The sequence below is a fragment of the Microtus pennsylvanicus genome, chromosome 2, assembly GCF_037038515.1.
Source record: "Microtus pennsylvanicus isolate mMicPen1 chromosome 2, mMicPen1.hap1, whole genome shotgun sequence".
Lineage (NCBI taxonomy): Eukaryota > Metazoa > Chordata > Mammalia > Rodentia > Cricetidae > Microtus > Microtus pennsylvanicus.
Window position 1 is genome coordinate 121,591,002 of NC_134580.1, and position 288,358 is coordinate 121,879,359.

A 288,358-nucleotide genomic window follows, 5' to 3' on the forward strand; every position below is an offset into this window, starting at 1 on the left:
ATATAGATAACATTAGTTCACAATTTGTTTTCTGCCACAGAATAAAAATATATTCACTTGCCAGGCAGTGGTGGCACACACCTTTAATCCCAACATTTGGGAAGCCAGCCTGGTCTACAGAGTGAGTTCTAGAACATCCAGGGCTCTTAGACAGAGAAACTCTGTCTCAAAAAACACTTACAGTAGACCTATGTGATTGTCTCTCCTCCAAAGATACCTACTGTTAAAAGTTAAAGAGTCTCCTGACTTATATTACATTCAGAACCCCCACATCATCTCACAACAGCTTTGCACCCCATCTAGGGATAAAAGTGTGGAAACTCACATTTCTGCATCCATCACAGGTTCTGCATCACCAAATTTAAGTACACTGGAGATCTTTGGCATCACAATAGTCAGAAAATCCTGGGAAATAAAAGTTTTTATTTTTTTACATTATAAACAGTGAAAATGTCATGATGAAACCATCTTGTAATCCAATATATGTTAATATAAAGTACATTATTTTAAAAGGGGTTCTTTTTTTAATGAAAGTATAAGAAAAATCTTGGAATGCCTGAATGATCTCTAGAAGTTAAGAGGTTGAACTCTTCACAGAATTGAACTTGCATTGTAGAAACTTCTTTTGGAAGATAACTTAAAACTTAACAGTACAAATTGCTCCCTTACGTTCATTTTGGTTATCTTAGGCTTTTTCTTTTTTCTTTTTTTTTTCCTCTGTGTAGCCTGTCCTAGAACTTGCTCTGTAGACCATGCCTTGAACTCATAGAAATCCACCTGCCTCTGCCTCCCAAGTGCTGGGATTAAAGGTGTGCCCCGCCACTGCCTGTACTATAGAGAATCTAAAACGTTTATGACTAAATTCACAAATGGATAACTTGGTCTTTGTCTTGTAGCTTTTCCAAATTGTTCAATTACAGAGTTGCCAGCTGCCATACTTCATGTAGGGATTATATGCATATAGTCCCCAGCTTAGAAAAAAGACCAACACTTGTCACGTTCCTGTACTGCACTCCCAAAGCCCTGATCCTGCGAGTCTGCCTGAAGTTGGTATACAGGTGACAAGCTATGCAGATATCTGTCCCCTGCAGCTTCCTGGCTCAGGATCCTTATATGCTGGTCTCTCATCTTGTCAGAAGGACCTGGGATGGGGTCAGAGATCTGAGTGATGAAGACCCAAATTTGAGTTTGCTATCTTGAGCCAGCATGAAGCAGCAGCTAGAGTTTTTGGGTTTTTTTTTTAATATTTATTTATTATGTATACAATATTCTGTCTGTGTGTATGTCTGGAGGCCAGAAGAGGGCACCAGACCTCTTTACAGATGGTTGTGAGCCACCATGTGGTTGCTGGGAATTGAACTCAGGACCTTTGGAAGAGCAAGCAATGCTCTTAACCACTGAGCCATCTCTCCAGCCCCAGCAGCTAGAGTTTTGAATTCTAGGAACATTCTGGACTTTTAATCATGTTTTTTTTTACCCCAGTAAGAGAAAATTTTACTTCAAAAAGAAAAGGTGTCTCTCATACGTTTCATAAAAATTTGTTTAGTTTTTGTTTCTTTGGGTTTTTTGTTTTGTTTTTTGAGACAGGGTTTTACTAAATATTTAGCTTAGGAAGGCCTCAAATTCCAGATCTACTTTCTTCAGCTCCCCAAGTACTAGGATGTCGGGAGTGGGTCACACCTTGCAGAAGCTACTGAGTTATAATCTGGAATGAGACTCAGGATACCTGAGTCTACTTGCTGTTTCTTTACTGAGACAGGGTCAGGCTAGCCCCTCCTGGTCCCTACTTTCTCAAGTGCTGGAATTACAGGGACACACCACCATGTCTGGTTCTACTTCTGACTTGCTCCCTGGATCAGTAGGATGGCTAAATAAACTCCTTCTGTGTTCCCTATCAAACAGAAAATACTTCTATAGTTACAGCTTTTGAAGAAGAGTTAAGCTATGGGAAATGAAAATGCTAGTAGCTTAGTGTAAGTGTTCAAACAGGCTTGTTTTTCAGGCACTTCTGTAGCATAAGTGGGCATTTCAAGTTTAGTACTGTGTGGCATCTTGGAGAGCAGGAGTCATCCCAACTATTCTGGTACTTTTAGCATAGACTTCACCGCACTAATTAGTTCAGGAAACTCCGTGTTCTGAAAATGACCACGGTTGGTGAATTTGTACAATTTGGCATCCAACCTATTTGCCACTTCTTCTTGTTCCTTCCAGGGAAGGAAGGGGTCATCAGTGGAGCCAAACTGTACAATGTGAGGGCAGTTGGCCTTGATCTTCTCCCACTGCCAGGGGCGGCTGAAGTACCCTACAGAAAAAAAAATAGCCTATCGATATGCATGAATCATCATCCTAGATATCTAAAACTATCTAGAGGGGGCCCTCACAGAGGTGCAAAGGATCAGGGGCTTAAATTCAGGACAGTTCTTTGGTTTTCCTATCTGTAGGACTTGATACCATACTGACTTGCGAAGACAAAGAGGCTCGAGTAAAACCAGGTCCTGGGATTCATTCTAGACTTCAGATTGGAAAAAAATAGGTGGCAAATGTCTCACTTGCTATTATATAATATAAATTTTATATTTATATTATATAATAGCAAGTTATAAATTTATATTACTTATATTATAAATATAATATTACATTTATATAATAATATATTTATATATAATATTATATAATAATATGTAATTTATATAATAATATATTTATATATATAATATTATTATATATATAATAATGCCCCTGTTATATTTTTAGGGCTATCTGAGAGAGAATAACAACTTTGTAAACGTGGCAGTTTATCCCGTGCCTAGAGAAGGGCTTTCCTGGGTGTTCTCCCTAAAGACTTACCACTTGCACGCTCGTTTTCATCTCCCAAGTCTGAAGTGTATGCAGACACCAGTATAAGAGCATATACCTGATGTGTCTCTGCATACCTGGCATGAGAAAGATAGTGTCAGTAATATATGGTCTTATTAAATCTGAAAAGCAGTAAGCCATCTGATGTGAGTTCACAGAAAGGAGGTATATGCTACCGAGACAGACGCAAGCAAGAAAATAACCACTGCTGTGTGCACTCATCCACCTTCAGTGTGTGTCTACATTCCGATGAGATCCTAGACTCAGCCCCAGAGCACGGAATTCAGAGAAATGGGATTAAGGCCCAGGAACCTGCAATGTAAGAAACACTGGACAATGCAAGAAAAGTACTTCCGCTGCCCCTGTACATGTGTTCTCATTGTGTCGTATTACAACTGTCCCCACGCCCAGACGAACGATCACTGTCTCCTTACGGGCAGGAAAAGCCTTACTGCTCTGTGAACAGCACCCTCTGTAGGCCACCAGCCCACGATCTACAGATGCCCTCTCTCTGCCAAGAGCAGGCCAAGGAAATACTGAGACCTTTGAAGAGGAAATGTTTAGGGCTCGAATTTCATTCTTGAAAATAAAGTTCTCCCACCCCCTACCTGCTTACTCAAGAAATATCAAACCACAGAAGACATGACAGGAAAAGCCCCACCCAGACTGATTGAGGTTGCTACCCTTTACACTTACCTTAGTACATGTCCCCTACGAATAACCTTAGTACCATTATCATACCCAATCATATACCGCTGCCTATATTCTTTATAAAGTTCAGGTCAGTTCCCTAAGCTAAATTCATTTTCTCACAGTTAAACTGAGATTATATATTTTTGGCAAGATAGCCTCGTCACTTCAGGGACACATGATGTGTGTCCCACTATCAATGGTACTGTTTGATTGCTTGGTAAGGTGTTCCCAGCACTTTCCATTGAGAAAGATCAATATCCCTTAGTAGTTAATAAATCAGCTAGCATGCCCCGTATGATTGTACCAGCTCCCCGTTTCTTCACACCTTTACACTGATGCTTTGCGCATCAGTTTTCTTTGCCACTCCTAACTTTAGAAGCCAATTTTTAGAAGGCTGCTGACAATGCTGATGAATTCAGAAGACTTAGAAGATATCCATCTTTACCAATGGCTGGTAAACAAAAGGACAGAGTATGCTACAACCCATCCCCTTGACCTGTGTAGCTGAAAGGTCATAAAATGTGGCAAGATTCCATGACATACAATTCGCATGATATTTTGAATAACTGCTTGGAACAGACTTTGTTACCAGGGTAGAGGGAAATATGGAAGAAGCCCAACCTGAAACAGCTTGGCCAGCTAATCCCTTACCCCCTAGGCTAGTGAGGAAGGTAGGAGATTTTGATAGAAGCAAATGTGTGTACTGTGAATGCCAAGGATTGGGGGAGGGGTTGTAGGCAGGTAGGGGAAGCAACCTCTAGTCTCCAGGAGGTACTTATTGAACATCTACTATGTCACACTCCCTCCTAGGCACTGCGATTCCTTGTCAGTGAACAAAGTCCCACCTTCATGGAGCTTCTATTAAATTAATAGGGGTAGATAAGAAATCAATGTATATTAGATGATAAAGCACTATAGGTAATAAAATACAAAGGAGATAGGAGCCAGCAGAGTGAGGCTGCTCTTTTATATGGAATTGTTAAAGATCTCACCCAAAATAGAACATTCAAGCAGAAACATGGTAAGAGAAAGTCAGGCAGCTTTTAAGAGAGTGTCCCTGCTAGAAGGCTGAGCAGGATAAGGAAGGCAGGTGTGTACTTGGCATTTTCCAGGAACTACAATGACGTCAGCATGCCTGGTTGGGAGGAGAAAAGGGGTAAAGGGAGACAGAGCTGAGCAACAGGAAGCTTCAGAGCTACAGAAACTTTAAAAGGATCACTGCTCCTGGTAAGAGCAATCTGTTTCTTCCAATCCCTTAACAAACAAGGAAGAAATTAGGGCAGATTAGGTTACCACTTTTGAGGTCAGCACTGTTCCTCTGCAATGGAAACTTAAGAAACACAACTATTTCCCCAGCAAGCATGACTACAGACCACACCTGGGGCAGCAGTCCCACAGGGTCATACCTCATGGCTGCGATAGCCCCGGAGCTGTGGCCTATGATGATGGTCTTCTCATCACAGTGCAGTTCTGTCTCCATGAAGGGCAGCCAGATGCTCTCCCGGGCTGTAACTGTGTTCAGGGTAAAACAGTCTGGTACTCAGAGGGGGAGTCTGTAAGTGATGCTGTCCCACCTCTAATGAACAGCAGCTCACCACTAATGAACTGAGGCGGAAGTGGGGGATGAGGCTGTTATCAGAGCCTAAGATCTCTGTCTTAAGGTTTTAGTGAAGAGCTTTGCTTCCCCCACCACGTTCTTATTTAAAAAAAAAAAAAAGGAAATAATACATTACAATTGAGGTGAAGCTTCCCCTCTTTTTCGAGAAAGAGCCTCACTATGTAGCACGGGCTAGTACATAATTTGCTGTGTAGGCCACATCAGAATTCCCTTGTCTCAGGCTCCCAACTGTCGGGTTTAAAGGCATATACCACATACTGACCTCAACTCTGAAATTTTCATGTAAAAATTTAAACTTCGCAAACAAATACCCACAAGGTAGAGATACAGTTCAGAGGCAGAACACTTGCCCAGGATGTGTGAGACCCCTAGGTTCAGTCTCAGTACTCAGAAACACACAAACAAACACACACATACAAAACCTCTTGATAACGTTCTAAAACCCATGTATAGTATATATTTCTTTCCTGAACCAAGATGCACCCATAACAAAAGGAGGAAATCTTATATTTTTAAATATTTAGGAACTCAACTGTAAGGCTTTATCTGTAATTTTACCTACATTTTGCCTGAAAATGTCTGCAGACATTCAACAGGGAAAATAAAGTTGCTAGCTTACAAAGTAAAAAATTAAATTTTACCATACCCAGGTGCTTTTCTTGGTTCTTCCTGAAATCTTCCATAGGTTTTGGCTTACAACTGCCTCCTGGAGCTCCTTGCTTTATTTGTTCTTAGTATGTATTTATCTTTGCTCTTTCACTATGATACTCCAGCTTCCCTCCCCTCACCCCCAGATGGTGAGCTCAAACTCTAATGGATGAGGCTTTCAAAAGCAAGTTTAAAACTTACTTGGGTCAGGCATGTTTCTAGCCAGACACTGGAAACCCGGAACCTGAGATTTAAGGGGGAAGAAAAAGCTATAATAAAGAGCTTACTTCCAACTAAAACTCAAAAAAAAAAAAAAAGTGACACCTGATGTGATCTTGCTCAGTTCAGTAAGTATTTGCTGACTGTGAAATGAGATGGATTAAACTATGTTACAGATGAATATACACGCATGTTTTGTAGAACTCCACAGGGACCTGTGTCTACGCTTGGAACCTGCTTATCCTTAGGGCCTCCATCTACGGAGAAGGCCCAAGCAGATGTGCTACGAGACAGAATGACCTGAGCCAAACAGACTGCACTCCGAAAAAAATTAAAAAATAATATAGATACACCATAGAGACAGTTGGGCATCCCACCCTGCTGGCCATTTCCAGCTGGACCTTTGAGTTCGGCGGCTTTGCCCATAGCTTTCAGCCGCAACCCCCAAGTTATATCCAAACGGACTCTATTTTCTCCTGAAATTCTGTTCTAGAGGCCAAAGCAGGAAACTGCCTAACTGCCAGACGATGGAAGGGAGCTTCTTTTCTTAAAAGGCAGGCAGCACAGGATGAGCCAGGGCGCAATGCTGTTTCTATAAAGCTCACACAGAAGCCAAATTCAACAATATCATACAAGATTATACACATGGGTTCCTGAGTTCGATTCCCAGACCCATGTATAGGTAGAAAGAAACTGGTTACACAAAATTGTCTTCTCACCTCCACAAGCACCTCCCACATACAATAAAGAGAAGCAAAATGTACTAGAGACTGTCATAGGGATGGGGCAGGAGGCAGGCAGATCAGTTAAAAGATACTGGCAATGTTCTAGAGTTTAATTTGGACGAAGAGTGTAGCTCAATGGCACACAATCAAAGACCTTGGGCTTGAATAGCACCAATTTTTTTTTTGGTCTGTTTGGTAGCGTATTACACGTTATATACATCCTTTGTATATATCAAAGGTTACGTGGTGAATTTTTAAAAAAAAACTAATGAATATAAACAAAATTATCTGGGAAGGCTCGAATCTGAACTGGCAGTAGATTGGAGTAGGGAAGGGGCACTCTCTGTATACCAGGGTTCTTCTCAGTCTCAAGAACTGAGACCTCAGCTTTTTGGGCTGCTTCGCCAGGCAAGATCCTCGCCACTAGTTTAGATCTAAGGCTTGAGGTGCTAGCATCGTCGAGAACTCATACACTGTGCTCATCTGGAGGAAGGTGGGCACAGGCTCGAGCCTCGCCCATCGTCCTCCCTCCCTCCGCTCCGCGCCAAGCTGACCGCAGGGCAATGGCTGAAATTCCTTACCTGCTCCAGTCCCTTTCTCACCCAGCCGTACCAGCCCTGGGTGGCCACATCCCCGCCTCCGTTCCCGGGAACAATCACTGCTTTGCTAGGTGACGCCATGAACGCTGTCGCCGGAGACCCCTGCCCAGCTCGGACCAGCAGTGCTCAAATCGAGACTGCTTCCGGCCGGGAGCCCGCACTAAGGCCTTCTGGGAATTGTAGTCCTTGGATGCCCGCAGGTACTCTTCCTTCTCTGTCTAGAGTACAGGCTGCCAAACTTAAACCCTGTGAATTGCCGTCAAATATCACTCACCTTTGATTTCCTTTTTCCAGCATCCTCATACTCCACGTCCCTTATGAAGTACTGGCAACAATATTCTCATAATGTGCTATCTTATTATTATGAAACTTTCGTTCGTTCAAGACAGTCTCATTATGTAGCCCACCCCAACACTGGCCTGGGGCTCTCTACGTAGACCAGACTGGCCTAGAACTCACAAAGACCTTCCTGCCTCTGCCTCTTAAGTGGTGGCATTAAAAGAATATGTCATCTTATTCAGCAAAAATTATTATTTATGTGTATGCACACCACATGCACGGGTGTGCCGCTAAGGAGTTTGGAGGAGGGTGTTGTCCTCTGGGGATGGAAGTAGTCAAATGTGAGTGCTGGGAATCGAACTCCAGTATTCTGGAAGAGCAGCAGCTACACTTAATGGCTGAACCCCATTTTTGTTTCTTACAATTTTTGTGTGTATGCCACACTGCCGGAGATGGTAGAGCATAGCCCTCCTCCACATGCGGTTCCTGAGATGAAGGAAGCAATTCCCTCCAGGAAACCCAGTGGCAGCTAAATTAGTGCTTTACTTGAAGGCCAAGGAGAAAACACCTACATGCCCCGAGGGCCACTTTCATGGAGTCTGCAGACGCATTTCGCAATGTTACAGAGGCTTCTGGTTATAGCAATTCTACTAGCATACTTGTTCTTCATGTTCCTTTTTCCTTCCACTCCAGTGGCTTCTGAAAATATGGATGTGCTGTACGATAATATGAACCTTCTGATATGATAGAGCGGCAGGCTCTAAAGCTGTAAAGCAGGTCATGGGGAAAACTGACTGATGAAAGTCATGGGGGGAATTTGGGGACAACCTGAAGGAATCCGTCCTCTCATTCTACCAAGTGGGTCCTGAACTCAGGTTGTCCAACCCAATTGCTGCTGGCTTTTTTCACTCGTACACAGTCTGGGGCCCTGCCCATGAACTGGAACTGCCCACATTCAGGGTGGGTCTTTCTATCTCGATTAATTAAATGACTAAATGAAGACAGTCTCTTACAGACCTGCCTGCGGGGAACCTGGTCTACATGATTCCTCATCAAGACCCTTCTCAGGTGATTCTGGGTTGTGGCTAGTTGACAATTAAAACTAGCGAACACAGAGAGTTATTAATGAAACCAGAGTAGGGAGGAAGGGAGGAAGGAAGGAAAGGACACTTTGCAAAATGGGTGAGGCAGGCAAACCAGGAAAAGAACACAGAACCAGTTGTCTTGAGTCTGTTCCTTGAGGTTTTTATTAAGGTGGGCATGAAAAATGCATTCTTCCAAGAATAATGTGAGCCTTGGAAGAGCAATCAGTGCGCTTAACCATTGAGCCATCTCTCCAGCCCCTGGAAGGGTTTTTTTTTTTTAATGAGGGGAAAGGGAACATAAAAAGGGGGAAAGAAGAGGAGGGAGGAGGAGACTGGGCTCTGGGGACAGAAGCAGTAGAAGAGAAGAGAGAGACAGAGAAAGGGGAGAGAAGGAGATAAAGACAGAGAGGTAGGCAGAGAAGGAGAGAGAGAGAGAGAGAGAGAGAGAGAGAGAGAGAGAGAGAGAGAGAGAGAGAGAGAGAGAGAGGAGGTGGACAAGACCCTCTTAAAAGTAAATGTAGTGTATGTGCACAGGAGGTGCTCTTAGTGGCTACAGTTGAGGACTTTTTCTTGTCAGAACCCCAAGGGTAGGCCAGTACAGATGCATAAACACAGCAGCTCTGGAGGGAAAGGTATCCTGACTTTTTGGGAAGTCAGGCTATGCCTGAAGCTGCCGTGTGGTGGGGGATTGTTTCCCGGCAGGATGTAGCAATCCCGCTCCTCTCAGAGTCAGCACAGCTGAGCTCTGCTCTGTTACCCTAGGGAAACGTCTTAGCAGAGCACTCTTGTGGCCCAAGGTGTTTCTTCAGGTTCACTCTGCTAAAGGGGAAACCCTTGCAGACATGTAGCAATCTCCTCCCCCTTCTAACAAGTTGTTACTCCATGCTGGCAAAAGATCTTAACCCAAAACTCTTAAGAAAGAGATTTATTTGGGAAGGAGGAGCCCAGGAGAATGACTGCCTCAGTCAGGGTGGGCAAGGACAACCCACAACTGAACAGGCACGGGTAGGGGAGCGGGGCTTATATAGGGCTTCTTAGGGGCGGAATTTTCCAGATTTTCTGCTCAGGGATTGGTTAGTTTGCCTGGTTAGTTTAATTGATCAGGGGCAGAGGTGGCTCTGGTTTCAGGGCCAAACTGTACTTCTTTCACTGGCCCTTTTTAGCTTTTGGCTCTATTTTCAGGGCCGGGGCATTCTTCTTTCACCGACTCTAGTTCTAGCGCCAAAGTGTATTTCTTTGCTCTGGTGTCAGGGTCAGGATGCATTTTTTTGGTTCTGGGTTCAGGGATAAAGTGTTTCTTTCACTGGTTCAGGTTTCAGAGCCAGAGTGTGTTTCTTTCAGGGCTACAGTATTTCTTTCAGTAGCTCTGGTTTCGGAATCAGGATGGGTTTCTTTGGCTGGCCCTTTTACCCTACCGTTAGGTTTTCTATTGCTGTAAAGAGATTCTATGGCCTCAGCATCACTTATGAAGGAAAACATTTAATTGGGGCTAACTTACAGTTCAGAGGTTTAGTCCACTATCATTATGGCTGGAAACATGGTGGCATGCAGGTCTCCTTCTGTTGCCTATGGATCAAGGGTATAGGCAGACCTTTCTGTCCTCCCAGTCACTCTCCAAATAACTACACAGAGACTTAATATTAATTCTTAATGTTCAGTTGATAGCTTAGGCTTGTTTTACCTAGGTCTTATAACTTAAATTAACCCGTTTCTATTAATCTATCTGCTGATTTGAGGCTTGTTTACCTCATGTAAGTACTTCCCATCCTTCTAGTTTATCTCCTCTGATTCTGCCATTCTTCTTCTCTGCATTCTTCTGCCCCAAAAATCCTGCCTAGCTATCAGCAAGTTAGCTCTTAGCTTAATGAGAATACTACATATTTATATTGGACAAAAAGATTGCTCCACAGCTCAAGGGAAAACTCCTGAATCTTGACAGGTGATATATATATTCAACAAAGGTTACAGCTGGTCTTCACAGGACTTGGTCATTATCTCAACTATCTCAGGGACTCCTAAAGATGCCTATGCCCACACACAACAGGAAGCAATCTGAAGACCACGACACCCACATTCCCAAGAAATGGTGTGGGTGGTTGTTGGTTATTTAGTGGGCTATGAATGTTTGTTATCATTTAGGAGAATACAAAAATATAGGATAAAATATGTCCATATATATTATTAATTAAATTTATTAGTAAATATTAATTATTAATTAAATTTATTATTGAATGTTGTAGTGAGAGTGGGTCCTTTTGTTTCATCCTGCCTGGCTAGCTTACACCCAAAATAATCACACAGAAACTGTACCAATTAAATTACTGCCTGGCCCATTAGGTCTAACCTCTCACTGGCCAACTCCCACATCTTAACTTAACCCATCTCCATTAATGTGTATCGCTACTTGACTGTGACGTACTGGCATGAGTCTAACCAGCATCCATCTCTGGCAGGAGAACTATGGCGTCTGCCTGACTCTGCTCTTCTTCCCAGAATTTTGTTCTGTCTTCTCCGCTAACCTGAGTTCTGCCCTATCAACTAGACCAAGGCAGTTTCTTTAATGACCAATGAAAGCAAACAAATACAGAAGGACCTCCTACACCATTTCCCCTTTTCTGTTTAAACAAAAAAGAAGGCTTTAACATAGTAAAACTACATATAACAGGTATCAAGCAAGAATTACAGTTACAATATTTAGATCTATTTTGTCTTTTATCATAACAAAGGAAAACTATAACTATCTATCTATTCTTCAACTCCATCAAAGACTCCAAAAGGATCTAATATTACTTAAGTAAACAGGAAGTACATTGTAAGCAACTTCCAAAAACTCTAGAAATGACAGAGACATCTTGCTTCCTGGACAGTCACCCAAAGTTTTTCTGTACCGTTGGGGCATTCATCTTCAGCCTACAGGCTCATAATATTCAGCACACATTTCCATAAAGTAGGAAATTTTAAAGACAGTTTAGTCACTTTTTTATGTGTCCTACAGAATGTCTTGCAGACTCTTTCATGAAGCAGGAACCAGGAAGGATCATCATTACTGATGAGCACATTAAGGCTTAAATATTTGGTCCTAGAAGGAGAATGCTAAGTAGAGGGACTGTTCTTCTAGCTTTCTCTGCTTCTTTCTAATAATTTTCAGTTCTTTTTTCTGATTTACTCAGGCTTGCTAGTTTATCCCCCTCCTCTGATAGTAACAACAATCAGAAAATTGGTTTTATCAACCATTTGATAATCATTCTAAGGAAACTAATAGTTTATAGGTGAAAGGTGACCATAAGTCTAATTTAGTGTTCTCTGATAGTCTCGGTCAATCTGACTGTCTCGGTCATTCTATACGACTCCCATACTGACTAGGAAGAACAGCGTCGTCTTCTCTATGGTACCAAACTCTTTTATGTTTCCACGCTTCTTTTTGATGGGGGGCTGAGACTGTACAACTAAAGCTGTGTGTTCTTTATATGTCAATGTGTCAGGCTAGAAGGAAAAGAAGACTCACATCCATTGGTACGAGAGGACAGGAGATATTGCTACCTTTGTCAAGTCATCATTTCTCTCATTAAAGGACCTTTGTAACAAAACAAGTACACTCATATAAATCAAATGCTTCTAAAATTCCCCCAAATAAGGGCATTCAATCTCTTTGAACATGAAATTTGAAAAATACCGTTTCTATAGAAATTATTGGGGCAGAAGTAATTCAGGTTCAAAAACTTTAGGGAAATCTTTGACAAATAAAATTATTTTTTGTTATAAAAAGTTATTTGCAAAGAAAAGCTATTTCTTTTTCTCAGTGTTAGATATAACGCACATGCACATTTTATTTCACACGGACATGTTTCCTTAGGAAGAAATTAGAGTTTCCCAAGCATATTTAAGGTTACAAGATATTAATGTTTAAAGATGGGGAAGTGTAAATTTGTTAAACAATGAATTATTATTCTGACAAGACTTTTATGCAAATAGTAACTTTTCATAGTAACATCTACTTAAACTAAGTTCTATGATTTTTAGTAGTTAAAAAGTTTGACTTATCTGGGTGTGATTGTTTGTGGGTTTTTTTTTTGTAGTTAGCTATTCATTTATTATGTGTGCTTTTTATTTATTTTATTTGTTACATACGAATCCTATTTCCCCCTCCTTCCCATCTTCCTATTCCTTCCACCTGACCCTCACCCCACCCACCCCCATCTGCTCCTCAGAGAGGGTAAGGCTTCCCATGGGGAGTTAATGAATTCTGTCACATCACCAGGTTGAGGCAGGCAAGGCCCTTTCCTCTGGTGTCTAGGTTGAGAAAGGTAATTCTCCATGGAAAATGGGCTCCAAAAAGCCAGATCATTCATTAGGGATAGCTCCTGGTCCCAATGCCAGTAACCCCACAACTGCCCAAGCCACACACTGTCACCTGCATTCAGGGGGCCCAGATTGGTCCTATGCAGGCTCCCCAGTTGTCAGTGTGGAGTCCGTGAACTCCCATTAGTTCAGGTCAGCTGTTTCTGTGGCTTTCCCCATTGTGGTCTTTACCTCTTTTCTCATATTATTGCTCCTCTCTCTCTCTTTGACTGGACTCCGGGAACTCTGTCCAGTGGCTAGTTGTGGATCTCTGCATTGTTTCCATCAGTAATTGGATGAAAGTTTCAGGAGCTCATGCCTATTTTCCCTTCCTAGGGTCCTCTTTGTTTCTCAGCTTCTCTGGGGTTGTAGATTGTAGGCTGGTTATCTTTGGCGTTATACCTAATATCCAGTTATGAGTAAGCACATACCATATTTATCTTTCTGGGTTACCTCACTCAGGATGGTTTTTTCCATTTTCGCCCATTTGCCTGCAAATTTCAAGATGTCATTTTTTAAAAACTGCTGAGTAGTACTTCATTATGTAAATGTACCACATTTTCTTTATCCATTCTTTGGTTGAGGGGCATCTAGGTTGTTTCCATGTTGTGGCTATTATGAATAACGCTGCTATGAACATATTTGAGCACAAAGTTCTTGTGGTATGAGTGTGCCTCCTTTAGCTATATGCCTAAAAGTGGTATTGTTGGGTCTTGAGGTGGATTGATTTCCAGTTTTCTGAGAAACAATCATACTGATTTAATGGCCTGTGTTTTTTTAATCCTAGCACTCAGGAGGCATATGAGGACAGTGGAAAGCAGATGTGTATGAGTTCTAGGCCTGCCAGAACATACTTAGGCCTGATTTAAAGAACAGTTTGAATTAATAATTAATTGAGCTATTTAATGGATATTCTTTGACTTGCCTAAACAGCATAAACTTAGGATTTTAGAGTTTTGGGGCTGGAGAGTTGGTTCAGGGGTTGAGTGTGTCGCCCTGGAGCTCAGTTCCCAGCACTCATGTTAGGGGATACACAACTGCCTGTAACTCTAGCTCCATGGGGCTCCCCATTCTCTTCTGGCTTCTGTAGGCCCTGCACACTCATGTTCACACATGCATACACTGACACACAGGCAGGTCTAATTAAAAATAAATCTTCAAAAAGATTTGAGAATTCGCTGGGTTTTTTCTTCTCCACTTGTAAGAAATTATGACTGTGGCGGTCGCAGAAATTTGTATTATCCATAAAAGTGGACTCTGTTAGACTCCTAAAATGTTTGAATACGAGGACTGTACCCAATTACTCATTTCCTTGTTGGATGACAGAGAGATGAAACAGGCTCTTCTGAGCACAGAAGCCATAGCAGCAAGTGAGAAGGGAAAGTTTGGTCGTGCGAGAAATTGCGCCTGCCACGCTCAGAAAGAACTTCACCTAGCGGTAGAGACTCCCTGCCACCTCCATGGCCCTTCCCGCAAGCTGATGGCCTCTTCCGGACAACTTCGGGTTCCTCTGGGGCTACACGTCACCGGTCTCGCTTCCCGGTAACTAAGGTGACCAGAGGGACTTCCCTCTGAGGCAAACACACGTCGTGGTAAGGGCGGACGCCTGAGAAGTGTTGGATGCATTTGGACGACGGACCCGCAGGCGCCGAGGTCCTGCGCAGGGCAGGAGAAGCGTTTAGGACTGTGTTCGAGGACGCACGTACCCTAAAGAAACTCTGAATTTTGAAGTTTCGAGTGTGAGAAACGACTGCCTTGCCCTATTCAAAGATGGCGGCGCAGCATTTCTGACGGTTTCGCGCTATGCGTCAGCCAGAGCAGCGCTCTCTGATTGGCTAAGACAAGGCGCCGTGGAGTTACGTATGGGGGCACTGACCAATCGACTGTGAGCTGAGGTGGACTTGGCGGTGGAAGCCGGGGCCGAGCGCTGGAGTCCGTGGGGCGCGGAAGGCTCTGTCCAGGTGAGTGGCTCTGGACTGCTGAGCGGTCCCGCGTTGGTGAGTGGGAGCTTAGGAGGATGAGGAGGGCTGAGGCCAGAGGTGCCCCGGCAAGGTGGGCTGCTTCGGGGAGGAGCCCTCTGCTTGTCAGGCTGAGGCATCAGAGGGGATTGATGATCCAGAAACTGGATGAAAGTGACTCGTCCGCCCCATGCCTGATGGCAGAGGACCAGTTTCTGGCTCTTTAGCCACGGGAATTGGGGTGGTGGTGGTGGTGGTGGCGTGAACATCCGGAAGGACTGAATCCTCATGAAAAACTTGAGTTTTGCTTTGTGATAAGTGAAACCACAACCCAGATCTTCCGTACAGGATTAGGTGTTTAGCCGCGCTTACAGATGGCTACTAAGTCCTGGAAAGTTATGTCGTGGAGAAATGAGAGTGGCTCAGATATTTTATTGCATCCTTTTGTGTATTCTCTCACTCGCGTGTTTACTTTTTCAGATATCCGTACTCCTTGAGAAATTGCTATGAGCAGTGGACTCACGTCCCTTGAAAAAAAACGTGCATTTTCTCAACATATCGAATTAAATAAAAGAACATAGAACTAAAAAGGATTTTAGTTCATTCACTGAAATCTTCTGTGAATTAACATGAACAGGATTAAGTAACTGTGGTCTAGAAGGGTCAGGAAAGGAGGTCATGGGAAACAGGGAGCAGATTTTAAAATGTAGAGAGACCTGGGGACCTTTAAAGAGGGGTCACCGATATTGAATAGGGTTTTCTGAAGTAGCTGCTGAAAATGGCGATATTAGAACGTACGTACCTGTGATTTATTTTTTGCCCTCCAGGAAGGTACATAAGTGCTTTCTGTGTAGTCAGTGTTTCGGCTTCCTGTGTTTGCCAGCAATAACAAGGAGATGTCTTAGAGTTTCCGTTGGAACAGATTGGGGATTTTCGTTGTGTGGGTTCTGTATGGTCGAATAATTAATTTGCTTTTCTGGGCATGTAAAATTGCCCTCCTCAAAGTTTATTTGCAGTATGATATTCCTCAGAGGAGACAGTTATCAAGCATGTCTGTCACTAAAAGCACTTTACTATTTTATATATATGTAAAATATTACTTATTATATTACATATATAATATATGCTATATATAATATTACATATACATATGCACACATACATATATATTTTTTATGATCTCCCTATGTAGCCCAGGAGGCTTTGAACTCCTTTGGTTCTGCCTCAGCTTCTCAGATAATGGAGATTACAAGAATTTTCCCTCTGTCTCATCTCATAGATTCAATGTTCTTGCTTTCCTTTTTCATTGTTTTGTTTATTTCTTTGCATGAGATGTGCATGCTATGTGTGCACCTGTCAGGTTTCCCATGCTGGGGGCTGAAGGCAACACTTGATGTAGTGGTTCTCTCCTTACAGCTCTGTGTGGGATCTGAGGACCAAGCTCGGGCTGTCATCCTTTACCCGCTGGACCACCTTGCCAGTCCTTGCTTGCTTTCCCGAAGGGCTTGTTCAGTTGAAGCTCAGTAACTTATGTGTTGCGATGTGTACACAGCTAGGAGGCATTTACTCAACAACACTGGGGTCTGAAAGCTTAGTCCGAAGGACTGACTTCCCAGGGCTTTTCAAGGATGAGCATAAGCAACCATGCTAAGGAAGGAGGACAAAGGGAGACTTGGCATGAAAGCAAACTCCCCTTTGTAGTGTTGGTGTGCCCATTAGAAATGCTTGAATTTCATGCTGCTTCCTGTTAGTAACCGGATTCTCAAATCAGCATACAGGAGCAGTGTGTGTGTGGGGGGGGAGGGGGGCACAAAAGGTTACTTGGAATGTAACATTTCATACAGTATGTGCTTTGATGGATAAAGGAAGGAAGGGAATTAGGGAAGTTGCTGGCCGATGCAACAGTTTGAGACTTTAGATACATGGTTGAAACTGGCTTGTCTGAGGACTTGAGCTCAGTGCTTGCCTAGCATGCACAAGGCCCTGGGTTCAACCCTTAGCACCACAAACAAACAACTAGATAGTAGTAATATCCGCCTACACACAGCTAACAAATGGCCCAGCACTTCAGCCTTTAACTGCTTTGATTAATTTTTTTCAAGTTCTACAGAGATGGTTTGAGAAGGTGACCTGTTAGTTTTTTGCCAACTTGACACAAGCATTGTCATTTAAGAAAGGGAAATCTCAGTTGAGAAGATGCTCCCACCAGGTGGGCCTGTTGGACATTTTCTTGATTGCTGATTGATGCCCGAGGGTCCAGCCCACCATAGGCAGTGCTGCCCCTAGGCAGGTGGTCCTGGGTTTATAAGAAGGCAGGCTGAGCAAACCTTGAGGAACGAGTCAGCAAGCAGTGCTCTCCCCTGGCCGCTGTATGGTGCCTGCCGTGAGTTCCTGCTCTGACTTTCCTGGAAGATGAAGGATTATAAAAGTAAGCTGAAATAAACCCTTTCCTCCCCATGCTGCTTTTGGTCATGGTCTTCCTTGTTTTTTGAGACAGGGTTTCTCAGTGTAATGGTCCTGGCTATCTTTTTGTAGACTAAGCTGGCTGCAAATTCATAGAGATTCGCCTGCCTCTGCTTCCCAAGTGCTGGGATTAAAGTTGTGTGCCACCACACCTGGCTTGGCCATGGTCTTTATCATGACAACAGAAAAATAAGACAGAAAGCAAGAATAGTCTACCTTGGGGGTCTGAGAGAAGAAAGTTACTGTTATCCTGCAGTGACAGGTTTTTCCTCACCAAATGTTTGTGAAACACTATCTCTTTGTGTGGGACTGAATGCTAGATTTCTGGTATGAACCACTGCACCTGGCTTGGGACCATCTTTTATTTTTTTGTTTTATTTAAGATCAGCTGAGAATTTTGCATCTAATTACAGCTTTATTTTTAGTTTCCCTTTTAGACCATGGCAACATACCTGGAGTTCATTCAGCAGAATGAAGAGCGAGATGGCGTGCGTTTCAGTTGGAATGTGTGGCCTTCTAGCCGCCTTGAAGCCACAAGAATGGTTGTTCCCTTGGCTTGTCTCCTCACTCCTTTAAAGGAACGCCCAGACCTGCCTCCTGTACAGTATGAACCTGTGCTTTGCAGCAGGCCAACCTGCAAGGCTATTCTCAATCCACTTTGGTATGAATGCTTTAAAAACCTGGTAAAATAAGAAATAAATTGTCATCTTTATACAATTCTCATAAAAGTCACTTGATTTCTGTAGAAGAGTTTCCAGTTTGAGAAAGAGTAAGTAGACGCTAAGATTCTTAGGGATGATTGCTCACGGAAACCTCTCTGGTCAAATACTTCAGATCAAATTGGAATCTTTTGTTTTCTGTCTTTTTTGAGGTAGATCTAGCCCTGGCTGTCCTGGAACTCACTATGTAGACCTAGTTGGTGTCTACCTCATAAAGATCCTTCTGCCTCTGCTTCTGCCTCCCAAAAGCTGGGATTAAAGGTATTTCTGGAAGGAACCTTATTTGAATAAGGGGAGGACAGATGGGGAGAGTTTGGAATTGTTCCTTCTTCCATCCCTCTCTTTCTTCACTTCCTTACTTTCTTATCCTCTTCCAGATTAGCAGTTTGCTTCTGACTTAATTGTGGACTTTGAGGAATGGCTTTCTTTCTTTCTTTTTCCTTTCTTTCTTTGTGGGTTTTTTTTTTTTTTTGAGACAGGGTTTCTCTGTGTCCTAGAGCTTATCCTGGAACTAGCTCTTGTAGACCAGGCTGGCCTTGAACTCACAGAGAACCACTTGCCTCTGCCTCTGAGTGCTGGGATTAAAGGTGTGTGCCACCACCATCTGGCCATTTAAAGCATTGGAAAAATTAAAAAACTTTACTCTTTTTGTTTTTTAAACCTGAGATTCTATTCTATTCATATATTTGGGCACTATTGGAAATACTTTTTTTCCATTATTTTTTGTGGTAGAGTGTTCATGTTGCATAACTTGGTCTCAACCTTGAGGACTTGTGTGGCCCTCCGGCATCAGGGGGAGGCTATAAGACATGGAAGTGTACCACCATTCATGGCTGAGGGATTCTGAAACAAATTGAGAGTGTTAAAAGTTTTGTATGCAGAAGCACCTTTTCCTTTATTTCATTTTTTTTTTCTTTATCAAGCTCATATTAGGAAAATCTCTGCCCTGCTTGTAAAATGGTAGTCATTGGCTAGGAATACCCTAAATTCACAAAGGGAAAAGAAGCAATAGATGCTTTCTCATGAACCGTTTCTATCAGCTTTACCAACCTGGAAACATACTTTCTATGGCCTAAGTATGAAATATGATTTCATTATTGAAATTGAAGGTTGTATATAGGGGCTGGAGATTGGTGGCTCAGTGGTTAAGCGTACTTGCTGCTACTGCAGAGACTCATGGTTATGTTCCCAGCACCTACATGTAGCTCAGCCTTCTGTATCTCCAGTACCAGGGGATCCTTCGCCCTCTTCTGGCCTCTGCTAGTCATGTGTGTGCTGCACATACATACAGGGAAAAAACACAAACACTTAAAATAGTTAAACAGATCTTTAAAAAAGTTTACATTGTTGGAAACGTTGGGTCTATCTTGACAACCAAGTTAAAATAAAGGCAAAAGGAAAAAGCTTATAGTTTATGTGAGTGAAGAAGTCTTTTTTTTTTTTCTTTCTGGTTTTTCAAGACAGGGTTCCTCTGTAGCTTTGGAGCTTGTCCTGGAACTAGCTCTTATAGACCAGGCTGACCTTGAACTCGCAGAGATCCGCCTACCTCTGCCTCCTGAGTGCTGGGATTAAAGGCACGTACCTTTGCCTGGCAGTGAAGAAATCTTAAAACATGATCATAGACATGAAAAAGACAAAAAAAGAATTTACTAATTTGAGGGAATTTTTTGGTGTACTTAATAACTAGTTTACCCTGCAGTCAATCTCATGAGCTCTTCTGTATATGCACACTCATAGGAGCACATGTCTGTTTAATTTACAGAACTTTAGTCTACATTTGATTGCTTTCCTGCTTAGAAATAAACCTCTGTGATATTTATCTTTCTTACAGTCAAGTTGATTATCGAGCAAAACTTTGGGCTTGCAATTTCTGTTTTCAAAGAAATCAGGTATGTAATTTAAAACAACATATATATATATATATATACATATATATATATATATATATACACACACACACATTTTGTTTTTGTTGTACTACTCTGGAAAAGATTATATCAACTTACATTTCTATCTACACTGGTGATTAGCACTCTTTGGTGATCTCAGGTAATGGCTTTTGTTGGGCACATTGGTTTTGAATAGTAGGGGACATATACAAATCTCTGATATTTCTAAGTTTTCTATAGGAAGTAAATATATTACCTAAAGAAAATAGATTTGCTGTTTGTATTTTATTGTATCACATTAATTTCTTAATTAGATGGTACATGTTATTGAATTTTCATGTAACTTTAGGGGTCCAGTATCAGTGTTGAGCTCCTTCTGCTTTGAAAGTGTCGTTTTGCTGAGTGGTGATGGTGCACACCATTTATCCCAGCACTTGCAGATGGATCTCTGAGTTCGAGTCCAGCCTCGTCTATAGAATATGTTCCAATATAGCCAGAGCTACAGAGAAACCTGTTTCAAGAACAACAAACAAGCAAAAGTGCCATGTCTTTCACCCTCTCTCCCCTAATAGGGTTTTCCTGTGTTGCCCTGGTTGTCCTGGAACTCAGAGATCTCCCTAGCTATTGGCTGGTCAGCTTTTTAGACCATTCAAGTACCTTAGACAGGCAAGGTGGAACAGCAACATATTGCTACAAATTAAACAAATGGAGCATAAACAAAACCAACACACTTTCACATAATTAAACAAATGGAGTAGAAACAAATGTAACACATTTTTGCCTAGTTAAAGCAATATTCTGCAACATAAACAAATGTAATACATCTTTACATAGTTAAAGTACTATTTCATAACATTGTCCTTGGCCCCTCCAGCTCTTACAATCTTTTTTCCCCCTCTTCAGTATTCCCCAAACTTGGCCTAATGTTTGGCTGTGGATCTCTGGATCTGTTTGCATCAGTTGCTGGATGAAGCCTCTCTGATGACAATTGGGCTAGGCAGCAATCTGTGTGTAAAGCAGAATATTGTTAGGCATCATTTTATTGACATTTTTCCCCCTCCAGGAATGTTTGGTTCTATCCTAGGTCTCTGGGTCATCCAGCCTGTGGGTCCTGGCGCTGGTCCAGGAAGTGTTAGGGGTAGACTTACTCTCTGGACACGGGTTTTAGGCTAGCCTTTTGGCCAAAATCAAGTGTAATATCTATTTTTATCAGTAAATCTTTTTTAAGGTTATATGGCCATAGACATGGAAGAGAATTAGAAGCTTTGAGTGCTAATATTTGTGTTTTAGCAAGATGGTTTTTATCTTGTGCTTTCAGAATTAACGTGGTCATAAATCAGTGTTATAAATGGAACATAAGTGTACCATGCATGTTTGGAACTGGAGCTCAGAAGTGGTACATTTGCCTATGCTTAGGCTAGCTCCAGCACAAAGAAAAAAGTAGAACACAAATCGCTTGTAGCCCTAAGTAAATGTTGTTTTCTTTTCTTCTCATTAGTTCCCTCCAGCATATACAGGTATATCTGAGGTGAACCAGCCTGCTGAATTGATGCCTCAGTTTTCAACAATTGAGTATGTCATCCAGGTAATTTTGTCACGTGTTTAATGAACACTGTTAAAATTGAGTTTCTTTTGAAATACTTGGAGTGATACAGATGTCTCACCTGTCCGTGAAAGTAAAGCTGGTGTCCATGGGAGCAGATTCTAGACAGTATGTTACAGTACATTTGCATTACTGGCTTTGTAAAGTAAAGCTGGTGTCCGTGGGAGCAGATTCTAGACAGTATGTTACAGTACATTTGCGATACTGGCTTTGTAAAGTAAAGCTGGTGTCCGTGGGAGCAGATTCTAGACAGTATGTTACAGTACATTTGCATTACTGGCTTTGTAAAGTAAAGCTGGTGTCCATGGGAGCAGATTCTAGACAGTATGTTACAGTACATTTGCATTACTGGCTTTGTAAAGTAAAGCTGGTGTCCGTGGGAGCAGATTCTAGACAGTATGTTACAGTACATTTGCGATACTGGCTTTGTAAAGTAAAGCTGGTGTCCATGGGAGCAGATTCTAGACAGTATGTTACAGTGCATTTGCGATACTGGCTTTGTAAAGTAAAGCTGGTGTCCGTGGGAGCAGATTCTAGACAGTATGTTACAGTACATTTGCATTACTGGCTTTGTAAAGTAAAGCTGGTGTCCGTGGGAGCAGATTCTAGACAGTATGTTACAGTACATTTGCATTACTGGATTTGTAAAGTAAAGCTGGTGTCCGTGGGAGCAGATTCTAGACAGTATGTTACAGTACATTTGCATTACTGGCTTTGTAAAGTAAAGCTGGTGTCCGTGGGAGCAGATTCTAGACAGTATGTTACAGTGCATTTGCATTACTGGATTTGTAAAGTAAAGCTGGTGTCCGTGGGAGCAGATTCTAGACAGTATGTTACAGTACATTTGCGATACTGGCTTTGTAAAGTAAAGCTGGTGTCCATGGGAGCAGATTCTAGACAGTATGTTACAGTGCATTTGCGATACTGGCTTTGTAAAGTAAAGCTGGTGTCCGTGGGAGCAGATTCTAGACAGTATGTTACAGTGCATTTGCGATACTGGCTTTGTAAAGTAAAGCTGGTGTCCGTGGGAGCAGATTCTAGACAGTATGTTACAGTACATTTGCGATACTGGCTTTGTAAAGTAAAGCTGGTGTCCGTGGGAGCAGATTCTAGACAGTATGTTACAGTACATTTGCGATACTGGCTTTGTAAAGTAAAGCTGGTGTCCGTGGGAGCAGATTCTAGACAGTATGTTACAGTACATTTGCGATACTGGCTTTGTAAAGTAAAGCTGGTGTCCGTGGGAGCAGATTCTAGACAGTATGTTACAGTACATTTGCGATACTGGCTTTGTAAAGTAAAGCTGGTGTCCGTGGGAGCAGATTCTAGACAGTATGTTACAGTACATTTGCATTACTGGCTGTTTTCAGGTCTCGACCTAGGCTTTAACAGGTGGAACTGACTGAATTAAAGCATGTCTCCACAGCCTTCTCCATCTCTCTTGAGACACTTCATTGTCTAGGTGGTGCCTCCTCCCTTCCTGTTGCTGTCCCTATATGGTAGAAGGAGAGATAGGCTTGCAGGGATTGTCTGGCCCTGATATAAATTCTGTAGTCTGGTTCTTTCCCCACCTCCCTGATCTTAGCTGTTTCCTCTGGCTCTCTCTAAGCATTCTGAGACTTAGGCCCCTCACACACCCTGCCCATGATCTTCCTATCTTGAGCATGAGTCCGGTGAAATCAACAACCAAATGCAGCCGAGGAGATGAACAGTGGCTAGCCTGGCCTAGAAGAGTTAGATCTACCCCTTCCTGTTCTCACAATTGATTTCTTTCTTCCACATCCCCTGTCCTATTTAGTAGGCCATCCACTGAGTCACTATTCAGAACATACCTAGATTCTACCCCCCACACCTTCTTGTCTCCAGCCATCCTGGGCCATCTTCCTCCTCTCACTAGATACGTACAGTATCTTAGCTGCTCTCCCTCATTGACATATGTCTGCTTGTATTTTATTCTTAACCCAGCAGTCATTGTAACTCTCTAGAAACATGTATTATGTTACTTCTCTGCTCAGAAGCCTCCACTGACTGAATTGGCCCCTCTTCACTCAAAACAAAAGATAGTCTTCAAGGCCCCATGTCTCATCCCCCCCCCCCCCCCCACTAGGGTCCTTGTTCAGCCCGTGGGCCTTCTTGACTCCTCAAGTGTCACACCTGCCAGAGGGCGTTTGATCTTTTTCCTCAGGCTGGAACTCATTTTTGCTCTGTGTCTGTGTTGCTCCCCACTCCCTTCCCTTCTTCCTCCCCATTACCATGATTTGTTTATGTATTTGTTTATTTATGTGTGTGTGTGTGTGTGTGTGTGTGTGTGTGTGTGTGTGTGTGGGCATACGTGTCAAGATCAGAGGATAATTTGTGGAAGCCAATATTTCTACCTTGTGGGTTCTGGGGATCGATGCAGGCCATCAGGTGTGGTTTGGCCTTTATCTGTTGGGTCTTGTCCCCTCAAATTTTACTGTCTTACTGAGGCTGCCCTTTTCTTTCTCTATCTCTTTTATTTTATTTTTTATTTATTTACTTTTTGTGACAGGGTCTCACTATGTAGCCCTTGGCTGTCTTAGAACTCAGTATATAGACCGGGCTGGCCTCCAACTCACAGAGATTCATCCGTCTCTGCCTCCTAAGTGTTGAGATTAAAGGCGTATGGCATCATCCCTGGCCCTGCTCCCTTTTTATCACAGGGATCTGCCACCTTCCTCCATCTTAGCTGTTACTGCTCCCTGGCCTTCCCGCTGGTTGGCCAGGAATCTCTGTTCTTTCTGTTTAGTTATGTATCCCAGGGTCTGCAGTAATGGCGCTGCAGTAATGTGCAGTGGCACATAGTAGGTATTAGATATTAAATACATTTTTAGATTTATGTTTGTTTTGATGTACTCTGGGTCATTTGATGAGGTAATTAGAAGCTGGTGTAGATTTTTAGCTATACAGTTGGTAGCCCCTGGGATATTTACAGGTATAAAGACTTGCTGTTTTGTACCTAATTTGCTCTATGCTAGCTGGCTGTAGCTATGTGTATACTGATCATTATGCTGTTTTTCTTTGCCCAAAGCGAGGTGCTCGATCCCCTCTGATCTTTCTCTATGTGGTTGACACATGTTTGGAGGAAGATGACCTTCAAGCACTCAAAGAGTCCCTGCAGATGTCCTTGAGTCTCCTTCCTCCCGATGCTCTGGTTGGTCTTATCACTTTTGGGAGGATGGTGCAGGTTCACGAGTTAAGCTGTGAAGGAATCTCCAAGAGTTACGTCTTCCGAGGGACCAAGGATTTAACTGCAAAACAGATACAGGTTTGTGCTTTGTTGAGAAGGACCAAGGGTAGATCTGTGATGCTTATTGTTTATTTTAAGTGTTACTGGAAATTCGATCTTTCTGTTTTTCCTTTTCAGGATATGCTGGGCCTGACCAAGTCAGCTATGCCCATGCAGCAAGCAAGGCCTGCTCAACCTCAGGAGCAGCCTTTTGTTTCCAGCAGGTGAGCTATCAGTACACAGTGTTACCTGTTCCGTGGTGGGCATGCCTGACAGCCCAGGAGAGCAAGAAGAGCGATGCCAGGACTTCCGGTCCCATAGTTTTAAGAAAAAGAATTAAAGACTAAACCCAATTGCTATTCAATGTCCTACAGAAACATTTTGACACTGTTTCATTGGTCCCTTCCTTTTGGACACATGCTGTTATCCTTGATTCTTAAGTAAAGCTGACAAAACAAAAACCACTTCTTTTGGGTACTTTGAAATAAACCTGTGAGCAAGCACTCACTTCCTTCAGTTGAGTGAAGGCCTGTGGTTGCCTTCGGCCAGGTTAGCCACCAGCAAACTGTGTTGGAGACAGCCTCCACTCTGGTGGGAAACCAGTGTTTTTCTCAGCTTCTAAGGCTCAAGAGGCATGCGAACAGAAGATTCAGCATGGTAGAGACTGTCCACAGAAACAAACTGGATTTATTATTAGGATTTCTTTGCTGCTTAAAATTTAATTAAGCTGACATTTTCCTTTTCAGTTTGATTTTTTTTTAATGATACATGTATAAATTAGTGATTATTAGATTTTATAGTATATTTCACATTAAAATTGCTTGGAATTGCTTTTGTGTTTATAGAGATAATTTTGAAGGAAAAGAATTGAGTTTTTGCTTTTGAATAATGATTCTGAAAAGCAGTTGACTGGGTGACCTAGGGTTAAAGGAACTTTCCTAAATCACAACTGATGTGCCCTTTTGGAATCATCCAGATTTCTGCAGCCCGTTCACAAGATTGATATGAACCTCACTGATCTTCTGGGGGAGCTGCAGAGGGACCCATGGCCAGTAACTCAGGGGAAGAGACCTTTGCGGTCCACTGGTGTTGCTTTGTCCATTGCTGTTGGATTGTTGGAGGTAATTCACACTTTTATAGGGACCTCTCAAATCATACAAGCTGTTCTTGATAGCTCTGTTTGAAAATTTCTTGTGATTTAAGTCAGGTCATGTATGTATATCCAAAAATGTTTCAGTCATTATTATGCACACGAGGAGGCCCTCAGTATTTTGAAAATACCAAAAATTTTATGAGAAACTACGGGAATGGGAGTAGTGGAAAGTACTTTTACTAAATAAACTGCAAAACCACCTGGTTGGGAGAAAGTAATTGCTGCTTTTCTCTGCTGTCATGCGTGTTACTCCACGGCACCCCTAGTGCCGAGAGCAGGTGAGGAGGCAGGACGGTGGAGAGTTCGTCTTTGGAGTATTTTATATGTAAATGGAAGCCATACTCGGAGGGGGTACTGTATGCTTCTACCATAGTCTTCACTCTGTTTTTAGGGTACTTTTCCAAACACTGGAGCCAGGATCATGCTGTTCACTGGAGGCCCTCCCACCCAAGGGCCTGGCATGGTGGTTGGAGATGAATTGAAGACTCCTATTCGTTCCTGGCATGATATTGAGAAAGATAATGCGCGGTTCATGAAAAAGGCGACCAAGGTAGGCACTGTTGGGTTCCAGCTGTAATTGCAGAACAGCCAGGTGTGGACTTCTCTAGATGAATGATGGCTACTTTTCTGAAGTCAGAAGGTGATTGTATAGTGACTCTTCCTGATCTTGGCTCCCATTAACTTGTCTCCATCTATGGCTCTGGTTAGAGAGAATGGTTCTAGAGTTTTGAATCTAAAGCTGTATTTTTATTCTATGTGGTTGTTTTATAGACAGCGAATTCTATGCTCCCTTTCTTGATTGCATCCTTAGGTGTATTAAGACATGCCTTGGCAATTATGCTTCTCTTTCCTAAAGATAGTTTTCTTTTTTTATTTACAGCATTACGAGATGCTTGCTAATCGAACTGCTGCAAATGGTCACTGCATTGATATTTATGCTTGTGCTCTTGATCAAACTGGACTTCTGGAGATGAAATGCTGTCCAAATCTTACAGGGTATGTTGACGTATTCAACTATGCCTTTCCTATGGTAAGGGAAGAAGTGAATGATGGAGTCATAGGAGTAAGGGAGGGGAACCTCGGAGCTTTCAGGTCACTCAGCTTTGCGTTCATTGGCTGGAAAGGGAGTGTGGGCCCTGTGGAGGAAGAAGCGGTGTTTAGCAAGAGGTCTCGGGATTTCACCGGGAACAAACCGCATGAGAATAACTGTTTCTTCTTTGGAATTGTTGAACTTACCTGAAGTCTAATGCTGTGCTGATGTGGAGTGCCCACTGGCCTTCAGCTGTGCACATCTTTGTGATAGGTCAACAATAGCATCTGAGTGTCATGCCATTGGAAGGAACTTGACCTGGCTAGGTGACTGTGACAAGCCACATCAGTATTGTCCTCAACTAAAAATGTAGAATTAATTCTCAGCTTGTGACGATGACTGGACTAGGAACCATAGGGCTTATGGAACAGATTAGGAATGTTTTTTGGCTTTCCTCAGATCCTCTGAATCAAGAGCTCTTGGGGAGTAACTGTCTTGATTTTAGTGTTCATGAAGTTCAGAAAGCACTGAGGTGGAGGCCAGAATCTGTAGTTCAGCTACATGATGGTTCGACTCAGGAGCTTCAGAGACTCTAGGAAAAGAGTAAAGAACAAAGTAAACTGCTCTGTCTGTCCTGTCCCCTGGTATAATTAACACGGGGCATGGCTTAGGCATCGGCATTCTTCCAAGTTTTCTTCCAGTGATTCTAGCATAGAGCAGAGTTTGAACACACACAGCCTTGGTTTCTCTGGGAGCTCATTAGAAGTGCGGCCTCTTAAATCTGATTTCTCACTTGCTGAATCAACCCACATTTGCCCAAGTCCTATTGGCTGGAATACATGGCATAGTTTGAGGAGCGTCTACAGAGGACCATGACTGGGGCCAGAGAGACTGCATTTCCTTTGCCTTTTTTCTTTAACTTAAATTTAATATATTTATTTGTTTTTTTATTTATGAGTGTATGTGTGTGTCATTGTACACTTGAGGAGGTCTGAGGACACTTTGTGGAGTTTATGTGTGTGCATGAGTATGTATGTCATTGTACACTTGAGGAGATCTGAGGACACTTTGTGGAGTTTATGTGTGTGCATGAGTATGTATGTCAGTGCACACATGTGGAGGTCTGAGGACACTGTGGAGTTTATGTGTGTGCATGAGTATGTATGTCAGTGCACACATGTGGAGGTCTGAGGACACTGTGGAGTTTATGTGTGTGCATGAGTATGTATGTCAGTGCACACATGAGGAGGTCTGAGGACACTGTGGAGTTTATGTGTGTGCATGAGTATGTATGTCAGTGTACACATGTGGAGGTCTGAGGACACTGTGGAGTTTATGTGTGTGCATGAGTATGTATGTCAGTGCACACATGTGGAGGTCTGAGGACACTGTGGAGTTTATGTGTGTGCATGAGTATGTATGTCAGTGCACACATGTGGAGGTCTGAGGACACTGTGGAGTTTATGTGTGTGCATGAGTATGTATGTCAGTGCACACATGTGGAGGTCTGAGGACACTGTGGAGTTTATGTGTGTGCATGAGTATGTATGTCAGTGCACACATGTGGAGGTCTGAGGACACTGTGGAGTTTATGTGTGTGCATGAGTATGTATGTCAGTGTACACATGTGGAGGTCTGAGGACACTGTGGAGTTTATGTGTGTGCATGAGTATGTATGTCAGTGCACACATGTGGAGGTCTGAGGACACTGTGGAGTTTATGTGTGTGCATGAATGTATGTCAGTGTACACATGTGGAGGTCTGAGGACACTGTGGAGTTTATGTGTGTGCATGAGTATGTATGTCAGTGCACACATGTGGAGGTCTGAGGACACTGTGGAGTTTATGTGTGTGCATGAGTATGTATGTCAGTGTACACATGTGGAGGTCTGAGGACACTGTGGAGTTTATGTGTGTGCATGAGTATGTATGTCAGTGCACACATGTGGAGATCTGAGGACACTTTGCGGGAATTAACTGTCTTCTTCCAGTGTGAGGACCCAGGGATTGACCTTAGGGTGTTAGTCTTGGTAGCAAACACCTTTCCCTCTTGAACCATCTCCCTGGTCCGTATTTCTGCTTTTTTTTTGTGCTCTTTTAGGGGAAGGTGTAGGAAGTAGAATCTGAACCACTTGAACCTGTTTTGGAGAGTAGGGCAGATGGAGCCAATTGTAATAGGTTGGGTCTTAATGGACCTGGTAGGCATATCTGTACCCATAGCACTCTAAAGGATCTTGAGTTCAAGGCTAGCCTTGGCTGTATATCAAGAAGAAGTTGACTTTAAAAAGAAAAAGCTCTCCCCCACCCCATAGAAACTAATAACATACATGCTGGCAAGGTAGGTAAGTGTGCCTGCTTGCCTCCAAGCCTGAGACTTGAGTTCAATCCCAGGACTCATGTGGAAAGAAACAAACAATCCTGCAGGCTGTCCTCTGACCTCTGTGCCCTCCCTGGCTTATGCATACCTATTCATAAACACACAAACACACATACATAGAGATGGATGCATGTAACCCCCCTTTAAAAAAAAAAAGAAAGGAAAAGAAAAGAAAAGGAAGAAACAACAAAACAGGTTCTGGCTGAGTAGGATGACCTCAGTCAAAGGCATGGTGACCCAGGCTGGACTAGAGGAGCAGCGGATGCTTTCTTAGGACACTCAGATTCCCTCAGTGCTTGTTCTCCCTGCTGAGATGTTGTGCTTTTTCCCTTTGAGCATTCGGTTTAAAGGGGTCACGTGATGACCTGGAGATGCCTGATGGGGAAGGAGGGAATGCTGGGTGCTGCTCCAAATGTTTTAGGTGGAGAACGATAAGAGTGAGAGAGAAAAGCCTAAACATCTTTACTGCCTGCAGTCGGGTATATGTGTGCATGCGTGTTTGATTACGGTCTTACTGGCATAGTCCCGGGTGGCCTCAAATTCACAATCCTGCTTCAGCCTCCCGAGTGCTGGAGTATAGGAGTGTGCCACCACTTGTGTAGCATTTGATTGCAATAATTGCAGACTGATGGGAATTGTGAGTTTTCCCACTCTTCACTTAGCATCTCCCAGGGTAGCACTTTACACAAATGTGTAAGGTGCCAACTTCAAGAATGGAAATAGCACAGTACAGTCAATGGCACCACAGACCTGTGTGGATTTCCCTGCTTGTTTTCTTTTTCTCTTGTGAGAATAATCAAGGAGATTGTACCATATCTGATGATTTGTGTATAGTGATCAAAATATAGAATTGGTATCTTAAATCTTATAAAATATTTTTACATTTACTTTTTTGGTATGTGAGTGTATATGTGTATGACTCTGAATGCACACATGTCATGGTACTTGTATGGATGTTTGAGGGCTATCTGTGGGAGTTAATTCCTGTCCTTTACCATGTGGGTCCTGGGATTGATTGAACTGAAGTATCAGACTTAGGGGTACCCTTACCCACTGAGCCACCTTCCCAGCCCCCTAGAACTGCCATAAGGATCTTTTGTTTAATGTTTTTGAGATACTTTCTTTGCTAAATACAAATTGACCTTGGTATTTTTCATTTAAGCTAATCTGTAGCACCTGTGTGGTCGTGTTTTTCTTTGTGAATACTAAGGGAACAACCAAATGGCTTCCAGTTCTCTTAAATATATACTTTCCCCTTTCTTACCCAGAGGCCACATGGTGATGGGAGACTCTTTCAATACTTCTCTTTTCAAGCAGACATTCCAAAGAATTTTTAGTAAAGACTTCAATGGAGATTTCAGAATGGCATTTGGTGCTACACTGGAAGTAAAGGTACAGTAGACTTTTAGAAAACTTATTTTAAATTAGCTTATATAATTAGTTTATGGAATTTTCATATATACATGATAAACATTTTCTTATTTATTATTTATTTGAGACAGGGTCTCACTGTGTATCCTCAGCTGGCCTGGAACTTGCCATACAGACCAGGCTGGCCTCTAACTTACAAAGATTCACTTGCCTCTTCCTGTATGCTCTACTGTACCCAACCATATTGAAGACTTTTGAAACTTTTCTGGGATTAGTGTTGTTACTGGTTTAGTTTAGTCACTGGTAGCCTCAGCCCATAAATGAAGCTTTAAAGATCACGTAAAAGGATCCAACAAGATGGCAGTCACAAAGTATACTGCCTGCTGTAGTCCTTTGCCTCTCAAGGATGACCTATGTATTTATTAAAGTTCTAAACAGAAAGTTCCTGGTTTTCCTCAGGCCCCGCTCTGGTCTGCTCCATCCCACTTTAGGATATGTGGACTTAGAGGGGCTAGGGTGAGTGTTGGTTGCTATACTGAGGCTTGGGGACAGGCAGTCATGCATGGTCGGTATACACCCAGCCATTGGTGTGAGTCACTGCATTGCAGCTTTCTTTGGGTCACAAGCTCATAAATGACACGGAGACTAATTATTAGTTATGAATTTTTGGTCTTAGCTTAGGCTTTTTCTCAACTAGCTCTTGTAACTTAAATTAACTCATATTTTTTATTTTGTGTTCTGCCACATGGCTCAGTTACCTGGTTATTACCTCTCTTTTATATCATAATGGACTTCTTCAGTGTCTTGCTGGTGTCTCCTCTCTTCTTGCCTGAGTCTTCTCTTCCTTTCTCTCCTGCCTACCTATTGGCCATTCAGTTCTTTATTAAACCAATCACCATGACACATCTTCACACAGTATGAATAAATAACACGCAATAGCATTGAGTAGGGTTTATACTGAAGAAGAACTGAGGTGTCCTAAGAGCATTATGAGTTTAAGTTTGTATTTCTTTGTAGGAAATCATAGTCCTATATGTTGACAGAGGTTTCTGTCCTGCCTGCTCCTGCAGCCGTTGAGTCCCAAAGAAACACACAGAGGCCTTCATTAATTATAAACTGATTGGCCTATTATCTCAGGCTTCTTTATTAGCCCATAATTCTGGTCTGTGTTAGCCACGTGGCTTGGTACCTTTTTTGGGGAGACAGTCACATCTTGCTTCCTCTGCTTCTGGGTTATGGTTGCAGACTGACTCTTTCTTCTTCCCAGAATTCTCCTGTTTTTATTGCCCCACCTCTACTTCCTGCCTGGCTACTGGCCAATCAGCATTTTATTAAACAAGTATAAGAAACAAATCTTTACAGGGTAAAACCATTGTCCCACAGCAGTCCTAAACACCTGGCATTTAAGTCATTGAGAAATCAATAAAAGAGGCCATTAGAAACTGCCATTAGAGAATTAGAGAAAGCGTTAGATTATCTAGAATAATGTAACTTATATATCCTACTCCAGAATAATTTAACCTTTAAACAGCATTTTTAAATGTTTGAGGGTTTTTTGTTTGAGTGTTTATTTAGCAGAATTGGAAGTTATTAAAAAGGGGATAGGGAGATTGCTCAGTGGGCAGAGTGCCTGTTGTTTAAGCCTAACTACCTCCATCAGCATCTGTGTAAAAGCATATGTATGCTTGAGGGTTTGTTTTTTTTTTTTTAAGATAAAGAGGAATAGACTGAGCAGCACATGCCTTTAATCTCAGCATGTGGGAGACAGAGACAGGCAGATCTCTGAGTTCGAGGCCAGCCTGGTATATAGAGCAAGTTCCAGGACAGCCAGAACTACACAGATGAACTCTTTCTCAAAACCCAGCTCACCCCCAAACAAAAAGGAATGGACTGAATTCACTTTATTTTGTAAGTTTGAATTCACTTCAATAAAGTGAGTTCAGTCTTCAAAATCTCCATTTGTGCAGGCAGTGGTGGCTCATGCTTTTAATCTCAGCACTCGAGAGACAGAGGCAGACAGATCTCTGTGAGTTTGAGCCCAGCCTGGTCTACAAAGTGAGTTTCAAGACAGCTAAAGCTAAAGCATTTGTTTGGGGAAAAAAAAAATTTGGAGGCAGGAGAATCTGTGAATTTGAGGCCAGGACTATATATAGAGGCCCTGTCTATTTAAAAAAGAAAGAAAAAAGAAAATATCCATTGGTCTTATCATTATGTTGGAATGTTGGAATTTGTGAATTAAGTATTTTTAAAATAATATGTTTACTGGTTAGAAATCTGTAAGTATGAGTTTGCATGGCTGGTGTGGTGGTGCAAGCCTGTATCCTGGCACTTAGGCAGAGGCAGGAGGATTGTGGGTATGAGCTCACTTGGGCTGTCTAGAGATTTCCAGGTTAGTCTCAGCTTCAAACAAATGAATAGTGTGAAAATGCTACCTTGCTGTGTCTTTGTTCTTTCCAGACAGGGTTTCTCTGAGTAATGGAGCCCTGACTGTCCTGGAACTCGCTTTGTAGACCAGGCTGTTCTCAAACTCACGGAGATCCACCTGCCTCTGTCTCCCAAATGCTGGGATTAAAGGCCTGCGCCACCATGGCTCGGCTTTTTGTTTGTTTGTTTTTGTTTATACTGTGTCTTTTTATTTTGATTTTTAAGACAGTCTGATGAATTCAAACTGGTGACAAATTCACTGTCTAGTGAGGCTGGCCTTGTCCTGATCTTGTGCCTCAGCCTGCTGAGTATGACTGCTGCACCAGTGCCCCTGGTCTCTTGACGTGCTTTTGAAGGTGGCTTTGTTGCAGCTCTGATGGGTGCTACTGCTCCTGGAAAAGCTTGAGTGGGCATTTGGATGGTGCAGTTCAGTAGAGAGTTTCCCTGGGATCTTTCCTCTGGTGACGGCAGACTGGCTCTTAACTTATTGTGTAATTTGTTTTAGACTTCTCGGGAGCTGAAGATTGCAGGAGCTATTGGTCCATGCGTGTCTCTGAATGTGAAAGGACCATGTGTGTCGGAAAATGTAAGGAAAGGCCTCACCCTCACCTGTCCTGGAGTAAACTCATCACCCTCACCTGTCCTGGAGTAAACTCATTAGCGAAGTCACATCCTGATGATCTTGCTTTGTGTCAGTGTGGGGTGTACCTGTGTGAGAGGAGCTCTAATCCTTATTCATGATAACTCCAAGAGGGAGTGTCTTCTGTCCTTCTGTCCGTCAGTCTGTCTGAAAGACCAGAGAAGGAAATGTGGAATCAGAGAGGTTAAAACAACCCTTGCTCAGGGTTGAAGCTGAGCCAGAGGAGCTAGATCTCAGGTTCTTCTGAGTACATCTGATGTATATGGATGCTATCCCACCGAGAACGAAAAGCCATTCCCTACAGCAAAGGCAGACATTCAGAATTCTTCCAGAGCTTAGAGTTGGTTCCCTTTGTCTGACTCACTTGATGAGGAGCTCAGTACAAGGAACCACTGAGTTGGTTGGACAGTGGATGACACAGATGTGTATGCATTGTTAATGTGTGAGAGCAGAGTTCAGTCATCCCTTGGGTAAGTGGCTTTGCTGATGGCCCACACGCTGTAAGTATGCTTTAGCTGAAAAGACACAGCATCTGGTCTGTGAGGTCCCTTTTGCGTTGGTTACATGCCTACATACATAACCATAACCTCGGAGGTACGGAAGTGCATCTGTGTTACATCAAGGAATGAAATCATAGACTTCTCTTTGATTAATTTAATCCAGAAAAAGCTCAAGTTTGAATTCTCCACTTCTCTCTTCTCTGTCTTCTGTCTGTTCGTAGTTTATGGTTACTGGCCTGTCTGTAATCTGTGCAGTATGTGTTTGTCTGAATGCTGTCTGGGTGTCTCACTGCCCCTGTGCCTGTCTGCCTCCATTGTATTTATTGAACAGACAAAGGATCCCACTGGAAAGTAGTGCTTCTTTACAGAAATCACTACCAGTTTTATAAGGGGAAAGGTCATTTTACTGACCCCAACTGACCCAGAATCACTCATTACTACAAACAAGCTATATCTGTATATTGTTTCTAATATATGTGATGGATATTTGTTGTATAGGTTATTTTCAGCCTATGAGTTGCTTTCAGCAAATGATTACAAACATACACATATATTCCTCTGGGTCAGGGGCATGAAAGAGTACATAACTTAAGATTAAAGCTATGCATTAGCTTAGGTTGTAAAAGCTCATTCTTGGACTATCCAAGCCAAGTAAAGTTGGTTGTTCCATTATTCTTTTGAGGTTACATTTAAACATACCGATTACACAGTAGATGATCAAGACGTGTAGTATTTGACTGTAATGTCCAGGAAAAGTTCAGTCTTTCTGAATGCAAGAGCTATTTTCATAAAAGTATATCCCTGCCGTCTCTGAGGTAGTCTGGGGATGTTGTTATACAGTCCTGACCTTCCCTTGTTGTCATCCACAGTGGGAGGTGGACTATAGAACTGTTGTGGATTTAGGTGCGTAGCTACTTCTTCATAGTAGCTATGAAGTAGCTTGGGCAAATTCTTAATGCTCTATAATTCAGTGTTTTTAGAAAGATGGGAAATTTGCAGTACTTGCTGAAGAAAGTTAGGTTTGTTTTTTTTTTTTTAAAGATTTATTTATTTATTATGTATACAACATTCTGCCTCCATGTATGCCCGCACGCCAGAAGAGGGCGCCAGATCTCAGTACAGATGGTTGTGAGCCACCATGTGGTTGCTGGGAATTGAACTCAGGACCTCTGGAAGAGCAGCCAGTGCTCTTAACCTCTGAGCCATCTCTCCAGCCCCCAAAGTTAGGTTTGAAGATAAAGCTAGAGTCTGTTTAAAGCTTCTGTCTCTTTCATTTATTTTCTGAGTGACTTACAGCTCTCTCTCTCTCTCTCTCTTTCTGTATATATATATATATATATATATATATATATATATATATATATGTGTGTGTGTGTGTGTGTGTGTGTGTGTGTGTGTGTGTATCATACATTAAAATGACTTAGTGTGTCAGTAATTTTAAAGTACTGTAAATACAAATATTTAGACTCTTGTCTGTAATTACACTCTTCCTAGACATTTTCACTGGAGTTTAAAACTTCTGCTCAAGTAAAAGTTCCAAGTGACCTACCCTGCTCATTCGCTGCTTTTCATCAGTGGTTTTTTTTTTGGGTTTCCATTTTGTATTATATCTTTTTTAAATTCATCTTCTTATCTCTAGGAGCTTGGTGTTGGTGGCACAAGTCAGTGGAAAATCTGTGGCCTGGATCCCACGTCTACTCTTGGCATCTACTTTGAAGTTGTCAATCAGGTGGGTTGACATATTTTTTTTTCATGTTATATCTTCTGATTTATTAGAAGGTACTCTCTCCATCCTGGTACTACTTTGGTATCACATTAGACATTGTGCTAATCTGGTGTGCTCTTTCTAAATTCCTTCCATCATTTAGTTAGAATCAAACAGCAAATTACTTTGTGCTTTATTGTTGAGCTGACAAGGCCCTGAGATGAGTACTTGCTTTTCCCAGCCATCATAATAATACTCATAGATTTTTGAGGGTGTCAGACTTTCCCCAATGTTTTGTTATGAAAAATTACAAAGACGTGTAAATGCAACACCTGCAAAACCCACTAGCTGGATTCTGTAATCAACATTATACTACAGTTGCATTATTAAATATCTGTTGTTCTGTTTTACTTTTGATGCTTTTGTGGGGAGAGGGGAGATGAGGCAAGGTGTCTTACAGACCTGGGTGGCCTTGAAGTCCTGATCCTCTGCTTCCATATTCGATATGCTGGGAGTACAGGTGTATGTCACCACACCTGGCTTATTCTTGATGTATTTCACAGCAACTTGCAGACACCAGTGGCTTTCATCTCTCAATAGTTTGGTACCAATATCATTAAATGGCTTTACTTTTATTCCTTCTGATACTGGAGACTGAACCCAGGGCTTCTTGCATTGTAGGCACATGATCTACCCCTGAGCCACACACCCAGCCCCAGTTCATTTGAATGTGCTAATCCGCCCCCCCCCCCCCGCCTTTAGATAAGAGTTAATATACAATGAGCCCATGTAACTTTTAAGTCCATTGAAATGTACCAAGAACCTTACTTCAGTGCTTAAGAAAGGCTGTGTTTTAGTCATGCCTTTGACAGTAACCTGATGTGGCCTCCCACCCTGCAGCACAATGCCCCGATTCCCCAGGGAGGCCGAGGTGCCATCCAGTTTGTCACTCAGTATCAGCATTCCAGCACTCAGAAGCGCATCCGAGTGACCACCATTGCCCGCAAGTGAGCATCTTATTTCTTTCCTCTTGAGTCAGAGCTGATGATTTTCCCGTGAGAGTTAACCTCTTTGAGTTTGTCTTTCTGATTCCCTTGGATGGTTCTCTCAGCTCCTCACTGACTCACTGATCAGCCATTCCTGACTAACCCAATTGAACCTTTCTCACACTTACCTAGAAGAATCAGCTTTCAATAGGAATATAGTTTATTAAAAATTATCTTTTATTATTTTGTTTGCTAGATAAGTAAATCATGCTTCCTATTAAAGATGTAAAGAAAACATAAATATGGTTGGCCCTCTATAGCCATCAGTTTCACATCCATAAATTTAGCCAAACTGGGATGTAAATTATTTTTAACATTACATCTGTATTGAAAATGTACAGACATTTAAAAAATTATTATTTCATAAGCAATATAGTATAACAGCTGTTTGTATAGTATTTATGTTCTCGGTGGTAATGTAGAGATGAAGGAGTGTATGTAGGAGAATGTGTTTAGATTTTTACAAATACCATGCCATTTTATTTATATTTCTTTGTTTTATTTATTTATTTAGAGATAGGATCTCACTATGTAGCCTTAAATGACCTAGAACTTACTATGTAGACCAGATTTGCCATGAAATCACAAAGAACCGATGTCTGCCTCCTGAGGGCTGGGGTTATAGACATGCACCACCATGCTTAGGTGTACTATATCATTTTCTATCAGTGACTTGAGCATCCAGGAATTATGATATCTGAGAGGGTGGGTCCTACAATGAGTCCCAGTCAATACTGAAAAATAACTATTTACTTATGGGTGTCTTCACTTACCTGTTTCCAGAATTAAGTCTATGTAAATTTAACCGCACATCCCCATTGCTGTGCTGCTATACACCATGTATGTACAGCAGCTTATTTCCTATGTGTTCACACTTATATCTATCTCTGTGTGTATCTCTCTGGCTCACATCTCGTTTGTGTTAATGGTCACACACTATTGCATAGTTTGCTTGAGATGCTGCCTTTGTTAAAGGGACCTCACGGGCTACTCCAGCAGTGCTGCTTTTATATTTTCTTTTTAGGAATGAATTCACACATGCTAGTATTATTTTTTTCTTCTCCTTTAAAAAAATTTTTTTTTGGAGTGATGTTATTCTCCACATGACTGGGGACTGAACCCAGGGCCTCTCTCTCATGCTCTCTCACTTTACCACTGAGCTGCAGCCTCAGCCCCAAGTGTACTTCTTGTCAGCCGTTTTTATAGTTGAAATTTTAGAAACTGCAAACTTTAGAATTCTCAGAGGCTTTGTTTTCTCTTCAGTATGGGCAAGGAGAGTCCACCATTACCTCATTAATAGTAGATATAAATATTTAAATGTAAACAGTAATATCTCATTTTCATTTGTATTTCTCTCTCTCTCTCTCTCTCTCTCTCTCTCTCTCTCTCTCTCTCTGCCTTTCTTTTCTATCTAGTATCATGTAGTTTGGCTGACCTTAAATTCATTGAGTATGATCTGGAACTCCTCATCTTTCTGCCTCCGCTTCCCAAGTGCTGAGTTTACATGCAATTGCTTCCATGCCCAGATGTGTAAACTTATTCCTTGTTTTCATTGATTTGCAGAGAGTATTTATGTATTTTGGATTTGTGCTTTTCTATTCCTGGTGTCCCTTTAGCTCTTTTTATCTTTAGTCACCTGAAAAATTCTTAAATATCTTAATTCATTTTTCCAAGGTGATACCAAGAAGTCATTTTGTAAAGTTGTAAATCCTTAGATTTTTGTAAGGATTAGCCTAGAGGAAGGAGCATTGGGTTTAGACTTAACCTTTTGGGTGTCTACTGTTGTGTCTGGTGGATTTTGGGAAGTTTTTCTTCTGTGCTTCTAGACTTCAGACAGCACCTGCGGGTGACTTAAATGATTGTGAAACTTCCTTAATGAAAATGTAGTGCCACATTGTCTTGGACAGAAGAACAGGATCTGAGCAGAGATCTAGTCTCTGGTAGCCCCTGATCAGCAGTGCGGCACTAACTCTGCAATTGTCAGTTGGGCAGATGCTCAGAGTCAGCTGAGGCACATAGAAGCAGCATTTGACCAGGAGGCTGCAGCGGTCTTGATGGCACGGCTTGGAGTGTTCCGGACAGAGTCAGAGGAGGGACCTGATGTGCTCCGGTGGCTGGATCGGCAGCTCATCCGACTGGTAAATTGGGAACAATGGCATTGAGTTTGTGTCTCTTCCCACATAAGCCTATTGTTTTTTAATTTTTTAAACCATTGATTTATTCATTTATTTATTTGTGTATGTGTTTTTGTGTGTGCTGCGTTGCCTGTGCACATACATGGCAAAGTATGTGTATGTGCACCAGGTGTGTATAGGAACCTGTGGCTGTGGAGGTACGAAGGTGTTGGATCCCCTTAGAACTGAAGGACTTTTCTAGGTGACACTAACCACTCTTTTTTCCCTGTTTTTTTTCAACAGTGTCAGAAGTTTGGGCAGTATAACAAAGAAGACCCTGCATCTTTCAGATTGTCAGACTCCTTTTCTCTGTATCCTCAGGTAAGAGCTATGGTTTTAAAGATAACTATAGAAGAATGCATTGTTAGAACTTTTCTATAATAACAGGCTATTCCACCTCTTTGGACCTCTGTTGAAGCTAGCAAGTGTACAGCGCTTGGATAGTGCTTTGTATATGTTAGTGGCCAGTAGCTGGGTCCTAGGGCTTTCAGGTGCTGTGTCTGAGCAGGACATGGTGGGCAATGGTGTGAAAGAGCCGTGGGCTGGCCAGTCAGGGTGCAGTGCCAGCACGGGCCCTGCTGCTGTCTTAGATGAGGTCGGGAAGCTCTGTGGGTCTGTGTTTCGTCAGATTTAGAAGGAAGAAGTGGCCTGAAGCAGTGACTGAAGTCTCTTTAAAGCTGTGAAATCCTTACCTTCAGAGGACTCTCCTTCAAAAGCCGGCGTGAAAAGCAGACAGATCTGAAGCTTCTTGGGTTGTGCCTACCACTGGATCCAATGGATCCCACCTGAGTCTCCACCCTCCAGAGTCCCTGGATTGCAGAGGCCCTGCACTCTCCAGGGACTTACTCAAGAGAAAGAATATCTGTTCCCAAAGAAACCAAGCCCAGGAGGGAAAGCACTTTTGAGACTTTGAGGGCTGAGCACAGTGTAAGAGTCCTCCTACCTTAGAATGCTCTGTAGATGAAATCATAAAAGCCTTCTCAGCTGGTGTTACCACACTGTGCTCCTTCATGGGGGAGTTCTTTGAAAAACAAAGCAAACAAAAGAATTGTAGCTGGGGGCTGGACAAATGGCTCAGACCTAATAGTCTCCGCCCCCATAATTAAAAGTAAAATAAATCTTTAAGGGGTTGAAGAGATGGCTGAGCAGTTAAGACTGCTGATTGCTCTTCCAGGAGGATACAAGTTCAATTCTCAGCACCTATATGACAACTAACAGCTCTTGGTAACTTCAGTTCCAGGAGATCTGACTCCTTCTTCTTGCCTTCTTGAGGACGGCATGCCCATAGTGCATGGATATGAAGGCAAAACCCCATCCATGTAAAATAAAATAAAAAACAAACAAACACTAAAAAAGTCATTAACATAAAAAAATCTTACCTTGCCATAATGGCATACATCTATAATCCTAGCACTTGAGAAGTGGAGGCAGGGGGATTAGGAGTTCACAGTTAGCCCAGGCTACATGATCCTTATTTTTAAAAAACAAAACAACAAAACAAAAATACCTAAAAGTGACACTTAAAAGCAACAATTGTAAGACATTTTTAAAATTGTGTTAAAAAAAAAGACAAAATTTATCTTATCTTCTTGGGCATAAGGACATCCCTAGTATCCAAGCGAAAGCTGGGTAGGTGTGGTGGCTATTTATAACCTAGTTCTCAGGAGTTAGAGATGAGGTCTCCAGGGCAAGCTGGCTAATTAGAGTAGCCTATTGGCAAGTTCTGGGTTCAAATGAGAGAACAGGAAGTACAATATGTACAAGTGGAGAGTGGTAGAGAAAGACACAGGACATCTGCTTGGGGTTTCTGCATGTTTATATACACACAGGTACATATACATAATTGTTTGGCCACACGTATGCTTATATGTAACACATGCAGGCAAAAACTTACCTGGTTTTTTGAGACAGGGTTTCTCCATGTAGCTCTGGCTGTCCTGGAACTCACTCTGTAGACCAGGCTGGCCTTGAACTCAGAGATCTGCCTGCCTTTGTCTCACTAGTGCTGGGGTTAAAGGTGTGCTCACCACCGCCCAGCAAATACTTAACCGTTTAGAAAAAGATTTAAGGGATATGTGTGGTCATGTGCACAAGAGTGCAGTGCCTTCAGAGAGGGCAGTTAGAGCTGGAATTATGGGTAGTTGAGAGCCATGTGACTTGGATGCTGGGAGCTGAACTCAGATCCTCTGCAGGAGCAGCAACGCTCTAGCCTCAAGTTTATCATCTTAACCTCTTTGAAATGTGTAATTATGTGATATTAAAATTATTCACTTTCTTTTTTAAATGATTTATTTATTTTGTTTTGTGTGCATGTATATCTGCGTGTATATCTGTGTGATGGTGTCTGATCCCCTGCAACTGGAGTTACAGACAGTTGTGAGCTGCTGTATGGGTGCTGAGAATTGAACCCTGGTCCTTTGGAAGGGCAGCCAGTGCTCTTAACTGCTGAGCCATCAGCCCCCACATTCACATTCTTGTGTACCCAGAGCTCTCTCTCTTTTTTTTTTTTTTTATTGTCTTGCTGAGCCAAATGTGGTAACACATGCTTGTAATTTCAGCACTTGGAGGACTGAGGCAGGAGTATGTCAGGCCAGACACAAAAGATCATGTCATAAAACAAGCAAAGCCCATTTGGAATGGAATACCTGTAAAACTGTCTACCCCTTTCCTTGTCCCCAGCTCTGCTGCCGCCCTTCTTGTGTCTCTGAGTCTAGGTTTCGTGTTTTAGAATCCAGAGTAGATGGCTCTGCGTGTCCAGCATCACAGATGTATCCTTTTGTCTTTTTCTTTTGTGCATGCAGTTCATGTTCCACCTGAGAAGATCTCCATTTCTTCAAGTGTTCAACAACAGTCCCGACGAGTCGTCCTATTACAGACACCACTTTGCCAGGCAGGATCTGACCCAGTCCCTCATCATGATCCAGCCCATTCTCTATTCCTACTCCTTCCATGGACCCCCAGAGGTGAGGCTGGGCATCCGTGCGTGTCTGAGAGTGGCGTGACTTCATCATGAGTGATTTTGGTTGTTTTTCTTTACCAAATAGAGTCTTAGAGCAGAACTGTAAACAAAACCTTGAGTTTATAGTGCTTTATATTGTTTCTGAGTATTAAAAAACAGGAAAAGTCAGACGACATCCTAAAGCTGTTTTTGGTGTGTGGAAAGCAGGCATAAGTTGAGGAAACTCACAGTGTTCACATACTGTGTCCTGTACGTCCATGCCTTGTGAAGTATCTAAAAGAAATATGAGTATGACTGCAGAGAAGGTTTTATGCAAAGAAACAAGAAAACAAACTACTATAGAGAATTTGGGCTGGTGGAGAGCTTGCCCTGAAAACATGAGGACCTGGTTCTGGCACTGAAAAAAAGGAATCAGATGGCAATCCAAGTACTCAGTAGAAGGAAACCAGTTAAATATTCTAAGAAATAGTCACATAGTTTATATAACATAGTAAAACATAAAAATGTAAAAATCAAAGTAGAAACTTTTTTACTTTAGTAAAGAATGTCCTGTGGAAAAGAGGCTGGAGAAATGCAATAGCCTTAAAACCTAACTGAGCAATATATGAGCAAAATTAAAACTGTCCTGAGATGCGTGCAAGAGTGAAGAGAAACAATAAAAAGGAAGAAGTGAAAGATGATTGCGGAGCAAATCGCTGACACACAGTGACAGATGGCTCTGGTTCTAGCAGGCCCCATTTCCTTGCTTTTTGTGGACTTGTGCATGGGGGGATGGAATGGCTGTTGTGTAGAGAGGGAGGACCAATGTCACCTGTCCTCTTCCATAGCCTGTGCTCCTGGACAGCAGCAGCATTCTCGCTGACCGAATTCTGCTGATGGATACTTTCTTCCAAATTGTCATTTATCTTGGTGAGGTAAGATGATATCATCAGTTTCTTTCTTGACTCCTGTTTTGTTTTGTTTTCCTGTTATTTACTTTGATTTATTGTGTGTGTGTGTGTGTGTGTGTGTGTGTGCATGGCCGGAGGATGGCTTGGGGGAGTCATTCTCTCTTTGCACCATCACAGACTTCTTCACTGGCAGCCTGATTTGGATGGTGCTAGTGGAAGAATGTCCTAAGTGTTGAAGGCTGCTGTCAGCGCTTCAATAGCAGTTTTGGTTGGTTTGTTTTGGTGTAGACCATAGCCCAGTGGCGAAAAGCTGGATACCAGGACATGCCTGAGTATGAAAACTTCAAGCACCTTCTGCAGGCACCACTGGATGATGCCCAAGAAATTCTGCAAGCACGCTTCCCAATGCCACGTTATATCAACACAGAACATGGTGGCAGTCAGGTGGGTGAGCCCCATTCTAGCTCTAAGGGATTTTTTTGTTGTTTGATCATCTGTTTTATGGATATTAATATCAATAGACTGGTTACAGCTTTATGTGGTGGCATAAATTTACCTACAGGTATTTTTTTCGGCTATGATTTTTGTTTAGTTTTAGTTGTTTATATTACTTCCAGGCTGACCTGAGACTCACTGTGTAGTGCAGGTTGGCCCCACACTCATGATCCTCATACATTTGCTTCCTACATGTCTTGGTCAGTGCTCTATGGCTGTGAAGACACACCATGACCATGGCAACTCTTATTTAATGGGGTGGCTTACAGTTCCAAGGTTCAGTCCATTATCATCATGGTGGGACATAGCGGCATGCAGGCAGACATGGTGCTGGAGAAGGAGCTGAGAGTGGACTTAGAGCTGTGTCTCGATCTGCAGGCAATAGGAAGTGAATTGAGCTAGTGATAGCTTGAGCATGAGAGACCTAAAAGCCCGCCCCCACTTCCTCTAACAAGGTCACACCTACTTCAACACGGCTGCACCTCCTAATTAGTGCCACTCCTTGTGAACTTGTGGGGCCAATTACATTCAAACTACCACATGTGTGCCTTGCTATGCCTAGTGGTGACTTCTTGTTAAATGGATGTACTAATATGAAAATATAAGATTATTAGTATAACCGGGCGGTGGTGGCGCACGCCTTTAATCCCAGCACTCGGGAGGCAGAGGCAGGCGGATCTCTGTGAGTTCGAGACCAGCCTGGTCTACAAGAGCTAGTTCCAGGACAGGCTCCAAAACCACAGAGAAACCCTGTCTCGAAAAGCCAAAAAAAAAAAAAAATTATCAGTATATCTGGATCATTTGTAACTGGGGAGCCAATGGGCTTAAGATAATAAAAGTAATAGATTTCTAAACAGGAAAAAAAAGGGAGAGAGAAAAAAAGAGAAAGAAAAAATCTATTTTAAGCAAATGTAAAAACTTTACTTTTTGTACATTAATATTACTTTTAATCTTTAAAATATTTTTATTTTTAAAGGCACGATTCCTGTTGTCAAAAGTTAATCCATCTCAGACACACAATAACTTGTATGCTTGGGGACAGGTAAGAATTGCTGGGTGTCTGGGGAGAAGGTTAAGCTACTTTTACTTAAAGCTTGTTTGAGCCTATAAGTTGAACCTGTTTTGGATCAGACAGAATGACTCTGTTGGGGTGTGGACTCCAAGTACCACATTTACGCGGGGAGTAGGGTACTACCTGTGTGGGTCTCCTACACACAGCTTCCTGTGCTGGGGCGGGGCACTGTGCACCACTGCTGCCTCTGTGCATCTCTCCTCATGCGCATGCCTACAGGACATCTCCTGTTTCCTAGTGGTCTGTCCACTCTTCACTTCCAGCCTTACTCCTTTGCCTAGTTATTCTCTAAATTTGTTTCTCTTTCAAGATCCTTAGGATCTTGAAATGTTTTAATTTAAACTTTGTTTATATTTAAAATTTGTTAAATTTAATCTTTTAAATTAAACTTTGTTCTTGAGATAGCTGTAAGTTTTTCTGCAGTTATAAGAAATAATACAAAAAGTTGGGCATGGTGGCACGTGTCTTTAATACCATTACCCAGCTTGCAGAGGCAGATGGATCTCTGAGTTCCAGGCTAGCCAGGGCTAGTGAGGCCCTGCCTCAAGAAAATCGAATTATAATAATACCAAGAGATACCCTATAACTAATTTTTAAACTAATAATAGTAACATTCTGAAAAATAGTAATTCAATATCATCAATGATATGATGATCTCTCATGGTGTCTTTCATAACCATTACCACCCTCCCCCATCCTTAACATTTGGTGCTTACTAATCCTTAGCTCAGTATTTCTGTATTCATTATTCAAATTGTTAGGTAGGGCTAGGAATATAGGCCAGTGGGTCAGTGGGAGAGCACTTGCTTAGCATGCACAAGTTTCTGCGTTCCATCTTAGCAATGCACACACACACACACACACACTAAAAAACCATAAACATAAGGTCATACAGTAGATTACCTGTTATGGTTGTCTTGTTTGGTTTCACTCAAGTGTAATTATCTATAGATTGCTCTATGTTGTTATGTGCACTAATAATCCATTCTTTTTATTTGCAGAGAAGTAATTCACAGTATACGTATTACATTTGGTTTGGTCATGCATCTATTTAAGGGCATCTAGGATGTTCGCAGTTTTGAGCTCTTAGGAATACAATTGTTATAAACAATTAAGTACAGGTTTTATTTGAACATGACTTCGTTTCTTTGAGATAAAGGCACAAAAGTATATTTGATAGGTTCTATGATAGTTGTGTGTTTAGGATTTTAAAGAAACTGCCACACTTTCTGAGAGCAGCTGTACCTCTTTACATCTCTGCTAGCATTGGCTGAGTGATGTAGTTTTGCCAGCATTTGATATTGTCATTCCTTGTATTTTGGGTATTCTTTTTTTTTATTATTAATTTATTTATTTATTAAAGATTTCTGTCTCTTCCCCGCCACCGCCTCCCATTTCCCTCCCCCTCCCCCAATTAAGTCTCCCCCCAGCCCGAAAAGCAATCAGGGTTCCCTGTCCTGTGGGAAGTCCAAGGAACCCCCACCTCCATCCAGGTCTAGTAAGTTGAGCATCCAAACTGCCTAGGCTCCCACAAAGCCAGTGCGTGCAGTAGGATCAGAAACCCATTGCCATTTCTTGTAGCTGTCTAGTGCTCCATCTACCAGGGCCTGTGTAATAGGTCAACGCTGTACTACCGAGCTGTGTCTCCAGCCTTTGGTTATTTGAGACAAAGACCTCACATTGGGATTTTCCTACTTCAGCCTTTACTGTGCGGGCAGTCTAGGTGTGCGCCCTAACTCGGCTATCACTGGATTTAATTTATATTTTCCTAATGACTGATGATGTTGAACATGTTCATCACAGATGGCTTGTGTGCTATCTTTTTATCTTCTGTGAAATGTCTCTCTCATTTGTCTATGGTCTAATCAGATCATTTGCTTTCCTATGTTGCTAAGAGCCTTCCCCCCACCCCTCACCAGACATTTTTCTGCATAGCTCTGGCTGTCTTGGAACTCAGTCTGAAGACCAGGCTGGCTTCAAATTCACAGAGATCCACATGCCTTTGCTTCCCAAGTGCTGGCATTAAAAGCGTGCACTGTCACCTCCTGGCTGAGACTCCTAGATGCTGCTCCTTTTTAGGTGTGTCACTTGTACTTTTATTTGTAACTTAGCTGTTCTCTTTAAAAGGCAGAAGTTTTAAATGTTTACATAGCTTTACCTTATCAGTTTTTCCTGCTGTGAACTGTGCTTTTGGAGTAAGGTTCAAGAGCCCTTTTTCTAGTCTTAGATCCTGTCTAGTTACTTTTGTATTTCTGTCACAAAGCAACTTATTAAAGAAAATGTTTGCCTGCTGTAGTGGCGCACACCTTTAATCCTAGCACTTGAGAGACAAAGGCAGGAGGATCTCTGTGAGTTCAAGGCCAGCCTGGATGGTGGAACAAAAGCTTGGTGGCAGTAATGGGTGAGCTGTGAAGTCTGAGCTCACTTCCTCTTCCTCCCAGCATTCTGTTCTGTTTACTCCACCTACCTATGTCCTAACCAATAAAATGGGCCAAGGCAGTTCCTTTATTAGCCAATGACCTTCCTCCATCATTCCTTTTTAAGCCTTTTACTAAGGCGGATTATATTGATATTTTTGAATATTAAGCCAACCTTATCTTCCTTCTTTCCTTTTCTCCCTCCCTCCCTCCCTCCTTCCTCCTTCCCTTCTTCCTTCCTCCTCCTCCTCTGCCTTCTCCTCTGCCCTGGCTGTCCTGAAACCTGCCCTATAGGCTAGGCTGGCCTCAAACTTACAGAGATCTGCCTGCCTCTGCCTCCCCAGTGCTGGAATTAAAGTTGTGTGCCATCATGCCTGTCTTGGAGTTCATTCCTGAGAAATTTGCTGGAATTTTCCAGTGAAACCATCAGAACATAGAGATTTCTTTACATTGCTAATTTACTGTCTATAATTGTTAAAGGTATTCAAATTATCTTTTCCATGTTGAATAATTTGGCAGTTGTGTGCTTTGAGGAATTATTTTTGTTAAGCTTTCAAACACACACACACACACACACACACACACACACACACACACACACACACTTACATTCTTTAGATATCCATAGTCCAGCTTCATTCTTTATATTAGTATGTTTCATTTTCTTCCCTGTCTTGCTAGAAGTTTGGAAGTTTATTTAACTTCAAAACTAGTCGAGGATAAGACCACTACCACAGCTGAAAGCCAAATTTGAAGCAAGTTTTAATTTAATACTGACTAGGTGGATTGGCTCTGGCCATGTCCATCTCTGGGTTTCCAGGAAATGGCCCAGAATCAAGAATGACAAGGGCTTAAGAAGGAAAACCCATAATTCATTTCATTTTCCATCAGGTCCAATTAGGGGCAAACATAGATCCTGACATACTTCCAGCCTACAACCAGTCAGGGGCAAGCGTACTTTCTGCCTGTGAACCTCTCACCCATGTGTGATCAAGAACGTTAGTGCGGATGGCTCAAACAAACTTGTTAGGGGAGTGAAAACCACAACCTCCAGCATTTCAGGAACTGTCTGTATCTGTCTTTGGGTAAGGGGCTTGCAGATCAGGGGCATTTTTGTTTCATGGATCTCTAAGGTGTAGTCATTAAAACTCAAATGTAACTTTGGCTTTATTTCACTGACTTTTTTCAGCTATCTCTTTGTTTTCAGCCTAACTGACTTCTGTTGTGTTTGCTGTTACTTCCTTCTGTTTGCTTTAGATTTCTTTTACTCTGCTGATAGAGTTCAAATTGTTGACGTGTGGGCCTGGAGAGATGGCTCAGTGTGGTGAGGAGCACTGACTGCTCTTCAGGAGAACCCACTTTGGTTCCCAGCACCCATACGGTGGGTCACAACCATCCTTAATTCCAGTCTTGTGGGATCCAGTGTCCTCTTCTGTCCACCAAGGGCACTGCATGCACATGGCGCACAGACATGCATGCAGGTAAAACACCTCTACATGTACAATAAATAAGAAATTAAAATAAATAAATAAAAATTGTCATTATAAATAAAATAAAAAATAAAAAAGCTGTACTCTCTTCTCATTAGTGTTCCCTGTCCACACTGCCATGGCTGTCTCCCAGGTTTCGGTGTCTGTTGCTTGTTTCCAACTATGCTGAGTTTTCCTCGCTTCTTGTTACTGATTTCTCTGTAGATTCCATTTGGTTAGGAACATACTTGGTATGATTTCAGTTCTTATATTTGTTGAAGTTTGTTTTATGATCTGGGACATAATCTGTCTTGGTTTACATTCCATGGTCACTTGAAAAGAAAGAGTATTGTGTAGCTAGCTGTTCGGCGGAATGATCTACCAATCAGTGTTAATTCGATCCTGTTACAGTTGGTGGCTTTCCTGAGTTCTTGTATATCCTTGCTTGTGTTCTCCCAGTTTGTGAATGAATTGTCCAGCCCAGCTCTGGTGTACCTGTGACTCTTCTTCACTTTTGTTAGGTTTTCCTCACATGCCTTACTCCTCTGTTTGGTGTGTACATATTTAGGATTATTACGTTTTCTTAGTGTGTTGGTCCTTTTTATCATAAGTTATGTTCTGTGTCTCTAGTAATTTTCTTTGCAATGACATTAATAAAGGCATTGCTTAGATAATGCAATGTAACTCATCTGTTTCTGTGACTGTGGCTCTATAATGTACTTGGAATTGTCCTACCTCTATCATCATAGATTTTTGCTCAGGATTACTGAATTTTAGGAAAGAAAGAAAGAAATTACCCAAAACCACTATTCCTAGGTAATAGAAACTAAATATTTCATGATGTACATATGTTATTTCTTTACAAGTTTGAGATCTTGGTGCAAACTGTTCTTGCTACCCAGTCTTTTCCTCTAGAGAATTAATTAAACCACAAGCACCATCTCTTGGTAGTGTCACCCATTCTCGTGCCTGTGACACCTTTCTGTTATAGCAGAGCACGTTAGAGATAGTGTGGTGCTGGCAGTGGTGGGCTCCATGACGGGATGCTGTACACACTGGAGGGCTCACAACTGGTGGAGCCCTGGATGATCTGAGAGAATCTGTAGGACTCTGGGAAGAGATGAAGTAGACCGGCATATACTCGTACACTGTCGGCAGCGGGCAGGAATGACCAGATCTCGGGAAAGGGTTTAGAGAAAAGTATGCTTCTGGTGAATGGAATTAGCTAGGCAGAGGACAGGGTAGTGAGGAACGAAGGTGACACCTATGATTGTTCTCAGGCAGAGGACAGGGTAGTGAGGAACGAAGGTGACACCTATGATTGTTCTCAGGCAGAGGACAGGGTAGTGAGGAACGAAGGTGACACCTATGAATGTTCTCAGGCAGAGGACAGGGTAGTGAGGAACGAAGGTGACACCTATGAATGTTCTCAGGCAGAGGACAGGGTAGTGAGGAACGAAGGTGACACCTATGAATGTTCTCAGGCAGAAGGCACCAAGCTGGGAATCCCAAGTGGCTGTTGAGGTCTTTGTCAATAAGCCTTTGTGGTTGCATTGCAGGAGACTGGAGCACCCATCCTGACGGACGATGTCAGCCTGCAGGTGTTCATGGATCACTTGAAGAAGCTGGCTGTGTCCAGTGCCTCTTAAACTAACAGCGCAGCCCAGAAGTGGAAGACAGGACTGTCAGACCATCCTCACACTGTTGATATCACCTTAGCAACATTCCTTTCTCCTTTTTGGAAGATTCTAATAAATAACCCAAAGAATTTTTATATGTATATCTTCAGGTTATAATTTATTTGTATTCCTTCTCTGCCTGTTTTCCTACACATGAGATTATATAAGGTCGTAAACGTTCTGCTAATTGTAGATGTTTACTCACTGTTTGTACTTTAATGTTTTAGAGTCTTTGTAAAATCAGAGTTTATGTATTGTTGGCTGCTTGTTTAAGTGAACCTTGATGATCATAAAGGAAATAAATCTGGATGAGAAGAGCATTGGCCAAAATAATACTGATGCAGATTTTATCTCTGCATGTGTGTGTGTGTGTGTGTGTGTGTGTGTGTGAGAGAGAGAGAGAGAGAGAGAGAGAGAGAGAGAGAGAGAGAGAGAGAGAGAGAGAGAGAGAGAGAGAGAAAAAGACAGGGTGTGTATAATTCTGTGAGAGAGTGAGAGGGTGTGTTACGAGAGGTGGGGGTATTCCTCAAGGGTTGTTTTCTGACCTTGATGTCCTCATCATCTAAACCGGGAATAGTATGAAATGTGTGAAGCAAGACCTTTGTCTCTGTGGTTTGCAGGGCTGTGCCTCCCTGGTTGGTAACTGCCCAGGTGGACTTCTGGAATCGCTCGCTGATGGCCCTAAGAGGATTCAACAGAGTAATGACACATTTATCTTGGACACCAAACAAACCACCTGGAATGAGTACTGTTTTTAATTAAAAGTTTATCCATAAATGTGTGTATGTGTGTATGCATTTATGTATATATGTGTCATACACATGTCAAAACAAAACATCTTTATCCTAGAGGACTTACATTAAATAAATTCCCTCCATTTTCTAAACCCAGGGCAGTTCTTCAGGAGTAATCAACCTTCTCTTCCATGTGATTTGTTGGAGATGCATTTGGTTTTAGCCACTGTCTTTCAGCTCCTACTTTTGTTCTATGATGATATTAAGAAATTTCTCCCTACCCTCCAGTTTTGTTAGCTTGACTTTTATGTTATCAAGACTTATATATATTCTAACCTATGAGCCATAATTCTATTTTTTTTCCCTGTGGAAGTTGATTGTAAAAACTAAAGGAAGCATCTGCCCATCACAGAAATTTGTGATGATGTAACTGTTGTTCCTGTTGGAGCCAGGTAGTACTGTTGACCCCTCATTTCTGCAGGGTTTAGGGTCAGTCATTCCTCATGCCACTTGTAGGGAAACTTTCCAAATGATTAAAGTCACTTTCATTTTTAACATTGATATATGTGTGTGTGTGTAACAGAGGGAGGGAGGGAGGGAGGGAGGGAGGGAGGGAGGGAGGGAGGGAGGGAGGGGGAGAGATAGATAGAGAGAGAGAGAGAGGGAGAAGGCGAGCAAGAAGATAATGCATGCCCATGGAGATTAGGGCACATTGTGCAGGAGGTGGTTCTCTCCTTCCACCGTGTGGGTCCCAGGAATAAAATTCAGGCCATCAGTCTTGGCAACTAGGGCCTTTACCTACTGAGCCATCTCAGTAGCCCCAAAGGGAATAAGAAAGTGAGTCCTAAGTAAAGGCAAAGAAACTATGAATTGGATATTGGGCCACCAAACTGATAATAGTTTTTCACCTTTTGAGTTCAGATTTGCACTCCGTGTCTGCTCTATGCTTTAGAAGTATTTACTGTGTAACAGTTATAGTTTAAAGAGTTTATATAATATTTCCTTTCCCAGAGGTTATTTTTATGTAATTTTCAATTGAGACACATCTTATAGAAGAATACTTAAAATCAAGTGGGTTAGAACTAAATTTCCTTATTGGACCTATCTGTTACAAATGGACAGAAGAAAGCACATGATAATTCCAGCTCGGGCAGGTGTTCTCTCTAATAAAGTGAGATGAGAGCACCACAGGGTGACAAAGAAGACTTTTGGGTTCCAGGGAGGGCTAGGAGCAGATGCTCACTTAAGTGGATAGCACTGAGCCTAGGTCATGAAGACCCTGAGCTGTGTTTGAAACCAAAGCAGGCCTCTGACTTACCTCAGGCAGGAACTGAAATGGTCAGTTGAGGTTGAAAAGCTAGGACTTGATTGGCAGGAAGGATGGGAGAGAAAAGTGTTGAGAGTTGATGGATGAGATATCAGAGGAGGGGGTCAATACAATCATTGCCTTCGTTAAGGGACAGGAAGAGAAAGTTGGTTTCTCAGGTGTAGCAGTCATAAGTTCAGGAAGGCCATTGGTTAAATAAAAAGAAACTGCTTGGTCCTCATTGGTCAGAAGATAGGTAGGTGGAGTAAACAGAACAAAACGCTGGGAGGAAGAGGAAGTGAGCTCAGACTCCACAGCTCTCCTCTCGGGTGCAGATGCCTCAGAGAGACGCCATGCCCCGCTCCCGGGCAGACACACGCGATGAAGCTCCGACCTAGAATCTTCCTGGTAAGACCGGTGCTCACAGATTATTAGAGATGGGTTGATCGGTATATCAGAATTAGCAAGTAAGGGCTAAAGCTACAGGGCCAAGCAGTGTTTAAATGAATACAGTTTGTGTGTTGTTATTTCAGGCATAAGCTAGCCGAGCAGGCGGCTGGGGTGTTGGGGACGCAGTCCCACCACCCGTATTACTACAGTCCATTTTCAGGAACTTGTGTGATGTACACTAGAGGTGCTCAGCAAGCTGACAGTCTAGGGATCTGTATGCAGCAGAGCCCCTGGACAGACTTGTTACCCTAGAAAGTAGGCAAGTGGAAATAATAGTTATTTTACTTTTTACAGCTGCATTGAGATATAATTTACATACAATAACGTTACCCAGTTAAGTATACAATTCAATCAATCTCACTAGATGAAATCTATGTGTTGGCTATAGACATTCTCCCTCTATTTATCAGTTTGATTTTAGGTTTTATGTCTGTCTTTCATTTACCCTAATTCATCTAAGATTGATACATCTTGCCAAGTGGTATGTAACTTCTTTATTTTTTCTCAGATATTTGAGTGGTTTCTACTTTTGTTGCTGTGAATAAAATATGTATAAACACTGTGCACAGGTCTCTTGGGACATGGCTTTTCTCTTGAAGTTAGGAGTGGAGTAGAGCAGAATAGATGGCTGTGTGTTCAGTCTTAGGGGCTGGAGAGATAGCTTAGTGATCAAGAAAGCTTGCTCTTCTTCCAGAAGACCTGAGTTGAGATCGTAGCACCCCATATTAATAACTCATAACCACCTGTAACTCCAGCTCCAGGGGATCTGATGTCCTTCTCTGGTCTCCATGTGCACCCGTGTGTATGTGGCGCACACTCTCACACACATATACTCTTTTGAAAAGAAAAATAAGTTTGAAAAAAAAAAGGGGGGGGTATGCCAGCCTTGTAAAGCCAATATAACATTTTCTGCTCTCATCAGTAAGAACTGCTTGGCTGGGCTGGGGAGCTGGCTCTGTAAAGTAAGTGCCTCCTGCGCAAACAGGAGGACCTGCGTTCTGACCCCCAGCGCCCACATGAAAAGGCAGGCACAGCTGAGCTCCCGTGATTCCATTACTTGGGAGTAGAGACAAGAGGCGCCCTGGGCTTACTGGTGACCCTGTCGCAGAATTAGGTGGAGAGTGATTAAGGAAGAAACCTATGTCAGCCTCTGACCTTAAATTTTTTTATTCAGTGGCTTGTTTTCATTTTTCCCAGCGACGACTTTTAGGTCCAATTAATCAGCTTTCATTTTGTGGTTCATGCTTTTTGTATCCCAAGAAATCTTCGCCCATTCCAGGATGGCAAAGATTTTTCTTTTGGCTTGCTTCTAGGTTTATAATTTTAGCTTTAAAGACACAATCTTCTTTGAGTTAAATGTTATAAGTATATATTTCCACAGAGTAAACATAAATGTAAAAGGGAAAATGTTTCTGAAGCCACCAGGGAAGGGTGGTAGGGTCAAAGGTGTCAATTGCTTTAGAAGTCAAGTTCGAGTTAGGTCGGAAATGGTTAACGCAGGTGCACCAGCCCGCTCCGGTTATTCAGTCTACGGGTCTACGGGCAGGCGGACAAAGTGTTTGAATAAGAAAAGCAGTTGATGGACTCGAAGGCTTTTCTTTTTTGAGACGTGTACACTTTTGTATGAAGGAGGATGAAAACCAATAGGGTGATAAGCCGGAGTGGTGGGTGATAGGTTGTAACTGGGACAGGACCAAGGGAGCTCCAAAGAACTAGACATGGGGTTCTAGATAGGTATGTAGGAGAAAAGCGAGTTGCGGACACAGTGTCTTCCAAAATCTTAAAGGAAATGAAGTCAACTATTTTAAATACCGTCTGATACATGGAGGTCATGCATTACAAGAGAGAAAGTTTCAAGACGCCATCTTCTCCCATCACATAGTATACGGTGTAGTCGCCAGCAGGCAGCTGAGACACTAAACTGTGGTCCCCTAGATAACTTCAGAACGAGCCTGAATTAACTGTGGACTACTAGTCCCTAAATGCATCGCGGTCGGAGCAGGAAGTAGCCTAGGGCTGGCCACCTATTGGTGGCTGCTGCGACATACTGATTGGAAGGCCGCCCTTTCCGCGAACTCGGCGGCTCACTTTGTGGAGCCATGCGTCCCGAACAGGCCATCTTTTGGTACCGGCGGATGTCTATGGTCTACGCATTTGGCGCCTGGTTGGTGCTGGGTTCGGCGATTTTCCTTACACGGAGACAGAAGGAGCCAGGTAGGGTTCCTCCGCCCGGCGAGATCGGCCTCGCAGCCTCCGCTTCCGGCTCGTCGCCCTGGAAGTCACCGAAGCGACCTTCCCTGCTTGAACCCTGGGGTAGTGCAAAACTGCTGCTAGCGGGTACTTAGGTAATTTACGGTGATGGAATGTGCAGAGAGAAAGACTCCTCCAGGAACTATTAAGGATTGCCAACTGGATCTGTCTTACTGATTAACACTGTCCCTATGTTCACTTGGAATATGTGAATTCACCTGTGTAGTGCCTGGTGGCTCCCAGAGGCTCGAATGCTGCTCGTTTCCTTGAGACCCTGTCGCGTACGGCGAGCAAGCCCGTTCAGGTCTTAACAACAACCAAGAAGTATTAAAATCAACCCAGTTATTGGGTGGAAAAGGAACTCCCGAACCTTCTAATACGTGCTGGAAATGGAAGGAACACGAAAGTCAGTTGGTGTAAGCGCTAGGGACTGGGGTGTTAGAGAGGATGGAAGGTGACTCTTAGTGCCTGAAAATACTCTAAATCAGTTGTGGTGCTGGGCTGCTCAGACTGAATAGACTAAAAATCACTGAATAGTGCTTTCTAAAAGGAATTTGTATGATATGTTAGGTACATCTCAATAAAGCCATTGTGTAAAAACTGGAAATTCTACTTGGTCATGATGGTTGTTAGTGGTTTGAAAGTTCACACGTATCATGGTCGTCATGTATGCCCTTTTCTGTCTCTGATTTTTCTTTCCAAAAGAAAGATAATGGCAATAGACATCTGGTGGCAGAATCATGCCCTATTTTATGTCCACGACTTTAATGACTGATGTCTAAGTTAATAATTCAGGTTTGTTTTTTTTTAAGGTTATGGAGAAGAACAGAAGGATGGCTGGAGGGATGAAGCACCTCTTGCTACATGCGAAGACTCTGAGTTTGACAGGGAAATAAGTGAGTCCTTTGACGAGCCTCATGTGCAGACATCTGTAAAGTATCCAAACAGTTTTGTCTCAGTCACTCAGAGGATCACGGACCATCTGAAGTCATGGACTGGTGGGCCTGGGCCCCAATCGTGATCAACTGCTGAATTCGGAAAACAAGGACCGGGCTCCGTGTTTGACAGATGCCTTGATTTTCATTTTGTGCTTGTGGAAAGAATGTATTAATTTGATTTTATAAAATATAAGCATTACTGTGCAACTGATGAATTCTTGAGGGAACTGAACACATAATTCGAGAGGTGGTCTTCTGTTTCCATGGCTGAAAGATGATATAGACCATTGTATTTTTAAAATTACATTTATTTATTTGTGAATGGCATGTGTCTGTGTGTGTATGCGCGCACACGCGTGTGCATGTATATGCGTGCTGTGATGTGTTCATGGAGGTCAGAGGACAGTTTGTAGGAGTTGTTTGTCTCCTTCCACTGTGGTTCCAGGGTTCATACTCATGGTCATCAGGCACCTGCTGAACCATTGCATTGGCCCTGAAATTTTAGTTTTGAAATTTTTACTGATGGGGCTAGAGAGATGGCTCAGCAGCTAAGAGTACTTGCTGCTCTTCCAGAGGACCCAGGTTCAATTCCCAGCACCCATACGGTGGCTTACAACTGTCTGCAACTCCTGTTCCATGGGACCTGACACCCTAACACAGACATACATGTGGGCAAAATGCCAATGCTTGTAAGAATTAAACAAACAAAAACCAAAAAAATCCACAAATGTTGCCCTGACAAAGGATCAGCGCTGCATTGGGATCCTGAACACCCAGTGTAGTTGCCGGCCATTGAATAAAGACTTTCTATTGGCTTAAAGCCATGTCTGAGTAGTCTTCTCTAATGGTACCTGACAACAATACAAAGTCTCTCTCTGTACCCCAGGCTGGCCTTGAACTTCTGCCTCCAGAATGCTTGCATCACAGACACGGGGCCACCATCCCATGGTGTCTTTTGGCCAAATAACAGCTCCTTGCTTTTTATCAAATGCTTTTCTGAATCTATCAATTCTAATAGAGGCCTTCAAAGTGAAGGCATCCTGAAACAGGTGAACCTTTTCAGATATCCCCATTTCTATCTCTATGAAGAGTGTCATTATATTGTTCACACTGGTGGTCTTTAATTCATGGACTAAAACACTCTTCTGTGTCATCCCAAGTAGCTGGGATGCTCTCTCCCCTCCCCTCCCTCCCTTCCTTCCTTCTCTTTATTGTTTTTTATAATTAACACGTGTTCTACCACTAGGCTACAAAGATATTTTTTTTAGTAATGAAAACTTGCTAGAGTAATATCTACAGTTCACTGTAACCTTCTAAACTCCCTTACGGTCTATTTCATTCAAATTTCCTAACAACCCTATGATGGGGCTAAGTATTAGATTCGTATTAGGGAGGAATTAGAATTCTAGACTAATATACCTATTTACCATAGTGATGTGTCTAAGATAAAATAATAGTTTTATAATTATATGATTACTTTAGCAGCAGATGCTTTTCTATAGCAACAGGCTTTTTGCTGAGGCTGGAGAACTAGTGGAGAGTTTGAGGAAAAGTGAGATCGGAGGAAAAGGATTTAGGGCAAAGTTGAGGGAGAAAGAAACTAGAGCAGAAATTAAAGTGTGTCTGGGCATCGTGGTGTCCGGGCTGGCAGTTCGTGACTACGCCAAGGGTTTAGCATGGAGCTCAGCTGTGGATGGGGCGGGGCCTACCACGGAGGGGCGAGGTTATGGATAGGTGGCAGGTGAGCGAGATTGACATGGGCGGGGCCAATTGGTGGGTAGGTGTGGCCGACGTGGGCGGGCCGCAGCTCAGGGGAATGGGTCCTCCCGGAGCGCTTCCGGGTGTTACCGACAGAGGGCGCCGGCCGAGGAACTGCCGGTGGAGTCGCAAGGTCTGACCACACGGCCTGTCCGAGTAGCCACAGCCGCCGCCATGAAGGCCGTGGTGCAGCGCGTCACCCGGGCTAGCGTCACAGGTCAGTCGGGCGGGGCCGGGCCCGGGAGGAGCAGCCTCTGACCCCCGCGACCCGCTGTTCCGTGTGAGGGTTCCCGCAGCCCCGAGTTGCCCGGCAGCTCCGGGCAGCGCCGTGGCCGAGAAAACCCGGCACGTGCTTGGCCGCTTACGGGCTCAAGCTCCGTGCTTTGGGTGCAGCATAAACCCTCATCATCGTCATCATCATCATTATAATCATCATCATCTTTGTGTGTGTTTGTGTGTGTGTCGCACAGACAAGGTGGCAGAACCTGCGAGCATCCCCAGGGCCCGTTCTTGAATGCACTGTTGCACAAACAACACACAGGGAGCATTTCTAGAGCGGACTCCCCATTTCCCACTTCCCTGTCTGGCATGCTGTATTTTAGCACCCTCTTTTTACATATATATTTTAATGATACTTGGTTCATGATAAAATGCACAGATGAGGGATTGCTCATTGTTTGAGCTCTGGCAATTGTGTGCAAATACGTGAAGGCATCCCAACTAGGTGCAGAGCGTTCATTGCGTCTGGATGTCGGGCCTCTGAACCCTTCCTTCAACCACAGGTCAGGACCACAGAATTCACGATGACATGTTTCTTTTTCCCCCACTAACTAATGGGTTGAATGTGGTAGAATTTTGAAGCAACCAGGATCCAGATGGTTATTATACCTACTGTAGGTATTTGAAAAGTATTAAAAAAAATTGAAACGACAGGTGCTATACTTTTAGTATTTTAAATTAAAAAAAAATACATTTATTTATTTAGTGTGTGTTTCTGTGTGTAACTGGACTTCGGTGTCTGGGCCAAAGGACAATTTAGAGTTGTCACTACCATGTAGGTCCTTGGAATTCAACTCAGGGCATCAGCCTCGGCAGCAAGTGCCTTCACCCACTGAACCTTTACCAATCTAGAGTTGTTTTTTTTTTTTTTTTTTTTTTTGGTTTTTTTGGTTTTTCGAGACAGGGTTTCTCTGTGGCTTTGGAGCCTGTCCTGGAACTAGCTCTGTAGACCAGGCTGGTCTCGAACTCACAGAGATCCGCCTACCTCTGCCTCCCGAGTGCTGGGATTATATGCAGAATTATATTTTTAGGTTAGATGTCATGGTAAGCACGTGTAGTCACAGCCACTTTGGAGGCTGAGGCAGGAGGATATTAAGCCTAGGAGTTCAAAGATTTGTCAAAAAAAAAAGAAAGAAAGAGAGAGCGAGAGAGACCAAATAATCTCCGCCCCCCCCCAAGTTTCAGATCAAGTAATAGAGATATATTTTTCTTCAAGTTATTTTATAACAAATACACGTCTTGAGAATACAAAGTGTAATCCACACCCAAGACCCCTCCCCCCAAGGACCTCAACCACATGTGTAGACCCTGGAGTCCACTTTTTGCAAGCTTCCTCATTACCTTCGAGTTTGGAAGTCGTCCTGGATTAATAGGAGTAGAATAAGACCAGAGTTTATGGAACTTTAATAACATTTCAGTAACTCTTCAAGGACATGAAAACTACGAAAATTCATTGATAAAGGATTCTTTTGCTCTTTAGGGGAGAATCTGTCTACTTTATGTGGTCATCATCAACATATTTAAATTTTGAACTTTGGTCCCTCAAGCCCTCCATCTTGCTGGAAAATGTATTTTTGGTTGTAGATGGTGGCACATGTACATCCCAGCACTCTAGGGACAGAGGTAGGAGTCTCTAGTTTGAGTCCAGCATGGGCTTCCTAGTGAGTTGAAGGCCAGACTGAGCAACAGAGTGAAACCCTGTCCTGTAAAACCAAGATCTGGGGGTGTGCTGGTCTAGCATGTGCAAGACCCTGGACTGGTACTTGCATGACGCGTCTAACACTCTTAGAATTTCCCTGGGGAGCCCTTTTATCACACCTAAGCTTAAGCTAATGAGACAGTTCGGGATAAGAGTTAGTGATGGCCTGAGTAACAGTCGGTTGTCTAGAGTGGTTTCCAGATGTTTTCCAGTTTATCTTGAGTAGTAGCGGAGCATTATCAAGCAGTATGTTTCCATTGTTTGAAGCAATTATACAGGGCCTATGTAATTAAAAACGTTTGCCACCAAGTCTGAGGACCCGAAGAGAGAACCAACTCCTACAAATTGTCCTCTGACAACTTGTGCTGTGTCACATAAATAAATATAAAAAAAATCAATCAATTGTAATGATATAAGTTCATCCCTCCAGTTAAAAAGTAAAGCTGGTATACATGCAGTCTGTGCAGGTGGGATCCTAGGCTGGTGCTAACAGGTTGCTAGGTGCATTGCTCAGAGAGGAGTGTGTGCAAAGTCCAAACTAAGTGGAGTCCCACTTTGTTAAGCTGTTCCCTAGGCTTGCATGCCTCATTACTTTGAAACTCATTGCTGAAAAATAATAGTAGGAAATATTAGAAGTCGTTCTTTTCTATAAACCATGATGTTTCTGTGAGACCATAGAACTGGGTGAGTACTCCAAAACCAGTACAGCTGGTACATGTGATAGTCTCAAGTCAGGTAGTGCTGTTGTGTGGCATGTGTGCATGCTGTGTGTTCAGACCCAAGGCTGCATTAAAGGGGCATGATGATAGTGTAGCCTGAATGAGCACAGCGAGGAACACTTTAGACAAATTAGATGTTTGGTTTTGCATTAAGTTTTGGTGTTTGCACATTCAGAAACCTATTGTTGCCAATGTTTTTTTTTTATCTTGTGACATTTGCCTTTGGATATGTGAACATATGTGATTATAAGTCAGAGTTAAGGAAGGTGGGGTTTAGTCTGTGCTCCCTTGTTAGGGATATTTGCAGATTTTATTGCAGAAGCAACACACACACACACACACACACACACACACACACGGCAGAGTTCATTCTTCTATTCCTGACTGGAACATTAGGTCAGTACAAAATGAAAACAAAACAAAACAAAACCACAGTCATATAATGAGATTGGGCAAAATGGAGAAAATTATCAAGGTTGCCACTTAAAATATGGCTATTATTTCACCATCATAATGATGAATGCTAGTCTAAATACTGTGCCAACATTTGAGATATTGGCTAAAGGTAGTAGGGAGTACACTTAGCTATAAATACATACACAGATATTAGCATGATGTTCTTAGAGTTTTGTTTTGTTTTTCTTTTCTTTTTTATGGACAAAGTGCACGATTCAAAAAGATTTAGCGGTCCTTGGCTTAGAATGCCACATTGGTCACACGCTGGGAGATGACAGCAGTTTCTGGAGTGATGCTTAGCATATAAGTCATGGTGTTTATGGATAATAAATTTGCCTTTGCAGTAAGCTGGAAAACATGTTTGTTTTTAGGCCATGGACATTTCCCATTCGGTACCATCTGTGGTTTGAGTTACTAGAGTTGCTGATTTACAAGAAAAGCCGGGATCTCCTTTCAGAGACTTAGTCTTGCTGAGCTGGAGTCTCTCAGGGGAGGGAATCACTGCTCTGCTTCTCAGATGCATATATGGAGACTGTGGAATGTCCTAGGCATTGTATCCAAAGTTGCAGATAAGATCCGGTGCTAGGGCTGGAGACATGGCTCAGCGGTTAAGAGCACTGACAGCTCTTCTGGAGGACCTGGGTTCAATTCCCAGCACCCACATGGCAGCTAACAACTTGTAATTCCAAGATATAACACCCTCACACAGAGATTCATGCAGGCAAAACACCAAAGCAAATCAATAAAAATAAATAAATTATTAAAAAAAGATCCGGCGCTAAAATCCTTCCTAATGATCGATTATTCACCTCCCAGCTCTCATTCGTTCCAGATAAGAAACCAGAGTGGATAGGAGTTATTGGCTCATGTACTCACTCACTTTAACTGAAGAACTTGTAAGAAGGATGTGTGATGTTAAGAATGGCTATAGTGGGCTGGAGAGATGGCTCAGTGGTTAAGAGCAGTGCCTGTTCTTCCAAAGGTCCTGAGTTCAATTCCCGGCAACCACATGGTGGCTCACAACCATCTGTAATGGGGTCTGGTGCCCTCTTCTGGCCTGAAGGCATACACACAGAATAGTGTATACATAATAAATAAATAAATATTTTAAAAAAAAAGAATGGCTATAGTGTGACTGAAATCGTGTCATGATGCCTGATTTCCTCTTTTCTCCCTTTTGGTTCCTGGTAGTTGGAGGAGAGCAGATAAGTGCCATTGGACGGGGCATCTGTGTGCTGCTGGGTATTTCCCTGGAAGATTCACAGAAGGAACTGGAGCACATGTAAGATTTGGATTTCTAAGTCATTGCTAAGTCACGGGCTATGTGCTGGCCATGCTGGCCACTCCTGTAATATTTTGTGCTTATAATACAAATTGTAATATTTTCTTGGTGGAGTGTAGTAAGGAGCCCACTTGTTGGTTTCTGGCTGCTTAGCCCCAGTATAATCACACAGAAACTGTATTAATTAAATCACTGCTTGGTCCATTTGCTCTAGCTTCTGATTGGCTAATGCTTACATATTAATTTAACCCATTTCTATTAATCCTACAATTCTTCCTCCCCCCTTTTCACAGGATTCCCGAAGCTACCTAATGTTTGACTATGCGTTTTTTTTACATCTATTCCCATAAGTTACTGGATGAAGCTTCCCTGATGATGATTATGGTAGGATCTGGTCTAGAAGTATAGCAGAGTATCATCAAGAATCATTTCACTGACTTTTTTTTTTGTCTGTTGTGTTTGGTTCTATCCTAGGTCTCTGAGCTATCCCACTTCTAGCTCCTGGTCCTCCAGACAGTGTCAGGCATGGGCTTCCTCTTGTGTGTTGGTCTCAAGTTGGACCAGTTGGTTGGCCACTCCCACAAGTTCTTCTCCACCTTTACCCCATGCAGGCAGAATAAACTGTAGGTTGTAGGCCAACTTTTCTTTCATGCCAACCAGTTCCCATATAACCAACATGGAGACTCAATATTAATTATAAATACTTAGCTGATAGCTCAGGCTTATTACTAACTAGCTCTTACAACTTAAATTAACCCATTTCAATTAATCTATATTCTCCTATGTGGCATTACCTGTCTTTCATCTTGCACCTCCTATTTCTTCTCCATGTCTTGTTGATCACTCCTTTGACCTTACCCTTCTTCTTCTCAGTGTCCTTAGTATGGTTTTCCTGCTTAACCTTATTCTGTCCAATTATTGGCCAACCAACTTCTTTATTAAACCAATCATAGCCTAATTTGTACAATGTACAGATGAGTTAATCCACAGCAGTTGGTTTTATGGCTGGGTTGGTGTCCCAATCCCACCACCAGAAGCCTTGCCTGGCTACAGAAGATGGCCAGTTCAGGCTATGCATTCCTTATTACCAGGACTCTTAGCTAGGGTCACCCAAGTAGAGTCTTGAGAGTTTCCAAAGTAGGTTTCTACCTTGCCCCCCAAGAGCCCCATAATTTCGGTCCTCTTTCACTCAAACCCCCCATTCCTCCTTTTCCCATCCCTACCCACCCCAGTCAATCCACAAAATCTATTCTATTTCTCTTTCCCAGAGAGATCTATTAGTCTCCTTTTGAGCCCTCCCTGTTACTTAGCATCTCTGGGTCTGTGTACTGTAGCGTGATTATCCCTTATTTTACAGCTAACATCCACTTATAAGTGAACACATACCATGTTTATATTTCTGGGTCTGGGTTACCTCACTCAGGATGATTTTTTTCTAGTTCTATCCATTTGCCTGCAAATTTTATGGTGATCTCTTTCTCTGTATCTGCTGGCAAAATCTCACCTCCTTCACTCCAGAGTTCCTATCTCTCCTCAGAAGTCTTGTCTCTTCTCCCCTGCCTAGCTATTGGCCATTCAGCTCTTTATTAAACCAGTCTGGTGCCTTAGTCAGGTGAGTCAAAAATATAGACACATCTTCACAGAGTACATACAAATATTCAGTAACACCAGAGCTTGGGCTCTTTAGTCTGTAGAGTGGGGACTGGGACCAGCTGTTAGGACAGTTGGAATGTTCTGTGGGTGGAACCTGGCAGTTGGAGGGCCTCAGGGGAAGGTGCCTGGCCACTGGTGTGGCTCAGAGGGGCTTACATCTCCCTCTCTTTTGTTTATTATTGATAAACAGTCAGGTTACTGGAAGGGTGCCATGTTATCATTAGACTTCTTCCTGTTGAAGAGGAGTGTCTAAGTCCTATGGGTGAACTTGATCTTCACCATCAGGGAGTTGCTGGCCTCTGTCTGGCTCTGCAGCTAGGATTTGGTAAACCTGTAATAGCAACTGATTAAAAGTCTGGTTAGAAATCTTTTGAATCTGTTGTTGAAATCTCGACAAGAAGTTTATAAGGCAGGGTGTGGCTAGTAAGATGGAAAGGAGGAGAGGGAGTTAAGAAGACAGTATCGATCCACATTGGTCTGTCAATAATCTACTGCCCGGAGGCATCAAGTTAGTTCTTGTACCTGGAGTTGTCAGATCTTGTCTTTCACTATACATGACTGGTTGACTAGAAGCAACCCTCCTCCCCGAGGACAAAGTTTGCCCCTCTCTGCTGCTAGTGAATCTTAGCCCCACCAGTTTTGTAACACTACAGCCGGCAGTGAGTCTGTGCGGCCCTGGAGTAAGGTTGGTCTAAGCCACCCATTGGAGATCCCGGATGAACTGAGGAAAACCGATGGCAAATAGCTAGGGAGGCAGTCAGCCCTGTCGTTCCAGTGGTGACACCAGCTGCCATAGCCAGAACTGCTAGAGGATATGATCCGAACCTCTCCTTTATCATGCCACGCTGCTATAAACCCTGGGATGGGAATTGGCAAGGGTTCTTCACTGGTACAGCTCCTAGTTTTGGAAAGAGGGACTCCAAGGCACAGTCCCAGATCACTCAGCAGGTAGGCAGCAATAAACTTGAGTGCCATAGAGAATTGGGATATTGTGAATGTTTGGGCATTGGGGCTGGGTGGTAGGTAGTACTAAGGGTTATGGTATTATTTCAGTTTGCAGAGTCCAGAGTGCACACAAAGTGTGTCCCTGAGGAGTTAAAGCGGTCTGTGAAACCGAAGAGAGAGAAGTGGGAGAAATAATGGCTGTTAGTGATGTTTGACTCAGAGCGATTAACAAGCAGCGAGATGAGAGACTCTAATAAGATAAGGGGCGAGGGCACAAATGGTGGTCATGAGTGTGACTGGGAGGGACACAACTAGCATCTCCAAAGCTGTCAGCAAAGCAGAGCTTAAGGTCTGAAATAAGAGGTGGTGTGAGAGGGAGGTGCAATCAGTGTCATCTGAAAGGGGTGACATTAGGAATGTCAGGACTCTTGAGGAACTTTGGACCACTTCTTCTACCCTGTCTATACCTAGGGGCTGAGAGAGCGTTTGATTGTGTCTGATGGACAGCTGTGCTAAATGCAATAGTAAAGGTCACCAAGAACCCTGTCTCCCATCAGGGGTGCCATGGGTCATTAATTAGAATATAAAAGATGGTTATTTTGCATAAAAGGTAGAATGCCTTCCTGAATATGCATCATGTCTCCTATAGGATCAATAAGGGCAGGTGTTTTAGACATTCATTTAGGTGTTATAGGGACAAGTATCTTCTTTGGCAACCGAATCAGCCTTTGACAGTCTGATATAGAGCAATTTCCCTGCTCTGTGAGAGGTGGGGGTCTCCATATGTAAGAGCTACTCTGGACAGGTGTAGATAGGAAGAAATAGAGGAGGGGAGAACAAGTTTACATATAAAAGATTTTTAGATCATTTGTGCATTGGCAGAAGTTGCTGCCATTGAAAATGGAGCATGCCAATTTAAGCCATCAAATGTACTGAGTCAAGCTGTTTGTAGTAACAGTGAGGCTTCAATAAAATCAGAGTCCATGGAGGAAGAGAGGAGGGGTTGCAAATGAACTCCACTGGAGAGAGTTTCTGTAAGCTCCAAGTGGGAGCTGAGAGGCAAGAGAAAAGCCCAAGAGGGCATAGAGAAGCCAGGGAAGCTGGGAGACTTCTAGGAAGGAGCTGAGAGGCAGGAGGGACAAGGTCACAGGCACAGAAGGGCTAAGGAAGCTTCAGGGTATAATAGACAATTCCTAGGTGGAGAAGACAAAGAAACAGGGAGGGTTCCAAAAAGGAAGAGGGGTAAATGTCATAGGGTGGAGCCCAGGAGGGTGTAGAAGGCTCCAGAGAGAGGACACTTACTGAGTAGGGGAGGAGAGACGGATGGAGAGAGTAGGTGGAGGAAGAAACAGCTGAAGAGGTAGGCTCTAGAATTTGGAATCAAATATGGTGAGTGGCAGAAGTCAGCAGAAACCCATACACCCTTAAGTGAGTCAAATCAGCAACTTGAGTCAGTTTGAAATGTTGAATGGAAAGCGAGTGTAGCAACCTTTGCCATTGCTACCTGAAGAGAGAACTCTAGACGGAGGTAGTGTTCAGAGCCTCCTATGTTAGGATATGGGGCAGCGGTAAAAAGACAAGACTGTGGTGGGTGACCCGAAGGTTAACCTTTCTCATTCAAGTGAGGAAGTTTGGCTGTGGCCAGAGCACACAGGCAAGGTGCTATTCCTTGGACAGCATGCTCTAATTTTTTGATAATTATGCAACAGGAAAGTTCTAGTTAGTGACCCAGAACCTTGAGGGCATATCCTTTCTTTTCTGTAACCTGGGGAGAGAAGGAGCTAGTTAAGTCCTGAAGATAGCAGGCCAGAGCCTGGAGGAGGGCCTGCGGAAGCTTCTAAAGTGGTTTAGTAATGAGTGCAAGAGTTCCTGTGAGGGACTGAGGGCCACTTCGTACAGTGGGCAGTCCTGAAGAGAGATGGAGGAATCCACTTCGTACAGTGGGCAGTCCTGAAGAGAGACAGAGGAATCTACTTCATACAGTGGGCAGTCCTGAAGAGAGACGGAGGAATCCACTTCATACAGTGGGCAGTCCTGAAGAGAGATGGAGGAATCCACTTCGTACAGTGGGCAGTCCTGAAGAGAGACAGAGGAATCCACTTCATACAGTGGGCAGTCCTGAAGAGAGACAGAGGAATCCACTTCGTACAGTGGGCAGTCCTGAAGAGAGACAGAGGAATCCACTTCGTACAGTGGGCAGTCCTGAAGAGAGACGAGGAATCCACTTCATACAGTGGGCAGTCCTGAAGAGAGATGGAGGAATCCACTTCGTACAGTGGGCAGTCCTGAAGAGAGACAGAGGAATCCACTTCGTACAGTGGGCAGTCCTGAAGAGAGACAGAGGAATCCACTTCATACAGTGGGCAGTCCTGAAGAGAGACAGAGGAATCCACTTCATACAGTGGGCAGTCCTGAAGAGAGACGAGGAATCCACTTCATACAGTGGGCAGTCCTGAAGAGAGACAGAGGAATCCACTTCGTACAGTGGGCAGTCCTGAAGAGAGACAGAGGAATCCACTTCATACAGTGGGCAGTCCTGAAGAGAGACGAGGAATCCACTTCATACAGTGGGCAGTCCTGAAGAGAGACAGAGGAATCCACTTCGTACAGTGGGCAGTCCTGAAGAGAGACGGAAGAATCCACTTCGTACAGTGGGCAGTCCTGAAGAGAGACAGAGGAATCCACTTCGTACAGTGGGCAGTCCTGAAGAGAGACAGAGGAATCCACTTCATACAGTGGGCAGTCCTGAAGAGAGACATAGGAATCCACTTCATACAGTGGGCAGTCCTGAAGAGAGATGGAGGAATCCACTTCATACAGTGGGCAGTCCTGAGGAGAGATGGAAGAATCCACTTCGTACAGTGGGCAGTCCTGAAGAGAGACAGAGGAATCCACTTCATACAGTGGGCAGTCCTGAAGAGAGATGGAAGAATCCACTTCGTACAGTGGGCAGTCCTGAAGAGAGACAGAGGAATCCACTTCGTACAGTGGGCAGTCCTGAAGAGAGACAGAGGAATCCACTTCATACAGTGGGCAGTCCTGAAGAGAGACAGAGGAATCCATTTCATACAGTGGGCAGTCCTGAAGAGAGATGGAGGAATCCACTTCGTACAGTGGGCAGTCCTGAAGAGAGACAGAGGAATCCACTTCGTACAGTGGGCAGTCCTGAAGAGAGACATAGGAATCCACTTCGTACAGTGGGCAGTCCTGAAGAGAGACATAGGAATCCACTTCGTACAGTGGGCAGTCCTGAAGAGAGGCAGAGGAATCCACTTCGTACAGTGGGCAGTCCTGAAGAGAGACAGAGGAATCCACTTCGTACAGTGGGCAGTCTTGAAGAGAGACATAGGAATCCACTTCGTACAGTGGGCAGTCCTGAAGAGAGACATAGGAATCCACTTCGTACAGTGGGCAGTCCTGAAGAGAGACTTGGTCTTGTACCCTGTAAAAATTTGTCACTTTTATTGGTTTAATAAAATGCCAATTGGCCAGTAGCCCAGCAGGAAGTATAGGTGGTGCCAGCAGAACAGAATTCTGGGAAGAGGAAAAGCTCAATCTTGCTGTGGTCACCTAACTGCAGAGGATTCAAGATGTTAATGCCTCACTGATAAAAGGTACCAAGCCACGTGGCTAACACAGACTAGAATTATGGGTTAGGGTAAGATGTAAGAGTTAGTTAATAAGAAAGCCTGAGCTACTGTGTATTTCTTTGGGACTGAATGATTGTGGGAGAGGGCAGGACAGAAACTTCTGTCAACAGATAAACTACAAGACCATTGTCCCACAGCATTTATCCCCATCTGTTACAAGCTTGGGATTTATTTCCCACAGTTCAGCACTATTTGATCATTTATTGGGAATAATTTCCCCTATTCATTTGAGATATATTTAAAACATTTCCTAGCTATAGTCACCCAGTCAAAAAACCTGTTTCCCACTACCAGGTTTTTGTTCCTTTCTCCAATGTAAATGTAGAGATCTGCCTTCCTGCAATTATCTTTATTAGCAGGCATTTGGTCAGTGTTCATTCATAAGGCAATAATTTCAATACACCTTGCATCTTGGCTTAATCCTCCAGTGGAATTTTTGATTCTGATGGGTTTACCTCATGAAAAGATGGCTGAGGCCAGGCGGTGGTGGTGCACGCCTTTAATCCCAGCACTTGGGAGGCAGAGGCAGGTGGATCTCTGTGAGTTTGAGACCAGCCTGGTCTACAAGAGCTAGTTCCAGGACAGGCTCCAAAACCACAGAGAAACCCTGTCTCAAAAAAGAAAAAAAAAGAAAAGAAAAGATGGCTGAGTATAAAGTAAAAGATTATTATATAATCTGTGGCTTATAGCATGTTCCAGAACCCCTGGGGTAGGACCATCCAGGAGAGTTGGGTGGAAAGATGAGTTTCTAGCTCGCTCCAGGTAAAAGCAAAGATACTTTGTTAGTAGGGATCTAGAGGTGTGGAAAAGAAGGCATCCTTCAAGTCCAGGACAGAGAAATGGGAGGTCTCTGAGGGGATGGTAGAGAAGAGAGTCCAGGCATTGGGTGCTGCAGGGTAGAGGGAACCACTGCTGAGTTGTTAGGTCAAGATCCTGAACCAAGCAGTAGGTTTTATTGGGTATTTTAATTGCTAGTATGGGGAAAAAGTAGGGTGCCAAAGTTTCTTTCTTAGAGGTCATAGATAAGAGGCTTAAGTCCCCTGAAGCTATGGGGAGAGCCCAGGTGATATGTTTGATGAGGCTGGTAAAACCATTACCCTAACCTGACAATAGAGAAATGAGAAGGAGAGGTAGATCCCTAAAACTCCATTGGAAATAAACAGGAGCCCTCAGTGTCCAGAAGGAGAGGGAGAGAGACTGCTCTGGTACTGTGATGTCAACCTGAGGCTCCTGGACAGAGAGCAGTGATCAGGTCAAAAAGCAAAGGCCCCATTAGTAGTCCATGACCAAATCAGCTGGGGGTGATCTGGGCTTTATGTCTTCATGCCTTGAGGAGCACGGGGGCAGTCAACACCCCAATGCTCTCCTTGATGACACCTTGGACATAGCCAGGTAGTTTATGAGAGTTCAGACAGGGCCAGGCCCAATGACCTTCCAGTCCACATTTAAAAGAGGGACCCTGAGGTTTTTGGTCTTTGGGAGGCCAGGGAGCCTGGGCAGATGGCCAGTCAAAAGGCCTTTACCAGCATCAGGTATTTTTGTTTTCAGGCTTTTTATCTCTCCCATGATACACCTTAAAGGCATTGCTAAGACTTCTGCCTGTGGAGTCAGAGGTTCTTTCTCTGGACATGTAAGTTTGGCCCTAATGTCAGGGAAACTCTGGGAGAAGTAGGTCCTAAGGAGTTGTTTTCCACTAGGGGTCTCTGGATCCAGACTGGTATATTACAAGGGGATCTTTGCAGGTTGGTCTAGGAATTGAGATGGATTATCATGTTTATCCTGGATGACCTCTTGGAATTTTTTCATTTACTGCTTTAAGGGTAACCTTTGAAGACCATCTAGGAGGCAAGTTACAAATTGATCCCTAGCAAGGACACCTCCTGGAGTATTGTAATTCTCTTCAGGATCCTAGTCAGGGACTGCCTCCCCTGACTGGGTGGGCAGCGTGTGCTGAGGTGGGAGATGGGGACACCAGGAAGGATAGGCAAGAAAAGAAGGGACTGTGGGGTGAGGTGGATGAGGGGGAGGCTTGTTTGTGTGATCAAAACCAGTGGAGAATCATCTGGTTTGGGCCTCACAGGTAGGAGGTGTTGTTTTTTTCATTGGTTGGCTTATGGCACGTAGATACTTCTAATCAAAATGGGAGTGAGGTCACATGGTAAAGTTCATCCTTTCCAACCCTAGCAAAGATGACTGTCAGGCACATGGCTGCCTCCACTCCAGTGTGGGGGACTGCAGCTCAGATGGCCTTTAAGATTACCTATGTATAGATTTTTAGCTGTCAACTCTGGTGTTATGAATTTTAAATTAACCCTTTTGTTACAGATTTTACAGGGTTTTAATCATACCCAATATGCGTATAAATTTCAAGGTACAGAAAGTATACACAATAGTTTTACAAATCTTGAGATAAGATTTATTCCTTAGCAAAAGTTTTAGAGTTAAACCAAAACCAAAGAAGTATGAGAGGAGCAGCAGTGGTCCCATTGGGTGCAGTCTGCCCCTTTATTTTGTTTTGCTCTTCTTTCTCTGTCACATAATCAGGTGACTCACCTGATATGGGACGGAAATTTTGGAAGAAACCTTTGAATAAGCATGCTTGGATCTAGAGAAGGGAGGGCATACCCCAACTCCAGAGTCAGCTTTTAATTGGAGTGGAGACTGTTTAAAGCAACACTAATGACGCTCACACTGAAAAGACACCTGAGTCCTCTAAGCAGAGACTGCTCGTTCGTTTCCCTGCTGCCCAGACCTGAAAAATCACACAGAAACTGTATTAGTTAGAGCACTGTTTGGCCAATGGCTTGTGCATATTCCTACTTAGTTGTTATATTTTAAATTAACCCATTTCTATTCATCTGTGTGTCATCATGAGACTGTGGCCTACTAGTAAATTTCCAGCGTCTTTCTCCTTTGGCAACTACATGGCATTTTCCTGACTCCTCCTTTCTCCCTGCATTCAGTTTAGTTTTCCTGCCTACCTCTAATCTTCCCTATCATAGGGCCTGCTTGTTGGGGTTTCTGTCCTGCCCAGTTCCCACAGCCCATAAGGTCCCAAAGAGAATCACACAGAGGTCTACATAAGTTATAAACAGATTGGCCCATTAGCTCAGGCTTCGTAGTAGCTCTTTTTTTTAAAAAAAAATATTTATTTATTATGTATACAATATTCTGCCTCCATGTATGCCTGTACGCCAGAGGTGGGTGCCAGATCTCATTACAGATAGTTGTGATCCACCATGTGGTTGCTGGGAATTGAACTCAGGACCTCTGGAAGAGCAGCCAGTGCTCTTAACCACTGATCCATCTCTCCAGCCCCGTAGTAGCTCTTATAACATATATTAGTCCATTATTTTTACATATGTTAGCCATATGGCTCAGTACCTTTTTCAGCAGGGCAGAACACATCCTGCTTCTTCAGTGTCTGGTTAAAAGCTTTTTTTTGTTTTTTTTTTGTTTTTTTTTCTTAAATACTTATTTATTTGTTATGTATACAATATTCTGTCTGTGTGTACGCCTGCAGGCCAGAAGAGGACACCAGACCTCATTACAGATGGTTGTGAGCCACCACGTGGTTGCTGGGAATTGAACTCAGGCCCTTTGAAAGAGCAGGCAATGCTCTTAACCTCTGAGCCATTTCTCCAGCCCCCCAAAGGTTTTTTTTTAAATCTATCAAGATGACTATGTGAGCCGGGCGGTGGTGGCGCACGCCTTTAATCCCAGCACTTGGGAGGCGGAGGCAGGCGGATATCTGTGAGTTCGAGACCAGCCTGGTCTACAGCTAGTTCCAGGACAGGCTCCAAAACCACAGAGAAACCCTGTCTCGAAAAAAGCAAAAAAAAAAAAAAAAAAAAAAGATGACTATGTGATTTTTGTTCTTGAGACCATTTATATAATATATAACATTTATTGATTTACATAGGTTGAACCATTCCTACATATCTAGAATAAAACCAGCTTGATCATGGTAAATAATCTTTTTTTGATGTGTTCTTAAATTTGTATATATTTTGTTGAGAATTTTTGAATCTATGTTTACCAGGGATATTGGTTTGTAATATTCTTTTTATGCTGCATCTTTATTTGATTTTTGATTCAAGGTAATACTAGCTTCTCAGTAAGAAGCTATCTCTCATTTGCTATCTCTCAGTTTTGAATGTAGGTTCCTAGAACAGTAAATATCCCTATAGGACTGCTTTCATTGTAGCCCATAGATTTTGGTGTATTCTATTTTCTTTCTTCCTTCTTTCCTTTTTTCTTCCTTCCTTTCTTCCTTCCCTTTTTTTTTTTTTGGCTTTTCGATACAGAGTTTCTCTGTCACAGAACTCACTTTGTAGATAAGACTGGCCTTGAACTCACAGAGATCCTTCTGCCTCTGCCTCCTAGCACTTGGATTAATGGCCTGGACCATCACTGCCTGGCCTATTTTCATTATTATTTGGTTCTAGGAATGGTTTGTTTGTTTTTTTATTTTCTTCTTGATTTCTTCAAGGACACATTCATTGATCAGTACTGTATTGTTTAATCTCCTTGTGTCTGTGTTCTCAATTCTCTTGTTATTGATTTGTAGGCATACTTCATTGTGATCAAACAAAATGAAGAGACATCGAAAAGTTCAGATTTTAATTGTATTCTTGAGTCTTGCTTTGTGTTCTAATATATGATGTTTTAGAGAAAATTCCATGTACTGCAAAGAAAAAAAATGTGTACTTTGCAGTGTTTGGATGGCATATTCTGTAGATGTCTGTTAAATCCATTTGAGCTATATGCTATTTATTTCACATATATGTATATATGTTTTATATATCTAATATATATTATAGCATTATAAACTATATATCTATATATTATAGCATTATAAACTATATGTTTTATGTATATTGCAGAGTTAGTAATTTTTTTTGAGAACTATGTTATCTTGGCTTTTTATGTATCTTGTATACTGAGATTTATGCATCTGGTGTTATTTCTTTGTTTTTTAAAACAGCCTTTTTATTTCAGTTGAAGTATTTGTAGTGCTCAAGTAAGACATGTTTAGACGTGGCAGATTTGTGTGTAATCTAGAAAGAAGTTCCTCAGTTCAGGAGTTCAGGGTGCCTGGTTCACACTCTGCATGGTTCCATCAGTGGAATGGTAACTGTGAGAACAGCCAGTTGGTTGTTACCACTGTGCAACTGTTGTATTAGCCAGTTAATCGTGGTGGCCCTTTTGACTTCAGCAGCTGTTGGAGGATAAACATTCAAGGACAGTATGGAGCACACTGGGCTTTTAGTAAGAGTAGGATTGAGAGGGAAGTAGAGTGGGTGAGGATAGGTTTGAATATTAGAATGAATGAAAAAGAAAAGGCGAGTAAGTGGCTGTGGGGATGGTTGGAGTGCTGTTGGAGCCCACAGATTCTGGAGGTGTCAGCTCTGTGGAAGACTGCAATTAAGAAGGAAAAGAGGATGGAGTAAGGATGAGAGAGGGAAGATGTAGGAATAAGAGGGAAAGTATATGAGATAAGGGTGAAAAGTATAGAAAACAGTGCCATACAGTCAACTGGGCAAAGAAATACACAAAACAACCCTAGAACTTAACTGAAAAATGCATAGAGACAAACAAAACCTTCATGAACCATAAATGTAAGAAATAAAAAAAATGCATATGGAGTGAATGCTGGCATAGCTATGTTGAGCTAGGTGAAATTATCAGATCCTCCTGGCTATAGCAGCCTCTACTTAGTGCTGTGTCAGGGACAGGTGGAGGGGAGATGTCGTCTGCAGTTTCTGTGTCCCATGTGGTTATGGTGTGTGTGTGTGCGTGTGTGTGTGCGCGCGCGCGCACGCATGTGCCTCCTTTCCTGGTAGCTCTCTCTTGGACCACACACTCCGCCTTTACTTCTGAGCCTGAAGGTCCAGTATGTGAGGAGCAGTGCATCCCTTGCAGTTTCCACTGCTTTCTTGTAGTTTTGGTGGCTGTGATCTTAAGTCCACTGATGACTGCTATGAATTAGAGGGACTGTAAGAGTTAAGAGAGCACACCTTTCAGGCTGGACTGTTGTTACCGAGAATGGCGGTGAGGAAATGAGGCATGGCTCACTGATGTGTCTGTATCGCAGCTTTTGTGAGTGATGGAGTCACCCGTGCATCCTTCTTTGGAAGTATGGAGTATGTTGGCGGCCTTGGGATTCTTCTGGTAGCTCTCATTGCTCTCTTTTCCCATAGGGTACGAAAGATTTTAAATCTGCGTGTGTTTGAGGACGAGAGTGGGAAACACTGGTCCAAGAGCGTGATGGATAAAGAGTACGAGGTGCTGTGTGTCAGCCAGTTCACCCTCCAGTGTGTCCTCAAGGGGAACAAGCCCGACTTCCACCTGGCGATGCCCACAGAGCAGGCGGAGAGCTTCTACAACAGCTTCCTGGAACAGCTGCGCAAGAGCTACAGGCCAGAGCTGGTCAGAGGTAGGTGGACAAGCTCAGGCAGTTCCGTGCCAGGACCCCTAATGGACTGTGTGAGGCCCTGGGCTCACGCTGGAAAAAAAAAAAGACACTAGAGTAAACAAGGTCTTGGGTTCAATTCCCCAGCATCAAAACAACATCCCCTCCCCAAACAGAAAGATACAAATACAATTAATTATAAAAATGCTTTCAAGGTTTATTTTGAAATTATGTGTGTGTCTGTAGGTATGTGCATGTGAGTGCGGGTGTGCACACAGGTCAGAAGCACATCAGATCCTGTGAAGCAGGACTTGCAGACAGTTGTGGGTTCCTGACAGGGATGCTGGGAACTGAACCCCAGCTCTTTACAAGAACAGCAAAAGCTCTTAAGCCCTGAGCCATCTCTCTAGCCCTGTAGACTTATTTTGATTTGGTTTAATATATATAGAATATTTTGGCATTAGGCAAGTAATCAGTACAAAAAGTTCTCAGATTCTATTTCTATCTGTCTATCTATCTATCTATCTATCTATCTATCTATCTATCTATCTATCTATCTATCTATCTACCTGCCTACCTATAAAATATATTCCATGTATGTATTGAGGACAAGAGTGGGAAACACTGGTCCAAGTGCATAGTAGATTAGCAGTATAAGGTGCTGTGTGTCAGCCAGTGTGTCCTTCAGGGGAACACATATATATGTTTTATGTGTGTGTGCATGCACATGTGTACAAAAAGTGTGTTTGTGCACATGTATATAAAAAGGCCTTTTTTAAAAAAAAGAACAGTAGACTTGAGAGGCAGGAGAGATAGTTTAGTGGTAAGAGTGCAAGAGGACCCGAGTGTGGATCTCAGCACCCACATGGAAAAGGTGGACATGGTCAGGATACAGCTTAGAGGTCTTGATTGGTTCATTTTCTCTGTTAAAGAGTTAAAAAGCAGGAAAGATCTGAAGCACAACAGGTGTTAGCAGAGAAATCTCAAGCACTGCAGACAAAATCAGCAGTTGGAGCAAACCATGGGGGTGAGAAAACACACATATAGCAGACCTACGAGAAAAAGACCCCTCTGCTTTGCAGAGGAGGAACCAGGAAGCTGAAAATCTGTGGTGGGGACTGCCTCTGAAGAGTTTTCCTTTCCTAATTTAGGGTTGGTCAGTTTGAAGAACGCTGGGATGGTTGATTGGCTGGGTGAAGGGGATGCTCACACAGCGGGGGCTCCCTTCCAGACCCAAGATTAGGCACAGACTGCTCCCACACACCTGCTTTCACCAAGAGATCCTTTATTAAACTGGGAAGAAAAGTTACAGTGGCTGCTTTCTGACTCAGGGAGAAAGCCAGAGCAAATGGCCTTGCAGGTGTGGTTTTGAAGAGGAGGAAAAGGGGAGGTCTGTTAGAATGGGCTAGGACTCTGTGGTGATGGAGAGGGAGGATAAGCAAGAAGGGGAAAGGGACAAGGGAAAGTGGCAGGGACATTCTCCCTGGAGGGGCAAAGGACTGCCTCTGGATAGAGGGGAGACAGACATGGAATATAGGCAAATGGTGATTTATAAAGGTTAAGGGGGAACCCCTTGTTAGGATGAGGTGTTTAATTTTAATTCGGCATGCTAATTAGGTCAGTCAAAGGGGGTTCTCTGATTGCTGGACTTTGATAGTCAGCCTCAGGAGGAGGAAGTGGCCAAATAAAGGAACAGACCTTGGTGGCTAGCTTAGGAAAGTAATCTAATGGTTTTTAGCAGGGCAGGGGGAATGGGGAGAAGGGCAAGCCCTGCCAGAGCCACGTGCTCCAGCCAGGGTCCCTTCAAGCAGTCCTGATCAGGCCTTGAACTTCCACTCCATCAGCAGGGGGCCTGCTGCTGGGAGACAAAAGGCCACAAGGCCTTTGTTTAAGCAGTCAGGCTTTTGTGTCATATCAGGAGGGTGAAGAAGGAGTTGGCCATTTTCTCCTAACTGTGGAACCCTCCAGCTTCAGACCTTTATTTCTTTATTATTGTTGCATGTACGTGAGTGTGTTTCTTTTAATTCTCGTCCCTGTAAAATGTGTCCATTTGTCATGAGAAAACATATACAGCATTTTTGTGCTTTAAATCAAATCCCAGCCTTTCTGGGTTCTGATGGAGCAGAAGAGTTCTGTCTCTTCTGGAAATGGACTTCTTTAGAACTGCATTCATGAGGCAGCTTGTGGCTCCATCTCTGGGGTTCTCTGACCTAGCTTTGCTATGAACTTGCTTCTTCATGGAGTGAGCGATTAAGTCAGGTCCTCTGAGGAATTACTGCTTTGCAGAGCCAAGGATTGGGAACCCTCAGCATTGTCTTCCCTGCTGTTCATGCAGTCATCGCACTTCCGAGAAATCTCTGATGTATTTCAGGGGCGCTTTCAGCGGGGGAGCATTGACACTGCTTGTGAAATGCTTGACTGAATGCAAAACAGCATTCATCCAAGTCCTTAGAGAGGAGTGCTTCATGTATTATTAGATGCTTTCAGTTTTGAAGTGGTATGAATTTTTATCCAGGACATTATATGAAGGGCCTGAAGTGGTGTGCTGTAAACAGTGTCATTTTATAGTGGGTCAGAATTTAAACACATGAGATATGATCCATCTAATTACTTTTATGAAACATGACATGAATTTTTAATCAAAAAGTACAGAGTTTTAAGCAAAATCTTTGCAACTTTTGGACTTTCAGAAGGGCTATGGTTTTGTCATCAGAGCTTCTCTCTCTTCTGGCCTTAGTTCTTCTCCAGCCTTCACTGGGAAGAGTGCAGCGTGTTTCCCATGCCTGCCGCTTTTGATTATTTTTGAGAATTTGTCTTCCAGCTTCATGGGAAGCCTTTGAGCTGAAGAGATGTAGGCAAATGAACTACTGAATACATTTTCTTTATTTTAGCGTTTTTCAGGGCCACTTCAGCAACTTTAAAATGGAAAGTAGTTTAACTACTGTTAACATTTTTTTTTCTCCACTTCCTTCTCCTTTCATGGCTGAGCATTCATTTTACATTTATAACTTGGTCTTTCATATTCCCAGTGAGTGTCCATTGGATTGCAGACATTTTCTTCACAGCCAATAGCCCTTCCCACTCAGACCAGCAGTGGTTCATGTTAGGCAGCGAAGTCTATTGTCTTACTTCCTATTGTTTGTGATGGTGCTCTAACCTGAGCTCTCCCCTGCATCTACATAGAATGGGTGCCCCCCTGGGCAAGCTAGTTATGTCACCCCCACTTTATTATTGTCAGTACACAGCATGCCAAACTGCATCTCATATTAGGAGCTTTGGATCTTCTAGGCCCTGTGTAGAGTAAGCACTGCCCATTGTTTATTCACTTGCATTTTCACAACAAATGAAGAATCAGTCTGTCTCCATTTTAGGCTTAAAAGCCATCTTATAGTAAAGACAAACTGGGTTCATTCCTGTTTATGATTAAACCTGTTTCTCAAGGATTGGGCTACACCCCACCTGTAACCTTAACTACAAATGGTTCTACACTGCCTGTTCTAGGAATGACAATCATGTCTTCGTTTCAAAGAGTTGTTTTTTAACTACCTTGCAACCCTACCTTTGTTTCAAAAGGGGTGTTATGTCTACCTTGTTATGCCTACCTTGCAGCCATGTTTCCTTGTTTCAGGAAGTCATTATTGTTATGATGTTCTGCTCTTGTAACCCTGCATGGTCCCAGGTGGCAGTGCAGGCCTTTCAGATTGGCATAGCCCCTGTGGGGGCATATTCTTCAGACACCAACATGGTCTCAGGTTTTTTTTCATGGGTGTTTGCAGGGCCCTTGAAGGTAATAGGAACCACAGACATCAACATGGCCCCTCACTGCTGCATCATGGCTATGCCCACAATATAGTTCTCGGCAGCAGCCTGTGCCTGGGCATCATCATGGACCTGGGTACCAAGCAGGCCATCCATGCCAGCCCATTCCTCACCACCCTCACCCCCTAAGGTCTGCCTCTGTCTGCTACACAGGAACTGTTATGCCTCCTCACTCCCGAAACCGTGTGCTTGCTCACTCTAATGATGTGTGTAGGGCAGCCGCTGATTGACTTCTGCCACACAAGCCAAAAGGCATGGCATGGGGCTGTGGCTGTCCTCCTTAAGTGCTCCAGGCCTCATTTTTCTTGCTGCTCTTTGTTGAGCTCATTTGTTGGACCTTCTTGACTCATTATGCTGCATTACATGTTTGAACATGGACATTATGGATTACTAGTGACTGGTCGTGTACATAAATTAGAAATATCTTCCTTGTGTCTCTTCCCCAACTCTCTGGGTCTCTTATCTGCTGTAATGATCCAGGGCACTGGACAGGTCAGCCTCAGAGCAGGGGTCAAGCTTTCCTAGGGCTCTCCAGGTCCTCACTGGGATCACTGGGCTAACTGGGATGACCCCTGTGGCATGGCACTCCCTGGTGGACCCTTGGCCAGCAGAGACCTCAGTGCAGCATGCGCAAATGCACTCCTCTTTGCACTGGAGCTGAGGTAGGGATTAGAATGAGCACCAGAACAGCAGGGATGAGGTGTACCTCTGCTGGAGACCGCAGAGGTCATGACTAGGTCTCTAGGAAAGCTGTAGGCATGCCACACTGGCACACGTGTGACTGGCTTGAAGGCTCCAAAAACTGCAGAAGCAGCTGTAGAGAGAGGAGTTGAGGAGACTACAGTACTAAAAAAAATGGTTGGAAATATGACAACTTGGCTTCTGTCTTTGTCAGCAGCCAAGACGTTTAAGCTGAGACCAGAGCTAAGGGGAGATGCAAACTGTGTTCTTCGAGCATGTGTTTGTGTGACCCATTGAGAAGTTTCTGGTGTGTTCCAGTGAGCTCTCTAGGTATGCACACCTTTGCTTTCTGCTTGCCTTCCTGCTAAGGTGGCCTTGTTACAGTTATCTACTCCCCCTTAGGGTCATTCATCCTCCTGGCCCCCCTGCAATGCCAGGGCTTCTCAGAAACAGATGATCTCAGTGTACTTGGGTTTCTAATGTGGTGCTGGCTTTCTCTGAGCAAGGATTTTGAGAACCGGTGCCCTAAGACAGGAAATAAAAATGCCGGGCCTGGAAACAGCACAGCTTTCCTTCTGCCACATACCATTGGTCCCAGCAGATTCCCAGCTCACTGGGGATGGAGATAGGGAGGGAAACCAGACCTGTGCTGCAGGAAGTAAAATTGCAGGAAGGTCAAATTGTTTAGAGCCATCTCTCTCATTCCACAGCCTGTGACCCTGCTGCTTTCTCACTGTCTGGGTATCTTCAGATGACTGACTGCTTAGAGGAAAAATCCCAGCGTACAAATTTGACAAGTTTACCCCCTGTTTTAGAATGAACCACAGTTATGAAGTAGCAACAAAAATAATTTTATGGCTGGGGTCACCACAACATGAGGAACTGTATTAAAGGGTTAGCTTTAGGAAGGTTGAGAACCTCTGCTCCAGATTGACAGAGTGGCCCCTGGGCAAAGTCAGTGGTGGCTTCTGTTGCCACCCAGGGAGTTCCAGCCCGGGATGAATGCTGAAAGCTCTTTTGGCAGGGGTCATGGAACACCCTCTAAGTCGAGTGCTAAACAGACATTGTTTCATAGTAGTGTAGAAATAAATATTATACCAATGTGAAGTGGTTGAAAAGAAAGAGCCCACCCTTCCAGGCTTCTAATTCCAGTGCTGAGTCATGTGTAGCAGGACCTAAAAAGGCTTCCCGGGCAAAGCAGAAGTTACTGTAGTATAAAGAACTCCTATGCACTTGCTGTAGGGTCTTATCTGTCATGGGCAAAGAGCTAGAACAATGTGGATAGGCACTAAAGGAGGTGGCAGCTTATGATTGGCCAGCCATCTCTGTGCCCTGCATGGAGCATCCATTATGTCTAGGTCTCCTGCAGCTTCATAATGCAAGGAGAAGGTTTGGGAGCCAGGAGACCACATCTAGTTCTTGCTTTGTGGTTAGTAGTTAATGCCTATGGATTCATCTAATTTCCTACCCTTCTTACCACTTAAATCATTTTAGCAGCATGAGTGAACTTTCAGCAGATGCTGGCTTTGGCAGGGACTGTGAGCCGAAGTCATTATTCTGAATATAAATTTAGGGAATTACAGCGTGGGTCTGGTCTTTACTGTTCGTGAGTGGCAAGGCTGGCTGGCTATGGGATGGTCTCATGCTTCTGTGTGGAAGCTTGGTACAGGTATTAATGTTTTTTTTTTTTTTCTAAATTGGTTAGTGTTTTCTGTCACTCAGATCTTTTCCTTTCCTCTTTGGTGATTGGCTTTCTTATTTATTCCTGCATGCGTTTTTAGACTTAGCTTACATCATCTCATGATTATACTTTAGCCTTCTTCCCAAATGGGGAACTGTTTCTACTTTCATCCTTAATTCCTATCTTTTGATGATTTCTGTAATTGATTTTGCATAGTGAAGAACAACCTAATCTTACAAGTTCCTTTTCTTACCTACAGTACGTGTCTGTGGTGGCCCCAAGTCCAGTGTTGGTGGCATGGCGGAGATTTGGTACCCCTGTTGTCATGGCCTTATCTGGTGTGATGAAATGAGGACAGGCTCATGAGGGTAACAGCTATCTCATTCATCCTTTTCCCTTCCATAGTCCCCCTGCCCTCCAAAGGCCCATTTACTAAAGATACTAAAGATTTCTTTTCTAGCTTGTGGCTATCATAGGAGATAGTGGAAACTTTAAGAGGTGGGGCCCAGTGGAAGGAAGTGAGGTCACTGAGGGGTGTGCCTTTGAGTGGGATACTGGAACTGAAGCCCCTCCTCCCTCTTTCTCTTTCTAAAGAATATTTTATTTTACTCTGTGTGTGTGAGTGAAAGACATTTGTGTGTGTGTGTGTGTGTGTGTGTGTGTGTGTGTGTGTGTGTACCCTGGGAGTCCAGGAGAGGTATTTGAGTGTGTGAAGCTGGGGTTACAGTCAATTAATGATGAGCTGCCAGATGTAGGTGCTGGAAACCAAACTCAGGTCCTCTGAAAAAAACAGGAAGTGCTCCTGTTGCTCCACCCCTCACCCCCTTTCTTCTTGTTTCCCCCAGGTAAGCAGCTTTGTTCTGTTATATGCTGTTGTTTTCTGCCATGATTCTTTGTCTTGCCACAGGCTCATAGTGGTAGGACTTAGGGACCATGGATGGAAACCCCTGAAACTATGAGTAAAGTAAGCCATTCTCCTTGTGAGCCAAATGTCTCAGGTGTTGTGGTACAGTAGAAGATACCTGACAAACACACTGCTTCTCTTGGCTTCTCTTCCTTCCTGGCCTTATTTTCCTTCATCTTTTTAAAAACGTCATACCCTGAGCTCCCTCCACACTTCTGACCATGAACTGGAGGCCCAGCTCTTTCTTCACAGTCTGTAGTGGCCACTCAGGTTAAAGAAATAAGGATGGTACTTATTTTATTTTGTAACTTTCTTTTTGCATTTATTCTTTGTGTCTTTCACATCATGCATCCTGGTCCCACCCATCTTCTGTCCCCTCGCATTTGCCCTATGCCCCTGAACCTCCCCCCCCCAATAAAACAAAATGTAATTTAAGACGAAAAAGGAAGAAAAAAGGGAAGAAAGGGAAAATTTCATCATGGGAGGTGCAGTTTGACACAATGAGCCATGCAGTAAACCACTTTAAGGAACAATGTTTAAAAGATGAGTGAAGCGTAGGTGGGAAGAAACTGTTCACCATTGTATAGTCTAAGTACTTACTCCTCGGACTTGGGACGGGATGAGAAAAAAGACTAACTCACTCAGGAGTCATAAGAAGGATCCAGGGTCTGGAAAGACAGAACTATTGATGAATTTGTTGACTTTTTATGTTCTTCACTTCTACGCTTTACTGAAGAAATGAATAGCGCATGTGCCTTTTTATCTTTCTTCCTTTTGCTGTGTCCCATGGGAATCCACCCAGTTTATGTGTTTTTCATGTTGTTTAGCCTTTCACACATCCTTTGAGTTAACATCAACCAACTATTTTTATTTCTATTTCAACATGCACACATAACGTACTGAATCTGTTTAGTGTTGCTCGTATGTACACGTGTTTGGGGCTGACTGCTCTAGATTGGATAGCCTATCAGGGGCCAGTCTCTGGACCAGATTCTCTTCCTCTCTTGGCACTTGATTGCTTGCAGTTCTTTATCTAAGGCTGGAACCTTGTGTAATTTCTCCTGCCCTCACTGGCATGTCAACTGGTGTTGTCATTAAGTGGGATTTGTTTAGGCAGTCATATTTTTGAGATTTCATGGTTGCAGCTCCCCTGCCATGTTTAGAAGACGCTATCTCACAGCAGGTGCCTGGTCCTTTGTTTCTTACAATCTTTCCTGTTCTGTCTTGTGTGATTTTCTTGAGTCCGAGGTATAGGGCTGTACTGTAGATGTGTCAGCTGGGAGTGAGCACACGAGCACCCACAGTTACTTATTCTCCATGTCAGCTGGGAGTGAGCACATGAGCACCCCACAGTTACTTATTCTCCATGTCAGCTGGGAGTGAGCACACGAGCACCCACAGTTACTTATTCTCCATGTCAGCTGGGAGTGAGCACACGAGCACCCACAGTTACTTATTCTCCATGTTTTGTCCAGTTACACCTGTTTGTAGTGGTCTCCATCTGCTGCAAAAGAACAGTTTTGCTCTAAGCATCTACGTAGGGTTTTTTTTTGTTTGTTTGTTTTGGAGGCTTATTTCTGAATTCCAAGCTTTATTTCATTGTTCTGTCCTTATGCCAGAAGCACACCATTTTGATTCGTAGTAAGATTTGAAATGGGACATCTGAGTCCTCTCTGTTCTTCTAATAGGTAGTTTGAATAGGTAGTTTGATGCTGAAGTTCAAACATGCACAGCCCCACAATGGAAAGTTTAGCCCCCTTATTCCTGTCTAACTTGTTCCCCTATTGATTTGAGATTCCCCTCTGTACGCTCTGAATAATTGGTTAATAAAGGAGCTGCTTTGGGTCTATTGCAGCACATCATAGGGCAAGGCAAGAATTCCAAGCAGATAGAGGAGGAGTTAGGCGGAGTCAAAGAGATGCCATATAGCAATAGAAGGACAAAGACGCAAGTCACCAGCTGGAACCTTACTGGTAAACCACGAGCCTCATGGTAAAAGATAAAATAGAAATGAGTTAATTTAAGGTGTAAGCACTAGCTAGAAATACACTTAAGAATTGGCCCAACAGTATTGTAATTAATACAGTTTCTATGTGATTATTTTGGGTCTGGGCACCTGGGAACAAAAAAGTGGTCTCCGTCTACACCCTAGCTTTCTATACATAATTAATTTTATTACCTTTTCTGTTTATCTATTGTATGTGCAGATGCAAACTAATGTGAGTGTTTGGCTTTTAATGTAAAAGGTAGCATGCAATAAACTATTTTTGTCTTCCTAGAGAGTCTTCCCTCACCAGTTTAGCCCCATGACCTCAGGTCTTTTTCGTGTCAGCTAGGTAGTGCTTACGGCAGGAGCACACTGCGACTTATTGGTGCTTCTGTTGTTGGATTATTGGATTTTAAAATTTTTGGGTCTTTTTCACCTTTATTCTTTGATAGTGTCATACATTTATGCCACATATCTTGATCATATCCATTCTCACCCTCATAACAACTCCTCCTAAGACCAGACCTATCACATCCTCCTCCCAGCTTTATGTCGCTGTTTTATAATGACTTAGATTTATTTATTTTTAAACCCACTGAATCCTCTTAGTGCTGCTGATGTACCTGGGATCATCCACTAGGCACACACAACCTTTGAGTGGCCACACTCCTAAAGAAAAGTGATTCTTGCCCAGCAGTGGCAGTGCTTGCCTTTAGTCTCAGCACTCAGGAGGCAGAGGCAGGAGAATCTCTGAGTGCTCTACAGAGCGAGTTGCAGGACAGGCTCCAAAACTACAGAGAAACCCTCCTGGACCTCCCACACCAAAACTCTGTCTTGAAAAACAAAACAAAACAAAACTAAACAGCAGCAACAACAACAAAAACAAAAACAAAAAAGAAGAAGGAAAGTGATGTTCCAGACCCCAGCAGCCATCAACTGCCATAAACTCTTCAGTGGGGCGGGACGTCAGGATCTTCTCCCTCCTTGCTAGAGCTTGAAACTAGCTTGATCTTGTGTAGGTGGCCACTGCTGCTGTGGGATCCTGTGTCATGGCCAGGGTAGTTTTTGTCTCTTAAGAACAGTAACGGGACCAGTGAGATGGCTCAGTGGGCGCAAGTGCCTTCTCTGTAACTTGGTGACTTGAGTTTGATCTTCAGATCCACGTGGTAGAAGGAGAGAACTGACTCCTGACAGTTGTCCTTTGATCTCCATGCCATGCATGGACACACACACACACACACACACACACACACACACACACACACACACCACTAATACAATACTAACTCCGAAGTGATACAAAAAGTAAATTTGTACATTTACGACTTTCTGTGGAGTGTCAATACCCTGAACGGGGTCGACAGATGTGCCAGAAGGTGCTGCCCATTCCAGTCTGTGAGGTCCCTCCTTTTGTCATAGCTTTGTCAACAGTGCATTTTTAGCTTCTAGATTGCTCTCCACCTGTTGATAAACTCGTTGTAGTTTTAGTGTGGTTGAAGTTTTCTCAGATTATTTTTAGCGTTTTAATTATTTTTTTTTCTGAAAACTGCTCTTAATTGATCTAGTTCTTTCTTTATTTTCTGGCTTCACTTTAATCCTCAGTCTTTGCATGTCTTCTTCACTTTGTGTTGTGTGGTCTGCTTATTGTACTGGCTCCTTATTTCATTTAGTTTTTTAGTTTTGCTAAATAATAAATTTATGGTCTGAAAATGTCAGAATTTTGCATGGCTCCTTTTTTGCCACATCTGATCCCTTAGCAAGTTGTTCTAGGCTCTCTGTTGACGTGCATGAAACTGGATGCCACTTCTTGCCGAAGCTACTCCAGTGCAAGACGTCAGAGTCTGCCATCTTAACTACCGTGACAGCCTCTCCCTCCTGCCTCCAGCTGGGTCTCCTTTAGGCAGTCCTCACAACGGTTAGCAGTTCCCTGGAGAGGTTTAGGTTGGGAAAGCTTTGAATGATGATGCTTAATTTTCAACAGTAACTACAAGGACAACAGTGTGTGTGTGTGTGTGTGTGTGTGTGTGTGTGTGTGTGTGTGTGTTTGTCTTTGTTCCTGTGTGGGGTGGGAGTGGAGTCGGGGAGAAAGCATTATGCCTTCCTGAGGACTGTCATTCTCTTCCTGAGAGGGACAGGAACAGATAGAGGGTGTTTCTGAGCAGAGAAACCCTCCAGCCATGGGGGCTCCCTGTTAGGGAGATAGATGGCCATAGCTCCGGCTGGTCCACCTTTGAGCCTCTGAGGATGTTCCTGCTCTGCATCCTTTGTCCCCTAAAGTTCTAACCTGGGTCTTGATGTGAAGCTCCTCTGAGGCCGCCATGCTCCCAAGGGGAAAGACAAATCTCGGTTGTTTCCTGTGTTGCAGCCAGCCATCTTGACCAGCTCTGCTCAGCCCAGCAGAAGTTTTGCTGTGCGGTTAAAGGACTGTTTGAATAGAAGACACATCTGAATAAGACACACGAGGAAATTATCTCCAGTGTCAGCAATGTGGGCATGCATAGAAGTTGAATGTAATTCTATACCTTTCTCATAGACCTGGGGAGAAATTACAGACCAATTCTTTGTCACATTCAAGTTCAAAGAAATGAAGTCTGAGCTCAGAAGAGCCTCCATGGTTTCCTACCTAGTTCTCTCAGTGGAGAGGTGTCCATGACTGGTCTGATGTGGGTTCATTTAGCAGCCATGGCCAACATATTTGCATACTTGTGTTACAAAGGTGTCCTTGTGGGTCCTTCAGAGCTTGACCACTCCAGCATTGCCACACAGGCTCCTTTGTGTCTCCTTTAGGAGTCGAGGTGGCCTAATACTTCCTGTTAGACTAAGCAGAATGTTGTTAGGGACTGCAAAAGAACACTAAGGTGTCTGAGCAAAGCCCAGTTGTCAGAGACATTGCATAGAATCTCTGTGTCAGGCAAGATTGTCCTTGATTGCTGTGAATCCATGATTCCAGCACCTAAGCTCAGTTAGCATCATACCTGCCCAGTTGAGGTGAATTTTTGCCCTAGGTGTTTACCAGCCAAATGGATGTTTCCTTCAGAAACTGTGGTTTGTGTTTGAGGGTGGCCTTTTCCTATAATTTGGCATTGTTTATATTGGGCCACAGGTGTATCCCCTTCCCTAGTACCTCTTGCCATGAAATCCTGTGCTTGGAAGTAGCACAGTTAATCAGAACACTTTCTGAAGGGATCCTGGGCTTGGAAGAATCTGTAAGGGTCTAGGGTTTGCCCCTCTTGATCCCTCCATGGCCTTCACTGTAGAATGGAGCTCTACACTCAGGCCTGGCTGCTCTTACTCTGAGCAGTTCGGTTACTCATACTGTCCCATGTGCTGATAAGCCTGAGGAGGTGTCTTTCTCAGAGACTCTGATTTCCGCAGAAGGTTCCTAGAGCCCTTGCCATTCAGGTTGCCTGGAGCCAGGCATCCATTGCTCTGTTGTAATCATTGTCCCAGTGTGGTCCGCTAGTGTTGCCATGTCCTCTGAGGAGGCGGGGATGCTGAGAAGCACTGCTGTCTCCATGGAAGCAGGCTCTGCACATGAGGGTAGAGCTGCTCCAGATGCCCGCAGCCTGGCAGTGCCATTTCCATGAGCTCTGCCTACACAGTCCTGAGGATTCAAATCAAAGCCCTGCATCTTAACCTTCCTATAATCTGAATTTTGAATGTGTTCTTTCTCCCCAGGCCATTCTTCTGCTTGATTTCATGTCCCAGCCTGTGTACCCAGGGTTGGGGTTTCTAGTAGTGACTCCTCCTCCCCTGATTGGGCTCTGAACAGATGCAAAGTGGAAGAGAAAAGAAGTCTGGGTGGTGAGAACACTTCCTGGGTAGCAGGAAACTGCCTGTAAGATGGGCTTAATTCAGGTTAGCCCAAGGCTCTCGTCTAGTACCATGTCCCCTGACTCTTGAGAGCGGCCAAGTTCCAGTGGGTCATGGCCATGCTCTGGACAGTAGAGCTTTCCTTGAACCAGGCCAGGAAGCAGCAGCATACGCCTCTTGTTTACTCTGTTTTTCTTCAATACCCCCCTCCCCCCTCAGTAAATTGACCAGGCTGGTCCCCAGGTTGACCAGATGCTTTGATGGCCAGTGACAAGTACGTTAGTACTAGTGACTCACTGCATTCACAATGACTGTCCTATTGGGCCACAGACTGGCAGTGGGGGTCTTGTTGGTATGTGAAGGGAATCAGTTGGGCATTATCTAGAGGGGCATGAGTACCAGCCTCACAGGTACCAGTGAATCCTGATGTGAAGTGCTTGACTTCCAGCCTGCTTGAGAGGGGCCTTAAGCAGCTGCTGTCAGAGACCAGTTTGTAGATGCTGGGCCCAGCTGGTGGTTTCGTGCCTGAAGCATGTGGCATAGACATGTTTGACATGCGCTTGTCCTGCAGCTCTGGGTGGAGTCCTGAGACTTATATTTAAGAACAACTCGATTGTATCACCGCATGAAACCAGATGTAATTCTGTAGATATGTTCTTGTCTTTTCTTTTTAAAAGTGTATTTATTTTCCCTGGCTAGTATAATTTTTCTTAGGGACTTCACCCTTTGATCTGGACTAGAAAAAAATGTTACCATTTTAAGACCTCTTAAAACCTGTCTTTGGATTTATTGTGTGTACAAATGGAAATTCAGATAATAGTTCTGTTGCCAGTTGAAGAGAAACAGGAAAAGAAAAATCATTTCTCACCACTTGGAATGAGAACCATGGTGAAGCATGCATCGTATATCCTGGCAACAGAAATTCAAGGTTGGAAATCATTTCCTTCCTCCTGAGTCTGCCTGCAGCTTCCCTGAGGAGTGTAGATGGTGAAATTTGCTACTAATTGTAGCCATAATTTTAGCATGCAATTAAACACATGATTTCCTTCCCAGCTGATGTCTTTTTAGCTAGTGTGACACAGTAGAAGAAAGGCTCGGTTGATCTGAGTGGCCACCTTAATCCCTGGAGGTCACAGAAGTCACTACTATTTGGGCACATTTGGCCCCCCACCAGGAACCAGCTTATCTTGCCTATAAAGATGGCAGGCTGTTCGGGTGCTCTTAATGCTGTCTCAGGGTTACAGTCTGTGCACTGAAGAAGGCCAGTGTTGATGTGTCTGTTTTGCTCAGTCCTCGTGAGACTAAGGAGAGAGTAAACTGGGTGGGAAGAACCAGAGGGGAAAACTGTGATGTGGGGGTGGAAGCTATGGCTCCTGAAGAAAGATTCTGCTTGGGTCAGACAGGGGGGATGGATATGAAGAGGCGTTACCAGATTTGGGGCTACAATGGTCGTCCTCTGGCCGTGCTAGTTTGCCTTCCCAGTACGGACATGCTGTGTGTCCTTCTTGGTGTTACCAGGTCTTTCTTGCCAGTTCGTTTGGGCAGGCTGTAATATCGGTGCTGTTTACCTGCCTCTCCCTCCCCCACCCTTCACGAAGCTGGCCATTTTGTCCTGTGTTGGCTGGTAGGCCCCATTGCCCAGGTTTTTTTTATTACATTGTTGTACATGTAGTCTTTGGATAGATAAACCCGGAGTCTCCAACTCTTAAGTTTTTTTTTGATTGTTCTTTCAGATGGCAAGTTTGGTGCCTACATGCAGGTGCACATTCAGAACGATGGGCCAGTGACTATAGAACTGGAGTCTCCTGCTCCTGGAGCTGCTAACTCTGATCCAAAGCAGGTGAGTCCAAGTCTGGAGACTGCCATGGTCTCGTGGGTGAAATGGGCCGTGGCTTAGCCTTGGCCACTGTAGTAGTCCTCATCTTGAAGCGAAGGAAACACTTCATGGATTCAGCGTCGTATTTAATTTCTCTTTCTCAAGAATGCATGTTACAGTCACTCCTGAACGTGTGGCAGGCTTGACTGTGCAGAGAAAGTGTTCTTAGAAGGGTCTGGTTTTTCCTTTTGGGCTGTTCTTGGACTAGACGTCATGGCACCCAATTGCCACTTGGTGGCAGCAGAGGAGCAGCCCTGGCCAGCGTACTCAGAGTGGTTACCTGGATTGGGTTTTGTCCAAGGTGTGGGTAGATGAGACACTCAAGATTCTCTTTAAATCTTCATTTTTCTAAAGCAACATCTGACCTGGATTTACTGCCAACTCTTTAAGTGTTCAGGAAAAATGTAATTAAAATAGAGAAAGGAGGTGTATGATAGTCCTTGCAAACTTACATTGTTCCTTTGTGCTTAGCATTTACAAAAGCTTTAATTAATGTATCCACTTGATAGGGACATGAGTCACGACAGGCGATGGGTTGAGGTGTGTTCCTGCTTGTCCTTCCTAGCATCCTTCCCTTGCTAGGATGCTGTAAAGTGGACTAATGAATTCATCTGGGGGAGCCGTGATGGAAACTTGGGGCTGAGTAACTGGTGTAGAGCCATGGTCTTCTGTAGAAGGCCAGTGTTAACACTGTATATTGGCTGAGAAGTGGGACCATGTGTGCAATAGCATCAAGCTTCAAAAATGGACCTGAGGGTACTGCCATTGCCGGTAACATTCTATCTGTCTGTCTGAATGCTTTGTCTGTATGTACACCTGTAAGCCAGAAGAGGCATTAGAGGCATAGATGGTTGCCATATGGTTGCTGGGAATTGAACTTGCAGCCTCTGGAAGAGCAGCTAATACTCTTAACTGTTGAGCCATCTCTCAAGCCCCTACTGATAACATTTTAAAAATAACAAACAAAAAGAATCCACATGGAAATGCAAGCTTTGAGATAATTGGAGACTTACAAGAAAGCCAACCAGAGCCCTGGTGTAGTCTTTACTTTTAGTGATTGACATACTGAAGTTAACATTGATAAGATACTATTACCTACATGCAAGCCCGATTTGAACTCACCAGCCCTCCCTCCCTCTCTCCCTTCCTTCTTTGATGCAAGGTGTCACTTTGTAGTCCAGGCTGGTCCTGAGCTCATTCATGGTAGCTCTCTTTCCCCAAATCTTCTAGATGCCATGATTATAGGCCTGAGCTACCATGCCCAGCTGTCGCTGCCAATGCCTCCTCTTCCACGTCATCTTGGTAGATCTTCCAGGCAGGCGACACCGCACAGTTTCAATAGTGTCTGCTTAGCTGTGCAGTATTCTACATGGTGTCTAATTGCAGTTGTCTTTCTCCTTTGTCTAATCTGTGACAGTTCCTTGGTCTTTCCTTGTGTTTCATGACCTTGACACTTTTCATATGTGCTGTGTGTTTTATAAACTGTTTCTCTATTTTGCCTTTGTGGTTACAGCAAGGCATTGGGTTTGACAGGAGTCTCAGCTTGTTCAAAAGTGATCTTGTTCTCTTCTTAGTACCAACTGAGAAGGTGTATGGCACTGTTCTGTCTCACTATGGTGATGCTGACCTTGCCACCTGGTTGTCATCTCATCTCAGTGTTGTTAACCTTGCTTCCTGGTCAAGGTGGTGTCTCACCGTGGTGATGTTAACCTTGCCTCCTGGTTAAGGTGGTGTCTTCACCGTGGTGATGTTAACCTTGCCTCCTGGTCAAGATGGTGTCTCACCTTGGTGATGTTAACCTTACCTTCTGGTTAAGGTGGTGTCTCACCTTGGTGATGTTAACCTTGCCTCCTGGTTAAGGTGGTGTCTCACCGCGGTAATGTTAACCTTGCTTCCTGGTCAAGGTGGTGTCTCACCGCGGTAATGTTAACCTTGCCTCCTGGTTAAGGTGGTGTCTCACCGTGGTGATGTTAACCTTGCTTCCTGGTCAAGATGGTGTCTCACCTTGGTGATGTTAACCTTACCTCCTGGTTAAGGTGGTGTCTCACCTTGGTGATGTTAACCTTGCCTCCTGATTAAGGTGGTGTCTCACTGCGGTGATATTAACCTTGCCTCCTGGTCAAGGTGGTGTCTCACTGCGGTGATGTTAACCTTGCCTCCTGGTCAAGGTGGTGTCTCACTGCGGTGATGTTAACCTTGCCTCCTGGTCAAGGTGATGTCTCACTGCGGTGATGTTAACCTTGCACTGGTTAAGGTGGAGTCTACTAGATTTTTCCATCCTTTGTGAAATCCTTACCCTTCCCTTATCTGTCTTTCTTCTGGGCATGGCAGGCAGTTCTTTCTTCTTTGCTGGGAAAGAGGTCATCATAAAGTACCCATCCTGCTGTTCTTCCCCCACCGCCCTCTAGCATAGCAGCAAAGCTTCCCTTCTGGGCTGAGGCCAGCCTCTCTTTTTGGACCAGAGCCAAAGTGAAATGGTAATAAGGACCCTGTTCAGAACATCTTAGGGTGCTTTCCTTTGTACCACCTGGCTCCTCCAGTAGCAGCTTTTCCCTTCCTGTGTAGCTCTCTTAGAATCAGAGGTTCCTTAATTAGGAATTCTAAACTTTGTGATGTCTCTGAGAAATGACAATATTCTTGAAAAAGAAAAGAACTTCAAGCAGCTGACAGAGTGGGGGCTCCTTGAACTTAGACCCTTTGTGGCGGTAGAGGTCACATCCCATGTAGCCAGTCTGGCTTGGACTAGACGCCTCCCTTTCCATGCTCTTGGCAGCCTTGCATGCTCACCCATCATCTTATTCTTACTGGGTTTCCCTCCTCGCGCTGGGAATTGATCCCCGTGTCTCATGCGTGTTAGGCCTCCTTGGTCTTCCATCAGCTTTCAACTGTGCTTAGATACCCAGAGTGAGTTCATCAACGTCTTTCTCCTACTCTGCCCTCAGAGGGCTCACGGTCCCCACTGCCTGCTTGGTGGCCTGCTTCACGACAGCTTTCATGCCCCTTCCTTGTCCTTCATCCCAGTCATTCCTGCCTCTGTGATCTCCTTGGTCCTGGAAACCACTTTTTGCAGGATGGCAATGTGTCTGGGTTTTCCTCCTGCTTCTGGCGGTTCCTTTGGTGTGTAGTTTTGATGTATTATTCTGCTTTAGCTGTATTTCAGGGAAATTTTGGTTATGAAGCTTTTTTTATTCATTCCAAACAGTTTTTTGAAATGGCATGTTGTACACCTGTATTATGTACCATAAAAAAAACCACAAAGAACCCTTTAGAGCCTCAGATGGCGTTCTTCAACCATCTGAAGAAATTATGTTGATTTATTAGGTTAAAGAAGACTTCCTGATTCCTTAAGGTCCTTTCTGTTTAAATTCGTGTACTGTCTAATTTCACATCTGTAGCTTTTCCTGACCCTAGAAACCCATGCAGGTTTCCATCCTCTGGCTCTCCAGCAGGTGGCGCCAGCGGGCACAGAAGGGCCAATGTGACCCTGGTGCTTTCCTCTGCCTGTGGCCTCCTCTTGCTTTCCCCTTTCAGCTAGAGGGGCTTCCTCTCCCCGCAGACAGTGTCTTGGCTTGCTTCTGTATGGACAGAAAGAGCACAGCCAAATTTGTTTTACTGATAGAAAAACATGTGTTTCTGTCAAGCAAGCTTTTAATTCTAAGTGTTTTATTTCCCTATTCCAAATTTCTACAATTGCATTATGGAAAAACCATTTGTTTGGCAAGTTTCTTTGTTACCGAAAAATTATTCTTTTGGCCACTTTTTAAGAAATATCAACTCCGTCAGCCATCTGTGCAGATCAACAAGGTGTGTGTGTGTGTGTGTGTGTGTGTGTGTGTGTGTGTATGTGTATGTGTACAGGCCTGCAAATGCCTGTGTGTGTGTGCAAGCTTGCGAGTGCCTGTGTGTGTGCATGCTTTTAGGCATATGATGGTGTGCTGGGTACTGTGAGGAAGGGACAGTCATGCTGCCTGACTCCTGATCCTTGCTCTCAGACATGGATTTAGAGTTACATAAACCAGGAAGGTCAGAGAGCATGAAAGAGGTCCAGTTAGCATAGGACCCCACAGGGAATGTCACAGCCGCACAGCTTAGGCTCTTACTCCCAGCCCTTTATGGCCTTCATACAGCGTGTACCTAGTTAACCCTAGCTTGCTTGTCACCATGGCTGGAGGGTCTCTGTGGCCTCTGTGGCAGTCCTGTCTACCCTGCACTTCTTGCCTTCCTGGTGCTGTACTCACTCATGTTCCCTCTCCAGTCCAAGGAGAGGACAACCAGGTTGGTTTCTCAGAGGAGGAGCTTCTCAGTGCCCTTCACAGGCACCATCGCACTGCCTTGATGACTACTTCAAGGACTTGTTGCCATCTCTCAATATCTTCTTGCTTCTCTGCTTACCCCCTTCTTCACGCCTCCTAAGTTGTGTGCACTGTATCTTGTTTGCTGCTGTGCGCAGGGAGTGTGTCAGGGATTTGAGTGTGCAGGCTGTGGGCTGTGCTGTCTGTGAATGTCCTGAGGTCTTTTTTTTTAATCTTAGAATATGTACTGCATTGAAGACATAGTTCAGATATAAAGGGTTCTTTAAAAATTTATTGACAATTTCATGCAATTAGTTTTGGTCATCTTTACCCCATTACCTTCTCTTATCCTCTTCCCGGCCCTGATGAAACCCTTCTTCCCAACAAGCTTCTCACCTGTGTTTGTGTGCATGTGTGCGTGTGTGCGTGTGTGCGTGTGTGCGTGTGTGCGTGTGTGCGTGTGTGTGAGAGAGAGAGAGAGAGAGAGAGAGAGAGAGAGACTGAATTTCATTATGGTTGCTAGCATAGGCATGAATGAGGCATGTCTACTGGAGCATGAACAACTTACCACACCCAGAAATGACACTCCTTTCCCAGCAATCATTACCTGCCCATTTTCCTTTAATGAGTGGTGGGGGCCTCACGAGCTTCTCCCTATGGATTGTCTTGAGTTCTAAGTCAGCTACTGCCATTGTCGCTGCTACTGAGCTGGGCCAGCCTCCAGGGGGCAGGAGGCCTCAGCTGACATTCATGATGAAGAGAGAAGGGATTCCCAGTTGTTTTCAGACTTGCACTTGAAGTGAAGGTAGCTTCTTGTTTTCAGGAATCCCAGGGCTTTATTAATGGGTAATGAATGGGCGGAGATTGAGCTGGTAAAGGTAGCAGCATTTTGCTTGCTTTAGCCAGAACTCTGCTTGTTTCTGGGACTGGCCACTGTAGTGTCTGTACCATTCCTACAGTCATATCAATGACATGCCTGTCTATCTTATAGGCTTGAGTATGGGTCTCATGACATAGTGTGGTGGTGGGAAGAGGCTGGAAGAAGAGCATCCATATTTCCTTTGTATGACATTTGCAAAGGTCTCAGGCTGTGCAAACTGAGTGGGAGCTGCTTCCTTAATGCCCGTTGTGGGAAAACAGGATTCTGGAGCATCCTGATGCGTACACAGTGCGTGGTTGCAGATGCATAAGTTTTGCAGATGCCTAGGTGGTAGGAGATGAACACTAGCTCACTGTCCCGGAGGTAGATACTTTTCTTGTTTCAAATTTAAGTGACCTTTCCTGAATGGGGACTGTATTCCTGACCCTCACGGAAGGGGTGAGAGCAGATGGACATTTCTCCTAGTGAGGTAGGCATTGAGTAATGGAAGGGGTCTGCTCTGGGGCTCAGAGCCCTCCCACTTCATAATATGACCATTAATTATTTATGTTCTCATTTATTTACTCTGATTGAAAACTTGACTAAGTAGAAACACTGGAAAAAGCTAGAAAAATGAAACTAACGTGTCTTTGCATTAACTTATGTGATTATTGACAGATTATTGGAGAAGTTGACTAGTGGAGAATGGCGCCTTGAACTTTATGGAGGTTTTAATTCTATACTTCTTTGTACTGCTGTTGCTTTGCCTATAACTTCCTCTGTATGATTCTCAGCCAGTGTCTATCCCTGTGCCTGGACCTTCAGTGTAGAAATTGACACATGTGTGGCAGGCATCAGGAGGATCTGGAGGGAATCTGTAGGATAGAACAGGGGTGAACTTCTTAGAAAAGAAGTCCATTTGAATCATTGTTTCTCCTTCTGGAGACAGGAGCAGCCTTTAGTCAGTGCTATGGGGTTCAGGTGATACAGACAGACTAGGGCAATATGGCTTCTGCCAGCCAGCCTGGAGCAGGTGTCCAGCCAGCCTGGAGCAGGTGTCCAGCCAGTCTGGAGCAGGTGTCCAGCCAGCCTGGAGCAGGTGTCCAGCCAGCCTGGAGCAGGTGTCCAGACAGCCTGCCCTTTTGTGGAGCTACAGTTGAGGGTCCTATCCAGTGAGGAGTGCTATCCAGAAGAGTTGCTGGGGGCCAGTTTGCCTTTTCAGGAAGAAACGCTTATGCTCTTCTTCCTGCTCTTTTTTCTTTTTTTATTTTAATTTATTTATTTATTAAGGATTTCTGCCTCCTCCCCGCCACCGCCTCCCATTTCCCTCCCCCTCCCCCGATCAAGTCACCCTCCCTCATCTGCTCAAAGAGCAATCAGGGTTCCCTGACCTGTGGGAAGCCCAAGGACCGCCCACCTCTATCCAGGTCTCATAAGGATGCGTGGCCTCTAGATTAGGATCCCTTGGCTCTGGCGAGTTCCGAGTTCCGCTCTGGTACTTGACTTGCCCTGGGAGGATGCTCGCAGGTCTGGTCAGCTGACGTGGAACTCAGATCTTGCTGTTTACCCACAGTGCAGCAGTCTGTCCTGACACCTTAGTTTGTTGAAGAAATACTGGCTTTATTTATGCTTCAGTATTTTGAAAGCATTGATGTAGGGGCCTGGGAGTCGCTCCTCCGTCACACAGTTTGTGGTTGTTGCTGTAGTACAGTGTTTGTCATGGCCAGCCTTCTGGCAGCACTGGTTTCTGGATCTAGCCTGCTCTGTTGAAGGCCTCCCATCAGGGCGAGGCTAGCAACTGTCTAGACCTCTCTCCACACGAGGAAGCCTGCCTGGCTTTTAGTTCTTTTGGTCTGCACATCTGCTTTTCTGTGAGTTATGAAATCATAACAGCCCTGTGGGGAGTAGGTCAGATAGTGGATGGGTGGGCTCCTGACCCTCCTCAGCTCTGCCCACTGCCAGTACAGTCAGGTGTCCACCAGGCCTTGTCAGTGCCCAGCAGAATGCCTACCCACGAATGACTATCCCACAGTTGGAAAGGCTGAGCCCACTGCATTTCTCCAAGCAGACTCCCCTCCTGGGAGGAGTTGCCAGGCGTCCCTTTTGTTTTGACCTTTTTTCAAAAAATTGCATTTATTTATTTATTTATTTGTTTATTTGTTTGTCTGTCTGTCAGTCTATCTATTTATTTATTAATACCAATCCCAGTTCCCCCTCCCTTCTCTTTCTTTCTCCCTACCCCACTCCTACCCGCTCCTCAGAGAAGTTAAGGCCTCCCCTGGAAGACAGCTTTGTCCCACCACCTCCTTGAGGCAGTTCCAAGGCCCCTGCTGTTACCCATGCCTAGTCTGAGCAAGACATATCTCTCTATAGAGAAGGGGCTCCACAAATTCAGTTCATGCATTAAAGTTAGATCCTGGTCCCGCTGCCAGTGGCTCCTATACTGCCAAGCCACACCACTTGTATTTGGGGGCCTACTTTGGTCCTATGCAGGCTCCCCAGTTGTCAGTCCAGAGTCAGTGATCTTCCACTAGCTCGGGTCAGCGGATTCTGTGGGTTTCCCCATCATGGTCTTGATACCTTTGTTCATATTATCGCTCATCCCTCTCTTCACCTGGAGCTTGGCCCAGTGATTAGCTGTGGATCTCTGCATCTGTTTCCCTCTGTTTCTGGAAGAGGGTTTTAGCTTCTCTGGGGTTGTGGACTGTAGATTGGTTACCCTTTGCTTTATGTCTGGTATCCACTTATGAGTGAGGATGTACTGTATTTGCCTTTCTGGGTCTGGGTTACCTTACTCACAATGGATTTTTCTAGTTTTCATCCATTCCTGCAAATTTAAAGGTGTCCTTTTTTATTGCTGAATAATACTCCATTGAGTAAATGTATCATGTTTTCTTTATCCATTCTTCAGTCTAGGGGCATTTAGCTTGTTTCCATGTTCTGGTTATGATGAATAATGCTGTTATGAACATAGTTGAGCAAATATTCTTATAGTATGATTAAGCATCCTTTGGGTTTATGTCCTCAAATGATATTTCTGGGTCTTGAGGTAGATTGATTCCTATTTTTTTGAGAAATCACCATACTGATTTCCATAGTGGCTGTACAAGTTTGTACTCCCACTAGCAATGGAGAAGTGTTTTGTTACTCCACATCCTCTCCAGCATAAGCTGTCATCAGTGTTTCTGATCTTAGCCATTCTGATTAGTATAAGATGGTATCTCAGACTTGTTTTGATTTGCATTTCCCTGATGACTAAGGACGTTGAACATTTCTTTAATGTCTTTCAGCTATTTGAGATTTTTCTGTTGATGATTCTCTGTTTAGATCTGTACCCCATTTTAAAATTGGTAGAATTTTTTGAGTTACTTATGTATACTATCATATCATCAACAAATAGCGGAAGTTTGACTTCTTCCTTTCCAATTTGTGTCCCCTTGATCTCCTTTTGTTGTCTCATTGCTTTAGCTAAGACTTGGAGTACTATATTGAATAGACAAGGAAAGAGTGGACAGCCTTGTCTTGTCCCTGATTTTAGTAGAATCAAATTGAGTCCATTTATATTAAGAGATATTAATGACCAGTGATTGCTAGTTCCTGTTATTTTTGTTTTTGTTGTTGGTGGTATTGTGTGTGTGTTTCCCTTCTTTGGGATTTGCTACTGTGAGATCAGCTATTGCCTGTGTTTTTGTATATGTAGTTGACTTCCTTGGGCTGGAGTTTTTCTACAAGTACTTTCTGTAGGACTGGATTTGTGGATAGGTATTGTTTAAATCTGATTTTGTCATGGAATATCTTGTTTTCTCTATCAATGGTGACTGAAAGTTTTGCTGGGTATATTAGTCTGGGCTAGCATCTTTGGTCTCTTAGTGTCTACATAATGCTTGTCTAGGACCTTCTGTCTTTCATTGTTTCCACTGAGAAGTTGGGTATAATTCTAATAGGTCTGTCTTTCTATGGTATTTGGCCTTTTATCTTTGTAGCTTTTAATATTCTTTCTTTATTCTCTGTGTTTGGTGTTTTGATTATTATGTGCTGAGGGGATTTTTTTTTTGGTCCAGCCTATCTGGTGTTCTGTAAGCTTCTTGTATTTTCATAGGCATGTCCTTCTTTAGGTTAGGAAAGTTTTCTTGTATGATTTTGTTGATATATTTTCTGTGTCTTTGAGTTAGACTTCTTCTATCCCTTTTATTCTTAGGTTTGATCTTTAATAGTGTCCCATATTTCCTGGATAGTTTTTATTAAGCTTTTGTTGGATTTAACATGTTCTTTGACTGATGAATCTATTTCCTCTATTCTGTCTTCAACACCTGAGTTCTCTCTTCCATCTCTTCTATTCGTTTGCTTATGCTTGCATTTGTGGCTTCTGATCGTTTACCCAAAATTTCCATTTCCAGAACTCCCTTATTTTGTGTTTTCTTTATTGTCTCTTTTTAAGTTTTTTTTTTAAGTTTTCAAGTTTTGAATCATTTCTTTTGCCTGTTTGATTGCTTTTTATTGGTTTTCTTTAAGATTGTTGATTTCTTCCAATTTTTAATTTGTCGTTCCCTCCACTTCTTTAAGGGCATTTTTCATTTTCTTTTTAAGGGTTTCAATCATTTTCTGAAAATCATTTTTAAGGTCTTTTCTTCTGCTTCATCTGTGTTGAGGTGTTCAGATTTTGCTGTTTTTTAGCCACTAGTTTCTGGTGGTGCCTTATTTCTCTTTATGTTGCTGAGTATATTCTTACTTTTTTGTCTATCCAGCTTATCTTCCAATTAGTACAGGTGGAACCTGTGCTTCAAGTGGTCCCTCTTCTTCCAATTCGTGTAGTTGGGGGCTGTGGCTCTCTTGAAAGCTTTTTCAGGTATAGGCAGAGCAGAACCTCTAGCGATCTCTCCCCAAGGTTCATAGGGACCCAAGACTCATATGGTCACTCCTTGAGGTGGAGGCAGGTTTGGGTCGTTCACTGGTCCTGTGTGGGTTGCTTGTGGCTCCCAGGCCAATAGGTTTCTCAGGCCTCCTCTGATGCTCCTGGGTGGATCAGTCATCATGACCCCTCTAGTGCTCCCTGGCAGGTTGGCCGGTCATTCCTCTATCACCATCCACTGCCCTTGTTTCTATCTTTTAACCCCATGTGGACAGTTGTCCTGAGTTACTCCACTGTAGTCTTAAGAAAAAGTCTTTCCAGGACACATGTGATTGTGCCTCTCTGCTTGAGAACCCATTGAGTGACAGTTGGATCAGTTGACTTTCCTCTTACCATTTTGAATCTATAGCCCGTGTTAACAAAATTGCAGAAATTGAAGCGTTTCTTCCTTGTGATTGGAATTTGGATAACAATTTTAAAGTATGCTTCACTTTCCTTCTGTCTCTGACACATATACCATTTCTGATCGCACTAAGACAAAGCACCTATTTTGCTTTAAACTAATCTCTCAGTGCACTAATGGGTTAGTACCTTAAAGTTGAAGCACTTCATTTGTTCCTGCATGTGGCCTCTGGGCAGAGTTTTAGTTATTTTATTCTCTGGTCTCACTTGTGGTAGATGAACAATGAACCCTCACCTGCTGACTTGATCTGTCCAAGAGTACAGCATCGTTTCTTGTTTCTAAGAATTGGTTACTTCTGTTTCCCTGGGCTCATGTTTTCAACATAGCAATAATTCCATCACAAAGGCCCAAGACTTTAGTTATGAATCCTTAACTTTTAAGTGATTTGTCAGGAGTCCTGGTTAATTGTAAGAGCTGTTCTGCCATTCAATGGTGTTTCGTAGAACACTGTGTTGAAGCATTTCAGCATGGGAACAAGAATGAGCTGGAAGGCATCGGAATGTAATGTTTGCTATAATTGCTTAATACGTAAAACACTGAACTACATAATTGTTTTTTGCCAAAATAATTAATATATTTTGGGGTCATTTTAATGACTGAAAAGGCATTTGCTATTTTAAATCTAGCCAGTCTTTAAAAAACTTTTGGCTAAAGTGGGTTTTTGGAGGGTCACAGACTGTTCTGAGCTTAGCCTCGTGTGTGTGTGTGTGTGTGTGTGTGTGTGTGTGTGAGAGAGAGAGAGAGAGAGAGAGAGAGAGAGAGAGAGACAGAGAGAGAGAGAGAGAGACAGAGAGAGAGCGTTGAGAGAGAGAGAAATAGAAGAAAGGAGGGAGAGGAGTTTCAAGGACTTGTGTCATATTTTCCAGTGGCCTGGAAAATGTTCATGGACTGGGAGCTGCTGTGTCTCCATCAGAGTCACTGTGGGCGATGATAGCCTTCATTGAGCACTCAGACCATACGGGTACCCAGGAGACTTGCTAAATGTAGCATTTTGAACCTACCCACACTGTCTGAACCAGAGCTCTGGCATGTGTGGATGTAGGGTGCAGGAGACAGTAGATTTTTGTTTCTAATAATGTTCTCCACAAGCATACAGGCATTTGAGAGCAGCTGAACCACAGGGAATCTCACAGTGCCGTTTCTATCTGGTTCAGGGGTCCGTCTCCTACAGGTCACCCTTCTCTCCCTCCCTGCTGCATCGTGTCTAAAAAGACTCCATGACCTGTGTTTGTGCAGCTGTGGGGGAACAAGATGGCTGGGCTGGATTATTGAGGTCACACATGAAGCTGTTCTCCTTCGTCAGTGCTCCCCTGAGTCTCCTGACCCCATTCCCATACATGCAGTGATGAAAATGCTGCCTGAGTATGACACCTTCTTGCCACAACTGCAGTGCATTAGGGAAAATCAGTAGAGACAACAACCTAATACATCAATGACTGACGACTGGCCACTCCCCCGAGTGGCACTGAGCCATGCGTTAGTGGAATTACCTTGAAAGCAATGAACTCTACATGGGTATTGTTCAATAGCTACTCAGTGGGGTTGTTTCTCAAAAGGCGACTTATAGCTCTCTTTTGTGGGGAGTACTGGATATAGACTGCCTTACTCTTCCGTTGACATATTAATGGTACTAGAATAAACCCCAGGATGATCCACATCTTAGTCTTTGCATGGAAATTGCAATTTCTTGAAATCCATGAATGCTGATGTTCCCCTGGGCAGTTGGTGATCATTTACATTTAAACTCACACTAGGCATTGTTAAATGTTCCTGTTTTATAGTGTATTATTACCTATAGAGTTCATGGTAAAAGCTTTCCCCAGCCAATTGTAAACCAGGTTCCTGTAGTTATTTGCTGGTTGTTGAATAAGCATTATGATTCTTTTTACCCTCCTGTGTATTTCTATTCACCCATTGAAATGAATTCCTTCTCTGTCCCTGCCTGTCAACCTATTCCCTTTTTATTATTAGTGTATATGTGTGTGTGTGTGTGTGTGTGTGAGTGTGATGTGTGTATGACTGTGATATGTGTGTGAATGTGGGAGCATGCCACAGTGTATGTGTGGAGGTCAGAGGACAATTTTTGGGAATTGGTCCTCTCCTCCACCATGTTTTGAGATGAGTGTGTTGCCTTGGTCATGCTTGTGCTGTGTTTTCCAGACAAGCCAGCCTGCGAGCTTCTGGACCATTTCCCTCCCTGCCTCCCATCTCACTGCTGAAGTCGAAGTACTGTGATTACAGATGCACGCCACTGCATCTGGCTTTTTACTTAGTCTTTGGGAATCTAATTCAGGTCATCAGGCTTGTGCTTTACCTAAGGACAGAGCCATCTTGCTAGCCGCAATATTTCCCATCTTTTAAGATCCATTTCAGATAGTGTTTCATTCATACTGCTTACCCCAGTCCTTCCAGATGCACCCTCCTCGCCTTGACTCTCCTCTGTGTGGTGTGGAGGCTACTCTAGCAGAGATGCACTTGGACAAAAGCTCGGCATTCAGGTTTTAGTTTGCTTGTTGACATATACACTTGTCGATCTACCTGTGTGTCGAGCAAGCTGTGCGATCATAGATCAGTCCATTCACTTAACCACCTACTTGAACCCTTCAGCAGCTGCTTATGAGATATGTACTCTGTGCTGGTTCTACATGTAGGTTTAACTCTAATCTCAAGCATGTTCTAAGGGGACACAGGTACTAGTGGAGAAACATACAAAATAAGTATAATTTGAAATTGTTATAATGTTAAGAAATAAAATGGAATTAGATATAGAAAATGTAGCTATCTTAAAAGCACAGGTGCTGAGTAGGGACACTGAGTTCAGGTGCGCAAACTTCATGCAAAACTGGAGGAAGAATGTAGATGAGCAAATACAGACTCCAGGCCAGTGAGGCTGGAACATGGAGGTGCCATGGAGGCCTTAGGAAATGAGGCTGTGAGTTGGCCTGATGAAACAAGGCATCTAGGACTAGGCAGCAAAGCAGTTTTGATTGTGGCATTAAGAGCTTGCATATGTCCATGGATGGCTGATGCTGTAGATTAGGAAGGACGGATACATAGCGTGTCAAGGAGAGCATTGGAAGGCTGCAATAGCAGGTGGGTGAGCGAGTGAGAGATTCTAAGTGTGATGTGGAGGCATGAAGTTTGCGCACCTGAAGTTTTGCATGAAGTTTGCGCACCTGAACTCAGTGTCCCTACTCAGCTTCTGTGCTTTTAAGATAGCTACATTTTCTATATCTAATTCCATTTTATTTCTTAATATTATAACAATTTCAAATTATACTTATTTTGTATGTTTCTCCACATAGTACCTCCTACAATAAAAGTTATTTTTTTCTTTCTCAATGTTATATGTCAGATTTTTTTCATTCTGTGGTCTGAACATCAGGAAAGACCTTGAAGTCTAACCTTCCATGGCTCACTATAAGAAAGACCCCATTCCTCATGGCCAGGGAGGCGAAGGGAGTCCATTGTGTATCTAAGACAAGATCATGCATTTGGAATCAAGGGTGTAATTTTTGCCCTTGGGCCTAGGCTGGGCACAAAATGAGAACACCCATCTGATGTTCCAGGGATGCAGCTCCTCCTTTAGGTCAGTGGGAAGCCAGATGTTTCACTGTTGCCCAGTTCCCCTACAATGCAAACCAACCCTTGAATTATGCAATGTATTATGAAAGCTCAAGAAACATTTATATTGAATTCTATTTATGTACACCAATTTTGCTAATATTGTCAGAATCTATTTTTTTTTCAGAATAAGTTTTTGAAACTTGTCAGAGAGATAAAAGATTTATTTTTGGAAAAGTGTGTTCCCTGGTGTTCATTGATCCTGGAAATTGCAGGAAATAGTTATCAGAAGGGAGGTGGCAGCTAGAGAGGGGGAACAGCCATCCAGGATGAAGGCAGCTGCTCCGCTGTGCACTCTAGAGCCCATTCTACTGGGAGCAGGTTCAGAGTCTCAGTGACGCAGGCCACTTACTACCCCACTGCTCCCGCCATATTGCAGGCTGCTTCCTACCCCGCTGGTCCTGCCCGCCATCTTGCAGGCCGCTTCCTGCTTTGTACCCCACTGGTTCTGCCATCTCAATGATTTTTTTTTGTCAGTATGGACCACAAAAGCATTGCAGTTCTGTGAAGATTCTTCACATGAAATTTATTCCTTTGACTACTTTCCATAAAATGTGAAGTCAATTTCTTTTTCTATTTTTAATCATGAAAGTGAAGCCTGGAAGCCTCAATTTCTATGTAATGGAAAGATCTAAGTTTGTGGCCTTGTTTCCATTTTCCACTCCTCCTCTTCTGTCAGGAACACGATACCCACATCATATCCCCCGGGCAGTGGCTCCTTTCAGAAATGGCATTGCTGTTAGACTGCAGAGGGAGGGCAAAGGCTTTTATTAACTGTTGGTGTCATTGTTGGGTCACGAAACCTTCAGGGGATAAATACAGTTCCTATAGAATTTCATTCAAACTTCAGACCGTATCTCAGTGGGTTTTTTTTCCCCCACCCCATTTCATGTTGTCCCTTTGTGCCATTCATTTCCCCTGGGATGAGTCTCTTATTATTGCAATTATTATTATTTTTAAATTTAAAATGAGCAAGCACGTAATGAATGGAAAGTACCAATTTAGGAAAGTACCATTTTTTTTTAACAGTGAGTTTTTAATAGTATTCCTGGGTAGAAAGGTATTTTTATAGAGATAGTTCTTTTTCCATCATTTATTTTTCTTGTAAGTCCAGAAGATAGCATTTTATCAGTTTTTTTGTTACACACAATACATAAAATCAATATTCTTTGAAAAATTAAGGAGTTTAAGATACAGCAAAAACACTTGATTCTAATCTTTCAGTTCTCTGAGGTAGCACTATTGATGAGTGAGTGTCACTGATTTCTCGCTAGACTTAATAACATATGCTATTTGCTCTGTTTGTGAAGAATATGTAATATCTCTTGGTGTACAGACAACAGTTTCTTGTGCTGCAATGGGCTGTATGTAACACAGAACTTACTGTGTATGCATTTTGAGCACACAGTTCAGTGGCAGCAGTACACTCATGTTGTCTGCAGCCAATATTACAGTTGCATCACAGAGTGGTGTCCTTTTTCAGAACTGAACTGGACTCATTAAGTAACAATTCCATTTCTCCCGTGGTCCTGGCAGTGATGACTTCTCTTTAAATCTGGCTGTTGTATATATCATCTGAGTGAAAGAAACCGTACGTAACTGGCTTCTTTATCGTGATGTCTTCCAGGCTTATCTATGTCAAACCTTATGCATGGGTCAAAATTTTAATGATATAATAATAGTCCACCATATATATATTTTGTATTTTATTTATCCACTGTGGCCATTTGAGTTAACATTCATATGTGAGGTCAACTATTCATACTTTTCTACGTAAGTAGACAAGTAGGCAGAACATTGATGAGAACTTTTTTTTTGTGGGACCATTTAAGAGTGAGTTGTTGACTTGATGCCCTGGTCTCTACACTCATTAGTATACTTCCTGAAAATAAGGACATTCTCTCATAGAACTCCTCAACTCCCAGAAAAATCAGAAAATTGCCATTATTTTACTAGAGTTCAATTCACAGATCCCTTTCACATTTTACTACCTTTACCACAAAGCCTTTTATAGTGAAAAGACCAAGTTCAGAATCATTCTTTGTATTTAATTGTCATGTATCCTCAGTGTCCTTTACCCTAAGTTGGTTTATCCTTTTATCATGAGCCTGCTTTTGTAGGATACAGGCATTGTTTTGACGACTGTCTTTTGCTTTGGTTTGTATGATGTTCTTCTAGGGTTAGATGCAGTGTGCAGTGTGCATCTGTGTGTGTGTGTGCGAACATGCACATATTTATTGTGTGTCTTCTATGTGTACACACAGAAGCTCTTGGCTAAGTGGTATGAGACCATACACAGCCTTGTTCTAAAGCTTGCTCTCGCCCACCACGCTGTATCACTAGTTTTGTTTCACACACAGGGTTGCTTCATCTTAACTGCAAGTCAGGATTCTATTTTATGTATAGACTGTCTTTTGTTCAGCTATTCTCCTTTTGGTGGATTTATGGAGTCATTGGAAAGTTTTTGCTATTATTAAAGTGACACAAAAATTGTGGATATTTCCTTTTGTAGATTTCGATTTTCAAGGTAATAGAAAATTGCTTCTTTGTAATATTTGTTATTGAAAAAATAAAGATATTTAAAACTTAAAGGTATAGAGAATAATGTAACAACACCTAGCTGTACAAATGCTAATATTTGCTCTGGAATCTTTAAGTTGTTAAATTATCATATCATTCAATAAAGGATGAACCAAGGAGCTTTTCTAGGGCTTATTAGAAGTTAGTGTCTTACTGAGTGAGAATTATTATTAGTGACACAATTGCCTCAAAAGTGGATAGCCTTTTCAAAAGCAAGATATTTTGGGAAAGTCAGATAAAAAAAAAAACAACAGAAAGTGTGGGCTTACTTTCCAGATACGACTCATGAATACAATACTAGGTAGGCTCAGCCAACTTTTCCTTTAGATTTCTTTCATGTCTACCTTAATAGGATTTAATAAAATGAAACAGGAGGAGGAATCATCAAAGGTTAAGAATAACAGACCTGGATGAACTGCTTGGAACCTGCCTAGATTCATTCCTCGTACTGGATCCCTTGCTTGCTTGTTGGTGAGATGAGACACACACAGGAAGGCATCCTGAACCATTTCAGTCCCAGGCTAAATTGTGGTAAATCAGTTTTGTAGCCATGAGTGGCAGGCGGCAAGCCAAGGGAGGAGAAGGGCCAGGTTGGACTTCAGCTTGCTTTGCCAAACTGTGGGAAATGGAATTCTCTGGAGATAAATTAATTAATTGCTCGGAGATTTGGAGAAGTGTTATTAACAGTGTAAGGAGTTTTATTGAGCTAAAGGAGGATCCTGTCTCCTAATTCACACACCTGCAGGAAGAAGTGAGTGAGGCCCACGGTTCCTTGACTGCCTGCAGCAAACACATGGCTCCAAGTGCATCATATTCCAAGTTCTGGACAAAGGTCATCATCACTTAGATACCAGCTCTAACCTGCTTTGGTGATGTGATCTCAATCCCCAGAACAAAAACTACATACCTGCCTTAGTGGAGGTTTTGTGGGTCTTTAAACTGCTGTTTTGAGATGTAGCAATCATACATATTTATGAAGTACACTGTGACACACACACATGTATGCACGCATACACACACACATATGAGAGAAGGACAAAGAGAGAATGAATGAGAATAAGAGTGAATCCCAGGCTTGCCTTGAACTTGTAAACCTACTGCTTCAGCTTCATGAGTGCCATGTACCATTCCGTCCTATACAGTGTGACATTTAAATGTATATAATGATCAGATCAAGGTAACTGGCATAGCTATCACCTTCAACATCTGCTATTTCTTTATGTTGGGAGCACTTAGAACCCTTCTCATTGGCTGCTTTGCACTATACAGTGCTGCTGCCCTGTGCTATAGAACATCAAAAGTGCTAGGAACCTAACACCTGCTGACCTCTCCCCAGTATGTTCCCGCAACACTGGTAACCACTGTTTTCTCTTCTCCTGGGAGATCAACTTGCTATCTTCTGCATAGAATTAAGAACATGAAGTGTTTGCCTTTCTGTGCCCGACTCACTTTACTTGACATAATGCCCTTCATTTCCATCCATGTTGCCACAAACCACAGTTCCTTTAATGGATGAATTATATTTTGTTGTATATATGTATTCATACCATGCTTTGTTTATCCCTTTTCTGTGGAAGACAGTGATGTTGAGTATTATCTTGGTCCTTATGAATAAACATAGGGCTGTATTTGCCTCTTCAACACATGACAACTTCCTTTATAAGAGGCTAAAGTATATTGTAAAAAAATGTCATTATGGACTTGAAATGAATGACCTTTTTCATGCTGTAAAACACACTGGGATGCCCAGAGCTTGCTTGTGGTCAGCATGTAGGTACAGTGGGCCACAGACTCCCTGGCCCAGGTACAGCATTCACCTCATTTCCTTTCTTAAAGGCTGGGGAAATGCACACAAAATGCCCAGTGTATCCCCTTCCTTTCTTTTCCCTCATAAAGGCTCTTCAGGAGCTGAGAGCAGAAGAGTAGGCCAAAGCAAGACTGACAGCCAGGTTCCTGGGAGTCCCAGCCCATGTGGCCTTGTCACAGACCTGCTGGATTCCTTGTCTAATGATCAGGGTGGAAGTTTGGGTCTCTATTGCTTATAGACCTGCCTTCCTGTGGTGTTCACTCTTGGCCACACAGAGGATTTCTCGGTTGCTAAACTGTTGTCTTTGGCCTTCTGGTGATACTTTTTCCTTGGGCCTTTGTTCTCAAGAAGAAACAGACAGCCCAGAAATCTCCACTGGGGACTCTTGTGGCTTTGCAAGCTTTGGTCTCATACCTGATGGAAATCAGATGTCTGAAGAGAGGGACTTGCATGTTAATGGTCCATATGGGTCTGATTGCATTTCAGGCTCATCAGCCCTGACCTTCTGAGATGAACCACCTACATTTGCTGTTAACTAGAGCTCAACAGAACAAAGTAAAGCCCTGACAGTGGGGGAAAGGAATTCCCACTTTCTCTACCCTTCTAATCAATCAACCCAAATTCTCAAAGGCCAACTATTTCAGAAATAACAAATGCAAATAACTTCATGTTTGTATTCTGAATATATGTCTTCCAAAATAGATTGGTGTTTTCATTGGCTTTGAGTGGGAGTCTAACCTCAGCACTTGACCCACATCTATATACGTAAAAATTGGCATAGTTGCTTGCATTTGGTTTCTTTTCATAAATATTAGCTGACAGCTTTTTATATGTCAGATTCTTCATCGTAGAGATAGAAGTTAAGGTATGACTCTTTCTTCAAGAGGCTCCTATTTCAGTGGGACAGAAGTCATTGAGATGGTTCTTAGAGGATGCTGTTTGGCTTAGGAGGAAGTGAGATACACAGAGCATTAGCGAGGTGTGGTTGTCAGAACAGGTGTGCATGTGCCCCTAGTAGACATCTGTGTGAGAAGTAGCCAGGTGTGTTGGCTAGTCCCGTGTCAACTTGACATACAAACTAGAGTTATCTGAAAGGAGGGAACCTCAATTGAGAAGCTGCCTCCATTAGATCTGACTCTAAAACATTTTCTTAATTTCTTAATGGAAGAGGGCCCAGCCTATTGTGGGTAGTTCCATGCCTGGGCTGGTAGACATGAGTTCTATAAGAAAGCAGGTTATAGCCAGGCAGTGGTGGTGCACGCCTTCAATTTCAGCACTTGGGAGGCAGAGATAGGCGGATCTCTGTGAGTTTGAGGCCAGCCTGGTCTACAAGTGCTAGTTCCAGGAGAGGCTCCAAAACTACAGAGAAACCCTGTCTCGAAAAACCAAAAAAAAAAGAAAAAAAAGAAAGCAGGTTATGCAAGCAAGAGGTAGCAAGCCAGTTTGCATCATCCCTCCATGGCCTCTGCATCAGGTTCTTGCCCTGCTTGAGTTCCCGTCCTGATTTCCTTCAATGATGAAAAGCGATATAGAAGTGTAAACTGAATAAACCCTTTCTACCCCAACTTGCTTTTTGGTCGTGGTGCTTCATCACTGCAATAGAAACCCTAACTAAGACACCAGGTTTGGAATGTGATGCCTTCCTGGAAGAGTAGGAGCAAGGAGGACTATTTGGTGGAAGAAGATGTCTGTTGGTGCAGGAGAGCTATAGATGGGGAGGACAGAGGGCCCGGAGAAGGTACGAGATGATCATGACAACCAAAGTGTTGGCATGGAGCTTTCACTTCGCCCTTGAGCGCTCTGCAGCCACTGAAGCGAGTTGAACAAGTTGTTGAACAAGGTGGAACGGGCAGGTCTGTCCTGTAGCTATCACCTTGTAGCAGAATGTTAGTTTGAACTGGACACGGCAGGGCACCTGCACTGGGTCTGGAAAGAGAGTTGCAAATAGACAACTCGTGACAAATGGACTGGGGATGACAAGTAGAGTGAGCTTGTCAGCCTCTATGGGGTCCACACTGGGGGCAGCTCTCTCTCTCTTTCTGTATGTATGTATATGTGTATGTATGGTGTGATTTTTAATTACTTTATTTTATGTGTGTGGATGTTCTGCCTGCATGTTTATCTCTGTACCATGTGAATGCCTGGTGCTGTTGTCAGGAAGACAACACTGATTTCAGGGGACTGGAGTTATAGATGGTTTTGAGTGGCCATGTGAGTGTTTGGATCAAACCTGGGTCCTTTGGAAGGGCAGACAGTGTTCTTAACTGCTGAGCTATCTCTTCATCCCTGGGAAACGCTCACTCCCAGCTCAAAGGACTCTGCGGATCTCTGGTTTTATGTGGCTCCTATAGGACCAGTTGTTCTTCTGTCTTTTTGCTGTCATTACTGGAGTGTCTCCCAACAAAACCACAGTGCCTGTGGGTTGCTAAAGGGATAGGAGATAAACCTACTCCAGAGACAGCTTCAGGGAACAGTATCCACTTCATTGCACTTGGGCCACCTCTTACAAAGTGGAAGCCTATCAACTGTGATTGTTTAGCATATTACCTCGGATTGGATAGTGAGTGCTCATACCACCCGGGTTTCTATGCAGAATAAACACATTAAAGGAGACATGGAGAGTGCAGACTCATCCATAGACCCGATACTGGCTCCTCACGCTTCTTCAGAATTCAGTGTTCTGACTTCAGGAGCATGGTATGTCATGAGTGCAGTATGCCAAATAGGTTATTGCCAGCTCAAGCCTGCATTTCTCCTACATCCTTTCTGTTTGTTTTGATAATTTTTTCCAAGGTCTGCTGTAATTTGGAAACAAAATGCTGCCCCTCCATATGTTTAAGACTTGTTCTCCAGCCAACTGCCTGTAGCTAAGTGTTAGGTCGAGACTCTTAGGAGATGCTGCTTGGTGGAATGGAGGGTGGTGTGCTCTTGCATAGGATATTGGGACCCAGCCCTTTCCCATCTGTATTTGCTTTCTGGTGACCAGGAGGTAAACAAGCCACATACTTCTTGGCATTCTTTGCTGCCTCACTCCCAGCTCAAAACAATGGGACCAAACAACTTTGGTCCAGAACACCTGAAACTGAGTCCAAATGATATTTACTCCTTGATAGCCACCCATCTCAGGCTTTGTTCCGGAGAAAGAAGGCCGACTCACAGAGTGCCCAGTTCCCTAGGCTTTGTTTTGTTTGTCTGTTTCTATTGTTATGACAAACACCATGACAGGAAGCAGCTTTGGAAGGAAAGGGTTTATTTGGTTTGCAGAGGACAGTCCATTATGAAGGGCATTCAGGGCAGGAACTTGAGGCAGGAACTGAAGCGTAGACCATAGAGAAATGCTGCTTACTGTCTTGCTTGCTAGGTCACATTCAGCTACCTTTCTTATACATCCAGGAGCTCCTGCCCAGGGGTGGGCATACTCACAGTGGATGGTTCCTCCCATATCAATCATTTATCAAGAAAATGCCCTGTAAATTTACCTACAATCTAATCTGATGGAGGCACTTTCTCAATTTAGGTTCCCGCTTTCCAGATAACCCTAGTCTGTGTCAAGTTGACAAAAACTAACCAGCAGACTGTAGATGTGGAATAAGGGCCAGATTATGGCTGTAGGAAGCGATGCATTTTCCCTTGGTGCCACTGCAGGCCTTGCTAGATGTGCTTCTGTTTAAGCTGTACTTTTCAACACTGGGTTTGCAATCACCTATTACCAGGGCTTACCCTAGACCACAGATCTATTGGCCATACATCCTCTGGAAGGGACCAGAGGTGGTTCCAGTCAGAAGTGAAGTTTGAGATTACAAATCTAGACTGGAAAAGGACGAGCCATGAAGACAGGCTGATGTTCTAACCCAGTGACAGGGTTGGGTGGATTTTTTTTCAGGGCTCACTGAGGGATGAAAATGCCAGATTCCTTGGTCAAAAGGCATGGGGGCAACTTTCTTTCTTTCATGAGGTCCTCAGTATTTGTCATAGTGCCTTTTCTTTTAATGTCATTCTAGCAGAAGAAGAATAAAACATTGATGTTATTGGTATGGCTTTTACCACTCAGAGTATGCAGTGCTAGCTTTAAACACATTTGTGAATCATCAAAATTACACAGTTTGTATTTTATAGTTCATGCATGGAGATTGTACTGTTTGTTTCTACCATAATGGTAGGAATTGATTTATCTGGTTTTGTTCATTGCTTGTCACACACATGTCCTGCCAACACCTTCCCTCCATTGACTAAGGAGTAATGAAAGAAAAGGGCCCAGAAAAGGAGCTGCAAGCACCTTATCTTTCTTCTGTGTTATTACATCCAAGGTGGGTAGTAACTCTGACAGTTGGCGGTGAGTGGAAAGGCTCTTTCGGGTTTTGGATGCCTTAGAGCACTGTTGTCCTTTCCGTTCAGGCTGTTCTGATTCAAAGGGGAACTGTGGCCCTAGAGCATCCAGCCTTGTTTCCTCGGTCATGGGTTTGACTCTCCTATACTACTCTTGCTGTGAGTGTCACAGGCATTGTGAGTCCCATGGATACTTTCTGTTTGTGACACACCCTGAAAGCTGTGTGTTAGCAGGGAAGACAGCAGAAACTCACACTGTGGGTATCTCCTTTGTGCATGAACATATGTCATGGCTTCATAAGACTTAAAGCAGATTGATTTATAGGAAAACATTAAGAATTTCAAGATGGCGATGGCAGCGCATTAAATGAATGCAGACCTCTGAGAGTGTGGGGACTATGTGCTTGTTCAGTTCCCATGCCTATGAGCTCAACCCTGCCACCTTCCCTCCCACTGGTCCACCTCCCCACATTGCTGGCTCCTCACTCAGGTTTTCACTCCATCCTGGGGCTGCTTTGGGTCTCACTCCCAGATTCCCACACTGCTTCCCCCATTCTTTTGTCAGATTTATTACCTCTAAAAATTTGTTTTTTGTTTAGCCTTTGAAATCTATTGTCTAGACTGTCAGTTCTTAGCCCACTTAGGGGTAGACAAGGGGCAGTTCAGAATGGAGTATGTGCCCTTTCCTGCAGAAGTTTGGTCTGCGTGACAAAGTAGGCATCATACATTCATGGCAGATGGAAGCTTTCTCAGAAAGTGGTAACTGGGCAACTGGTTGGCAATTATAGAAAATTAATCATTCAGATCCTTAGTTTATGTTGCCCTTTAGAATACATTTCAGTGGAGTTAAAGAGATAAATGTAATTTAAAAGAATCTCACAGAGGGTCCTGGCCTTCCTAAATATCAAAATGTATTACACCACTGTAGTAGTGAAAGCAGATGGTGCTGGCAGAGTGGGAGAGAAAGCTATCAGAGGACCAGATGAAAGACCCGAGAGCAACTGCGATGATCTGTGTGGAGCAGGACTCTCACAAGGCCTGAGAGCCACTGCGATGATCTGTGTGGAGCAGGACTCTCACAAGGCCTGAGAGCCACTGCGATGATCTGTGTGGAGCAGGACTCTCACAAGACCTGAGAGCCACTGCGATGATCTGTGTGGAGCAGGACTCTCACAAGGCCTGAGAGCCACTGCGATGATCTGTGTGGAGCAGGACTCTCACAAGACCTGAGAGCCACTGCGATGATCTGTGTGGAGCGGGACTCTCACAAGGCCTGAGAGCCACTGCGATGATCTGTGTGGAGTAGGACTCTCACAAGGCTAGCATTTCAGACCAGTGGCTAGAGATGGATTTTCAGAAAAGGCATTAGGACATCTATTCAATTATTTTTAAAAATTGAATGAATAGTAGTACAATACAGTAGACACATTATTATATGAAATGAATGTATCTCCAAAGAATGTATGTGGTGCCATTCTATTTATGTCAGACCAGAAACCATCTGTTGGTCCGTAATCGGTCTGGCTGCTCTCACTATTGTGGATCCCTTGTGTCTAACACATTCTGGAAAAGAGTTTTTATTTTACCCCCTTTTTTGCGATACAGTTTTAGATATGTAGCACAGGCTGGCCACAAATCAGGCAGTCTACTGCCTTTATGTTCTGAGTGCTGGGGTTACAGGTATGTGCTGCTATGCCCTGCCAGGAGAGGGTTTACTGCCAGCCCTCATGGCCATCTCCTGTTGAGGGTTGATGTACTGATGTTTTGTGGCCTTTCTGCCGAGCTCTGCTGTTGTACTCCTGGTTGGTGTTGGAATTCCCAGGTCCTAGAACAGACAGGCCAGGGCTGAGCCTAGGTGGCTGAACTGCACCCTGCCACATGAGTGTGTTCTGGGTGACTCCATCTGCAGAGCTAAAGCGGAGAACCATGGTTTTATTCATCTCATGGGGATGTAATTCAGCATCCAGACTAAGAACACTGTTTAAAGGCTTAAGGCATCAAACTAACACATTTTTTATTTATACTGGGATGCAGAATGCCGCCAGTTGTCTGTCCAGAGGATTCAAGATGAAGCCTAGCCACCGGTTCCTGCCCTCACAGTTTTCATGGCTTCTGAGAAAATCTCGTGGCAAAAAGATCAGTGGTCAGGCAGCATTTACATGGAGCTGTCTGAGGTGGCTGAGATGCAGGAGACGGTGCGGGCACTCCAAAGTATCCACATTGCAGTATTTACATATAGCTTGTATCTCATTCTTAAGGTGAAGTGCTCTTCTAGGCTTTTTGGAGGGTCCTCAGTAAATATCTGGTTGCATAAATAATTTCTGAAGTCGTGAGAGAAATGCCCCTTTTCAGCTTTGTTTTCAGTCTGGTGGAGTAGCTCCTAGGAACATCTGAATGTCAATCAAAGTCCCAGGAAATCCCTTTACAGAAGAGTTCCTACTTTCTCCTGTTCTGGAACTGTCCGGCTGTCCAGAGAAGCCCCTCTAGGTTTTGGCCCAAACTGTATGCAGCCTGATGGCCTCAGGGCTGTAGCAGGATTGCAGCCCTTCCAGAGAAGAGGAGACAGCATTCTGGCTTCATTTATGATGTTGTGTGGGCTGCTTTATCCTTTTCTCTTTTAAATATGGAATCAAGTGTTGACTTGGCAGTCCTCAAACTCCTAGGCTCAAGTGGTCCTCCTGCCTGAGCCTCTTTGAGTAGGTGGGGCTACAGACACAGACCACCATTCCCTTTGCTTTAAGGAGTATCATGTGAGGGTTGCTACGTATTAGCTGTTTTTCTCAGTACTGTGACCAGCTACTTGGCAAGAAGCAGCTTAGGAGAGGAAGGGTTTGTTAGGCTCTAGTTTAAGAAGTGTTAATCGTCTGTAATGGCAGAGAAGGCAGGTGCCACGAAACAGAAAAAACAGAAGATGGGCAAACTCAGCAAACTCCAGGCTTACCCTCAAAGATCCACTTTTCCCAGTTAGACCCCATCCCAAGGACTCCCTCAGCTGGGGATCAAATGTTCAAACCGTGGGTCTGTGGGGAACATTTCACATTTCAAACCATACCATTCTGGTTTCATGGGATCTTGGCCATCTCACCTAACAAAATACATTCATTCCAAATTCAAAAGTCCTTGTAGTCTTTAACACTTCCAACACTGTTTAAAAACTGAAGTTTCTTTTGACACTCAAGGCAGATTCTTCCTTATAAGCCCCTGTTTTTTTTAAAATAAAATTTAACAAATGTGTTTATTTTACTTTATAGTGTATGAATTATTATTATTGTGTGTGCTCACATGATACAGCTATGTGTCTATGTGGGTGTGTGTTCCATGAATGTGCAGATCAGACAACAGCTTTGTGGAGTTGGTTCTTTTCTTTACCTGGCTTCCCGGGATGGAGTTTAGGACTTGGGTGGTAAGCACTCTACTTGCCTAACCAAGTCCCTAGCCCACTGTTGGGTGGAATTTAGAAAAGAATTGTGAGGTCTGTCACATGTGCCTGGGCATTAACTGACCTCAGGGTTTGGGTCAAGGAGGTGTTTGGAACAGTTGCTGACTGGCTTTCTTAAGAAACAATTTATTTTTGCTAGCACGCTTGAGACTTATTTATTTATTTATCTATTTATTCATTTATTTATTTTAAATTTTTTATTGCTTTATAAATAATACCATTCAAAATTTCCACTTCCTCCCCTCCTCCCATTTCCCTCCTGCTCCCCCACTCACCCTACCCCCTTACCCCCAGTCCTAAGAGAGGGCAGGGTACCCTGCCCTGTGGGAAGTCCAAGACCCTCCCCACTCCATCCAGGCTTAGGAAGGTGAGCATCCAAATAGACTAGGATCCCAAAAAGCCAGTACATGCAGTAGAGACAAATTCCAGTGCCATTACCATTGGCTTCACTTGAGACTTCTTTAAGCAAGAATGGTGTATTAGCCATGTCTGGGGCTCTTAACAAGCAGACCAGGTCTAGATCCAATCTTACTTAATGAATTGAAGAACAATTAGAAGATTCATAAATTAGTTTTCTTTGAACTTAACTATTAATTTAAAGTATATTAATATATGAAAGTAGTTGTTGAGTTTGACTTTGGAGTATGAAATAAGAATACTCCAAAAATTAAAACAGCTTTTGAAATCTGAATAATTTCACTTATTAGTGGCTTATAATTAATGTAGAGGAGTATAAACGGCAAACAAATGGCATACTTTAAAAATGAGCTTCTAACTCATAAAATGCTAATTAGCTTTCTCTCTCTGGATAATGGCTGTGCCATTCTTCCCCCAAATTTCCTTTCTGTTTTTAAGTCAAACATTAGGAAACTGTTTTGGAGAAATTTATAGCTTTAAAATGAAGCCTTGCTTTTGAAAAAAAAGAAAGTAATTATACCCGAAAGAAGCCATTGTTAGAGAGCAGACCATGGCTATTAATAAGCCATATTGAGAACCAACGGTTTATCAGTTTCATAGCCTCACAGCCACACACCAGACCTGCACTGTCACTGTGCAAGGGAAGAGTTTAGTCGTCCTTGTCAGTGACTAGGTCAGAGTCACGTGGCATAGCTGTAAGGTGAGAGAGAGGCTCTGACAGAAGACATCTTTCAGGCTGCATTGGCTCAGATTTCTTCTGCTTGTCCTTTCTCCATTCTGAAGGTAGTCTGTTTAAACAGCTAGTTTCTTGTCCTCCAGGAGTTGGCTGTTTCACAAAGTTTGCATGTGCTTGCCCTTTAGTCACATGAGTAGTTGAGTTCCTGGTGAGGTACAGGAGGTGGCCAGGTCTGTGTGTGGCCTTTCTCTGCACAGGCGGGGTGAGACTGAGAGTCTCTCAGCATCTGCGTGCAGATCCTTCTTCAGCTGTCACCTCTCCACGGTGTTCCTTCAGCCAGAGCCCCGAGAGTAACACTGCCTGGCCCCCGGCACCCATGCGTCTTGACAGCACTGCCTGTATTTGACAGGTGGCAAAAACTGGTTGAGTGAAAGGTTAAATAAATTTAAGCCTTGAACTTTATATATGTACACACAAAAGCTCTTTATGGTGTCAAAAGAACCTCCTTTTTTGAGCATTAATCAGCATCTGTGGTATTGTTTTGGTGAGGTTACACTGTTATTTAATAAACTATCCATGACTTAGAAAATGAGTGTTTATGGTTCACATTTCTGCCTTTCATTTTAATGTGCAATTTAAAATAGTCATTTTGAAGGGTGCTTTTGGTTATTAGAATGTTTACCATGTTATGATAATCCTATTTCAGCTTAATTTAAGTTATGACAAAACAAGAATCCAGAATTTTAGGGTCAATAATAGTCTAGGGAATAAGCTTTTAATGTGAATGTTTCCAATTTGGTGTCCCTGTTTTTCAAATAAGGTCATGAACTCTGGTAAATTAATCTAGGTACAAATAGCTTCGATTCCCACAGAATTTATGTGAGTGAGGATGGTAGGCTAATGAGCTAATCCATCAGCAGCCCGCTCAACTACTGATGCCTTAGCCCAATTGCCTTCTCTGCCTGAATTAGTTTTCTTGCTTCTTGTTGTGAGGGCAATAATTTCTGTTTATCACAAGGGTTAGTCTGTTTTAATTATAGCAATTTTTCTGAGATACTTATCTTTCTAAGTCAGTACAGTAGAAATCCTGAAACCATAAAAGTAGAGGAGATAATGTAACAGATTGTCATCCTTGTATCAGTTATTATCAGCTGTCCAAAAATGCACAGTTTAGATGTCCCTGTGTGTGGCTGGGCTGTAAATACTAATAATTGAAGCCCAATTAGAAGAAGCATGGTCAGCATCCATGGTAGCGGAATGGGAGGGACCTCAAGAGAGTATTCCATTGAATTTATTTCTATATTTGATGTATTAGTTTGTCTCAATAGATGGCCTTGTCCATAAATATTGCTTATTTGTATTTTCTAGGCTAGCAGAGGAAACATCTATGAGTCAGGGCAGCCTGGATACTTTCAGTCTCCCAGGGAGATGCTATTATTGTTTGGTACTTGGCAAACAGGGCTTCCTTTTAGAAGTTCAAGGTTAACGGTTCTCTGAATGGATATACATTCCTTGTGATTATTATAGAGATGTTAGCTGCTCCAGCAGATAATCCTGGGCATCTCGCTGGTATAGCACTGTGTAAGTTCATTTTATTAATGCACTACCTGGCTTACATTTCTTTAAAACTTAAACTTTTGATTCTTTTGAGAATTTCATGCATGAGTACTGCGTTCATATAATTTCTACCTTTTTCTTTCCCCTTCCATTTCCTCCCATGTTGTCCTCCTTCTCAAATGTTGGATTTTTAAAAAAATTACTATTGGCACATACACACAAACATACATACACATACAAACACATACATACATACACACAGAAACACACATACACAAAGCAACTTAGTTATTTTAGTGTTGCTCAGATATACATGCATTTAGGGCTTACCATTTGTGACTTATTAACTGATGGGTGGGGATCTGCCCCTGGAGAAAACTGATTCTCCCTCTCTCAGCCACCATTGATTGCCTTTAGCTCTTCAATTTGTGAAATATCTCCATTCACATTGGTTTGTCAACTCATGTTGTTATTGTGCAAGTCTTGTTTAGACAGCCGTGTTGAGATTTCATGGCTGCAGCTTCCTTGCTATGTCTAGGAGACACTATCTTGCTGCAGGTGCCTGGGTCCTCTGGCTCTTATACTCTTTCCTGCTTCTTCTTCTATGGTTTTCCTGAGCCAGAGGTGTTGGGCTGCATTATAGATGTATCATTTGGGGTGGACACTCTGTGGCCACTGATTCTCTGCATTTTGACCAATTGTGGATTTATGTAATAAACATCATCTGCTGCAAAAAGAAGCTTCATTGATGAGAGGAGAGAGCTGCACTTCTCTGTGAACACAAGGATAACTATTTAGAATAGTTAGAAATTATATTAGTTTAGGAACATGGAAGTAGTTGGTTCTCCTCTGGGGTCTGTGACCTCTTCAGCTATAGGCTGTTGGCTAAGTTTCTAGTACCAGGCACAATTTTTCTCCTGTTGAGTGGGCCTTGAATTTAATTAGACGGTTGATCACCTGCAAGCTAAAAGTGCTACCGTGGTACTCTTGGGACTGTCTTGCTATGCTGGCCATTGCTGTGGTTCATAGTATTTAGCGCTGGACAGAACTACTGATTGTTTTTCTCCATTGGCAGCTTGCATAGCACCTTCAGATCCTATGAGAGTTTATCCTTAGGGAGGAGGCCCCCAGGTCATTTCCAGCTAGATTCCTCTAACTCCTGTGTCTCAAGTATATGGCGTCTCCAGCAATAGGGTATTACCTTCAAGTTCTGGGAGGCAATGACAGTAGCCCATATTGTTTCAGGAGTCTCTTGGTCTCCCCTGACCAACAGCTGGAAGGGAGGTTTCCCATCCTAGCTTTAATTTAAATGGCATTGGTCCTGTTCCTTGAAGGGCTCTGGTACCAGTTTCCCAGAATGTACCTGTGGGAGTCGCCTTCATCTGCTCCCTCAGGAATCCTCCTCCTTTCAGAGTGCATTCATTGCCAAGCTTCTCTGCCAGGGCACCAGAAGGTTGGCAGCACCTCACCAGCTTTTAGTCGCATCTCTCCGTGTTCCCCTGTGACTCCTTTACTGTGTGAGGAGGGGTATTGGCTTTGGGGGAAGGGAGTTCTGCATCTGATTTCTGCCTACTTGTCAAGGCACTGTGTCTTCAGCCCCCACATACAACACAACACACATCCAGTCGGCAGAGAATGGGAGGTCTGAAATCAAGCTGAAACCCCCACACCTCAGCACCTTCCATTCTGGAAAACTGACCCCGGAGTCCTTCAAGGAATAGTTTAGTGTCATTTAAATTTATTCCAATGTTTTTGTTTTTATTGCTTTTAAGATGAATTTTGTTTTAAAACGTTTAAATTCCAAAATAGCTAGTTGTAAGCTGGGCATGATGGCATATGCCTATAGTCCCAGTACTTGGGAGGCAGAGGCAGTCGGATCTATATGAGTTCAAGGCTAGCCTGGTCTACAAAGAGAATTCACAGACAGCCAGAGCTACACAGAGAAACACTGTCTTGAAGAACCAACCAACCAACCAGCCAAACAAACAAGCAAACAAAACAAAATAACTAGTTGTGCAGGACTTTCTGAGCTTCTCAGTGGCCAATAATAGTTTGTACTTTGGGGACAAGCTCAGGTAAACATTCTTTGATTGGTAAGTCAAAGAAGCAAAGGGTCTCTGGCTTCACATTTTATTAATTCTAAGAAGATCGATATGGATATATTTGTGTTCTTGTTCATTAGAGAGATTCAGAATTAATATACTCCTTGTCAGGATCAACGCAGGTAGCTTATCCAGATGCTGCAGTTAAAGCTGCAGCTGATGCACCCGAGTCTGTACTGTGACCACCTGCACTGTAGCCTAGCCTTTCACATGGTATCTGCTCATTTTGTTCAGGCTGTTCATCTGCCCAGTGGAAAGCAGGTGAGGTTCCTGAAGTAGCGTGTGGAATCTTTTCAAGCCTGGAAATAGAACTAGATTATTTGTAGATCTGATTAAGATTTGAAATATTCTAGTGTATACCCTTTCTTCCTTTTTAAAAATAAAGTATTATCAAAATTTAATTATCCACCCACCCATCCTTCCACTCATCCATCCATCTATGTACCCACCGACAGGCATCAACCTCAAATGTCATTCTTTAGGAGCTCTTCACCATGTTTTTGAGATAGACTCTGTTGCTGGGTCCTCGGACTCACTGATTTGGCTAGACTGTCTGGCTAGCGAGCCCCAGGAATCAACTATCTCCATCTCTCCTGTGCTGAGATTATAAGTATGTGTCAGAATGTCTGGCTTTTCATGTGAATGCTGGGGATAGAACTCAGTTCTTCATACTTGGAAGGCAAATCCTTTATATACTGACTGAGCTATGTCCTTATCTCCAAAATAATGAAACCTTACAATGTGATAGGCATATTTTACCAACATGGCATGCATTATTTCGTTAAAAAACTTTGATTTTTTTAATGGATTTCACACCATGTATCCTGATCACATTCATCTCCCTGTTCCTTCATATCCACCCTCTGCCCTTGCAACCTGCCCCCAAAATAAAATAAAATTTAGAAGAAAAACAAAGAACAAAAAAGCATGAAGCTGTAGCATGACACAGCATATTTATTGTAAATGTCTGTTGTTATTAGTCCTTGGTGGTGGCTTTTGCTCTCTGTTTCCTGTCCCTGGAGTTTTTGCTCAGGTTGGAGGGGGGCCACTAGTTCTGGATGAACTGTCGGGTTAGCATCCTGGAGTCTTGCTTTCACCATCCAATTTGGGAAGAAAGTTCTTAAAAAGTATCCATTCAATACATAATTATGACTAGCTCATTTAATTTAATAAATAAAATATTTTTCTATAAAACTAATGACTACTGTGAGCTGAGTGAGCTCACTTTGTGTGTGTTCTTTTCACTTTCTCCCAGTTAAAATTGTTACCATGAATTATTATTTAAGATATAGAACAAATGATAATGGCACATTAGTATAAACAAGGTTTTTGCTCATTTGTACATTTCTTCTAGAGTGTTTAATGTCAAGAGGACTGGTTATTTAATTCCTGTCATGCTACTGCTTTCTAACTCAATGCTGGTGCTTGAGTCTCTGTTTCTTATAGCATTCTCTGTAGATTTTATATGTGTAGGTGTTTTGTCTGCATGGATGTCTGTGTGCCACATGTGTGAAGTGCCTGAGGAGATCACAAAAAGGCACTGGGTCCCCTAGAATGGGGTTTCTGAAAATTTGGGAGCCTCTATGGAGGTTCTGGGAATCAAACCAGAGTACTCTGGACGAGCAGCCAGTGCTCTTATCTGCTGAGCTATTTCTTTAGCCCACTCTAGCCTGTTTTAAGCATAAATGTGTGTGTGTGTGTGTGAATGAGTATGTGTATGTGTGTGTGTGTGTGTGTAAGAGAGAGACAGAGAGACAGAGAGAGAGAGAGAGAGAGAGAGAGAGAGAGAGAGAGAGACAGAGAGAGAGAGAGAGAGAGAGAGAGAGAGAGAGAGAGAGAGAGAGAGTCTGTTGTGGAATATTTTAATTGCATTCAGATGGTCATGAGACTGCCAATAAAATTTGCTTTGAATCAGAGGGTGGAGCTAGCTACTAGTTGACCAAAATTAGCCATAGAGGATTTGGAGGACTGAGGACAGATGGATAGACATAGGAAGTAATAGGGCAGAGCTTAGAGAGAGTCTTGGTCTTTTTGGATTCAGGAGTGAGAGAAGAGGCCACTGGTCACTTTGCCACCGCTTCTCTGTTCATTCAGTTCTTACCCTGATATCTGACTTCCGAGTTTTATTGATAAAGAATAATTAGAGAAATGCTTCACTAGTCTCCCATCGTCATGAGAGAGACATTCTAACATTTCTAGTAGATGCTTGAAGACCAGTATAGCAGCAAGCCCTCGCTGGGCACAGCAGCCCTAGGGAGGCAGAAGGCAGAGACAAAAAGTAGGATTTGATTTTATGCCAGCCTGGGTTATATATAGCAAGATCCTGCCCCCGAAAACAAAAAAACCCTAAGAGATCAAACTCTATCCATTATATACTTTTCTTATATACAATGTATATAATGTGGATACATTGACAAAAGAATAATTCACACTCTGGGACTTATATCATCACATAACATTAGAATATCATACAATTTAAAACTTACAACTGTTTATTTCAGAAAAATTCCACTTGGTGTTTTTGGACTGCAGCTTACCATTAGTAACCAAATCAGGGAACTAGAGCTATGGATATGGAAGTACTACTGTGTGTGCATGTCTGTGTGTATACACAAGGACATTCATATACACTGGGGACGGGGAGGAAATGTGTGTGTGTCCAGTCCAACGTGAGACCTTACTGTGCAACTATGAAGGGCAACTGAATTATTTTCTTTATTGCTAGGTAACAAAATACCTGAAAACTTAGTGACTGCAGAGTGTGAAGAGCAGACTGGTGGGCATTTGTGGATCTCAGTCTCTGTGGGGCTGCCATAAGGGTGTCAGTCAGGGCCACAGTCATCGGAAGTCCTAACAAGGGCTGGCGTGACATGGAAAAGTTGCAAAAATAGTAATAGGAAGTTTTCATGTGAACAAAGTGCATATCTTTCCTGAGCATAGCTGAATTATCAAAAGTAAGAAATTCATTATCTAGTTTTTGTATGTTTGGTTAGTGTGTTTTGAGACAAGGTTTCTCTGTTTAGTCCTGGATGGCCTGGAATTCGCTCTGTAGACTAGACCAGCTCACATAGGTCTGTCTGCCTCTGCCTCCTGACTGCTGGGATTAAAGGTGTGCACCACCATGCCCAGCTCTAGCTAGCTTTTAACCCTTCTTCAAATTGTCTCAGCAATTATTCTTTTTCTGCTTCAGGATTCAAACCAGGCCTTGACATTTTTTTAAATTTTTATGGTTTTTTGGGGCTTTTTAAAAAATTGATTTTATTGGGTTATATATTTTTCTCTGCTCCCCTCCCTTTTTCTCCCCTCCCCTTCAACCCCCTCCCATGGTCCCCATGCTCCCAATTTGCTCAGGAGATCTTGTCTTTTTCTACTTCCCATGTAGATTAGATCCATTGACATTGCTTTTGTCATGTCTCTTTAGGCTCTTCCTTGGGGAACTGCCTGGATCTTGTGTTGTAATTTTGAAAATGTATAAATCTGAGTTTGTAGAAATGCTCTGAACATATTTTTGTTTCCTTCTCAAACTCCTGTGTCCACAGTGATGAACTTGCTTCTTCTGTAAGACGACACTGCAGTTATGCACCTGGCCCGTAAATCTTGCAAAGCCACGGTCACTGCTGTTGTGACAACACCTGAGGGATGGTCATCCTGTACCACAGCACCTGCCCTCACCCAGGAAGGCGTTCAGCCTGGGTATCTTCCATGGTTCCTGTGGGGAAGGTGTTGTTTGCTCAAGTTCAGGCTTACAGATGCAGGCATGCAGAGGGGAGCCTCTCTGCTTGCACCGGGGAGTATCTGTTTTCATGTTTAGGATGCTGGGTGTTTTCATACACAGATGTCTGGCGCTCGCATTGGTGTCTGTTGAACCGGTACATTCAGGTTTGTGCACTGCAACCCATGCTGCCCGGAGTGACCTCACTATTGTAAATAGCCTTTTCCAGTGGTCTGGAAATCTATTCCAGGCGAGGTACAAGGGTGGCATTTGTGTTTTCATAGATAGTAGCCAAGAGTTCCTGTCCTTCTGGAAAGAGCAGTGAGTATAAATGTGCAGCCGTGGCAGGTAGGTGTTCAAAGAGGCAGGTTGCTACTCTAGAGCTTTATAAATAATATTTTTTTCCCTTTTGAGACAAAATTTTACTGTTTTCTAGGTTGGCTTGATGCTTATTATGTAACTCAAGCTGGCCTCAAACTCATGGTGAACCTCTGCTTCAGCTTCCCAAGTGCTGGAATTATAGGCACGTGGGAATCACACCTACTTTCTAGAACTTTCTGTAAACATACTTTCCTGGACTCTGGAACTGTACTTGGCTTTTTGAGTATTTCCTTCTACATTCTAAGTGTGTATTATGTGTGTGTTATTCTGTTCATAACACACATACATACATACACAAACAGGAAGATAGATACACCGACATACACACACAGACACACAGACATACAGGCAGACAGACAGAAACACACACAGACACACATGCATGCACACACACAAAATGAGAGGATGAGGTTTTCCTGGGGTTGAGAGACTTTTCTGGTATATGAAGATTTCAGTGCTCAGACCCTGATAGTTTCAGACAAACTGAGATGGTTAGTTACCATAGAGAAGACAGCTTGGGCCAGAAAGTGAAGGCAGCTGGTCAGGCCTGAGAGACTCCCTGGGCAGTTCTAGTCATGGTCCTCTGCCAGGTCCTGCTGTAAAGACGTGCTGGTTAGTCCTGACACATCACCCCTCTCTCATCAATCTTCTTCCTGCATTTGTTGGCGAACTTGAAGCAATTCCACAATTCCCTTGATTAATATTGTTGTTATTCTGTGTATGTTGTGTATGCACATGATGTTTGTGTTGGTGCATGCCATAGTGTATGTATGGAGGCCAGAGGATAACTTTGTGAAGTCATTTTTCTGCCTTTTGTGGTTTTTCAAGACAGAGTTTCTCTGCAGCTTTGGAAACTGTCCTGGAACTAGCTCTCATAGACCAGACTGGCTTCGAGTGCACAGAGATCTGCCTGCCTCTGCCTCCCGAGTGCTGGGATTAAAGGCGTGCGCCACCACCGCCTAGCCTACTTAAGAATTTTTAAGTTTGTGTGTATAGGTGTTTTGTTGGCTTGTCTGTCTGTGTACCACATGCATATAGAAGAAGGCATCAGGTCCCTCGGGACTGGAGTTACAGCTACCACAGTAGTTGCCATGTGGGAAATAGGGGTTGAACCCAGGTCTTCTGCAAGAGCAGGCTGAGTGGCCCTGGCCTCCCCTCCTTCCTCCCTTTTTCATGGGTGCACAGATCTAACTCATAGCTCAGCTTGTGATCAGGCTCCTTCACCAGCTTACCATCTTGATTGCCCTCCTCTAATTTCTTTACATTTGATTTGACTTAGGACAGGACAGGCTTTTATTTGGGGACAAACCTGTGCAGGGGATGGGGGGCTCTGTAAGAACCAGAACCCATATCCACTTGTAAGCTGAGACAGTTCAAGGGCAGAAGGGGAAGGAGGTTGTAAAGCTTCCTTTTTGACCATCATTAGCTTTTGCTAGAAGTGAGTGAAAAAAATGTCAGGTGGGTGGAGTCCATTTGATTTTTTTAAAAAACAAACTTTTGAGTAATTTTTGATCTCTGGAATGTTGCTAACAGTGCAGAAGGTTCCCATACACCCATCATCCATTCTCTGCAATTGTTAACTTTTATACTTCCACAGCACAGAATTCAGAAATGGACATTGGGCATATTGCTAGCAATTAAAAATGAATTGTATCTCACTAGTTTTCCCCTCATGTCCTCTTTCTGTTCTAGGACCCATCTGGGCACCACTGAGCATTTCACTGTCTATGGCAGTGCCTCAGTCTGTGGGGAGTGCTGTGGCAGTTGCGGGGAGTGCTGGCTGACACTGCTTTGGGGAGGGGTGCTAAGATTAAGTGTCCTCTGTTTCCTCTTGATGTCTCTGCATGCTAATATTAATCGCCGAGAGCATGCAGTATGGACCTGGTCCCTCCACTGTGAAGTCACTGTGCTTCTCTTTTACTGCTGTCTGCAGGGCAGCCTCCAACAGCACAGGATTTTGAGAGACATCCACGGAGTCAGCGTAAACTAGACTTTTCTATTCGAGGGGGTTTAGGGAAGAGGACACTCACTCCTTTCTTTATTCTTTTGTTCTCTCGTGTTCTTTCTCTACTTTCCACTTTTTCCCCTGCAGTTTATATACTCCATCGTGTTTTTCTGGCAATATAGGAATTACAGTGTGGTTACATTCTGTTTTTCAAGTGAATGATTACAATGAATACAGAACAAACAGTAGAAAACAACATGTTTTCCAACTCTCTTTCATGATTAAACATTTATGTATGTGTATCAGTGAGAAATAAATTATCCCAAGAACCCACATACATTCATACCCAGGCAACTTGTTAATAGATTAACTGTGTGGGTAAGCAAGGTGCTCTTGTCAGGTCGTTTACCACAGGCTAATTTGGCAGTTACAAAGAAAGGGCTGATTACTGTATTACTTATTTTGAAAGGTAGTCTTACAAGGAGTCTTAAAGGAATCACAAGCCTCAACTTTTATATATGAAGAAGAATCAGTCAGCTCTACTTTAAATCTTTAGGGTGCATACCCACTCATCAATAGCTTTTTTTTTTGTATCAGGAGATTGAGGGCAAAAATGTGTACAAGGAATTAATCATCACCTTTCGTCGTCAACCAGTTCTAGCAAGAAAGTACAGCTAATGATAATGGGCTGCCTTGTTCTCATTCCCTGATGTTAAAGAGGCCCTCACTCGGCTATGTGCCGTTCTAAACCTTTTCTTGTTTTCTTGGGCTTTCCGCTTCAAAGTTCTATAACAGAAACATCTTATTCTAACTTGGTTATTTTCAAAGCTTTGTTTCAGCTGTGATGCACTCTGAAATTTGTGAACATCTCCCAACATTAAGATTAAAAGAATTTAAACTAGCTGGGCTACTGGGACTCAATCATCATTAGCTTGAGTTACACAATCCATGCAGCTCCTTAGATGAAACTCATGGGCCCTGGCTGTGAAACATATCCTTGTATTTATTTTTGTTCATCAAAACACTGCATAGGCTATCATTTTTATTATCAATTTAGAAAGTACAACTTAGGGACGGGTCATTTTGACAACCCACAGGTAAAAATGCCGAGTAGAACAGGATGTTTCCAATAGATAAACACACTGTATTACAGGCAATGGAGATCTCCCCATATCCATGCACACCACACTAGATTCCAGATGAATATTGCAGTAACAAGCATGTAAAGGCACAACAGAAGCATAAGAAATTTGGGGGTCTGTAGTCTCATGGCCTTGCCTGAATGAGATCCACCCCTCAGAGAGTTGCCTCCTGGTGGGCTGGCACCATGAACTTTGCCACATGCTGCCCATCTCATGTGGCCATTGCCACCGTTTCCCTCTTCTGATCTTTGAGAACAAGTCACTAATCCCAGCCTACCCTAAAGAGATTAAGAGTGTGTGTGTACTTCTCCTCTGTGTATACACACACACACACACACACACACACACACACACACACACACACACACACATAATTTGTAGGGTTGCAGAATACCCAGATAAGTTTAATTTCAGATATACAGGATTAATCTTTTTTGGGGAGAGGTCCTAGGGAGCAAACACCAGATCCTGTCACAAGCTAAGTGACCTCATTGACTCCCACCCCTTAGACCAAGAGTGAATAATTTTAGGTGTGTAATCCTTGTACTACTATTAGAACTTTAGAGTTAACTGGGCATCCTGTATGCTGTCATGTCTGATCATCCCAGCTGTTTGAAGTGTGTCCATCAGAAAGATTCTTCTCTTTCATTGGGCCTTTGAGTTCATCATCTCCCTGTAAGTCTCCTTCCCGCTCACCATCTTCCTTTATCAGAGTTAGATATGCTTCAGGGTTGGTACTTTGTCTGCTTAATTTTCTTTTAAAGCAACATGGAAAATAGTTTTGTTTGCTTTGAAAAAGGAATTAGTTTGTGTGTGTTTTAGTAAAAAGGTTTTTCTCATTACACGAGCCAAAAAGCACATTAGTTTCCAGGCCCCATAAATGAAAACTGGAGTTGAAGGAAACAAGAGATTTGTGCTGAATTTCAAAGTGCTGATCGTGGGTGGGGCAAGGAGACACTGATGTCTCTTTAAGCAGCACCGGAGGCTACAGCAGCAGCTAGCAAATGGATTCCCTCAAACTTGGCAGTGTGAGCACTTGCGATTGCTTAAGATCCCGGACTTAGCAGGTGTGAGAGAATTCTAAGTGGATATAGAAATGAAGACGGCTTGTGGGGAGTGGATGGAATGCTGAAGGGATCCATGGAGTTTGCTTCTAAAAGACAAGCAGACCTCTGATTTCTTGGAAGTGCACCTAGCCCATCAAATAGTGTTGCTTTTCATTAAAGCAGCAGTTTTGCAGGCGTGATTACCTTGGGTGTTTTGTTCTCAGCAGCTGGTACCCATCAAATCAGAGCCTGCTTTTCATCACCAGCAGGTGTTCCAGGAAGCAGAAGTGACTGCAGAGCTCAAAAGATGGCTCAGTTCCTCCTGAAGGAGAGATTGCATCGCTCTCGCAGGGTTCCTGGTGAATGCTTGAGGGCCTGCTGTTTGGACCAGGAGAGATGGATGTTGCGTCTTATCAGTTCATGTGAGGGAAGGGTGGTACTGGGGAGATGCGTGGCAGTTGAAGCTAGAGCACTATTTGCATGCTGTAGGTATTTTATATTAGTTTGTTGATTCAATGTGGGCATCAGTCCCTCCCCCCCTCCCTCTTTGGTCCTGTCCCGATTCTTAGAGATTGTGATCTGGGTCTGTCCACCTCACCTGCACCGACCATGAGCTTCTGTGTTCAGGATGTCAGCCACTTGTCATTTCTAACTTAAGCAGTTATTTTGAGCGCTGGGGCTTGGGACCTGACTCTGTTGTGTTTCCACAGACACCCTCATTGTGTTCTTCTCTACCATGCCTGGCACCTTTTCATTCCAGTGTCCACCCTTTCTGGCCAGACTTCTGCCCCTGCTCTCTTTCTGCTCTCATATCTTCAGTATCTGACACACCACTTGATATGCATAAGGCCATTGCCAGATACGTGGGGAGTTAATGCCTACCTACCTCAGGGTAGAGCACTTGCCTGTCCCAAATGAGAAACACTTATAAGCCCAGATGTCCAATGCAGTACCTACCAAGAATGGCTAATCAGTGCAGTCTGGGGCTGCCAGTTCCTTGTCTGTAAGAAAGCAAAGCATTGCTTGTAGTATAACTTCCTGAAGGTGTTATAAATGTCTGTGTTTGGGTCTCATAATGCCCTTGAACAGAATAGCATATGTTTGTCCATGTGTTTAGACTTTTAAGATGCCAGATGTCTGTAGTACCAGTTTTTATTGTCTGTTTTTGAATTATGTTTTGAAGCTTAACACATTTTGGAATACTGTTATAGAAACGAGTTCAGAGCTCTACCTGATTGTAGGCTAGAATTTGGCAAGCATTTTGAATTTTCTTGAATTTCTGTTTGTGGGATACAAGTGAGTCACATATTCAAATTGTAAACCACAAGGCCACCTCCTGATAATTTTAGAAAAAAGCAGGCAATTGTGTTTTCTGTAAGGAGTTTTGGGTGTAAATGTGGTCCGAGTGGCTGCTAGATTCTGCCATTGTATTTTATTTATTTATTTTTTTGGGGGGCCTCATGTAGAGTTCCCTGTTGTCATTATGTCAGTAGAGCACGCCTGTGGGGACTCTGAGTATCAACAAAGGGCATGTAGAGGCGCCACTGCCCATGGTCAGGGGGTAGAAGCTAAGGCCTGTGGATTACAGTGAGGTATGTCCTCTGGGTGGACACCCTTCCCTTCGGGGTCTCGGGAGGATTAGAGGACGAAACGGGGTTTCTGTTCCTCAGGCCACAGTGTGAGCTGAACTACTTATTCTTTTATGAAGAGAGCTAGACAGCTTCCACCTGCCCCTTCCAGATGGCCCTGCTTCTCCACCTGTACACCTGCACGTGAGGTCTTCAGGAAGATTTCCTTTTAGCTTTACTGCTATTGAATTGAACCTTTTGCGGCTGTGGCCTCTTTGTTTTCAGATATCTGCTTCCCTGTGTTCTGGTTAACAAGTTCTCTGAGGTACTGCCTCCCCCTGGTGTGTCTGTGGGAAGCTTGCTCCCAGTGAAGGAAGGGGAGTCCACAGAGTACTTATTTCTAAGCTGTACTGGCAGGGGACCTTCACTGGACTTCTGATTCTCTCTGGACACCCGTGAACAGCACAAGTCCTCCTTAGAGCTGGAGACTGGGGGCAGCGATATGGCAGGAGCTCAGAGCCACACCTTTGGGGGGGTGTTCCAGAAAAGGGTTTCTCCAGAGTTACCTCTGAGGAGCCCTTGGTCACGATGTGATCAAGTAGCCTCATCTCTGGAGTCAGGCGTTCATAGGCATGGTGGTCGAGGGGCTGTCCTCAGCACTGCCTCGTACTGTTCCTCAGCTTCCTTTGAGGCCTCCCTCTGGGCCTGCATTAAATTATGGGCCAGCTGTCTCTGCTTAGAAGAAAGACTCTCTTTGCTGTTCTTCTGCTGGGTTCCTCTTTCCTTGTCCTTGTCAGGGTTGACGTTGGCTCCGGCTTCTGAGACCTACCCCACTTCTTGGCTCTCTTCACTTTCCTCAAAGGCCTGTTTGTTCACATCTAGGTAATAATAAATACAGCTTTAGAAGTAAATGTTGGTTGAGCCCTTGTTTCACGTTAGTGCTCTGCTCATCCCCTATCAGGCTTCTAAACGGTACATGAACATGACCCACATCTTCCACTTTCATTGGCTGATATCTCTTCAAAACAGTTACTTTAATTGCTGCCATGGCTCTGCACGCAAGGACTTCTGCACTGAAAGCAGCTCACCACAGGTTTCTTGGTGTGCTCTGACTGCTTTGATCCTAGTATTCATCTTTGCAAGTCCTTGCTGGACCTGTTTCCCATGGGGTAAATATCAAACTTAAGCCCACTAGGGCTGTGTCTCCAGTGTGTCCTCCACTGTTTTTCTGTGGGGTGTCGTTAGCACATGTTTGTCCTTGCATTGAGCCTGCACCTTCAGCTTTTCATCTGTGTGGCTGCACGTTTGTGCACTTTTCGTCTGTCCTCCCTTTGCAGGCATGAATAGCTCTCACCCTTTGGATGCGAATGGCAGCTGTGGCCACATGTGGAAACTGCTGAGACGAGTGACTATTTGTTAACGCTCCCTTGTCTTGAAATGTAGTGATTTCTATTTGACTTCTTAAGAGCACATCTCTTGTTATGCAATTAAATTATGGACTCCTTAAGACCAGAGCCAGCCAGAACTTAAACATCCCAAGGCACAGAGTAGGCATTGACAAATATTTGCATTCCATTTCAGTTTTAAAGAAATTTATTATGAGAGATAAAGAAGCCTTGTCTTTGGCACAAGACTATGGTATGACTAATTCTCTTGCTCTTCTCTAGTCTTGTGCTTCATGGGTTTATAAGAGCCTCACTCAGAACTAAGCAAGCGGAGGGACAGGGAGTCTAGTGCAGCCAAGCCTCTTATGGTCTCTGTTGGCACAGTGAATCACTACCTGCAGCAGTGCTGTCTGTGTCCAGTGGGACAGGGGTCCGCGGTGTTGCTGCATCCAGGGTAATCTTGCATCATTTCTTTAGAGTTGTCCATGTGACTTGATTCTGCGGGTTCTTGGGTGTGCTGGCCATGGGTCTGTGGGTCACAACCTTGTAGGGGTGAGAAGTGAGAGATGCTTTATTACTTCTCACTCGGTGCTGTGGGAGACACTTGAACCTACATCGCACAGGGGCTTGTGTAGCTCAGTAGAATACAGGAATGGGGTGGGGTGGGGAGAGGGCTCCCCGTTTCTCTTGCATTCACTCTCATCTGAGACCTTGGCTCATTACTGTTTCAAGCTTGCTCTCCCACTTTAGCAGCTTGTTTAATTGAAAGCATTTCAATGAGAGAATGTTTAAACATAGCACTTGCGAAGGATCTGGGGTCATGCGTAGGTTTTAATTGATCCCTGTGATGAGCGTTATATTCTCCAGCAACGGCCTCCTTTTCATTATTTCTCAAGGCCCTAACCCCAGCCACAGGCACAGAGCAGCTTAATGTTTCTGGCCGGTTGTGCTCTGAATTATATTGCCTTTTTTTTTTTTAAAGCATTGACTTTGTAACCTAGAGTTGAAGCCAGAGTAAGCTGGATAACTTATTCCTATGCTTTTTATTGCATAAGGCATTAGCACAGCCCCAGCGTGGTCATCTGTTCAGCCTCTCACAGGCGCTGTCATCACTTTATTTGGCTGTTGTTAGAACAGATGTTTTAGAGGGGCTATTTTGGCCTGATCATGTTTGCTTACTTTCTAATGACTGTAGTGTGTGTGTGTGTGTGTGTGTGTGTGTGTGTGCGCACATACATCTCTGATTTTATGCATGTGTATGTGTGTGTGTGTTTAATGGAAAGTTGAGTATTGTGGGAGCAGACTAGTCCTTTGGCCTTTAACAGACCTGGTCCCAGAAAGAGACATTGGGGCTGCTGGGGGAGAGGTTTGGGCACAGGATCCTGAACTTGAAAAGCTAGGCTTCGTTTCAGCCAATGTTCAACAGCAACTAAAATGTCAAGCTGTCTTGAAAGATGGTTTTTAAGAAGTTTATGTCAAAGTTAAGTTACAGCTGTTTAAAAGGAAGCAAAATCCAAGAGAAAACTGTGGCTCTGTTTAAAAAGAGCATGTGAACCAATCAAGGTCCTACAATTCACTACCTTTGTAAAGTGTGGATTGATTTCAGACTCGGATGCTCATTTCATATGCCATACCCAGTGTCCTAGAGAGTTTAAACGATTAGTTTTAGTCTGAGTTTAGGCATTCACGGTAAAGCTTATCACAACTGGAATAGCTTCATTTCTGTTGCTGTGATAAGATACTATGACCAAAAGCCAACAGTGGAGGAAAGATTTTAGCTTACAGTTTCATGTTCCCGTCTACTAAGGCAATAATTACTCAAGAAACTAGTCGATAGTCAAAAGCAGAAAGAAAGGAACACATCCATGCTGCCAGCTTGCTTGTTTCTGTGTCCAGTTAGCTTTCTTCACTCTTACAGTTTAGGGCCCTGTATAGAGAATGGTGCTACCCAAAGTGAATTAGATCAATTATTCATCAAGTCAGTCAGTCTCCTACAGACATGCCCACAGCCCAACCTGTTCTAGACACTTGAGAGTCTCTAGTGATTCTAGGTCAAGGTAAGTTGACAAAAACTAACCATCCATCACATGTACTAATTAAAACATATGTTTGTTTCCATGCAAAGTTTGAAGCATATTTCCCAAATTGCTATTTTATATCAATACTTGCAAAATAATATAACAATCAGAAGATTTAGATTCAGTGGAAGTCACTAAGGATGGAAGAATTATTTTATGGGGTATTTCCTCTTATATTATTTGAATCATTTTCTATCTTCTTTTGGATTCTGAGAAGTTCATAAAATTGCTTTTTTACTTGATATAGAAGCTGATTTAGGCCAGTATGATTGTAAGTTTTAGTCAATTATGAGTCAAGCAGCTGCTGCTAAATTCATAATGAGACTTGTTGCTTCTGTCTTGTGAACTGAGCAAGAGGATCATTTGGAGTATAACAAGCACTCAGTAACAATCTATTGAATTAATGAATTGTGGAAGGAGTTAGCTGGCCAGATGTCATTGTACATAGGGAGCTGCTTATTGATGAAGTGCCATCTGGTTTCCTCCATCTCATTGTTGTCTGCGAATCTTAATTGATAGCCCGGCTCTTCAGTCTGTTCAGGATCTTCAAGTCCCAACTTAAAGAGCTAAGGTTTGTTTGATTGTTAGTGTGATTGTTTTTCTTTGATGCCTTTAACCACTTGAGGTTCATTGATCAATCTTAAATTTCCCCTTATTTTGTACTTACCTGGTACCTTACACTTAATAAGATGTTTGACCTCTTCCGGTCTGAAAATGCTACCAGACAAGCCACACGGCAAAATGTTTCTCTGAATCACACTTCACTTGTGTCTGTTATGCATTTTTTATACTTTATGAAGGAGTGGGTGGCAGGGACTTAATTCTTACTAGGCTTCTGTTTTTCTGTCACATGAAGGTAGTAGTCTCGAGTGATGGAGAGTTTTCACGTCATAACTTGCCCTTTGAAGTTATCTCAGTTGATTAGGCAAATGAAAGCTTGACTTTGGAGTCCTGTCATTGTCTTCCTCACAAGAGCTGTGACTTGAAGGACTGGTCTGGTCATATCTAAAATGATGCTGTACTTATTTCATGGAGTGGGAAGTGGTGCCTCTACTCTGCTTTGGGAATAAGCACAGAGTTGGTCTGATTAGCTTGCTGGCTAAACCGGCCTACAGTATTTTTCAGCATAGGATCCCACTAAGTCACTGTCAGTATGAGTCTGATTAGATTTACCCCATTAAAAATGTTTAATACCCTGGGCTGGCGACATGGTTTAGTTGCAGAGTACTACTTGGTATGCACAGAACCCCAGCGCTCTATAAACCAGAAAGAGGGATACACATCTTTAATCCCAGGAGGTGGGGACAGGAGGATCAGAAGTTCAAGGTCTTTTCAGATTCATAGTGAGTTCTAAACCAGACTACATGAGACCTTGTCATAAAACAAGCAATTTAGTGTGTAAAATGATATAAAACTCTACACTAAGTTTTTTTTAAGACCCCATAGTTTAAAAACTCTGTTATATTTATTTTGCTTTGGTGGAAATTGTTTCAGAGTCACCTTTTCAAGAACACTGGAGATAAAGGGGAGAAGACACCTAATTTTTCTTCTTAAATTACCTAATTAAGTTTTAAAGGTTCACATTTTTTCCCCCCCATGATTGTGTTTTTAGGTTTCCTTACTCCTAAATGTAGATTTATATCAGAGTCACTTTGGTGACTTTCTCCAGTTTTTTAAATGTGCTGTGTAGATATAAATATAACCAGGAACCGCTGCAGCTCTAAGCAGCCATAGTTTTATTGACTTGGAAGCCTGGCTGTCTTGATTTCCAGTGGTGGCTTGCAGTGTTTAAAGTAACTGACAATCCTGCAATCATTACCAAAAGTTTATGATTTGGAAAAAAAAATAAAAAGGGAATGGGAGAGTGGGGAATGGAAAAAATGCTGTTTGAATTACAAACTGCTTAAAGCAGCTCCATAGGGAGGGCCTAACCCAGGCCACTTAAAATATGGCCATAATATTAGAGTTAAAAATAATTATCTCAGAAAGGACCTTAAAAAAAATCTCAAAAAATCTAAAGGAGCTTAAAAGCACACCAAAGGGGTTGCAGGCCGAATTTGTGATGTCAAGAGTTCCTTTGTGGAAGGTTATTTCTTCTGTGGGCTGCTCCATTTTGGGGACACATGATCTTGTGACCCCAGTTACTGCTTCATGCCTCTGCTGACAAGGTCCTGAGCTGGGAGAGTTGGTATCTCCCTTGCTTTGGTCCAGTCCCAGGAGTCACCAAGGAGCCTGCATTTCAGTGGTAGAAACCTGCTGTCTCTTTCCCAGGTGCTCCAGCCCGCGCGTCTGAGTGCTGATGCGGAGTTCTGCAGCTGCTCTGCAGCCACTGCCCCTGGGCATTGTGTTCTGTGGGTCACTTAGATCTTCATTTCAGATGCGACCAACTGAATTGCTACCCAGCAAATTACCCCCAAACTTAAGCCACTTCAACTTCACAGTTAGTATTCTTCACACAATTTCTGTGGGTTAGGAATTTGAAGTATTTCACCAGGTGGCTATAGCTATGGGTTTCAAGAGACTACAGTCAAGGTGTTGGTTTGCGACCATGGCCCACTGACAAGTGGCCAGAGAACCTGCTTCCAAAGTGATTCACTTGAGAAACTCAAGCTGTGCTGGCTGCTGGAGGGTAGCCTTGGTTTCCTGCCGTGTGGACTTCTCCCCACGGCTGATTAGATGTCCTTAGAACACAGCAGTAGTTTTCCCTGGGAACTGGGCCTCTGAAGTTACAAACTAGAACTTTTGGAAGCATTTTACTCAAAAATCTTATCTTTAAATCAGTGTTAGTACTTAACCTTGACACATTGTCTTTCTCTATGCAGCCTCCCTTCTGTCTGCATGTATAGTATATGTGCCTTTCCACACCTTTAGACATATGTAAGAAAATTAGATTCCATTGTGCTGCTTTGTAACATCTTAGATAGTAAGGGTAACAACGAACAGGCTGTTTTAAAGAAAGAGCAGAAGAGAACCAGAAAGCCCAGCGTGGGTGACAAGGCTGCTAGCGATAGAGAAACAGAGGGGAATAGAAAAATGAACAAACAAACAAACACTGGGGGAAGCAGCACATGGCTCCAGTGTGGCTCTCCAGCAGGCGAAGGGGAAGCAAAAGTCTCATTCAAAGGGTAAACCAGGCAGCCCCGATGAAGAGAGACTGTGGTACACACAGGACAAGATCACAGAACTGAAAAGCCTCAGATCATGGTACCCTCCCTTGGCATGATGGGCCAATAGTGGAACGGAGCTCAATTTGTCACTCTTGCCGAGGGCTGTGGTTGTGGGTCATCTTGGGAGAGGTTATTGGTTAAGACTGAACCACCCTGGGGCCTGACAACAGTGAACAGTCTTAGGGGTCTAGAGTCCACTTTGCACCAGAATGGGGGAGACGGTCGTGGGAGGCAGATTCTGGAGAGTAGGAGACTTGGCCTGGGCAGCGAAGAGTATGGTGGGTTATGGTCTGAGTTGGGGTGGCTAGGAGCTAAGTCTTTCACCTAAGTCCAACCATGGACATTCAGTCACAGCCTGAGGTCAGCAGGTGGCCCCTACTCTGGAACCTCCTATTTACTGTCAGATTCACTACTCATAGAACTGAGAACTCACAAGTCCTCACAGAGCAGTGGACTTCTGTAACCTCCTCCCTCCAGCAGGGAGTTCAGCACAGAGTGGGTGCTGAAGCGTAGAGGCTGGTTGACCTGGACAGGTGCTAGTGCCGTGTCTGTGTCCACACCCCTGGGCACTGAGAGACACCCCCTGACAAGATTGCCTGCCTCCCACCTCAGCACAGCTGTGGCAGCAATTCACTGCATAAGTATCTTTTTATTCCTTCTTTTCTAGTATTTGATCTCCATTCTTGCATTTATGGCTCATGATGGTTTTGTCTGTTCATATATATTGCTCAGTTGGGTTTTAGGGTTGTTGCGTGTATTTTTCCGTCCAGTTAACTCTATGGCACTGTTTCTCATACTTTTCACCCACATCTCATATACTTCCCTCTTAGTTCTGTTTCTCTCTTCTGTATCTCCTCCTCTTTGACCCCCTTTATTTTTTTCTTTGAGACAGGGTTTATTTTTTTTTAATTTATTTATTTATTAAAGATTTCTGTCTCTTCCCCGCCACCGCCTCCCATTTCCCTCCCCCTCCCCCAATTAAGTCTCCCCCCAGCCCGAAAAGCAATCAGGGTTCCCTGTCCTGTGGGAAGTCCAAGGAACCCCCACCTCCATCCAGGTCTAGTAAGTTGAGCATCCAACCTGCCTAGGCTCCCACAAAGCCAGTGCGTGCAGTAGGATCAGAAACCCATTGCCATTGTTCTTGAGTTCTCAGTAGTCCTCATTGTCCGCTATGTTCAGAGAGTCCGGTTTTATCCCAGGCTTTTCCAGACCCAGGCCAGCTGGCCTTGGTGAGTTCCCAAGAGACAGGGTTTCTAAGTGCAGCCCTGGCTGTCCTGGAACTCACTCTGTAGACCAGGCTGGCCTCAAACTCAAGAGATCTGCCTGCCTCTGCCTCCCAGATGCTGGGGATAAAAGGTGTGTGTCACCACCGCCCAGCCTCTTTTACTTCTTAATTGTAACCTTCGATAGCTTTACCAGCCAATAAAATCTGTGGATGGATACTGATCGCATCCCATGTACTTTCTCAACAAGGGGCTAGAAAGAAGTACTGAAGTAAAACCAATCTGGAAGGCTGGAGACAGACATGTCAGACATTATCTAAAAGGCTTTGTGGGAAGTCTCAGCAGTAGCGTGAATCAAGGAGAAGACAGACTATCTGAGCTTAAAGACAGTAAAGAGGAACTAGAGCAATCCAGACAAGACAAAGAGAAAATAATAGATATTAATGGGAACTCCAGGATATATGCAATACTATGAAAGGGCCAAATCTGTGGGTTCTGTGTATAGAAGAAGAGTCTCATCCTAAAGGCATCAAAAAAAATTCTAAAAGAAGTCATAACAGACAATTTCCAAGAGCTAGGAAAAGAGATGCTAATCTCGATATAGAAGGCATGTAAAGTAGGAAGCAGAAATAATCCCCAAATTATAATTAAAACTAGATATGCAAAAAATGAAAGTTTATTGAAAGTGGCAAGAGAAAAACATCAAGTCGCATATAAAGGCTGGCCCATTCACCTGAACAAAAACAAAACCCCAACAACAGACTGTTGAACTGAAACTATAAAACCAGGAGGGCCTAGAAGGCTGTATTTCAAGTTCTGAAATACTACAACTGCCAACCCAGGCTACAATATATACAACACTGTTTGTCACAATTGAAGGAGAAATAAAAAATTTCCATGACAAAAGTGGGCTAAAGCTATTTATGACCACTGAGCCGGCTCTGTAGAAAATCCTTGAGGAATATTTCAGACTGAAGAGAAACCCATATACAAGGTCACAGGAAGAAATAGAACACATATGATATGAAACTCAAAGGGAGGAATACTGGGGGTAAGAGGTTTAATTAGGGTAAGGGTAAGGGAACAGGGGAGAGAGAGTGGGAACTGGATCAACCAAAGCTAAGGATGTATGGAAAATCATTATGGGACCTCACTTCTTTATAAACTAATTGAAAATAGTAAAAGTGAAGGAATTTGAATATAGGTACGCTGCACTGGAGGAGGGAGCACAACAACACACAGTGCTTCCCACAGAAGACATGGGTTTAAAATGAAACTCTCAGTGCTAATCATGGGATACTTCCTAATAAGTTATTGGTCAAGGAAGCCCCAAAGGCCTGCAGAGCGGCATAACATATTGGCTATTGCTGACGGTTATAGACCAGAACGGGATGGTGAGATCTTATTTCTGAGTATGTAATACCCTGTGGTTCTAGGACTTCAAGACCTCAATCAGGAGCATACTAGAAACTTCCTCCCAGCTGGCTTTTATAGTGTCTAAAGGTGCTTTTTGGGCTGCTGGGGGAGAAAAGACATCAGTGCAATAAACCAGTGAAACCCAGTCGTGGCCTGCCAGACAAGATGGACCCACTTATAATAGTGGCACAAAGGCTGCAGGATTAGATTTGAGGCCTGCTACCTAGAAGGAAGTTCATTTCTGTTATTGTAAACTTGGTTAAAACGCCACGGCTCAGGAGGTCCTAGAGGGAACCTACTTTTGTCTTTCCAAGTGGACATGTTATCAAACTACTTTCTAAATGTTTATATTTATACACATAGATTAGTGATGTCCTCAACTTTTGCCTGAGAAGATTCTCTCTGTAATGGTCACTAGTTAATGAAGAAACTCAATAGGTAGTTAAAGTGTTGCGAAGAAGTGACTATTGAGTATTCAGCACTAGAGGGGCAATGAACACACACACACACACACACACACACTCCCCTTCCCCACTCAGGACCTAGGGAACACTGAGGAAGGAGGCGGTAGTGGAAAGAATGTAGAAGCCAGAGGACAGAGGGGAGTGCTGTGACATGCTGTCATCTGGACATGACATGGCTGTTACTTAGCAGCTGTGCTTTTCTGCCCCAGATGGAGCCTGTCAACATTCCAGGGGGAATGGGTGAGGTTCCATTCCTTCCTGAGGAGCTATCAGTAGTTAATGTTTTGGAGGAGAGGAAGTCTTTTTTTTTCTTTAGGGGTGTATCCATTGTCTACTTACATATAAGCCAGTAAGTAACCTATGCAAAACACAAACAGTCCTGATTAAACTCAGTGGGTTGTTAAAAAGAAAAGGACATGAAAGTAGACAGGGGACATGTTATGAAGAATTCTAGGGGAGAGGAGTAGGAAGGGGAATGGGATGAGTGTGCCAAAATACAATATATACATGTGCGAAATTATCAAAGAAAAATAAATCGGAAAAGGATAAATTCACAAGCATTTAGAATCCAACATAGACATGACCAGAAAACTTTTCCACAACACATTAAAGTTTCCCAAAATACAAAGCAAAGGAACAGTATTAAAAACTGTAAGAGAAGCTGGGCAGTGGTGGCGCATGCCTTTAATTTCAGAGGCGGGCAGATCTCTGTGAGTTCAAGGCCAGCCTGGTCTACAAGAGCTAATTCTAAGACAGGCTCCAAAACTACAGAGAAATACTGTCTCAAAAAAAAAATTAAGAGAAAAATGTATCTCACAACATAGGCAAACACTTCATAATACTTCAAAACTCTTAACAGAAATCATAAAAGTGAGGAACATGTGGGATGATATATTTCAAGTCCCCAAAGTAAGATTGTTGTATCTTTTAAAATTGATGGAGATAAAAAACATTTCAAGAAAGCAAACTAAAGCAATCATGTCACCAGTCCAGCATTACAGAAGATACTTAAAGGGCTCTAAACACAGGGAGGAAGAAAGACAATTTTAATTATATGAGCAAGGAAAGAGTATATGACCTTAGAGGAATAAATGAAAAAGGTGAGATGGGCTACAACCAGTCGTGCCCAGCTTCGTAAAGCATCAAATGCCAATCACAAATAGAGGAGAAGGAAGTGAGCAAACAATAATAACCAGCAGAAAAACAGCCAACAAAACTGTGGGAATCAGCACAACTCCACAGTAATAATCTTCCATGTAAAGTCTTATTTCTCAAGAGTTGCACACTAGCTGATTGGAATAAAAAGCAAGACCCAAATATTGGTTGTGTACAAGAAAGACACCTCATTGAAAAAGGCACAAGCTGAGACTGAGATGAAAGAAGTCAATATAATAAGCAAATAAAAGCCTCAAACAAGCAAGGTTGGCTATAATAATATTTGATAAAATATATATGAGGCCAAAATTAGGAGAGATAGGTCATTACTTATTAATAGAAATAATCCATCAAGGCAATGTAACAATTATATAAACACTCAACACTGGAATGTTTCCAAACTTTTTGTGACGCTAATTACTGTGAACACCAAATATCAAAAATGAAAAAGGTAACTGAATAGATCAGTTTCTATGAACATACACACCAAACTTTTCAATCACATATTTGCAAATCAAATTTAATAACAGCACATTAAAAAAAATCGCACACCATAATTTTAGGTTGGTTTCATTTTAAGGAACAAATATATACAAATCAATTAATGTAATAAAACAGAGTTAGGGACACATGATTATTTCAATAGATGTAGAAACACCCTTAGACTAAATTTAATGTCCTTTTCATGATAAAAACCTTGGTAAATGAGGAATTACAACAATATATACTTCAACACAATAAAAGCTACATACAGTAGACCCTGTACCCAGCATTATGGTGGGGGGGCAAATTTAAATATTTTCTCTTGAAACCAAGAATGAGACAAGACACTTTTTTCTTTCATTCAATATATACTTGGTATATTAACTAGAACAATAAGACAAGATAAAGAAATAAAGTATATATGATTAGGAAAGGAAAAGAAAATAAATTAGCTTTATCTCTAGATGGTGTATGTAAGATCCTGTACGAACGTGAACCTGAAGACCCCACCAGAAAGCTCTTTGATCTAATAGAGTTTCAGCTTGATTGCTGAAAGAGAAATCAGGGTAGAGGTGGAATCCCATTCATCTTAGTTTAGAAAATCTCTAGGAATAAACCTAACCAAGGAAGTGAAAGGACGCTGGTTAGAAGAGGCCCTTTGCCTGGAAGAGCCTGATGAAAGGATTCCAAGACTTCCCAACTCGTGCATTAACTGAATTTACACTGTGAAAATACCTACGAGTCCTCATCAAAATGCCAGTGATGTGCTCCGCAGAATAGGAAACACAGTCATAAACATTCATGTGGATGCACAAGTGACTTCAAATAAGTAAAATAATTAAATAATCCTCAAAAGAATGGGCAGTGTGGGAGGTATAGCAATGCCAGATTTGAAACTGTATCATATAGACATGGTGCCGGCACAAAAACACTCATGTAGACAGAAGACCCAGAAACACACCCATGCTGCAATAGCCACCCGGATTTTAGTCTTTCATACATAACATCTTAACCTCAGTTTCCCCTCCCTCCCCTCCTCTCAATCCCTTCCCCTACCTCTCCTTTCTCCAATATTCACTCCTTTGTTTCCAAAAATTTAGCTAACTCCTATTTGTTCAGAGATAATGAGTGGGAGTGGTTTGTGTAGGGTGGGAATTAACATCTAGCGGAACTGCAGCTGCCAAACAATTTAGTTCAAAACCCAGAGGCTTCCCCTTCAAGAAGCTAGGCTGTGTTTTATGTTTCAGCCCTCATTTCTTTCATCCTACCCAAAACCCCAAGATTCTACCAAGCAGCAAAACAGTCAAGAACAGGGAGCAAGATTGCAAGGCTGTGCATCCCCAAAGCAATGGATGCTTCTGAGAGCACAGGAAGCAGAATCCCCACCTACTTCGGTTCCAGCTGCTGCTGCTGTTGCTGGATTTTTGGCTCACTTGTTATGTGCTGGTTAAACTCTTGCTAGCCCTTTGAGTAATCCCAAAAGGGTTGCCCCCAAAAGGGCAAGAGAGGGGAGGGAACTAACATTTACCCAGAGCCTAGCTCCTTCCTGGCAAGCATTCTTTTGGTTTTCTTCTTATTAGTTGTCCTTATTGCTCACATCCCCATCCCCAAAAGAGAGAAAAATAAGGAAAGGAAAATAAAAGGCAAAGGGAAGCAGGCATTTTCTTTGTGTTAGTTTTCTAAAACTTCTTCTTGCATATGATCTTTATGAGCAATTCAGTATTTTCTCATTTGGGGCTTTTGCTTATTTGACCTGGATTAAGACCTTTATAGTCATTCATAGCCCTTCTCAGCCCATGTGCATATTAAATGGTCTGAGGTTTTGTTATACTGTTTGTACAAATTTTAACAAAACACACATACACATACACATTTTTCCACTGAGTAAATGATGGCGTGTTGTATGTATGTGCATATGCGCATGTATGTGCACGTTAGAGCCTCATGGGTTAAACTCGGTACTGTGGAACCCATGTAGTTTCTTGTGTGGTTGTAGTTATTTAGGGAGCATTTCAAGGAAGAGGCAGTCCTGGTTTGCTCTTTCTCCTCCCAGAGTCTTTCCATTATTTAGGAGTGTTGAACACAAGGACTTGGGTGGAAGGTGGAAACTGGCCACCATAACTGAATGCTTGCCCTGTGTCATTGATAGCCCCATTCTGTGGTGTGGCATGGTAGACATCTGCCTCCAGTGAGTGCTTTGCACAGGGCTCCTGCCCCATGCCCTGATGTTCAGCCAATATTGCTTAATGAGGCCCCCTGCTGCCCAGACTGTCCATGGTCTTGCTCTGTTGATCCCTCCCCAAGTCTCAGAGGTGACCTGCTTAATTTTGCTGATGGGGAGAGTGGAGGGCATAGAGGCTGAGTAACGAGAACCGGGCCCCAACTTCTGTTTTTCTTTCCTTTTTCCCTTTTCTGTCTTTCCTGGGACATGACCAAACTGTTGCTCAAAAAGATCTACAAAGACAAAATATTCACATGGACCCACTCTCTTAGTTTTATGTAGTAACTTGAGAAGCAGTTGCTTAAAAAAAGACATTAAGCCTCAACTGTTGTTAAGGGGCACACACTGCAGCCTCAAAGGTACTTCTGAAATGTTGTACCCTTGGTGCTCTGGTCTGTCACAGAATGAAGTACACATGTGGCTTTTCCTGAGACTTTCTACATATGTCCACATCGGACCTCATGAGTGGAGATATAAAAGGGCACCCTGGAAAAGAGTTTGAAGTCAATTCAAAGCCAGTTGGGCCACCCAGTGGAGTTGTATGGTGGATGGCGGGCCTGACGAGCACAGCCATAGTTAACATTCTGGGTCTTTGGAGGGCAGGGGCGGTCCCTGGCCTGTCTGCAGATGCACCAGATCATTAACTGGAGAGAGTAAAAGCAGCTAATTTTGAGAGATTTCTCAGCATAGGATGGGCAGTTTACACCATTGCAATTCTATCGTGTCCACAGTTGTTTTTGCTTTCTCCTCGTGAACCCAGTGCTTCATTTTCCCTGTTCCCCATGCACGTCCATCCCTGAGTTCTCACATTTGCCCCTTTTGTGGAAATTCATCCTAGACTCTTGCAAGAAATTAGCATTTGGAAGCACAATTGCATCAGAGACCACATTGTAACTGATCTGTACTAAAAGAGAACCTCAGAATTGTATCTGAGAAATAAGCTATCTGAAAAAAAAAAAAAAGAAATAAGCTCTCTGTGTTTATGGATGCTGTCCGTATGCTCAGGGGTGAATGAAGCTGTCTTGGTAGGGTTCTCTCCACTTCCCGGAGCCTGTTCAGGCCTACCCTTGGCCCCTTCCTCTTCTGCACTGCAATTGTCTCCCCTGTTTAGCCCAAGCTGCAGATAGAGAGAATTTATCTTTCCAATCTGTTTTAGGCTTGTGATCAGTCATCCTTTTCAGTCTTGGGTCTTTTTCTTGTTACCTTGTAGTGCTTTCTTGCAGTATGTATGTGTGTTGGCATGGCACAGGGTGGGGGTGGGTGGGTCTCTTTTTTTCCTGCTCGTTTCTCTGATAGCTTATGAGGAATCTCGGGAGAAGATAGAGGGACTTTGTGCCGGTAAGTACTGTGATGGTGAATTTGACATTTCCTAAGTATTCGGAGTTAAGCCCACAATGAACCATCTCTTTCTTTTTTATTGATTTTTATTGAGGTCTACATTTTTCTCTGCTCCCATCCCTGCCTCTCCCCTTCCCTTCAACCCTCTCCCAAGGTCCCTAAGCTCCCAATTTACTCAGGAGATCTTGTCTTTTTCTACTTCCCTGAACCATCTCTTTATCCAGGGCTTTGAATGAGCTAGCAAGTTGTGAAAGCATTTCTTGATTTACATTTTCTTTGATTACACCCCAAAAGACCTATAGGCCTGATAACTGTTACTATGGCAATAATACTTGTAGTTAGTGTTGGGCATCAATATTATCAAAAGCATCAGGTACCCATTTGTTCAGTGTGAACCAAGATTCTCTTGGAGAGCACATGTCTGCTGTGTCTGTTTAGTCTGAGGATCTGTGGAAAACACCTCCAAACTGTGCTAGTGATTTTAATTCACCACGCATGTCTTTCATATTCTAGCAATCTAGAACTTGAGATACTTTTTGAGAGGTACAGTTTATTTCCATTAAAAAGATTATTTTTTAATTATCTGTATATATGTGTGTATAGGCATGGGTATGTCGGTATGTGAGTGCTGGTGCCGTCAGAGGCCAGAAGAGACTGTCAGATGCCCTGAAGTTGGAGTTACAGGCAGTTGTGAACCACCTGGCATGCTAGGAATTAAACTCAGGTCCTCTGTAAGAGCAGTGTATGCTTTTAAATGCGGAGCCATCTCTCCAGTTCCTCTGGCCTGCCTGAGTGTCGGGGAGAACAGATAAACCACTGTAATAACTGACTTAATGAGTTTGGCATATGCCGCCCTTAGCTTCTTTCTGGTAAGATAGTCACCACCAGACTGTTGGAAGTGGGTGAGAGCTCCCCTCACAGTCCTCTGCCTGCCCCATCAGAAGGGACAGGGAAAAAAAATACCCGGACCAAATTCTGCCCTACCGAACTTGTTAAAAGGACAAGAATGAAAAGGGGGCACAGAAAAGTTCTGACACCCAGCCCTGTAAGCCTGCAGAGCTAAGTGCTCAAGGTAGATACCTTTAGCCAGACTTAGGGGGCAGGAGCCTCAGGGTCTCCATAAAGCCCTCAGAATGCTTGGTCCAGGACTGGAATATTTAGCGTTGAACGTTGGAACCTTTCCTAAGAGGTAGAGGGCACAGATGCGGGTATATTTATATAAGATATTTATGTTCTAGGCTTTTTTAAAAAGTTAGTTTATGTCTTATCCCTGCCCCCGCCCCCATTTTTGCAGGTCATGTGTTTAGTCAGTCTAGAGCCACATTCGAGGCTGACGTCTTGTGGCTGAGATGTAGTTAGGAGTTGGGCCGTCACCATGCAGACTTTGTCCTTATACAGAGACATTAGCACATACGTGTACAGGCGCGTTCTAGACACTTAGATTCAGCAGTGAGCACAAAAATCCCCTTGTGGAGCTGGGTGTTGGGGACTCGGTAGAGCTGTGGGAAATGAGACAGAGATGGTGTGTCGGTGTTGACATGATGAAAAGCACTGGGCAAGGGGACAGTGGCTGCATTAGAGCCGAGGGCTGAGGGAGAGAAGGCGTATCCAGGAAGGGATCTGGAGAAGAGTGTTGCCGATAGAAGGAACAGATAGTGTGAGGCCTTCAGGGACAGTTCTAGGTGTGTTTGAGGTGCTGTGAGTGGCATGCAGGACCCAGGGGTGGCAGCATAGGTAAGAAAGCTGGAAGGGATGCTAGGGCCAGGGCCTCAAGTCCTAACTGCTTTGAAAATTTCGGAGAAATGAGCACTTTCCCGGAAATAGTGATCGCAGCACAACTTTCAGATGAAGAGCAAGTGCTTCCAGCTCAGCCTCGGTCAGTGAAACAAAAGGGATGACGTCAGCAGATCATTATGTTTCTGAATCGTGGCTTAAGTTTGTTGTTGATTCCTGTGTGTGTGTGTGTGTGTGTGTGTGTGTGTGTGTGTGTGTGTGATGAGACTAAACCCAGGGGCTTGTGTCTGTTAAGCATGTGCTGCGTCCCTGAGCCAGTCCAACTGTAGGATTTTTTTTCATAATGGGGTACATGGTCCTTTGACAGGAATGAAACACACATTTCCTAGAACTCAAGAAAAGCTTGTTTGCTGAAGGCTGGATGGACTTCCACCTCAAACTGTAAGTGAGGTGTCTGGTTAGTGCTTTCTACCTTCACCATTCACAAAAAGAGCAGTCTGACCCAGACCCTTCCTTCCTGTGCATACACATGCGTGCCTGACCCTTCAGAAGTACCATGGTGTGTGGTAGATGCTATGGTGTGTGAGAGAGGAGGGATCCCACGAGCTGCAGCGGAAAGGGATGACAAAGGACCTGAGAGTACATCAGGGTAATCCCAGGGCATTTTCATAGACTATTCGAATAAATGATAATCTTTAGATATAGTAGTGTAGACTTTAGGATATGAGCAACAACTTTTTGTGTATCCCCTACCTGGAAACATCTTCTCCATTATACTAGATAGCACAATATTCTTTTTGTTATCTGCTCTCCTTTTATTTTCTAGTGTTTGTTCTTTAGCTAGGAAGCATTTACAGACATGATCTGAGCAAAGGTTTCCTTCTTAGGGATGATGCCCTTTTTAGGAGGAGATACCGCAGAACATGGAAGGAGTGGAGGCAGCAAGGCCTTGCCCTTCTTTGCTGTTGACTGGGGGTGGAACATAGAGTTTGTGGGGGTGGGGAGGCATAATATGTAGCAGGTGGAGCCGGCAGAGATGGGGACAGGGTGGCGGAATGAGAAATCAAAAATTCAGAACCCTCTGAAAACATTACAGACCATTATGGGAATTGAAATTAGAAACATTGTATGCATTTTTAATATTTCTGGTAGGAAAAAGACTGTAGCCATGTTAATGTTTAATGCATGGACCGTAACTGAGGGCCGAGCAGCTCTCGCTGGCCCTATTTTCCCAGTCTTCTTTAGAAGAAGTTGAGTTCTATTTTAGGCCTGTCTTTGGGAAGTGGGTGCTACCAGGAGTGAGAGAGCCCTGAAGTCAGAGATGCCTTTCTTTTGTGAAGAAGTCTGTTAGGGAAACAGTGTGCTCCGGGCCAGAGGTGTGGTCCAGTGGCCAAGCACTTGCCCAGCGTATCTGCAGCACGGTCCACTGCTAGGACTGGGGAGAAGGTCCACTCGGTGTCGTTTGGCCCCGCTCTCTCTCATATGTCCAGTGATTGCTTGCAGTTTTGTGTTTGGAGATTGTCTCGTAAGCAGATTTTTAAAGAACAAACTGGATCTTTGCTAGGAACAGAAAGGGAACTGTACTGTATGAGTTTTAAAGTTTTCACTTTTCCTGTTCCCTTTAAACATCATCTGAACAGTGGTACAACTGGAACATGAGTATGCTCCTGCAGTCATGTGTTCCTGTGTCCCTAGGTAGATTTGGGTAGACAGGGCATGCCACAGAGGGAAAAACTGGTCAGAGAAGAGTCATTTGTCACTAATATTGTCTGGAATTACCAATACATGGAATTACCAAAACAACACAAACCAAAATGTTTCGAGCCAACTTCATTGCTGTTTTGAAACTATGAAAACCATTGCTATCCAATATAATTTCCAATGTTGAACATATTCTAAACCTCTACTGTTCAGGGCATTAGGTACTACTAGTGAGTAGTTACTAGCAAGACTGTGGGGCTCAGTTTGAATTTAAATAGCCACCTGGGGCTAGTGACTACCATCTTGGCTAGTGTTGGGCTGGATAAGCAGCTTGTTTTTGCTGCCTGTGGACTGCGGTTGCCCATTGCTCACTATGTGTGGCATAATGGTGAATGTGTACAAGTGTCATGTAGATGTTGTATGCCAAAGGTATATGAGAAATTCCAAAACTGACCAGAATGGCCATCCCTAGCACTGCAAAGTCAGGGGAGTTTTAATTGATAAGCATTAAAGAAACTAAAAATTCTCCTTAGTCACAGTAGCCATGTTTCAGGAGCTTCATTGATACATGTGTCTAGTAGCTATCATGTTAGTAGCCAAGACTTTTTTCATGAAGGGATGCTGGATTTTTGTCAAAGGCTTTTTTAGCATCTCATGAGATGATCATGTGATTTTTTTTTTTTGGTTTGTTTATATGGTGGATTACAGTGACAGTTTTTCATATGTTGAACCAGTGCTAATTGTAGTAGCATTTCATTTGTATTTTAATAAATAAAGCTTGCCTTGGGATCAGAAAAGTAAAACTTTTGATTTAAAATTTTTTAAAAGACATTTTCTTAGAGGATAAACAAATTTTGTATATAATTTTATGTATATATGTATGCTATTTATTAAATCTGCCTACTACAGTTTATAATCTTTTCTTTAATTGTTGGGCATCAAGATCAATATTAATTTTTTGTAATTTTAATACCTAATGGGATATGTATATTTCATTAATGTTTAATGTTTGATATAAGAGAAATTCTGTGAAATAGATATAAATACATTTGTGTCTAAGCAAATCGGTAGAATTATAGCAAGATATTTAGAGAGTTTTATAAGTTGTAAAATTTAATTTTTTTGAGAATATCATACATGACTACAACTCATTTTCATCATAAATCTCATTTCCCCCTCCTCTTATGTCCCCCCTTATTCTCCACTCAAATTCATGCCTACTTCTTTCACTTCTTCTGTGTCATTGGGATATGTATGTGTGTGTTATACATACATACATACATACTGCATATGATCCAATTAATGTTGCCCATATATTTACCGATATAGAATTCACCACTTGGGCCTTGGTTTTGGCAAATTATCAGGGGCCCTTTCCAGAAAGAAATCTGACTCTCCCTCTCTTAGCCACTGTAGCTCATTAGTTAGGGGTGGGACCTTGTGAGCCCTCTTCCTTCCATGTTAGAATATTGCCCAGTGTGGTTTTGTGCAGATCTCCGACAGGCAGCCATAGCTGTTGAGAGCTCAGGGGAAAAACATCCTTGCAATGCTTACTCCCCTGCATGGTTCATGGTGAGCAAGAGGATTAACACTTTCCTTCATTTCATTTTCTTTTCTTTTTATCAGGAAGAAGATCTTTTCCAACACAGCTAACATTCTCTTTCCTCTTAACAGGCTTGGATTACTGTCCAGGTTACTGGTGCGTTTGGAAAGTGAGATTCTGGCATTTTTGCACTCTGAACCGCGATGTAGCAGCAAGGAAGACAATAAGATCCTGCTACAGGGGTTATTATTTAAAAAGCCGCTTCACACATGGAAAGAGTTTTCCAAAGGCACAGTTAGGGTGTGGAAGAACAAGGCCTCCATCCACATCTGCTGGCTGGCTGGCTGTTCAGGATTGGAGGTAGGGCAAATAGGGAGGGAGAGGAAGCCAGGACTGGGTCATCAGAAGGAACGAGGGAGGGATATGTAGAAGTGCAAGGTAAGAGCAGGGCATGAGGAGAGAAGCAGCAGAGTGACAGGGACAGGCTGAGGGGTCAGCCGAGGGTTTGCATGGTTTGGATACGGACACAGAGAGGATGTGTTCCCTAGTAAATGGGGTTTAATGGCTTTTGGGTGTATGACACACACCTACAGGAGCCCAATGAGGACCATGAATGTCTTAAAAAATATTGCAGTGCTTTTTTCTAAATAAGTTTGTTTCTGTGAATTTATTATGTCCCTGGTGAGCCCAGGATGGTATTCAGAGCTTTATACTGTTCCAGCAAGAGGCAGAAGCAGGAAAGGGGAGTGACTTCCTCAGAGATATTGGTTCCATTTCTCTGTACCAGATTCTCAAAGGATCCCTCTGGGGGATGCGGGAGAGCACAGGCTAGAACTGCCTAGGACTTACATTGACTTCTTAAGGAACTGACATTAGCACCGGACTCCATGAAACTTCTCAACCTTTACATCTGTTGATGAACACAGAAAGTGAACTGCTGGTTCTGAACAAGTTTCTGGGGTATTGCAGTGTCAGCCAGAGTTGCTCATTTTGCATTGAGATACCACCCTGCAATGTTAAAGGTTTATGGGGAGAAGTTATCCCCCATAATTTTAAATCTCTTGCCTAGAAAGCCTCTCACTTCCACTACAAATTGAGTGTCAACTGTATGTCCTTCAGAACACTGAAAGGAGAAAATCTTTTACTGGGCCATTGTCCTACGATCGTCTTTGAAAGCTGAAAGGCTTCAGTTTCCAATCCAGTCTCTGGTTCATCTGCAGTTATCCATCTTTCCCCTTTCCTTCTGTCTCTGGTTTTAATTAATTAAGGGGGGAATTGAACCATCCACTTGGCTGTCATTAGCTAGCTTCTAGTCTAAATTCCCCTTTGTCCATTTTCTAGACAGGCAGTTGTTGAGGCAAGATGAACCAGCTTCTCATGGACACTGTTTTTGTCTTCCATGGGCCTCTCCACTGAGCACAGCCAAACACTCACATGTATATTTGTGGACAGGAGCCTCAGAAAGAGTGTAGGACCTTCAGCTGCCTTGGCCTTGAAGAGTTTTGTACATGGGGTAGACAAGGTACTTCCAGGGGAAAGGAAAGAGTAGCCTAGTCCTGTAAGATCAGCCAAGGCAGGCATTCTAAGAGCAGAGTTCGGATGTTTGTTTTATTAAAAGCTTCCAGCAGTTTCCTAAACATTTTGTAGGCATCTGACAGTGTTTGGAGACAATTTGGGCTGTCACAAATGCGAGGGTCCGGGCTATAGGAATGGAGACCGGAGATGCTGCTTAATATTCCCAGATTCTCATGACAGTTCCCTTGCCAAAGACTAGTGGTAGAAGCTGCGCAAGGACAGGGAAGCTTTCTTCTTCTGTGACCTTGCAGTGGCAGGTCCCTCTTCCTGTGGTAGGTGCAGCCATGCATGAGGGTTCTATCTGCACACCTGCTCTGGTGAGGGGAAGTGGGCCATGGGTAAATTAGTGCTTCCATGTCAGTGAACTTGTTAAGGGAGGTCGTCTGTTGTCTGGACCTGTGCTGCCTCATGTGGTGGCCACTAGCCACAGTGGTTATTTAAATGGACTAGAATTCAATCAAACCCCAGATAATTGACTCATGCTAGCCACATTTCTATCCACTTGTGGTGATTATTTTGGACAATTTCCATCACACACATTTCTGCTGTACAGAGCTTTTCTAGACTGTATTTGTAATATTTAAGGAATTTAAAGCTAGAAAGAATACTGCTACATTTAAAAATTGAGTTTTTATGTTTTATTATTATTTTATTTGGTTGTTTTCTGAGATAGGATCCCATATGCCAAGGCTGACCTCAAGCTTGGTACGTAGGATGATCTTGATTTTATGGTCATCTTGCCTCCATCTCCTGACTGTTGGGCTTATCGGCATGCACTATGACACTTGGTTTTGTGAGGTGCTGGGAGTCAAACCCAGGACTTTGTGGATACTTGGCAAGCAATTGAGCTACAGCCTCAGCCCTAAAAGTTGTCTTTCAGCATGTCCCAGGCTAAGTGTGTGTGTTAGTTACTTATCTTGTTCTTGCAACAAAATACCTGAAAAAAGTCACTTAAGGAAGGTAGGGTTTATTTTGGCTCGCAGTGAGCTCACAGTCCATCAGGGTGGGAAGTCACAGTACAGGAGCTTGAGGTGGCTGTCACATGACAGCTGCACCAGGAAACAGCGATGAGTGCTGGTGCTCAGCTCTCTTCCCTTTTTAGTCACTCTGAAGCTCTGGCCCAGGGAATGGTGTGACCTCCAGTTAGCTCAGGCCCTGCAAACTTAGATAAACTAGTCTAGAAAATCTCTCACAGACATGCTCACGGCATTACTTCTTTCATGATCCTAGATCCTGTTAAGTTAACAATCAGTATGAACTATATACACTGTGTCTTAGTTAGGGTTTCTTTTGCTGTGAAGAGGCAGCATGACCACAGCAACTCTTATGAAAGAAAACATTTAATTGAGGCGGCTTACATTATCAGAGGTTTAGTCCATTATCAACGTGGTGTGACATGGTGTGTAGGCAGACATGGTGCTGGAGAAGAAACGGAGAGTCCTACATCTTGACCCGCAGGCAACAGGAAGTGATCTGAATGTCACACTGAGTGAAGCTTGAGCAAAGTTTGAACTCAAAGTCCACCCCCACAGTGACACACTTTCTCTAGTAAGGCCATACTTACTCCAACAAAACTACTCCTATTAATGCCAGTGCCTATGAGCTTATGGGGGGGTCAATTACATTCAAACTGTCTTGTAATAAATTACCATTTGCTCTAAATTCTGAATTTTAATGGATGTGTTAATTAGAAAATATAACTGACTTCACACAGAAACACACCTGTAGTGCATCCCTGCCTCAGAAACCCACTAGTAATATCAACAGAAAGTCTCAGTTTCAACATCAGCCTCTCTCCTGTCTTCAAAGTTTATTCATAATTAATATACAAAAAGAGAGGTGGGATTGAAGTAGGGTAGAGAGGCAGGTTCTCCGGAAATGGCCAGGTTAACAGTGTCCTCAGAGTCTGCAGGTGCTGTGGAGGTTTGGACTCCAGTCTCATTTGAACCCATGATCTCCTGAATTGACAGCACATTTAGGTGTCTTTAATTGAGTGGAACATTTATAGGATAGAGCTATCCCTTAAGGACAGCAGTTTTCAACCTGTGTGTTGTGATTCTTTGGGGATTGAATGATCCTTTCACAAGGGTCACCTAAGACCATAAAAAAGATTACATTATGATTCCTAACAGTAGAAAAATTACAGTTATATATATGTGACAATGAAGACACTTTTATGGTTGGATGTCATCACAACACGAGGAACTGTATTAAAGGGTTGCAACATTAGGAAGACTTCTCTAGGACATGTTACAGATGCTTTTAGGTACCAGTAGAATATCATATTTGGGAGTTGTTTAGTATCCCAGATGAAAAACATGAACCAAGGGCTTAAACCATCTACATATCACAAATGAACAATGACTTCAGAAGAGATAACATTCGCCAGAAGTCACATGCTCTACAGTAGTGATAAACATGAGGATGGGTGAATTGGTGCCATGGGGTCTTGCAGTGGAAGGTAAATGCCTTTGTCTTCCCCATGAGATGTTAAAAAGTCTGAATACTATCATGGTGTCATAATGAGCTCACATTCTGATGGCTCAGTGGATGGAAGAGCAGGGCAGAGATGACTTAGCTTAGCCACAGTTGTTGCTAGGGTTGGACATCTGTTCTGTGTGGGAATGATCAATTGAAAACCAGAGGACCTAATAATCTCCCTCCAGGAAGGCTTTCCTGAATTCACAGTGACACTGTGTGCCCCTTTATAATGTCACTTAAAAGAATGCAGTGTGTCCATCTTAGAATATGCAAATGATAGAAATGTTGCTAACATCTCAAATATGTTCTAGAAATGCAAGGTTTTGCTCTTATAGCTGAGTGTATGCTAAACTGGTTTGCTGGGTTTATGCCTGTGTGTTTCTGAACAAATGGTCACTTGAGCCTGTTGTTAGAGGCCACTTGATCATTTCCTGGTCACCCAGACTTCCAAAATAACCACATAGAAACTGTGTTAATTAAATCATCGCTTGGCCAATTACTATAGCATATTCTTAGCAAGCTCTTACATATTAAATTAACCGATTTCTGTTATCTTATATTTTACCATGAGGCTCGTGGCCTACTGGCAATATTTTGGCTGACTGGCGTCTCACCACTCTGCCTTTTTTCTCCCAGCATTCAGTTTAGTTTTCCCAGCCTAGCTCTACTCTACCCTATCACAGGCCAAGACAGATTCTTTATTAACCAATGGTATTCATAGCATACAGAGGGGAATCCCACATCATGAACCTTCTTGTGGTATCTGCTTTTTGTTGGCTATCTGGGTTAGTGGGCCTGTGACTGACCAAACCTGTAGCCAAAACTCTGCTGGAAATGGGGGTTGCCATATTGTATGTGGATCTCTGCAGGTCTCTCTCCTAGATTCAGAAGGAGAGGGTAAGCAGTAAGTGAGCTGCTATTGTCTGATGTGATTGGGTTCTGAAGATTTAGCAGATGCTGACTCGGAGTGGGGACCCTTGCTATCATTATGAACCCAAGAGCCAGGAAACTTTTTTTCCAAATGTACCATTTCCTGTGTTGAGACAAGATCAAGGCAGTTGTGTTTGTAAAGGGCAGTGTGCCCACCACATCAGTGCTCATGGTGCCAAACTTGTCTTCTGGAGATTTGAGTGCTCTTCAGTTCTGGGGTAACAGGTGTGAGCTGTCCATATCCTCCAGCTCATGGTGGACTTTGGAAGAGAAAACATCACTGGGTCCTTCGTGGGCAGAGGAGCTACTACCTTTAAGGAGTAAGGTTTGATGCTGTGGTAGTGATGCAGGAAGTTACCCCACAGGGCTAGCTTGACAGCGAATCTCTTTAAAACAACAACAGCGACAGCAGAAACAGCACAGAGAATGATCTTGCTTCTGCTCCAAGGCAGATCAAGTGGTGTGCATTTCCAGGTGGCAAGACTTTTGTGTGAATCATACCCAAGGAAGCAGTGTGCTGTAGCCCTGCCCTAGTATTCCAGTCTCAGAAAGGCAGTGCGCCTGGTGTAATTGAGTTCCTCCTAATCTCTTTAGTGCTTCATTTACATATTTTAGTTGAGTGTTTCCAGATGTGGAAGGTGAAGCATTTCTGAGTGTTGACGTCATATTCATCAGGTGTGTCCTATGCAGACCCAGTCTGTTGAGGGGAGGAGCCTAAACAGAATCTAACCTGTACATGAGAGGTGGCTCAGGTTCACAGTGACTTCTCTTAGGTGCTATTCCCATGCAGTTTGTCATAGTTTACTTGGGTGTTCATTGCCTTGTTTACCTGATGCTTTATACGTATCTCCCTGGGTTGTCATCAGTTTTCAGTTATATTCAGAAAGATGGAACTCCACCGGTCAGAACACATACTAATTAGAGGAAATCTGGTACCTGCCTGATATCACTTGCAGTTTTTCCAGTTTAAGCAACAGCTGTGTTAGATTTTAAAGCCTTATATACCTGTTGTGTGTTTAAAATGACCAAGGCATGCTTTATAGTGAATTATTCCTTTAATGCTCTGTCTGGGGCTAGCTATGCTTACCCTCTTGTATGTACATCTAGTCTCTCACATGTACCAAACTATAGTGGTAGGTGCCTCTTAAATAGAGCAGCTCCTGTGGCTGTGGGTCCTGTACAGCAGTGAAGCACCAGGACCCAGAGGCTTAATGCCCTTTTTCAAGGAGGGCTCGTGGCTGGTTCTCCATAGAAAGTCTCCCCAGGCATCAGAACTGCTTCTCTTCTCTCTGGATGAGTGGACTTTGCCATAGAACATATTTATGGTATGTGATAGCACACACACGTGTGTAGATGCACACATACCTTCATGATGTCTTCTTTCTCACATTGGCTGATGAGCCGAGTACAGGGGACCTGACAGAGATGGAGTGAACGGTATGGCTTCTCAGATCCCAGCCTTGCTCCTTCCTTTGTATCTGGTTGTTTCTGCCAGGGCTGAGACAGAACTGCTGCAGTTTCTGTTTGTGCCTGTCCCATTGGTCCATGGACCTTGCAGGTCAGAGGCCTCCCTTGTAAGTAAGTCTAGGCGAGGACTTGTACTTGTGTACAAGGGACACCATTATAGGCCAAGCCAGGCTGGCTAATGTTCAGTATGCATGGCTGGGGCTTAGAGCCTGCGACCCATGTGCCTGGGCATGGGGTGGGGGGATTGGGCTATTTCTCTACCTCTTTTTTTTTCATAAATGTTTTTAATTGTAATAGAATGACATCACTTTCCTCCTTTCAGCCCTTCCCAGATACCGTCCCCTGGCACCCCTCTTATGTCCCTCCTCAAGTTGATAGACTCTTTTTGATTATAACTGTTACACACATGCATATGTATGTATGTGTACAACAAAACATAAATACAACCTGCTGAGTCCACTGTTGTTGATGGTGTGGAGAAGGAGAATTATTCTCTCTCAGGGATGAGCCCCGTGTTCATTGTCCAATGCAGAGTGCTCAACCTTCAAACCACAAACACAGCTCTCTACCTCTTCAGGTAAAATAGCTTATTATTAATTTTCATATGATGTTATTAGCATTTCACCTTTTTACTTTCTCAGTGTGCCTACTGGCAAACTTAAAAATTCCATTTGTGGTTTGTCTTATATTTGCATTGGATTGTGTTGGTCTAAGGCCTGTGGGCTTTAACTGCAATCTGGGACAGTCTAGTGAACAAAATGCTTTTTGAGACAAAGCTATATATGCTAGCCTCTAGTCATCAATAAAAGAGAATTTTTCTCCAGGCACTCTTAAAAAGGAAGTTGTAATAAAATCAAGGAAGTAGTGAGAGCAAGCACATATGTGTTTGTATAAATATGTATTATGTATTATGTAGGTATATGATGTTACCTGGTATTTAAATGAAAATGAGTCAGATCTTAAACTTTATTCTTTCTGTTTCTCTCTATCTCATTAGGGTGTATTATAAGAAAACTGCATGAGAATTAATTTCTGTAATAAAATGTCTTGATTTCAGGAGAGAGAGAAAAAGAACATTTATTGTTGAAATAAAAATCCTGTTTAAATAAGCATTTTTTTTTTTACATACAGGGAGTGATTTTACTGATGAACAACTTATTATTCACTTTCAAGATAGCAGTGTGGTTTGGGGTTCTCTTCAAATAATACTCTGCATGTGTGTAGGAAGTGACTGTCGCCTCTGTGCCACTGTTGGGATAAACAGTGTAGCCTGCTACCCAGAGGGAAGCAGTCAATAAGGAAAGCAGCATTTTTCATATTAATGGGCACATTCTAGTTTTGAAAAAAGTAAAACCTAACTATCACACAAATGAGTAGTGAGCAGGCAGTGAACATTGATCTCTCATTGTGAATGTGTCAGAGGAGGCTGGGAGAAGCAGGAAGGATGTGAGCTTCATTGAGGATGAGTGTGTGCACCACCAAGGATGAGTGTGCGCCTCATCAAGGATGAGTGTGCGCCTCATCAAGGATGAGTGTGCGCCTCATCAAGGATGAATGTGTGCCTCAAAGGATGAGTGTGTGCACCACTAAGGATGAGTGTGTGCACCACCAAGGATGAGTGTGTGCATTATCAAGGATGAGTGTGTGCATCACCAAGGATGAGTGTGCGCCTCGTCAAGGATGAGTGTGTGCCTCGTCAAGGATGAGTGTGTGCATTATCAAGGATGAGTGTGTGCACCACCAAGGATGAGTGTGTGCACCACCAAGGATGAGTGTGCGCCTCATCAAGGATGAGTGTGCGCCTCGTCAAGGATGAGTGTGCGCCTCGTCAAGGATGAGTGTGTGCTCATCAAGGATGAGTGTGTGCATCATCAAGAATGCTTCTCAATGCTGCCCATGTGAACATGACTGTTGAGTTGCACTCAGCCTGCAGACTTTAGGACTTTCCTGTTTCCATAGGCATCATTTGCTCGTTCTCAGTCTTGTAACATCCGTTCTGGACAGGGTCTGGACCCTAAGCAGCAGCAGTCAGTCGCATTTCCATACCAGCGAGCTTTGGCTTTGATAGGGCATTACTTTTGAGTCTGTTCCCTGTAGAACAGGCTCCCCACCCCGCCCCCACTGCCCCTTGTGTTTTCCCAGGACTTTTCTTCCTCTTACATTCTCTGAGCACACAAGGTTGCTGCTATTTCCCATCTTCCCTACTCCATCCTCCCATTCCTTCCAGACCAGAGTAGACCAGTCCAAACCACTAACTGGGCCTGCCTGTCAGAGCTAAGTGGACAAGATGGAACACTTGGTCACTGCTCGCCTGACTCTTCATGGGAGGGGCCTTCTTTCTCAAACTTGTTTTAGTTGCTAGTCTTCCTTAGCCAAAGCTAAAATGCACAGCAATATCAAATTGGTGTGACCAACTTTAAATGCTCCCCTCTTTACACTGTCTGTTTGCAGACCCACTTCTGTCTGCAGTATGGGACTTAGAGGGCTTTCCTGGCCTTCCTACCTGCCCCCGAGGTGGCATCAGGACTAACTGGCAAACCTAGGCCTCTACATCCTGTAGTGGTATAGTTAAGGAAAAGGGATATGTTTGCATTGCATGTACAGTTTCGAGATAGTTGCCCTACACCCCAGCTCTACCCCTAACTAACTGGCCACCTCCAGGTCCCTTGTTTATGGAACTTCTGGAGCCATCCCTGCCCACCTGCCTCTAGGGAAGGGGCTTGCTTTTGGACTTTGGTCTTCACATGTCTTTCAAGGAACACTAATGTTCAGAGTAGGCCATTTCTTAGCATCCATTATAGAATAACTCTTTGAAGACTTTATTCACTATAAATACAGTGCCCATTTGCCCAAGGATATTTCTCATCTTTGAAAGAAACTGGTCATCCTCTAAAAGGCATCCCAAACCTTCTTCAGCCATTATGTAAAAATGGACTTACTTAAGTTACTTTAAGAACAAATCAGCACACCCCCTGCTGTCCAGTAAGTTTGAAAAGGAAAACATTTTCCTTCTAGCCAGTTTCCATCTTCTTTTGCCTCATAGACCCGTGATGCAATTTAAAATACTGGTGCGCATTTGCTAGAAAAGTTCCCCGGGGAACCTGACTGCTGAAAAGGGGCCGAAGCAGCTGGAGAGGGCTTCACAGCTGCCTTCACACCAGGAGTCAGGCAGGGAGGTCAGTTTTCATGTGTGTGGGAATATGTGTTCTTGGTGCTGGGGAACAGCATGGAAAGTGGACGGTTGGGAAATCCTCAGTCTCTATAGCAGCTTTGATTATAGGTTGTATTAGGTAAACTGATTGCCTGATTTGAGGATTTGATCACTTTTAAGGGTATTATATTTTCACTTTCATCGTGGAAAGGGCTGCCGTGTAAGATGCACTGTCCAACTTGAGACATTTTGAGTCTGAAAAGGACAATAAATGTAAATTTTATCCTGCACAAACCAGATCATATAGTTGAGGATGACTTTGGGTTATTCATCTTAAATTGTCCCCTTTGCTGGAACTGAAAGTGGCTACTATATCACATAGTGAAAAATATTTTTGTTGAAATTGGGAAAGTCCAGATTTGTGAAAGAAGTCTTTATGGTCACTTCATAAAATAATCAAATTGTGACAAAACCCAAAAAGAGCGGTATTTTGAGACTCTGTTACACATCTGGCGTTTTTCTCTGTATGGACTGTATTTGAAAGTAAAGAGTGCCCATGCTGAGTTTGCTGTGAATTCACACAAAATAAGCCACTTACTTAAAATTATCCCAGAATGATATTTCTCATAAAATCATGTCACAGGAAAGAGAACTTTGGTCAATAAGATAATGAGCTTTATGAGATGTAAAAGAAAGACACCTTAATTCTGTCAACTTGCATCAGCCTTAGCAACTGCTGCATACTTAAGAGTTGTGGGAAACCTGGTGTGCTGTAGAAGACGAGCGCTGTCCCGTTTCTCAGATGTAATCCTCCGTAGTTGGCTAAGGGTGGCAACTATTATGGTGTGACCGACCATGGCATGACTTCTGTCCCTGGACAGTAGTACCGTCAAAGCCGTGTGAGCTCCTGTGTGGAGGCTAAAAGGGATCTCATGACTAGAAAGTCATGGGTCTATTTTCTCTGTGTCATTTGGTCATTTGAGGGTTAAGACTGTTGGGCTGTGTATATCATGGAAATGTTTTCTTTCTCTTTGAGCTATGGCAAATAGTTTTGCTGGGTACAGTAGTTTAGGCTTGCAGATGTTGTCTCATAGAACTCGGAGTGCATTGTTCCAGGCTCTTCTGGCTTCAGTTTCCATTGAGAAATAAGCTGTTTTCTGATGGTTTTTCCTTTATATGTGATTTTTTTTCTCTTGCAGCTTTCAGTACACTTTCTTTGTTCTACTTAGACATGCTATGGATTTTCTTTTCTGCTCTTGTCTATTTGGTATTTGGTGAGTTTCTTCTATTTGTATAGTTATGTCTTTACTTAGTTTGGGGAAGTTTTCTTCTATGATCTTCTTAAAGATCTGGTTTGTGCCATTGACCTAGGATTGTTCTCCCTCTCCTATGATTTTAGTTCAAAGGTTTAGTCTTTTGATGGTGTCCTACATTTCTTGCATGTCCCTTTCTTGAGTGTTAAAGTTGTTTCATAGTCTTTGATTATTTGGTCTAGATCTTTCACTTTATCTTTAAATGCTGTTGTTATTCTGTCTTCTGCTTAATTCATTCTCCTTGGAAGGATTTCCCCAAGTTTCTAATTGGGATACTGAGGTTTTCAATTTCATCTTAATTTCATCCTGTGTTCTCTTCAGCATTTCTACCCTTCGTTGAATTCAGTTTTCAAATCCTGAATTACTGCTCTCATGTCCCAGCTGTGTGTTTGTGATTTTTTGGTCATCACTCAGGCATTTATTACCGCCCTCTTGGAATTCACTGAGGTGCTTGTTTGTGTCTTTAAATTCTTTTAATTTTTTGATAAAGCTTATGATCATTCTGTAAATTCTTTGTTCTGGGACTTATGTAAGTAGTTCTTGCTAGAGAATGTTTTTATGGGACTAGTGAGTAGCTTAGGTTCTGCATTTATGGCTCAGAAAACTTTACAGAGGAGGAGGAAGAAAGTTGGTAAGGGCCAGAATACTAGGAAGCCTGCTTTGAGACTGTGTCTTCTGGAAATGCCTGTATAAACATCACAATGACAGTATCAATAGACGTGCAAAGATAGGAAAAAGCCTCCTGGGATCCACTCTTAGACAAAGAACTATAGGCAAATAATGACTGCAGAAAGTGAGGGGGGAGAGGGAAAAGTAAAGAGAAGGAGGGAGAGGGGAAGATTAGCTTCTCCCAGGAATGAACACTAATCGGTTATCCAAAAGTGGTCAGCCTAAGATCATATACACACAACAAAATGGATTCAGCAGGTTATATTTATGTTTTTGCACACATATATGGGAGGGGTTGGAGGGAGAGGACATGGAAGGAGTGAGGAAGAAGAAAGGGAAAGGAGGAAGTATTGTGATTATATTTTAATTTAAAATGTATTTAAAATGTTGGAATATTCACTTTGTTAGGTACTTTTTTTCCCTACCCACATCAAGCTTTCAGGTTAGTTACAGGGACTCAATTTAGTTCTTTTAGTTTTTTAAAATGTATTTTTTTACTTAAATTTTATGTGATGTGTGAGTGCTTGTATTTATGTCTGTGCACCCTGTGTGTCTGGTGACCTCAGAGGTAAGAAGAAAGCCTCAGATCCCCTGGAACTGGAGTTACAACTGGGTTTTGAGTCACCAAATACAGATGCTGGGAGCTGAGTTTGGATCTTTTCTAAGAGTAGCATTACTCTTAACTCCTAAGCAGTCCCTCCAGCCTCTCTTAATGCGTTATTAGCTGAGTTCAGAGCAATGCTCAAGTGGCACTATTTTCTCTCTTGAAGTATGTCCCTGTTGAGTACCACATATCCAGAGATGTGGGGCATGGTTCTCCACTGTGGCTCAGAGAACAGACACTGTTCCCATCACTATGAAAGCCCCAGGCATTGCATACTAATCTCTTTGGGTCATTTCCCCCATGACCTTCCGAAGTTTTCTCACTCAGCTACCCTGATCACTTGGTCAATGCCCTCAGCCCTGCTGCATGTCACTGCAGCCTCCTGTGTAGCTTCCTCTGTTTCTATTCAGGGACCTCTGCAGCCTCCTCCTCCCTGTGGTGCATGATAGTGACTGTCAGCTGCAGCTGCCACTAAGCTTCTCTTTCTGTTTCCTGGCTTTTATTTTCTGATGTTCAGTGTCTGGAAAATGGTTGCTTCTCTCTCTCTCTCTCTCTCTCTCTCTCTCTCTCTCTCTCTCTCTCTCACTCACTCTCTCTTCGTCTCTCTTTCTCTCTCTCTCCGTCTCTCCGTCTCTCCCTCTCTCTCTTCCTAAGAGTGAATTTGTCTTGGACAAAAGCACAAGTCTCAAGGTAATGTTTTGCTGCTATTGTTATTGTTGCTGTAATAATCATATTTTGTTAGGACAGTTTTTCTTTCAGGCTGTCCTCACCTGGCTCACAGTGTCTTCTAGGTTAAGGACTTACAAAGTTCTGTTGGCTTCTATTTGATTTCATGATGTTTCTTTAGGACCTAACCTTCTTTAACAAGGCAGTTGCTGGGCATGCCAGCACATGCCTTTTGTCCCAGCAGAGGCAGGTAGATCTCTGTAAGTTCAAAGCCAGCCTGGACTGTCTAGCAAGTTCCAGGACAGCCAGTGCTCCATAGTGAGATCCTGTCTCAACACAACAGCAATTGAGCTACATAACAATCAAAACAAGGTAATTCCCTGTGCAACTGCTAGCTGCTCATGAGTTTTGCTTTCTTGGAGCACTTAGAAACTAAAGTGGCAGATGGTACCTTGCCTGGTAGTCATTCATCTTTGTTCTTACAGTGTTGAGTTTCGGTTTCCCAAACTTCCTGAGTCAGGGGCCCATGTTTGTACTTCTTGTGGTATTCATCGAGGTCAGCACAGGAATGATAATAACAATCCCTAAACTATTACAGGTACCTTTTGCCCTTATGGCTAAAGGATGAGAGAATGTCATTTTGATAAGTACCCTCTTAGTCCGTTTTGTACTGCTGTAGGAAAATTACTGAGGCTGGATGCTTGATAAACCAAAGGGCTTTCTTAGCTCATGAATTTGGAGGAAGTAAGTCCTGTTTGACTTCTGTTGACTCTGGTTATGTTACAACATGGTGGGTGGCATTGCATAGTGTGAACAACAAGAGCAGTTGGTGGGTGTAAAAGATAAGGGTAGGAACAAGAAAAAGAGCATGGACCGTGAAGTTTGCCTAATAATGACCCATCCTTATGGTAAGCCACTCATTGTTGTGAAACCTAAGCCAGTCTGTCTTGAATGGCTATCTATCCCTTTTGAGGGTGATGCCCTCATTGTCCCGATCACCTTCCCTGGGGCACTGCTCTTAAAGGTTTTGCTGCCTTTCAGCACTGTTCAGCAGTGCTTGAACCTTTGGGATAAAGTTTATTTGTGTGTTGCAAGATTGCTCTTTAGTGGGGCTGGAGAGATGGCTCAGTGGTTAAGAGCATTGCCTGCTCTTCCAAAGGTCCTGAGTTCAATTCCCAGCAACCACATGGTGGCTCACAACCATCTGTAATGAGGTCTGGTGCCCTCTTCTGGCCTTCAGGCATACATGCAGAAAGAATATTGTATACATAATAAATAAATAAATAAATAAATAATTTATCAATTTGTCTATTAAGAACTCTTTAAAAAAGATTGCTCTTTAGTGCATATATGTGCACATGAAACACATGTGTATAGTGTACATGCACATGCAAAGATGAAGCAGAAGCCACTTACCCCAGTCTGTGTGTCAGGTAGCCGTTCACTGACTGCAGGGTCATAAGTGAGCACTGACACAAAGTTAATATCTGATAAAGACATATGCCACAATGTCAGGTCTTTTCATCCCACAGCATTAAAAATTATTTAATTTTAATCAGGGACTGGAGAGGTGGTTCAGTGGTTAAGAGTGTGCACTGCTCTTCTAAAGGACCTGAGTTCCCAACACCATGTTAGCTGGTTCACAATTGCCTGTAATCCCAGCAAGGACATTTGACTCTCTCTTCTGGTCTCCATAGGCATACACTCATATAGTCACACAAATAGACTTTAAGAAAGCATAAAGGTTTGTTTATTTGTTTGTTTGTTTTTTGAGACTGGGCTTCTCTGTAGCTTTGGGGCCTTTCCTGGAACTAGCTCTTGTAGACCAGGCTGGTCTCGAACACACAGAGATTCACCTGCATCTGCCTCCCAAGTGCTGGGATTAAAGGCTGCTCAGCCAGGTTTATGTGTTATGTATATATGTATGTTGTATATGTGTTTGGGGGTATGTGAACATGGGGGTGTGTACGCACAGGGGCCAGAAAAGGGTATTGGGTCCTTTGGAGTTGGAGTTGGAGTGGGTAGCAGTTGTGAGCTACCCACTATGACTACTGGGAATCCAACTGGGTTTTCTGAAGGCACACTACACAGTCTTTTAACAGAGGAGCCATCTCTAAAGCCGCTCCCCCAGCCTTCTTAATATAGTAGCAGTGATTTCACTGTGTCAACATAGGTCTCTGATGACAATAAAAAAATTCCAAATCCTCACGTTTAAGACACACCTGCCTGGAAGACAGTTGTCTACTGTGGTCTAGCTCAACATGAAGCAGTCTTGAACCTCCATTGCCTCATGTGAGGCAACTTGTGTTAGCAGTCGCTGAACTGATGCTGCACATCCCACATCTCCCCCGCTTTCCTCAGTTCATCCAAATCCACATGTGATCTTCCTCCTTCCTTGCCAGTGCACTAATGGATATGCATATGCACCTATGCCATGGCTTCTCCAAATCCTCAGTCCCCCTGCCCTCTTCCCTCTCTGGCCCCTAACACTGGACACTTCAGCCAAACACTCAGGCGCGTGCGCGCGCGCGCACGCACACACACACACACACACACACACACACACACACACACACACACACACACGGAGTGTGACATGCTCTAGGTCTAGCTCATCCATTCAAACAGCAGAGTCAAGTCCTCAGCCAGACACAGGAGCCCTGAGAAGATTTAACAAGCTGTTTCAGAAGGAATAAAAAGGTTTAGGGAAGAAAGCAACTATCTGAAAATAAAGCCTTTTGTCATCATGTGGTCCATGCCTACAAATGCAGGCACTGTACAGAATAGCTGCTGAAATGCCAAGAGCACAAGCACTAGGCAGAGCAGGTGCCAGAGGTGCACAAAAGAAACATCTTTCAAAGAGTAGCCTCTGCAAAGGATGCCCGGCTGGCCTTCCTTGGTGGGAGGCCTGGAGACCAGCAATGGCTGTAAGCCCGAGCCTCTGACGGGTTTCCAGCAGCCTTTTCCAGTCAAGGCCAAAAGGACAGAAGGAATATTAGGGAAATAGAGATTGTGGGCCAGGAGAGAAAGCAGGTTAAAACAGAGATTTAGAAACAGACAAACCAGGAGAGTCTCACCAGCCTCCTTGGCTGACACTGGCAACGGAGATAGCATGGCAATCTAACAGATTTCTCCAGAGGGGCTAGGGAGGTTGCTTAGTGGTAGAGTACTTATTTAGCAAGCACAAGGACCTGAGTTCAGATCCATTTCCCATGTAAAAAGTTTTCATCGGTAATCCAGTGCTGGGGAGGCAGAGACAGGAGCATCCTCGGAACTCATTGGCCATCCAGTCTAGCTGAATTACTGAGCCGTGGCTTTAGTGAGAGACCATTTTTCACAATAATAATAATAATAACAACAACAACAACCCCTTTTCACAGTAACAACAACAACAATAATGTGGGCAGCAATTAAGGAAGATATCTGATGCTGACCTTTGGCCTCTGCATGCTTGCACACATACATATGCACATGCACCCATTCCTGTGTGTACCATATACATGCCACATGTGCATGTACGCACAAATACAAATACACACACATACATACATATATACACATACTTTCTTATAGAGCAAAACCCGTTGTTTGTTTCAGAAGATTTTTTAAAATAGGGGAAACCTCTGGCACCTCAAAGATAGACTGTCAACACACCTCTCCCTTCAGCCAAACCCTTGTGCACATCAAGCAGTTTTGAAACAGTCTGTGTACAGCCCCCAAGTTCATCCTGGGCCTCAGGTTCCACAGGTCTTCCTGCCTCACTTGTAGGCTCAGAGATGCCCTGAAAACCAGGGAGGGCCATCGGAACTTCAGAATTCTTCTTTTGATCCAGCTCTTCAATTGAATATTTGCTCTGAGTCCTCAGTGTTTACCAGGATCCTGTGCTAACCCCTCCTTTCCCGGCTCCTCTGCCCTTAGGACCTGACATAGCAAGTCCTGTCCTTGGACTTACCCAGGGGACCCTGTGGTGAAAGACTACCTGTTCCACCTAGACTGCTCCCTGTGTGGGGTCCCAGTTTGTTTCTGAGGTGTCACTGGCTGGACAACTTCACAGCCTGTATGAGTATGGGTCTCTACTGTCCATCTACCTCTCCTGTGGGTGTGGCTCTCCACTGGTACTTACCAAGCAGGTCCTGGTGGGCCAGGGAATTGATGGGAAGAGAAACATCAGCAGATGCTAAAGTTAAACCAAGATGTAGCAAAGCAGTTTGGCATTTCTATTTTGGTTGTAGAAGAAGCCATCATGATTTAAAACTTGAAACTCTCGGATTTTCTGTGGATTCAGTATATAAAATGATGATTAATAAAAGCTGGCAAACCAGCATTAAAATTCCTTGAGCTCTGAAATTGAAAAATTTCTCAGCAGCCCTAAAGACTGGTATGTCAGGCTGTCATTTGCAGGCTTTCTGCTCTAGACAGGCAGCAACTGCCGCCTTACTGCTAGTTTGGGGGGACTCTGCTCACCAGGCTCTGGTGTGCAGATATTCTGAGTGTGTTTGCCATCTATTGTTAGCTCTGACTTTTGTCTGGGTTGAGTATATATCATGTTCAGAACCAAGTTGTGTATTTAAGAGCTGGGCCCCTTTCCTGAACCTTAGATTTGTGCTAAGGCCATGCACTTATGGCTTCCTGGATCCTTTAAACAGATCGCTTGGGCCTTTGGCATCCACTGAACTCCAGCATCCACCAATAGCATCTTCTCCATCAATTTTCAGAACCATGTTTCTTCTCAGAGGGACTCATGTCTTTTCACCCCATTCATCCAAGTGTTGGTTTGGCATCTGAACTTGCTATAACCCAGAAGCATTTGGATTCTGTCCTTAAAAATAAAGACTACATAGTGGATCCCATATCCTAGAGTGGGAAAAATCATGTTTTAAGACAGAAAGGAATCACTGATCCCATTTGTCCAGATTCTGGTCTATAACTTATAGAACTTCTGGGATTAATCAGGCCAGCGTGTCATGTTTCCCTCCAGGGGTTCCATGCAACTCTTCTTGTTCGGCACCTGTGTGCCCAGCCTGTCCTTGCTGGGGAGGCCTGTGGGTACACCCCTCCAGTCTGCTTCTTAACTTCTAGAAGGAGCAGGTAACCGGTTTCTTGGGTGGGTGGGGCCTGTTTCACTCCGACTCTGAAAGGCTTTTAGAGAGGACCCACCACAGTCTCCTGAAGACAATCCAATTGGCCAGCATGCAGTTTTATAACTGTCAGTTTAGTGGAAAGAACAGTCCATCTTCTGTGCTGAAATTGGTTTAGCAGTTGTCAAAATTTCCTGTTACTTAATCGTTTGGACTCTTCCCTCTGAAAACTCAGAGCTGGGCTAAATGCAATTGTCTAGAACCTTTAAACAACTGCTGATGCATGTGAATTCAAAATCCCTTCTACAGAGGGGTACCAGTGGGAGCAGAGAAATTAGCATGATATTCTCTAAACTGGGGAGGAAATATGGTGTTTGATAGTCAGAATTAGATATGTAGAAAGTAGAGGAGCTGGGAGGTTATAGACAAAGGTAACATCTATCTGCAGTCAGTGAACCGTCTTTGTAAGCCTCACAAGAAACAGCCAAGCAAACCAAATGGAAAGAACAACCAGAGATTCAGTTTAAACCGTGAGCTAGACTTCTCTTTTCTTATATAATGATTTTTATATTGTTTAATTGCTTTGTGTGTATGCATGCATGCATGTGTGTGTGTGCATGTGGCGCACGTGCATGCGTGTGTGTTTGTGTGTGTGTATGAATGTGTGGGTCAAAGGTTATCTTGTAGGAGCTAGGCTAGGAGCTCATTCTCTTTCCATTATGTGGGATCTAAGGACTGAACTCAGGTCATCAGGCTTGGCAGCCAGTGCCCTTACCCCTTGAGTCATCTTGCTGACCTTGAGTTAGACACAGTTTATTATTTTCTATTTAGAGTTTATTAAAAAAATATTCAGAGGGGAGGTAAATGTAGACTGAGAAGATGGCAGGGAAAACTAAACTGAATGCTGGGAGAGAGAAGGTGGAGTCAAGGAGAAGCCATGGAGCCACCAGAGGAGACAGATGCAAGCTGTGAGTTGCCGGTAGGCCATGAGCATTGTGGTAAAACCTAAAATAATGGAAATGGGTTAATTCTTGGTGTAAGAGCTAGCCAATAAGAAATGAGTGCTAATAGGCTAAGCAGTGATTTAATTAATACAGTTTCTGAGTGATTATTTCGGGTCTGAGCAGCCGGGAATGAACTAGTGGCCTCATACAATAGAAGACTATGTCTATATAGAATGAACATTCTTGTAGTGTTGGCACAGTATGCCTCAAACCATCTGGTCTGGTAGTCTTTTTTATGGGAAGGTTTCCACCTCTTACTTACAAAGCCATGTTTATTTGCTAATTTTAGTTTCAAAAATTTAGGTTTTCAAGCATTCTGTGGACTGTGAAGGTATTTTAGAGCTGTGATAGAGACATGAATGGGAAACTGAGTGCTGGGCTGAGGGGTAGCAGCTCCAGTTCTGACCTCTGTTGTGCAAGGACCACAGGTTTCCAGGCTTGCAGATTAGGAGAGCGTCAGAGATGCCAGCCTTTTCAAGTGGTTCCCTACAAAGAATCAGAAGGCTCATTTTTTTTTTTAACCTGGCATTGTTTTTACCAACCCACATGTGGTAGCTGGAGATGCTGACAAGCCTGCTCTCTGGCTGCTCATAGGAAATGTATCAAACTCAGGGTCATTCATTTCCTTACCTTTTATATGCACTTGTCTGGGTTCTGACTTAATCCCTATGCTTGTCTCCCTTGGCACCATCATGCATTTATAAGCTTTAGCACGTGCTGTAGTTGCCACCATGTCCACTTAGCAACTTGCATTGCCTGGAAACTTGGCATATGTAGGCCATTTGTCTAGAGGCCAGTGGACAGACAGAACTGGCAAAACAGGGATAGAATGGCACACAGCACATAGACTCAAGCCTCTTTTTGTTTTAAGTTAAGGGGTCTAAGGTGGTCATAGAGGTGAGATGGGAAAAACATTATGTTTACATTTATTAAGAAGGTACAACCTATTTGACAACTTTTCTGAGCTTATATCTGGTTGGTGGGGATTTGAGTTTTATATTGGGTTCTTCTGACTAAGATAAAATGCATTTCTTATTGACTCATTCATCATTTGCATCAATTTTATGACTCAAGGCAAATGGTTCAGTTATATTAGTGGGGTCTCTGCTTGCTCATTCTGGCCACAGAAAGTTTCTCCATTGAGCAGAATAAGACATTACACTAGGAAGGTAGACTTGTTGAGGTTGCAAAGTATTCTTAATGAATGACCTATCTCTAGTATAGTGGCAAGTTGGTGCATTGCAAACCATCATTCAGATAGAACAGATTATGAGCATACTCCAAATTGAATTCTAGGTTTTCTTGTACACTAAAAATGCTATCTTGTTATTTTGAGCCTGAAACACATAGCAACAAACATCTAAATCAACATAGAACAGTTAGCTATCAACTTAGTGCTTTGTGGCTACCTTGTGGAAGGAGCCATGACCCATTAGACCAAGGTTTATGCACCTCACACTGTTGCCATGGTGGATCATATGATCTTTACTGTAGAAGCTGTCCCATGCATTATAGGCTGTTTTTGTATCATCCCTGCCTTCCCCACCAGCAGCTGGTAATCCCTCCCCACAGTGTGACAACCCAAAATGTCTCCAAGCATGGCCAATGTCTGAATGGAATAGAGGAGAGAGGAGGTGCTCAGCCTCCCTCAATGGAGAGCCACTATTTAGATGCCTTGGTGCCCTGTTCATTGCTGGGCCTATTGCTTACTAGTGATAGATCAATACAAGCATCCTTACCTACATTGTCCCTCTAAGGTACTTACAAAAACAAGAATGTTTCAGGGGACTCTGTGTCACCTAAGGTTTAATTTGTGATTAGAGCTGTTGCCAGGTGATGATTGTGTCCGAGGTCATCTTTGCACAGTTCTGATGCTCAGAACATAGTTTCCTTTTTACACTATCCACCGGGTTTCACGACCCTGTGTAGCCCTGAAGGTATAGTGTATAATACGTAGTATTTAGAAGTTATTTAAAAGTAAAAGACTGCATTAGAAAAACCTTAAGTTTGTGTAAAAATGCTGCATAATGTGTGAACAGCATCTTAAACTCAGCCACAATGTATGTGTCATGAATGTGATCCAGGCTAGCGTGGACACTCACTGTTCCATATTCTGTCTTCACTTAGCCCAGAAAGAATAGCACTACTTCCCCAGTTTGAATTAAAATGTTTTGGTTTAATATCATTCTTGTGTAAGGCTTCCAAAGAATCCATCGGCCATTACCTTCCCCAGCAAGAGCCAGCTGGGCCTTAACTAAGAGAGCCCATGCTTCCTGCTCTTCTTGCAGCACTGGAATGGGCCATAACAGACATATCATTGCTGCTGATCCACAAGGAAATAGTTCTGAAGCCACCTCCTTTAGCCTCTGGTCTGAGATCCAAGGTTCACATTTGTTCCTGTTGGGTCCAGCTCTATCAGGTCCAATTCTTTTGGCTCTAGGTCTCTGATATGACCTAGTAGGAGTCACTTTTAATGACACTCGTTCTGTAAGATGCCACTGTAGTCTCACTTTGGTCATCTCTCCAAGATGCTCCGTGGCTTATCTCACCTGTAGAGCCCAATTCCAAGCCACCTGTTTATAGTTGATTGACATCTTTGTTTGGGACATTGTCAGAATCTCCTGACTTTACTTGCATACTTGGTTCTAAGTGTGCTGACAAAATTGTGAAAGCTATCACTAACATTTTCTCTTTCCCACATCTCAACCTGTGGCACTTTGTTCCTTAGAATTCAGACAGACCTTCCCAGGTGTCAGAGGGCGATACTCAGCAGCCCTGGGCACCTTCGTTTCTGGTCCTGGTCTTCCAGGAAGATAGCATAATGGTCAGTTCTAGGCATCCGGCACCTTGGGTTGTGACTCTTTCTTTCTGGATTGTTGTGCAGAAATGTCGGATTGTCTGCAGGTTCAATTGTTCATGGTCCCCACAGGCTCAGGGGAGTGTTAGAATTTATAGGTGTGGAATGGAAAGGCCTTTGGCCTAGACATTCTGTGTATAACTGATTGAACCTGAAATTTAAACATTTATCTTGATGGCCTGACCTTCCTAGTGACAGCAGAGGCATTTTCTTCTATGCTTTGTCAAGCTTGTTCATCATCCATTTGTCCAGAAATGGTCCTGATCTTGACTTAATGACAGAGAATCATGTAATTTATTTGTGGACCTCTGAACCCCATTTTGACATTAATTTTCATCACAGACTCATATGGCACAAGTAATCTCAAATCATAAATTTAACCAAGATGGAGGGGGTGCTTAGTTGCAGTGAAGGGTTTCTTTTTATTGGGTTCTCCATATAATTTGACCAGTTTCTCGTCAGTGTAAATGTCAGCTGTTGTCACCAAAATTTAGTTGCCTTACGATGCACATGAAGAATCTAAAAATCTCAGGGATGTTTTTGAGAGGAACTCTGAGGGGAATTTTCCTTGTCATAAAGTCAGACTTAGTAAGAAGAGTCAATCCTTTGGCCAATGAGGCTTAGTCTGGAGGCGTGGATACCATTTCTAACATGCCCCCCTTCTGTCTGCTTTCTTAGGGGACAAAGGCCTGCCACTTTGTCCCTTCCAGCTTGTGTTAATTAATTCCATGTGTTGTTTTTGCTCATTGTCCAGAGAAGGGAGTTGGGGACGAAGTGTCCTAAGATGTTAATTACTTTCAGGGGCAGAAGGAACTACCACTGGGGCTGACTTATCTTTTTGCTAAGAAAGTTGGAGAGTACCTCTTTGCATTTAAAAGGTTGGGCTTTGGCTGCTTGTGAGTCAAATGTGTACTCCATGTTAGGCCATGAGGTCCAGAGGTTTAAGCAGCGTGATAATGTTACTTTTGCAGACACATTGTGACAGGTAGTAGATATAACCAAGGACTTAGCCACTGTGTCTGTAGGTCTGTTTAGCCTGTGGGTATACACCAAGAGTCACAACTGAGCTTCAGAGTTTCACATCAAACTGTGGTGAAGTATGCATGAATACCAGGAGGAGGGGCCTTAGCCCAACTCTGAGACAGGACTGGGATGTGATGAGGCTTCAATGTTGGGATCCTATGCAGTGCAGGAGGATCGCATGGTGAGGAGCATGAGAGCTTGGAATTCCAGAGCATGAAACATAGGGTGAAGAGGATTGGGAGGTGGAACTGGATAGGTGTGTGGGGTCAGATCATGGAAAATATTCTGTGACTCCGAGGAGTCATGGCTTTGCTTGAAGTTTTAAATGAGAAGTAGCATCATTTTGAATGCAGCTTTGCTGAGATACAGTTCTCCCACCTGGAATGTACAGGTCACTGACCCATCGTCTTCAGGATTGTACAACCAATACCATATCCCCACCATCACAAAACAGACCTGTCTTCAGCTTCGTATCCCCCACCACTACCAGCCCTAAGCAACTGATAACCTACTTTTTGTCTTTAGATGGCCCTGTTTTGGCCATTTCATACAAACAGAATCATACATTATGCAGCCTTTTGTGACTGGCTTTTTTAGCTCAGAGAGTAACACTTTTAGTGTCTATCCATGTTGTACATGATTCAGTGATTTGGTCCTTTTTATTTCCTAATAATATTCCATTGTATGGATAGACCGTACTTCATTTATTGATTCAGCAGCTAATGGAAACTTGCGCTGGTTTTCCCCTTTTTGGTTGTTCTGAATTGTGCTGATAGGTAGTGACATTTACAGTCCACTGGGTTGGCGTTCTAACTGCATCTCTGCAAGGTTGAGTACGAGGGTGGATTTGAAAGAGACAGGTGTTTCTGTGAATGTTTATAAAACTTTTTTAGGTGTGGAATCTTGGATTTTGGTGAAAATCTCATGCCGAATCAGCTACTTACGGGTGAGAGCAACTCTTGGTGGTCAGGACAGTGCTGGCGGAGAGAGTGCGAGAGCTGCTTGGTGAGACCGCTGGTGGCCTGCCTGGAATCGTGCCACTCAGGGTGAGACAGGCTAGAGACCAGGAAAGGAGTCCTGTGGAAGTCTGTGATGTGGGTCCTGCCTGTGAATTCCAGAGAAGACCTTCTTGAGGTGGCACAAAAAGGGGGTTAGGAGTTGAAAGGTCTCCTTTTTGGGTGGGGTGCAGGAAATCAGAGTAGAGTACATATGCAGACTGCCAGGCTGGTAGAGTGTGTTAGAAAGGACAGTGATGGTTTATAGAGGCTGCCAGCTTGACGGAATCATCTTGAAGGAAAGTCTCTTAAGCACATCTGTGAGGGATTTTCTAGGTTTAGGAAATGGGGGATACTAAGCCTTGAGCCAAGGTACAGGATTGTATACAAAGGAGTGGGTTTGGTAACCATGAACCTTTGTCTCTCTGCTTCCTGACTGGATGCAATGCGACCAGCTGCCTCCTGCTTCTGCCACTGTATCTCCGCAGCCACGCTGGGCTATATCTTGAAATTATGAATCAAAATAAGCCTTCTCTGCTTCCTCCCCTTTGTCCCTCCCTCTTCTCCCTCTCCCTCCCTCTGTCAGGTGTTTGGTTGCAGTTCAGAGAGAAGTGACTAATATGGAGCTCGCTGGAATGAGGGGAGATGAAGATCATCAAAGGGTTGGCTTCTCATCAACAGCAACCCCAAGATCTAGTTGGATAGTAGTGCCTTTCATGGTCCATCAGTCCCATGTCAAAGTCCCTGGATGCAATGTTCCCGGTGCAGCTTCTTTTGACACCAAGTGAGCTTACAGTTGCACGTGCATAAGAATGTCCTGAGATTTTGATTGTAGGTCTAGTAGATAAAGCCCACGAGTCTTGTAGGCTAATAGGCCCTAGGACCAGCTCCACCTCTTAGAGTACTGCTTTTCGTATCTCTGCTTCATGATGTATGGATGTGGGAGGCTGTAAGTAGAGAGAACCAGCACAACCAAGGTGGTGTGGGGACAGTGGTCAGGCTTCTTAGGACTTTGAGGAATTCTTGGCAGCTATGAGCAATGCCGGCATGTTCTCCCGGGTCTGTCCAGCAAGGTGAGTGTTTCGAGACTGGAGAATCAAAGTAGCATGGTGGCTTTGAGCATTATGTTTCTCCTCCAATTCGCAGGAGGGTATACTTCCTGATAGCCTTCTTTTGCTCCAGTTGTGGCAATATTTTGGCACAGGGCACGGCAGCTTCTGTTTATACCAAAACCATGGCTGATGCTTTTGTGAATATGCATTCTTCCACAGTAGTGGAATTCATGAGAGGTTTGTGGTGTTTTGTTAACGTTTCCTTTTAGAAGTGAATGGCAAGAGCCAACATTATTAGATTTCTAGAAATTTTTCCTGATACACTTCTGTTTTCTGTTGAGGCGTCTGCAGTTGGAGACCAAATAGGCCCAGAGTGACTGGAGGGCATCCAGAGCTAGGCATTCCGTGAAATAGGCAGAAGTGTCACCACTGTCTTTCGGAATAACACTGTTTTCTCTGGCAGGCTTGAGAATGGAGAGGGATGTAGATCTCTCTCAGGTTACCTGCAGAAAGACTGGTTGGACTACTTGAGCTGTTGGGCAAAAGCAGGACTGAGAATGAAGTGACCTCACTCCCCTGTATAAACAATGTGACTGCTGAATGGAGCTGAGGTTTTTGTCCATCTCACAACTGGGGTATCATCTTTATTTGGGACGCTTCCCCCTTCCTGCTCTCACTGACCTTCCATGCCTCATCTGCCCTGCATCTCAACATCCTGCCTCTTTCCTCTGTCTCCAAGTGTCCCCTGGAGCGCAGAGAGCCCCCAGGAAGGTTGTGTGGTTTGCCTGATTAGGCACTCCCATTCCCTGCCGCTGCTTTCACCCTCTTCTCTGTGCTCGGCTCTGTTCTCTCAGGTGTGTGCACCCAGCTTTCCACACTTTCCACCACCAGGTAATCACTCACAATGACTTTATGCTATTTCCAAAAATATGATTTTAAAAACCCAAGAAGACCTGAGAAGAGGTCTTGTTTGATATTCTAACCACCATTGCCTCTAGTAACACCTGAATGTCTCATAATTTGTGAAGAAATTTCCCTTTTGTAGATGTTTAGATCCTTCTAAAGATTTTTCTAGTGTGAGATAGGAAAATGCAGTGAACATCCTCTTACACATGTCTTTTTGCTTGGTGGTTGGCTGTTTGCACAAGATAAATCCTGAGGGATGAAATTACTGAGTCCTGATGTGCACATGTATAGATGTATGTATGCTTACATGTACATGTGTGTAGATGTGCATATGCTTATATGACATACATCTGCTTACATGTATGTGTGCTTAAATATGCATATGCTTACTTGTATGTATGCTTAGATGTGCATATGCTTACGTGTATGTGTGCTTGGATGTACATATGCTTACATATATGTGTGTTTAAATGTGCATATGTACTAACATGTGTAGTTCGAGGCTGCTTGTTAATTTCTGGCTGCCCAGATGATGAAATAATCACACAGAAACTATGTTATTTGCAATACTGCTTGGCCAATAGCTTAAGTGTATTTCTGGCTTACTCTTATATCTTAAATTAACCCATTTCCATTATTTTTGTATTGCCACATGGCTGTGGCTTACTGACAAGGTTCTGGCATCTCTGTCACTGGCAGTGGCTACATGGCTTCTCTCTACCCTATCTTCTTTCTCCCAGCATTCAGTTTAGCTCTCCCACCTAGCTTTGCTCTGTTAAGCCATTGGCCGAAAGCAGCTTCTTTATTAACCAATGGCAATAAAACATATTCACAGCATACATCACCTCCCACCTCAAACAGGTACATGTGCTTAGATGTGCATATGATTATATGTATCTATGCTTAGATGTGCATCTACTTACATGTATACATGCTTAAATGTGCTTCTGCTTACATGTACGTGTGCTTAGATGTGCATATGTACTAATATGTACATGTGCTTAGGTGTGCATATGCTTATGTGTATATATGCTTAGATGTGCATCTGTTTACATGTTTGTGTGCTTAGATATGCATCTTCTTACATGTATCTATGCTTACATGTATGTGTGCTTAGATGTGCCTGTACTTAGGGCTTTGAAGTACATTGCCAGACTGTGTTCTCTAGTTTTGCAATCCTCATCACCAACATGAAGGATCTTGTCCTCAAATCCTCACAGAGGCTCAAGGGTGTAATTATTTAACTCTTTTCAGTTTGATGAATCATAAATTATAGCTCATTTCTATTTACATCATTAGCTGCCAGTGAAACTGAACTTTATTTGTAGAGGGAGCTTATTAGGCATGTGAGCTTCTTCACATTTTAAAAATTGCTTTTGGAACTGGATTTTAAGATTCATAGAAGCTTGTGTTTTTGTTTGAATTATATGTTCTCTCATTTAAGAATTAGTTTTATAATTTGCATAACTCATTTTGTTGGTTACATTACTTAGCAAAATTTTCCATAGAGGCTGGAATTCTTTTGTGATTAATTTATTCTTTTGCTTTTTAAGTATTGAGGTGGGCATAATAGTTTCTGAATGCTTGTATGTTTTTGAATAGTCTCAGTTGACACAGAGTGTTTGGGTCATCATTTTTTGTGCTTAGACCCTGGAGACATTGTCGTGGTGGTTGGTTGTTGCTTGTGCCATCCTTCTTTCTGTTTAGCCACTTGTCTGTCCCCACACTCATTCTGTCATCTGTTCAACTCATAGTTGGTCAGGGGTTTACAGAGCCACACTGCTGGCTGTTCTGGTGTGGAGGGAAGAGGCTACCTCACCACACCTCTCTTTCATTTTCCTCTCTGTATGTCCTTGATCAATAGGAGGGTCTTCGATGATGTCCTTTGACATCTATCCAGATCTTTCTCCATACAGCCTCCATCCCACGGATGGCTGGACTTCCTGTGTTGGGTTTCCATGTTTCTGCTCTTTTTATTCAGTGTCTTTCCCATGACTCTCAGAAGAACTGTATGAACTCTATTCCTCAGTCACTAATGTCATTTTCTGCATTGCTCTATTTAAGAACTATATTTGCTTTATGTATTTTCTGCCTTAAATCAATTTTCAAGTATTTATTAATTATGCACATAATTAAAACAATATATATGAAAGTGTGTATTGAAAAATAACTATACTGATTTCTCCCTGTCCTTGTCTAACCATATTTCAAGGCATGAAACATTTCTTTTAGAACATTCTTCTTTATCTTACATTAAGGGACCTTCAGTAATTCTGACTTATTGAATTTTGCTATTTTTTTTTCAGGCTTTTACAGAGGAGGAATGGACCCTCCCATTTTTTCCATACTAGCCTTTTGTTGCTTCTCACTGAAGCAGTCAGCAGTATCTGCGTGGTTGTGGCTCAGGGACTGTAAGGTACTACAAAGCCATGTTGTTCCCTGCGGGTTTTGTTGTCAGCGGTCAGCCTTTGGCATTTCCAGACCCGTTGGCTTGTCTTTCTTCTCCTCTTGCAGTCTTGCTGAAGGTATTTTACTTACTCATCTCTGAGCCCCTGACCTTTTCTCTACTTTTCTTCCCCCATGGGAGCCTATGTTCTGTATCACTCCCAGTTCCCTTGTGCGCAGGTTAGTCTTTTGGCTGTTGAGGATTTACCTTATTTGCCCTTGGCCTCAACTTCTTTCTCAGGTCATGCCCACTGCCTTTCTGGATACCGTCTTTCCCCTTTTCTGTGTATAGTTATCCTGTGTAATAATTCTTCCTTGTTCCAGATCCATTCTCTTGGCATTTGCACAACATATAGACCAAGTGGGAGAGAAGCCCCCCGTTTTCCTTAAGATTATTGCAATTAAAGAAACATTTTGAATCATTTAAAGAACATTATTTGCTTAAAATGCTCATGAAGTGCTTTCTGTTACCAATTATGCATTGGAAAACTGAGCTGAAATTGTTCAAGTGTCTCTTTAAACTTTACCGATGTTCATGATTTTAAACCAGGCATGTGCCAAATATGCCATAGATGTTGACTCAAGTCAAAAGTATACATTGACTATAGTTGCTTACTATGATATAGTTGCTTATATTTTTTGTGTTCTATTGTCTAGGTCCCTAATAATGATAGGTCCATAAGAGGATGGAACAGTGGGTGGAGGTGGTCCTTACCTGACCTCATCCACAAATGGAAAGGAAATGGCCACTTCTGCCTCACAATTCTTAGAATTTTATGATCATCCCTCACTGAAAGAAAAACCCAAAGCCACAGTTATGGGGAGAAGAGAACTTTGACACTAGCCGAGGGGGGGGGGCAGAATGCCATCAACACCTTATACCCAGCAGGGCAGGGGAGTAGGTACAGAGTAAAAACGCCCTCACCACTACTGCACATAGCTTGCCGTTTGTGTGGCTAACCGATTTTCAGGGAAGGTCGCATGTATAATCAAACTGTCACAGATTACACTCCAAGTCGCTCGGAAATCCCTTCGCTTTGTAGCCTTTTCCAGTGCCTTGGAAGAGAAAGTCAGTGACCCGAAACAGCCACATCATTCTCCAGCGTTGAGACACAGAAGAAATGTCAGATGTCAGTTTCTAGATGCCAGCTGACAAGCAGGTTATACTAATGAGTACTCACATTAACACGGGTTTGTTACAGAAGACTTACATTCCTGTGGTTAGGATCCCTGAGTGACAGTCCTTAGGGCCAGGTAGTTGTTGTGCAGGAAGGATAGAAAGGGAGCCCCAGAGGGTACACACCAGGGTATCCTGCAGGTACATCTCACAGTTGGTCCTTCTAAGACCGTTAGTGGCCTGACCCTCTGTGACTGGCCAGAAGGTCCTTCATCAAAGAGGGTCAGTTACTGGAGATAAGCAGCCAAAAGTTTGAAAGGTTGAGAGGAGCTGCAGGCAGCCCCTGGGCTGGGGCCTCCAGGGACTCCAACAGCCTATGGTGCAGCTGCAGGAGTCCACTTAGGACCTCAGGGCCGGCTGCACTCTGCACATCCCACCGTAGCCTAGGACAAGTGGCCACCGACATGGGATGACTGGAGCCAATCCAACAATAGCCTGCGAAGCCAAGGCCTAAACCCAGGGAATGAGCTCTGTAAGAACAAGAGGAAGGCGCCACACCCTCCTAACTTTGCATGCCGAAGCAACAAGGAATTAGAAAATAAAATTAGCTTGCACGATTTCACATGGGGACAGATGCTTTTTTACTTACTTTTTAAAAAAGTTCCACAAAAACCTCAAGCAGAGTTAATAATGTATGAGAATTAGGTACCATGTGTGCGCTCTAGTTCATAATGTTTTTATTAAGCAGCTAGTTGATTTAACAATAACGGAACACGGCAGTTGACACAAGGGCAGACTCTGGTGTGTATGGAAACATCCTCTTAAATGTTTGGTCAGGTTTTCCATTGCATAAGATTAGTTTTAAAAAATGCCTTCCAAATTATCACATAAGGTAAAATTATACCAAGCTGCAGTTTGATAAAATAAATTGTTCAGCTATAAATTCCAGTTGCCCTGTTAAAGAATGACTTAGTCAATTGCAGGCCACGTGTGAGAATATGTTTCTGCAGGTCTGTAAATGCATGGTAGATACAGGCATGCATCTTTTCAATGTTTTGATAGTCATTTCCTGATTAGAACCCCATCCCTCTCCTTTCTTCTCCCAACCCCTTGTCACCTGGGCCTTGAGTAGAGGGATAGGACAGGGGAAAGGGAAAGGTTTTGGACCCACGGGCTTCCCTGCAGTTCAAGAGATGCTCAGTTCCGAAGGCAGAAGTGATGTATGTGCAGTTGACCTGTAGCCGTTGGGCTAGCCAGTGAGAGCTCCTTCCCCGCAGTTTGAGCGCAGGTGTCATTTTATTTTTTATTATTTGAGAATTTTATGCATGTATACACTGAAATATGGTCATATACATCCCTATTCAGCATTTTGCCTTCTAGTTTCTTTATTTCCCCTAACACTGCTCCCCCTAACTTCATGTCATGGCTCTTGCTGCCCCTTTCTTTTCCTTTATAACGCACAGTGCTGCCCGTACATATGTGGTGCCGTCCACTGAGCACTGGAAACATACCAGGGTCCTTCTCCACGAATCATGATTTGTTCTTCTCTGGCAGTTACCAGTTGCCAATAGCTCTTGATTGAGGACCCTGCCATCCACCTGTAGTCTACTCCTGAGGACGTTGTGCACCATCTCAGAGGACAGTGGGTTCCCCTGGTGCTATTCCAGCATTGTTTGGGTCTTACTGCACCTGCATGGCATTGGTAGAAAGGCACTGCCCACATTTATCTGGCAGGGGAGATAACCATGATCAAGAAAGGTACCTTCCAGAAGTTTCTGTGGTCTAACATGGCAAACTGAAGCAGAGTGAAGTTTAATGATGTTGACAACAAAGCTTATGATCTAACTTTTATCTGCTCTCCAATGTGCTTTACTTCTTTGTTGCCTTGGAATAGTCAAGTATTCAAGAAAACAAACAAATAAGGACAGCATCTGCTTATCTCTAGGGTGAGAGAAGGGTCATGTGTAGCTGAGATGACTTGAAAAGGCCATGGTTCTCTGACATTCTTCATTCATGGACACTTAGGAAAGATGGCATTGTGGAGATAAACTTCTGAAGCACTGAGCTGAGTTAATAGGGTGCTTGTGTTAGGCATTTTGTCCTTTTGTCTTGAATGCGTACCTGTCTCAGGATTCCTGGTTGGGCATGTCCTTTCTCCCAGTGTCCTGTGACGTCAGCTGAGTCACAGATATGAGCTAGCAACTCAGAGGAGTAATGCCTTGTGCGCAAGTGGGGGCGGGCACATTTGAGCTGTATGATTTGCACAATAAGATGTTCTTGGAATCTCTGTAAGGGGTTGGTTGGAGCAGAACTTTCCCGTCTACACCAGGGTCTATAAAAACCACAGAACTGACTTCATGGGCTTAAGTTTTTCTTTTGTTATTTTCTTCCTTTTCTAATTAGATTTTGCTCATATGCGGGACAGAACAGTCTGGCAGGAAATAACTGGCATTAAAATAACTCCAAGACAGGACCGTACCTCTTATTAGCCTAGAAGGATGGGAATGGGATTTGCTGCCCTGGGCCCTAGCACTCTCAGTAAATCCCAACATAGGTGAGCATTTGCTCCAAAGAGCAGTCAGGTCAACTGGAGGCTTGGCAGGCAGTCCTGAGACCTGGCTCCTGCCCAGCCTGCCCAGCCTGTACTTGGCTTTGGGCAAGCGCTGTCTTCACTGACCTCATTGTGCTCAGAAACAATCTGGGAGTAATAATGTCTGCTCTTGAGTTCTCAGAATCCCATAGGGGAAACAGTTGGCTGTCAGGATCTAAGGGGTCATTTGTTTCCGCAGTGTGAAGATGGAGTTTAGGGAACTGAAGGAGAATTTTCACTGTATGTGCATTGGGCCTTTGAGGATAGAGGCTCTCTTTTTTCTAAGTTATAGATTCCAATAAGAGAAAGGATATGTGCAGACTTGGGTTTTGTGGGACTTCTCACAAAAACGTGCTGTAGCTCAACTGTGGCCTCGGTGAGTTTTCACTGTTGATGTCGTCCCTAATCATGTTGAAAGTGAGTGTCAGGTGCCCTTGCCAGCTCACTCCGGCTGTGATCCTCCCATCAAGTGTTAAAGAGTACCTCATTTGTTCTGAAATAAGCCACAAAGAAGCCAGTTCTTGGGAATTGCTGCAAAGCTCAGTGTAGTGCTTTAGTCTGGTAAGTTGGGGTGTCCCCAGGGAGGCAAGTGGGGTAGGGGACACCACACCCATCCCTTCCTGCTGCCTCCACTTGAACCCTTCCAACCTCGTTTGGTGTAGCTAGCTGCAGGTCATTAGACTGTGCCTGATTTCCTAGAGATATTGGAATCGTAAAGATTACAGGGTCTGACTGAGCATGAAGGACTAGGACTCAAATCCTCTGGTTAATAATGGAGACACCCCTCATCATTAGTGTCACAGGAGCTACCTGTCATGTCATAGTTTCTGTCACATGGCACTCTATGTCCTCAACATGAAGAGATAAAAGACGCCCCGTGTAATGGCGTGTGTGCGAAAGAACAGGGTAATGATAATGGCTCCCTGTTTATTTGGTGCCCTGGGTCATTTATGGTGAAGCAGATGTTTTCCTCTAGCCAGTGAACTGCTACATCATTAGAGACAGATACCCTAACCCTGAAGGCACAGGCCCCTCGTCCATACAGGGCCACTCATGTCTGCAGCTGGCTGAGTGCCTCTTTTCCTCGTCATGGCACCTGTGTAACCATGCTGCTAAGAACTGGGAACCTGGACCTTCCTTCCCTCCAAGGCCATTTCCTGGTCTGCTCTTGCAAACAACATTTACCTGTTCATTCCTATTTCAGAAAGTCTGTCTGGTGTTTTTTTAGGTGCCACAGAGCAATGTCCACATCCCTATCATTGTTTTGAAGACTAGGGCACCTTGGCTACCACTGAGTCTTGGTGCCCTGTTCACTGGGCCACTCTCCCATCTGCTCTGTTCAAGGGCTCTGGGATGAGTCCACCTGCAGAGCTTTGGCATCCTCCTCCCCTGGAAGATGCTCTAGTTTCTGTCTGAGGGCCACCGCAGCCCAACTCACCCCTCACTCATCCCCTTTGCTGGTTTGCTTCACCATCCCTGGGCCTCTGGCTTTCCTGGTGTGACGCTCCACTCCTTTGGCTTCTGTCTTCCTGCGTTGTCATTTTCCGCTCAGACTCTGCACTGCTTCTCTTTACCACTGTAGGCCTGACAGTGAGCTAGCCACATGTTCTAGGCAAATGGGAAGGTTCTGGTGGGCTTATGATTACTCCATTATACATACGTATCAAGTGTTTAGAACAGAGACTGGTTCTGGCAGATAAGGGGTTACCAACCATTTTTCTGGGGAACAGTAAGCCCCAAAGGTGCAGTGATGTGCTACTCTCTGCTGTGACTAGGCACAAAATATAGCTTGTGTTCAGGAAATATCTGTTAAATGAAGTTAATATGCTGAGGGAGAGGGGTTGTGTGGTTCCCTGGACAGAAGGTCTTTGTGCCACACTCCCCTCTGCTCTCTAGAACAGTGGTTCTCAACCTGTAGGTCAGATATTTGTATTATAGTTCATAACAGTAGCAAAACTACAGTTATGAAGTAACAAAGAAATAATTTTATACTTGGGGTTACCACAGCATGAGAAACTGTATTAAAGGGTCTCAGCATTAGGAAGGTTGAGACTACTGTTCTAGAAGCCTCAGGATTTCACATACTGCCAAACTGAAAGAAAGCCCATAGCTTCGCTGGTTTGCTCTCAGCTGCACTTGTCCCCATCCATACTGATTTTAACCATAAGCAGCATAATTGCTGTCCCTAACAGGGGTGCCATGCTCAGGCTCACCAGAGGCTTCTGTGCACCCCAGGAGCCCTTCCTCACCTCTAGCTCTGTACAGTGCCAGGGTTCCAATGTGGCCAGGGTCAGGAAAGAAGGAAGATGGTGTCACCTCACTCCTGCATGCTATCAGTGATGGAATCACTTCTTTGCCACCCCTGCAGTGCCTGCAGACCACATGCCACGTGCTGTTAGGTCATATGCTATTCCCCTTGAAGCAGGAATCAGCGTGTGCGGGAGTGGGGGCGGTGGGGTGGGGTGGGGGGTGGGGGGGACGGGGGGAGGACTGGGAAGGGACCGGCTATGGTGCTAACAGTGCTTCTCCGTGGATTGTTCACAGTGATGATGGTGACAAATTGTTTTAGCATCTGAAGAGTTAGCAAATCATGGTAGAAGAGCAAAGCGGAGTCCTAGCAGGTGATATTAGCATGACATTTTTCAGACTATGTATAAGAATGTGAACACCCTTGGGTAGGGCTTGCCCTTTGGTGATAGATAGCCCAGTCTCCACCATGTTTTTTCTATTGAGCTCTGTGTCCCTATGCAGCTGTGCGATCTCTCAGGGTGTTTCAGTTTGCAGGCTTGGCTGCAAAGCAGGTAAAACCTGTGCTCAGATGTTCTTAGAGAACGCTATCAGAGCTCGCGGATGTTAATGAAAAAGAAAGTTCTTCATTTAGATCCCCTGGGGGCTCTTTAGTCCAGAGCTGCCTTTGGGTTTGTCTCTAAGACGCTAAGGTCAGTCCTTGGGACAAGGCCTACTTCACAGTGTGAGCTTGCTCATCAGTGCCTAAACAAGCAGAGGGGAGAGAAGCTCCAGAAGCACTCAGTATCAGCACTCATGGGTACTGTGCTCACAGACCACGGTATTTCGCTTTTTCTTCGACGTGGATCTCCTGTCTTTCTATATGAGCCCGTGCACAGTGCCATGCTTTCCTTTCTCTTTCTTCCTTCTCTTTAGTTCCTAGGAGGAAAGGGAAGGGAGGGGTAGACGGTGAAGATGAAATGAGAAGGGGGAAGATCCATCTGCTTGAAAGAAGAAAGGGAGGGAAAGAAAGGGGAAGGAAAGAGAGGGAAGAAAGAAAAGGAAAGGAAAATAGCCCATCTGCTTCTTCACCCTGAGACATGAATTCCACCTCCTGGATGCATTGGACCCAATTTTCCGAGAAAAGGCTTCAATTTATTAATTTGGTTCACAGTGTTCTCACAGAGAACTTTATTTGGTGGCCTGGAGCCATGTGGGATTGAGTTATTTTAAGATAAGTAATGTAAGAGAATCAGCATTGCATGGTTGGCAGAAACATGACTGCCTATTGCTTAAAGAATTATCACATGTGATTTAAAAGCTTGGCTCATGGTGGTGGAGGGACAGGGTTAGGGTGAAGTTCAGATCTCCATCTCTACATTTGTGTGCTGTGGGACAAGGCCTTTGTGTCAGAGCCCCATATGATGGGTGTTGCTTGGAGCTGTGATGCCCCTGAGCAGCCCCAGTTCCCTGGGATCCTGCCTCTCTCTTAGGACCTGTTATCCAGGGCAGTAGAGGAGGAAGCAAAAGGCACAGCAAGCCTCGTGTGGGAGCCGACTCTACACAGGCACCGCAATATTCATTCTTGGCACTTGTAATATTCACATTTCCTGTATGCTACCTCTAAAAAGGAGAAACAAAACTAAGAGGGTCTCTTGTCATCTGAAACAAATACCATATTTTCAACACCCGTCTTGGATCACATCTGTGATCATCCATTTATGTGGGTATCTACCTATACATGTTGCATACAGGAGTATAATACACCAAAAGGCAACTTGGCATGGTGTATGTACTGCAGAACCCTGACTTCCAGATTTTTAGGTTTTATGAACCAGAAATACAGAAAATAAAAAGAAATTGGGAATTCAGTATGTATTGTCAACTTATGTTTACCAAAATATTATTATTATTGTCATTATTGCTATTTGTTTTGTTTTGTTTTGACAAAGTTTCTTTGTGATGCCCTGGCTATCATAGAACTCGCTCTGTAGATCAGCCTGGCCTTGAACTCAGAGATCTGTGCTCCTCTGACTCCAAAGTGCTGGGATTAAAGGTATACACCACCATTGCCCAGCATAACAATCATTTTTAATTAAACATTATTTTATGGGTATGGGTGTTTTGCCTGAATGTATCTCTGTATGCCTGGTGCCCACAGAGGCCAGAAGAGGTTTGCTACCCCTGGAACTGGAGCTTCCGTGTGGGTTCTGGGAACGGAACAGGGTCCTCTACAAGATCAATAAGTGCTCTTAATCCTGAGCTATTTCTCCAGCCCCTGCCATTATTGTAAAATTTTAGAAAAACACATATGAAGATTGCCATTGCAACCATTTTTAGTATGTATTTCTGCGACATGAGGCATATTTACAAGTTAAGATGTTTTTTTTTTTTTTTTTTTTTTTTTTTTTTTTTTTAAGAAAGGAATAAGACTGAGGGACCCATGCTTGACCTCATGGTGTCAAAAAAGAAAGAGGTTTCAATAGGAGGGAGAAATGAAAGCATGAGTGTAACAGTTCTTTCTCATCTGCGGTCAGATATATAAAGGGAGTATTTGCTCACGGAAAATAATGCTGTAATGAAAATGTGGCCATTCCGGTTGCCATTTCCTAGATTTAAAACGCTGAAATGTTGTCACCTTTTCTTCTGAACTTTCCTATTTAAAGGACAGGGACACACGTTGTTTGTTACCAGGCCATGGTCAGACAATGAGTGTTGGGCAGCATGAGGTCAGCCACACACCTAGAACACAGTGTAGTAGGTGTTACCCTTCGCTGGGTGGCTGTCGATGAAGGAAGCTCTGGGCTGATGTACACTCTTCCTTCTGTGGTCCAACTGTCCTGCACAAACAGCTCATGGCCTGGCCCCAGTCAGAAGCCAAACTCTAGGTCTGATTTTGTTCTTAAAGAAGTGAAAGTTGACAGTTATAATTGAAGCCTGTGTCTATTCATTCCACCACATTTCCCCCTCTCCTCTCCAGTACACCGGAGCTAGTGTCTGCCTCCCACCCATTTACATGAACTTACCACAGTGTGTAGTGGGTAAATTCATTACAGTGTGTAGTCTGTGAGCTCATCACGGTGTGCAGTGCATGAGCACGTCATGGTGTGTAGTTCTGTCTCTGAAACTTTGTTTTTGCACAAGATAATTTTAAAGATTCTTCTATTTTTGTAATTGCAGATTTGCCTGTCCTACAGTATTACTTCTTGTTAGTTTAGCATGTTATTTTTATTCATCCTATTAGTGGATATTTCCATGGTTTCTAGGTTTTTTGCTAATATAACACTACACATTTTTATGAGCCTCCCTGTGTGCTTGGGTTGAATCTTTTTAAAAAGTAATATTTTTACTAAATTTTTGAGGATTTCATACAGTGTATTTTGATTATATTCATTCTCTTCCTCAAATCCTCCCAGATCCACTCTATCTTCTCGCCCACCCAACTTTGTGCTGTTCTCTCTCTCTCTCTCCCTCTCTCTCTTTCTCTCTCTCTCTCTCTCTCTCTGATTGTTTGGCTGGGTGTTGGTGGCACATGTGCTTGGGAGGCAGAGGCAGGTAATTCTCTGAGTTTGAGGCCAGCCTAGTTTACAAAGTGAGTTCCAGGATGGCCAGGACTACACAGAGAAACCCTGTCTCAACAGACAAACAAACAAACAAAAACAAAACAACAAAAACCACAAAAACCACCCAACCAAAACCAAACCAAACCATTGATTCGTCTAATTTTGTCTCTGCAAATACTCTTGGCTGTGGTGTCTGCTCTGGAGAGTGATTGGCTTATTAAGGCTCACACCTTTAAAGAAAACAGACCATTCCTCTCCTGGAAGCTCTCAATGGCCAATAGCACCTCAGCAAGGGGTGAGACTTCCTGTGCCCCTCCCACTGTTGCGTGCTGGGACTTTGACCTGGGCTGACACAGGTCTTGTGTATGCTGACACAATCACTTAGTCTATGTCTACCTGCCCTGTTGTGTCTGGAAGACACCATTGCCTTGTAGTTATCCACCACCTCTGGCTCTTACAATCCTTCAGGGGCGGAATCTTGTAAGGGGAGTTTCCTGGGAAGTCTCTGGGTCAATGGTGCAATTCAGCATAAAATCGAATTAGCATATCAACCAACCTGGTTATTTGCTGTAACTTTTCAGGTTAATGGAAATTGGGAAAGATAATACTGTAAGCCAGTTGTTAATAAATTTGGTTTCTTAGACCAGATGGAAGGTTACTGATTGTTTATTAATAAAAGGTTGAGTTCTAATCTGTGTATAATAGAAGCAGTGCTCTGGCAGGCTGTGTGGAGTGGGCAGAGGCCAGCTGAGAGAGGCTAGCCCTTCACTGAATTTTTTTCCCTGTGATGGAGAAAATGCCTGCAGACTTGGTCCGGGAAGCAGATGGAGCTGGGTGTTGCTGTCTCTCAGGGTTTGGTACAGATGCCTTTCTTGGTCCAAGAAAATCTCATGAACCAAAACTTGGCTAGTATTCTCAGCAAGCCTTTTTTGGAGTGGCTGCACTGTTGCTCAGTGTGAGATGACCTAAGTTTCTTCTGACTGTCTAGTCTGTGGTTACTTTGAAACTCTTGGGGAGATATCAAGGGAAGAAATGGGTCCAGGTCACATCAGAGCCCCTGGAAAGTTGGAGGATGCTCCAGTGGCTGGTGGCTCATCTGTGACAACCATTAGCGTAGTAGGAGCACGTGTCTTGGGTGAGTCAGGCTTTAGGCTCAGGAATGTAACTGAGACACTGTATTTTATTTCACAGTCTTCTCTGTTACCTTCAGCAAATACTGGAATGCTTTGAACACTCTTTAAAAAATAGAGGGGAAACAATGGTGAGAAAAGCTACCAGGCCATCAAAGAAAATGGTAACAAGTTAAAAAAGGCCTTTGTCATTTAAGACGTTTTTCTGAGCTGGTGTAAGAAGCTTGGTGCATGGCTATCTTCACATCCCACATGCTGGGTGATGAGAGGTCAGAGTGGCGTTACAGGTAGTGGGCAGAGAATCTGTGTGAAGGATTCAGGTGCTGTTTGATCAGTGTTGCTCGTTGTTGGATCTCTGAGCAACTGTGAACAATCAGGCACCAGGAAGAAGCTTTCCTGTGGCTTCCATGTGGGAAGTTCTCATGTGCTGGCTACATAGTCACATCTTCACCGCTTCAAAATATTTTCTTTCTTAATCAGCTGTCAAAGCTGGAGAAGCAACAGCAGAGAAAAGAAAAGACCAGAGCCAAGGGGCCTTCTGAGTCAAGCAAAGAACGAAATGCGCCCCGGAAAGAGGATCGCAGCGCCAGCAGTGGGGCTGAGGGCGATGTGTCTTCGGAGCGCGAGCCATAGATGCAGACGCGGGAGCTCAGGTAGGAGGTTTTCACCTTACAGCTCTGTCCCCCATGTTGTAGGGGAACAGAAATGAATCAAGGTGAGATGGCTGCTAAGGTAGCGTTCCTCTTGAATCTTCTTCAGTCATGACATCCATGAATGTGTTACTTTCCTGCATGGTGAAGGTCGCTACGGTAAGATTGTGTTGTAGTCATCAAAATGTGTACAGGAGGCTATATGCAGGCTGCAGGGCGCACCTAGTGAGTGTACCCTTCCTGCACTGTCTGTGCCAGCCACACTGCCTGGGCTTGCCTGGCATCTGTGTGCTCTCCTGCTGGCTGGCCCCATCTCTGTCTAACTCTACCGCCCTGCCTACCATTGCTGCTCTCGCTCTCAGCAGCCCCAGTGCTGCAGTGTCCTCTGCAGCAGTCTCCTGCACCATCGCCTGCTTTGTGCTTTACCATCGTCCTTTCACACTGCATGACACCGCCATTTATTTGTTTATTAGATCAGTAGAGCATTCTGCTGTGGAGTTTTGATCGACTTCAAACTCAACTATGTAGGCTAGACTGTTTTCATACTCACTGCTATCATTTATAAATGCAGGTGACCCGAGGTCAGTCCCCCAAGGGGTGACAGCAGGTCACCCGAGGCCTTAGTGAGTCCCCTGAGGCCGCACGGGAGACAGACAGATATGCCATGCAGAGAGAGCTTGCATGTAGAGCTTAGTTAGTGGGAATGGTAGAAGAGTAAGTGGTTATGGAGGAGGTGGGGAGAAGGGGAGAGAGAGAAGGGGGGACAGAGAAAGAAGAGAGAGAGAGGAGAGATGGGGAAGGGGAGGTAGTAGTTACCTGTTCAGAAGAGAGAGGAACAGAGAAAGAGAGAGAGGATGGAGAGAGGGCACGAGGTCCGAGTTCCAAAGGGGGAGAGGTTGGGAGTGAGTAGAGTTTGTCTCTTAAAGGGACAGTGTACCCAGGTGACAGGCCAGGCTAGCAGATTACAATATTCTTGCCTTTGTGGGGAGTTAGGCATAGTAGGTTAGGCATAGTAGGTTGAGGGGTTCTCAAGACTGCTTCCTGCTTATTTTTGGGCACCAAAGTCTTTCTTGGGGGGCCCGAGAAAGGTGGGTGCTGGTAACATCCTGGGGTAGCTGCTTGCTTTACTCAAGGATTTGTGGTGTGGAACTGTCTGGTGTCTCTTGCATTCAGCACGGTATTGGCAGAGCAGAGGACAAAGATATGCAATGTAGAGAGAGCTTGGGTATAGAGTTTATTTAATGGGTAAGGGGATTATGGAGGAAAGAGGTAAATAGAGATAGAGAGATGCCACGGGGAGGGGAGAATTGGGGAGGAAGAGGCAGTAGCTACCTCTTTAGAAGCAGGATGGAGAGAGAGAGAGAGAGAGAGAGAGAGAGAGAGAGAGAGAGAGAGAGAGAGCAGGCTGGAGGAGGCAGGTGATCCGCTTGCCTTCACAGGGAAACAGGGAAACGTGTAGATTGGTAGTGTGTGGGGCTTGTCTATTAAACGGACAGGGTACCCAGGTAACAGGCCGGGCCAGTAGATTACAACAGCTATAACTAAACAAAAACATCTGCTTTTGAAAAGACTTATTTTGGCTCATAGTTTTGGAGGTTTCAGCCAGTGATTTAGTGACCCTGTTGCTTTTTGATCATTTGGAAAAGCCAAAATGCCATGGTGAGTGCATATGGCCAGGAAGCACAAAGAGGAGAGAGGGGAGGAAGAGAAGGCTGAGATCCATGGTCTCCTTTAGGAGCATTCCTGAAATAACCTGAAGACATTTTCCCAGGCCCCATGTCTGAAAATTTTCACTGCCTCCTGGTAGTACCACGGTGCAGACAGAGCAAGCCTTGACCATGTGAGTCTGTGGAGGATGCTTCAGATACATTCTATAGAAAGGTGCTAGCATTGTTTCATTGGAAAAAAATGAAAATAACAAAGATAAATAGCTTTGGAAAAGAAAAAGTGAAAATTAATTGAAGGGTTGGGTACCAGTGGGAGGGCATAGAGCTTTTTGCTGGGGGGGGGCATTATCATTCAGGATGTAGTTTATAACTCCCATGGATATGGGGTAATGATAAATCTCTGCGAAGTTATAGTATGCAAGTGACATAGACAGGCAAAAATGAAAACATCCTCCAGCTCTGGTGAGTGAGACCAGAAGTAGATAGGCCAGTTTGGAGGACCTGCAGAAATCCAAAGAAATAGTGGGATTCGAGGAGAGAGGTGGGGCTGGAAGATGTAAAGGATCAGCTTGGTTAATCAATGTGAGTATTGGGGGCATCTAGAATGATGTAGGGGCAGGGTGAACTCACAGAAATAGGAGGGAATACTAGTAACAATTTTGGTGACAGTCTTGTGTCTGTGGGGGCTCTGCTAAGAAGAGGTCTTAGGCATGCATTCTGGAGCCTTCAGCTTCTATACCAATTAAACCATGTCTGAAGACAGGGTCGTTCTGAAGATAGCAAACTACAAGAGGAGGTGCTGCCAGGAAGGCATTCTCTTCCCTTCTGAAGGCAGTGACTGTGATGTCTGTGGCTTTGAGGATGTTCATGTACAGATATTAAGATACATTAGTAATAATTGGGTGCGGTAGTACACACTCCCAACAGATAAAGGAATGAATAAACAGCTCAGAAAGGATGGGTCCTGATAATTTGGGAGGGTTGCTCTTACTTCCCCATACCTTCCCTATAGCTCTATGCTTTCTTCCAGTGTACCTGTGGGAAGATGGTGGTGCTCTAGTAGCTGGCCGTGATTGACTTAACCTCACACCTTCATGGATGAGTGAAGTCCGGGTCAGAGAGAGGTCCGTCACAGTGGGCTTTATTGGTCATAACCGCCAACTCACCAGTTTCTCATTTTGATGCTCAGGCCTAAAGTCATTGGTTTTTAATCATGAACTGAAAAAATGTAATCTGGGTTAGTTACATATAAAATGTGATATTTGGTTTCTAATAATGTTAAGTATACATGAATATGTGATAACATTTTGTGTGTCACGCATATTATATAAAACATCCATTCCTACTCCTTCTAAAACTTCATGTCTTTCCTGTCAGTAGTCAGTCTTTTTGTCATACAAATACTGCTAATGTTACTGGTTAACAATCTGTTTAGAGGTGGGAATTGTGACGTGTGCAGACAGAGCACAAAGGGCAGGGATGAAGAAAAATGATGGCGAGGAGGCCTCTGCCTGGCTGAGGGCAGAAAGCATTCGAGTATTGGGTAGCCAGTGGAAAGAACAGAGGGGCCAGCCAAATGGAGAGGAAACCAGAGTCCAACCTCATGTTCAATAGAAAGGGCAGCAAGAAGACAGGGTTAGGCTTAAGACACCCAACAAGAGGGAAACCATGCCTGGTACTAGGAACCTAGCCAACTACTCAGTGCTAGTGAGGTCATGGTTATTGGAGAAGAATCTACAACCCCTAACTTTTTAAACCTGCATAGTCCCTAACAACAATCTAGAAACCTTTGTTCTTGTACCCACAGATAGCTTTAGTCTTAATCCCCCATCAAGGAAACTTCTCTTTGCAACAGATAGAGACCTTTACAGAAAACCACAACAAATCAAAATGCAGAGTTGTGGAGTCCAGTCTCAGTGGTGACATCTACAAAACACTCCCACAACCTAAGGCTCAAGGAACATTGGAGAAGTGGGGATGGAAAGAGGCAGACAATCAAGGAGTTTGCTGTGAGATGGTGCTTCCTAGTAACTTTAGAAGCTACACCTATGAAGCCTCATGAACATGATTGCCCAAACATGAACTGAACTAGGATGACACCGATGGACTTGCCAAAGTAGACAGCGAGTGGGGGTGGGAGTCTGCAAGGCACTACCCTACGGAGAGAATTATAGGAAACTGAGAAAAACTGGGAGTGGAATAGGTGGTCTTTCCCAGGGAAGATCACACTAATTGGTTATCCAGTGCCAAATGGTCAATCCTGGTAACACACATACAGATACCATCATATAACCGAATAGGTTATATTTAGGAATGTATATGTATAGGTATATGCATGCAAAAACAATTAATGAAGAAAATAGGCCATGAATCTGAAGGAGAAAGGGGAGGGGTATATGGGAAGGTTTGGAGGAAGTAAAGGGAAGGGAGAATGTAATTGTATTATAATCTCAAACAAACAAACAAAACAGAAGGCATGGGTAGGCCTCAGGTCTGTCATGCCTGTTAGAAGCAGGTACTAACACAGCGCTGAGTCTCATGCAGGACCATATCCTGCTGTTGGCTTTTTAGGTCTTTATGTGATTTCTGCCTTCTTGGTGTTTCTTCCCTTAAAACAATCAAGTCCTGCAGATGATGCAGATTAAGGACAGGTAGAGTGATGGTGTCAGAATGCATGCAGCGGTCTGTGCAGGAAGGAGACACTGGCTTAAACCCCAGCATCTGTGCATAGTGCTTTAGGTCCCACAGAAGCATTAGAAAGATGGACTCCTCTGTACCCACCAGCAAAGGTCAGAAGGACCCAGCCTGTCAGGCTCATTGTGCTGGGGAAGCCCTTCACTTGGTTCAGAAGTGGAGACTAGACTGGGCCTCCAGCCACGGATCCCAGGTCTGGGCAGCCTCCCACATTCTCTTGACACTTGTGGATGCTGCCTTTTTCTCTTGACTTTTGTTAGACTATCAGCTATAATCATTTTCTGGAGAATTAGGACTTGAACTACAAGTTTAATGTAAATTAAATGTTTGGACTACCATGCAAAAATGATGGGAGAGGGATAACATTATTAGCACTCATCTTAAAGAACCAAACCTAGATTATCAATCTAAATACACATGCTGTGCGCATATATGTCTATACACATGCTGTTCACACAAACATATATAAATACACGTCGTGCATACATGTCTATATACATGCTATGCAGATAAACACACATATATATGCTATACACAGAAATGTCTAGACACATGCTTGTGTACACAAACATGTATACATATGCCATACACACCATTGTGTAGACATATGCCTGTGCATACATTAGAATATGTTTTATGCTTTCAAACATCTTGAACTGATGGAGGAAGGTCATTGGCTAATAAAGAAACTGCCTCAGCGCATTTAATAGGCCAGCCTTTAGGTGGGTGGAGTAAACAGAACAGAATGCTGGGAGGAAGAGGAAGTGAGCTCAGATGCCATGCTCCCCTCTCCCGGGCAGACGCGATGAAGCTCCGACCCAGGATGGACGTAGGCTAGAATCTTCCTGGTAAGCGCACCTTGGGGTGCTGCACACATTAATAGAAATGGGCCAGGCAGTATTTAAATGAATACAATTTGTGTGTTGTTATTTTGGGGTATAAGCTAGCCAGGCGGCCGGGAGCCAGGCGGCGGAAATGCAACCCGCAGCTTCTACAACATTGAAAAATTATAATGCCAGCTAACTGATTACTCTGCTTTATATTATTGACATATCAGCATATTTTACAAATGGAATGTCTTGAGTTTTACTTTAACTGTATCAGAAAATCTTGGTTTTGCTTTTGAGGTATAAAAAATTGGTTTACTTTTGCTTGCTTGTTTGTTTGTTTTTGTTTTTTGAGACAGAATTTCACTGTAGCTTTGAAGCCTGTCCTGGAACTAGCTCTTGTAGACCAGGCTAGCCTCAAACTCACAGAGATCCACCTGCTTCTGCCTCCCCGAGTGCTGGGATTAAAGGCATGCACCACAACCACCTGTCAAGAATTTTGTTACTTTTTAAATTATCATAAAACAGAACAATCTGACAGCTTCTTTTTGCTTTGGATTTGGCCTCACAATAACTATAAAAAAATTTTTGGAAATCTTTCTGTGTGAGCAGTGTGTCTCTGTCCGTCTCACCCTCTTCCTATCTTCAACTCCAGTGTCCCCTCTTTCCTAAACTCACAGTCTCATCTTTAGTTATTACTGTTACATACATATACATACGTAAGTCACCAAATCCATTTAGTGTGGCTTGCATGTACATGTCCAGGATTGGTCATTTGGGACTGGGTAACCTATGTTATCCTTGGAGGAAACTAATTCTTCCTCTTTTAGCATCCATTGGCCACCTATACATAGCTCTTCATCTAGGGGTTGGAACATGCAAAATTTCTCTTGTCCACATTGGTATGTCAACTGATACTGTCATTATACTACTATTATTTAGGCAAACATATTGTTGATATTTCATGGTGAAATGTATGTGTTGTGTTTAGGGATACTATCTAGTAGCAAGTATCTTAGGGTTTATGATTCTTACAATCTTCCCTCTCCCTTGTCCCTGATTTTCCCGGAGTCTTAGGTATAGGGGTTGCCTTAGAGTGTAAACGGAGATTGTACTTTAGTTTCCTGATTACCCAGCCCCAAATAATGACTCAGAAACTAGATTAATTACAACACTGTTTAACCAATAGCTTAGGCATTTTCCTACATATTCTTACATCTTAAATTAACCCATTTCTATTAATCTGTGTATCACCCCAATTAATGTGGCCTACCCATAAGGTTCTGGTGTCTTTCTCCTTTGGCAGCTACCTGGCTTCTGCCTCACTTTGCCTTTTTTCTCCATGCATTCACTTTAGTTTTCCCCACCTAACTCTATTCAGCCCTGTCATAAGCCAGAGCAGCTTCTTTATTAGCCAATGGTAATAAAACATATTCATAGCATACAGCGGGGAATCCCACATCATTAGAGATCTATTAGTTGGGGTTAGATAGCCCACAGTCACTTGTTCTCTGGCTTTTCATCAGTCATGGATATTGGTAATAGACTCCATCTATTGCAAAAGAAGCTTCTTTGATGAGGGGTGAGAGCTACACTTGCCTGTGGGTATAAGAATACGTATTTTGAATATAGTTAGGAATTGTAAATATTTAGAACTTCATATTTAGAATATAGTTAGGATTGGTTTAGGAAAGTGGCTGTAGTATATTCTTCTGTAGGGTGAACGATTTCTCCAGCCATGGGTAGTTGGCTAGGTTTACAGAACCAGGAATGAATTCTCTCCTTAAGTCCAACTAGACAGCTTCTGGTTACTCCCAAGATGAAATGCCATTATTGCACCACCCAGGGTACATTGCCAATTTAGTCATTGTTGTGGGTCATAGGCTTTCCTGCAGGGTAGGACTGCTGCTTGCATTTCCTCTTGGCTGTGTGTGTGTGTGTGTGTGATCTCCAATGCTTTAAGAACTAGTCTTTAGGGAGGCGGTTTCCAGGTCAGTACCAGCTCTATTCCTCCAGGTTTGTGTCTGAAGTGTGTGATGTCTTTAGCTTTAGGATCTTACCTTCAAATTCTTGAAGATAACCATGGGCAATGGAGTAACCCCTATTGTTTGGGGAGACTCTCATATTCCAGTTGCAATCCAGGTGTGAGAGAGAGCTGCAACAGAGCCTGGCAGGGGAGGCCCTCGGAGCCAGTGAGGGGCTGAAGTGTACCCTTCTCAGAGAATTTAGCCACGTTTCTAGATTTGAAGACATTGAAGGGGGCCAGACTAAAGGACAGGTGCTACAACAATTGCACATTTAGGTTTTGTGTTGTCACTTGGAAGAAATTTGTCGTCTCAATAGGCCACAAAATCACCCTCAGACATTTTAGATCCTGGTGAGCTGAAGAAGAAAGCAGATGGTGGCCTTGCGTTTGTTTTGTTGCGCGGAACAGCCAGTCCAGACGGGAGCTGCAGTTTTCTTTTGCTTTTCTTTATAAGGAGAAAGAGCCCTGGGGAACCCATGGAGACTGGGGAGCTGCTTTGAATTTTCAGGGCTTGAGAGGGGAAAAGGGAAAGGCAAAGAAAATATAATGAGAAACTCATACCATTGGCTCTATTTTTCTTTGAAAATGATTAAATACCCTTCGTGGTTGGGAGGGTATTCCCAGGGCGGGGGCATTGCTTTGTCAAATTGCAAATTCCTTTCTATTTCATCAAACAGGCATAAAAATGCTAAAATTAACGTTTGTTCTGTGTTTGGTCTCATTTCTTCAGGCTTCTCATCTCGCTCCTCAGGATGAGAGGATTTGTGGTGAGACTGTGACTCAGTTATTCTCCTATTAACAGGCGGGTGTTAGGGCAGCCTGGGCTGGAAGACTGTTCTTTGCTTCGGGGTCACCTCTCACTACATTTGAGTATTTACTTGACTGTTGTACCTAGGGTATAAAAAGAGCTCCTGAACAGCACCCCACATTTCATCCTCAAATGTCAACAAAACAAGGGAATGTTTTGGGAGTTGCCATCTGCTTGCTTTTCCAGGCTGACCTTTGTCGTAATAGTAAGATGCAACCTTCTTTCTAATGAGCAGAGTGTTTGAGTAGTCTGTGCATATGTGTGTGCATGTGTGTGTGTGTGCATGTGTGTGTGTGTGTATGTGTGCATGTGTGTGTGTGTGCATGTGTGTGTGTGTGCATGTGTGCACGTTTGCTCTAGAGTTTACAATTTTAAATGTCTCCAGTTCCACTTTTAAACAGCATCATGCTAAGTTACCTGCACAATCCTGTCTTCCCAGTTTTTCCTTCCTGTGATGTTACTGCCATGGCCCCAGCTGACACGTGGGATGGTCACTGGTGCACAGTTTTCATCGTTTCCTGAGTGGTTATTTTAAAGATGAATCAAGGTTAGGAAGAGGTTGTTTGCCTTCATTTCTCTGATTATGGCTTTTCCTTTCATGCTGTGAACACAGGTTTTCAAACTATTTCATGTTCCTTCTGTCTGAAGAATTACTTTCTGTATTTTTTGAAGCACATATTTAAGGAACTCTTTAGTTTTCGTTTTTGTTTTTGAAAGATAATTTTGCTGGTGTAGAATTCTAACTGGTAGTTTTTGTACTTTCAATATTTAAATGTTTCATTTCTCTCTTTTTAAGTTATTTTCTAATGTATTTTTATTTTTAAAGGACATATAGTGGTTGTAAATGTTTTGGTATGTAGTGTGACCTTTTGGTGTATGTATACATGTATCAGTATACTGGCTTATGTGCCGCCAAAGACACATACTGTTTTGTTGTTGCTTAGAACATTCAAAATCTTCGGCACTACCTAGCAGGAAACATTCTGTTATTTGTTATTGATTGTAGTTACCCTACTGTAGGTGTGGGAGTCGATTGTAGTCATCCTACTGTAGGTGTGGGAGTCGATTGTAGTCATCCTTCTGTAGGTGTGGGAGTCGATTGTAGTCATCCTACTGTAGGTGTGGGAGTCGATTGTAGTCATCTTACTGTAGGTGTGGTAGTGGATTGTAGTCATCCTACTGTAGGTGTGGGAGTGGATTGTAGTCATCCTACTGTAGGTGTGGGAGTGGATTGTAGTCATCCTACTGTAGGTGTGGTAGTGGATTGTAGTCATCCTGCTGTAGGTGTGGGAGTCGATTGTAGTCATCCTACTGTAGGTGTGGGAGTCGATTGTAGTCATCTTACTGTAGGTGTGGTAGTGGATTGTAGTCATCCTACTGTAGGTGTGGGAGTGGATTGTAGTCATCCTACTGTAGGTATGGGAGTCGATTGTAGTCATCCTACTGTAGGTGTGGGAGTGGATTGTAGTCATCCTACTGTAGGGTGGGAGTGGATTGTAGTCATCCTACTGTAGGTGTGGTAGTGGATTGTAGTCATCCTACTGTAGGTGTGGTAGTGGATTGTAGTCATCCTACTGTAGGTGTGGTAGTGGATTGTAGTCATCCTACTGTAGGTGTGGGAGTGGATTGTAGTCATCCTACTGTAGGTGTGGAGTGGATTGTAGTCATCCTACTGTAGGTGTGGAGTGGATTGTAGTCATCCTACTGTAGGTGTGGTAGTGGATTGTAGTCATCCTACTGTAGGTGTGGGAGTCGATTGTAGTCATCCTACTGTAGGTGTGGTAGTGGATTGTAGTTACCCTACTGTAGGTGTGGGAGTCGATTGTAGTCATCCTTCTGTAGGTGTGGGAGTCGATTGTAGTCATCCTACTGTAGGTGTGGGAGTGGATTGTAGTCATCCTACTGTAGGTGTGGTAGTGGATTGTAGTCATCCTACTGTAGGTGTGGGAGTCGATTGTAGTCATCCTACTGTAGGTGTGGGAGTCGATTGTAGTCATCCTACTGTAGGTGTGGTAGTGGATTGTAGTCATCCTACTGTAGGTGTGGGAGTGGATTGTAGTCATCCTACTGTAGGTGTGGGAGTCGATTGTAGTTACCCTACTGTAGGTGTGGGAGTCGATTGTAGTCATCCTCTGTAGGTGTGGTAGTGGATTGTAGTCATCCTACTGTAGGTGTGGGAGTGGATTATAGTCATCCTACTGTAGGTGTGGTAGTGGATTGTAGTCATCCTACTGTAGGTGTGGTAGTGGATTGTAGTCATCCTACTGTAGGGGTGGTAGTGGATTGTAGTCATCCTACTGTAGGTGTGGAGTGGATTGTAGTCATCCTACTGTAGGTGTGGGAGTCGATTGTAGTCATCCTACTGTAGGTGTGGGAGTGGATTGTAGTCATCCTACTGTAGGTGTGGGAGTCGATTGTAGTCATCCTACTGTAGGTGTGGGAGTCGATTGTAGTCATCCTACTGTAGGTGTGGGAGTCGATTGTAGTCATCTTACTGTAGGTGTGGTAGTGGATTGTAGTCATCCTACTGTAGGGTGGTAGTGGATTGTAGTCATCCTACTGTAGGTGTGGGAGTGGATTGTAGTCATCCTACTGTAGGTGTGGTAGTGGATTGTAGTCATCCTACTGTAGGTGTGGAGTGGATTGTAGTCATCCTACTGTAGGGGTGGGAGTGGATTGTAGTCATCCTACTGTAGGTGTGGTAGTGGATTGTAGTCATCCTACTGTAGGTGTGGTAGTGGATTGTAGTCATCCTACTGTAGGTGTGGTAGTGGATTGTAGTCATCCTACTGTATTCCTATCCAACTGTACCCCTGTGCTCATTTTCCAAATGCTAATTTAGGAGAAGGAGACAGGAAAGGGGCTCTAGAGAAAAGTACCTGGTAGAATCATCATTCACACAAGAGATATATTAATGCTACAGGCAAGGCCTTAAGTAAGGAGCTTCAGTTCCATAGAGTGCCATATCTACTCATCAATGTTTATGAGGAAGGGGATAGTCTAAGGAAGCAGGCTTAGTTAATATGTAACCCCTGTTACCTGACCATAGTCAGGCTGTCTCTGCATGCCCTGGCAGCATGACGTTTATCTTTTATGAGAACTGTGTGGCCTGTCAGCTCTTTGCTGCAGATGTGAGCAGCAGGGCAGGTCTGTGAGGCTCTTCACACTAGCATCTGGGGGACTGGTGCTAACACTGTCCCTTTGCGTCCTCTCCCCAACACTCTTCCCAGGATCTGGTCTCATTAGGTCTGTTCTCTGAAGGCGTAAGTCGCAAACAATGCCACACCAGTTTGGAATTATGATTAATAGGGTGATATTTATTTAAAGGGGAAAAAACTTACAGATAACCGTCCCAGACAACAGCCCTTGCGCAATCAGGAAGGAGTCTAGTCTCCAGAAACGGAGCAGGAGCAGTAAGCGAAAAGGGGCGAGAAAAGGGAAGTAGCCGCTTTTTTAAAGGGAGAGAGACCACGCCTCAATGGGCTGGTATCTCAGCGGCTATAGGCTGGAGGAGCGGAAGGACCTCCCACAACAGTTCTCTACCTCTCTGCGATCAACTTTGTCTTCTCTATGTGAGAACATACAACATTTTTCCTTTTATGTGATCCAGTTCTTTTACATGTCTGTTGCTGCCATCCATGTTGTTGCAAATGAAACCATATCATTCTTTTTTGAATGGATGTCAAATATTCTATTGTGTATGTAAAATACATTTTTAAAATCCATTTACCTATTGATAGTCACCTAAGTTGTTTTCATTTTCTGGCTATTGTGAATAGTGTGTTAATAAACATGAATGTAGCTGTACCTTTGGGCTACTAATCACAATACTTGCAGATATATTTCTGGTAGCGGGATTGCTAGGTCATATGATGATTTTATTTCTAGTTTTCCGAGAAACTTTTGTACTATTTCCATAATGGATGTTCTAATTTACATTCCCATCAAAAGCACATCAGGTTTCCTGTTCCTCCACGTCCTCACCAGCATTAGTTATTTTTTTCTTTTACAACAGTCATCTAACTGGGATAGAACGACATCTCATTGTGCTTCTTATTTACATTTCTCTGATGGTTGGTTATGATGAGTTTTTCATATGCTTATTAGATATTTAGATTTGTTAGTTTTTGGGAAATATCTATTCAGGTAGCTTGCCCATTTGAAAATCACAGTGTTATTTTCTTATGTGGTTTGTTTGAATTTCTTATAGATTCTAAAAATCATTTCCTGTCTTATAGTTTACAAATATTTCCCCCCTTTTCTAGGTTGTCTCTTCACTCTGTTGAAGGCTTTGCTCTACATAAAGCTTATAGTTTGATGTGATCTTATTTATCATTTTCTGTTTTTGATGCATATGCTTTTGCAATCATATCCAAATGTTTACCCCACGATGTTCTAAAGTTTTTTTTCTCATAATTCTATAGTTTTAGGACTTACATTTATGTCTTTGATTCATATTGAGTTGATTTTTGTATATAGTAAGAGTTGGGAGTTTAGTTCTTCTGTGTATGCACAGTCTACTTTGCCCAGTACCATTTATCAAAGGATTTCCTTTCTTCAATCTATGTCTTCACTGTCAAAGAAATGTGTTTATGTTTTTAATTCCTGGTTCTCTAGTTTGTTCCTTTGGTTTATTTATTGTGCATGTGCATATGTACAGTGTTGTCTGGGGTACTATCACTTTGTAGATTTTGAGGTCAGGTATTATAACACCATCAGCTTTGTTCTTTTTACTTAGAATTGCTTTGGTTATTTCATTCCATACAGTTTTTGGAAGTTTGTTTTTTGTATATTTGTGAAGGATGTTTTTCAAGTTCCATAGTCTTTAAAAAATTGTAGTGGCACACACCTTTAATCCCAGCACTTGGGAGGCAGAGGTAAGTAAATCTCTGTGAGTTCAAGGCCAGCCTGATCTACAGAGAGAGTTCAGGATAGCTAGGACTGTTACACAAAGAAACCTTGTCTCGAAAAATAATTCAAACACTTTAAAAGCTCCAAGTCTCTTTAAAATATTCAATCTCTTAATTGTGGGCTATCATCAAATAATAATAATAATAATGATGATGATGACAATAACCATTTTAAATACTTGAAATACATTTTTACTTGAAAATGGAATAAAACAGGACATACAAACAATTATATTTAAACAAAACAAAATTCCAACAGTGTAACAAGCCCAGTGTCTGACATCTCTAACTCACTCATGATCTTCTGGGCTCTAAAGGACTTTGGGTACTCACCTTTATGAGGTCTGCCATCCACAACATATACAGTTTTCTCATGTGTTCCATTTCACATCTGCTGTTGTCATCCATTCCATGGTAGATAGCTCATGGTCCTAGCATCTCAAATATGCTGGAGGTTGCACTGTAACTGAGGCTGCACCTTCACCAATGGCCTCTGCTCAGGGACTCTACCCCTGCTACATGGTGCCTCAGTTTCTCTACATGACCTCTCCAATTCTGGGACCTCCACAGTAATTTGGGGTGCATTTTCACTATTATGACACTTTATTAGTAGTGTGTTGGATTTCTCCATGACAGTCTCCCATTGCTATTATTGTGCTTATTAGAAAATAAGTTGGCAAAATAGCTAGTGTTGTGATTCTTGGACCTTGGGTGTCAAGATTCCTTAGACCCTAACAGCAGCTATTGATACAGCTAGTAGGTGTAGAATGTCTGAAACTCTTTGTTCTCAAGGCCTGGTTGATCCTTGGAATTCATCATTTTCTTTTCTCTGGACCTTCACAGCTTTCTACCCTTCTCCAGCCTCAGCTCATTGGACTCTTTTACATTCTCTTTATTTCTAGTTTCTCCTGTTATTGTCATAGCTGCTTTCTATAACCTTTGAGCCGCCTGTCTTTGCTATAGCTGCTGTCATGGCTGCTACTCCTGGGCCATAGCTACCCTTTTGTTTTGATGTTGCCACCATTTCTGTTGCTACAGTATAGATGTCACGGCTTTTGCTGTACCATTGCTTTTGCTGTCTCTACTGCAGCTGTCTCCACTATAGCTCTGCTGCTGCTTTTGCTCGTTGTTGTTATTCTTGTAGTCCCTCTCATTCTGCTGTCACTACCAGTGTCACTATAATTTTCATGTTACTAGTTGAGTCTACTCAACTAATGATTATTAAAAGTAGGCTAGAAAAGACCACTCAAGGGAATGGGCGTTAGATGATGCCTAGAGACAGAAAGAGAAAACTGCCAAGGAATACAGACCACTGAGTACTTGTTACTTGGTCCAACTTGAGGAGTCTGATTTATTGGTTCAGTTGGCATCAGAAAATGAAAAGTAATATGGCACACAGGAAAATATGCAAAAGGAAATGTTTCCCTCAGGAGATATTACTCTGCTTACAATAGATTGGACTATTAATGTTCAAGAAGATGTTCTTATGCTGACAACATGGAATCCCCAAGAAAAACACAGAGAAGGAGAAAGATACCTGATCAGAAGAGGTCCTGGAAATCCCCATCTCCTAGAAGAAACCCAGGACCAGCAGTGACCCAGATCCACTTGGGACGAACCTACTACAAAAGGAGGTTCTTCCTGGAGGAGTGGCCCTTCCTCCCTCCATAGCTCAGGATGATGCAGGAACAGGGTATTGATAATATCAGCTTAGCATGCCAGGGGATGAACAGAGAGGCCCTACGGGAGGCCACCAAAAAATTCAACATCTCCAAGATGTTTTATTATCTAAGAGCTTTTTCATGAAAACACAATTTGAGGGTGAGGACTGTTGTCCAGATCCGTTTTGTAAGCACAGCATGCTTCTTGACTTGTCACTCAAGCTTATGCAACTTTGGTAGCAGTTACCAACTCAGAAGGCCTGCAAACTGGAGAATAAATCCTCTGAGACTAATTTTTTAATTTTTAGAAAGGATATTAAAGAAATGATAAATGAATTTTTCTGAATACCTCAAATTTTGTTGCACATCTTATTAAGCAAGATATAACATGAAATTCTATGCATAGAGGTGCTCACTTTGCTCCTGGGAAGACCTACAGGTGATAGTGTTGAAGTAGCCATTGGCTTGCTCAAAGAATGCAGCTTCATATGAACACAAACGTCACCAAGAGGAATCAGTGCTAGTTCTGAATTCCTTCAAAACATCCTACACGAGTCTGATTGACAGAGGAGGTCAGCATATGATTGAAGTTTTCTATACAGAAAGATGGAATGGAGGACCACCTGTTACTCTAGGACTTGACTCATTTATCTCACATGCCCACTTTGGAGGGTGACTATAATCCAGAAGATATTCTTTTTTTTTTCCATGGTGGGGAAGGAACCTTTATTAAAGCCCTCAATGACATGAGAGGAATTTCATTAAAATGGTGTGACCTAGAAAGTATTGCTGCCTTTAAATAAGTACAAGTGGCAAAAATTTAAATATACTTAAAGGGCCATTTTCACAAATACAAAGTTTACATCTAAGGATCCCAGCGACAGACCCCTCTGAAGTCCTTGCACATGCCTGCTACAAAGCAGACCTGCTGCTTAGGATGAGAGCAGCTCTCCAGGCACAGTCTGTGTTCTACAAGTTATTAAACTGTTTCTCAGACACCCAAGCTGCTTGGTCAGTTCAAGGTACAGCTGGTGTACCTGTGTTCAGGTCAGTACCACTCTCCTGCACCAGCGCCGTTTTCCTGATTCTCTGAATGATCCTCTTTCCTCCAGGCTTCTCTGCCTCTCTGCAATGCTTTGTGTTGCCCTCGTGAAACCAGCCTAAACACTCAGCACTTCACCCCGCCTAGCATTTCCCTCTGTACCCAAACCACAAATACACTTCTAGTCAAAAGGAAACCATTACACCACTGTAGGCAGTATCTAGTTAAAGGGTATTTATAGGCAGGATTGATCCCACAAAGTTATGTGACCGTGGCTCTGACAAAAAGAAACCATACGGCTGACACTAGCATGCATCCAGCAGCTCCGTCAGGAGGTTGCAGGCAGATTCTCGCATCAGCACTGACTGCTATGCCCACTGTGCAATATTTGACACGATACTTGGTCTTTCCTTCTGGCCATAGGGAGCAAACTGCAAACACGCACAATCTGGGTACTTTCATACACTGGCCCAAGTCCAACATGGAAGTTGAATATACAAGGCACAGACTAGCTCAATGTGGTATCTAACGTGGGGCTCGGGGTCCTGGGGAGAACAGTACAGCTCAATCACAGATCCTGTAGTTCAGGAAGTGTTCGGCTTTTCTGTTCCTAGCGAGGAGGCTATCTACTAAGGAAAATTATCAATGGAGGAGACCATGATGCAAACAAAGACCAAGAGCTGGCAGTATTAAAAAGAAAGAAGATGATGAAGGACAAAAGTGACTTCTCATGACAAAATTGCATTCATCTAGTCTCATTTTGTCATATGACTTGTTAGTCAAGTTTAGAGTTTGAAGAAGGCCCTCACAAATTGCTGACAAAGGGGGTTTCTTAAAAGTCCAAACAAGAACTCTGCAACATGCTGCCTAGTGGCTGTGCCAACAGAAGGCTCAGGAGAGTCTTTTTAGGCTCCTTATCTGCGTGATTTTGCATGCTGATCGAGGAGTGCATTAAATCATTTGAGGGAATATTCAAAGAACAAGATGATACCGCACGTCACTTTGAAACAAGTAAATTGAGAAGTGTTGCTAAGAAGTTTGCTCACCTTTTACATGTTGCTTTGTTTCTATGGAGTGTTCTGGAATGTATGAAAGTGAAGAAGCCACTATGTCACCTTGTAGAATTGTTGTCAAAATATTTTTCCAGGAACTGTGTAAACTTAATGCGCAATTACAAGATAAGATCCCATAGCCATTCTTTGAATGATTATTACCTCAAGACAATCCAAGAAACACTTGCCTGACAATCAGCTTTCAAGCTTCCATGGTCCTTGGAGCAGTGGTTCTCAATCTTCCTGATTCTGTGACCCTTTAATACAGTTGCTCTTGTTGTGGTGACCCCCAACCATAAAATTATTTTATTGCTACTTCAAAACTGAAACTTTGCTACTGTTGTGAATTGTAATGTAAATATCTGATCTGTGACCCCAAAGGGGGTTATGACCCAAAGACTAAGAGCTTCAGCTTAATGGAGGTTTAATGGAGGGATTATGTGAGCATCTGGAAATACACCAACGTCATCCTAGCATGGAAACTAGATGCTGAGCAGGAGAAACCATCCCTGCCCTCTTGTGCTCAGTGTTGTCCTCCGGGGAGTCTGACTGCTCTGACTTCAGTTCTGACAGTGTGGGATGGGGTGTCAGTCACACTTGTGGACACAGACTTTCCTGTGGTCCAGGCTGGGCTTGAGTTTGTATGGACAGGTGTCCTGTGTTCACTGGACCTGTCTTTACTGTCAGCTTCCTTTCTTTGTGTACTAGGGGCTTCTGCTGTCCACACTTAGCTTTGTGGTCCGTGGTTTCTCACTCTGTCATTTCTCAAATGGTATCCCCTATGCTGTTCTAGGATCAGGAGTCTCCCAAGCACATTGGGATTCACGGGAAGCACCCACAGCGCGGAGATCTGTATAGGAAAAGGACCTAGCTTAGTTCCTTCAGGACCTCCCGATATTAGTCACCATGCTGGGAAGATGCAGCAGTGGCCATCAGGTACACTGTTGGAACTTCAGCGTTCTCAATGAGAGAACCTCACCCCCACTGGCCTCAGGCTCATGGCTGTCAAAGTCCAGCTCTCAGTTGATGAGTCCTGATTCCATCTGTAGGTGGTGGAGATGTGAGCCAAGTCTCAGAAGCCTCTGCTGTCTAGGTTCTCAGTCCTGCTTGCCTGCTGTCCTGCTGTCTCGCTGTCCTCCTGTCCTGCTGTCCTGCTGTCCACATATGTCCCCCAGAACTGTCTTTCATCTGGGGCTGTCAGGTTAAATTGAGATTTCCTGACTTGTGCATTGCTTGCTGTTCCCAGGCCCCCAGAATGGGTCAGTTTTAAACAACAGGTCACCCCACAAGATGGTGGCCAGTCCTTTTTGTTTCCTGAATCATGTAGACTGACAAAATGAACTCCTATTCATTCCTGACCTATGAGTGAGAGGAATCTCTATCACCAAACCACTGCTGTATGTAGGGAGAGCTTGTTTCGAGGGTAGGGCTGCCTGTCTCTTTACCTGGGACCCCTAGACTAGTTCTAAGATGAGGACTCTACTTCTCCCCACCCCATTGTACAGCTGTGTATCAGGAGCAGTTTTCAGCTTTGGCTCTTTGGGAGGGGCACTGCCCAACTTCCTTAGCCATTCTCTCACTGCCTCTGTGAATTTCCAGACCGCTTCACTTTTCTCTCTTTGCAATAGGCAGTTCTTTCTTAAATGAAGATTTCACTTCAAGTGGGTCACAAGGAGAGGTAGCTTCTAATCTGCCATCCTACCCAGAAGTCAGGTATTGGCTCCTAGCCCTTGGCTTTTTTGAAACAGGGTCTTACTATGTAGATCAGGCTGGCCTTGAACTCTCACCCAGTATGATTCTCTGACTGTCTCAGAAGGGCTGAGATTGTACTAGTGCACCACAGCTCCTTGCCAAATTTCCTCTCTTTGTTTTTTTGAAAGGCCTGAGACCCCTTGGCAGTTCATTGGAGGGGCTCACTGGAACCTCTGACAGTATTAACTGGTAATGTCAGGTTTCCCAGAAACTCTGAGTTTTTGCAAAGAACAGTCCTACTTTCTAGGTAAATGATGCCAGTGAGATTCCCAACTGAGACATGAAATTCATAAATAAATATAAGCTTGGGTTTTGTTTGGAACAATGAGTTGGAGAACACCTGTTGTGTCCTATAGTTACACAAATGGCCTGAGCTGGAAACTGGTCAGCTAAAAGTCAACGAATAGGAACATCTTGTGGTTCTCCCCCCCCCCCCGTTTTTTAAAGAGGGCATCATTCTTTAATCTAAGATAGCCTGAAACTTACTATGTAGCCCAAGCTGTTTTCAAACTCAGGGCAATCCTCCATCCTCAGCCTCCCAAGTACTAGGAGTGCAGATCTGAGCCACCACATCTGGCTGAGAATTTCAGCTTTTGAACCGGCTGTTGAAGGGTTCCTACGTCCATTCCTGTGCTGGCCTCACCAAGGATGTTTCTCACTCCTTGGTATTTGAAAGCAGTAGAAAGAGAGCCACTGGCACAGCTGGAGGAAGCTGGTAGTCGGAAAGGCTGCCAGGTGTGGTGGCTGTTATAGCCTTCCAATGTATAGAATCACCATCTCCAGCCGCTCTCCGTGATGCCCAGCAACCAATTCCTAAGCTTTTCTACAGCTGGGTCAAGGAAAACGAAGTGGGATATTCTAACAAACAGGTTAGACACAGAACAGCATCCACTGGCCAGTCCCATGGTGGTGGCAGAGACTTACAGCTGGGACAGTATTTGCTGCTTGCTAGAGGCTCTGGGCTTTGTTGAGAGCATGTCACCCATAGTATTGATGTTGACATATGATTGGGCCCATTGGGACCTCCAGTTGTAGCAAGGTCGATTCTGAAGGCACACTTAGCTCCTAGTCCTTTAAGACAGATGCTTTGTGGAGTCCTTCTGCCTGAAAGCATATCCAAAAGCTTGGAGAACTCTTGGACTCCACCCTCCAAGATTCCTTCTGGTTCTATGTTTCTTTTAGTAGAGAATCAGAATTCATAAATAAGTTTTCTCCTTTAGAACTTATTTTGAAATAAAATTTTATTACAAAAATTTACACAGCACATTTCAGAAATGCCAAATTGCTCAAAGAAGAAAAGAAAAAATAACCTGCCAGCTTGTCATTCCAATACAGCTGTCCCTGGCCTGACTCCTTTGCAGCATGTTCCCAAGCAGATCATTCCGTGTCTTTTTCATCTTGTTTCATGAGCTCAGGACTACTCAGTACACGGTGTCAGCTGCTTTATTTCCCTTGAGAGGTGTCATGAATGCTTAAGTCATTTATTCTTCTAAAGTAAACTTTATATTTTCCACCTGTATGTCATACATTTGAATCATAAAATTATCTTCAAGATTTTAAAATATTATAGAGTACTTAAAGTTAATCTAGAAAGGAAAGGAAAATTTATTTAACCAGAATCTTAAAACTTAAGTTCCAAAAAAAAAAAAAACCAAACAAACAAAAAAAAAACCAAACAAACAAAAAAAAACCCTTAAGTTCCAAAAAGCAGACGTGTAGTTTCAGTGTGTGTCAGGAGGATGGGCTTCTCTGAGGTCAGCAAGGGAGAGTTTCAGACTTTCACTTGTTGTTACGGCTGAGGAAGAGACCTTCAGAGACTCCGGTCCCTGCGTTTGGGGCATCACCTTCAGGACTGTGCAAAAAGAAGTGGGTCACTTTCTTTTGTTGACTAAAACCCGGAAACAGTGAGGTCCTGAGAATGGCATGGTGTGTTTCCACCTGCTGGACTTTCCGCTATTTGTTCAGGGGTGCAGGGCTGTAAAGGGGGCGCCTAAGAGTGTGAGTGAGGCCTGAGAGGAGAAGTCAATTCTTGTCATGTTTCCAGACAGAACCAAAGAGCATAGAGTACCTGTGCTTCTAGCTAGCTTTTCTTTTCACTTTCTTTTTATTTATTCCGTGTGTCTTTTACAGCATGTATCTTGATTCCATTCATTATCCTATCCCTTCACATATGACCTCTGCCCCTGTACCATCCCAAAATAAAACAAATTTAATAGAAAAAAGGGAAAAATTTAACAGTCTCATCATAGAAGCTGCAGTGTGACACAGTAAGTCACTCAGTCAACCCCTTTGTCCATGTATCTTTACTTGCAAGTGTTCATGGCAGAGAGTCATTGGTCTGGTTTCAGGACTCTGGTTTCTACTACACTATTGATGCTGGGCCCTCACTGGGACTCTTCTTGGATATCCCGTTGTTGCCCTGTGTTGTGGATATCCTGCAACTCTAGGTCTGTGGGTCAGGTTCCTTCGTGTGCTCCAGCAGATCATAGATGGGGTGGATAACCCTGGGTCTGGGCCTGAGCAACTGCAGGGTTGGTCCACCCACCAACTCTCCCCTCTTCTCACCATCTGGGTGAGCTCTCAAGTCTTTCCCTCACTGATTCACCTCTTGCAGCCAGGAACAGTGGATGGGTACCATTCTCCTGCTTTCATGCCCTGAGGGTTGGCTCTCCCATGCCTATGCTCTCAGGGCCAGTTATTTTGAGGTATGGAGCCATTCTTCCAAGTGCTACATCTGGAGGGGGACAGCCCTCCTGCTCTTTTGACCCAATGGCCAGCTCCTCCCTTGTCTCAAGTTGTTCATGGGTGGGAGGTGGGGGGAAGGGCATCTTTCTTTCCCCGTGCTACCATGTGTCAGATGAGTAATGGGGACAGTTCTCTCTTGCTCGCAGCATTAGGGCTGGGTCACCCTCCCCTCTGACCACTGGCAGCTCTGCTGTGCTGTCTAGGTGAGGAACAGGACCCGCTTTCCTGAGGGCTGCAGCTGGTAAGGGGGAGGGTCAGCTTTCTCATCTGTTGCAGACAGTAAGGGATGAGGAGTGTGTGTGTGGGGGGACACCCTTATCCACACCACTGCATGAGAGACAAGTAGTGGTGACAGCTCTCCCTTGCTTACAGCTCTGAACTGGCTCACCTACAACTCCACCAGCAAGGTTGGCTCAATTGTGTCTCCCAGTGTGGCAGCTGGTAGGAGACAGGGACAGCTCTGTGACCTCAAGGCCAGTTCTCCCACCTGCCTCAGGCATTAATAGGTGCTGGGGAATGTCAGGGGCATCTTTCCCTAGTCCTTGCCTCCGTATGGCAGATGAGAGGTGGGGCTAGGTCTCCTCCACTCACTACTTTGGGGCTGGCTCATGCACACTTTAGCCGACAGGGTTGGCTCTATTGTTGCTCAGGTGAGGTGCAGGGCCTGCTCTCCTGAGTGTTGCTGCTGGTAGGGATCAGGGCAACCCTCCCTCCCGCATTTATGACCACAGGCCCAGCTCTCACATTTGCCTCAGGTAGTCATGGGGGTATCTTTCCCCACCCATGCTGCCACAGGACAGATGAGAAATGGGGACAGCTCTCCCATGTTCACAACTTTGGGGCTGCCTCACCCAGACCTCCTCTAACAGTGTTGCCTCTCCTGGGCTGCCCTGGAGAAGTGCATGGCCTCTCTCCTGAGAGTTGCAGTTGGAGGGGGCAAGGACAGCTCTCCTGCTCTTATGACTTCAGGGGCAGCTCTCCCACCTGCCTCAGGTGTTAATGGCTTTTCTTATGTGCACTCAGGGGCCTCCATGGCGAGCTGTTAACTCCTTGAGGCATCTGTCATGGTTGATATTGAAGATACCAGAAAGCACACCCACAGAGTAGGTGTTACCTCATAGGGTTGCTGTTAGGATCTTTTAGACTGAGGGAACAGAAAGTGCTCTGTTGAGCTTTGGAATTTAGTTGAACGTTTGGATGAGAAATCCTCCAACCATGAAGCTTGGCAGTTTGTCAGCCGAGTTTTATTGTGGCCTCAAAATCACAAAGGGAAATATGAGACACTTGTTTGTGTTTTTTTTATGGGGTCACAGTGTATAGCTCAGGCCTGCTCAGAACTCACTATGTGGCCTCTAGAACCTCTAGAATGTCCATGGAAATCCCCCTGGCTTGCTCTCTCCTGCCTTGCATGCTGGGGCTATGGATGTGAGCCAGCACAGCTGCTTTAGGATTAACTGAGAATTCCATACCTAATTAAACCTTTTTCTCATGTAATTCACATTATTGTCTTAAAATTTAAAGCTCACTTAGACATTTTATATCAAAAGACAGCCATCTTTTGAGTGGGATTAAACATCCCAAGAACAAGTGCTCAGTTTATTCCTTCTTTTTATTGCTTTCTTTAGGTCCTCAGCTCCCCAAATCCCATTGTATTAAAAAGCATTTATACCCATTTTTCAAAGAATTTACCCCACATATTATGTAAGTACCAATTTGTGATATATAGATTTTATTTTTTATATTTAATTTAATTAACTTCTTTCAGATAAGAGTCTAAACAGCCCAGGCTGTTCACAAATGCATGCTTTTCCTGCCTTAGCCTCCCATGTGCTGATATCACACCTGCCTCCTTACTGGTTTAGTTTTTTCTTGTCTGTAGGGTCCGCACTGATATTTCTATTTTTGCTGCTTATATAATGAGGTTAACCCAATTAAATTTTTTGTTTAGTTGATTTACAGTTCAAACACACTGAAATGACATCTCATTGTTGATGTATTTACTTCCAGATTATTATATTATCTATTACTTATATGCTATTTAGTTTTCTGTCAGTTTGACAGAGGTTAGAACAGTGGTTCTCAACCTATGAGTTACGACCATCAGAGAACACGTATTTCCAATGGTCTTAGGAACCCCCAACTATGACTGCTACTTCATAACTGTTATTTTGCTACCGAGTGAGTTCTCAGTTCCTAAGACTCTCAGAAATATGTTTTCTGATGGTCATATCCCCCAGGTTGAAAACTGTGGGTCTAGAGTCATTTAAGAGGTAGGAACCTCAGTTGAGAAAATGTCTCCATAAGGCCAGGCTGCAGGCAAGCCTGTAGAGCATTTTCTTAATGATTGGTGTGGGCAAGCCCAGTCTACTGTGGGAGGTGGGTCTGGGTTCTGTAAGAAAGCAGGAGGTTGAGAAAGCTGGTAAGCAGCAGTCAGCAGTCCTGCACATTTTCTTACAGCAGTAGTAACCCTGACTAAGAGGTTTTGCCGTCACATTTTTTAATATAATATTTTCACTAGTTCTTTGAGAATTTCACTCATGCATACAATGTATTTTAACTCTATTCAACCTTAACTCCTCCCCTAACTCCTCCCAGCTGCACAGTCTCTCTCTCTCTCTCTCTCTCTCTCTCTCTCTCTCTCTCTCTCTCTCTCTCTCTCTCTCTCTCTCTCTCTCTCTCTCTCTCTCTCCCTCTCTCTCAAAATAACCCCGAGTCCAATTTGTGCTACTTTATACTTATGAGTTTGGGTTGGGGTCATCCACTGAAGTGTGACCAACCTGCTAAGGGCCAAACACTTAAAGAAAAATGGACTGTCTCCAGAAGCAGCCAGATGTCAGTAGCTCTTCCATGAGGGATGGGGCTTAGAGCCTCATCCTCTGTGCTGGAATGATGACTGGCTTGCTCTTCTGCAGAAACCACAGATGCTGTGAGCTCATGTGTGCTGTAGTTCTGTCATGTCTAGAAGACACTGTCTCCTATGCTCTTCCCCAGCCTGACTCTTACAGTCTCTGTGCCTTCTCTTCCACAGTGGTCCTTGAGCCTTGTGGAGAGTGGATATAACATAGATGCCCACCTGTGGCTGAGTACTCCATGTTCACCCACTCTCTGCACTTTGACCAGTTGTTTCTGCATCATTCCACTGAGAAACTTCCCTGTTAAGATCTGAGACCTGTACTAATCAATGGGTATAGAAATATGATTTCAAAAACAGTTTGATGCTTTGTCCATTTAGCATAATAATAGTAGTAGGTTCATTTCTGGGGCTTATGAGTTCATGAACCAGGACTTGTTGGACAGATTCATAGTAGCAGGTATGTGTTCCTCCCTATGGAGTGAGGCTTAAGAAAACAGAGCCTGGTTGGTTATTCCCATAGAAGTCTTGTCTGTGCTGCAAGCATGGGCATATTTTGCCACACTGGTGGTTATCATAGATCACAGGGTTCACGGCGGGGAGTGGGTTAATGGCCTTTTCCTTTGCATCCCCAACAGTCTGCATGACACCTTCCAGGACTGTGAAAGCTAGCTATCTGGGAGGAAGCTTGTTAGTCAGTGCCAGCTCGCTTTCTCCATGCCCTGTGACCAAAGTGTGTGGTGTCTTCAGCCATGGTATATTATAATTGAATTCTGGTGGGTGACTAAAAGCAATGGTTTGTATTGTTTTGTGGTTTCTTGTATGCCCCAGACTTGGGGGAAGGTATCCCATACCTAGTACTCGGATGGGAAGGCAGGACAGAGGAGTGGGTTAGGGAGGAGTAAAAATGCTAAGTTTGTTTGAAAATACATATAGAAACCTATTATTTTACACTATTCATAAAAAATATACATATATTACATACACACACTTGTGTGTATGTGTGTGTATCATATCAAAGAGTTTAATTGGAATTACCTTACATCAGGGATAATGCTCCTCCCATAAGCCATAGGTAGTCAAATAAAAACCGCAATGCTAGGTATATTGGTTTTATTGGTATTTTTATTTATTTTTCTGTCATTTTCTATTTGAAATTTCATTGATTTCTGTCTTTCTTTGTTATTCTCTTGATTAAATTTGTTTTGAGGATTATTCTGCTTTTATCATTTTTCTTTCTTAAGGTAGAAACTCAGATTATGGATTTGATAGTTTCCTCCCCTAACATAAATGCTATGAAATTCCTCCTAAGGTGACTATTACAGTTGTTTTGGTATATTGTATTTTCTTTTTCATATACTTCAAAATACACTCCAGTTTTCCTTGAGAGTTCTCTTTGATGCAAAGGCCATTTAGAAGTATATTCAGATCTGGGCATGGTAGTTTAAACCTGTAATTTTAGGAGATTGAGGTAGGAAAATTATTGTAAGCTCAGAGGCCAGCCTCAGACTACATGGTGAGTTCTAGGTCAGCCTGGGCTATGGGAAGTGATCCTGTCTCAAAAAATTAAGACAAAACAAAATAAAACAAAACCCCCAAACTAATCAAAGAACTGTGTTTGGTAATTTGATTTAGTATCTTTTAGAGCTCAAATATTGAGGTTATTGCGGAGATACTTTGGTGAGAAGGTATTTGGGTTTACATATCACAAGTTGCTAGATTTTTCATAGTTAAGCGAGGCACTATGATCCATGTCTTTGTGTGAGTTTGAAGTGATTCCTTCAGCTAATTCTTAATGCTTCTGGTCCTAGAGATAGGTTTTGAAAGCAGGTTTTGCAGTTTGTCTTAGCAATGTCTTCTCTTTGTTCCTTTTAGCAAATTACCATTGGGCAGAACCGGATCCTGAAAAATTCAAGATGCTAAGCCCCTACACTGCTTTAAGAATTCAGGACTCAAGTGTGAAAAGAAAATCAGAAATAAGACACTGGGAACCTGAATACCCCTGCAGAAAACACCAAAGGACCATCCCATTTCCTGTAATGCTGTGGTCTGATGGGGTAGTGGGTGTTATGGGATGGGGGATGCTCGCGGTTGGTATACACCTATGCCTCCCCTGTGGAGAGAGGTCCATGGTTTCCTCGCTTCCTATCATGTCTTGGCTTGCTGTTGGTACAGGATGACCCAGCATCATCCGTCCTCAAGTCTACTGTGGTGTAGTCTCTGTGTCCATGATCAGTCTCTAGCACATTCCTGCTGTCCATGTTGTCTCCATCTCTGAGTCACAAGGCAGGGCTGCTGTTTGGCAACCAACAATAACATATTGTATGAGACTTTGCATCTTGTAAATTTCTCTTTTTTCTAGAAATAAATACTAATAAAACCATAAACCGCAATGAACTACTTTATTGTTAGGCAGATTCTGCTGTGTTGGTTTAACCATGTTGTGTGTAGAGATGTGATGTGTCTGAACCCACCGTATGCATCCATGCTTCATTTCAGACAGCCTTGCAAGAGTTCTTCCACGAGTGGTTCATACAGGCCTCTGGTTTCAGAGTGAGAGGCTGTTTGAGCTAATTTGTGACTGATGGCATTCAACTTGGAAAAGTGGTTGTGGAGGAAATGCAGACGGGCTGGGGATCCATCTTCAGGATGGCCAGAACATTCGGATTCCACCTGGGAAGTAGGATCAGGCCTCCCACGTTGGCAGCACAGAAGCCCTTGTCTATCAGCTGCTCTGTTGTGTGTGCATCTGAACTCGTTGACCGAGTCACTCTGTCCAGTGACACATCTATAGCAGTCCTTTTTAAACATTATACAATGTTGAGAAATATTATTGCTTACGGTAAACAGTGTTAGCTTTTAAAATATTTCTCGGCTCATTATAGAGAAGACACCCCTGTTTGGCATTTTGGTAATGCTGACACTGTCTACCCATGACCTTTTTAATGACTTGAGTCCCTCGGATCTGACCAACTTGTCTACTTCTAATGAAAACATTAAGAAGTATGGGGGGGAAAAAACCTCAAATGGCATTTAAAACTCACCTTCAAGGTACTTAGAATATACAGTTAGGAAAGAACTTGCTCCCTAGTGAAATCTGTCTTTGTTCTGAACCAGTACAGACATCCAACAAAATGTATGATATTTTAACATCCACATTTGAGGTTGAAAACATTGCACCCCAGTGCAAATCAGGTCAGTTTTCCCAGCTCATGGGGCAGCGAGGACCAAGAAGCTCCCACCCCCTCCCCCCACTCTATCTGACTTACCAAAGCAGAGTTTGACACGAATAAATTTACTAAAACCCCCTTTTACATGCGTCACCGAGCAGATTTGTCATGTATTTTCCTGCCACCACAGTTTATCAGCACCAATTAGTGCTCGCTCAACAGCTGCAGCCTGTCCTTGGAGTCAGGGGAGATGAGGGCTGAATAGTAATAACCAATGGCTGGCTGTTTGCACGGTGGTGAAGCGACACACTCGCATGGTCCACAGCTCTGTTTCTGGACCCCATTGGAAAGGGGCACAGGCCAGCTGGAGTGTGAGCAGCAGAGTATGGCCAAATGGCTGAAGTGGCTGACAACCACGAGGCAGAGAGCTGAAAGAACATTTGTGAGAATTGGAAAGATGTAGGGGAGACCTTGGGTCAGAAATAATGACAGGAACAGTGGGTGTAAGTTGCATTAACCAGAGGCTGGCTTTCTAACAAAATAATTCCAAAGTGGATTGTAATGTTGGGAGCTTTTATCATCTGAGCAGAAAACCCAAACCTACTTATGTGGAGGGAGACCTGCTGTTTCAAATAATTGGCTTAAAAATCCCCCTTGACAAAATGCAGGGGCTATGATGACTATCAGGAAAATGTAGCACTGGATGCAAGGAAGCATTTCACCATCATGAAGATCTTTTTCAGCTCCTGGGATCAGAGAAGCAGCGAACGCACTCCAGAGCGCCTTGGGGAGGTCCGCGCTAACGGGCAAATATGATGAGAGACAATGTGAGGTCAAGGAGAAACCCCAGAACAGGCAAGGATCCATCAAAAGCAAAGCTCTGATTTCCTCCCACTAACCCTCCTTTGAAAGAAAGGTTGTTTCCAAGTGCGCCTGTGGGAGGAAAGGCTAAAATTAGATTTGGGGCACAGTTCTGCTTGCATAGGATAAAACTCCTCCATCTTTACGTCCTTGCTAGCATCTCTGCTTACTTACAAAGCTTGCTGTTTACTGTCTGCTAAAACATCTTCTGTGAGGGGATGGGAGAGGAGAGCCATACCATGTATGGCTTTTTTGAGACGCCTGCCTTGGCAGGTCTCAGGCCCAGCACTTTAAACAGCAGTGTGCCGGCAAATGCTGGGAAGCAAGATCCGTTTAATCTTGCCTTTTGCGGTTTACTTTATAGCAGGACAAGCCCTTGTGGCTACACAAAACCTAGACCAAATAAAGGCATCCTCTGAGGCTGGATGCTCCACAGCCTGTCGTCATGGTTGGTGGTCCTGGGGAGGAAGGCGGGGCAGCTCCTCTGCCATGCTGCATTGAGACAATGGATGGAGCTGCGCTGATGGATGGGTATAGATGAAAATTGATATCCACTGATTTAATCATAACGAGCAAACACACCGTACCATCACTCCAGGCCTCTTGACCCACTGTCATTTTGTAACTCAAAAACCAGAGAGATGGCCTCTGCTCTTACTAATTAACCATTACCTGCCCCGGTCACCCGGGCACTTCCAGAATTCTTTGTAGATGCATTGCTGTTTGGAGTCCTTTTAAGATAGAGCAGAAGAACCTTGTATCACAAACTGGGCAAGTTTTGAGTCAGGCCTCTCTTGACTGTATTGGGAAAGACGAGGGAGCCTGCCATTTGAGGGAGTCAGCCTTCTTAAGCGCTTCCATGTTTTCATTCTCTCCTGAGGTCCAGACAGCACCGCATTTAATTTTGGAGCTCCTAAAAACCAGCCCTAAATGCCCATTAAGAAATCATTTGCTACTGCGAAGCTTTCGACTGCTGAATCTAAATTAATAGATTACTTTGGGATAATGTATTGGATATTTATAGGGGCTTCACAACCTGTTTTGATTCTTTACCGGGGTGAGTGAGCTTCAAGGCTCCAGTTGATGAGAAAGTCCATTGGGGAGGTCCCCTAAGGAGCTGCAGCTGACAGCCCTTCTGTGGGAGGAAGCTGGCTCAGGCTTAGATACAAAAGGACCGCTTCCCAGGGTGGAAGAGATTGGTAGGAAGAGGTAGATGGCCTCACAACCACAGTGGGTGACGGAGGAGGTTAAATGGCAAGTATAATGGTCTCAAAGTGGCAGGAAGGATGTTCAGACAACTGCCAGCAGGTTGGTAATAGTGGGTGTAGGGAGAGGGAGATCACAGAGGGCTAAGGACAGAGCTAGACCTTAGAGTAGCGGAGCCTGCTCATTCTTAGTTCTGCTGTCCATGTTTACAGGGCTGTCTCCTGGTCTTTCCCAGACTGGTGTGTTCTGGTTCTTCAGCAATGTTTCCTGTAACTGTGACCCTTGAAAATTTGTTTGTAGCTCTGTTATTGTGTGCCCAAGGCACCTTGGTGTGAACATGTGCATGTTGGTCTCAACAGGCCGGGGTATGGCTTAGACCAGGGAAACCTTGGGATAAGTTACTATTCCAGCTGCTGGACGCTTTTCTCCCTCCTCTGTCGGATGGAGGCAGCACTTCCCTTTGCAGCATGGTTGTAAGACTAGACAACAGGATGCTCAAAGTCAGAGCAGCAACCCATACAGGTGCATCCCATGGGTGAACAGACACTGACTGTATCTGCATCCCATTCTTGGCTAACCGGGAGCCTACGGGTAAGTAAATCCCTGAATTAATCCCATACAATCACTGCGATTTTAGCGGACACAGCCTGTTGATGGAGGAAGGTCATTGGTTAAAATAAAAGAAGCTGCTTGGCTCTCATTGGTTAGGAGATAGGTGGGAGGAGTAAACAGAACAGAATGCCGGGAGGAAGAGGAAGTGAGGTCAGACTCCACAGCTCTCCTCTTGGGAGCAGACGTCCGCCATGCTCCCGGCTCCTGGGCAGACACACGCGATGAAGCTCTGAAGCTCCAACCCAGGATGGACTTAGGCTAGAATCTTCCCGGTAAGACCGGTGCTACACAGATGATAAGAAATGGGCTAGTCCAGGTGCGAGAGTTAGCCTAGAAGAGGCTAGATAGAGATGGGTCAAGCAGTGTTTAAAAGAATACAGTGTCTGTGTAATTATTTCGGGGCATAAGCTAGCCGAGCCAGGTGGCTGGGGTCTTGGGGACGCAACCCTGCCACCGCTCCATATTACTACAGCCTGTGGTCTGTTGAACTGTTGTTACAGTTGTGTTGGTCCTTCCTCCCAACCTCATATCATCTTCAGACCTGTTCATGTTGCCCATTGTACTGAAACCAAGCTGTCTTCCATTGTACAGCATTTTGATGGTTAACCCAGTGATCTTGTCAAACAATATAGTATAGCACAAGCTGTTACTTTACAAACTCATCCTGCCTCCCAACTTGCTGAGTTCTTTCTCACAGATTCTCAAACCGTCTGTATAATTGTCTATTCTAGAATGTTCTAGGAGCTCACATTGTACTGGGATGTTTGTATTCTGCCATTCATTCTTGGAAACTGATTTTTTTTGACATGTTTGGCTTTTTGTTTTCTCGTTTTAGCATTAATCTCTTAAAGCTACTCTGTGATAATTCTATACCACAGAGTCTGTACTATAGTCTGTACTATACCTTTAAAATGGTCTCAAAGCCTTTTTGAAACTTGATTTCATTCCAATATATAATCATCTCCTCACCTACCTTGCCTTGAAGGCCACTTTTATGATGCTTATTTTATCCTTTTTGAGTTTCAAATGTTTGTTTGGAGGAGTAGGTAAAGTAATTAATTTGAGCCCTTACCCATGGCCAAAAGCTAGATTCCGCCCTTTGCAGGCGTGAGCTAATCACCACAGCGCTCTGTTTTCTCCAGTGGAGAAACAGACTTAGAGAGGGGAGCGACATCAGGAGCTGGGAAGGGTGTGACGTTTTACCTGATTGACCGGCAACCAGTTAGCATGCTGCAGTATTGGAGGGGGTGTGGTACTTGCTGGCAGAACACAGGGGACCCCGAGCCAGGACAGGGCTGAGCATCACTGTAGCAACTGCAGGGTCAATATTTGTGTCATATCCATAAAGCAGGTGACACTGAAGGCCCTATTGTCTGTACTGCCTGATCTTTGCTTTGAGGAAACCCTCTCCTGTGACTGTGGCCTGTGTACAAACTTGGAGAGGAGTCTCAGAGCCAATTTAGTTGAAGAGACACCAGAGAGAACTCTCTCAGCAGCTGTATTTGTTACTTTTATCAATACTATGAGCAGGTGTCTGGTAGAAAAACAACTTAAAGGGTTCAGATATTGACCTCTTGACCCTGTGTGCATGGTGGGCAGAATGTCATAGTAGCAGGAGCATGTGGCAGACACACACACACGTGCATGCATGCACACACACGCGTGTACACACACACACAGAGGTGAAAGGAAGGATAGAAGGATGGAGAGAATAGCTCTCAGGGAAGGGATAAGATTCCTTCAATGTCCTATTCCTAGTGACCTACTTCTACCAGCCAAGTTCTACTTCCTAAAATGCTAATACTCGCTAGGGACCAAGCATTCAAAACATTATCCTATGAGGGTTCCACAATCATGACCTAATACAAACCTCCATTAGGTGATAGGGCCCCGGGATTTGAAACTACACGAAGGACCCACATAACCACCGAGTGCATGAAAATAGCACTGAGGTATGGTGCCACATCTCACTGGTCACCTGCTCCTTATGCGTGACTCTAACCTGCAGTCATGATCAGGACACTGTTGTAGTTACCCCTTCTGCACACTCTCCTTCCAGCTGATGACTTCTTGCATATTTGCAATGCAAGCCGTGCCTTGCCCTTGCCTGGGATCCTGGCCCACTTCCTTGTTGCTTCTTAGGTTTGGCCATGGAGATTGCTGGTGGGCGGAACAGTTCCGACTGAGGGAGTGAGGGGAGTGTGGCTGTGTCTTCCACAAAGGCCATATCAACTGCTGACAGTCCTTCCTCTCCTGCAGAATTTTCCAAGATTCATCCTCGATGCAGGCGTTCTGACAGCCTTCACGGCTACCAGCTCTAGGTTGCGTCGCTTCTCTAGCCTTGTGGACTTCTGTTAGCCATTCCTTCATCAGCTTTGCCATCACCTATGCCACTGGCATTTAGAAATCCTCGTGTGTGCCTGGTTGTCTTGTCCCAGTGATTTCTTTCCTCCTGAAATGAACCTTCCCTCTACCACTTTGTTCTTTGGACTTGAAGTCATGTACAGTGACACCGTTTCTCTCCCTGTACATTTTTTGGAACATTATGGGGATCTTCCTACTCTTTTTAAAATTGCTTTATTGCTTTCTCAGAGTCAGGAAAGCTGCCCCCGTGGCTAACTGGAAGTGCTTTCTGAGTACGCAGCTCCCTTTTACTTTGAAGCCTGGTTTGAGGTCCTGAATTTTCTGTTGGGTAGGTGAGCGCCCTGTGTGTACACATTGCATTATACTACAGGTCAGACAAGGGCATGTATTTCTCCTTTACTTGAGAGAAGGGATGAAAATATTTCATGGGTCTAAAAGCCTCTGGATTTCCACCATACCATGCAATGTAGTCACCACCTAGCTACATGTGTCTAAACTCATTTTAAAAAATTAAAAGACATCAGCAGGTCTGAGTTGGAACTTGCTGCAAAAGCCACACAGTTTTTCAAACCCAGTAGTTCTCAGATAGAAGAGTCAAGAGAAGCAGAATTGCTTGGGAACTTCTGAAAAACAAAGTCTCAGGCTGTGCCCCAGAGTTGAGTCAAAAATGTAGGTGCATTCCTGCAGCGGGTTCAACAACCCTGCAATTGATGTTGATTTAGTTAAGCTTTGAAAATTCCTTTCCTTTCCTTATTCCAGGTAGAAGACTCAAGTGCTAGACGCCGAGGTGAAGGCATTATGTTCCAGGGCCAGCCAGCATTCTCAGTCTAAGCGGCACATTATAGTCACCTGGGGTGGGGGGAGATTTCAAAATCTCACAGTCCTGTGTCAAAAGCCAGTAGAATTTCCCAGGCATCCTCAATGAGCAACTAAGGCAGAGAAGCCCAGGCATACTAGATCTTCCAATATTCCCTCCCCCCCCAGAGTTTCTCAGCTGTCTTCATCCTCTGTTTAAATCATAATGTACATGGGCATTGGTTTGCTGGAACAGTCATTTCTAAGCTAGAGAAAATCCTTCACCATTGCGAAGATGGAGCCACCAAGAAGACAACTGACTTGTGTGAGATGAACGAGACAGTGACTGATCCAGAGTGTGAAAGAAATGACCCTGATTCTCGGGAATGGTTCGTTCATTTGCCTATGTTAGAGTGATGGTTTCTGGGCACATAGACATAAATGCCACTGAGGCCTTGAGCCGGGATGCACAGTCTACTAAAACAGACAAGACAAGAAACAACAGCAGTGGAGGGTGCTTCAGTAAAAGTAGCAACAAGAGGTTTATAATATAGCCAAGCAAGTATTCCAAATCCATGGGAAGGGATGGATGTCTGAGGGAATTTTCAAGGAAGCTTGTTTGGCCGTCTAGGGCACATCTTATTCAGGTAATAGCAGATAGCTTGTCTAAGGATGTATCCAGAGAACACACCTGGAGAAATGGAGCATCCTGGGACCCTCAAGGAAGGTTCAGTGCTTAGACATAGTCCAAAGCTTTGTTTATCAGTGCCCTTTGCCAGGGCATTCAGAAAAATCAGAGCAGTTGCGTGAGAGCAATGCCAACACACTGGATCCTGGGTCATTTTGGATGACATCTTAGAGACAAATGTACTGTGGTCTTAAGATCTTAGCTGTCTCTTGATCAAGCACAGAGCTGGCTTCATCGTGGCCTGATGTGCAGGGAGGGCGGCAGCTGAGGAAATGGCTGCAGATGATCTGTGCACAGAGCGGGAAGAACGGATGCTGCTCCAGAAGAGAGCATGAGTAGGAAGGAGAAACCAAGCCATTATCTGGTTAGAAGCCTCAGATCCTGCCTGCTCCCATTTGAAGGCAGTGATGTAAGGAATGACCTTCATCAAGCCTCCTGACTTCCAAGTCTTCTGCCTGTCTGTTGCAGTAGCCATGCTTCCTGCAAAGGAACACAGTGAGACCGCCAGATGATAACTCCGAGGGCCACATACAGCCCAAAAGCCTGAAGCTCAGTCCATCCTGCCACAGTGAGAGAATGGAGATGGAGAATGGAGTGTTATGCTTTCTGTGAAGCTTTCCTTGCAAACTCTTGGTTTAGGCTTGGGTTCCAAAAGTTCTGGGATCAGGTCAGGTCAAGGTACAGGGTGGAGAGAGGTTTGGTGGGTCTCCATAGGTACACTACTTTTTTCAGTGTTTTGATTGTTTTTTTCTTCTGGCATAAGTAGAAATGAATGTTATAGTCAGAGTTTCCTTTGGGAGCCACGAGCCAGCTCCCAAATAATGACATGGAGACTTATTATTAATTATGAAAGCTTCGCTTTTAGCTTAGGTGTGTCTCAACTAACTGTTATGTCTTAAATTAATCCATTTATATTAATTTATGTTCTATCACATGGTGTTACCTCTCTTCCATCTTGTACCTCCTGTTTCCCCTCTGTGTCCTTTGGTGTCTCACTGGCATGATCTGTGAGGATTTTTCATCCTCTTTCCCTCTCTCCCTGGAAATCCCACCTATCTCTCCTGCCTATCTAATGGCCACTCAGCTCTTAGTAAACCAATCAGAAGGTATCTTAGGCAGAGACTTATCTTTACAGTATACACAAATATTCCTCAACAGAATGTTGCTATTCAATAAGAAAACCCAAGTACCAGAAACCGTACTAGAGAGTATGAGAAACCTCCATTCAAGTTGTTGGTCAGAGGAGTCCAAGAGACTCCTCTCCCAAACAATATAGGCTATTGCTGTTGCCTTTGGCTACTTCCCAGAATTGGAGGTAAGTCCCTATTGCTAAAAGCATCACACAAGTTGGACATGGGACTTGGAGGATTGTGCTGAAATGGCCTCCTCCTTGAGAACTAGCTCTCACAGTACCAGAATGTGCTGTGCCAGCTTCCATGGGAGAAAAGCAATCAAAAGGCCTACCCAGCTATGATGCCTCTGGACCACAACACTGATGACAACGGGGGAGATAAAAGATGGCTCCAAAGGTAAAGGATTGGAACTCATATCTCAGAGGTAGCCAACCGCTGTCAACTTGGACTTAAGGCTGCTCAACAGAAGAGAATCAATTTCTACTACTACAAACTTTGCTAACTTTCCATAGCTGGTGAGGCCATGGGCCCAGAGGAGAGCCTAAAGTCTCCACGTTGTGGAGCCAGTATAACTTCTAACTGCATCCTACGTGCTTAGCCTTGTACCATAGCTAAATGTTGCTCCCACCCCTCATCACCAGACAGAGGCCACTACAGAAAGCCATGCTGGTTAAAATGGAGAGAATAACTGATTGTGGGTGTTCAACCACAACTGCAACATTTGCAGTACAAACCCTACACTTAAGGTACAGGGAAACATCATGAAAGAGGGGCCGAAAAGATTTGAAGAGCTAGAGGGCCAGGGCATCTGCCGTGAAATTGTGTTTTCTAGAACAAGGAAGCTATATCCATGAAATCTTTATAATATGATACCTACACAAGACCTAAATAATGACAACACCAGTTGACATGCCAAGATGGATGGGGAAATTGGACCAGGCCCCACCCCTAGATGAAGAGCTACAGACAATTAATGACTGTTAAGAAGGGGGAATCAGTCTTCCCCAGGGATGAGCCCCTAATTGATTATCCAAGACTAAGAGGTCAGCCCTAAAAATGCATTCATACAAACAATAATAAATAGACCCAGTAAGTTGTATTTATAAATTTATATGTATAAATGTAACAATAAAACTAAAAAAGGCAGGTGGAGGGTGAGGATGGATATAGGAAGAATTGGGGAAAGAGTTGGATAGGGAGCAAATATGATAAAAAATACATAGCATGAAATTCTCAAAGCATTAAAATATTGCATTAAAAAGAAAACAGGGAACATGGATAACAGACAACAGGAATAGTCTCCCCGAGCTGCTCTTCACTACTTCCTGAAGGTGGGTGCTTCTCAAGGACAAGGAAGGAGGGGCCCTCCTCCCTGCCCAGGTACAATTCCAGAGGAAGCTGCGCCTTGGCTGTGCTCTTCTTGAAGAACAAAGGCCTTGGGCATAATCACAGCCCCGTAACTCCAACAACTGGCTATCCAAGCAGACTTGTCTGATGCAAATCCTTCCCCAGGGCAACAATCACCTATTTCAGAAACAGCACCCGAAAGGCGGCTTCAGCAACAACACTAGATTACATATTGGTAGTTTTAGCTCAGTGATATAGAGAACATTGAAAACACGGAGGCAAACCCTGGGATTTCCAGGCATGTAGGGTTAGAACCTGTTATAGTAAAAGACTGAAAAGATCACTTTAAAATTTTTTATTTGAGTATGATTTCCACTTACCAAAGAAAAGCTACAATAACTACAAAGAATATCTTATATAATCGGTCTAACTTATCTGTGGCTAACATTTGGGGCCATCTGCTTTGGCATTTCTTTCTGCCTCCTTTTTCTGATCTGTTTGAGGCTAATGTTCACATCTGAGGGTAAGTTACCCTGGAGCCCCCTCTTTCATAACTACAGTTGCCACTCCAATGAGTTTCACACTCTGTTCTTGATTTATTGTCCGTGTTCTAATGCTATCTGTCAGTTTATCTGAAAATGTCTTTTGCAGCCTTTCGTGCAGGATCCCAGTAAAGGATCTGGCAGCGTTTCTGTGTTTTGTCTCTTCCGATTAGCCCACGAGCAGACAGTGAACCATCCTTTCTGCATCTGTAAGCTGCGGAGGTCAGCGCCGCTTGTGTCTGAGTTCCGCAATCATGATGTCCCTGCAGTATCCAGTATAGCACTTTATGTGATAGGGTTCTTTTGGTGTTTAATGCGGTCCCTGCTTTCCAGAGGGGACTCGGAATAACTACTTCTTCAGGGGAGTTAGAAGTCTTGCCTCTCTTCAAACAGGACTTCTGGCTGCCGGGCGGTGGTGGCGCACGCCTTTAATCCCAGCACTCGGGAGGGGGAGGCAGAGGCAGGCGGATCTCTGTGAGTTCGAGACCAGCCTGGTCTACAAGAGCTAGTTCCAGGACAGGCTCCAAAGCCACAGAGAAACCCTGTCTCGAAAAACCAGAAAAAAAAAACAGGACTTCTGGATTTGGAAACAGAGTCTAGAGAGTCTGCCCTGGTCTCTAAAACAGACAAGCATACCTTTCTAAACCAGCAAGAGCACCAGAGTATTTGACAGCAAATGGGTAAGCGAAACAAATGAGAGTCACGCCACAAGGCACAGGAGGGAGGAGTTGAGAATGGCTCCGACAGGGTACCTACACTATGGGTGAAGTGGTAGGAAGCTATTTGTGGGAGACCCAGATTAGTTTGAAATGTGTTTTCTAAGCTCCACGGCAACAACTATCTGCTTTCTATAAGAAACCTCTGTATCTGTTTATTCCGCGGTACTGGGATCATACCCAGGGCCTTGGACATGTTGGGCAAGTGCTTTACCATGAAGCTGCACCCTAGAACCCTCAAGCCCACTTAAGTATGAAGACTGATAGCTAGAAAGAAAAAAGATGAGCAAATGTCTACCATGGTAGCGCTAATGGAAAGAGAGCTGAAGTGCTGATGTTAGCAACAGACATCGGAGCGAAGTTGTCATGAAAAGAGAAGGGTGCTGTGATACGGTAGAGGCATCACCTCCGAGAGGACACAGCCATGCATGTGCCCAACAACACAGTGTCAAAACACAGGAAGCAGAACTCCGAGAACTGCAAGGAGAAATAGACTCCAGCATCTTCCAGAGGTCAGAAAAGCAATAAAGATGGAGTTGACCTCAACAGCACTATCCGTCAGCTTGATCTAATTGACTTTCATACAATACTCCTTTCACAGAGAGCAGAATACACGGTTTGGCTCAGGCTTGCATGGAACATTCACCAGGAGAGATCACATTCTGACTCATTAAATGTGCCTTAAACATTTAAAATAATAGCAGCCATTCAAAGTCAGTTCTCAGACCACAGTGAAATTACATTAGAAGTTAAAGTTAATGAAGGGCCAGTGTTTTGATACATGCCTTAATCCCAGCACTCAGAAGGCAGAGGCAGTCGTCATGAAAAGAGAAGGCTGCTGTGATACGGTAGAGGCATCACCTCCGAGAGGACACAGCCATGAGTTTGAGGCCAGCCTGGTCTGTATAGTGAGTTCAGGACAGTCAGGGCTATGCAGAGAGACCCTGTTTCAAACAAAAACAAAAACCAAACAGGTGAACAACAAAAAGAAATTAATGAAGGCAGACTCTTTTGGAGAAATCTTCAACTATTTGAGGGTCCAATGACTTTTTATTTTATTTTAATTTTTGATGCAATATAATAGATATTCATTATGTTTTCTCCTCCTCCAACTCCACAGGCCAAAAAGGAGTTCTTGACAGAATTGCAACATATTTAGAAAGAAATGAAAATGAAAACAGCTTATTAAAATGTGCAAATGGAATGAGTAGTGCTTAGGGGGAAATTCATAGCATTCAATAAGCAGGAGAAAAAAACGGAGGAGATAAGATCAGTAAATGTCCTAAAATGTCCATCTTAGGAAACTGAAGATGGAGACACAAAAAATTAAAGATGTATATAGTTTTTCCCCCTAAAAGGTACAAGAAAGAGATACCGCTCCTGGGGCAGATGTCTGCTGGAATAATGGGAGCACCGGCATTTCTTCCACAGGTGCTGCTGTAAGCAGCATCCCGCACTCACTTTAATGCTTACAATGGCACCATGAGGAAAGTGCCCCTTTCCTCCTTCCACAGGTGAGACAGGGAGGCACAGAGCCACGGAGCCACTTCCCTAGGGGCACGCAGCTGCTGAGGGAAGCAGCCAGTATGGAATGTCTGGCCCAAATCTGGCCCCAGAAGAGGCAGAAGCACTCAGTTCCCTTTTTTTTTTCCTATTTTCCCCAGGAGAATGCTGGGCTGGCCCCTAGAATGATTTGTGGGAACCAGAAAAAAGTATGGCAGAAGGGGGCCTGAGATGCCATCACCGACTGCGCTAGAAATACAGATGCTCTTATGACCCCGGAGCAGCTGTGATGGATGTTGGGGGAAATCGCGAAGATAAGGATGCTGCCAGGATATTTGTGGCAGATAAATACCTCGCAAGAATTCGCTGGGGGAATGCCACGGGGCTCTTCTCCAGACAGAACATTTATCAACAGCTTGGATGCAATTGAGCCCGTGGAGTGCGCTGGTGCTGCGGGGGTGAGAGGAGGGCCGGAGCGACCACAGCCTCGCAGCCTGGATCTCTCAATGTGATGCAATGAAACGAAGCGATCTGGATTAAATGGAAACTGTGAAGTGCAGGCCAGGGAGGACCTAGGAAAGGAGTCGGTGATAACGAACTTGGGGTTTAAGGAACCACAGGCTAGGAATGAATTACAAATGGGAGGTGGCTGTCAGGACTTCTGGCCCTGGCTCCAGCCACAGTGAAAGGGATCTGGTGTTCATGGGAGAAGCTCTTAACCTGGACACCTCCTCAGGAGCCTTTAAACATTTAAATCCCCCAGAGATGCTGGCTTGATGGTCTGCCCTGAGATGAGCGGCTGACGATGTCTGAAATCCCCCGCGCTGTTTCGAAAGACACAGAGATGGAAAACTAAGGGTCTCACGGGCAGTTGTCCCAGAGAGAAAGGCAAGCTGCTTTGCACAGTGAAGTGGAGGACACACAGAACCCACCCTTTCAGGATCAGCCTGCTACATACCAGAGGCCGGAAGCCAAGCGAGCATTAACTGTTCTGTGCAATAACGGTTGCCTCTTGCAACTGCTATTCTCAGTCTAGTCCTGGGCCTTCAAGACCTCCTGGCCTTGGCCAAGTCCACAGGCTGGAGGGATCCTTTGCCGCAGCCGCCTTCCCAGCTGTCCTTAGACAATACGGTGAATAATCGTGGCAAGCAGAAAATGTCTAGAGTGACCGTCAGGTCCTTCTCTTGGGAGATGGCAGGTCCTTTTCCTTCGTGTCCAGCTGAATGGCATTACTGCGGCCATACACTTTTCAGATGTCTCTTAATGTCTGCCACCTCCTTGTCTTTATCTCTCACAAGCTTTTATTTCATTGAATCAGGGCCGATCTCTGGTAATAAAAGGAACACAGCAAAATTAATAGCTTGAGGATGTTACAGGCCCCCACAGAAAGCATTGCTTCACCTCTGCTTCTTTAACGGCTTGTTCTGTGGGACCCCAACCTCGATGCTCTAGGGACACAAAACAGTGCCACGAGGAAAGCAACCGACTGTCATCCCACTCATGAGAGTGGGCTGCACAGGAAATGGATGCAGCCCTTCTTGAACCTTCAGATGGTGGCAGCACCAACCAGCATCTTAACTGTCACAGCTGCCCGCTTTAGGTCTTTTTGTTACATGAGGGAAAAGAGATCACAGATTTGTCTAAGGCAGGGGTTGGCAAACTCTGACCCATGGACTGGCTTCCCGGTTTTGGAAATAAAGTTTTATGAAAATCATTCATTTGTTTCCTTGCCATAAGCTGCCTCTGAGAACCATACCCAGAGTACCGGAGCTGCTGCAGGATGCCTGGCCCATCCATCATTCATTCTGCAACTTGCCTTTCCTGTTTCTAGGGCTGTTTAATAAACCACTCCAAAGCACAGCCCCTAAAGCAGCCATTTTACTATACTTAATGGACACAGTAGGTCAGTTTGGACAATATAGGGGCCATGTGTGTCTGATTCCCAGTTTCTAGGGTCTTAATGGGAAGAATTCAAGGATAGGATGGCCCAACAGTCTTGTCCAGTGCTTGGGGTAGAATAAGCTGAAGGAGATCAGAGCACGCAGTGTGGCTTCTCCAAGCGCCTGGCTTCCTTACGATGTGGGGACTGCTGCAAAGTGTGCCTCCCCTTTAAAGTTTATTCCTATTTTAAAGGTTTATTTTATTTTATGTGTGATGGTATACATCTGTATTGATGTATATGTCTGTATATATGTATACTATCTGTAATGATGTATACGACTGTATCCATGTATATGTCTGTATTCATCATGTATTCCTGGTACCCAAGGAGACCAGAGCGGAGGTTGGACTCCTTGACTCTGGAGGTGTATATGGTTGTCAGCTGCAGTATGAGTGCTGGAAATTGAACCCCGATCCTCTGGAAGAGCAGCCAGTGGTCCTAACCACTGAGACATCTCTCCAGACCCTGGAGTTTCTTCTAAGGAAGCTCAGACTAAGTGTTGTTAAAATTTATTTTAGTGATTATCAGAATACTATGACAAATTTTTGGTCAAGTAATTTTTACTAAAAAGTACTAAATATAATAATGTGCAAATTAAAATTTACATATGCAACTAATGGGTCGATAACACATTCTCCTCTTCTGAATGTGATAAATACATTACTATCATTGCCTGTATTTTGTCATTAATCTCAAGTGGCCTACTGAGCCTCAGTTCTGAGATCGCTCTTCTCTTACTGATTGGGCCTGAGATGGCAGCTGTCAGGGACACTCTTCATCCAGCCCTCCGAGCCTTCACCAGCTCCCTCGGCGTCTTCTCTGTGCTTTCCTGACACCCACAGTAACTCAGTGAGCATGAGAATGCTAATCTCAGCGCAGAGGGACGGTACCTGTCCCACCATCTTAAGCCATGCTACGTGCCATGAGCCAGTCTTGTTCCTCCCCATATGATAGAGCTGTGTGCGGCGTGAGAATGAAGGGTAAAATGACACAGCACGGTACAAGGGCTCTCAAAAACCAAATCGATAGTGGGAGAAAGGCTGGTTTTCAAGAGCTTGGTGCCATCTTGGCAGCCATGTTTTCTTCTTTCACTCGGTAAACTTAGAGCAATGCCACTCAGGTGGGGGTCCAGAACAGAAACTCGGGCAATCCTGCTGTGGGCTCCACGTGCAGGATGGTCGTCTGAGCACGAACGCCAGTCGCCGTCATTGCTACTCATTTATCCTGTCACTAACCATTGCCACAATAAACATCTGTGGCAAACCGAGTCTTGACTGGAAGTCCATGCTGAACCCACGGAGAACTTTATCCAAAGTGCCGGGCTGCATTTTTCACTCACTTCAGTTGTGACCTTGACTGAAGCTTCCACGGCGTGTGTGAGGGTGCTCATCTCTACTCAGGCCATAGGGACAGTCATGCTTAAATGCCATGTGCCAAAATCGTTCTTCTCCAGAATGACAGAGCTACATGTGGCTTGAGAACACTTTCAGCTTCTGCCCTACAGGCCACTCTAATTGCTACTCCAATTATAGTAGATACTTGGAAGGGAAGACAGATAGGGCCTTGACAATTAGGCAAAAATCAATGGAGACATGGATTCTGGAGCTTCACACAGGGTGTCTCCTTTGGCATGTTCACACTTTGGGGGAAGTTTCTATTCCTTGAACCAAAGGATATTGGTGGTTGGCTCCAGTGTGCTGTCACTAAAAAGACATTGGCACAATGCTATCATGTTAGGATTGGATCCAACTTCTTATTACAGATGCTGATTTGCTTAACAATATCCTTGTGTCTCTTCTGGCTCCTATTGTTCAGTGGGATTAATCTTCTTGTTTAACATCCAGTGTATAAGTTAGTAGGAATGGCCTTAGGTTTGCTCCAAATTCACTACCAGCAGGAGTCATCAGGCTAGCCCGTGATCACGTTTTCCCAGAAAGTCTCCTTGCTCTGATTTACCAGTGATGTATCTCCGTGCTACCTGGTCTCGAATTTCAGAAGGGTGACACTCGTTTGATCACTGGCAATGTCACCTTTATACTTGGCTATTAACATATCATCCAAAGATCTCCTGAGGGAGATCCTTCCCAGCTCATCAGCATGCTTCTCAAGTTTTGCTGGTTCTCCTGTCAATCTGCTTACACGAGAGTGGATTCTGGTGTCTGTAATTAAGCGCACCTCTAAATACAAACATTTCCTTGGTCCTGACATTCTGTAAAGGTTTAACTGTGTGTGCGTGTGTCCTGTTACATTTTGCGTCTCTACCAGAAAGCTATGAGAGTTGAGACCACTTTGTATTCTTGCCACCAAGTGCTTTATCTGCACTTTGCTGATACTGGTAAAAGGTGTTCCAATGTCACAGTAACACACACACACACACACACACACACACACACACACACAATCTTTTCAGTACAAAAGCTTGCTTGAGTTCAACTCCTCACATTTTTTTTTAACCTACATATCATAGACAAAGGATTTGGGGGGCCTTTCCCTTGAGGCATTTAAAGTAGGAAAACCTTGAATGTGTAGGCTTAAGGTCCCAAGATAATTTCTGTCCTTCCCTTAGTGGAATATGAGTAGAGGGCGACTTTCCATACATCCCAGATTGCCCTGTGGATGGGGGAGAAGACTGGGAGTAACACAAGCCAGGGATGGATGGATGCTTAGTCGCAGGCCTTCCCTGTAATTAGGCTGTCATATTCATGTTGGATTAAGAAGCACAGTGAAAGACAAGTGGCATATGGCTAACAGCTGATTAACGACCTTGTGGAATTCTCGTCAATTCGGAAGACTGTCCTGTTTTGAAACCATGGCCAGTTAGCTCCCTTTGTGAGTGTGCTGTGCTCTGTCTCTCTCTTCTCTGACTCCCAGAGTGCTGCAGAGAGAGAGAGAGAGAGAGAGAGAGAGAGAGAGAGAGAGAGGGAGGGAGGGAGGGAGGGAGGGAGGGAGGGAGGGAGGGAGGGAGGGAGGGAGAGAGAGAGAGAGAGAGAGAGAGAGAGAGAGAGAGAGAGAAAGACTTCAGCTTGCACACCAGCCCAGAGACACACCTTGCTGTTGCTGGAACCCCAGCTCAGGCCAGGACTTTAGCCTCTCCTCTACAGCGAACTTTCTTCTTTACCTTCTCAAGCGGTATTCTCAGCTCTCCACCCCACACCTCAGGAGGTGTCTCCAATGGCAGCACTTCCCAGAACATCCAAGGTGAGGTAATGCAGGCCACGTGGGAGGGCAAGGCATAGAGCAGAGCGGGGCAGGGAGGAAAGAGGCGGTGAGGGTGAGTTCATTTCATTTGAAGGAAGCAAATATTTCTTTTTCCTTCTCCTTGGCCCTGATGACTAGGACTGTATTGGGTCAGGTGACCAGAGCAGGACGGTCTGGCTCAAGCAAGAGCCTCCTATCCTCTTTGAAAGTAAACACCTGAATTCTCTTTTCTCCTCTCTTTTCCTTCTCCTCCTCTCTTTGACAGAGCTTCATTCTGCAATCTCAGGGTGGCCTCCAAGACATGGCAGTCCTCCTGCCTCAGCTTCCCAAGGCCTTCCTTCACTAACACATTTTGCTATGTTCCTTTCCTCTTATAGAGATTGCTTTTGTGACCCAAAACAGGCTCTGAAGAATGAAGGATTTAGCAAAAGGATTTAGTTTTAATTCATAGCAGTTTCTAAGGCCGAACACTAGATGAACCTCTGGCTCTCTGTGTGTTAAACAACTACTCCACCACTTAACTATATTATAAGCTCTCAAAATAGAACAACCACCCCACACACAAACAAGTAAACAAACAAACCAAGACAACTTTGTCTCAGGATGGCAGCTCACACCTTTAATCCCAGAATTTAAGTGGTAGAGGCAGGCAGAGCTCTGTTAATTCAAGCAAGCCTGGCCTGCATGGAGAGTTCCAGGCCAGCTAGGGTTACATAGTTAGATCTTGTCTCACAAAAAGATCTCTTTTTGGGTACAGGGCTTTCCTAAAGTGGCTTAAGCTGGCTGGTAACTTGTGATTCTCCTGCCTCAGCCTCATAAGTAAATGGGATTACAGACTTGGGATTTTTGCTACAAGAACCACAGTGGAACAAATTCCTTCCCTTAGAAATAAAAATTCAACAGAAACAAAACACTCAGGGGCAGGCAAAGAATATTTTCTTCTGAGATGGCACTCATCCTAGATTGATTTTAACAAACACTCCTGATTAGAAGCAAAGGCAGAGCTTACCCCAAAGTCCACCGGTGTTTTTCTAGCATGTATTTTCCGGTTCCAGTTTGACCCCTCCTCACAAAGGCAGTGTTTTCTGTGTGTCCTCTAGCTGTGTCCTTGGCTTGAGGCATTCCTGAATGAGTTCAAATGGCTCACACTCTGACAGGAAAGTTACAGGACTCACTAGATAAGGCGGTGTGCAAGACTCACAAAGTCCCTGCTCGGGTTTACAAACGTAGTTAGTGATTGCTGAAGACGAAGGAGACACAGGGTGGGGCAGTTGTCTAGAGTCCCACAGGAAGCTCTGGAGATTTTGCATGAGTTCTCATGCATCCTGCAACAGGACGTTTCCACCATGAAGCTGCTTTGTAGGTGTCCACACTCTTGTAAGTAACCCCAGCAATCTCCTTGGTCCACCAAGCTAGGCTTGGATGACATTTTCTCTTTTTGTCCATCTTTGCTTTTTCTATCTAGGGTGAATAGGGATGTCTGTACATTTCAGGAAAACTAACCCACATCATGTAAAATGTTACTCTAAACCTAGAGGCTTATAGTAACACAGAGTTTTTAGAGTAGACTTACATTTCTAGGTAAGTTTTAGGTTCATAAGGAAAATGGAGCAGAAAGTCCAGAGCATTGGCATTTGATCCCGAACCCCTTGGCTCCTGCTCAGCCTCCCTACTATCATAAGGAAAATGGAGCAGAAAGTCCAGAGCATTGCCATTTGATCCCGAACCCCTTGGCTCCTGCTCAGCCTCCCTACTATCAATACCATATGCTGCACCAGAGTGTGTGCCCGTTAGAACCATGAGTTTACACTGACACACCATCACTAGAAGTATGTAGTTTACATTAGGGCCCACTCTGGGTGTTGTACAGTCTATGAGTCTTGATAAATGTAGAAAGACATGTACCCCTTGGGAGAGTATCATCCAGAACATTTATCTCCCAAGACCGTCTGTGTTCTGCCTATTTTGTCTTCTCCTCTTAACCTTTGGAAACACTGATGTTTGTCAACTCTGTGTTTTTCCTTTTCTAGAACTCATTAGAGATAGTCTAGAATACCGCGTGCATGCTGTACCCTGTAGCTGGACAGTTCATTGGGTTTTGATGCTGGATAGTAGTTTATCTTCTGGATTCATCATGCTGTATTTGCTCACCTACCCAGAGGCTTCTCGTTGTTTCTAAGTTTCATCAGCTAAGAATAAAGCTGCTACAAAACAGTGTGCAGTCTTTTCAACCTGTTTTGGTGAATGCCAGTAAGCGTGATTGCTTGGTATATAGTAAAGCTGTGTGTATTTTTTTTCCTGTTTTGTTTTTGAGACAAAATCTTGCTATACAGTCCAGGCTGAACTTGAACTTCAACATGCTTCAGTCTTTTAAGGGCTAGAATTACATTTACTTATTTGCAGGAGAGAGGATTGAACCCAGATCCTTGTGCATGCCAGACAAGTACTAAACCACTGAGCCAAAGCTCCACCTTTTGGTTTAATTGGAGGAACTGCCAACTTGTCTTCAACAAGACGGTGCCATTTTGTCCCTCAGCCTCAATGGATGAAGGTTCCTTTTGCTTATACTGTGGCTAGCATTTGGCATCATCAGATTTTTGCTGTTCTAAAGTATGTAGTAGTAACATATTTTTGTTTTCATGATTCTGTGAGATTTGTAGATAGCTCTTGCTCTCTGATTAGCTGATTAGCTGCACACAGTGGCCCTGGATGATGTTAATTTGTCTGGAGTGTTGGCTATAATGGCTGGCGACTTGCTCAACTTCCATATAGCTAGCCTAGACCTCATCCCACGGTGATGGAAGGTTTGCAATAGCAAGAAAGGAGATGTTCTAATACACAGCTCTCCCCAACCCTCTATTTGTCTTATGTTGACTACATGAAGATAGAAAGTCATAAATCTAGGTCCATGTTAAGGAAAAGGATACAAAATGTTCTAGTTATACTTTTCCAATCTACAGCAATCGATGACTATGGTTCCTAATGATCCAAAGAGTATTTAACATGTCCAAGAGGGCAGTATGCAAATGCTACAACATGTTATATGCTTTAAGCTACATATTGGTTGTTTTTAAAAAGAAATTCCTCTGTCTTCTCAGAACTGCTAACACAGGGACCCAGGTACTTGATTGCCAGCCCTGGTACCCGTTTCCTCCTCTTTTTCATTGCTGACCCACTGAGACTGACCAGAGGCCCTCTAGCAGGAGAGGAAGAAGCATGCCCCTACAGAAAGTGTGGGAAAGGATATAGTCATCTTGGAAGAAAATAAGTTGAGACTCCAAAGATTTAAATAGATTCTCCTCAACAAACCATCCCGGCTTAAAAGAAAATACTGACACATTGAAAGAAACGAAGTGGACCATGTCAGTGTCTCTGGTGACACAGATAACAGTGGTGACACTCCTCTGAGGCTCCTTCCTGGGTTTAACGTTGGGACGATAGTGGGAGGGGGTTGGGGGAAGTAGCCCCTGTGTGGAAGGAGAGGCAAGGATTCGAGTAAGTTTCAAATCCCAAAAACAAAATATCTGTGAAGCAACTTGTCTCTTTTGCCTAAGATTCATCTTTCCTCCTTAGCTTGACAGCTGTAAATGTTTGGTTCCATTTTGTTCAACAGCTCCCCAAAGAAGCCCTGTTCACGGGAAGGTCTTATGCTTTGGAACACTGCTGTCAGTAATCAAGCATGAGTCAAGATAAGCCTTTTGCTGCAAAAGAATAAGAAAGAAGATTTAAAGCACAGCGGGTTTTGCTCCCGTTATTTAAAAATGACAAAATTATTCAAGTGAGGAACATATGCTAGATTATTTTTGTTTATTGAGAGAATGTCTCACCTCTCAGGCCATTTGGGGAAGTGCTTTTCCCACTGAACCATCTTGTCAGCTCAACAAACTTTCAGATAAATTGATAGATGATGGTAGAGCTAGAAAATTGGGATCAAAGATGCTTTTATACTGGCTTGAAAAGACTTTTTTCTTCTGCAGTGTTAGATGATGATTATAAATATTCCTAGTCCAGCGAGGGGCTCCTCTCTGAAAAGGCCTTCCTTAAGAGGTTGCAGAGTCCACAAAGGGGCTTCCTATCTCCACAGCCCAGTTTCTACCTTCACCTCAGCCCTCCACCCCACCGCCCTCAAAGCACTCCTCATAGTAAGAGCCCCAGGAGAAAATGTTATGCACTAACCACTCTGAATTCTTTCTAGTATTGCAGTTGATTGAGCTCTGTCTGAAAAACATGTCCACAGAGGGAGAAAATAAGTTTCCCTATGACTGAAAAGAAATAATCTTTATGAAACTTCCAAGCCACTCGGGAGATAGCTCACCAGTAAAGTCAGCACCATGCACACATGAACACCTAAATTTGATCCCCAATATTCACATAAAAAGTCAGTCATGGTCCTGTGTGTTTGTAATCCCAGTGCATGGGAGGCAGAGACAGTAGGATCCTTCATGGTCACTGGGCAACTGGTCTGGGCAAACTGGTAAGCTCCAGGTTCTGCTAGAGAGCCTGTCTCTAGAAAAATGCTGAGGGGTAGTGGAAGGAGATACCTGATGTCTATCTCTGGCCTACACACAGAAAGACACACACACACACACACACACACACTCACACACACACTCACAGATACACAGACAGACACACACAGACACAAACACACATACACACACATACATAGATACACACACAGACACACAGACACAGACACAGACACACACACACACACACACTCAAATACACATACACAGACACTGAGACAGACCCAGACATATACACACAGAGACACAGATACAGATACACACAGGTCCCCAAACACACACACACACACACTCACAGATACACAGACAGACACAGACACAAACACACATACACATACATACACACACACACACACACACACTCAAATACACATACACAGACACTGAGACAGACCCAGACATATACACACAGAGACACAGATACAGATACACACAGGTCCCCAAACAGACACACACACACACACAAAGAGACACAGACACACACACAGACATACACACATCCAGACACACACAGACAACAAGACATGCACATAGAGATACAGACATACAATCAGACACACATACACACAGAGTTCTAGTGTGGTTCCTTGTTATTGTGATAAATACCATAACCAAAAGCAACTTGGGAAAGACAGGACAAGGGAAGCTGGGTCAGTAACAACACTGCTTCTGTCCCACATGATCATATGATCATCCAGCTTTTCGGGTTTTTTTTGTTTTTTATTTATTTACTTATTTACTTTGGTTTGTTTGAGACACGGTTTTTCTGTGTCACAGTCCTAGCTGTCCTGTACCTAGCTCTTGTAGATCAGGCTGGCCTCGAACTCACAGAGATCTGCCTGCCTCTGTGCTAGGATTAAAGGCGTGTGCCACCAGGACCATCTGCCAGGGATGACACTGACCATGGTGAACTGGGCCCACCTACTTCAGTTAGGAAAATAAAAGCCCCACAGACATGACCACAGGCTAACCTAAGGAAAGCAATTCCTCATTTGAAGTCTCCTCTTCCAGATCTGTCAGTTTGACAACCAAGATTAGCCATCACACACACACACACACACACACACACACACACACACACACACACGTACACATGCATGCACATCATTTAAAAGATGTATCAATTTTACTACTTTACTATATTTGTTAGGTATGAGCAGGAGATTTAGATTTAGAGTCTAACTTTAAAAACTGGAGATGATCCCCAAATCTCAGTTCTGTTGGGGCAGGGGCTGTGTCTACAGACAAGATGTTCCCTTCGCAGAAACGGTGATAAAGCACCAATTAGTGACTGCGGCAGTGAAGTGGGAGTGTTTAACCTTTCAGGCGTGCCAACAATGTGCTCCTTAATTTGAAAATAGGGTACACAGCGTTTGCGAGTGGAGAACAGCAACGGTTCATCACTCAACTTGACATGCCTCCTTTGCGACAGGAGCGAGGGAAGGGATCCTCTCTGCTCCGTGCCTTCTGCCTAAATTCGCAGAGAAAGAGCAGATGCTCTAATTGGGGGTACCAGACACTGAAAATATCTGGCACCTGGGGAGAACGCGCTGACAGGTTCTCCTCGAGAAGCCAGCCTTCCTCTGGAGCACCTCGGAGCACCTTGCGTGCATCGCCAGCCTCAAGCCTTATTATCCCCTTTTTGCAGATGGCAGAAAAGTGCGGCAGGAGATTCAAAAGGCTCACTTGAGGCTACGGGGGAAGCCAAATGCTCCTCTCAAAATAGAAACGGAGAGCTCTGGGAAGCATGGTGAGCTCGCGAGGGTCCTTTAATCTCTGGACCCTTCTGTGTCATTTTAGACACTTCTTTACCTCGTGAAAGGACTGCCAACACTTCCTCCAGGATGTCGTAAAAAGGTGACATTTAGAGTAGGAAACTGAAACTCTAATTGACTTCTACTAAAGCAGGAAAATAAGTGCCCTGCATTCCTTCTCTTAGCCAGATGTTTGTAATTCCCCCTTGGGATTCTACCCTGAGGGGAGCCGAGGAAGCATAACAGAGTAGGCCACTCGAGTTGGTCTGCTTGTGCACCCAAGATTTGATTTATTATTCTTCTTTTACTTCATACTGGGAGCAATGGTCAGTCCATTCAAGACAGATAGAGGAAAAGGGTTTCTATTTCACTTCCCGGACTTTGGGATAAAAGAACCCTTGGGTGTCTTGCAATGATAAATAAGGAGTTTGAGATAAACCGTCCAATTCCAGGTCTAGGTATGTAGGTATGTGATTATTTTTATTTACTTTAGATCATATAACTTTAGCACAGATGGTGGAGCACTTTTGACATGCAAGTATGCAGAATGTGCTGTTCTCATTGGTAGGCAGCCTCATAAAAAGCACGGCCCCGGCTGCCTGCTGGTCCCAGGAAGAGGAGAGACACATGCAGCCTGGACTGCAAGCCGACTGAGCCCATGCACTTGGGCTAGTCCCTGGCCACACTGTGCAAACATATGCAGGGCAGCATTGCTTACTCTCGGGGGTGACTGGGCTTGTGATGGTTGCGATGCAGCATACCATGTTACAGCTGACGGATGCAGAGCCATTGAAAGAGGAGATGGTGAGAGATTCTTACTGGGATGTGAACAATGCTTGCAGAAGTGTTCAATTAAGGTAATGGCGTAGTATTTAGCAAGTGTAAGAACTCAACCACATTTATATTTGATGTCTTATAACAGAATAACCATATCTAGTGTTCTGAATAGCTGGCCTGCCCATTGATATCTTCCTTGTAGGTGACAATAACTTTTATATCCTTTTCCTAACTTTTTTCTAACAAATTCTTTACCCTTTTATTGCCCTGTTAGCATTTGGCATTTATCCAAGATTTATTTCTAAGCTGAACTAATACCTGCATTCTACAATTAACATTTTGATATATTTTTTGCACATTGCTGCCTATGCACCCCAACTAATTTCAATTTTAAAATATATGGTTATTATTATTGTGTGTGTATGACATGTATATAAACATGTTTGTGACATAGCACACATATTGTAGGATAGAGAAAACTCCATGGAATTGGATCTCTTTTTCTACCCTTACTTGATTTCTTGGAATCCAACTTAGGTTGTTAAACTTGTGTGGCAAGTGCATTTAGCCGCTGAACCCACCCACTGGCCCCTCTCTCCATTTCATTTTGTGATGTAGTTTAAAATAAGTTGCAGGTGTCTGTATCCCTCACCAACAAATGCACAAACTCACCGTTCCCCAAGGTGTCCTTAGACCCCGCCCTAGTCCCTTTTTACCCCTCTGCCTGAAGGCACACACTCTTCTGGTTTCTTTTCACAGTTTACATTAGTTTGGCCTGCTTTTGAACTTTATATAAAAAGAACTATGCGCTGTGTAGTCTGCCTGTGTCCAGCTTCTCCCTCTGGGCTTAGCCCTTCTTCTTTTAGTGAGTAAAACATCTTCATTAGGATCTACATATTAGATTTTTACATGGAAATTGAACACAGAGCTGCAAAAGACTTGGGGAATCTTCTGAGGAGCCCCGTGTCATTACCTGCCCCTTCTTCTCACCCAATGCCACTAAGCAGACGAAGATTAGGCGTTTCAAACTACTTAAGCAAAGATTCACAATGACAGAGTTAACATCGTCTGCTCAAGATTCTCTCATGTTGCCCTCATTCTCAAATGAATAATTTAGACAGTATCTTTTTTTTTGCTTTTTTTTTTTGTTTTTTCGAGACAGGGTTTCTCTGTGGCTTTGGTTTAGACAGTATCTTTGAAGACTGCGCTTAACTTTAAAACTCGGTGCTTCTGTGATGTGTAACCAGCTCCACCAATCAACTTTAAATAGCACACTGAACTAAATAGCCCGTGAAGCAGGCATCTCTCCTACTTCCTCATGTGCTGTTACCTTTCCCGCCCCTCTCCCTGCTTAGGGTTGATAGGTCTTTCCAAACCACAGAGGAGAGTTGTTGGTATTTGTCTCTTGGGCATAGGGCTTTTGATTTAGTGAGATCAGTAAGATGTGAGGGCTGACCAGGCTCTTAGGGTTAATGAAACTGGACTTTCTACTGGGGTGTTGCCTGCAGTACGTACCTCAGGGAATCCCACCACAGTGTGAGAAAGCTGAATTAGTGGGAGCAGTTGGACTTGGCCAGTTGTCTTCCTCATTGCATATGGGCTGGGGGACAGGGAATGAAAGCTAAAGTGTGTCAGGTTCTTTCAGAAGGGCCAAGTTCCAAGGCTAAGTCTGTTGAACTAACTGCTTTATTTCTTAGACTTACATTGAGGGTTTTAATTAGGCACTGTCTGGATGCCACTATTGTCATTTCCCACAATCCCTCTGTCTGGGGACTTCCAGCATCAGCAGGGACCAGGTGACTTGTTCTAAGGGGCAGGGAGCTGTTTTGTGTCCATGTTTAAAAGGACAGGGACAGGGGCCTGGCCTTATTGTCGTTAACAGAACTGCCATTCTTCTCGGTCATCTTGAGGCTGTGGAGTTTTGTCTATTGATAGAATGAAAAGGGTAGATTATTGAATCTACTTTTAAAAAGCAACACTAGTTTTGAATATTTTACATTGGATTGGATTTTTACATATTGTATACAAATTTTGTATATTGATACAAAGTAGAGATTAATTTTGTTAAGACATACTGTACATATGTTTCTAGTCTTGCTCAAGGTATTGTATCTATACAGTTCATTTAACTAATGCAAATTTCTGGTTATTGAAAGTTGTTATTACCAACTGTTTAGGATAAGAAGGAAATTCAGTTAGTAATTAGTCATCTATTACAATCAGACTTGTAGTCGCATTAGGTATGTTTTCAATGTCAAATAGAAATATATTTTAAATAGATAGGTCATCATCAAAACACTGTAGAGATTCACAGATTATGGCTTTTAAGGTGTTTGAATACTATAGCTTCTTTTTTTTTATGACAATGAGACAAGTCTGCTCCTGGTAATACCAATCTACTTCAGAGATTATGGACATCAAAGAAACTCCACATGGAGTTTAGTTTCTCCGTTGCAAAAGTAAGCCACTGAGCAAGAAAATGCCCTTCCCTTGACATCTGACAGTATGCTGTCCTAATTGGACAAGCAGTACACAAAAGAGAGTGACTGCCAAACATTGTCAAGACAAGGCAGGACAGCACTTCAGGATATCCTGCTTCACAGAAAAGTCTGTCTGATATTCTAGGCCTATAGGCCGAAGTTGGATGCCCCAACATTACAGAGGACAGTCAACTGTTTCTGTCACTTCTAACATATTTTTTGGAAATTGCTTGCTTGCACTTCCTGCTTACTCAATTAATATTTTTTTTTCTTGAATCTCTGAGGTAGTTGCAGACTAGATAGTTATAGTTTTCCTTGTTTACCAGACTCTGAAAAGAAACTCACTAAAGAGGTATAAAGTGTCAAATGTTGAGAGATATTAAAAGATAATTTGATAATGCAAATTAGAATATAAAGTAGATTATATTCAACCCTTTGGACTCATCGAAATAGAATAGGTATGGAGTATTTTTATTCTGAATTTGTGAAGTGCAAATGGACTAGACATTGTTGATTTATTTATTGCATGTATATAGTTATTATACTTATAGTATATAGTTTTTCTTATATTAGTTATAGCCTTCCTTTTTAGACAAAAAGGTGAAATATAGTGGGTGGCTGACAATGAGGGTGGACCGAGAAGCCAATGATAATGACACTGGATTTTGATTCTACTGCATGTAGGCTTTTTGGGAGCCTAGTCTGTTTGGATGCACACCTTCCTAGACCTGGATGGAGGGGGGGCCTTGGACTTCCCACAGGGCAGGGCACCCTGACTTCTCTTAGGACTGGAGAGCGAGGGGGAGGGGGATGGAGGGAGTGGGAGGGAAATGGGAGGATGGGAGGAGGTGGAAATTTTAAGTAAATAAATAAATAAAAGTTAAAAAAGATATTATTTGTGTTTTAATAAATAAAACTTGCCTGAAGATCAGAGTGCAGAGCAGCCACACTAGTCAGTCATTCAGGCCAGGCAATGCTGGCGCACACTTTTAATCTCAGCAGCCACACTAGTTAGCCATAGAGGCCGGGGCTAGTGATGCAAGCCTTTAATCCCCCTCACTAGATAGGAATATAAAATGGGAAGAGAGTGGTCTCAGTCCCAGTCTGAGGATTCATGGAGGCAGGATGGCCCATTTTGTTCTGAGGTAGAGGTAAGAGCCAGTGGCTGGCCACTTTGCTTTTCTGATCTTCAGCTTGAACCCCAATATCTGTCTCTGGATTTTTATTATTCATGTTACAGAGAGTCTTAGAGCAGTGGTTCTCAACCTTCTTAATGCTGTGTCCTTTTAATACAGTTCTTCATGCTGTGGTGACCCCCCAACCATAAATTACCTTGTTGCTACTTCATAACTGTAATTTTGCTACTGTTACAAAATGTAATGTAAATATCTGATATGCAGGACCCACAGGTTGAGAAACCCCCCTAATAGTATCCTCAACCTTGCCCCGCCTTTGCAGAAGCAGCTGCCCATAAACTCTCTGTCATCTCATCTTCTCTCTGATATTCTAGTGTGCTTCTGAGGCACATATTACTGGAACACACTCAGGGCTTCTGGGAAGTCTGGCAGAGCCCTGCCTTGAAAGCAACTCTCAGTGAACACGAGCCACTGTGGAGAAACATGTCACGTGACCCAACCATGCCAATTTGTATAGTTAATAGGAAATTACCATACATGTGCTCCAGAGAAACGCATAAGCACCAAACTGACCACAGCCTAAGCTGCTGACTTATTCACACATGAGATAATAAATGCATATTGTTTTAAATCTGCTAGTTTGGGCATGACTTGTTACATGGCATTTTGGGGGTCATTGATAGCTAAGACCTATTTAAGCTACCCACCAAGGACAATGTGCTCTCGGTAGTTAGAAGAAGTTGAATGTGTAGCCTCATAATGAAATTATAATCAATAAAATTACATTATATTTAGTATATAATTATGTTATAATTAAATTACACCTTCTATAATTTGACATACTACTCAGGAATCACACACTTGGGCACACATACATCCTCTTCAGAGATAAATGCAGCAATACTAATATAATTATGTTTGTCTTTTGGCTGGTAATTATGACACCAAGTGAGGGTGTCATAATACAGGTCAAAAACTAGCCATTAAGAGAGAGTCTTTTTTTTTCCTAGTGTGCTTACAGAGGTATTGTGGCTCTTTCAGGACAGAGTCAGGCTGTAGGAGAGATTGAGAACTTTAGTGAGAAGCTCCACCATGAGTTGTAAAGCCCTAGCCAAACCTCAGGGGAAGTAAGAGAAGAAAATGAGACATAAAGGTAAGAGAACCTGTAAGCTAAGAGAACATCCAAGACTGTAGGTATCAAACCAGGCTAGCTTGAGTTCAAAAAAATATATTTTAGGAAACAATAGCTCGCTTTTCTAATGGAAACAGAGTGAGGAGCTGTTAGAACCAACTGGTCCACAGAAACCGGATGTTTAGACAGAAAAGCTTCTAAAAGAAATTATAACACAAGTGTTGAGGCTAGCGTTGCCCAGTAGCATTCACTGGGACTCCGGAGAAGGTCTATATCAGTCTCTTGAGCAAAATCAAGAAATGTCCATGTTCTACTGGGAAAAATTTCCCTGCATCCACCCTTCATCCCAGTCCAGCTTGAATTCAGATTCACTAAAGGGAGGGTCTGTGGGCATTCTCTGGTTTCCTCAAGGAAAATATCTCAAAGAAATTCTTTAAGCCACTCTTGGCTTCTTTCTACCCATTGACTCACCTACTCTGCCCTTTGTGAGTGATGAATAAACTAGGAAGTATAAACCAAGTTCCTATACATCTAGAACTTTCCCTGGGTGTTACATTTCCAACTTTCCTGCAGAGGTCTCCCAGTGACGAAAGAAGTTAGGACAGGGGCCCCAAAGTAGCAGTTCTAAGAATGTCCATGTTGAGGGCCAGCGAAGCCAAGAATAGAGTGCCAGTTCCTGGTTCCACGTCACCTTTTGCTTCTGTGTGGAAGCTGTATGTGAACACATGGCTGAAATTGAGAGAAAGCGTCTTGACACCTCATGGTTGGGTCTCTTGGACGACCAGCCCACTCCTCCCCATGCTTCACCCCTGTTTCTTCTAAATCCTATAAAATTCCCAGACTCTCAACTCATTGGTGCCATATTTCTTGAGCCATTCCTACTATTCAGGAGCTCTGCCCCATTTCTTGCTCTCCCTTGAGATCCCAACTATGCACTTAAAATAAAAATAAACTTCCTAAACTTTATAGGCTGTGGATTTCACTCTTTGAATTTACAAGTAAAGGTCCTCTCTCCATTGCTAGTTTAATCTCAAGTCGACACAAGCCATAACCTGAGGGTAGGAAGCCGCAACTGAGAAATTTCCTCCATTGACTGTAGACAAACCCGTAGGGCATTTTCTTAATTTGTGATGCCAGAGGGCTCAGCCCATTGCCGGTGAGTTCATACTTGGGCTTTTGGTGCGTAGGCTGAGCAAGTCACGAGGAACAAGTTAGTAAGCAGCACCCCTGCATGGCCTCTGCATCAGCTCCTCCCTCCAGGTTCATGCTCTGCTTTGATAATGAACCCTGATATGGAAGAGTGAGTGAAATAAACCCTTTTATCCCCAACTTGCCTTTAGTCATGTGTCTCATCACATACCTAATTAAGACAAACCCCCAAAGCCACTGGTTTGAGGGACAGTTGTGCTGGCCTTCATATTTTCAGAGACCTAGACCCTGAGCTGAGGTCACTAAGAGCCAAGAAAATCTCTATCACTCGCAAAGACACCTCCAGATTTCCCATACTTAGGGACATGGCTGACTCTAACTGGTACTGTGGGGTCTCACTGGCAGCCCACTAAGTCTTCACAGTAAGTGTTTTTCTTCAGCTATGCTTCTATCAGTGATGAAAGTACAGGGCTAACACAAAGGTGGCTGTATTACTAAAAGCCCACCCCAGCACGAATGACAGCTCACAAAACCTGGAACTTCAGAGTTCATTGGGCAATCTGCAGGCAGAGTGACTCAGGCGACTTGGCTGATCTCTCGGCAGTTCATATTGCTTATCTAAACATAGAGAGGGAGTGATCTAGTGTATCTAGTTAATTTCAGGGATTTCCTGAGATTTCTGAACTATTTCCCAATTTTTAACCGAGTCCCTTTAGTATTGATAAGCTTCCCTCTAAGATGGAATGGATTATCTTGGAGGAAATTTGCTACACAAAATACAAACATTTCATGCTGTATTGTGTGTTCTGCAGTGTTGCTTGAGCCTTGGGGGCTGGAAGATGATGTTGGTGTTCTGTTTCTCGCTGACCATTCAGTTACTCCTTGTTTTTATCACTTTGTTGAAGGAGAGAGGGGGCCTGCTTTTCATCCCAGCTGCCAGGCTATCTTAACCCCCCAAAAAACCACACAGAAATTGTATTGGTTAAATTACTGCCTGACCCATTAGTTCTAGCCTCTTATTGGCTAACTCTCACATCTTGATTTAACCCATTTCTAATAATCTGTATTTTACCATGAGGTCGTGGCTTACTGGGAAAGATTTAGCATGTCTGACCTGGCAGCTGGCTCTATGGCGGCTCTCTCTGTCTGCCTTCTTCCTCCCAGCATCCAGTTCTGCCATTGACAGCCTTCGAGTCTAACCATTCCAATACAGGGAAGATATATCTCACTGGAGAGTTGTCCACCAGTGCCTTTGATGGGTTGGCTCCAGAATCCCGAACAGCTATGCAGCTTTACATATGCTCAAGTCCCTTTTATAAAATATTATATTTACAATAAGCTACACAATTCTCCTATGCATTAAAGAGCCTCTATATTCTTACAGTGCCTAACACTATGTAGAACATTACATAAGTAGTTACTATTCTATATTATATTGTATTTTTTTAGGAAACAATCACAAGAAAAACATCTGTGCATACCCAATATGATACAATTAAAAATATTTGTTTCCTATCCACCATGTGTGTTCTTTGTAACCCAGCCTATAACTTGTGGCAATTTCCTGCAAGGGTGAGTACAGGGCATTACGCGTTTGCTAAAATCCCATGGAATGTATGAAACTGAGAGAAATCTACTTTGAACTATGAATCTTAATTAATATTAGTATAGGAAAATTGGTTCAGTCGTTGTAACAAACACACCACATTAATGCAAGGTGTAAATAGCAGGATCTTGTGTTAAGAGGAAGAGGGGATATTCGAGAACTTTCTATGCTATATGAAGCCTAAAACTGTCTTAAAGAAAAAAACATCTGAGAAGTCCAAGGCAGGAGGATTAAAATTCAAGACCTACCCAGGCTACAGAATAAGTTAAAGTATAAAGCTGAAGAAGAAAGCTGGGGTCATAGTTTATTGGTAGGGTACTTGTGTGTGGCCCTGGGTTCAATTCCTGGTACAGTAAAAGAACAACAACAACAAAAAATACAAACCCTACTGACAAATGTTGAAATTAAATGCTTTCTTAGTTTGTATTACATTATTCCCTAACTGTATGTTTGCTATTTGTAAACATTAACCCCAGGACGTATTATGAAATTGCTATTATTTTCAAACCAGTGGGGTTGTAGCAGGTGCGTGAGTGGGCATATGGATCCTCCCGTGCCAAGTTTTAACAAGCTGTGGAATCTTTAGGGATCTTGTTAAAATAGACATTGCTGTAGCGGATCTCAGATGGGGCCTGAGATTTTGTATTTCTGAGCAGCTCCCAGAGATGCCACTGCCGCTGGTCAGCAAATCACATTTCCCAGAGCAGCTGTGTAAACAGAAACACCTAGGTTTGTTTCCTGGCGCAGGTGAAGACCTTTCTATTGTCTCAGGCAAGTTTCCGCTCTGGATATGCAGATCCCTCATGCAGAAAGACGGCAGGCTGCCACTGCCCAAGATGTGTCTGTTTCCAGGCTGAAGATCCTGGCCCCAAGGCTTGTTGGCAGCTTTAGATTATGTTTTAAGCACACAGGTCAGCTAGAACCTCAGTAACGCCAAATAACAAACAACTCCATAGCTCAGAGACTTCAAAGGACTCAAATCTATTCCACAGGCAAACAGGGAAATTAATGTTTGGCGAATCAAAGCTGGGCTCTGCTGGATTCGGGCTAGGCCATTTCCATGTATCTCTTCCCTGTACTCACAGTTGCCCGGGAAGTACCATTCTAATGGTCACGAGAAAAACGTAAGGTTGTCGTAAGGGTACAAATCCAGTTACCCTGACACGTTTCAAGCCTTGATGCCACAAATGTCTCACTACCCACAGCAAGTCTCATGGCTATGTCCAGCTCCAAAGTGGTGGGGCTGTGCCCCGCCCCCCCCAGTGAAAGACATTGCAAGGCTGTGGATGAATGACGTTTTTTTTAGCAATGTGCAAAGTTGAGACCGGTAATTTGCTCTGGCATATTCTTTCTATTGTCTCAGAGTGGGAGAATTCTGCCCATCTACGACATGCAATCGTGTCATTCCCTAAAGCCGTATCTAGCAAAGAAAAGCTATTCCCCATACCTCTGAATAGGCTTCCTCTCACCGTTGTCTGCCTTAGAATTAAAAGATATGTGGACTACATACCTATTAGACTAGCTAAAGCAAACGGATCAACTCCCCACCCCCCACCAAGCAAGATGTGAATGTGGCATGTGTTTGTGTACTTGGGCTATTGTAATAAAATGCCATAGCTTTGATAGCCTAAGAAATGGGATATGTCACCACAGTCGCTGCGCTGAGCCTTGGCAATGAATTCTAAACATCCCACATGCTTTAGCACATTTAATTTTCATCACGGCCTCTGAAATAGGTACCCTTTGATCCCAGTTTAGCGGATAAGAATCCTGGTGGGAATCAGTAGATAGATAGGAAGGTAAGCCAGCTAGTAAGTAGTGTGGCCAGGTTTGAACAGAGGCAAACTGACTCGAAATCCTATGCAAAAATAATACCTATGGATCCTATAGCCAGCTTCCTCCAATGTTAGCATCTCATAAAACTACAGCGTGAGGATCCAATCTAAGAAATTAACATTGAGAACTTCTTGACATTGCTAATTAAACTTGAACCAATCTGTGAGTTTTGCCTATTGGCTCACTAATACCCAGATTTTGATCCAGAGTCCAGATTTTGGCCCAGGATTTCGTATTGATTTTGGTTGTTTATTTCCCTAGTACTTTGAAATCTGTAACAATTCTTCAGTCTTGTGATCATGACCTTGACACATTGGAGAAGTACCTGCTAGTTATCCCACAAAGTGTCTTTTGTTTGAGGTCTAATGTTTTCCCATGTTGAGTGTATGAATTTTCTTGGTTATGCACTTTTAATACAAGGGTGATCTTGTGTTTTCCCCAGGGCAACAGATCAGATGTACATGATGTGAGGTCTTTTTTCTGGATTTTGACTACTCGGTTAAAATTATTTCTGTTAGAGTTGCTGGGTGGTTGCTGCTGCTGCTTGTGTGTGTGTGTGTGTGTGTGTGTGTGTGTGTGTGTGAGAGAGAGAGAGAGAGAGAGAGAGAGAGAGAGAGAGAGAGAGAGAGAGAGAAAGAGAGAGAGAGAGAGAGAGAAATGCATACGAGTGTGAAGGTGCAGCACCTGGGAGCACATGCAGAACTAACAGGATGGCACTGGGTATCTCTAACATTCTCCACCTGATTGTCTTGAGGCAAGTTCTGTCACTGATCCAAAATCTTACCACTTCAGCTAGGCTGGCTGGTCACTGAGGACTTGGGACCTGCCTGTCTCTGCCCTGCAACGATGGGGCTACAGACATACAAAGCTTATGTTTTGATTATGCCTTACATGTTGGAGAGTTAAATTCAGGCCCAATGCTTTCTCAGCGAGTGGTTTGACTGGTGAAGCCATCTCCCCGTCCCCTGTGTTTTATTGTTGTTGTTGTTTCCTTTTGTAAACAGTACATGGAAATAGCAATGTGAGGTTTCCAATGTCCCGTTTGCCCATTCCTCTGTGCCCACTCTTGTACCTGTACCATGGTGCCAAGTAGTCATTTGATGTATTCTTTATTCTCATCACTGTTTTGAGGCTTGATAATTGGATTTCTGCTGTGGGGAGGAACAGCTTCTCCTCTGACATTTGTTCAATTCCTTGTGTCTTTAATGTCCTGCCAGGGTACAGGGAGCATCTCAGGGATATCGTTGCTTCTCCCTTGTTTTTTTTCTTCTATTTTCCCCTCTACCAGTGACCTGATAAAACCAAATCTACCACCAGCACTTGTGACTTAGGAATTATGTACTTTTTAAAAGAGTTTGAATTTTTGTGTTACTTTATTTTATTTTTTAAAAAGAAAACAATTTTTTCTCATTTTACATGCCAATACCAGTTCCCACTCCCTTCCCTCTTCCAATTCCCTCCACCTTTCCCCACTCTCCCACCTCCACCCACCCCCCATCCACTCCTCAGAGAGGGTAAGGCACATCGCTTTGAGGAACATCCAAGGCCTTCCGTTCTATATCTAGGCTGAGCAAGGTATCATCCAAAGAGAATGGGTTCCCAAAAAACCAGTACAAGCAGTAGGAATAAATCCTGGTGCCACTGCCAGTGGCCCTACAGTCTGCCCCAGCCATACAACTGTCAACCACATTAAGAAGAACTAGTTTGGTCTTATGCTGGTTTCTTCCCAGTCCAGCTGTAGTTGCTGAGCTCCCATTAGCTCAGGTCAGCTGTTTCAGTGTGTATCCCCATCATGGTCTTGACCTCTTTGCTCATATTCTCACTCCTCCCACTCTTCAACTGGACTTTGGGAGCTCAGTCCGGTGCTCCAATGTGGGTCTCTGCCTCTGTTTCCATCAGTTGCTGGATGAAGGTTCTATGGTGACACTTAAGATGGAATCATGTACTTTTAAAGGAATCAAAATAACTGTTTTCTCAATCAGGGTTGAAACATGGGAGAAGACTGCTTTAGAAAGCCACAGTTGTTCCTGTCGCTAGAGATCAGCCTGGGGCCAGGTATCCTGATCCCCACCAGAGTTAAGACCTTTGGCCTCATGGCTCCAGAAGCGCTAACTGGTCAGGTGTGGTGGTGGTGGTAGCGTGTGTGGGAGGAGGATGTGGTATATTTCTGCCTCACAATTACCCCCACCCTATGTCATATTTTAGGATTTGTTTGGCCAATAAGATTGCAGCATACACACACCAGCCTCAGACCCTGCTGGAGCCTTGCCTTTGATGTCACAATCTGACCTTCAGGCACTAATCTGGCCACAGCCACTCATAGGCGAGATGGCAAAGTAAAGAAGACCACAGTAAGATGTGGAAGAGAACTGATCCTCAAGCCAAGATCAAAGCAGGAGATAGGCCCCAGACTTGCCATTCTCTGGCTCTGGGGTCGGCCACACAGACAACATTGCCACCACACCTTCTAGAACTGTCAGACTTTCAGGGCTTCTCGGTGTTTGAGGACATTAGCAATCACATCAAAGAAGTAGGAGCCCAACTGGTAAAGAAAGTAAACGCCATCTTTCAGCTGGACATCACCAAAGATGGGAAGACCATTCTGCAATGGACCATTGACCTCAAGAATGGTTCTGGGGACACGTACCTGGGATCTGCCCGGCTTCCAGCAGACACTGTCTTCATCATTCCTGACTCTGTATTCATGGAGTTAGTTGTGGGTAAGATGAACCCACAGAAGGCTTTCCTGGCTGGCAAGTTCAAAGTGAAAGGCAAAGTTTTCCTTAGCCAGAAGCTGGAGAAGATCTTCAGAGACTGGGGCAAATTTTAAGCATGCAGGAAACCCAGACAAGAACAAGACTTCCGGTGTATAATGTTGAGTGGCAGCCATGCTTAAACTGAAGATTAAAGGAAAAAATAGCCAATATTTTTACTCAAATTCTTCCTATTCAAGTTCAATTGATTTCCTGCTGATGTCTACATCTGCTGGGATCTGGGACAGTAAAAAGTGTTGGAGTGTAACACCTAAAACCTTTGTCCTTTCATTTTCTTAGCTGGGCTTATCCTCTGTTATGTCAATGTGAGGACACATGAAGCTGAACGGGTCATTCTGTTTGGATCCTAAAGCTGATGATTTTCTAATATGAGTATATCTTAGTATATATACTATATATATATACTTTATATATCTTTATATATACATATATATACCTTAGAAAAATATATAGCCTTTTTATATAGTAGTTTGTGTGGGAGTGATTTCTTATTAATAAAGAAACTGCCCAGGCCCATTTGATAGGCCAACCCTTAGGTAGGCGGAGAAAACAGAACAGAATGCTAGGAGAAAGAAGCCGAGTCAGGGAGTGGCCATGGTTCTCCCACTCCAGACCGACACAGGTTAAGATCTTCCCTGGTAAGACACCTTGTGGTGTTACAGGGATATTAGAAATGGGTTAGATCGATATGTAAGAGCTAGCCAATAAGAGGCTGGAACTAATGGGCCAGGCAGTGTTTAAAAGAATACAGTTTCCGTGTAATTATTTCGGGTAAAGCTAGCTGTGCGGGCAGCCGGGTGCCGGGAACGCAGCCTCGCCGCTCCTACTACAACAAGTTTGGAGCTTTAGGGGAAAGAAGTATGTGGGCACTATGCATGGTGATTTTGTTTCAGAAGGAGAGCTTACTGCAGGTCTCAAGGCCCTGAAACAGTGATCTCTACAGCTCTGTGCTTGGAACCCGGCAATAGTGAGATCTTGTTCCTGACATAGTATATCATTTGATGGATTCAAGCCAGGAAAGTTGAAGGGCCTGAAAGATATTCAAGGTGGTTCTTAGGCCAGATCATGTAGGAGAATTGTCCAGAAGCATCTTTTAAGTCTGTGTGATGGGAACCTTAGTTTTGGCTCAGTTGGTGTGGCCTGGGAAGAACGTGCCTTTCAGCCATGTTTCAATGTCAGTGGGGCCACCTTTGAAGAGCTTTTGCCCTCCTTTGCTTTGTGGGAAGATTACGGTATTGACCACTGTTCTATGCAAGACCAGTGAGATGCTGTCATTATTTAAAGACAGGCTACATAGTTCTCTCTGATCCATTTCTAAAGCATTCATGTTCCTGGGAGTTTGTGCATTGGCATTTTAAGAATCAAGTTCGTGCAAGGGCTTTTCCTCTTTCTGGTAGCTTTCCTCACATGTTTTCTTGGACTGGTATGAAGCCAACTGCAGCTCATTTGGTCTCCGCAAGAGAGTGTGCGCATCATTGGTTCACATGTGATCTGGGCGAATCTTTAAATATCTGCAACATAGATATTCTGAGCCTCATATGAAAGTTATGTCAGAACTTTGGTGATCAACACGGGTTTGTCTTCTTAGTCTATTTTACACAGCTATAATACAACATCTGAGATTGAGTACTTTATACAGAAGAGAGGTTTATTTGACTTATGGTCTCAAAGGCTAGGAATTCTTGGAGCATGGTGCTGGAATACTATTGCATCTAAGAGGGCTTTTCTGTTGTGTTGTAAAATGGAAAAGGGCACTCACACAGTGAGTGGTTTGCTAGGTCAAGTGAATTTTGTCTCTTATAAAGCTACTAGTAGCATCATGATGGTCCCATACTTAGGACCTCATCTCAACCCAAATATCTCCCAAACATTCATCCTCTAGATACTAGTAACATAAACTTAGGGAGTCAGTTTCCAGGGCATGAATTTTTGGGGACACATTAAAACCATGGTACCTACCCAAATCATTTCATTTTAAAGTAATATCTTAAGGCAAACATATATGTACAAGTACAAAAACTTGTATGAAAGCCAACGAGACGGCTCAGTGAGGAAGGGGAATGACTACTGAGGCTGAGAACCTGGGTTTGATTTCTGGAACTCACACGGTGGAAGGAGAGAAGCGAGAAGCAAGCATACTCCTAGAAATAGTCCTGTCCTCTCTACACACAAATACATATAACCATTTTTAAAGTTAAAAACACTGCTTAAATGCAGAGAATAAGTGATTGTGGGATCTCCAACCCAAACTGGTACATCTGCAATGAAATTCTACATAGGGAGCACTGCCGAAGGGATGTGTGTGAAAAGACTGTTAGGGGCCAGGGGACCAGGACTCTTGCCATAAGATGGGTGTCTTCTATATATGATTTGAAAGTTGCACCCAGGAAACTTCAGCCATGTGGCCACCTAAACAAGACCTGCATAATGACAATACTAATTGACATGACGATGTGGATGGAGAAAATTTCATAAGGTCCTACCCCGAGATGAAGAGCTACAGGATACCAATGGCTACCGAGAGAGGAAAATTCAGCCTTCTTCAGGGATCAGCCCTCTGAATTAGGTTACCCAATCCCATGTGGTCCGCCCTAACTAGACACAGGTATATATAAATAACAGTAAATGGGCTCAGTTATACATAGTCAGTGTATGCACACACACCACAATAATGACAAGGAGGACTTGAGTTTGAGAAGAAGTGGGGGGACATCAGAAGAGTTGGAGGGGAAGAGGAGCGGTGAAATGATATAAATATAGCTCTCATGTATGAAATTCTGCAAAAATTAAAAATGCAAATAAAAAAGGAAAACATCAAAGAAACATAAAAGCCTGGTTCAAACATTAACTGTAACTATTTTTTTTTGTAATTATTTAAAATTGAAAGCGAAGCAAATGTCTATCAATAGGAGAAGGGATGAACAAATTGTGGACCGCCATACCATAGAATACTACTTAGCAATAAAAAGGAATGAATTATAGTTGCACACCCAGCACAACAGATGGAAAGAAGAAAATAATTATGTTGATGAGAAGATGACAGAGAGAACTGAGTAGATGCTATAGTATTATAAAACACTGGAAAAGGTGAAGAAAAAACCATTAGAAAATGTAAAGTGTGATGACAGAATGATCAGTTTGCCAGGAGATGAGAATAGGTGTGGGAAGGATGGGGGAGGTGTTATAAATGATCATGAGGAAACTTGGGCTGATGGATGTAGTCATTATCTCCATGTGGCGATGGGTTACAGATGATCTATAGATCAACACACCCAATTTTACACTTTACTAACGAACATGGACTTGCGTTGTCCATGTCTCAGTGCAAGCGCTAAAGCTGCCCTAAAGGCAGCCTTTGTTCCCAGAAAGGACATTTCCAGGAGGACTTGTGGTTAACCCTGTCTCAGGGAAATGAGCCCTTTGACCTGTCACAGGCCTGGTTTCCCACCCTTGGCTGATTTGGATGGCCCTGAGATTCTCCGTGGAGGAGAAGGCAAAGCAATGGCTGTTGTTCCCAGAACATCTCGTCTTTGGGGAAGGAAAAGGCTGTTTGTCCAACTGACGCTCTGTTGAGTGAGTCCACTCCATGGGAAGAGATTGCTAAGGGTCTAGGTGGTCACCTGACATGTATCTTGGTTTCTTTTCTCCCTGGGGCCATGAAAACCGATAAGCACACGGTGGTGTTCCTGCTGCGTCCTGCTCTCAGGGCGTCTGTGGAGGCTTCACTCGGAGTTCTCTGTTCAGAAAGACCAGGCTTCCTCCGACTAGGCCACAAGAGGGTGGGCAGATGTACAGGGCACTATATGAGGGAAATGGAGAGTCCAAGTTCAGGTATCCAGAGAGCCTTGCTCAGGCTGTGAGTTGGTAGTAGCCTCCACTGAGTTGGTATTATTAGCCTCCACTGATTGGTCTTGAGGCAAGGACTGCATAGGACAAAAAAGGAGAGTCTAGCTCATGTTTGGAGCAGCATCTGACCTAAGGTCCACCCAAACAAACCCGACTCAGGTTCCTTCCTTGAGAATCTTATATTGAGAAAATGATAGACTGAGCTACGAGCAAGCAGTGAGAAGGGATCTGGAAGGTGGGGCCTGATATCAGAGGAGCCAGCAAACCCACGGAAGACAGACTAACTCTCGCGGCAGAAGCCGGAGACAGGAGCAAGAACAGGAGCCTTGAGTAAGCAGAGGAAGCTGCTCAGGACTTGGGAAACACTGCAGGAAGCCCTTAGGAATTAACAAGAAACGGTGCCATGCTGTAGCTGTGTCACTGATGGTTAGTGAACCACTCCTTGTCCCAGACGCCTCCTCATCTGGAAGCAGTAGTCCGGGCCCTGTCAGGACAGCGTGCCAGGGAGCTACAATCAGGACATGCTGCTCACCAAGCGGCACTTTCCATAAGTGTGACTTCCCTTCTCTTCTGAATGAGAATCCAGGTGGGTGAGTGGGGGCTTTCAGGGGCTACTTTTCGTCTCTAAAAAGGGCCATGCTTGGGGTTTCTCCTGCTGTGCTCCAGGGACTTCTCTGCCTTTTGTCTTATACTCAGATGGGGCTCTCAGAAGGTCACATCTGGCTCAAGTACACATCTGTGTTTGGTTTGGTCAGCACAAAGTTGGCCAGGGCAATGTTTTTAAGACTGAGTTAAGACTTAAAAATGAGACTCCTGGATTCTCCTGAAAAAAATTAGAATTTTGTCCACACTGAGCCTATGTTCCTGCCAGGCAACAACTCAGGAGTGGGGTGTGTGTGTGTGTGGGGGGGGAAGTCCTCCAGAAAGACCCAGGTCCTCCTCTCCTGAGGCTGTGTTAGTGATCTGACATTACAGTGTTCACATTGTCGTTTTCCCAAGCTGGGCCTGCTTCCTGGGATCCTAACAGGGTTTATTTATGGAATGGAACACAATGGGATTGTATCTTGGGGAGTGCTAAGCCAGAAAAAAGCCTGGCCAAGATAGAAGGATGAAGACAGATTTGCTACCTGCAGCAGGTCTAGAGAGTTCGGGAGTCGATCAAAGCAATGCCGTCCTTCAGTAGAGGAAACTGGGGATCTTATTGTGTGGGCGCTGAGTGTATTCACATGCAGCTGGGGCCCATTCCTGAGCATGCTCAGTTTAAGGTAATACTTTTTTAAAGGCTTATTTTTTTTAATTTAAATTTTACATGTGTGTGCTCTGCTTGTATGGTGTGTGTGTGTTTGTTTGGTATAGTGTAATCACACAACTGTACAAGTATTCACACCTGAGTACAGGCATGCGGAGGCCAGAGAAGGATAAGTGTCTTTCTCTGCTCCTTACCTTATTGCTTTGAGATAGGGTTTCTCACTGATACAGAAGTTCACTTTGGCTGGCCAGTGATTTTGGCTCTCAGGATTTGTTTATCTCTGTTCCCCCCAGTTTGGGATTACAGGTGCTTCCATACATGCCTGACTTTTTACATGGACGCTAGGGATTCAAACTCAGGTCCTTGTACTTGCTCAGCAAGTGCTCTTACTGAGTTTCCTCTCCACCCTTATTTTTGAATTTTTAAAAATAAATATGTGTGAGCCGGGCGGTGGTGGCGCACGCCTTTAATCCCAGCACTCGGGAGGCAGAGGCGGGTGGATCTCTGTGAGTTCGAGGCCAGCCTGGTCTACAAGAGCTAGTTCCGGGAGAGGCACCAAAGCTACAGAGAAACCCTGTCTCAAAAAACCAAAAAAAAAATGTGTGTGTATGTGTGTCTGTGTATGGGTTTGTGGACATAAGTGCCATGCTTATGGAGCCAACAGCGTGTCAGGCACCTAGAAACTGGACTTAGGGGTGTTATGCACTGCCTGGCATGGGTTCTGGGAACTGAACCACTTCTCCAGCTGCTAAAGGAAAAAAGAAACCCAAACCCAAAGCAAGTCGTTACATTTTGGGGGCACACTTAACTCAAGGCCCGGGACATGTTTAAGGTTAATATGGCGGACAGCCCTGTGTGTTTGGCCATGCTCAATTTACACCATAAAAATTTAGCTGAAAATAAAGGAGATGGCCCTTTAAAGAGGCATTAATATAGTGAGTCTGTCCTCGTAGGTCCCTGTCTTGCTCAGCTGCTAACATAGCTCCATACAGTAAGGTGCCTTATTTTTTCCTTTAACTGAGACACTCTGCTCATTTTTTTTCCCATGGCCATATAACAAATACTGCAAATTTAATGACTCAAAACAATATCCATGCATTAAGTCTCAATTCTTGCTTACTAGAAGTCCAGGTGGGCTCAGCTCCCAACAATGACATCAGGGAATTGGCTAGGCTGTGCCTTGTGTGAGGATCCATAAAAAAATTAACAGTACACTCATTGAGATTAGGACAGGATCAGCTTTTTTTTGGGGGGGGGGGCTCATCTGCAGAATGAGAAGTGCTGTGTGGAGCCCTCATGCTCCAGACTTCACTGGGTCCTTCCACCTCAGTTTTCTTTGTCTACTTTATGGGGCTCCTGTGGTTACACTGCGCCGCTGTGGTTCCAGGATAATCTCCCTTTCTTAATCTCCACTGAAAAGTCAGTTAGATCCTTAGAATCCCTTTGGCCTGTAATAACACTCATCCAGACCCTCTCCATTTCATGGGAAGCATATAGTTGGGGTTATGGTTCAAGGATTGAGCACTAGCTCAGCATGCCAAGGTGCTGCGTTGGAGTCACGGCACCATGAAAAGATATCCTATATCAAAGTACCAATCCTGGGAGGGAAATTAATGTTGAGTGGTCCCTGGGGTGAGTCGCTGATATGAGGTAAGTGTTCTTGTGAGAAGCAGGGAGATCAGCTTCCAGAGCTCTGAAGAGAGACGGCTATTGCTTAAGCCATCCAGTCCACATGTCTTGTTATACAGCTTGTAACCCGTGAACCTCACCATGGCCACAGCCCTCAGGACTGAGATGCAGAACGTTTATGGCGCCCGCAGTTCTATAATTCAACTTCCTCTGACTCCGCCATCTAAGCCTCACCCAAACCTTCGTGAAATGCTCCCTCGTTCAGTTATCCTGTTCTTCCACAATGTATGTGTTCCCCCAACCCCAGCCCCGTGTTCTGAGTTTCTGTGGCTCTTCTCATTTGGGACAAACACACGCCCTGGCTTTGCCAGCACAGTCCTGGGTCACACTGGGTCATCTTACTATCCAGTCAGCAGTTTGTCCTTCCTCAGAGAAGTCTCAGTTTGTCAGGTCATGAGGCCTCTGCTGCACTATTGGGGTGGGAGGTGTGGGGAGCAGAGCCAATCAGGTCTCTTTCCTGGGTTCACTTTGCCTCATTCTTTGGGAGTCTGGTGTACACTATAGATTTTACAACTGTTTGTTGAGTTAGTGAAAAAACTTTTTAATATTAAAAAGTCCACAAAAAATTCCAAATAGGGGCTGGCCCAGTGGCTCAGGATGCTTGCTGCTCTTCCAGGGAGACTGAGTATGGGTCCCAGCGCCCATGTTGGGTGACTCACAACCAACTATACTTCTGCCCTCCACAGGAACTGTACTCAAGTGCGCAAACCCACATACAGTCACACAAGCACAATTAAAAATAAAACTTATAGAAGAAAAAATCTGAATAATATAAAAGAGTTGTGGAAGAATCTTTTTGTACAATGTGAAGAAGTGTCACTCTGATTGGTTTAATAAAACACTGAACGACCAATCACTAGGCAGGATTTCTAGGCACGGAGGATGCTAGGAAGAAAGGTGGAGACTGTGAGACACGAGGAGACTCAGAGCAAACAGAAGGAGCACTATGAGGATGAGATAATAAAGCCATGTGGCAGGAAGTAAATTAATACAAACTGGTTAATTTAAGTTAGTAGAGATAGTTAGAAACAAGCCTAAGTTATTGGCTGAGCTTTCATAATTAATAATAAAAAAATCTGCACGTCATTATTGGAGAACCTCCGGTCCTGACGAAAAGGTCTGACTACATTAAAAACTATTGTCATGGTTAGGGTTTCTACTGATGTGAAGAGACCCCGTGACCATGGAAACTCTTATAAAGAAAAACATTGAATGGAGGCTGGCTTACAGTTTCAGAGATTTAGCCCACTATTATCACAGCGGGAAACATGATGGCGTGAAGGCAGACATGGTGCTGGGGAAGGAGCGGAGAGTCCTATATCTTGATCCATAGAGCAGACAGAGACTGTAAGTCACGCTACATGTAGTTTCACGTAAGAGACCTCAAACCCTACGTCTACAGTGACACTTCCTCCGACAAGGCCTTACCTTCTAATAGTGCCACTCCCTATGGGGTCAAGTGCTCAAACACGAGTCTATGGGGGCATTCCTATTCAAATCACCACAAACATTTAGGGGAAATTTAGTTCTTTTTACTTCATCTCTTCCTCCTTGCCCTTCTCTGCGGTGCACCACGCCCATCTGTGCTCTATGCGCCGCCATACAGTTTGTCAACCGGGCAAGGGGCTGGAAATTGAAACACACAAAGAGACAGAGACAGACGGGTCATCCTTGAAACAAGAATGTCCCCTTTATTGTGTTCAGGGGCAGCTTATATAGGGATAGCCACGCCCCAGCCAAACGCACCAGAAACCACTCTCCTGCCATCAGGAACTCCTGAGGGTCGCGTGCTCAGAGCAGCTGCAGGCCATCTCAGAGCAGAAGAAAACAAGTTGTTTACAAGAAATTCAGGATCTGGGGGTTCACAGCTCCTAACACTTCTCCACAAAGTATCTTGTCTCTGCTTCTAGATATAATCCCACAAGAGCCAACACGCAGATTGGGTATGTCCAGCCCTCCTTTTGTTGGTTTTGTTTTGTTTTTTCCACCAGAATAAAAGCCGATAACAAATGCTATTTCCTACCTTCCTACCTTGTGTTTTGACTTATTTCGCAGAGTACCACACACATCTTGTCCTTTAAAACTGCTCCCCTTGAGGGTCAGGGGTGGGTGGTTTGACCATATGGGAACTTCTTCCTGTTCACTGATATGCTGTGTAGCTTCCAAACTCAAGGAGCAAGATCAGCTCTTTGGCTTGGGGTTGGCATTTATTTTCTCTCATTATGTTCTCTGCATCATCCATATTCTGTGACACAGGATGTGAAGAGGATGCCCGCTAAGGGGTAGAAAAAGGATGGGATCCCTTGTCGGTGCCTGGGACAGTGCTGTCTTTGTTCCTTCTGTTTTGCGGGGTTCCCTCCTGTCCACAGGTCAACAGAGAATGCTGTGGCCTGGTAGGCTTCAGGTGAGGGTGGTGGAAAGCTCCTGTCAGTCATTGCTTCATCCTTCTGGTGCCGTCAGAGTGTTCTTGTGTCTGAGTGGGAGCCCAGGCTGCAGGCAGGAGCTAGCAGGTAGAACTAAATAATCGATTAGATCTGCCCTGTGAGAAACTGTGCTAGGAGCAGCAAAACGTGCAGTTGGTTCTTAGATCTATTCACGGGAATCCGGAGTTTCCCCAGGCCAGGACTATTCTGTTTATTTGCCCAAAGCAGGAAAGAAAGGGGATTTTATTCTGATGAAGGATGTTTGTCACTCTGTCAAAGGCACAGGGTGCTCCTTGGGAGCACCTCCTCCCCCATCTGCCCAGTTTGCTGTTAATGAGATTCGCACTCGGCAGTTTTTCTCTTTTCTTCTGCTGAGAGGTGGCGGGAGTGAAATTTGGCTTGGGTGATTACCCTGTGTGAAACAAGAGGCTCAGAAGTGTGTGTGTGTGTGTGTGTGTGTGTGTGTGTGTGTGTTGTGCACCAGCTTATCTGATTGTGCATCATTGGAAAACAGCTCCTCATCACCCGTTTTTAGCTTGTACTAATTTCTTTTCTGTTGCTGTGATAAGATACCCCAGCAACAGCACCAACTTAAAGAAAAAAGGGTTTCTTTTGGCTTACAGTTCTGGGGGAATAGAGTACATCACGGTGGGGAAGACATGGCAACAGGCATGGTAGTAGGGACAAGAAGCCATCTAGTCATGGTGCACCTGCATTCAAGAAGCAGAAAGCCAACAGCAAGTAGGGTCACACTATAAAACCTCAAAGCCCTCTTCCGGTAAGGGACTTCCTTCAATGAAGCTCCACCTCCCAAAGGTTGTAATCTTTCCCAATAGTGCCGCTAGCTGGGGATTTTATATACAGTTGCTTTCTGCCTTCCACAGACCATGCACCATCAATTCAATGAATAGGACAAGAGGACATGGGAAGCGTTTTTGGAGGATGAGGTCTGGACACTGCAAGAACCTAATCCAATCTACAATTGAACTGTCATCATTTTATTGATCGAATCAATCATTTAGCAAATACCGATGAATCCTCCAGTGCCAGGTTTGTGTTGGCAGTAGGATGTGATGGTGCTGAAATCCATTTTTTTTCTCACCCAAGGTGGCAGCATAGCCCTGAAGGGAAAGGGAAGCCAAGGCTCAGAGAGGTTAAAGGTTCATGTGAACTATGAGTGAAGAGCAGAACTTAGCATACTTTGCTAGAGACGCTACTTCCTTTCTTCACAACTATGGTTCATATAGTAAGACCCTGCCCCATCTCAGTATATATCTCACATATAAAATAAAATCAGATGGGACCTTATAAAGTGACTGGGTCTCTTCTCATGACTAGTGGGGTATCCAAGGAGTGACTTGTCTAGCTCATTCTGCAAAGTCCTCATCAACAAGAAGGAATTCACTAGAGGTGACCCTTCCTCAGACTTGCCAGCATCTAAAACTGTGAGCTGAATCAAATTCCATCACTCAGTCTATGGTTTTCAGTTATGGTGGTAAATGAATGTTTCAACACCAGGAGCTCCTCGGATTTGATGATCTTGAAAATGGTACCTGGGCCAAGACTTGAATGTCAGCAGGTGATCTGGAAGGTGTTTTTAGAGGTACTTGTTCAGGAGTTGACATGATAGGGGGTGAAGGCAGGTGACACAGGGCTCTTTGCTGAACGGCGCCACTGGGCCTTAGTCCCATAACAGGACCTGGCATAAAGACACCTCTGCATCTTCTCACAAATCGTCAGCTAGGGGCTTCTGGGACAGTTGCTGATTGACGGGCTTTGGGGGGATCTGCCACATATGCAGAGTGGGCTTCAAGCCCCGGAGAAAGCCCAGGAAGGTAGAAGAGGGCTGGGGAAGACAGATGGTGAAGTCCAAAGAAGGATCAAAACAAGTGGGGCGTTAGGGCCAAACCTCAGCAGAGCTCTGACATGCAGGTTCTCTAGTGTAAGAGCTTAGATTCTGGGCTAGGGCTTCAGGCTGGATCTTTCTCTGACTACTTCCTAGCTATGGGACTTGGGCAAGCTCTGTGTGTGTGTGTGTGTGTGTGTGTGTGTGTGTGTGTGTACGTGTGTGTCCATTCATCCATCTACCTACCTACTCGTCTGTCTTTGTTATTTTGGTCTTTCAAAACAAGGTCTTAACATGTAGCCTCGGCTAGTTTTGAACTCACAGTCCTATCTCCAACTCCCGAGTGCTGGGATTTCAGGCAGGCGCTACTGCACCCACTTTCCCTCCCTCTGTCCTTTTGTCCCTCCCTCCCTTCCCCCATTCCTGTTTCTTTCTTCCTTCTTTTCTTTCTTTTGTGTATTTATTTGCTTATTGGATTTTTTTTAGGGGCATAAGTGAGACTTTGGGGAGCCCTAATTTTTAGAACCTATCACGTGAGTGTGTGCCGAGTGGACTTGTACTTTGTGGATATTAACCTTCAACAAAAAGTCAAAATAAACAGAAGTAGAAATGGTGGCCCACGCCTCTAATACCAGCACTTAGGCCACTGAGATGGGAGGAATGCCGCACGTTCAGACCAGCCTGGGCTACACAGTGAGGTTTTGGCCAGCCTGGGCTACAGAAGGAGACTGTGCAGCAAGTATCAGTGCAGAGATGAAGAACTAGGAAGGAGTTCTCTAGACACAGAGGGCCACAGGCTGACCTACATCAGGACGTGCCCATGAGTGACTGCTTAAGATTCTCATTTACTTTTCGTTGGAGAAGAAAAAAAAAATTCTTGCAGACCTGTGACTTGGTTAATCACACAAAACATCTGTGACCGCCTAAAAATATGTTTTGTACCATTTTCTGGAGCATAATATTTATATAGTTTAGCAGTGTAATTAAATTGATGTTTGGTTAACTCTTGAAAACAGCTGGAGGCTCCCAAAGGCCAGATGAGATTTATAGGCGGCCCAGGCAATGGGCTGGAAGGGGGCTCTGGTGAGTCATTCCCACAGGCTCACGATTGGAGCAGCTACAGAGATGATGCCAAACGGCTGAGGAAAACACCAGGCCGGAGGGCTGCTTGGCCGCCTCCAAGGTGGATGGACGAACGATGGTTATTTCCGTGATTTTGCCTATAACCTTGTTTCCTAAGGAGAAAAGGCTAGACGAATCTCACCTCAAAGTGCCTCTTTTGTTGATGTTTCTTTTCTGAGGAGGCTGAAGAAATGGACACTGGAGATGGTCACAGGCCTTCAGACGAGTTCTATGATAGAAGTTCGAGCTGGTGGTGTTAGGGCTGGTATCCTGGCCCTTGCTATCACTAGTAAAGTTGTTTTTAACTTAGTGGGGTGGCATAGCTTCTCAGCTGAGTGAGCTGCTCATCTGAACACCCGGCAGTCTGCAAAACCTGATTGGAGTCTGCTGTTGTGAGTACACCGAGGATGGGATCTCCACTGAAGCTTGGGACTCTGGGAAGACATTGGAGCTCTTGTAGGGCCATCAAACAAGAGCCCAGAGAGGGTGGGATTCAGGGGTGCTCTCCGGGAAGACTAAATAACCCAGAGTTAGGACAGAAGTCCAGGGACAGTCATGTTTCTTTGGGCCACCATTTTTCTTTGAGATCTTACCTTTCGCTTGAGGAAAAGGGACAAGTCACTGATGCCTGCCAGCTTTTCACCGTGGAGTCGCCTGCTCATCCTTGTGTTCTGTGATCGTTATTGAGCACATACTACCTAATGTATCTGTCCTTTGCCGTGTCTAAGGGTATAGTAGTGGGCAAAAGAAACATTTCCCTCTCTCAGGGAACTTTCTCTGCGGCTCCTGGCTACACATGGTGGTGAGGGTTCATGAATAGCCTGGAGGTCAGTCCACTTCCGAGTCCAGGAGGGAATCAGGTCAGATTTCCTGAGGGATAGGTTCCTAGAAAAGACAGGGAGATAACCCAAGGTGGGGCAAATACGACAAAATTACAGGCAGAGGAGACAGAATGCAGAATCGTCTTGTGGTTCACGGCAAGGGATAAGTTCTGAGAACTAAGAAAAGGCCAGTGGGGCTGGAGAATAGAGACGTGGTGGCTAAGCATCACTGTCAGTTTAATAAGGCTGAGATGCCTGGGAGATTAGTAAAGAGCTGGGCGTGTCTGTGATGGTATTTCTGAGACAAAAAGATCACAAGAGCTAACGAATAATCAATCCCTTTATTGATTCACAGTATGGTAATATTATTAGGAGGTGGTGAGAGGTTGGTGGTGGGGGTCACAGAGGGCGTGTCCTGGGGAGTCACAGCTTGCGATGGCTCTTTCCTATATTCCCTCTCTGGTTGCATTCTGTTTGGTAAGATGAAGATGCTCCTGTCACATTTCTTCCCATTGCCCTGATGTTCTTCCCATGCCCGTGGTGTCAAAGCTACTGTGGACCGAACCTATAAAACCATAGGCCAAACTAAAACTTCCTCTCTTAAGAGTCTGTTGAGTATTTTGTCACTGTAACAGGAATGATTCCGGAGGTAACAGGCAGAAGAAACAGAAGGCTGGGGAGGTGCGAGAGCATGGGCTCTCAGCGTGGGGAAATGACCAGCGGTTATCCTCTTATGGTCTGGGCTAGGAAGCACCCTCGAAGCTCTGAACCTCACCCCGATCTTGTATTCTGGAGGAGACCATTGGAGTAAGGGGTGGATTGCTCCAACTTGGATCAAAGACCCTCCAAGCTGAAAGAACCAGTCTGGCTTCAGCTTCTTTTGTTCTGCCTCCATCCCTGTGATCCTAGACGCCCCCAGGCCCTGGGGATCAGTGTCATGATGGAAAGGAGTCTGTGACTTCACTGAAGGGACAGTGCTACAGGAGACAACCTTGAGACTGTGCTCTCGGAAACCAAGGGCTGCATTTGGTACGTGTTGTTTATATAGTCTCAGGAAAATTCATACAACTTGAAGGCACCTGAGAAACAACCTACAGAACCAAGGATGAGTTTGGGGAGAACCGTTGCATGGCCCTTGTGATGAGCGATGAGAAATTCAGTTGTAATTGGTCTGTCATGGGGTGGAGCATCCATGGGGTCAGTCCTGAAATGGCTGCCTCTCCCAGTGTGGTGTGGGATGGTGTGCACTTTTACAGTAGTGGCAGTTGCATGCTGGGATGGGTGGTAGGGAAACTAATCAAGGCCAAACCATTGGACAGTGCAGCATCTTTGGGAAGAATCTATGTGACACTGGACAACATGCCTCATTGGTGAGGCTGATGAAGGTGGCATGTGTGAGACAGGATCACAAGTAGGCTGTGGTGACAGTTGTTCGGCCCTTGTTTTAGTAGGGAAGACATTGAACTGAGGTTCAGTTGATGCCTAGAAAGAACTTATTGGTTCAAAGGAGAAATTACAATTTACAAAAGACATATGGGTGTCATCCTTTGCAGTAATCTGGTTTGTCAGGGAAAATAGAAAATGGGATGGAGGTGTTGGTTTTCCATTTGTTACAACAGAAGGGAGTGAGTGTCATATCTGTGCTACAGAGTCCACCCCCAAACTGGAAACCCCTGGGAAGAATCAGACACTGAAAATGGGATGAAGTGGAAATGACAGAAGACCCCTCAGGCTGGCCTTTAGTACAAAAGAAGATAAAAGGCAGGCGTGCTGCAGACAGAGGCCCTAATAATTGCTCAGCAAGGAAACTATCATAATCAGGGAATATTCAACATGTGAATTGCTTGAATTATAAAATCCCTCATGTTCACTTTTAGAATGCTGTGGTATATGGGGGCAGACGGTACCAGCCGAAGTGTTATAAAAGCAGGAGAGTTAGCAGTAGAAATGCCTATCGCTATTGGAGACAAAGGCTCCACACTTGAGGATAATCGTTTCCTGATGGACTGGCTCATATGAGCCCCTAGAGACAATTGTTTATTGCTGGCTGAGGTGCTAGTGGCTATCAGAAATTAGAAAACAATAAAGGAAAGACAGGCATTATGGAGAGGACTGGGCACGAGAGAGGCAGCTTTGGATGTCCTTCTCATCAAGCCAGATAGAACAATCTTTTCGGGAGGTTGATTCAATAGGGACCTTGGGACTGGTATGAGGAGTGCGTAGTTTTGCTGACCCCAAGGTAGACTGTGAATTTATGGGACTCTGGAAGATCTGAATGATTTATGTCAGCATATAAATTAAGTAAAGATGATAAAGGTTTCAGAAGGAGGAAGAAGAAGGGGAGGAGGAGGAAAGAGGGTTAGAGATGAGTATGGGTAGAATACAAAAGGGAAAGCCCAGGTTTCTTGGAAGAAAATGTGGCAAGATTTGTGATAAGTGGAATTCCTAGGGAGAAAAAAAATGAACTGAATGCCACATTCTATGCCAGTGAGCTTTGAAAAGCTCTGTTTGTTTGTTTGTTTGCTTGCTTGCTTGTTTATTTTCAAGACAAGATTACTCTATGTAACAGCCCAGGCTGTCCTGGAACTCACTTTGTAGACCAGGCTAACCTTGAACTCACAGAGATCCACCTGCTTCTGCCTCCCAAGTGCTGGAATGAAAGGTGTGCACCACCAGTGGCTGGCTCTGGGAGGTTTTAAATCCTGAAAGGCAGTTTTGAAAGGACTTAAAGGGCAGGAGAGTACAGCTATACAAGATTTGACCTAGAAGTAGGCAGCTTTCCCTGTAGAGCAGACTGTGTGTTCTTGTCCGCTGCAGAAACATATACCAGAGGTAAGATTGTTTGCCCAGCCCTCTCAGTAGGTGTGGCTGACAGAAAGTCGACAGAGTTCATGGAAAGAGGGGGGAGTGAAAGTGAACATTCTGGCACAATCACTGTCAGCTGTATTGTTATAATTCACCAGCTGTGGCGATTTGAAATCTGCACAAATTCTTTGATATTTCTCTCTTTAAAACGTGGGTACTCCTTTTTTGGAACTTGAGGGGTGTCTTTGTCTTTGCCTTGATAAGGAGGATGTAGCAGAAGGGAGTCTGCAGGACTCCCCAGGATTCTTCTATGTTCTCATAGATACAGACTCATCTCCATGGGGGGAGAACTCATGGAGGGAACAGACTGATGTTCAGGGATGTCAAGACTACCAGCGAGGAGGCCTCAAAGACAGCCACAGGCTCTCAATTCTACACATGCATAGGATACCCTGGGAAAGGATGACATGGTGGTGTCCTTATTCCCAGGCTCGTAAGCAAAGCAGATGATCATTGGAAAGATGCTGTTTTGAGATAGTTTATTATGTAATATCCCCAAATTGAAAGACCAAGGCTTTAGTTTCTTTTCCTATTTTCAGCTAAAAATGTTTTATGCAGTGTGTTTTGATGATGTTTCTGCCCCTCCCTAACTCTTCTTAGATCCCCCACCTCCCTGCCTGCCCTACTTTATGTTTCTCTCTCTCCCCCTCTCTTCTCTCTTTTATGGAGTTCAGTTAGTGTTTCCTGCATGCATGTGCGTGTAGGGTTGCACACTGTAGCATGAACAGGAAAACCTACCAGGACTTTCCTTAACAGCCATCAACTACCTGTGGCTTCTCACCTAGGAGCAGGACCTCATGAGCTCCCCAACTATTGGAGCTGTTGAAATGGTGACTAGATTGGTCATGTTCAGGTCTTGTGCAGCAACTACAGCTACTGAGCTCATGAGAAAATTTTTCCGTCACATACAGAAGGCATGGAGCTGCAACAATCCTCGGGGACCTCTGGCTCTTACAGTCTTTCCCTCCTCTCCTCTGCCATGTTCTCTGGGCCTTTCCGGGAGTAGTCGGGATACAGGGATTGATACGATCCTTGGGGATTGAGCTCGCCACTGTCACTTATTCCCTGCACTTTGATCTTCTGTGTTTCTCTGTTTCGACCTCTTCCTATCGCAAAGAGAAGCTTCTGTGAGGAGGAGAGCCCTTCGCTCACCAACAGTGCCCATCCATGCTCTTGAGGCAGCATTCCCTCTTTCAGGGCAGCTGGGCAGGTGCTGTCAGAATGTGCAGGCTCCAGTGATCTACCACCAGACAGGTTAGGTAGGCTGGAGAATTCCTTTGTGGCCAGCTAAAGGTGGAAGAATATTAAAGCTTGAATGGCTGGTTTTAGGAGGAAGTTATGAAGAGGAAGTTGAGGAAGCCCAATAAACATATACCATAATCTTACAACCACACTTTGTCCCCTCTGCCTTAGGTAGGTAGTTAATACACTTGCTTCCCATTTATGGATCGCCTCAATTTGGGGTTTACCTTTGTTCCAAATGCTTAGAGCATGTGCTTGAGGTGTAAGGGAAAGAAGAAAAATTCCTTTGCAAGTCCTAATTCATTCTCCATGGGTCTGCACTGGATGGTCCAGGTTTCTGTTGATGTGGCCTACAGATTCCTAGAGTTGTGAGTGAAGAACACTCTCCCTCTCCTATTCTAGCTTCCAGGCTTGGAATCCCATCCTCAGAGTCCACTTTCACATCACTGTTACAGTGATTCCCACTCCCTTCTTCATTCGTGGTAGCTCCAAATTTCCATCCACACTACTGGTACACACCCATCAGGATTTGTTGCTGGTATTTTGATATTCAAGGATATATAGGCAACAGAAACTAAGGAACATTTGATGATAATAGGAAGCTCAAGTTCAAAGCTGCTGGTATGGGAGAAGAGCATGTTTCAGAATCAGTGCAAGACCATGCCTGCTAGGCATATGCCCTATCACTTAAAGACATTCTTATTCCTAAGTGAGTTTATAGGCTTCGACTATAAGCTCAGTGGGCTTAGGGTTACACCTCTCACTAACACATAATCTGTCTCAGGACCAGAGCCTTCAGAAGCTTGTTTCTTGACACAGGAAGTAGTCTGTGTTTAAAATACTTAAATTTCTTCCATTTTTATGAAACCCTTGTATGTAAATGGAAAGCATTGACCCATTCCCCACTTCCCTTGCAAGTAAAACACGACTAGTTTTTGTTTTATTTAACCTAGAAAAAAAAGAGAACTGTATCCACATTCAGACTCAAGAGAACTGTGGATGTGTTCCCTGTCCATGAGTCACAAGCCGACTCAACTTCAGACAGGCCCTGGAAAGGGAAAATGCTAGGCTGCCATTGTCTCTATTCCTCATCTTCGGCACACTTATTCTTTAGGACCTGTACTGCAGTTCTTGATTGATGAGGACTGAGCCTGAAAGAGGAGTCACAAACAAGGCTCAATTTCCTCCATCCACCCAGGGATAACTTTTAGCTCTGGGGGACAAGATGCAAGATCTTCATTGGCCCTCCGTTAAAGAGATGCCCCCAGAGAGCCCTCTAAAGTGGATTTGTTTTGTTTTCTTGACAAGAGGATCATTCTGAAGGAATACCCCAGGGGACTTTATTTTTAATAGCATGAGAACCTGAATGTCCAATATTCATCTTTCTGAATGCAGAGTTTAGATAATGACTGTGCTGGCTAGTTTTATGTCAACTTGATACAAGTTGTAGTCATATGAGAGGAGGGAACTTCTTTTTGATTGATTTTTGTTGAGCTCTACATTTTTGTTTGCTCCCCTCCCTGCCTCTTCCTTCCCCTTCAACCCTCTCCCAAGGTCCCCATGCTCCCAATTTACTCAGGAGATCTTGTCTTTTTTTTACTACCCATGTAGATTAGATCTATGTATGTCTCTCTTAGTGTCCTCGTTGTTATCTAGGTTCTCTGGGATTGTGATTTGTGGGCTGATTTTCTTTGCTTTATGTTTAAAAACCACTTATGTATGAGTACATGTGATAATTGTCTTTCTGTGTCTGGGTTACCTCACTCAAAATGATGTTTTCTAGCTCCATCCATTTGCCTGCAAATTTCAAGATGTTATTTTTTTCTGCTGTGCAGCACTCCATTGTGCAAATGTAGCACATTTTCCTTATCCAATCTTCGGTGGAGGAGCATTTAGGTTGTTTTCAGGTTCTGGCTATGACAAACAATGCTGCTATGAATATAGTTGAGCACATGTCCTTGTGGCACGATTGAGCATCCTTTGGATATATACCCAAAAGTGGTATTACTGGGTTTTGAGGAAGATTGTTTCCTAATTTTCTGAGAAATCACCACACTGACATCCAAAGGGGCTGTACCAGCTTGCATTCCCACCGGCAATGCAGGAGTGTTCCCTTTACCCCACAACCTCTCCAGCATAAGTTGTCATCAGTGTTTTTGATCTTGGCCATTCTTACAGGTGTAAGATGGAATCTCAGAGTTGTTTTGATTTGCATTTCTCTGATGACTAAGGATGTTGAACATTTCCTTAAGTGTCTTTCAGTCATTTTAGATTTTTCTGTTTAGAGTTCTATGTTTAGGTCTGTACTCCATTTTCTTTTTCTTTTTTTTTTTTTGAGAGAAGGGAACTTAAACTGAAAAACTGCCTTCATAAAATTGAGTTGTAGGTAAGCCTGGGGGTATTTTTTATGAGTGATTGATGTGCCCATTGTGGGTGGGCTGCTCCTAGGCTGGTTGTCTTGGGTCCTATAAGAAAGCAAGCTGAGTAAGTTGTAATGAGTAAACCAGGAAGCAGCATGCCTCCCAGGGCCTCTGCATCAGCTCTTGCCTCCAGAATCCTGCCCTGTTTGAATTCCTGCCTTGACTTTCCTTCCCTTGGACTGTGATATGCAAACAAAATAAACCCTTTCCTCCCCAGGTAGCTTTGGTCATGGTGTTTCATTGCAGCAAAAATGACTACAGTCTTGGCTGAGACCATGTCTTACAATGTGACTGTGTGACTTCTCCCAGCAATAAAGACATGGGGTGTTGCGTTGTCTCTATCTATTCCTTTGAGTCTGGCTATCCAGTCTGGCTCCTGTGGCAGTGCATGCCCTGCCTTGCTCTCTTTAGGACTCTGCCTCCACCATGTCAGTGTGCCAGGCTAGCCTTTGAAAGGGTGGCAGAGTCAGTTTGTCAGAGACAGGTGATGGGGAAAGCCTTGTTAACCAATAATCTTTAAGAGGTGGAACCTAGTTTAGGCGTGGCTTTCTGGGACCGGGAAATAAAAACCTGAGCACCACTCTTAAAGATTATTGGTTGACAAGGCTTTCCCCATCAGACAGGGACTTATCTTAGTTTTCTCTTTTTGAATGTGAGGAAATACCTAACAAAATACACTTAAGTGAGAACAGGGTATTTCAGTTCACAGTTCTGAGTTATAGCCCATCATTGCTGGGCACTCGTCCAAAGTTTGAGACAGCTGGTCACATTGCATCCATAGTCAAGAAACAGAGGGCAAAGGATGCACACATGATGACGGTGCTCAGCTCATCGTCCTTCCCACTAATGTAGCACCCAGTCCTTGACTGCTGCTGCTCACGCTGAGGATGCTCTTCCCATTTCAGTGAACCCAGTCTCTAACCGGCACACCTACAGGCTAACCTAATCCAGACAATTCCTCATTGAGGCTGCTTTCTACTGTGCCAAGTAGCTAATCATTGCATCCTTGTTGAGACCTATACATGAGAAACACAGCAAAACCAACTTGAAGACACATGGGCTAACCAATAAAGATGAAAAGAAAAATAGCCCTGGGAGCACAGCCTGAACTCCTGATTCATAGGATTGTGAGCTAGGTAAGCTGTGATTGTTTTAGAGGAATATGTATATTCATCTTTTTTTTTGTTGTTACTGTGGCAAAACCCTAGAGTCGACTTAAATGTAAAACAAAAGCCGGTTAGTGGTGGTACACACCTTTAATCCCAGCACTCAGGAGGCAGAGGCAGGCAGATCTCTGTGAGTCTGAGGCCAGCCTGGTCTATAAGAGCTAGTTCTAGGATAGACTCCAAAGCTACAGAGAAACCCTGTTTCAAAAAACAAAACAAAATAAAACAAACAAACAAACAAAAACAGCAACAAAGAGAAGTAAAACAAAAGCTTTGGCTCATGGTTTTGGAGGTTTCAGCAGCCTGGGGTTGCTTGGCCCTCTTACCTTTAGGGCAGGGGTGAGGCTGCTTATCATGTCAGGGACGTATGATAGAGCAATGCTGTTCTCATCATGGCCAGGATGCAGGGAGGCGGAAGAGGCAAGAGCCCCAACAGTCCCTTCAAAGGCTTTCCCCCAGCAACCTCACTTTCTGCTACTCCTCTTAAAGGCTCCATCATTTCCCAACCATGCCACAGCCTAGAAACAATCCTCTAGCAAGTAGGTGTCAACAGGACCCTTAGCCAGACCGTAGCACAGAGCTGTAGTTACCTACAGTTACTTACATGATACTGCCATTTGGGCGGGAGCAATTTATTCCAAAGGCATAGTGGATGGGTGGTCGTGGTAGCCACACCAGGCTATTCACAAACCTCCGTCACTAACCTGATTTCTTATAGGAGGCAAAAATAAATAAATAAATAAATAAATAAATAAATAAATAATAAATACATAGCTTAAGAGAAAGAGGGAAGGAGGAAAGGAGCAGGTCTGTCTGAGCTAAGAGCCCACACCAGTGCCCTGCCTTGGCACTCCTCCCTCAACTGTATTTTCCTCCGTTCCGACTCCCACCTTTTGCATTTTTTTTTACAGAAGCATCTGCTCCTCTGCTTTGGGTGCCTGTATTTCAAAGCTGATACTGTTGCACAAAAGGCAGACTCTAGAAGCGGAGAATTCGCGTGTCTTAGCTGCTCAGCTGGCTTCTGAGCCATTCAGGAAGCAGTGGAAACCTGCCTCCATGTTGCTCTAAATGGGAAATTAGCAAACACAATGCAATGAAATTGCCCCGAATTGGAAGGATTAATGTAAGGATGAGAGATGGACTGGAGCAAAAACCGTAATCAGGGACAATGGCAGGTGATGAATGGAGGGAAATGAGAGCTCCTTGGGCGACACCCAGAACTGCTTCTATATTGCTGTTCCCTCCCTGCTGTCCTCTCCTCCCGGCTCCTAAGCTGATTGTGTTTATCAAATACTTGTCACTGGCTGTCATGCACCCCATTCCCAGACATAGAATTGGCTGAACTCACAGAGCCTTCAGATCCACATGCTTTGAACTTCACAGGCCTTGATTTCAATACCGGGATGATGCTGACCTTGGTTGACTCCCAAAAGGCCTGCCATCACCTCCCAAATTCATGGCTGTTAGCAGAGGCTGCTCGTTAAATCCCTGGCTGCTCAGAACCAAATAGTCACACAGAAACTATATTATCTGCAATACTGTTTGGCCAATAGCTTAAGCGTATTTCTAGCTAGCTCATATATCCTAAACTAACCCATCTCCATTAATCTGTGCATCACGACGAGGTCATGGCCTACCAGCAAGGTTCCAGGATCTGTCTCTTCTGGTGGCTACATGGCTTCTCTCTGACTCTGCCTACTCTCTCTCTATATCTCTTTCAGCCTGACTTTACGCTGTTAAGCCATTGACCAGAAGCAGCTTTATTCATTAACCAATAAAAGCAACATATATACCAAAGGACTTCCCATACCATCTATGTCTACAAGGCATTCTTCTGTGAATGCAAGAACCAGGGTGATGAGATAGGCTGTTGTTTCCCAGGGGAGATATAATGCCTACTAGACTATTCTCATGCAAATCTATTTTAACCTCAGTCCTAAAACGGGGGCAGGGTGCAACCACAGTTTCCACAGAGAGAAGTGGGCTTTGGACACCACCTAAGAAAGAGGTCTCTTTTTGGTGAGTTTTGGTGTGTGTGTAGTCCTGAACATCATGACTTTTCAAAGTTAGAATTAGACTCCTTAGAAGATAATTATGAATATGCTAACAGGAATTTAGAGGTGAGACCTAACACAGGAGTTTTATCTGAGTTGCCCTGGGATGAAATGAGGAACCACTGTGTATTCAATGAATTGATTAGGCTTTTGACCTGACTCAGATTGCTCTTCAGAGAAATGGACCAACTCTTGTCCTCACAGGTGTGCCCAAGTGTGTTCATTTTCTCACCTCCATCTCAGCACCTGGAGTAACATGGACATGACTATTGAAAGCTGCATGTCACGTTAGTTCACTTTTTTGTTTACCAGAAATAGTTAACAGGCTAAATTTTATATCTGTGTTTTGAGTTTGTGGGTTGATCACTTGTTCTTTTTTCTTTGGGGGTATTAAATGTATGATGTAGCTGCTGTTTTTATGCTCTTGATATATCCAAATGACAGTATTAATTAGTAGGACACTGGTCAGTTGAGTTATCCTTAAAAATAAAATATAGTGACTGTTTTTTTTCCCATAAATTGTATACAGTTTTTCCTGGATTGAACTTGTCTTTTAATTTTGAGGCTATTATGGCACTTTTCCCATTAAAAAAACTTTAAAATTTGATGGGTTGATCATTCACCAACTCTCCTCTCTTATTGATTTGGCACCATGTAATCCTGAATACCCACAGCTGTCCTATGCGTGGGTTGAGAAAAGTTCCCTGGTCCTAGAGAAAGTTTTTAGAGAACTTGCAAGATGAAGATGCTTTGGATGTGTGTGCATGCATGCTCTCATTGTACTTGGGAGCTCTTCAGGATGATTGGCAGTAAACTGAAGAGGTTAGTTAAGGGCGCAACGGGGACAACAGTGAACTATGCTACAAAAACGAAGAAATTTAGTTTCTTCTCTGCATACTATAAGCACATTTACATAGACTATGCACAGACATAGCGATTATTTTTAAAGCTAACTTTGGAAAGACTATTTAGACCCATTTCACCTTTAAACCAGTGTAGGGCAGACTTTGCACGTGGATTCACTAGGCATATGGTGCCTAGTAACATCATTGTCTTGTCACCCATGATGTAACTTGTGCAGGGAAACTTGAGATTTGATTTTTCTGTAGAAAGTAGCTCAAGACAGGTCAGGCTGGACCTGAAGATGGGCAGGTGATTGTTCTAAGGGGAACATCAACAAGGTTCCAGTGGTGAAGGGTTTTCAGGGCTGAACAGGACAGAAGCGTTGCACTGGCTTTTCACCTGTCCAGATCTGCTGGCTCATATACTTAGTCTTTTCCATCAACACTCCCTAAATCACCTAGTGAAGGAGCTAGCAAGAATTATTCAGGGCTCTAGCACAGCCCTTGTTACCACTGAATTGAAGTACCAAAGGGAAAACTGAGGCTAAAGTACAGCTGCTATAGCTGTGGGAACAAACCTAGGTGAAGGTTGGTGGATATTACGATGCTGAGTTTCCTCCAAGGAGGACTTTCCAGGTCTGCCATCTATCTGTGTAGAAGGCAAGTTGAGGTGCACTGAGTATGATGATGGGTAACCCAGGGTGACAGATTCTAGCTGTCTAGAGTTAGTGGTCCCCAAATGGCATTGTCTGAGGACTTCAGTTTTTATAGATGGAAAACAAAAGAGCAAAGAAGGAGTTGACAGGAAACTAGTTGTTGCAATTGCATTGGTTAACAGCAAACTAGTTGTTGAAATTGCTTTGGTTAACAACAGACTAGTTATTGTAACTGCATTAGTTAATAGCAAACTAGTTGTTGCAATTGTATTGATTAACAACAAACTAGTTGTTGCAATTGCATTGGTTAACAACAGACTAGTTGTTGCAATTGCATTAGTTAATAGCAAACTAATTGTTGTAACTGTATTGATTAACAAGAAACTAGTTGTCGCAATTGCATTGGTGGATAAGACCAACTTAGGACACTGATGGGCAATCAGTTGTTAATGTTCAATTCAAGGGTAGAATTTCAGCAATAGGGAAGGCATTTGTGTGTGTGTGTGTGTGTGTGTGTGTGTGTGTGTAAGGACAAAGACTTTGGGGACATCATTTCAACCTTGTTGCAGGTGACTTGAGAAAAATATTTTCTTAATTTATCTGTCACATTGCTGGTGGTAGGGATGGGGTTCTCACAAGACTGGATGACAGTAAAACTCAACACTATAGTGTTCCTGTCACCTCACAGCCTACACCCTTGCTCCAACTCAGACTTCAGATGTGGTCTTCTGGAAAAAGATGCTGAGTCAGAGTGAGGATGGGGAAGACTTCTTGGTAATGCGTGTCTAAAGGGAAAAGACAGGAAGAGGATTGGGTAGGCAAAGCTGTGAGATCCTGGAGAAGACCCCATGAAATCTGTACTGGCCAAGGCTGCCCACAAAAGCATCCTCACATTAGATGGAGGTTCTAGGACGTTCTTTTTTTTTTAATTTTTTATTGAGAAAAAGAAAAAAAAGTTTCTGCATCCTCCCAGCCTCCCATTTCCCTCCCCCTCCTCTCCCCCTTCTCCCCCTCCCCCCCACTCCTCTCCCCCTCCCTCTCCAGTCCAAAGAGCAGTCAGGGTTCCCTGCCCTGTGGAAAGTCCAAGGTCTAGGACTTTCCTATACCATATCACTGCCGTCTCAGACATTGGCCAGCACTGCCCTGAGAAGAATATGACTTGTCTTGACAGTCATGGTAGATGCTGTGCGGCAACAGTGAGTGATTCTCAACAGGGCAGTGATACAGTTTGCAGGGCCTCATGTAAAAGGAAAACAAGGGTATTTTGTTTAAGAACTTAACAATGGTATAGTGATGACAGCAGCGTTGAGAAGCCAAGTGTGGGCTCTTTTGCTTATGGAGCCCAGGGTGACCATATGTAGCACTTGTCCATCACTGAAGGTAGCCCTCCTGTCAGCTGACTATATGGCAGACATGGTGCAGCGTGTCCTGTGTTGCATCTCACGTCTGTGGCATGTTGGGTCCTGTTCTCTGATGTCTCAGGAGGTAGCTCAAGCTATACTTAAGTGTCGCCACTAGTGTGGGGCTGTCAGACTACCAGGGGAACCTTTAGGCAGCGTAGGACAGTTCTGAAGTCGGCTTTATGCAGGTCCTTAGGGGATCTCTTGTGATACCGACTTGCAGTTGTGTACAGATATATGATTTGCTCTGTCAAATGCATGTTATCATCGGCTTCCCCTTTTCTCTGCTTCACTTCCTTCTTTTATCCAGTCTTCATAGGATTCCCCAAGTAAGCCATCTGCCTCAGGGATGCCCAGTATCTGAAGGATGCCCAATAATGAGAATGGATGCCACTGACTAAGAAGGCGGACAGGATCCCCTTTGGAGCCTAAGCCTAAATAACGCCTTCATTTCTCCTAGCATGAGTGTGTGTTGGTTATTAATTAATCAGTAAACAATTCTTTTAGTTCCCTGGTCCATTTCACAAGAACATTAGTGATCTTTGCAAACATTATCAGCTTCTTAATTCTCTGGCCCATGATCAGTCAGAGGCATCAACTCTAGAGTGTTTTCCACAGAACCATGCATCTTCTTTGGGTTTGTTTGCTATTTGGGCCAGAGGCAAGGAGGGACCCTTGTTGAGAAAGTTTATGGCTTTTTGTCCGCTTCTGCTTCCCTCCCTTCCTTCCACAAACTCAGTCCCTAAGAACACCTCCAGGAATGTCTCCCACAAACTAATCTTAATCCCTGGCTCTTCCTCATGTGGGACCCGGCATTGCAGGTAAGATAACAATGTGTATTAGCAGCATACCACAACTGGTGGACTCTTGCTGCATAAAATACCTAGGTTTAAAGACCAGAGTTTTCTGTGCAATAGCCCCTGAGTGACAGCCTCACAAAGCATGCAAGGTTCAGAGTGATGCCAGCTCTCATTTCCCAGTGACTCCTCTGTTCAGCAGGTGAGAGCTTTGGTTTCCCTTTGCATTGGTGTATTTATATAGAGTAACACACATACATTTTAACCCATGTTAAAGTTTCATGGGCTTTGACAAATATATAGGCTTGTGTGAACACCCTCCTCATGATAGGAAATATCCCCTCACTTCAGAACAATATTTTTGCTCTTTTATTCCCCAGGTAATCTTATATGCTCCCTTGGGGAAATCCCTGTTCTGATTTCCATCCCCACAGCTTTGCATGGCCTCTTCTATGATCATATATGAACAGAATCCTGTCACATGTACTCCAATGTTTCTGGATTCTCTTACTTAGCATGACTTCAAGATTCATCCAAGTTGCTGTGTGTATTTTTAGTTTTACCTCCTTATGATTGAGGATTATTCCATTATTGGAAGCACTGTGCTTTTCCTTGTTTGCCTCTTAGCCAAGTGAACATTAGAGCAGGTGGTACTTTTGGACTTTCTCACTCTTTCCTATTAATTATCTCCAGTTCCAGGGAAAAAGAGGAAGAAGAAGAAGGAGAAGGAGAAGAAGAAGAAGAAGAAGAAGAAGAAGAAGAAGAAGAAGAAGAAGAAGAAGAAGAAGAAGAAGAAAGGAATAGAGAGTGACTTGAAGTAGCTGACTGAATGAAGTCTCACTGTCTATCCCAGAGGTTCAAGGAAACTCCTCCATGGTGTTTGATATTCAAAACAAAGTCTGGAAGTTAAATTGAAGCCCATAAAGATTCTACGCCTGTCCCCCAAGGCATTGAGGTCTATTCCTTTTATTTAGATACTTCAAGCCATGTCTCTAAGGGACTTAAGCTGTCCCTAAGAAGCTCATATATAGTTATAGGCCTTGTTGAGATTCCAGCTCAGGTATAGTGTCAATAAGGTCACAATAGTAATCAGTAACTAGAACCTTATTTTCTTAAGCAGCAGCCAAGAAAAATGAAATTACACAGAGCAGGATCCTGGGTCACCTGCCCCATAGTGATGAGAGTGACCGAATGCACTCTTTTATGCTAAGGGGAGTTTGGTGTGGGAGGTCCTTTTGTCTATGTGTTGATTGTATTGATTAATGAATAAAGAAACTGCCTTGTCCTGTTGATAGGGCAGAACTTAGGTAGGCGGAGAAAACTGTACTGAATGCTGGGAGAAGGAAGGTGGAGAGAGAGATGCCATGGAGCCACGGCCAGAGTCAGACATGTTGAAACTTTGCTGGTAAGCCACTGCCACATGGTGATACACAGATTAAAGGAGATGGGTTAAATTAAAATGTAAGAGCTAGCTCATAAGAAGTTAGAGCTAATAGGGTAAACAGTATTTTAAATAATATAGTTTCTGTGTGATTATTTTGCATCTAAGCTAGCTGAGTGGCCCCCCTGCAACAGGAGTTTTGAAATGTTTTGGGCCTCCACAATGTGTCCCTTTCCTCGGATGAAGCAGTAGCCAGCCATTCCTCATACGGAAGAAGAAAGTTTGAGTTTTCCAGGAAAACAATACTTCACCTTTCACTTTAAGCAGTTGCAAGAGATGAGCACATACACCACATTCCCATAAATGCAACTGTTCACATGCCAAAGAGGGCACCAGCAAGTGGCAGTCAGGATCAGAAACATTAGCATCAAACTGTAGGGGACTGTCCACAAGCAGCAGTTCCTCCAACCCCAGACAAAGATTAGCATGAAAGGATTGACAAGATGATGATGAAGCAGGGGAGACATTTGGCTTTGTATCATATCCATTGGCAGAGGGAGCTTCTCATCTTCTTATTTATTTTTTGGTGAGAGGTGAGCAAGGGGCTATCTAGGCCTGTCCCTCAGACACATTCACAGCCCCAGAGCTGTCCACTGGGCCCTACTGGGCAGGAGCTATGAGCTGGCCTGCAGGAGTTTGCTCCTGACATCTGTCTTCAGAAGATCCATGCAGCAGAGGGTGGATGCAAAATTGCGGAAAGATACTGCGCAAAATAATAATGGGGAGGATGTCAACCTTAGAGGGGACACTCTTACTGTTGCTTTGTTAACTTCTCATGCTGTCAAATTCCCTTCTCAATATCTGTTATCATATCCATATATTAGTGTTTCTCTCTGCCTTGGCCAGAGGAGCTTATTTTGCAGTGGGCAGTGATGAACGTAGAGACACATAACTAATTGAGGGACTGATATATCTCAAGCAATCAGACATCCAGATAATAGTGGGGTTCATTCTCAGATAGAGGCACACAAAGAGGAATGGGAGTAAAGTGGACTGGATTTGCTAGGAACTTGCATAGCTCAGCGTAGGTCTAAGGGGCTCTCATGAATGCGGCAAACCCTTCACTAAGCTCTGGGTCATGAGTAGAATTTAAATAAAGTAGGAGGGGCAAGAGTTGGATTAGCCTGTGGATCAAAAACTGACAGTTGAATTTTCTTACATAACTCACAGTTGTACAGTTGCCCCCATTATACTCTCGGGCTTCAGATTTGACTGAGCCAACTTCAGCTTGAAGAATAAATGACAGCTGGGTATGGCGAGGCAAGCTTGGAAGCTCAACTACGTGGCAGGCTATGGTGGAGCAATTTCCTGTCTGGGGTATAGGGTGAGTTCAAGGGTAGCCTGGGCAACATTGTGAGACTGTTTCTCGACAAAAAGTAAGAACAGGACTTGGGGCATAGGTTAGCAGTAGCGTGATGCTTAGCATGTGGGAGGTTTTAGGGGCAATCCTTGATACCGTGAAAAGAAAAGAAAAACTAAAAAGGAAAAAAAAGCAAAAGCCCCAAAACCAAACAAAAGGGATAAAAACGGTGTATAGCGGTTATCTGTCTACTAGTTATCCAGTGTTTGCATTAGTTTTTAGATATTATAAATAATGTAGAGATGATTTAAAGGATAGGCAAAGTTGTGTACAGAAGGTTATCACAAATACCATATCTGCTATTTTATATGCAGATTGTGGAATTCATAGGGTCCCCATAGTCACTCCTCTGTGGGTCCAGAGGGACCCCTGTATTTTATTGGGCCTTCTCAGTGTTTTCAGACATTTACACTATTCACTAAAATTTTAAGATGCTGGGATGCCTGAACCCTTGGTGCAGCCAGGCGGGGGCAAGAGGAGAGCCTTGTCCTGCTTCAACTTGATATGCCAGGCTTTGTTGACTCCCATGGGAGGCTTTCCCCTTTCTGAGGAGTGGATGGGGTGCTAAAAAAGAGGTGGTGGGAGGGAACAGGAGGAGAGGAGGAAGGGAAAAGTGTGGTTGATATGTAAACTAAATGAAAAAAATCTTTCCAGTTTCAATTCCATTTATAGAAAAATTGGGAAGCCTGATAATTCCCCAAACACAGGTGCCCTTTTGGGAAGGGTGTGTATTGTCTGGTTCTTTCTTGTCTCTTGTAGGGCATTCTCTTAATTAGTGATTGATGGGAGAGGGCCCAGCTCATTGTGGGTGGGGCCACCCCTGGACTGGTAGTCTTAGATTTTATACGACAGTAGTAGGCTGAGCAAGCCATGAAGGAGCAAGCCAGTAAGCCATTCCCCTCCATGGCCACTGCATGAGCTCCCGCCTCCAAGTTCCTGCCCTGTTTGAGTTCCTGCCCTCACTTCCTTCATTGATGATGACCTGTGACAAGAAAGAGTAAGTAAAATAAACTTACCCTCTCAAGTTGTTTTTGATCGTGGTGCTTTGTCACAGCAATAATAACCCCAGCTAAGACAGAAATTGGTAAGATCCTGGGCTATTTCTGTGAGAGACCTGAGCATGTTGTTTTGGGGAGGACCGGAAGGACTTTGGAATTTGGGTTGGAAAAGCCATCGAATATTCAGAGTTGAATGACTTCAGAAGATAAATCCGAGAGCAGTGCAAACAATGGCGGCCTGGCTTGGGAAATTTCAGAAGGAAGTGGTTATTCTACTGGGATAATTGTATAATATTTTGCCTTCAGAATCTGGTTTCTGGTCAGCTAGAGCTGAAGAATCGGCTGTCATTAACAAGAGATAGAACCACTGAAATAAAACTTGTGCTTTGCTGGGGCAATGGGTGCTGGTCAGCTGGGGTTGGAGAATCTCTGTGATTAAGATGAGACCCGTATCATCGAGGAAGACTCTGCTGGGAAGTGTTTCCTCAGGGTTAGTGCCCAGAAGGTGCCAGAGGTAGCCAAGGTTGTGCCTCCTGCTGGCAGCCAAACTTGGTAGTGTAAAAACCAAGTGGTACTGGTTTTGAAGGCATGAAGGGGCCACGGGGAGCGGCTGAGGCTTGGTACTGTGTGGCAGGGCTGGAGTCTCTGAGTTGAGTTCAGGTGAGGCTATTAGTGAGCGTGCAGCCCTGTTGCAGGAGAAGAGCCCAGCGTTTTGGAGTAGCCAGGACCGTGGGACGACTGCCTAGAAGAGCAACACCTGTGGACTGGAGCCGGTCTGAGCCTCGGAGACCAGCTCTGTGGGCTGAAGAGGGTGGAGCCAGAGAGGCTACCCAAGCCCCTGAGATGGGCCAATAAAATTATGAGTGCATCTTAGATATTGGACACTGAGTTATTTACACTGTTAAAATTTGGTTTTGCTTTCTTTGGTTATGACTGTGCCCTGCTTCTTCCCTCTTGGAATAAGAAAGAATTTCATTTGTTTTTGAATTTACAGGAGCCCACGGTTAAGAGACTGAACTTCTAACGTGTCTGAAATTTTAGGCAGTGGGACTTTTAAAGTTTGTAATATGTTTTATGTTGAGATATTATTATTGATATTAAAATTAACATGAGAGATTGGGAACAACAGAAACAAAACGTTTACGGTTTAATAAGTAGTGTGTTTGTACGTCAAGTTGAGGGGGGTCAACAATATTGGCTGTTTTTTATGTCAGCTTTACACAGCTAAGCCATCTGAGAGGAGTGTGACCTCAATTGAGAAAATGGCTCTGTAAGATCTAATTGTAGATAAACCTGTTAGGCACTGTCTTGATTAGTGACTGATGCGGGAAGGTCCCATCTCTTTGTGGGTGGGATCACCCCTGGCCTAGTGGTCCTGGACTTTTTAAGAAAGCTGGCTGATCAAACCTTGAGAAGCAACTCCTTCATGGCCTCTGCATCAGCTCCTGCCTCCAAGTTCCTGTCTTGGCTGCCTTTAGTGACGGACTGTGATATGAAAGAGTAGGGAAAATAAATCCTTTCCTTCCAGTGTTGGGAGGTCATGGCTTTTATAACAGCAATGGAAACCCTAAGACACCTAGATAGCTTGCCTACTGTGGCCTTGTGTCTATAGAGGCCCATTAAGTACTCAAGTGGCTGATAGACCCTAAAGGATGGCAGACTCTTAAGTCTCTCACTCTAACCCTGTTCTGGTCTTTCAGAAGACTGTCCTGTATGGTTGATACTGTAATGCTTCTACCCAGTGCTTTACAGATCCATGGGTCCTTCTCCATCTTGCCTGTGCATTGTGGGGTGTTGGTAAGGAAGGGAGAAAGAGAAATGGAGAGAAGCAATTTTAAGGAACTGGCTTATGCAACTGTGTAAAGACTAACCAAGTCAAAAGACTGGAAATTCAGGCAGGAGTTGAGGTTACCTTCATGAACCCAAATCGCAGAGAACAAGACATTGGGCTGGAACTTCAGATAGGACTTCTGTGCTGCTGATGTTAGGTCAAATTTCTGCTCCTTGGGAAACTTCAGTGTATGCTCAAGGCGTTCAGCTTATTGGACTAGGCCCTCTCCTTCGTGAAAGAAAATTTCTTCTACTTAGAATCTATTTCTCCAAAGGTTAATGATATCTAAAATATGCTTCTAGAGCAAATAGCATCTAGATTAGTGATTTAATAAACAAGTGGGCACTACAGTCCAGTGGTGTTGATGCTTAGCATTATCCTTTACCATTGGGGACTCCTAAAAATGTGGAACTGGAACCAGATATGAGCCAGTCATTTCGGGAATTTTATCCATCTTTTTGTTATTGGGTTTCAGTTGGATCCTGTTGTGATCTGAGAGAAGATGTGTGATTTATATTTTCTTAAATGTGTCAAGATTTTTTTTATAGCCCCAAATGTGATCTACGTCCCATGTGAGCTAGAGAATATGTATTCTGTTCTTGTTGGATGAACTACTCTACAGATGTCAATTGCATCCAGCTGATTGATGGTGCTGTTGAGTTCAATTATGTCCCTACTGATTTTCTGCCGGCTGGATCTGGGCACTTCTGCAAAGAGGAGTGTCGACTTCTCCAGTGACACAGTGGATTCTTCTGTTTTTCCTTGCAGTTCTACCAGCTTCTGCCTCATGTTGTGATAGTCTATTGTTAGGCACACACATGTTAAGGATTATTATATATTCTTGGCTCATCGACATCTTTATCATTATTCAATGTTTCTCATACCTTTTATAATTTTCTTTTCACTAAAGTCTTCTTTCTTTGAAATTAATATAGTTATTCCATCTTTCTTTTAATCAGCGTTAGCATGATAATGTTCTCAATTTATATACTTATAAATACAGATAGTTATATACTTACACCTGAGTGAGATTTTTGTAGACAGCATGCAGATGGGTCTTTATTTTTGATCCATTTTATCCAATTTTGTCCTTTAATTAACATACTTAGATCACATGGACATTCAAGGTAATTATCAACAGAATTAGATTAGAATCTACCACGTTTGCATTCTATTAGTCTAATTTTGAATTTTACCTAAATGGACATTTTTCTAAAGATATTTGAAGAACATTTTAATTAATAGAAAATACGTATTTATGGAGTACAGTGGGTATTTCAGTGTATGGATACAGTGCACAGTGATCAGGGTAATTAGCACATTTATTACTTCAATCATTGATTACTTCTTTTTGGGAAGACACTAAAGTCCTCTCTACAAGTTATTTTGAAACATACAATTTATTGTCAAACCATAGTCACAGTTATCCCTCCATGCTATAGGACATTAGACATTATTTCAGCTACACTCTGTCCCCATTAACTATTCCTTCTCCAAACTCTCTCTTCACTTCCCAGCCTCAGATAATCACTGTCTTACTGTATAAAATGTTTTGTGTCTAGTAACTTTTTCTCATCCTGGTATTTTTTAGAGTCCTGTGTTATCGTGTGCTTTATTGATTAGCTTTTTATACTGATGGTTATTTTTAATTGTGTGCTCAAGTATACCACTCTTCACCCTTCTGTCGAAGAGTGTTAGTTATTTCCGGATTTGACCTACTGTGAGGCAATGTACTCTGCATAGCCTGCTGCTTGTCTTTGGTGAACACGCTGTGCTAGCTAATTTGATGAGAGCCATTTTGGAGAGGGAACCTCAACTGAGAGAGTGCCCCCACTAGACTGGCCTGTGGACAAAGCCCTGGTGCATTTTATGGACTGGTGATTATGGGGGAGGGCCCAGCTCACCACTGGCAACACTACCCCTTGGTTGGTGATCCTGGATACCATAAGGAAGCAGGCTGAGCAAGCCACTGGGAGAAGGGCAGTAAGCAGTATTCCTCTGTGGCCTCCGTACCATCTGCCTCCCAGGTTCTTGCCGGGCTTGTGTTCCTGCCCTGATTCCTTTGCTGATGAACTGTAATGTGGAAGTATAAGGGAAATATACTTCCTTCCAAAGTTATTTATGGTTTATGATGCTTTATCACAGTGAATAGGCATGCTAACTAAGACTCCTATTTTTTCTGTAGGAGCAGACTTGCTGGGTCCACGCGACAGTTACTCCTCATGATACACGATTTTATTTTATTTTTTTTTTTTTTTTTTTTTTTTAGAGAGAAGATGAGATCAAATCTTTATTAAGGCTTATTATTTTTAACAGCTTTGTAAGAGCAAAACTGCAAAGTCTCATAATCATACACAACAGTCCCAGGAAATGCAATCAGAATTTAATCTGTTTGATCTGTGATGATTTGGGCTCAAAATGCTTTGGGAAATAGAAACGCTGTATGTCATTTCAAAGATAAACAATATTTAAGTAGAATATTAAGGAAAAAAATGAAACATATCGGTAATGGTAGTATATTTAGAAAAACATATATACCCCAACAATGCACTTCAGGAAGATGAAAATGATCTGAAAAACATAATTCATGGTTTTACTCCCTGCAAGGAACAAGGAGGGGGGAACATAATTCAAAACATAAATGAATTAATGTATTTAAAATATGGTAGGTAAATTTCAAGAGATTTTCATGGAAATTACAGTGTTCAAAAGCATCCATTATAGGGTTTCAAAAACAATAAAAAAAAGTGTGTTGCTGATTCGTTTAGGATGGCTACTGCACAGATGGTATTAATATCATTATGTCCTCAAATGCTTTCAGTGAGCACCTTGATATTTTTACCAAGATCAATTATTTTTTTTTATTTATTTATTTATTTATTTATTTATTAAAGATTTCTGTCTCTTCCCCGCCACCGCCTCCCATTTCCCTCCCCCTCCCCCAATTAAGTCTCCCCCCCAGCCCGAAAAGCAATCAGGGTTCCCTGTCCTGTGGGAAGTCCAAGGAACCCCCACCTCCATCCAGGTCTAGTAAGTTGAGCATCCAAACTGCCTAGGCTGATACACGATTTTATATTTCTAAATTTACCCATGTGCTAACACGGGTTTGCAGCCCCTCCATCGGTGCCTGTGGCACTTTTGTGGTCATTTGTGGACATGTGCAGAGGGGTGGGAATTTGAGTTCC

General features: G+C 43.6%; 5 protein-coding genes and 1 pseudogene across 5 annotated transcripts; 5 read left to right on the forward strand and 1 right to left on the reverse strand.

The window, feature by feature from the left end:
* Positions 1–1,232: 1,232 nt before the first annotated feature.
* On the reverse strand, positions 1,233–7,515 carry Rbbp9 (RB binding protein 9, serine hydrolase). The gene is made up of 5 exons (XM_075962362.1): positions 7,341–7,515; positions 6,017–6,059; positions 4,956–5,061; positions 2,848–2,933; positions 1,233–2,302 (listed from the first exon to the last, which is right to left on the reverse strand). Exons 1-5 carry the CDS (start codon positions 7,437–7,439, stop codon positions 2,076–2,078), a joined length of 561 nt encoding a protein of 186 aa, XP_075818477.1. The 5' UTR covers positions 7,440–7,515; the 3' UTR covers positions 1,233–2,075.
* A 7,089-nt stretch (positions 7,516–14,604) lies between these two features.
* On the forward strand, positions 14,605–51,121 carry Sec23b (SEC23 homolog B, COPII component). Its single transcript, XM_075962357.1, has 20 exons — positions 14,605–15,021; positions 17,907–18,142; positions 20,032–20,089; positions 21,588–21,674; positions 24,742–24,978; positions 25,078–25,163; positions 25,916–26,060; positions 26,484–26,642; positions 26,973–27,088; positions 30,768–30,891; positions 33,800–33,880; positions 36,074–36,163; positions 37,040–37,146; positions 39,170–39,323; positions 39,603–39,680; positions 42,161–42,322; positions 43,146–43,232; positions 43,497–43,652; positions 44,680–44,745; positions 50,221–51,121. The coding sequence occupies exons 2-20, from the start codon at positions 17,922–17,924 to the stop codon at positions 50,308–50,310; spliced, it is 2,304 nt and encodes a 767-aa protein (XP_075818472.1). The 5' UTR covers positions 14,605–15,021; positions 17,907–17,921; the 3' UTR covers positions 50,311–51,121.
* A 3,724-nt stretch (positions 51,122–54,845) lies between these two features.
* Positions 54,846–56,340, forward strand: Smim26 (small integral membrane protein 26). The gene is made up of 2 exons (XM_075962358.1): positions 54,846–55,044; positions 55,893–56,340. Exons 1-2 carry the CDS (start codon positions 54,930–54,932, stop codon positions 56,099–56,101), a joined length of 324 nt encoding a protein of 107 aa, XP_075818473.1. The 5' UTR covers positions 54,846–54,929; the 3' UTR covers positions 56,102–56,340.
* A 1,166-nt stretch (positions 56,341–57,506) lies between these two features.
* Dtd1 (D-aminoacyl-tRNA deacylase 1) lies at positions 57,507–216,242 on the forward strand. Its single transcript, XM_075962804.1, has 7 exons — positions 57,507–57,736; positions 57,800–57,993; positions 62,121–62,211; positions 74,663–74,898; positions 89,493–89,599; positions 189,651–189,823; positions 215,731–216,242. The coding sequence occupies exons 1-6, from the start codon at positions 57,507–57,509 to the stop codon at positions 189,801–189,803; spliced, it is 1,011 nt and encodes a 336-aa protein (XP_075818919.1). The 3' UTR covers positions 189,804–189,823; positions 215,731–216,242.
* Positions 204,250–204,977, forward strand: LOC142844388 (pre-mRNA-splicing factor CWC22 homolog pseudogene; annotated as a pseudogene).
* Positions 216,243–252,593: 36,351 nt separating the features above from the next.
* Positions 252,594–253,161, forward strand: Scp2d1 (SCP2 sterol binding domain containing 1). The gene has a single exon (XM_075963845.1). It carries the CDS (start codon positions 252,688–252,690, stop codon positions 253,159–253,161), a length of 474 nt encoding a protein of 157 aa, XP_075819960.1. The 5' UTR covers positions 252,594–252,687.
* Positions 253,162–288,358: the final 35,197 nt, after the last annotated feature.

What these genes read in the sequence shown, in the direction of transcription:
- Rbbp9 (XM_075962362.1), bottom strand. Translation starts at nt 7,439, where the DNA reads ATGGCGTCACCTAGCAAAGCAGTGATTGTTCCCGGGAACGGAGGCGGG. An exon ending in GGGGCTATCGCAGCCATGAG is followed by an intron (nt 2,934 to 4,955) that starts GTATGACCCTGT and finishes TTCTCATGCCAG; the next exon opens with GTATGCAGAGACACATCAGG. An exon ending in TGAAAACGAGCGTGCAAGTG is followed by an intron (nt 2,303 to 2,847) that starts GTAAGTCTTTAG and finishes TTTTTTCTGTAG; the next exon opens with GGTACTTCAGCCGCCCCTGG.
- Sec23b (XM_075962357.1), top strand. Translation starts at nt 17,922, where the DNA reads ATGGCAACATACCTGGAGTTCATTCAGCAGAATGAAGAGCGAGATGGC. An exon ending in CAGCCTTTTGTTTCCAGCAG is followed by an intron (nt 25,164 to 25,915) that starts GTGAGCTATCAG and finishes GGAATCATCCAG; the next exon opens with ATTTCTGCAGCCCGTTCACA. An exon ending in CCTTTTCTCTGTATCCTCAG is followed by an intron (nt 39,681 to 42,160) that starts GTAAGAGCTATG and finishes TTGTGCATGCAG; the next exon opens with TTCATGTTCCACCTGAGAAG.
- Smim26 (XM_075962358.1), top strand. Translation starts at nt 54,930, where the DNA reads ATGCGTCCCGAACAGGCCATCTTTTGGTACCGGCGGATGTCTATGGTC. An exon ending in ACGGAGACAGAAGGAGCCAG is followed by an intron (nt 55,045 to 55,892) that starts GTAGGGTTCCTC and finishes TTTTTTTTTAAG; the next exon opens with GTTATGGAGAAGAACAGAAG.
- Dtd1 (XM_075962804.1), top strand. Translation starts at nt 57,507, where the DNA reads ATGCTTTTCTATAGCAACAGGCTTTTTGCTGAGGCTGGAGAACTAGTG. An exon ending in CAGGCCAGAGCTGGTCAGAG is followed by an intron (nt 74,899 to 89,492) that starts GTAGGTGGACAA and finishes TTGTTCTTTCAG; the next exon opens with ATGGCAAGTTTGGTGCCTAC. An exon ending in CTAACTCTGATCCAAAGCAG is followed by an intron (nt 89,600 to 189,650) that starts GTGAGTCCAAGT and finishes TTTCTTAATCAG; the next exon opens with CTGTCAAAGCTGGAGAAGCA.
- Scp2d1 (XM_075963845.1), top strand. Translation starts at nt 252,688, where the DNA reads ATGTGGAAGAGAACTGATCCTCAAGCCAAGATCAAAGCAGGAGATAGG.